At 43.3% G+C, this 288,358-nt stretch overlaps 3 protein-coding genes across 5 annotated transcripts; 1 reads left to right on the forward strand and 2 right to left on the reverse strand.

Annotated features, from left to right (window-relative positions):
* Window positions 1-13,272: 13,272 nt before the first annotated feature.
* On the reverse strand, window positions 13,273-80,588 carry METTL21A (methyltransferase 21A, HSPA lysine). Its single transcript, XM_082260578.1, has 4 exons — window positions 80,503-80,588; window positions 55,165-55,335; window positions 31,826-31,937; window positions 13,273-13,814 (listed from the first exon to the last, which is right to left on the reverse strand). The coding sequence occupies exons 2-4, from the start codon at window positions 55,309-55,311 to the stop codon at window positions 13,423-13,425; spliced, it is 651 nt and encodes a 216-aa protein (XP_082116704.1). The 5' UTR covers window positions 55,312-55,335; window positions 80,503-80,588; the 3' UTR covers window positions 13,273-13,422.
* A 199-nt stretch (window positions 80,589-80,787) lies between these two features.
* On the forward strand, window positions 80,788-202,236 carry CCNYL1 (cyclin Y like 1). 3 transcript variants are annotated; one of them, XM_082262033.1, is made up of 10 exons: window positions 80,788-81,213; window positions 106,096-106,170; window positions 120,335-120,369; window positions 135,293-135,393; window positions 149,314-149,349; window positions 155,920-155,971; window positions 164,572-164,691; window positions 177,757-177,923; window positions 199,616-199,778; window positions 200,994-202,236. In XM_082262033.1, exons 1-10 carry the CDS (start codon window positions 81,048-81,050, stop codon window positions 201,108-201,110), a joined length of 1,032 nt encoding a protein of 343 aa, XP_082118159.1. In that variant the 5' UTR covers window positions 80,788-81,047; the 3' UTR covers window positions 201,111-202,236. The 3 variants fall into 3 exon arrangements, with proteins under 3 accessions (XP_082118159.1, XP_082118160.1, XP_082118161.1); XM_082262034.1 differs by lacking the exon at window positions 149,314-149,349; XM_082262035.1 differs by lacking the exons at window positions 135,293-135,393; window positions 155,920-155,971.
* A 69,226-nt stretch (window positions 202,237-271,462) lies between these two features.
* Window positions 271,463-273,694, reverse strand: FZD5 (frizzled class receptor 5). Its single transcript, XM_082259970.1, has one exon. It carries the CDS (start codon window positions 273,567-273,569, stop codon window positions 271,875-271,877), a length of 1,695 nt encoding a protein of 564 aa, XP_082116096.1. The 5' UTR covers window positions 273,570-273,694; the 3' UTR covers window positions 271,463-271,874.
* Between the last annotated feature and the right edge of the window lie 14,664 nt (window positions 273,695-288,358).

The raw sequence follows: 288,358 nt of genomic DNA on the forward strand, positions 1-288,358 counted from the left end.
TTTTCTTACAATTTTCTGTCCAATTTTCTTGAAATTTACCTTCAAGTATGTAGTACAAAGGCTTGCCTAATTAGATACAAGTGAATGTGTTTTTTAGCTTTGACCTCACATTATGTGGTTTGTGGTAGATCTACCAGAAAATTGTACAACAAAAGTTGAACATGTATGGCCAGCTTAATGGGCCATACACACTATAATGCCTCGTACACACGTACCGATCTTCGGCCGTAAATATTCGGCCGACGACCGATCGGCCGATTGTAGGCTTGTTAGTATGATGCTTCCGACAGCCGACAGCGCATTTTCGGCCGAACAGAATCTGTCGTGCAGGCATTAAAATTTTTGTTGGCCAACACCAGAACGGCCGATTGTTCGCCAGTCAGTACTGAATTCGGCCGACAATCGGCTGATTTGCAAGACTGGGCATGCTCAGAAAAGAAAAAACACAGGGAAAGTTAACCATCACATGACATCACTTCTGCAGTCGTCTGTTGTTGGCTGACAAAATTCGTGTGCAGTCTTTTGCAGTTTTCAACAGACAGGACAGCCCTGGACAAAAGACAGCCGATCGTTCGGCCGACGATCAGTACGTGTGTATGGGGCTTAAGATTTTCTGAAGACTTTTTCCTTTAGATTTACCAAAACCAGATAATATGAGGTCAAACCTAAACACTTTCAATTTGTATGCAATCTGGCAGGCCCTTGCACTACATAGAAAAGGTAAATCTGAAGGAAAAAGTCTTCGGAAAATCTTATAGTGTGTATGGCCATACATGTTCAATTTTTGTTGTACAATTTTCTGATAGATTAACCACACACCACATAATGTGATGTCAAAGCTAAACAACACTTTCACTTGTATCCAATTAGGCAGGCCTTTGTACTACATACTTGAAGGTAAATTTCAAGAAAATTGGACAGAAAATTGTATGGCCATACAAACTATAAGATTTTCTGAAGACTTTTTCCTTCAGATTTACCTTTTCTATGTAGTGCAAGGGCCTGCCAGATTGCATACAAATTGAAAGTGTTTAGGTTTGACCTCATATTATCTGGTTTTGGCAAATCTAAAGGAAAAAATCTTCAGAAAATCTTAGTGTGTATGGCCCATTAGTCTAAATGAAAAAGCCACTTTGTGCTCATTCTGAGATTATTGAAAGCATTTCCTATGTGTGTTGACTTGATGTAGTAATTTTATATATATTTTATATATATATATATATATATATATATATATATATATATATCTTTTTTTTTTTTTTTTTTTGGGTTGTTGAATTCTGAGTTCTGGGGTTGCACTGCATATGTTCAATCAATTTGCAAATTCTCAGATTTGCAAGCTCAAACACTGCTATTTTTCAGAGTGTAATGTGGCTCTATATAGGAAGCAAAACTAATATGGCTTCCCACTCAACAAATATATTAATTTCACACATATACAATGTTTTATTTTTGGGGTGTTGCTTGTCATATATAACAACAGACAGTTGTAGGTAGTTCAGGGATTTGAACACCCAAATACATTGTTGCAAGGCAGCTGTGCTAACCACTTGGATATTTTGGTCAGTTTATTTAATCAAGCTCAAGCTCAATACATATTTGCAACATTTTTGCAAAACACAATTTACACAAACATAATCACTTTGTTACATTTATTTCATAATATATGTCACTGATAGTTTCTTAGCCTATCAATTTATATTTAAAATACTAATTTTTCACAGAAATAAATGTTTTAAACACCTATATATAATTTCCAGCATGCAGGATTATTTTTAAAAATTTGTTGATATTATACAGTTTCACTAAACTAGGTTAATTATTTGGGAATTGTGGTCTCTGAGGTTTTTTTTTTGTTTGTTTCTTGTTATCTTTATACCAAGCATACATGCACTGGCACCTTAAGAGCCCATTCACATTGAGGCGACACGACTTCGGGGGGCGACCTGTGAAGTCGCGTGCACCACTGTGCACTGTGACTTGCAGAGACTTCACATACTGGAAGTCTCTGCAAGTCGCTCCGAGGTCACCCCAAAGTGGTACAGGACCCTTTTTCTAAGTTGGAGTGACTTGTGTCGCTCCTATTAGAACGGGTCCTGTACTACTCAATGGACCGCGACATACCGCGACTTGTCAGGCTGACAAGTCGCCTGACAAGTCGCGCTAATGTTAATGGGCTCTAAAAATTAATATAGTTTGATTCAATTAGTCCATCAAAAAATTTTAATAAATAAAAATTATTTGAGCTTGAATTGGGTCTAAATAGAATATATATATATATATATCATTTTTTTTTTTTTAAAGTACAAATCACACATGCTTTGAAAAAAATGTCATTAGCTTTAGGTAGTTAAGTGGTTAGCACCGCTGCCTTGCAACAGTGTATTTGGGTGTTCGAATCCCTGAACTACCTACAACTGTATGTTGTTATATATGACAAGCAACACTAATACGGCTTCTCCCCAAAAATGAAACATTGTATATGTGTGAAATTAATATATTTTTGGGGTTGGTTAGATATAGGAAGTAACAATAATATATAGTTTTTTGCATATATATATATATATATATATATATATATATATATATATATATACACATATGCAAAAAAACATATATTATTGTTACATTCTATATCTAACCAACCCAAAAATATATTAATTTCACACATATACAATGTTTAATTTTCGGGGAGGAGCCGTGTTAGTGTTCCTTTTCATATATATATATATATATATATATATGTATATATATATATATATATACATAGGCAAATCAATAAATAAAACATATATATATATATATATATATATATATATATACATATAATTATTTTTGGGTATCTATCTATCTATGTATATATATATATATATATATATATATATATATATATATATATACACATATATATGTGTGTGTGTGTATATATATATATATATATATATATATATATATATATATATATACACACACACATATATATATATATATATATATATATATATATATATATATATATATTTATGTATAGATATATATTTTTTTGTGATTCATATATATATATATATATATATATATATATATATATATAGACATACATAGATATGTGCAAAAAAAAAAAAATAAAAAAAAATAAAAAAAAAAAATAAAAATTATTAGCGCCGGAATAGCGCCGTTTTACCGCGAATTTGCGGCGGTATTTGCCGCAAATTCAATAAAACTCCCACTAACGTTTTCAAAAACGTTATTTTCAGCCTTGTTTTTGGTTTGGAGCATGCTCACATGGGCTATCTGCCAGAAATTGACTCTGGAGCTATATTTGCATTTTACACTTTTATTAATATCTTTTTTTCTACTTAACATTTTCACACAGTTTAAAAGCAGTTTAGCTCAAAATCATATAACACATCTTTCCCACACATTTTTTATTTTTTTCCTGCCATATTTTGTGATTTTGAAAAAATTAGTCAACCTTTTAGCTGGACTGTTTTTAAGTCCAGTCCTGACATTAGTTGATCTTAATGAATCTCACAGTTGGCGTTATTTTCCGCCCGCCGTTCTTTGAATACCAATTTCAGACTTAAAAATTCACCGGTTCGCAAAATCCCGCCGAAACGCCAATTCTCCGTACTATGAATCAGGCCCATTATGTCTCGACTTTATTAAAAAGCATAAAAAACATTTTTAAAAAGTTAAAAAACTTTTTTTAAAAAGTTAACATTATATAAAAACGTAAAAATAAAAGTGTTGGTTGAGGTGGATCGCAATGGAACTCTCCATCCGCCAACTGGTATATTTGATAACAATACATGTATAAATACCAAATTTTACAATATGTAAAAAATATATAAAAAAATATATAAAAAAATCTAAACACCAAATTTTGAAAAGGAGAAAAGTGATGAAGGAGGAAAGGCTTGGCTGAAAGGGAACAGTAACTAAGAAAGAAAGTGTATATCAATCATAAGAGGGACTAATCATTATTTATATGGGCATTAATGTCCCACTCTACATTCATGCCCCAGGGCTGATAACACTTTAATTCGTGAATCCAAAACGTTTCGCGCCTGGAGATAGTCCTTTTCATATCACTCCCTCTCCAATGGGGGGAGTAGCCTTCAATCACGACGGCTTTCAGTTGTGAATAGCTTTGATTATGACATCTGTCATGATGGGCTGAAAGGCTGTGTCCAGGGAATCCGATTTGTATGTTGGTAAGATGCTCCCCAATTCTTATACTTGGGGTTCTAATCGTTCTTCCAACATACTGCAACCCACATCCACAAGTAAGGAGATATATAACTCCCTTGCTTTGGCATGTGACAAAGTTTTGGATATCATACTTTTTCTTAGGTACTGTGGAGTTAAAAGTTTTGGTTCTCTGTGTTTTTAACTCTTTACATACCCGGCATTTTTTACAAGGAAAAAAGCCTTTAAGATTGGAAAACATTCTAGGGATAGCAGGCTTCTCAACTGGAGTAGGGGCAATCAGGTCTTTCAAATTCCTGGTTCTCTTGTATATGATGGGGGGTCTTTTGGGAAGTTTTGGTCCTAGGATTCTATCTCCCTTAAGGATATGCCAATACTTCCGGAAAGTCTTGTTAACCCATCTATATCCAGTGGAGAAGGAGGTAACAAAGGCATATTCGAATTTAGAAAAGGCGCCATTTTGTTTAGGTTTAGGGACCACTAGTTCTCTTTGTGGTACATCTTTGACTTGAAGGATGCTTTGTTCCAAAGCGTCTTTCTTGAATCCTTTTTCCAGGAATCTATCCTTCAGTATGTCGCTCTGAACCTTAAAGTCATGAGAGTCCGTACAATTACGGCGGATCCTCCTAAACTGACTGGTGGGGACCGAAGATAGCCAATTCGGATGATGGCAGCTATCAAGGGGGATAAACCCATTCTTATCCGTGGGTTTAAAAAATGTCCTAGTGCCAAACTTGCATCCTATCCTATAGATGGTAAGGTCTAGGAAGTTGATGGAAACCTCGCTGAACTGATAGGTGAGGCGAATGCCCCAATCATTGCAGTTCAGTCGTTCCATAAAGAGTTTGAGGGAAGGGGTGTCACCCTTCCACAGCAGTAGGACATCATCTATATATCTCCTCCATAGGAAGATATTAGACTCACGGTTGTCATAGATGTTACGGTCCCATAGTGCCATAAACAAATTTGCAAGGCTGGGGGCAAATTTTGCTCCCATCGCCACTCCAGTCTGTTGCAAATAAAAATTCCCACCATAATAAAAATAGTTGTGCTCCATTCCGAACTGTAAAAGCTCCAGAATGAACACTTTTTGTTTAAATGGAAGGTCAAAATTGTTGTCAAGGAAGGTGCTGACAGCTTCATATCCCATTTGGTGAGGTATGATGGTATACAGGGATGAAACATCCGCTGTAACCATCAATACCTCACCATCTGTTTCCAGGTTGGTGAGTTCCTGGATACACTGGGAGGTATCTTTTAAGAAAGCGGGGGTTTGCTGCACAAGAGGCTGGAGGAAATGATCCACATATTTTCCTATGCGTGAAGTGGCTGAATCTATCCCACTTATTATTGGTCTACCTGGGGGCTTTATTAAGCTTTTGTGGACCTTGGGTAGATAATAGATAAGTGGGATTCTAGGGGCTAAAGGAACTAAATGTTCTTTTTCTTTTTCATTAAGAATGCCCTCTTCATAACCTCTCAAAATTAAGCGTTCAAGCTTCCTCTTATATAGGTGAGTCGGATCGTTCGGAAGGATCCGGTAAGTCTCACCATCAGACAATAAACGGTCCATCTCCTCCACATAATCATCCTTTTTCAGCAGCACAACCCCACCTCCCTTGTCAGCTGGGCGTATGATTAAATCTTTACGCTCACAAAGTGACTTAACTCCTTCCATCAGATCTTTCTGAATATGGTGAGAAAATTTAGCTTCATCAAGGTCCTTCAAAACCAAATCTTTGAATACCGTGATGTTACTACTTTTGACGCCTTGGGGGTTAAAGAGTGAGGCATTTTTTAAGTTAGTGTGACTGTAAGGGGAAACTTGGTAGCTGGTATAGTTTCTTTCCTTAGCATTTGACAAAAAATGTCTCTTCACATTTAATTTTCTAACATATTTGTGCACATCTATAAATGTGTCAAATTTGTTGATGCCTTTCTTTGGTGCATATTTCAGGCCTTTATCTAGGGTCCGTTGTTCTGAATCTGTCAGGGTCACTCCACTTAGGTTAAAGATGCCCTGCCCTTTCATCTTTTCCTTTTTCCTGGAGTCACCTCCCCTGCACCCCCTTGTTTTTTTCTTTTGCCTTTGTTGTGGCCCTTCCCTAAAAAACCCCTCGGTTTTTGGCTAATAGGGGTGTTGGTAGAATGGTTATATTGAGGTTCATATTCATCATCCTCACTCTCGTCTGTGTCCTCTTGTAAAGATTCATATCTATTATTGGACACTGACTGTCTTGGGTCTTGATAAGAAGGACCAAAATAATTTCCCTCATAATCCAAAGACAATCTCCTAGATTTTTTAGGAGAGGGTGAGGTACGGTGTCTATAAGCAGGTCTATGATCTTCCTCCTCCCATCTCAAATTTTTGGTTTGAGAATGGGTGACCCCTTTTCCACTTTTCCCTTTGGTAGATTGGGAGAGGGATTTCTCCTTTAAGGGTTTAAATTTGGAGTGGTGAGCTCCAGATGTAGAAGGTGCCGAATTTCCCGCAGGGGGGGGGTTTCCGGTTGTCAGGCTGTGAGTTTTCCTGCATTTCTCTGGAATTTGGATTTTCACCTTCAGCATTGGCTAAAGCACTAGTGGTTGCACTAGAACTCTCCCCAGTGTTCAATTGCCACTTGAACACATGGGTGGAGTTGTAGTCTTCCACATCTCGGAAATATTTTTTCCGTTTCTTTATTTTCTGTTCCTCTTCCTCCATAGTGAGGATCTCTCTTAGCTCTTGTGTATACATTTTGTAAGCCTCTTCTTCTTTAAATGGAGCCAGCTTCTCTTTAATTTCTAACATCTCCTTGTTAAGTCTAATGGTCTTCCTCCTCTTTTTATCAACAAGGAAATTTAGCAGGCTAATGCCCCCCCACTTTGGAAGCAGCTGATTGTTCCGGTCCATTCCGAGAGCCATCCCTGTCAGCTTGATCAGTTGGGACTTCTGGACATAACATAGTACATGCTCACATCTCTCCACATTGTGGTAAGAGTCCACTCCTAACACTGGGTGTCCACATGTGTATATCAAGTCACTGAGAACCACTTTGGATCACTACTTTTGGGACAAGGCCCCACCCACCTCCCAACACTCCCTTACCTTCACTCCAATTTGAAAAGAAAGACTTTCTATAGTTTTTTCACTTTGTTTGGATTTGAATGCCTATGTTTTTGGTGTCAACCCAGACACCATCCATGTATTTTTGAACATTGTTTCACAATTTGTTTAGCGCACTTTGGTAATGTTTCCTATATTACTATTTTTACACCGAATAGGTATGTGGGGGAAATCCAATAGATTCACACCATGCAATATAAGACTTCCATGTGCTGGAAGTCGCTTTCCTTGCTTTAACTGGAGGTAGGAATAACTGAAGCTGACACTCCCTTGTCCTTCAGTACCTGGGTCTCAATGGCCAGGCCATTAAGCCAGCGACTGTAAAGCAAGATGGAAGATCGGTCCCTGAGACCGCAAATCCTCCCTGAGAGGAAGTCTCCAAGGAGCGTCCGCGACTAGCCTCACCAAGTCGGCGTACCAGGCTCGACGAGGTCAGTCCGGAATTTCCAGAATAACTGGATTTCCCTCCACCTCTATCCTGCGAAGAAGTTCCCGCAGCAACTTGAGAGGATGGAGGGCATGCCGTAGCTGATACTGCCCCCACGGGGCGATCAGCGTTTCTGCTGCGTCCGCTAGAGGATCGCGGCGCGAGCTACAAACCTCCGCACCTTCCTGTTAAGCCAAGGTGCCAACAGATCCACATCCGGGATGTCCCAATGAAGGGACAGCTAGTGAAAAACCTCTGGATGAAGAGGCCATATGCGATTGGATCCGAATCGGGCTGCTCTAGAGCTGCTCGATCCAGTAAATCAGACAAAATCTGATCGCTCTCAGTTCCGATACCCTTATTGGTAATCTGGATACTATCGGAAGAAATGACTTCCCCTGGTTGAGCATCGTAGACTTCCTGGTCCGCTCGCTCAACCGGATCCGATTGTCCAGGGAATCGGAATTCTGATTCCATTAAAAAAGAATCTCCTTCAGGAGAATTCGGGTATGAGACTGGGTATACGGTACTGCCTCTAAGAAGGCCACCATCAGTCCCAGCCAATTGACGGACAGCAACATCCGAATCGTTGACTGAACCTTCTGGAGTTTCTCCGCAAGGAGAAACTCTCTTGCCCAGGATGTATCCAACCTTAGGCCCAGATAGTTCAGTCTCCTGGTGGGAACCAGGGATGATCTTTGGAAAAGCGAAAAAACGCTGATGTCCTGCGATGATGGGGATATAAAGATAGGCCTCCTAAATGTCTATGGACGCCAGGAAATCCCCCTGATGCAGGGAGGCCACCACTGTACGGATGCACTCTATTTCTTCCCAAGTCCAGATTTGGACGCACCTTGCCCTCTTTCCTGGGCATTGTGAATAGGTTTGAATAGAACCCCTGAAACCGTTCAATGTTAGAAGGGAAGAATCGCACCGGTGGAAGTGATCGAAACTCGATCCTGTGTCCTCCAGAAACCAGTGAAGACATCCCCCCCACCCCAGAGATGGGTAGGGGCGCATCAGGCTGTATCTTCAGGCTTGGCTGAGCCGGACTTTTTGTTTAGCCGACCAGCGCCCTTTGAAACCCCTCTAAAGGGGCTTTGGAGGGTTTCGCCTTATCGCCCGCCCTCGCGGAACGAACAACTCTTTATGAGCAGAAAAGGAAGGTCCTCGTTAGTTACGAGGTCCTTTTATCCTAACAGTCTGTGGCAAGACAGCAGGTGGTACCGTCTATCCTATAAAGAGGAATTCCTCAAACGGATAGCACCTAGCCATGCGTTTGGAAATAACAGGGGTTCGTTTCAAAACGACCCCATTTGGGTAAAGGAAAATCCTTCGCCCTTTTGGTGGGCTAACAAGTACCAAAAAGGAATCTCAGTCTCAGCTACCTCTGCCGGTGTAACCTCAAGACTAAAGGTTTCCCGGATGGACACAACTAGTGCATCCACCACTCTTGTGCTATGGCGGAGGCAGAAACGTGCTCCTCACTGCTGAGGAGATATTACCTGAGACAACAGCCCCTGAAGTATCTGATAAACAATAGGGGTAGGCGGGGGTCGCTTCTTGACCCCCGTCCCTGACAGGCCACCTCCACCCGGGATACCAAAGACTCCAAAACTGCCGATAATGCATTAAAAACAAGTGGGGTACTGGAGGGTCCTGCGGCCACCTTGAGGGGATCAGGTGGGGATACCTATGCGGCAGGGTCAATGATTATACAAGACACTTGCCAGCGACAAAAAATGACAAAGTAAAAAACTTTTTTTTTTTTTTTTTTTTTGTGTCCCCCAGTCGCAACAGCGCCCCTCAGTGTTACCTGCCTTTTTGGACCCCACAGAGAGAGAGAGAGAGAGACCCCAAGGCTCATCCCTGATGCACAGAAGTTTTCATCAGCTTGCTCAGTGCTTGTCTTGTTACAGACAGGAAGTCTTTGGCCCTATTTCCTGGGTAAAGGAGGCAGCTCCGCCCCTTAACACGCCATCCGGCGCCTCCCCCTGGCTCCATGAGGTGTTTGAGTCACCTCAAACATGGCCGCCCCCATGCTGGAGACACGAGGCTACACCAAAATGGCGGCCTCGTGCGATCTACCAGACAATGGCGGCGGCCTGCACAGAATAGCGGCATGTCTGCAGAAGGATCTCGGCCTCACAACCCTTCACCCTCATGGTGGTCAGCGTGGTCGGCGGTACCGGACCCTGGCGGGCCGTATGCGGTCCGTGGCCGTCGGGAGGCATCTGCTTAGCTGGAGGAATGATCTGGAATGCAGTATACATGTATAGACATCGCCCTGTGGCTTCTGACAAGTAGGATACCTTATACTATCACAGTAAAGTTCTAGTACTGCCACTGACTACAATCATTTTCACATTTTTACAATTAGATTGTCAGCTCCCAAACCAAGCCTCCTGGCTTCTTGTACACAAAAATCACACTCAATTAGGGGGATCTGTGACATGTTATAGGATAGAGGGGAACCCATCCTTACCATTACAGAGAGGGGCCTGCGTTCACCACAAGACCCGTCAGGGGGAAAGGGGGAACATACTACTCACCATACCGGAACCAGGCAGGCGCCAACTCCTGACAGTACCCCTCTCCACCGAGGTAGGAGGGCTGTCGACCAATACGGACGCCGTGACTCATGGTCTTTGGCGTTTCAGCGAGACGTTTAACTCGCAGGGTCAGTCCCCGTGCAGTGGGACTATGTCGCGGCCGACCCAGCGCGGAGCTATGGCCTGCACGCGCTCGTAGGCTGAACTGGGGTGACAACTGGATCTCAACATCCAGCCCGTCGCCCAGTTCAGCTTTCTTGCTTGAAGATCTCACAGGAACACTGGAGAAAAAAAGCTGTCTAAAAAATCTTTTCTAAGAAAAAAATCCTGCCAGGACCGAAGATCCCAGCAAGGTATCTAGGTCCTTACTCCTAACTAGACAGAAAAAAACTGATTTGCTAGAGCAGGAAGTAAGAGGATATACCCTCTGGGACTGCCCCTAGGGTGTGGCCAGAACGTTTTCTTTCCTGTCTAGTCCTACTCCTGTAGAGGGCAGCATAACCCGAGGGTGTTGAATCACCGAGGACTACGTCTGTCAATGAGCGATAGAGAAATATATTTATACCCCTTGAAATGTTCCACATTTTGTCATGTTGCAACCACAAACATAAATGTACAAAATGGTTTACAAATAAATATCTGAAAAGTGTGGCATGCTTTTGTATTTAGCCCCCATTACTTTGATACTACTAACTAAAATTTAGTGGAACCAATTGCCTTGCAAAGTCTTCTAATTAGTAAATAGAGTCCACCTGTGGGTAATTTAATCTCTGTATAAATACATCTGTTCTGTGAAGATCTCAGAGGTTTGTTAGGGAACCTCGGTGAACTGTTCTGTGAAGATCTCAGAGGTTTGTTAGGGAACCTCGGTGAACAAACAGCATCATGAAGGCCAAGGAACACATCAGACAGGTCAGGGATGAAGTTGTGGAGGAGTTTAAAGTAGGTTAGGTTATAACAAAAAATCCTAGGCTTTGAACATTTAACGGAGCACTGTTCAAGCCACATCTGAAAATGGAAACAGCACAACTGCAAACCTACCAAGACATAGCCATCCACCTAAACTGACAGGCCAGGCAAGGAGAGCATTATTCAGAGAAGCAGCCAAGAGGCCCATGGTAGTTCTGGATGAGCTGCATGAGATCCACAGCTCAGGTGGGAGAATCTGTCGACAGGACAATTCTTTGTGCACTCCACAAATCTGGCCTTTTCGGAAGAGTGGCAAGAAAGCCATTGTTGAATGAAAGCTATAAGAAGTCCCATTTGCAGTTTGCAAGAAGCCATGTGGGGGACACAGCAAACATGTGGAAGAAGGTGCTCTGGTCAGATGAGACCAAAATTAAACTTTTTGGCCTAAAAGCAAAATGCTATGTGGGGCAGAAAACTAACACTGCACATCACCCTGAAAACACCATCCCCACGTGAAACATGGTGGTGGCAGCATCATGTTGTGGGGATGCTTTTCTTTAGCAGGGACAGGGAAGTTGGTCAGAGTTGATGGGAAGATGAATGGAGCCAAATACAGGGAAATCCTAGAAGAAAACCTGTTTGAATCTGCAAAAGACTTGATACTGGTGTTGAGGTTAACCTTCCAGCAGAACTACCACCCTAGACATACAGCCAGAGCTAAAATTGGAATTATTTAGATCAAAGCATAGTCATATTTTAGAATGGCCCATTCAAAGTCCAGACCTAAATCAAAGACAAGACTTAAAAATTGCTGTTCACAGATGCTCTCCAAAGAATTTGACAGAGCTTGAGCTATTTTACAAAGAAAACTTCACTCTCTAGATGTGCAAAGCTGGTAGAGACATACCCAAAAAGACTTGCAGCTGTAATTGCAGGGAAAGGTGGTTCTACAAAGTTTTGACTCAGTGGGGCTTAATACAAACGCATACCACACTTTTCACATTTTCCTTCAACTTCACAATTATGTGCCACTTTGTGTTGGTCTATCACATAAAATCCCAATAAAATACATTTACGTTTTTGGTTGGAGCAAGACAAAATGTGGAAAATTTCAAGGGGTGTGAATACTTTTTCAAGTCACTGTAATATATGTTTACAAAATAAAGAAAGGCTGACATATATGGAGTGGGGGTGTATCTCAGTCCCAAAATTGTACACAAAAACAAAGATAATGGCCCACGGGACTTTTAAGAGACACACAACCAATATTAGTTGATTGGACGTTGTAGACCATTTATTGGTCATATGAGAAGACCCTGATTATTGCATTAATTTTAAGTTGTTATATTTAGGAAGGGGGTTCCCCTCCCTTTTTTTTTTTTTTTTTTTGCATGGGGTGTTTGTTTTATGTTGTTTGTTTTGTTCTTCGATTCAGATCTGTGCTTCTCCCGATAAAGAGAATTACAGATGTCGCGAAACACCTTGAGATGGAAACAGCAGAGTGCTTGGAATAGATGAAGTCATATCTCTTATGAATTTGTACTTCATTTTTTTGTACGGTTTCTACTGATAGATTTATATTGTAATGGTTGTTCACGATCTGATTTAATATGTATAATGTTTCTATGTAATAAATGTATATTTTTTTTAATATTGGTTGTGTGTCCCTTAAAAGTCCCATGGGCCATTATCTTTGTATAATATAGGAGTTTCACTTTCTAAATTGATTTAATGAAATACATTAACTTTTTGATGATATTATAATTTTTTGAGATGCACCTGTCCATTTATTTATTTTTATTTATTTTTTCATTAAATTTTTTTTACATGGAACATTTTAAGCCAAAAGTAGCAGGTACAATAATATATATTTAGCACAATGCATCATTGAGGACAAACTATAAAATGCGTAGTTTATTTTAAAAAATGGCAGGCACAGCTTGAAGACAAAAAAATAAAAAATAAACATGTAATCCATACTTTAAGGTTATGTAAATGGCCCAAATTAAATTTACAAATGCCATGCAGCCAACGTCCAGTGGAATGCTTGTTTTAGTGCAGGATTCTATTATTCTGCTCTGGAAGTATCACGGTTTCTGAAAGTTACATAATGGCAACCTCCAGCTATGGAATGGGAGCTTAAGCTGTGCCTCTTAATACCTGTACAGATTCTATTTAGTGGAAATGAGAACATTTTCCTCATATGATCTTTTCCCGTTTTAAAGTTCTTCTTTCTCACACATCTTCAGCGCCTTAAAAATATGGACATCAACTTTCTGATCATAAAGAACCTGAACCACTTGAAAATGTTGCCTCATCATGTCCAGGAACTGATGGTCACGTTGATATCTAAGCTTGCATGACAATAAGATAACAGTATTTTCTGTACTTAGATGGAGAATCGTCTTCAGCAGATCTTGGAATGTTTCCTCCAGATAGATGATATCTGCTCCTACTATGACATCAAATGTTGAGAAATTCTCCAACCCTTTGCCCCATGTGAGTGGTTTTACAGACATTTTGTGTAGAAGATCTGCTGGAAGATTATCATGAACATTTGTCTTTAGAAATTCCAAGGCTACTTCTCGATCTGTGACTGTGACGTCAGCACCTAGAACAGAGGAAATTGATTTGTGTAAAAGGCAATAATAAAGTCGTTTTAGATTTATGAACAATCACATAAAAAAAAAATCTACGTACCACAGTGGCTAATAATTCTACTCCTAACTTAAAGTGTTACTAAACCCAGGAGCCTGGATTCACTATATCTGGTCTCCCACAGTACACAGAACATAGAAATGCAATTATTTTAGTAAATATAAACTGATAAATACCTTTTCTCATCAGCTTTATATAGCAATTAGAGCAATCTTGTGACTTGTATCAGTGAGTGCTGATAGTTTGAAGGAGTAGTTTTCATTTCTCAAGATTGTCCTATCAGGCTTCAAGACCCTTAATTCTCTACCCACATTGCTATCTTTTCCTTCATAAATCCAGAAGCTACATGTATAGCCGTTGCCCTGTCACAGAGCTTATACATCTTGACCCCATAGCAACTATAAACTGCTAAACACCTTTCCCATTCAGCAGGATATAACAGTCTTGTGACTTCTATTGGTGTCTGCCTGAGCACTGGTTAAAGCTTGTAGGAGGAGTTTTCATTCCCTTTTGACTGTCCTCTGAGGCTGCATGACCCCTGACTTTCTGTCTGGACAGTGCTGATTGTCCCTATGCTGATCACGCCCCCTCCCCCCCCCCAAGAAAAAGAAAAATAAATTTCTAGCAATACACACCAAACTGAGTATGTGCAGAGTGCCTCCAATGACCTGTTCTATCAGCAGATGGATTGGGGACAGTAAAAGAAGAGGAGGATCAGAAAAGAAAGGATCAAACAGCCTTTTTACACAAAGCAAAGGAGAACTCCTTAGGTTCCACAGTGAGTATAACAAGCATGCTGTACTGCATAAACAGACTGATTTTGCTCCTGGGTTTAGTAACACTTTATTGGTCCTTCAATTCTCTGACTAAATGTTTTTTTCTGAATTGATTTAACACCTAAAGCACAACTAAAGGCACTATACTTACCTCCTCTCTAATGGTATGGGTCCCTTGTCGGCGCTGGCAACTTCTCAACAGGTGCCAGTCTTCAGGCATCTCCATTGGCCAGAGCACAATGACGTAACTCCTGCGCATGCGCAATAGTCAGTCATCCCAGCATACAGGGATAATGCTGGCGAAGTAAGCTAATAATGCGCAGCTCAGTTTACATGCTGAAGGAGACTGAGCAGGCAGGTAGTGTATTTTATTGCAGTACAGACATTGCAGGTTTCTTCTGTGATAATAGCCTTCCTGTACAGTCTGTAGTAAAATTTCTTCTTTAAGGTCTGTGTTAACTGGCTTTGAGTTTGCGCTGATGGCATCAGTTTGACATTAGTTGAACCACATCCCACCTGCAATGTATTGCAGGCAAGCGGCTGGCATAGGCAAAGCGACGTACCAGTCCGTCGCTGCCTACTTACGGATTCTGGCAGCGTGCGCGGCAGGAGCCTGTCAGCATGTCCCATCCAATGACATGTCCAGAACCTGCTAATTGGCTCTGTACACACAGCTCTGTTCAGAGAGAGCGATCTGGCAAGGATGAGAAACCGAGACATCTAGTAGCACACTTTACACACAGTTTGGCACACAATTAACACCTTGATCGCCCTAGATGTTAGCCCCTTTCCAGCCAGTGTCATTAGTACAGTGATAATGTATAGTATTATCACTGATCACTGAACATTCAAAATCAGTCCAACTGGGGGGTGGGCAACAAAGTAAATGCTACTAGGTGCACAGAACAAACAGGTCAAGAAGGCCTGACAGAGAGCAGCCTTATGTTTCAAGCTGGCATCAAAGGAGGTCTAAACATCCACCTGGTAGAACTTAACAAATGTCTGAACAGAAGACAAGATGGCAGCTCTGCAACTCTGAGAAACAGATCCCTAATGCACTAACTCATCTGGTACAGGGTACTTTAGCAAGGAAGGGAGGAACCCTAACTTTAGGGTGTCAGGGTCTGGATCTGAACATGGGACCTCTGATGTGTCTGGTGAGCCACTTCAAATGCTGGGCAGCACCCTGTCTGGTCCATTGGACAATCCTGTCTTCTTTCTGCTGAACTCTAAACTCCTTGCTCCTCCCATGAACTTCTTTATTTAAGCCATGTCTCCTCACTTTCTGTTTGTCAGAATATTGTGCTCTTTCCAGCCAAAATCACTCTGGTCACTCCTGCTGCCGTCAATATCTTTTCTACCACTTGTTACCGACCTTTTCGCTTGTTCCTTGACTGCGCTCCAACTTAATAACAACTTGGGACCACATGTTCACAACTTTTTTGCTTGTTTACGGACTATGTTTCTGCTCAATCCCTACTTACTATATCTGCTACTGGACTGTAGCTTGCTAACCTCCTGGTGGGGTGGTTCTGAAGACTGCGACCTTGTACAAACACCGAGCAAAACCCATAGCAAAAATTAACAACTATAAGTTAGCCATTTCACCCATTTCATTTTTATCTTTCTTTTTTTGCATATATATTGTGGCTGTGAAAAATAAAACACACAATTATTAAATAAGTAAAAATTAAAAAAATAGATTAAACTCTTGATAGAAGGATCCAACAATCGATCCAAGATCTAAAATTAGAATGAACAGTGAAACCAGGATCTAAAAATAGATCAGAGTGTTTAGACCAAGATCTAAAAATAGATTGAGGATCTAAAAATAGATCAACAGTTGAGGCTAGGGTCTAAATATAGATCAACAGTTGAGGCCAGAATCTAAAAATAGATCAACAGTTGAGGCCATGATCTAAAAATAGATCAACTGTAGAGACCAGGATCTAAAAACAGAGCCAGGATCTAAAAAAAAAAAACAAACAAAAAAAAAAACAAAAGGGAACAGTTGAAATCAGAATCTTAAAATAGATCTGGGATCTAAAAATAGATCAACAGTTGAGGCCAGGATCTAAAAATAGATAAACAGTTGAGGCCAGGATCTAAAAATAGATCAACAGTTAAGACCAGAATCTAAAAATAGATTCAGAATCTAAATATAAATCAAACAGTTGAGACTAGGATCTAAAAAAAAAAAAAAAAAAATCAAACAGTTGACATCAGGATTTAAAAATAGATCGAACAGTGAGGCAAGAATCTAAAAATAGATCAAAAGTTGAGGCCAGGACCTAAAAATAGATCAAACAGTTGAGGCCAGGACCTAAAAATAGATTCAGGATCTAAAAAACAAAAAAAAACCCAAAACAAAAAGGAACAGTTGAGATCAGAATCTAAAAATAAATCAATAGTGGAGGCCAGAATCTTAAAATAGATCTGGGATCTAAAAATAGATCAACAGTTAAGACCAGGATCTAAAAATAGATCCAGAATCTAAATATAGATCAAACACTTGAGACTAGGATCTAAAAATAGATTCAGGATCTAAAATAGATCGATAGTTGAGGCTAGAGCTGTAACGAAGGATTAGTTTCACGTTCAATTAGTTGGCCAATTATTGTTGTTTTGCAGTTGGCTTAGCCAAATGACACAGACTGTTTTATATGAAGTGAAATATTAACATAGAACCAAGTTTGCAGTTCCATTTTGAGATGTGTCTGCAGTTCTGAGAAACAGCATTCACAGACCTGGCAGGAATATTGCACTAATAAGGAGACTGGCAATTCTATAAAGAAGTAGTCTGGTAAATTTTCCCTATACAAATACATAATTAAACTGGTAAAGGAAATGTTTTTTCAATAATTGTCAATAGCACAATTGCTTATGTGTACAGTTTGTAATTCTATCTGCACATTAGAACAACCATATTAGTTTATTACATATGCAGGCTACTTCTTGGGGGCAGTGTCACTAGGTGCTTTACTACTCCTCAAAATCATACATCGAAAAAAAAACCCACCAAAAAACAATGCTCTCCCTGTGTGGCTGCCATTATATTTCAGCAGATTTTAACCACTTGCCTGCCGACTGCTAAACGTATATACTGTATATACATTACAGAAAACTATTTAATGATGTGGCGCTTTGCTAATAAGGGTTCAGTGATGAGTATTAGTACTTCCAAACATAAAGTGATCTTGTGTTCCGTAGTGCAATAATCAATTAATTGTGCACAAAATATGAACAAATACTCTAGAATTGATTTATATTAGAAGGTAAATAACATTCCCCGTAGATATTAATCTACAAAATGAATTCACATGTTGCATTTGGTCCAGTTTCTATAAAGTGCTCTAATTACTATGGGATATATTAAATTGACTCAAATCATATATGCATACAAAGATAAAGTGCAGTAGATCAAAAATGAATGTCCAATACTCCCCATGCTTCAGAGTAAAATAATTGATCATTAAAATGTGCAAACAATGTCCAATGTGCAAAGCATGCCAAACAGTCTATGCCCCCCTCCCGCCGCTTCCTGGACATCTCCGGGCTTCCCAGACTCGTCGGTTAGCCTGGAGCAGATCTGATCCTCTCAGTGGCTAGGCAGGAAGCTGAGTAAGGGTAAGATAGCCCCCACTTGGCTCTATGCCCTTGGAGGACCGGAGCGACGTCCGATGTTACGTCTGCCTTCGGGTCTCAAAGTGATTGTAAAGTCTTGTTTTTTTTTTTAAATAACTAACATGTTATACCTACCTGCTTTGTGCAGTTGGTTTTGCACAAGGCAGCTCTGAGCCTCCGCTTCTCAGGTCCCTTTTCGCTGCTCCTAGCCTCTTTCTCCTGTCGAGTGCCCCAACAGCAAGCAGCTTGCTATGGTGGCACCCAAGCCGAGCTGCAGCTCTCTCTCCTGATTGGCTAATGGATGATAATTGACAGCCGCGGGAGCCAATGGTGCCACGGATGTGTCTAAGTCAATAAGGAGGAAGAGTCCCGGACGGCCAAGGGTCTCGTGGACATTGCTGGATAGAGATGGGGCTCAGGTAAGTATTAGGGGCTGCTGGGGAGGTTGCTGCACGCAGAAGGCTTTTTATCTTAATGCATAGAATGCATAAGGATACAAAAAACTTTACAACTCTTTTAAAGGGATGATTTTTCTCATCTCTTAAAGACATAATAACTTTTTTTTGTTTTTGCTTTTAAGTATAACAGTGAGATCTGAGGTCCTTTTAACCCTAGATCTCGCAAAAAAGAGCCTTGTCATGCTTTCTTCCATTACAAGGGATGTTTACATTCCTTGTATTAGGAATAAAAGTGATAAAAAAAACTGGATTTTTGACTTACCGTAAAATCCTTTTCTCTTAAGCTCATTGACAGACGCAGGACTGATATCTTGATATCTGTAGGGTTATACTGCCCCCTACAGGAGTAGGACACTAGGCAGGAAAAAAGTTCTGGCCACACCTATGGGCAGTCCCAGGGGGTATATCCTCTCTCTCCCTGCATAGGATGTCAGTTATCTAACAAAGCAGTGTCAGAGACTCACACCAACCCAACTCAAAATAGAGGGGCGGGTACTGCGTCTGTCAATGAGCTTAAGAGAAAAGGATTTTACGGTAAGTCAAAAATCCAGTTTTCTCTGTCGCTCATTGACAGACGCAGGACTGATATCTTGATATCCGTAGGGACGTCCCAAAGCAGTGCCATAAATGAGGGGTGGGATTATAGAAATAAAATCCAAACCAGAAGGCCAAAACAGAGCCAACCAGAAGAACAGAGGACTCATTAAACCAAGCAGATGAGACCCACCTGAAAAAACAAAACCCCCGAGGTAGACCAAAGGTCCCCTCAAACAGCGGCCTGCAAAACCTTGCGGCCAAAAGAGGCATCCGCCGATGCCAGCACATCAACCTTTTGTAAAGGTATGAACCGACGACCAGGTAGCCGCCTTGCAAACCTGAAGCATAGACGCCTGATGGCGGAAGGCCCAGGAAGCACTAAGAGCCCGAGTAGAGTGCGCCTTAACAGGGAACGGAGGAACCCGACCCTTAATAGAATAAGCCTGCACCACCATCTGTCTGATCCATCTGGAGATGGTCGCGGCAGACGCAGGCAACCCCTTTCTAGGGCCATCCGTGATCACAAAAAGTGAATCAGCCTTACGAAAAGAATCAGTAGTAGCCAAGTACACCCTGATCGCCCGAACCACATCCAAGGAGTGTAAGCATACGGGAACAGAGCGAGCGCCACTCCAGACAAAACCCCTCGCCGCCCAGTGGGGGGGGGGGGGGTGTCGGCCAAAGGAGACGCTGCGACTCGGCCGTCGACCGGTCGTATGCGACTCGGCGGGACGTTTAACCCGCGGGCCAGTCCCCGTCCAGCGGGACTATGTCGCGGCTGACCCAGCACGGAGCTAGGGCCTGCACGCGCTCGTAGGCCGGCTGGGGTGACCACTGGATCTCAACATCCAGCCCGTCGCCCAGATCCGGCATAATTGCTTGAAGATCTCACAGGAACAACTGGAGAAAAAAGCTAACTAAAAAAAATTTATCTAAAAAAGCTTGCCAGGACCAGAGATCCCAGCAAGGAACTTAGGTCCTTACTCCTGACTAGGCAGAAAAAAACTGACATCCTATGCAGGGAGAGAGAGGATATACCCCCTGGGACTGCCCATAGGTGTGGCCAGAACTTTTTTCCTGCCTAGTGTCCTACTCCTGTAGGGGGCAGTATAACCCTACGGATATCAAGATATCAGTCCTGCGTCTGTCAATTAGCGACAGAGAAAAAAAAAAATTAAAAGGGACCGTGTAAAAATAAAACGTAAAATAAATTTAAAAAATAAAATAAAATTTAATGCGCCCCGTTCCTCCGAACTTGCATGCAGAAGCGAACGCATACATAGGTCATGACCACATATGAAAACTGTGTTCAAATGACACATGTGATGACACATTCTTTAGAGTGAAAGCAAGATTTCTAGCACTAGACCTCTTCTGTAACGCTAAACAGGTAACCTGTATACATTTTTAGTCCCGGTTCACACTTATGCGATGCGGGAAGGCTGCGAATTCGCAGCCTGTTCCCGCATCGCAAACGCACATCTGGCAGTTCACACTGCCATATGCGATACGCGGGGGGTGTCAATTGAATGTTAACGACACCCCCAGTTTGATCGCATATCGCAGTGCGATCTGACAGTTCGAACAGGATCGGATCGCACAAGTGTGAACCACTGTGCGTTCCGATCCTGATGCGGCTGGAAAAAAGGGTCATGTGCGTCTTTGCTGCGGGTGCAGTGCGAATTTCAGCCATACAAAAAGTGTATGGCTGAATTCGCATCCGCACATTCGATCGCATGTAATGAAGGAGCAGTGCGCTCCGAATTACATGCAATCGCCGCAGCCGCACAAATGTGAACCGGCCCTGAAAGCGTTGCCTATGGATATTTTTAGGTACCATCGTTTGTTGCCATTCCATGAGCATGTGCAACTTCGAAGCAACTTCTGTTTACTCAGAGTAACATCTCACATTCAACTCTCACATTATACAAAAAAATTGGGCTAACTTTAGTGTTTTTTTTTTTTTTTTAATTCAAAGAAGTGTATTTGTTTCCCCCAAAAAATTAAGTTTGCAGGACCGCTGCACGACCGCCATCTTATTCTCTGGGATCTCTGCAAAAAAAAAAAAAAATTATATTTATATATATATATATATATATATATATATATATATAAAATGTTTGGGGGGTTCTAAGTAATATTCTAGCAAAAAGCTACTGATTTTGACTTGTAAACATCAAAATGGAAGAAAAAGGCCTGGTTTTTAAGTGGTTAAAACGCAAAAACAGGAAGATACAAAAATGACAATGTATTGCAAACTAGGTATTTATAAAGAAGTGTGTTTGTACAGTAAATGATGGTATTGAATAAAGATACAATGTTCCTTGCCCATATAGGGCAAAGTGACAATCCACCCGTGAAGGGCAACCCCCAACCCTTTTATACTCCTCTTGCCTGCGCTTCCTTTCCACACCTTGATTCATTGCAACTGGAAACACTAACCCGGTGCTTCTGGGTATGGAGGAGCATATGACTGCTTACTGTATCTGTAACAGTGTTCAAGTTCCTGTGAAATGACTGAGAATGTGAAGGCACTGCTGATTTCAGTAGGAATAAAAAGGGTCAGATGGGCCATTTTCAGAGACTGTGTGCATAACATCTAGACAATTGCTAGAAGATCTTCTGATGAACTGGAGCTGGACAGAGGGATAGGAAAATTATCTCCTGGTTAAAGTGAAAACTGAAACTACTTCAGGAAGGAAGTTTTGGGCCTGAACACCACCTTTTCCTTGTGTAAGACCAGAAAAGACTCTTCACAAGACAAGGCCACCAGTTCAGTCACTTGCAGACTTGTATAAAGTACTCGAAATTTCTACTTGAGTAAAAGTACAAGTGCTTGATCAAAAAGTGACTTGAGTAGAAGTGGAAGTGCTCGCAGAAAAAGTTACTTAAGTAGAAGTACTAAAGTATTCAACATTTTTTTTACTTAAGTATTGCAAGTAGTTTTTTCAAAAAATTTGCTACTTAAGTACTAAAAGTAAAAAGTACCAGTAGTTTTGAAAAAAAATTTCTACTCAAGTACTGAAAGTAGAAGTACAAGTACTGTGTTATGTAGTTATTAAAGAAAGAAGTCAAAAGTTTGAACATCATATTGTTTTTTATTATTTCAAATGATTTATTCAAATGATTAACCTGTGTTTGTTAGTAGTTTCTTGATGCACTTTAAGCGCTGTAGCACCATTTATTTGTTTGTTTCATATTTTCTTTTTATTGGAAAGATTTGGTATAGCAGCTTTTATTATACACAGCCTTTATTTTCGTATGCGCTGATTTACAAATGACATTATACACATTTTTTTGAGCTTTATGCAACCTGCCATCTACTGTTCTGGCAGTGGTAATTTTTATAATTGTAACGAGTAACTATGCAGCACAAAAAAAAAAAAATACTTGAGTAGAAGTATCGAAATCATCGAAAAAATGTAGTGAAGTAAAAGTAGAAGTAGGAGAAAAAAATTCTACTCTAGGAAAGTACAGATACCGCATTTCGGTACTTAAGTACAGTACTTAAGTAGTTCTACTTCGTTACTATACATCTCTGGTCACTTGCCTCACAACAGCATGGCAACATAAAAAGGAAACCTTGAGAGTGGAATGGGGAAATATTCCTGCTTGGTTCCAATTGCGGTATTTCAAAGTGCCGAGAACCAAACGCATATCCTACTGGGTCATAGGAGGAGTGACCCTGCACAAAAAAGTCTTGGTCAAGGAATGAGAAGTCAGCGGTCTCTGGAACAAACTCGCAAACACAGAGACCTGGCTCTTAAAGTGGTTCTAAGGTTAAACCATTTTTTTTTTTTACCTTAATACATTCCCTGCATTAATGGAAAAAAAAAATGCCCCATTATCAACATTTACGTGACTTCTTTCACTGCTGTCCTGGCTCCAGCCCTGCTCCTCGCTCTTCCTGATCCCACAGGAAACACTAATAGTAGAAGATGGCATAGGCTCCTGCTGCTGTCAGTCAGACTCCTGTGAGGAGGGAGTAGGGGTGTGGCTTACTGGTGTTGGGTTTCTATGGACGCACACAAACCAGGATGCCCCTCAGGATCTGGTGGACGAAGGAGCAGACAGTGCTGGCAGGGGACTGCCAAAGAGGAGATAAAGGACCGCTCTGTTCAAAATCAGTATATCCTTTAAAGGGGTTGTAAAGCTTCGGATTTTTTAAATAAAAATAACAAACATGCTATACTTACCTGCTCTGTGCAAGGGTTTTACATAGAGTAGCCCCGATCCTCCTCTTCTGGGGTGCCCCGGGGGCGCTCCTGGCTCCTCCTCTTCATCGGGTGACCCCACAGAAAGCCGCTTTCCATGGGGCCCCTGATGAATGCCTTCACATTCTGGAAATGCTACAAACTTTGTGCTCTGCGAAAATACACTACAATTTTTCTTTCCTAATAACTAATTATAAACAGTTTTTCATGTCGGTGTCCACCTTGTCCACGTTAAATGACAGTCAGGGGGTATGCACAGCCTCATTCATTCTTCTTGAAAGCAGAGTCTTTGTAAAGGAGGGTAAAGCAGGTACTACATCAAATTCTACATCTCCATCATCCTTCCATTGCTGCATTGTGTAGATTGGCCTAGTCTGGTGCATTTATAAAGCTGCAGCAGAAATGAAGTCATAAGAAATACCAGAAAAGTCCTTTTATCCCACTAAAAATGTGTGTTACTATGGAATCCCTGTATACACGAGATTTTCTGGTCTGTCCTCCCAAGTTCATGTATGTACAAACAAGTCTTTTTTGCTTCTTGCATATCAGTTGAAAAAAAAAAATCAGATAGGAAGCAGAAAGAATGTGCATGAGAAAGCATTAGAAATGTATTAGCCTGGGGCAGCAGTTAGAGATCCACAGATCAAGAGATAATAGAGAGAGTTTAAAGCGGAACTAAACCCCCTTAATCTTTACAGTCAAGGAAACTGCCATCTTCGCTTCAGTTTGATCTGCAATTGCATTTATGACCCCAGCCATTCAGTAGTTTGACAGTTCAGTTGAGAGCACAAGCAACTGTGACAGTTAGTCACGGCATGCCTTAACTGTAACTGTTTTGGTAAACCGCTAAATTGATGGGTTTAGTTCCGCTTCAACTGCTTCCCAAAGCAGGTACAGTTAAAACATGACTTGAATGATAACTCTCACATTTGCTTGTGCGCTCAACTGAACTGTCAAGCCATCAACTGTATGGTGGCATAACTAATCATGTGTTCATAGCAACTGTAGAGGCTAAGATGGAAGACTCCTTGTCTGTAAAAGAGACGAGCATTAGGCTTGGCTTTAATGTTGACAAAGAAGGAGCAGGAGCACTTATAGGGTAACTTTAAAATAATATAGCACATACAATTACGACACAAGTCATATTTTGATTAAATTTTATTAAAAATTACCTTTTCTTTTTGTAATTTTCTGTAAAATGCTATGCAATATGGCTACCTGGAGGTGTTCTGTACACAGAATTTGTACTTACCACACCCCAGAAACATCAATTCCTGCTTGTGTGATTGGCTCCCTGATTTTCCCTGAAGTCTAAACCAACATACAAGTCATTACAGGCATTCCCAGCAACAAATATGTCATTTTTGGTGAGATACCCCTAATAGGATATCACGTCTAAAGGGATGCAGGCCCAGCTGATTTCCTCATTAGGTGGCAGCTGCAGCAGCTGATTGATAATTAAGAAACCGCTCCATTAGATTCACTGTGCAAATGGACACAGACAAACACACAGTGATTTCTTCAGAATAACATAAGGTAGGAATCTGCCACAATCCTTGTACAATATACATAGATCACCCAGAGGGGAATGTTTTTTTGCTTTTAAACAAAAGTGGAGTTACTCTTTAAGCATCTGATTTTTCTGCATTCACAGCACATGTCTTAAAATGTTTTCACTCTTCTAGGTGTATTTAGAATGGTGCAGCAATGGGGACACTATACGTACGGTTTCTAGACATTATCTTTATTAACCACCGTCAGTGCTTCAATTAACTTGCTTCAACTTCCAAATGTAGTTTACTGTACCATCATTCAAAACTGTCACGTGCAGTTCATACTGTGCTGGGCTGCATCTAGGGACTAGATTTACTGGAGGGCTGACTGTAGTAAACAGGATAATGAAGTAGACTTGAATGTTAAACACCAGCTGTCAGCTGCTTATAAGGCTCTACCATTTATGTGGAAATTAGGTCTTCCTTTGTGCTAAAGAGGTTTTTAATATGTTACGTATAGAGTGCAGTACATCTTTCTAAAAGATTTTTACTTTTTAATTTTGTTAATTAAAATAACACTTCGTAGATTTCTCTATCTAGTCAGTCCATCATTATTCACTCGTATCCATTACATAGAGAAACACTTGCAGGTCTTATACATCCCCCCCCCCCCAAGATTAAACACAACTTTCACGCAGAAGTCACACATTTTTCCAACTGAAGCCAACAAAAAGTGTGATAGCTGCATGAATCTTGTTAACTACAGTTATAAGCAGACCCTTTACAGCGGTATTAAACCCGAAAATAAAAAAAAAGGTAATATATTGCAGCTTACCAATCCTTAGATGTGCTGTTTGCATTAGTTTTCTTTTTAGGATTTTTTTGCCTTTATTTCACCTAGTTTTTTTTTTGTGGTGCAAAAACCTTAATGAAAAAACCCAGTAAGTGAACACACACAAGTGCACTTAGGAAACATAGAATGTGTCGGCAGATAAGAACCATTTGGCCCATCTAGTCTGCCCAATATATCTGAATCCTATGAATAGTCCCTGGCCCTATCTTATATGAAGGATAGCCTTATGCCTATCCCATGCATGCTTAAACTCCTTCACTGTATTTGCAGCTACCACTTCTGCAGGAAGGTTATTCCATGCATCCACTACTCTCTCAGTAAAGTAATACTTCCTCATATTACTTTTAAACCTTTGCCCCTCTAATTTAAAACTGTGTCCTCTTGTGGTAGTTTTTCTTCTTTTAAATATGCTCTCCTCCTTTACCGAGTTGATTCCTTTTATGTATTTAAAAGTTTCTATCATATCCCCTCTGTCTCTTCTTTCTTCCAAGCTATACATGTTAAGGTCCTTTAACCTTTCCTGGTAAGTTTTTTCCTGCAATCCATGTACTAGTTTAGTAGCTCTTCTCTGAACTCTCTCAAGAGTATTTATATCCTTCTGGAGATATGGCCTCCAGTATTGCGCACAATACTCCAAGTGAGGTCTCACCAGTGTTCTGTACAGCGGCATAAGCACTTCTCTCTTTCTACTGCTTATACCTCTCCCTATACATCCAAGCATTCTGCTGGCATTTCGTGCTGCTCTATTACATTGTCTTCCCACCTTTAAGTCTTCTGAAATAATTACTCCTAAATCCCTTTCCTCAGATACTGAGGTCAGGACTGTGTCAAATATTCTATATTCTGCCCTTGGGTTTTTACGCCCCAGGTGCATTATCTTGCACTTATCCACATTAAATTTCAGTTGCCAGAGTTCTGACCATTCTTCTAGTTTTCCTAAATCCTTTTCCATTTGGCGTTTCCCTCCAGGAACATCAACCCTGTTACATATCTTTGGGTCATCAGCAAAAAGACAAACCTTACCATCGAGGCCTTTTGCAATATCACTTATGAAGATATTAAACAAAATTGGTCCCAGTACAGATCCCTGAGGTACCCCACTGGTAACATGACCTTGTTCTGAATGTTCTCCATTGACTACAACCCTCTGTTGTCTGTCACTCAGCCACTGCCTAATCCACTCAACAATATGGGAGTCCATGCTCAATGACTGCAGTTTATTGATAAGTCTTCTATGTGGGACAGTGTCAAAAGCCTTACTAAAATCTAGATATGCAATGTCTACTGCACCTCCACCGTCTATTATTTTAGTCACCCAGTCAAAAAAATCCATAAGATTTGTTTGACATGATCTCCCTGAAGTAAACCCATGTTGTTTTTCATCTTGCAATCCATGGGATTTAAGATGTTCCACAATCCTATCCTTTAATAGGGTTTCCATTAATTTGCCTACTATTGATGTCAGACTCACTGGTCTATAGTTGCTCGATTCCTCCCTACTACCTTTCTTGTGAATGGGCATGACATTTGCCAATTTCCAATCTTCCGGGACGACTCCTGTTACTAATGATTGGTTAAATAAATCTGTTAATGGTTTTGCCAGCTCACCACTAAGCTCTTTTAATAATTTTGGGTGTATCTCATCAGGACCCTGTGACTTATTTGTCTTCACTTTAGACAGCAATCTTAGAACGTCTTCCTCTGTAAAGACACATGCATCAAACGATTCATTAGTCATCCTTTCAAGTGGAGGTCCTTCTCCTTCTTTTTCTTCTGTAAAAACTGAACAGAAGTATTCATTAAGTCAGTCGGCTAGCCCTTTATTCTCTTCTACATACCTTCCGTCCTTTGTTTTTAATTTAGTTATTCCTTGTTTTAATTTCCTTTTTTCATTTATATATTTGAAGAATGTCTTATCCCCCTTTTTCATAGACTGAGCTAGTTTTTCTTCTGCCTGCGCTTTAGAAGTTCTTATAACTTGCTTGGCCTCTTTCTGCCTAATCTTGTAGATTTCCTTATCTTCATTGCTCTGGATTTTTTTATAATTACAAAATGCTAGCTTTTTATTTTTAATGATTTGGGCCACTTCTGCTGAGTACCACAGTGGTTTCTTCCTTTTTTTGCTTTTACTAACAAGTCTAATGCAATTTTCTGTTGCCTTCAATAATGCACCTTTTAAGTAGTCCCATTTCTCCCGGACTCCATGTAATCCGTTCCAGTCTGATAAGGACTCATTTATGACTAATTTTATTTTTGAAAAGTCTGTTTTTCTAAAATCTAAAACTTTTGTTTTTGTGTGGTGTGACTCTTTCACAGTTCTTATATTAAACCACACTGACTGGTGATCACTAGATCCCAAGGTTTCCCCTACAATGACATCATATACCGAATCCCCATTTGTGAATACCAAATCCAAAATGGCCACCCTCCGGGTTGGCTCCTTTGTCCACCCCCTGATCCCCCCGGGGCACAAGGCTCCTGACAAGGACAAAGGGTTCAAATGGTCCACCTAGCCAGAAGTCCTGGTGGACCCTGTTCTTCTGGGCCAGTCAAAGCTGTTTCCGAATACTTGAAAAAAAATTGTAACTGAAAATTACAAAAGTGCGCTATTACTAAACACTAAAACAATAAACATTGTCCATATGTGAAAAATCCAAAAAACAATGCAGAAAACAATGTGGAGTCTATTCCATCTGAAGGGGAGTGTTCCCAAGGTGATACATGTAAAACGGACCAACTTGATTGGGGATAGGTGAATTAACCTCTTACCAAAACAATAATCCAGTAAAACGTGACTTGGTGCAAAAACTGAAAACTTAAGGTGACACCCAGTGATGTGAATGGACTCTTACCACAATGGAGAGAGAATGGAGCATATGCTGTGGTACCAGGGAGTCCAGTCAAACGGCCACACTTGATAAAATATCCAGAGGGATGGATGGATGGATGGACGGAGCTTCCCGGTATCTTCTTATGGGTCTGGAGGCTTCCACAGGTAGAATTGCCAGCAGGAGGGCCACAATAAAGAAGAGGAAGGGACTGAACCTCAAAGGATGTTTGTAAGTGTTTTTACAATTTTTTATTCAATAAACTGTGGGTAACGTACTATCAGTCCCTTCCTCTTCTTTATTGTGGCCCTCCTGCTGGCAATTCTACCTGTGGAAGCCTCCAGACCCATAAAAAGATACCGGGAAGCTCCGTCCATCCATCCATCCCTCTGGATATTTTATCAAGTGTGGCCGTTTGACTGGACTCCCTGGTACCACAGCATATGTTCCATTCTCTCTCCATTGTGGTAAGAGTCCATTCACATCACTGGGTGTCACCTTAAGTTTTCAGTTTTTGCACCAAGTCACGTTTTACTGGATTATTGTTTTGGTAAGAGGTTAATTCACCTATCACCAATCAAGTTGGTCCGTTTTACATGTATCACCTTGGGAACACTCCCCTTCAGATGGAATAGACTTCTCATTGTTTTCTGCATTGTTTTTTGGATTTTTTCACATATGGACAATGTTTATTGTTTTATTGTTTAGTAATAGCGCACTTTTGTAATTTTCAGTTCAATTTTTTTTCACACATTCACTTCATCACAGTGCTGCTTTTACACTTTCATATTGGTTCGCGCACCTTTTTTCATTATCATTTCAAGATCCCGAATACTTGGTCTAGAGGCTCTCCCAAAGAGAGACCCCCATGGACAGAGGAGGAAGGACCCTAAGGACCACACATCCTCCCCCTAGACTTGAGGGCAACCCCGAGGACTCACACCCTCCATCCTAGTGAGAAGAAAACACACAAAAAAGTGAAAGGTGACAAAACATGGGAGATCAAATAAATAAATAAGTGGCTGTGCATGGTGCACTGGCCGGGCCCTGAGGCCTTTATTTCACCCAGTGATCCAGCCATTAATACACTTCCTGCCTTAGGGTGTCTGCATTCTGTATGTAGTAGTGAAGCAGACACCTTTGGACAGCAGCACTGTCAGTTCGGGGAGAGGATAGTGTTAGACTAGAAGATTTAGATGGCCTTGATTAACAAATTGAAGCGGAGCGCCAGCTAAACCTAGGTTCACACTGTGCTGGTTTTCTCACGAGCAAAGCAGCTCATTGAGTGAAGCAGTTACAATTTTTTTCCTTTTGGGATAAAGATTTTACATATATGGATAAAAGATGATTATTATAGTCATCCCTGCCATTGTTAGTTGTTTTAACCCTCGAACTGCTACTTTTTGTGGACAGCTAGGTGGGTTAAAGTAATTTGAAAAATAACAGACTTACTTGCAGGGTCACCAGGTGAAAAAAAAAAAAAAGAGTGAATAGTCTAAAAAAAATAGAAATAATGCAGCCACTACATCTAAATATTTGTAAGCTTGCAATACATATATTTTTTTGTTTTTGGGTTTAATATCCCTATAATATCGCTTTATTATTTATGAAGATTTTAACCACCTCAATACTGGGCACTTAAACCCCCTTCCTTCCCAGACCAATTTTCAGCTTTTAGCGCTGTTGCATTTTGAATGACAATTGCGCGGTCATGCAACACTGTACCTAAACCAAATTTATGTCATTTTTCCCCCACAAATAGAGCTTTCTTTTGGTGGTATTTGATCACCGCCAGGTTTTTTCTTTTTTGGTGCACAAATAAAAAAAGACCGAAAAGTTTGAAAAAAAAAAAAAGTTTTTTTGTTTAGGTTATAAAATTTTGTAAATAGATACGTTTTTTCCTGCACTGATGAGCACTGATGACGCCGCACTGACAGGCACTGATGAGGAGACACTGATGGGGTGGCACTGATATGCAGCACTGATGGGCACTGATATGCAGCACTGATGGGCACTGATATGTGGCACTGATAGATAGCACTGATATGCAGCATTGGTGGGCACTGATAGGCAGCGCTGATGGGCACTGATAGGCAGCGCTGATGGGGACTGATCAGCGGCACTGATGGGCACTGATAGGCTGCACTGATGGGCACTGATAGGTAGCACTGATCGGCACTGATGGGGGCACTGATGGGCACTGATAGGCAGCACTGGTGGGCAATAATGGGCACTGGTGGGCGGCACTGATAGATGGCAATAACGGGCACTGGTGGGCAACACTGATAGATGGCATTGGTGGGCAGCACTGATAGGGGGGCACCACTGGCAGGCTCTCTGAGCCCTTTTTGCCATCCCTGGTGGCCATGGTGGGCATCCCTGGTGTCATGGGTGGGCATCCCTGGTGTCATGGGTGGGCATCCCTGGTGGCTCTAGTGGCACCCCCTCCCCCCAGGGCTGCACTGGTAATCAATCATCTGATTACCAGCACAGACCCCCCCTGTGATCAGTGAGTAATTAGAAATACTCACTGATCATCCCGGCTGCAGAATAAATCCTCTCCTCTTCTCCTCACTGACAGGATCTGTCAGGAGGAGAAGAGATCGAAGCCGTTACAACGGCTGTATTGAAATTACATGACGGCTGTGATTGGACACAGCCATCATATGATCAGGAGGGCCAATCACAGGGCCCTCCTGCCGAGTCTTGTTGCTCTGTGTCCTAGGGACACAGGCACATCGAGATCGTGCCGATGCGCGTGCCCGCGGCGGCGCGATCTCTCTCCTTCTGAAGGACGTTCCGGAACGTCCGAACAGAAGGACGAGACTCCCACCCGGCCGTATATGTACAATGGCCCGGGTGGGAGGTGGTTAAATAAACCACATAACATCAGAAAATATACTGATCTGACTAAAAGAAATATACTGTACTATTATTTTGGGGATTCCGAATATCTCTGATGTTCTTTAAAAACATTAACTTGTATCAAATGCAAATGGAAAATAGAGGATCAGAAACTAGGGTTAGGTTTAAAACTACTGTTGAATCTAACCATTATTGAATTACGAACATATTATAACTGTCCAGAAAACACTACTGGGAAGACAGTACAGAAAAACAAATGAATAAAATAAAATTATAATTTTTTTTTTATTTTTACGGTTTTTATGACGACACTTACCAAGTAATGCAGCCACAATTCCAACCAATCCTGTTCCTGCTCCCAGTTCTATCACAGAGCGACCTTGCAGGTTAATGCCGCCAGCTTCTAAGTACATGCAAAGAACAACTGCCTGTGGTAAAAAATTAGTTTAAATATAAATTGTAGGCCTTTGTGTTTTTATATGACATACAGTTATCCTTTAAATTACATATTGTTACATAGATAATCTGTGTGAAAAAGACTCAAGTTCGATCAACACAGACAAAACACACACACATACACTTCTATACGCACATTTGATCCAGAGGAAGGCAACCCCCCTCAAAGCATGATCCAATTTCCTCCAGCAGGGAAAAAAATCCTTCCTGGTCCCCTAACAGGAAAATGGATTTTCTATGGATCCACTTTACCGATAAAATATATTAGTAGTATCCAGTGATATTTTGTACATTTAGGAAATAATTCAGGCCTTTTTTAAAACAATGGCCAGAACCAGCTCTTGAGGGAGTCTATTCCACATTTTCAAAGCTCTTACTGTGAAGAAGCCCTTCTATATTTGGAGATAAAATCTCTTTTCCTCCAGATGTAAAGAGTGCCCCTTTGTCCTCTGTGATGAACTTAAGGTGAATAACTCTACACTGAGTTCACTATATGGACCCCTTATGTATTTATACATGTTGATTATATCCCCCCTTAATCTCCTCTTCTCAAGAGAGAATAAATTCAGTGCCTCTAAAAACTTTCCTCATAGCTGAGCTCCTCCATGCCTCTTATCAGTTTGGTTGCCCTTCTCTGTACTTTCTCCAGTTCCCCGATATCCTTTTTAAGAACTGATGCCCAAAACTGAACTGCATATTCCAGATTAGGTCTTACTAATGATTTGTAGAGGGGTAAAATAATATCCCTCGCTCTGCAGTCCATACCTCTTTTAATACAAGAAAGGATTTTGCTCACTTTGGAAATCGCTGGTTGGCATTGCATGTTGTTATTAAGCTTATGATCCAGAATACCCAGATCTTTCCCCACCATTGATTCCCCAAGTTGTGCTTCCTTAGCATAGGTTGGTGTCATCTGCAAAGACTTTTCCTCCCTTCAGCACCCCAACTAACCCCCCCCAAATTTATAATCTCCTTTCCAAGCACTCCTGTGATCTACATGGTGAGGCCTAGCTGCCACTGAAAACTCTAGCCAGTCCCTTGGCTTTTTATTTTCTACATGCTATAAATTCCTAAGTAGAGGCCATCTTTTATTTACTCCAATAATAGACAGGCTCTCCATAGGGTTAGGGATTTTGTGGCACATACATAGAAGAAGCTCGGTATCTGTCAAAGAATTTGCAGGAGCAGTAGCTGTGCAGGTCCCCAGGGGCCCAAAGTCTTCCTTAAGAATGGTAACACAAAAGGCTATTACCTTATAGCCAGAAAAATAGGATTTTCATACTCACTGTAAAATCCTTTTCTCTGAGTTCATGGACAGACACAGCTCCATATTCTTCACCATAGGGTTATACTGCCCTCTACAAGAGTAGGACTACGCAGACAACACAAAATGGGATGTCAAATTTATACCTTTTAAAGGGTATAGCCCTCACGCCACTGGATGGGATAGGCCTAAACATTTTTGACTGATATTTGTATATACTTAATGGAAATTGCAGCAGCTGAAGAGTGAATAGGTAAATGGATAAATTGGCCTCTAACAGAGTGGCCAGCCTCAGTGCTTGCCTTAATAGTTGTGTTAAAGTGTAATGGTGCTGGTGGCTGAGCCTGACATGTAGAGGTAGCCTTGTGGGATCCGGTAAAACAGGAACACGGACGGGTCACACTGATGGTAGACACAGGCTAGCCCGAGGTGCGGAGTCTAAGTGACAGCAGGTCTTCACCAGAGCCTCTGATGGGGAGGATGGATTTTGCTGCATGCTGAACACCAGGTCGCGGTCCTCAGGGTTGCCCCACCAGGAGGTGAGCAAGTCCAGAACCGGAAGCAGATAAGCCGACAAGGATAAGGCAGGAGAGTGGTCACAGGAACGAGCCAAGGTCAGGGTGAGCAGCAAGCAGATGAACTAGTGGACAAGCCAGGAGGTCAATCAGGAAGTCAACAGGAAACAGCAGGTTCAGGATCAGAAGTACAGGTAAAGCTGCAGACAAGACAGCAAAGACAAAGTGCTGCTGAGGTGTTTAAATAAGGCAGCCTGTAGCCAATTACTGAAATTAGTCTGCACTAGGTTAACCCTTCACATAATGGCAGGTAGTGCGGCTGAGGAGGAGTCTCACTTACCTGTTCCTTAGGCGCGGTAGATTTAAAATTGGTGCTGTCCGGCGCCAACACGTCACAGCGCATGCGCTGCCGCCACTCGGGAAAGCTTGTATACGTTCGGCTATTCCAAGGAATAGCCGAACATGTACGGCCGTTTCCGAGCGGCAGCGGCGCGAATGCGCGGTGACATGTTGACGCCGGGCGGCGCCATTTTTGAATCTAAGGCGCCTCAGGAGCACGTCGGGCCGGCCGGGGACATTTAAGTATAAGCCGAGGGGGGCGTTTTCAGCACAAAAAAATGTGCTGATAAGTTGAATCAGGAACTGGCCTTGAGCACCATGAAAAGTGACGTCACTACGAGCGTTCCAGCTTACGCGTTTCCTCAGCACGGCTGATGTCTTCAGAGATCTCAAACGTCTGAAGAGGTCAGTCGCGCTGACGAAACGCGTACGGTGGAACGCACGTAGTGATGTCACGAGGGGGCCAAGTAGAACGCAGGCCGGAAGGCAACGCTGTACCGCGATCCACTCCAGCATACTTGCAATCTGTGGCGGTCACCATTTACTATTCGAGCGGGACTTTTTAATGGTTTATAGTGCCATTTCTGGCAATTGAGCTTTATGATACATGGATTTTAATTGCCTATTTACCCTGGATGGGAAATAAAATCTAACCATTTTGGAAATATTACACTATCTGGAGTCCGCTTTGTTTCCTTTATATGACCCACATTGGTGATCAGTAGATCTTGGAAGCCTGCAGGTTTATCCTGGGAAACCGAATCGGATCCATTAAAGTGACATCCAGTGGGAGAGACCACACAAGCGCTATATGGTCGTGCTGCTATATGGCAATGAGGACCCACCTTATCTGGTGAGTGACCCAACCATTTTTCACGAGTGGAGCACGTTTCACAGATGGAAGTCAGCTCATTCGCAAGCTGAAGGGGAAGAGCACCTTCTCAGCACTTTGCACTTTAGCAATATAGATATTTTTCAGCATTTACTGGACACTATTTTGTTTACAAAGACTATTTGTATATTTACCTCACATGCACTAAGCACTTTTATTTATTTTATTGTACTATTACACTTGATTATTTGCTTTACAGTACTATTAGTCCTTTTTACTTTTATCAGTAAGCACATATATTTATTTGCAGTACTGCACATGAACTTGAAGGTTTTGCACTTATGCTTATTAACATTGTTCACGAACGCACTGGCAGCACTATATTCTTTGAGTAAAATACTGAGGCACATGCACTGATTGCAAAATTTTACCTTTAACACAACTATTAGGGCAAGCGCTGAGGCTGGCCTCTCTTTTAGAGGCCAATTTATCCAGGCAACACAAAAGCTTTGTTTCACCCTGTGGGCCGTCCTCAGCTGGCATAACCCTCCTCTCTGCTTAGAGATACTCATTTTTGTAACAAGCAGTAACAGAAGCATAAAAACTCCTTAGAGGGGTGGGTTCTGTGTCGATCAATGAACTCAGAGAAAAGGATTTTACGGTGAGTACAAAAATCCTATTTTCTCTTTCGTTCATTGACAGACACAGCTCCATATTCTTCAACATAGGGACGTCCCAAAGCAATGCCGAATGTGAGGGGTGGGAATAACAAACCCAAGACTAAACACAAGCCAATCCAGGTAATAGTAGCTCAACTAGAACAACAGGAGCCCAGCCTGAAATACATCCTTAAGAGGGAAAAACAGACCCTCTAAATCGCAGCCAGCAAAAGGTTTGCAGCCAAAGGGGGGAACCGCAGATGCCAAAACATCAATGTTGTAAACTTTGAAAAAGTACGCACCAACGACCAAGTGGCCGCCATGCACACCTGCACCACTGACGCCTGATGACAAAAGGCCCAAGAAGCACTAAGTGCCCCGAGTGTGCCCGAGAATGTGCCATCACAGGGAAAGGGGGAAACCCGATCCGTAAGCGAATAAGCCTGGTTCAACTGTGTGTCTGATCTATCTGGAAAAGGTAGCAGAGGAAGCAGGAATCCCCTTCCACGCCATACGAAATCACAAAGAGTGAGTCTGACCCCCGAAGGGACTCAGTGGCTGCCAAATAGCTCCAACATCATCCAGAGTATAAAAGGCAAATATCCTGGAATGAGCTGGCCTGAGACACAAGGACAGAAGCACAATGTCCTTATTGAAATGGAAATCAGAGACAACCCTTGGGAGGAAAGACGGCCGTGGTTGCAGGACCACCTTATCCCAGTAAACCACCAGATAGAGAGAACGACAAGACAAAACCGCCAACTCCAACACCCTGTGAGCAGAAGTGATAGCCACCAAAAAAGCCACCTTTTATGACAGCGTAAGGAAAGGGATCTACTGTATGTTTTCAAAGGGAGATTTTGAAGAACCGACAGAACCAGGTTCAAATCCCATAGTGACAGAGGAAAACTTACATGCGGAGTAAAATGATGAACCCCCTAAAGATATGTACATCCCAATGAATGGGAAGCCAAAGGTCTTTGAAAAAAGACTGCCAAGGCAGACACTAGGCCTTTCATGGTGCTCAAGGCCAGTTCCTGATTCAACCCTGTTGAAGAAAGACCAGAATCTGAGCCACCGAAAAGGAACGAGGATGGACTCCACAAACTGCACACCAGAAAACGCACGCCTTCCACATCTGATGATAAAGCTTTCGAGATGTAGATTTTTATCGCCTTCAACATGGTTGGAATCACTGAGCCAGACAAGCCCCAGTCCTGGTTCTCAACAGCCAGGCCATCAAAGCCAGTGACTGTAAAACAGGATGGAAGATCGGCCCTTGAGACAACAGATCGTCTGAGAGGAAGCCTCTAGGGGACATTGGCAACCAGTCGCACTAGGTCGGCCAGTCCAGAGCCACCAGAATGAACAGAATCCTTTCATCCTCCATCCTGAGTAGAAGTCACAGAAGAAGCTGGAGTGAAGGAAAGTGTAAATCAGATGGTACCGGCTCCATGGAACCATCAGATCATCCGTGGCGTCTGCCAGAGGATCTCGTGACTTGGCCACAAACCTCAGCACCTTTCTGTGGAGCCAGGACACCAACTGAGCCACCTCGGGGTTACCCCATCGCAGACATATCCGATGAACCACATCCGGATGAAGGGCCCATTAACCCTGGTCCAACGCCTGACGATTGAGGTAATCCGCCTGACAATTTTCCATGCCGGAAAAGTGCATGGCGGAGAGGTCAAGACTGATCTGCCTTTGAAGAATGCTGGACATCTCCAAGGCTGCTAACGCACTCCTTGTGCCACCCTGGTGATTCACAAAGCTATGGCCATGGCATTGTCCGATTGAATCCGCACTGGGAGCCCCTGGAGCCGCTCTGTCCAATGATCCAGGCAAAGCCTAATCGCTCTAAGTTCCAAGACATTGATGGGCAATCTGGACTCTTCCAGCATCCAACAGCCCTAGGTCAAGTTCAGCCCCAGGGCCCCTCCCCACCTGGACAGGCTGGCATCTGTCATGACCACTGTCCAGTACAAGGGGAGAAAGGACTTTCCCTGTAGCAAGGTTGGGGAGTGCAGCCACCAGACCAGAGAACTCTTTGTTGCCCAACAAATCACATTGTCCAGTGTCCCATTTAGCTAGAATCTCCTTTTGAAGGAGTCTCGTGTAGAACTGTGCAGACAGAACCCCTTTCAGAGGTGGATACCATCAGGCCCAAACACTCGCATACATGCCCGAAGGGATGCCACTTGTGGGCTAACAATAGTTGAATCGCATAATGCAACTTCTGCAACTTTCCCAGAGGAAGGAACACTCTGGCTAGAGCTGAATCCAGAGTCAGCCTGAAATAATACAATCTCCTGATCGGAAACCAGGGCAGACTTCTGAAACTCATAAGCCACTGGATCTCCCACAAAGTCTGGAAAGTATATATTTCCACATCGGCAGTCAGAGCCGACGGAGACTCTGCTCGCAAGAGGGGGTCATCCAGGTATCTTAGCACAGCAATCCCCTGCTGACGCAGCAACGCAAAGACTGGGGCCAACACTTTTGTGAGGACCAAAGTATAACGCCACAAACTGATAGTGCTCCTTCTCAGAGTGAAGCAGAGGGAACACTGATGCAGGGTGCAAATAGGAATGTGCAGGTAGGCATCCTTGAAGCCTGGGAACCCCCTTGATGTAGGGACGCCACCACCGTCCAAAAGGACGTCATGAATTATTGCACCTGCACAAAACAGTTCAGGGCCTTGAGGTCCAGAATAGGACAAAATTGCCCTTCTTCCTGGAAGCCATGAAAGGGTATAAAAAAAAATCCTAGAAAATGTTCCGACACTGGAATCAGGATGTATAGGGTGGAATGTGAGCGCTGCTCCTATGTTAAACCAATTTCAATAAACTGCAAAATTGGTATAAATATACTAAAACAAAGTCATACAATCAATGGTGCCAAAGTGCTACGTGCAATAAAGTATCAAATATGTGCAAATCAAAGTTCATATGACTCCAAAACAGTCCAAAAGATGCTTCTTAAAGTGCTGCTGTTTCAATACAATGGTGAATCAATTCCTGTGCAGTGAGTGATCAACACCGTACTCCCCTATGTGCCCCCACTCACCAGAGCAATGATGGGTAATGCAGGTATAAATGATGGATCCCCGCACGGAGCAATGATAGGTATTACAGGTGTGAGTGATGAATCCCCCGTACTGGTAACTGTATCATCCACGATATTATGGATCACGATGCATGCCTTTCAAGAGCTTTTCTCCATCATGGTGCATAAAATAGATAGACTTGCCATAGGGTAAAATCATTTGAACCTTTATTATCAATAAAACAGTATCCACTTACATATACATATATGCTGTTCCTCAATATGATCTGGTGGTTTAACCCGGGACGGCGTGTGTTCCAACGGGCGGATGTGACGTCAGACGTTCATGTCAAGCTTGAAGCGTTTCGCCCCTCCCACTGGGCCTCATCGGTCTGCCAATTCGCCATAGGCAGGGGGAAACCGGTTGCCCCCCATGGTCAGACGCAAAAGCGTCGCCCACCCCGTCTGTGTCTGAGACACCCGAACGGAGGCTAAAACATGCCCCAATAAGACACCAGCGATAGTAAACGTGTAACGGGCCTTAGAGATTCTGCCCACCTGTCAGCCGGAGTCCTAAAAGCCGGGGATAGTACCACTGGACACATGGTTGTCCCTATGAACACATGGTCAACCTGGAAAATAGGGGCACCCACCTCCGGTGGGAGCGTCCACTGCTTCAGAATAGACTCCTCAAATGATACCGGACAGCAAAGCATCTTGGGACCATCAAGGGTCGCATTAGATGCATCCAGCACATATAGACACAATTGTCTCGGCTGCATCCTCCAACTGACTTCTGCACTGACGCAATCAATGCATATACCAGCACCTCTTGTGTGCCGCAGAAGCCATGGAGGAATCATCCTCACTGTCTGACGGTTCAGGGAAACATGGACTCAGACCCCACAGGGTGGTCCCATCCGCAGCGACCGAACCAGATGCAGAAACTTATGAGACAAGACGGCAGGGGGGGGGGGCGCAATCGCTAAGCAAACCGATATCCTTACACCGCACAGGGGGTCGGCGACTAAAGCCCCCCACAGCGGGCGCCAAAAGAGACCCGCAAAAAGGGGGGCCAACAAGAAAACCCTGCAAGGGGGTCCCCCCAAGGAGGCCAGCATAGGCCACAAACGGGAAAACCCGCAGACAGACTACCCCCACAGAGCCACTGGGAAAGGTGGATGCCCCACAGCACCCTGTCAGCTCAACCTGCCTGGGACCCTGTTCTCACCCCGCATAAGCCACCCTTCCAGAAAGGGGGTGGCCCGGCCACATGGGCGCATTCCGCGACCAGCCAGGGGAGCAGAGGGGAGACGGATGACCCGGGGTACAATGGCGGCATTAGCTGCTACAATTGGGGCTGCACCAGAGAAGGTCCAGCAAGTAGGCCACAAAGCCGCTGCGTAAATTTTGGCCTGCCCAACTGCGTGGTATTTGGACCTGTGGATACCGAGCTACCCACCCCCCAGGTCCACCAGCTGTCCCAAGGGGACCCAAAAAGGCCACCCACCCCATAGAAGGCCCACCGAGGGTGACAGCACGCCCGCAGACACAAAGGCCAGGAGCACCCACAGCCTGGGCACCAGCCACCCCCCCTCCCTCACCATAAGCACAGACAGACAAGCCAACTCAATGCCACCAAAGGAGGGGGGTGGGGAAGGGAACCCCAAAGGGACCAAATACCCCCAGGGAGTACCCACGCCACACACCAAAGCCAGGAAAGGAGAGTAGGGGGCCCTTACTTACTGATCCAGAGAAGTGTGCGGGTAACACTCCAAAGACGGAAACCTCCTCGCCATTGAGGTGGGGGAGCTGTCGGCCAGAAGGAACACTGCGACTTAGGCTGAGATCTGATCGCATGCGACCATGCGAGATGTTTAACTCGCGGGCCAGCTCCTGTCCAGTGGGGCTAGGTCGCAGCCGACCGAGCACGGAACTACGGTCTGCATGCGCTCGCTGGCCTGAGGGGACCACTGGAACTGCAATAGTCCAGCCTGTCACTCAGCCCGGCAGTTGCTAGAAGATCTCCACAGGAAAAAAACAGGATCCAAAAACAAACAGCAAAAATAGACAAAAAAGCATAGCCAAGATTTTGTGTTGTCTGCCTAGTCCTACTCCTGTAGCGGGCAGCATAACCCTATGGTGAAGAATATGGAGTTGTGTCTGTCAATTAACGGAAGAGAAATATACATTTGTTAGTAATTGTAAAATCCTTTTCTTGGCTTCTTTTGAGGGACATAGTGTCTTTAGCCTTCATGGTAGACTTCCGGCTATAGGAAGAATGAACACTAGAAAAAGAAAAACTGTAGGTCAGCCCAGGATATGCCCTTCAATAGTTAGCTTACTTCAGTTTTTTTTTAGCAAAGCAGTTCCAAAAGCATGATCAAAATCCTAGAGGGGGTGGGACCTGTGTCACTCATTGGACTTCAAGAAAAACATACAAAAGTACAGAAATCCTACTTTCTTTCTTGCTCATTGAGGGAAACCCAAAACCTTTAACCTTTGCAACATTCAAAAGCAGTCTGAGGGATGACCAACACCTGACAACATTGCCAGGCACTGGAGACTGTCTGCAGCTCAAAGACCCATCTTAATGACCTTATGCCTGAAACGGACATCAGATGACATTGAAGCATCCACCTGGTAGAAGCTTTGCAACTCTGGAAAACAGCTGCCACAAAACCCAGGAAACGCTCACAAATTTAGTAGAATGCACCTTGGACAGGGGCAAGGTGAAAAACTATCCTTGAGACTGTAGGTTTGGATAATGGTCTGCCTAGGCCACTGAGAGGTTGTGGAATGAGAAGCAGGTTCACCCTCTCAGTGTCCATCCATAATAACAAAAAGGGAATTAGCCTTTCTGAAAGAAGCAGTGGCTGAGAGTTAAAATTAGCACAGTCGGAACCACATACAGGCAATGAAGGCAAACTTCCTTTTGGTGAACTGAAGCCATACAGAAGGAGAGAAGAAAAATGTCCTAAAGGTGAAAGGCAGAGACTACCTTAGACAAGAAGGAAGTCCTGGGTTTCAACATTACCTTGTCCCTGTGAAAAACCGGAAAGAGTTCCTTGCAAGAAAAGTGGTCATGTCAGTTACTCGCCTCACAGAGGTGATGGCTACACAACCTTGTGGGTAAGAGGAGAGAGAAAGGTCTCTAAGGGCTTTAAACTGCACTGAGGCATATAGAGAGACAGATTTAGATCCCATTGAGTCACAGAGGAATGGACGAGGGCAACTTCACAGGAAACCCCCCATGGCAAGGTCCTAGGTAAAGAGCAAGGCTAACAGTCTCTGGGACAGAAAAGAAAGGGCAGAAGCTTGGCCATTAGGAGTGCTAAGAGCCAAATGCTGATTCAGACCTTGCTACAAAACAAGGATTAGTCCCAAGGAGAAACTTCAAAGTAGATGCAGAGCAGATGGAGCATCCGCCAGGAGTCCTACCAGGTTGACATCCCACATTCGCCTGGGCCAATTGGGAGTAACAATGATCACCTGAATGCCCTTCATCTTAGTCCTTCAAAGCAGATGAGGAGAAAGTTTAGAGGAGTAAACCCACACAGAGTACCACTGCTTCCGCTAGAGGATCCCTGTACCTGAAGACAAATATGTTCGGTTGGCTGTTTAACCTGGAGGCCAGGAGACCCGCGTCCAGTGTCCCCTACTTAGACACCGGTCCTGGAACATCTTTGGGTGTAGGATCCACTTTCCCGGAGTCTAGACACTATCGGCTGAGGAAACCTGCATGCCAATTGTCTACATTTGGAATGTACACAGCTGAAAAGTCTGGAAAGTGAAATTCTACCTGGATAGGATATAATCCCTTCCCTTACTGCAGTAAGACTTCAGGTTCCTCCCTAATGATTGATGTATAGCACCATCATGATTTTTTCTGGCTGAATAAAGTTAAGAGGACCCTCCAGCAAAGTGGCCTGGTGTCACATACCTGATCCAAGGCCAAGATGCAGAGAGGGCTCCCCTTGCAGCTGAGTGCAATACACCTCTGAGGTTGGAACAGGAGGTGTAGCGCCCAAAGAAGCACTGGTTGCCAAGAGGGTCAGTGGAGTAGACCGGTGGTCACCTGAAGGATACTGGGCAGAAGTCTTCTGGGAGTCTTCAGATGGACAAGAAAACTAGAGCAACCAGGAAACAGGTGAAGAAACAAGCTGAGGGTCAAACACAGTAAATCAGTCCAAGGGCTCAGGCAGGTAGCGGCAACAGAAACTTAGCCAAGGTCCCAACAGAAGGGCAGGTAGAAGGCAGAAGCAAAGCCCATAAAGCAAGCCAAGGTCATACGCTGGAGGGCAGGCAGATAGATGGCAAGTCCGTGGGTCAAATACTTAAGAGCCAAAACTGGAGCAGGGTAGGTAAGACAAGCCAAGGGTCAAGCCGGGAGAGGAGAGAAGACCGGTCAGGAACAAGCTGGGTCACAACTGGAAATCCAAGGTAGGTAGCAAATGCTCAGGACACAGGAAGGCTGACGACAATCCAGCAACTTGATGGGCTGAGCAGAAGTCTTATATAGGCCAGCAAATGGACGCATCTATGGCGTAATGCGTGCTCCATCGCATATGGACGTTAGCACGCTGTGGCGAACTGGCGTACACCCATTCGCCAATCTTCTGCCAGTGCGCATGCGCTAGGGAATGCGCCCGATGCACCCATCACAAGTACTGGCGGAGCTGCCAGTCACATCACGATCATTTCTCTGACATCTGGTGTTGCATGAACAACCAATCACCCAAATTCCAAAATGTTGATAAGAGGCTTGCTTCCTCTGGTGTCCAAGTCTCCTGCACCTGCTCCTCCCGAGCCCGATGGGCTAGAATCCATTGTGAAGATCTTCCAGAAGATTGGAAACACTTCCTCCACTACAGAGTGGGATTCCAAAACCACCAGGCCAGGTACAACCTAATCTTCGGTGCCACTAAATTTGATCTGTTCCAAGACTGGACTGACTTGTTCCATGATGACAGGATGATGTTATTTGTGGGTCTGAGAGAAACTGAGCAAATGGGACTGCTTTGAAGAGGCTACCATGAGCCCCAGGTCACTCATGCAGAAGTAAAGAGTCGGGCGACTCCTGAACTAAAAAGTCCAAGTCTGTAATGTTCCGGTACCTTTGGTACCCTAAATTACACTTTCCACAAGTGTATGCGCCCTACCATTTACTTTTGGAAAGGTGCGCATACACCTTTAAGACTGGAGCTGTCATCACTCAGCGCCGGACTAGATGGCTATTTAAGGCGTCGGTTCTCACTCACATGTGTTCGTTCAAACACCCTTACTTGGATGCTAACCTTGCTTGAAGCTTCCATGCTTGCAAGCTTACTTCGCTGACGGAACCTCGCTGCGCTGATCCCTTTATCCCGCTACTGGATCATCCGCCTCTCCTGAACCACCCTTCGGCTGAATCGCTAATAGTGCTAAGTACCCCGCAGGGGAATTCTCTATAAACTTATACTAAGCTTACACTATCTAGCTCTGCATAGTAAAGACTGTTTATTACATCTGCATAAACTAGATTGCTAGCTCTTGAGACTACTGCTACTTTTCTGCACTGGGTTGATCTCTTTTGTATGTCCACCTGCTATTCTATCATCTGCTATCATACAACATTGCTAAACCTTCCTGCATCCATCTGCTACTGTCTCACCTTCAAGTGTCTATCACCTATCACCTCCACTCAACCTATCCCTCAACCTTCATCATTGTGTTACCACATACATAAAGTCACACTAGGAACCAGCTTGCTAACTGTGTGTATTTACTGGCTGAAATAAGACCTTCCACACATGATGAGTCATTGAGGTTGGGAATGGTATCTCAGCATATCTCTTACATGACTACTGACGTGGATCTATTTCTGCAGCTGAAAATCCACACCATATAAGAAACGCAGGAGCGTTACAAAGTCTAGCAGCATAGAGTTTGAAGTTTGGCTTCAGCTGTGTCTAGGATTAGACCCAGATAAAGATAGACAAACTATAAATCAGTTTATGTGCTGACTTCTGAAGGTTCAGAACCCAGTCAACTTCTGCAAGGTCTGGATGGCCAGGGCTGCGCTGTCCTCCAGAACCTGCGCCAACTGTTCCCTCAACAGGAGGTTGTCTACATATCTCACAGTGAGGAATCCCCATGAGCCCAGTAAGGTTTTTAATGTTGATTGGGACTTAAAATTGTTTGATAGCAGCTAGTTTAACATTAAAATATGTTTACATTATTGTTGATTTATACCAGCCCTTTGACATCATGGTATGCACAAAATCTATTTACTATTATTTTTAATTTAGTATCACTATATTTAGGACTATATTATTTATTTATTTTTGATCTTTTCTCTAGGTTTTGAAATCCTAGTGTTTTTTTATTTTTTTTAAACTTTGCAGTTAAATACATTTTTTATTAATGTTGTTGAGACATGTAGCCTGTCCGGACTCCTTTATATACTGTATATATATTTTTATACAGATTTTTATTTTTTAAATTAACATATTTTTCAAATTTTTTTACTTATATTTCATATTATGAACTATTACCTATTCATTTTATTTTCTATCATTTAGTGATATTTATTGCCATATTCAGTAAAATATACATAATTTAAGATAGAAAATCATACAACAGTCAGCCTGTTTGTGAGGTCGACTGGAGGCTACAATAAGATGGAGCCTAGAATAAGATGGAGCCTAGCAGGAAGTAAAATGCTATGTATACAAGAAAATGGCTGCCGCTGGTGATGATTTTTTTGACTACAACAAAATGGCACCGAAACTGGAAATTATGGCCCGGAGCTCCGAACATAGGCTACATAGTTATGGCCGCTTTAATCAGTAAACAGAGGCTCCTGAAGACCTGCATTTGCGCGAAACGGCATTGAGATTAGCTGTAAACTGCCTGAGGTCATGCGCGTGGGAGTGATTTTCCGGCAAGCTCCCGGCAAGGAAAACTGAAGGTCCCCCCGAACCTTTAGAGCGCATGCGCCGCTCGCGTGAGCGGTTGCATGCACTGCAAATATCTCCTAAACCGTGCCGGTTTAGGAGATATTAATTGTACCTAAAAGTGAGCCTTATTATAGGCTTACCTGTAGGTAAAAGTGTCAAAAAGCGGGATACTACCGCTTTAGATGTGCAGTTCATGCAAGACAGCTCAAGAATTTACAAGAACTGAAGGCTTTTTCCCAGGAAGAATGGGCAGCTTTACCATCTGAGAACATAAAGAGCATCATCCACAAATACCACAAAAGACTTCAAGCACACATTGATGTAAAAGGGGGCAAGACACTGTTATTAAGAACTGGGGCATGTAAACTTTTGATCAGGGTTATTTGGGTAGTTTCTGTTGTGATTACAATTTAAAAAGAGTAAACACAGTTGATTGATAATAAATGGCTTCAGCCAAACACTAACCATAAGTGAAAGAAAAGTTTTTGTGTTATCATTCATATTCTTGGGGAAATGGCCAAGAAATCATAAAATCTGCCAGGGTATTTAAACTTCTAAGCACAACTGTAAGTGCTGGTTGGTGAGGCTGCTGGTTAGGAAGGTCATTCAATTCCTGTGGAAGGAGACCAATGCAGGCACATGTGCAAGTGCATATCACAGCATGTGACCCTTTACTTTGGGTCACTCCTTGTCCTCACATCTTCATTTGTCACTCCTTGTCCTCACATCTTCATTTACCACTTCCAGGGTTGTTGGATAGAAGGTGTTGGAGAAGCCTGCTTGTCAACTCTGTCTCAGGTATGAGACTGCCCATCGCTGATATGGGTCATGCCGCTGAGGTGGGAAGATGTCAGTCCAGAGCACTAGCCATGTGCAATACAGAACAGCCCAGGTTTTAAGATGCCCATGCCCTCTATAGCCCACAACAGACATTATAAGGCTTTATATTGTGTTTTTTTATTTTATTTACTCAGGGTAAATATATCACCTTATTTTATTTTTCCTTTACAAACCAATTAAACATGAAATCTGATTAATACCTAATGTTAGTACGTTCGTACACTTAAACATAGCAGGAACCAACATAAAAGATAATACAGCCATAATGTTTGGTTTCTAAAATCATTATGTATGAGCTCAGGATGTCCTGTGGACACGAAGCAGAAATTATTTCTGAACATGTATCGTTAAAAAGTTATACAATCTGATATGTATCTGTTAGGTTAAGGAGACATCTTAAAAACTCATTTAGGTCTTGGAAGAACAAGTAACATTAAAATGACCAATGCATTCCAAGACACGCTTACTACAGCCATAACAGAGATCCAAACAGAGCTGGCTTGGAAAACAGCACAGATGCTCAAATGTAATTCAAAGCCAGGCACTCCAGGAAGAGGAAAATAATTATTCACAGGAAGCAATTACTCACCTACATTTCATACTAGAAGATTTAAAACAGAAGAGTTATTCATAAATTAAGTTATTATTTCAGAAAATTCTAAGCAATAAGTCCTAATATTTTGAAAATAGGCAATATTCAGTTCAATTTGAACAGTGGATCATTTCAACTTTTATAATCATATCCAACTGAGGATTTTAATTTCGGAAGCATTATTTAAAGCAACTCTGTGCTTTGCCCATGCAAAGCAAAAAACAGGTTAACTTTAATGCCAGCTTTATACAGGCAGTCCCTGAGTTACAAAAATCTGACTTACATATGACTCCCACTTACAAAACAGAGGGAGACAACAGGAAGCGAGAGGAAATCTCCTAGGAAGGGAAATTCACTACTGTAAGAGTTATGGGAAAAGGGGTCTCCATTGAGTAGTAGAGTTCCACTGGCTTTTGTGTTGATTAAAAGTCAGAAGCTACAAAAAGTATAGCTGCTGCCTTTTAAAGAGGAAGTAAAGTAAAAAAAAAAAAAAACGAGAAAAAAAAAGCCCTGTAAAGAGAAAGGCATAATGAGCTTGTATGCATCGCATACTAGCTCATTATGTAGTACTTACCTTAAAACGAAGCCCCCACCGTGCCGCCACCTCAGCGACAGGACGGCGACATGTCCTGCCGTCCCGCTTCCGGGTTCGCGTCCTCCGGCCATCTGATTGGCCGGAGGCGCGATTAAATCACTCCCGCGCATGCGCGCGGGAGCCGCCGTTCACGGCACTGAGCTCTGAAGGAACGGCTCGGCAGTTTGCGCTGTAAATATCTCCTAAACGGTGCAAGTTTGGGAGATATTTATAGCACCTATAGGTAAGCCTTAATATAGGCTTACCTATAGGTAAAAGTTATACAAGAGGGTTTACAACCTCTTTAATAGACACATACTCACCTGTCTCATAGTCCAGCGATGCGGCCAGGGGGAGCCTCGGCTCTCTCCCTCTTCTCCCCATGGTGCCGGCATCTCTAGTGTGGGACCCAGCTGTGACAGCTTGCAGCTTCACAGCCGGGTGCGCACTTCGCATGCGCGAGTCGGGCTGCGAGTCCTGAATGTAGGGCAATCTTCTGTGACCTGTGACGTGTCCCAGAAGATTGCAGGGAGGGAGGGGGAGAGGAGAACTTCTGCCTGAGCCGCCTAGGCGGCCCGAGCGGGAAAGTGGGAGCGGGTACCTGTCAAAACTAGGTACCTGCTCCCCCCCCCCTAAATAATATGATATGCCAAATATGGCAGGTCAAGGGGTCAGGACCATTTAAACAGAAGTTGAACTTTTGAGTGGAACTCCGCTTTAATCACCAATCCTTGTTTCCACAACAACCCAAACTTTTCAAAATCCAATTGTCACAGGGACTGAAAAGTGAGGTGAAATCTTCTGAACAGGGACATAGACAGCAAAACAAATATTACAAGGGTATTAGCCTAGGGAAAGGTTATTCCAAAGACTTTAAAATTATTTTTTTGGCTTGAGTTACACCTTAAAATAATGTACCTTTTCCAACTTGCATACAAATTCAACCTAAAAACAAACCTAAAGAACCTATCTTGATTGTAACCCGGGGACTGCCAGTACTTCACTCCTTTCCTGCTCCATTTAAAGGAAAGCAATTGACATAGCCAGTACTTCAAGATAGGATTCTTTTGTTGGTGCTTGGCGGCTTTTCACCCCCATCTGACAGCACTGCATGCTAAAGTTGCCATTTACTTAAAGCGGTAGTAAACTGCCAGAAAAATCAACAATGGGCCCCCATGCCGGTTTAAGTGATGTACTAGTATGCACTGCATTATGACAGACTTACCTGTGCAAGGAGACCTCCAGCACAATGCTGTCAGGGCTCCCTGGCACTACCATCTTCACCAAGTCTTCCTTCTGGGTGTATGAATGGACCCAGCCATTCATACAGCTGAAATTCGCAAATTACGTCATTCTGGCACATGCGCGTGGAAGGCCTCGGCTCTAGTACAGAGCTCTGGCAGTCTGGCACAGTGTGCCGTCCCTTCAGAGCACATGCACCCGTGACTTCACCTGCTACATGTTGTGTGAATATCTTCCTAAACAGTGCAAGTTTAGGAGATATTCACTGTACCTACAGATCAGCCTTACTGTAGGCTTAACTGTAGGTACAAGTTCAAAAGTGGAGTCTTTATTTCCACTTTAAGCATCCAGTGTGGTCACATGGGGATGAGGGGAGTATCTTCAACCCTGCAACTTACCAAAATGCGAATTTACTCCCTACCACAATAAAAATGTTAAATCATATACACTATGTTTCTTTGTTTGCTAAGTTTTCAACTATTGGGTCTGATACAAAATGCTGTGGTGTATTCGCATGTGTTGTGGCTAATGCAATGCACCACATACTTTTTTTTTCCTTATGCAAATGGGGTTATATCTGTGCACTGATGTACACTAAAACACAGCTTCAATGTGGTGTGTTGTGCTGCAATTCCTTTTCTTTGGAAAGGCACCCCAATGCACATCCCACACATTTTATTGTGTTTCTGCAATACACACAGGTAAATCTGGTCGTGGAGTAGCTTTCCTACAGGGCCGTGTCTTTAGCCTTACATATGTAATAAAATGTGCTGCTTTTTTTTTTTTATTGGAACCATTATGTAATGTATTCTGCTACAGTATTGGTGTATGTTCTGATTGGCAATGAATGCCGAAATACATGCAGCAACAAAGGGTAATTAGGACTGCGTTTGACCCGCACTGCAAACAGGCTGCTGATGGGAAAGGGAGCGCACCAGGAATACCATACAATGGACAGACGTGGCTCAAATGTTGCTTCTAATAAGAATCGTTCACAATGCTGCCTAGATTCTCAAAACTCTGTACTTTTAACACCCCTTTAGCATCTGATAGTTTAAGACCTGAACCTAGTAGCTCCCTCCCACCTTGTGTCTGTATGCCCCATGTTGGCATTGTGTCCACCCTAGCATTTGCAGGGGCAAAACAGTGTAGGACTGGCCGTAAGAAGGATTACTTTGACGTCGTTGGCCAGTGTTAATGTTTCATTTAGCCACAGCCTCAGCCTGATTCTGATGAGTTCATGTCTGCTGTCCAGCCCAACAGTGCTGAGCGCCTATTCTCTGGAAACTTGCTTGCCTCTTCCATGGCCTTCCATGGTCTGGAAAATCCCAAATCCTGCACTTCTCAAAATTTCCCTCAATTTTGGCAGGTTCCCAGGCTTGTCATCAACCACTGGCTGCTGAAAGGTTTCTTATGCAAGTCAGTAGTGGACTTTTGCAGATCTGTCTGCTTCAGAAAGATCTGCTGGGCTTTAGGGAACTTGGGGAGATCTAAGCAACCCCACAGATGGCTAAAAGTATGGAGAAAAAAAAAGCCTGTCATGTTTGCCATGGTCATGCCTATCCAGCTATGTTTCAGTACCATAAATCACAAAAAGAAATCCTATCCGTGATGTTTTACTTTTTTATTGCAGCCATATCTGTAACAAGTACAATTCCTTTTTTAAAGATCTATCACACTGCATTTCAAATATTTATGCCCTCATATTAATCTTGACGATCTTGAAGTTTGTAAAATTACTTTTATCTCCCCTCTTCACTGAAGCTGGCCACTGAGGAGATCATGTGACATGACCGGAGCCTTCTCCGAATAGGTAGGTATAGAGAGCTTTCCTTTACAGGGTAGTTCGAATAAGCTTAAAATGAGGGAGGGAGCAGATTTAAGTATAATTCGTATTTGACTGGACTTCTGCTTTAAGATCTACTGCCTCCTGTGCTTGCTGTTTTAACAACTTGTGCCTGTGGATTCAACGTCAGACCTTTTTCTACCTATGCCAACAGATACAGCCCCAGACCTACTACCTGTACCAGATGAACCAGCTCCAGCTACTGTAAATACTTACCATACATCCTGACCATCACCCATGATAGATCTCCAACCATATTGTGGATTGTACTACTGCACCATAATTAAAATAAAAGCATTTGGAAGCCATGTCAGAAATTGATGTGCATTGCAGTGTTGCATTAACAAAGAAAATGAAAACAGTCCTTCCTGAATTTAGAAGGAAATCAGATACTCCCTTGATCAACAATCTGCTTTTGTATTCCTTCTGAATATCAATGGTCTTTTATATTTTGGGTATATAAAACACATCCACCCTTTTTAGAGGCCTCCGAGATGCAGTGGAATAACTTCTTTACAGGATCTCTCCAACTTACAAGCTGACCTCAATGCACAGTTTCATTGGGAAACTATGTGGCAAATGAGGTTTAATGTTGATAAATGTAAAGTTATGCACATGGGGGATAAGAATATGCATGCATCATACATACTAGGGGGAATCCATAGCAGGGAAGGATCTGGGTGTTCTGGTAGATCCCAAGCTTAATAATAGCATGCAATGCCAAGCTGAGGTTTCCAAAGCAAGCACAGTCCTTTCTTGTATTAACAGAGGCATGGACTCCAGAGAGAGAGAATTTTGCCCCTGTACATAATCATTAGTAAGACCTCATCTGGAATATGCAGTTCAGTTTTGGGCACCAGTTCTTAAAAAGGATATCGGGGAACTGGAGAAAGTGCAGAGAAGGGCAACCAAACTGATAAGAGGCATGGAGGAGCTCAGCTATGAGAAAAGATTAGAGGAACTGAAATTATTCTCTCTTGAGAAGAGGAGATTAAGGGGGGATATGATCAACATGTATAAATACATAAGGGGTCCATATAGTGAACTTGGTGTTGAGTTATTCACTTTAAGGTCAACACAGAGGACAAGGGGGCACTCTTTACGTCTAGAGGAAAACAGGTTTCGTCTCCAAATACAGAAAGGTTTCTTCACCGTAAGAGCTGTGAAAATGTGGAATAGACTCCCTCCAGAGGGGGTTCTGGCTAGCTCACTAGATTGCTTTAAAAAGGCCTGAATTCTTTCCTAGGTGTACATAATATAAATGGGTACTAAAATTTATAGGTAAAGTTGATCCAGGGAATATCTGTATCCGATTGCCTCTCTGGGGATCAGGAAGGAATTTCTTTCCCTGCTGTAGCAAATTGGATCATGCTTTGCTGGGGTTTTTTTGCCTTCCTGTGGATCAACAGCGGGTATAGGATTGTGTATATGGGATTGTATGGTTGGGTTTTCATTACTGTTTTTTTTTTTATTGGTTGAGCCAGATGGACTTGTGCCTTTTTTCAACCTAACTAACTATGTCTCAAAATTTTCTTTTTCTTTATACGTCATTTATAATATCTCATTATATCACACATGCAAGTCATCTCTTCTCAGAAAAAAAATTGGGGATCAGAGGATTATAGGAAATGAGTCACTAACAATAATTTTCTTTTTTTTTCTGCTTTATATTATTGGGGTTTTTTTTTAGTCTCTTTTACAGAGTGAGGTACACTGCCTGTTGCTAGTCCAATGAGAGCTGCTGGCGCTCCACAGACTTGGGAAAACAAACCGATTGATTTACTTAATAAAATTAATTTTATACACTGTCAATAATGAATCATTGAAGCTTCATCTTGAAAAATGGTTCCTGTGGAGTACTGAAACAACAAGGTTAAATAACACAAAGTTTATGCTTCAGTAAATCAGTCTTCTGGGTTACATCTTTCACTAGTTGTGAGTGTACACACGGCTCTTCAAGTATCCCCCCCATAGGAAGAAATCACACAATGACAAGTCAGGAGACCTTGGGGGCCATGGCACATCGCCGAAACGTGAAATGAGGCGCCCAGGGAACATATTTCGAAGAACTTCCATTAGTACATTGGCAGTATGCGCTGTGGCACCATCCTGCTGAAAATAAAACATTTCTCATGTTTATTCGTCTTCCCAGTTCTGGTCATTGTTCAGCATGTTAATGTAATGTTCCGAGTTACTAGTCACTGTTATGCTGTTTTCCCTCAAAAAAAATATGGGCCAATAACGCCAAAAGGGGAAACCGCACACCACGCTGTAACAAATGCAGAGTGGAGAGGTCTTTGAGTGTTTCTAGGATTTTCGGGAGCCCAGTAACGAAGGAACCCGGAGAGGCGTGTGTACACTCGCAAACCCCCTAACTTGAATGAATTGAAGGATGTCACCCAACAAGAAGTACTCATGATTGATCAACAGCTGTTGGCCCGAGTATTGGACAATTTAAAGCGAAGGATTGAAAGCTGCATTCAAGAGGATGGCTGTCATCTAAATTTTATTATTTTTCATAACAGAATAAGTAACCCAAATTGCATGTCCTGACCTCTGTTTTTGTAAAAATAAATCCATTTCAAGTTGAAAATCTACAGAGTACTGTTTTTACAAAACCGTCTGACTCCCGTCAGTCAGCTTGTATAGACATTTAAAAAAAAAAGTTCCTTTCCCCACCACCAGGCAATGTGTTGAATCTGTGCTCTCCTGTAGAGCTGTGGGTTGGAAAGAACGTCCCTTCCAAGGAGCTGTGGTTTCTCCCACCACCGCCACCTACCTACTTACTGTGTAACATAGAAGACGTAAGCGGAACCACGGAGCCCAACAAGGGAAACACTATACGACACTACTAGAAGCATCTGATTGTGGTGGTGCCCAGAGATCTTTTAGAAAATGCGTCAACCAAAAAGAGGAATGTACAACTTATTCCTTTACAGAGGGCAGTTGGTGGTAATTTGTTTTTCTTGCAAAAGGGTCCCTATAAAATGTTGCTACCAGCATTCTATATACTTTCTTTGAAAAGATGAATTGGATATAAATGAAAACCAAAAGACACACAATAGGAAACCTCTATTTCTTTAAAAGACTACATGTTAAACCAGGGGTCTTCAAACTATGGCCCTCCAGTTGTTCAGGAACTACAATTCCCATCATGCCTCTAAATGTCAGTTTTAAAATGCCCCATGGGATGTGTAGTTCTGCAACAGCTGGAGGGCCATAGTTTGATGATCCCTGTGTTAAACAAAGCAACAACTTACTGAACATAAAAAGTGGATTCAAATGTTTGTAATAATGCATATATTTTCTAGTGCAGAAGTATGAATGCACCCTACCTGGAAAAGCAGAGACTTGCATATACCGTAGCTTTACGATTTTCATGGTAGGTAGCCTCTGCTTATACATTCTTTTCCCTATAATCTTAGTTAGAATTTCCCAGGTTTGTGACGGCTTTTTTTAACCCCTTTCTAACAATGTACTTCTATAAACGGTGGATTGACAGCCCATTATTTATTCAATACCATTTATAAATGGAATTGGATAAACAGTTGTTGAGTGGCTGGTAATCTCTGTGTACCAAGCAATCATTAGACAGCTCATTACACTAAAACACTGTATCAAGGCCATCTGAGGGTCTGAGCACCATGTGATTGCTGTGATTGGTCATCACAGGGATCAAATGCCATTGTTTACAGTGTCGATCCCTTCTCTTCCTCTTAAAACAGAGGAGGGAGAGTGATTGTAATACTTGTCAATGAAGAAAGACTGGATCAGCAGCTGCAAAATCATTCCTTATGTTACAGTGACACAGGGATCCTTTATTTCCTCTTTCATGCCCCCTCCTCTCCTACACATTATCTCCATGCTTTCGCTAGTGATCTTTATATTACCCCCCCCCCCCCCACACACACACACACACACACACACACCTCTTTTATCCTGCACAATAATTTGCTTATCTTCATCCTGCCACTGTATGTTATATACCCCCTGTACATTAATTCCTTTACTTCCTCCTTTCTCCGTGTATGTCCATTCATTTACTGTAATGTATCTAGTGCAACTTTCTCAAGCTCTGTGTTTTACCACCTCAATACTAGAATGCTTCTTTATTTAAAAAAAGAAAATGGCAAAACATGAGATCACCTTGGGCGTCTACTTTACAAAAAATGGGTAATTTGGGGACTTTTCGCACTGTCCTGGCATTTTTATTTTAAACAGGGACCAATGGAAACCATTTTTTTTTTTTAATTTTTGGTTTCCCTTATAGTTAAAATCCAGTGTTTTTTAAATACTGACAAAGGAAAGCTCAGTCTATAAAAATTATATAAAATGTATTTTGGTACAGTGCTGCATGACAGATTGTCAGTCAAACCATCACAACATTGATAAGGGCCTGGTAATGAGGAGTAAGGAAGGCTGCTCCTCAAGCGGTTAAAAACTGGAAATTATTTTAGTATTTTTCAATATAAAACAAACAATTTATACAACATAATGTAATACTTACAGCATCCCAGACAACAGCTGCTACTCCAAGGTCTTTCCAGTTTTGTTTAATTCGTATTGTGTGGTTGACAAAGTTGTAGGCCGCACTGGGATTATGAAACCTCTTCAAGCCACTGAGTACAGTATCATCATACAACATTAATGCCATGTCATCAGATTAGATCTGTTTAATCTAAAATAAGATAAGAAATGAACAGAAAATTATTAAAAAGGAAGGTTTTAGAGCAGATGTTTCACAGCAATGTTCCTCTTGCCTCTAACAACCTGAGATGAATAAAGTTTATATATATATATATATATATTTTTTAGCTACTAGCTCCTGCATCTCAGCCAATGAGCAGCAAGGGACCTGGGAGAGGCTCAGCTCTTGTGCACATCACTGGATCGAGATCGGGGCTTAGGTAGGCATTAGAGGGGCTGAGGGGGAGCTAAGCATTGAATGTTTTTTAACTTTCAAATACAGAATGCACAAAAGGTAAAAATCCTTCAGCCACTTCAATTTTGAACATAGGGCAGTCAGACAAATAGGATTTTTTCAATTACTGTAAAATCCTTTCCAATGGGGGACACTTAAAGAGTTAAAACTTCGGGAAATATTATTGCCTGAGGATTGGACAATGGCAACCAAAACTGTAGGCCAGCCCAAGACAACATAAGGAAAATGGCTATAAAAATTCATAGTATTTCAGGGGAATAACATTACTATTTGTGGTGTAACATCCATTAAAGAAACTCTATATGCAATTATTTGTTTTATTGTACAGTTTATTGTGCACATACACAATAAATTATTTTGCAAGCATAGAAAGTTTTTTTTCTAACATTATGAATTCCATTTTATTATTTTCTATTCTATTATGAGGGGAATCTAGTGCCTCATTTGGCACACATGTTTGTGTAATTTTTTTCCCCAGATATAACATTTAGAGAAATGCTCAGGCATGCTTATGACTTCTTATTACAAAATGCAGATAAAATTACCTATAATGCCATGAGAAAAAAAAAAAAAAAAATCTAGTATCTGGGCTCCCTCGAACAAGCAGTCACGTGATCAATGCTGTGGTACTGGTCAAGTGATGCCTGCAGAAGAGGAAGTTCACTGTCAGGCAGAGATAATGAATTGCTGGCTGAAGAGCAGCGCCCCCAGGCAGAAACCATAACCATCTGCCAGAGGGAGCACATATTCAGGTCATTACATAACCACTTCTACAGTTTCATAGCATTTCATCTTAGGTTATGCAGATTTAAATTAAAGGATCTTTTGAATATGGATCTGCATTAATTCCAAGTTGAATTTTAGATAGCCCCTCGCCCACAATTTATAATAAAATTCATTTTTTTTACCTACAAGAACTAAAGTTTGTCTTTAAAAAAAAATCTTCTATAATCCCCTGCATAATAAGGCTGAGACCAGGAAGGGGCTATTCAACACTCAGAACTCTGTGGCTTTGCCTAGCACTGTCAGGTCAACAACGCAATCATCATAGGCAGGCACACGAGGCGTGCCCTAATCACCCTCATTGCAACCCCTCCCATGCTCCTTGGCGTCTCAGCAGCAAGGGAACCAGATGTGGGAAGGAGAGAAGATGATGGGTGCACCGGATGGACACTTATAAGAACCGATTTAGTTGTGTGTCTCTCTCTGCAGCACGTAAAAGCACCTGCCACAGGCTGGTCGCCTCCATGCCACCCACATTGAAGATGTAATTCATGCAAAAGACATACTACCCTGTAAATTGACATACTTTTCAGTAAGACAACGTTTTAAAATCTTTTTTTTTTATTGGTCTTAAAATCAAATTTTCTGAGATACTGAATTTTGGGTTTTCACTAGCTGTAAGCCATAATCATTAAAATTAAAAGAAAGAAATTCTTGAAATATATTATCACTCCGTGTGTAACACATCTATATAAAATATATGCGTTTCACTTTTTGAATTGAATTACTGAAATAAATAACTTTTTGATGATATTCTAATTTTATGAGATGCACCTGTTTATATACATTTACACACGCGCATGTGTGTTTAAGCTTCAGGTTGAACACCCTAATGCAATAGGCTGGCACACAATTATGGTGAACAGCTGAATGGCTTGCAGAATGGAACAGAGGAAAGATTAACAAAGCAGCATGCCGCTACGCCTGATCAACTGCCCAAACACAGGTTTGGTGTGCGTCCTGTACCAGGCTACATAGTTACATAGTAAATCAGGTTGAAAAAAGACAAGTCCATCTGGCTCAACCAATAAAAAACAAAGAACAGTAAAGAAAACCCAACCATACAATCCCATATACACAATCCTATACCCGCAGTTAATCCACAGGAAGGCGAAAAAAACCCCAGCAAAGCATGATCCAATTTGCTACAGCAGGGGAAAAATTCCTTCCTGATACCCCGAGGGGCAATCGGATACTCCCTGGATCAACGTTACCTATAAATATTAGTACCCATTTTTATTATGTACACCTAGGAAAGAATCCAGGCCTTTTTTAAAGCAATCTAGTGAGCTTGCCAGAACCACCTCTGGAGGGAGTCTATTCCACATTTTCACAACTCTTACGGTGAAGAAACCTTTCCGTATTTGGAGACGAAAGCTCTTTTCCTCTAGACGTAAAGAGTGCCCTCTGTGTTGACCTTAAAGTGAAACACCAAGTTCACTATATGGACCCCTAATGCATTTATACATGTTGATCATAGCCCACCTTAATCTCCTTATCTCAAGAGAAAATAAATTCAGTTCCTCTAATCTTTCCTCATAGCTGAGCTCCTCCATGCCGCTTATCAGTTTGGTTGCCCTTCTCTGCACTTTCTACATTTCCCCAATATCCTTTTTGAGAACTGGTGCCCAAAACTGAACTGCATATTCCAGATGAGGTCTTACTAATGATTTGTACAGGGGCAAAATTATATCAATCTCTCTGGAGTCCATGTCTCTGTTAAGACAAGAAAGGACTTTGCTTGCTTTGGAAACTGCAGCTTGGCATTGCATGTTATTATTAAGCTTAGGATCTACCAGAACACCCAGATCCTTCTCCGCTATGGATTCCCCCAGTCCTACTCCCCCTAGTATGTATGATGCATGTATATTCTTAGCACCCAAGAGCATAACTTTACATTTATCAACATTAAACCTCATATACCACATTACCCAATGGCTGTGTTGCTTAAAGAGGAAGTAATGTCTTTAATTGTACCTACAGGTAATATGACTATAGTGTACCACTCACGCCACTGGGGTTAGCTTCAAAAACCCTTCAGGGCGAATGTAAAGATATGCAAGAATGTAAACTAGATCCTCCTACCTACTGTCCTAGGAGCCGTGCCATTTCCTGGAAGTGGGGCAGTCAGTGTGCGGTTCAGAACAGGGCCCAGAGCAAGGCAGCATGCGTTGCAGGCTTGACACGTTTCGTCACTGGAATGACGTCATCGGAAGCTTCCGGGAAACGGCACGGCTCCTGGGACAGCCTAACGGACTAACCGCAACAAGGTACCGGATAGACACAGGAGCATAGCATGGGCACCAGCATTTGTACTTTTTAACAGTATTTGCAGAACTTTTTAAATAAAGATGGAGTTTTATTACCATACTACACTATGAGGAGCCTTATTCATTTTTTTGCCCTCCGAGAGTACACATAGGAGACGCACAAGGATATCCATCCATCCACTACCTGGGATTCCAGTCTGCCAGTAAAAGGAGACCCCTAAGCCTGTTTAGATTTTTAGCCGGCGTACGCCAGCTTAGATCAACATCATCTGGTAAGTGTGAACTCTTACCACATCCCGGCGGTGAATTGGGGAGTGTCACCACTACTACCCACGTATACGCACAGTCACCTGATTTGGTTGATACAGTTTTGCACTAAGGACTCACTTTCATATGCATTGAAATTTGAGCCTTCACTCTCACTAACTTTTTATATAATTTTTTTGTCTTGGATATAAGCACCTTATTGTGATATCATTTTTGCATTTTGTATATTGCACAAAACCAGGCATGTCTTTTTGATCTATTAGCACTTTTTCAAGCACTTTATATTGCACAGTAACTTTTCTATTATATATTTGAAATATTGCGATTTACAGTTGTTTTTAAATACTGCACAGATGAAATATTGGAATATTTGCACAGTTAGTATTTGCACGGAGTGATATGTTTACAGTAGGTGGGAGGATCTAGCGCTGTTTACATTCTTACATACCTACAGATAAACCTATAAAAAGGCGTACCTGTAGGTACTGTGAATATCTCCTAAACTTGCACAGTTAGGAGATATTCAGAGTGAGTGCTGCCGATGGTGTAATCAGCACATGAGCCCTGAAGGCCCAGCTTACTGCACCGGACCTTCAGCGCCCGTGCCGCAAATGGCAGCTCCCGCAGTGACGTCATCGTGGCTCCGGCCACTCACAGCACGGACCCCGTGAACCCAGAAAAAACCCCGGGGAAGATGTCAGCCATCTCAGCAGTGTGCAGCCACTGCTGGAGGGCTTTGTTTTAGGGTATTTCATAATGAGCTAGAGTGCGATGCATTCAAGCTCATTATGCCTTTGTCTTACAGGTTTTTCTTTTCTCTCTCTCAAGGTTTACAACCTCTTTAACTGCAGTGCCACCTGCAGGCAGGCCAAAAACAAGGCTGTACTGTGTGTCTGGAGTGCCAGGATCACAAGTCTAACTTAATAGAATTTCAAATCCTTTGGTGTATAAAATAATTCACATATATTCAAATAAGCTGTGCAATGAGGCGTTAGACTGCCAAATATAAGTAACCAGTATATAACAAACAATTTTTCATAATTTCACCAAAATCTAGCATAGACAAGTACAACTTTACAGCTGCACAGACATGTTTTATGCCAAAAAACACTGTACTAAAAAATTATATAAAAACAAACAAAAAAAAAAAAAAAAAAAACCTTTTCCTTAGAGTGCTAAACTGCACAAAGAAAGGAAGAATGCATATTTAAAGGATCACCTTTTGTGATCACCCATGATCAAACATGTTCCACCCATATTTAGGGTGGAACTTGTAACATGTTCCAACTCCTGTTGCCAGTTCCTCTTCACCGCCACTTGGAGTGACACCCGCACCCACTGTAACAATTTTAAAAAAGTGCAGTTGTGCAGGACTACGCCCACACAGCTGCGTCATTCATTCACAGTTTCCTGTGAATGACTAAACTACAACTTCCGTCATCTACTGCGGCTGATGGCATGTAGTTCTGAATGAACTGCGAGGGCGCTGTCCAGCACTTTTGTAATTTACAAGCTTTGCAGCTTTCACCAGACAGAACGTATGAAGGTATGGGCAGAAAGCTGCAGGGCTTGTCATTGCACCCCTCATTCACGGATCAGGGGTGCAATGCTTTCCAGGCTCCTGCAGGGAAAAAAAAATGCACTTTTTTTTTTTTTTTGGCAAAAATATGTGCAAACTTATCCTTTAAGGTTTTTAAAACTCAAAAGACATTAAACTAGTCTCCTTGTTTCCCATGTGGACGTGTGCAGGCATGGCATCTTCTCTCACCGAAATTTAGATGGTCCATTTTATGTTTTCAGAATAAAAAAGCACAGATTGCTTGTATTTGCGAACAATAATTTTTGTTATGGTTCTAATTATTGACTCTTGTCTGTTCTGCACTAAGCACATGCAAGCTCGGTTGGCTGGGCACTGACCGCCATCAGGCCAGTGATATTTATATAAATAGCAACTGCGCATTGACTGGAAGACATTTGCTCGCAATCCCTGGCAGCTGCGACAAACTCCATATGTCTTAGCTGCAGATAAAACATGAGTGGGCAGCAGCTGCACAATGAAAGAACATTAACTTACATTTGTTGTCTGAGTTTTAAACAAACCCTTTCCATCAATTAAAGTCATAATACAGTACAGTACACTCAGAAATGTGTGTGTGTGTGTATTCAAACACACACACTCTAGAGACTGTTTGCACCAGAAATCCCGAACAGGGAAAAATTGGCTCCAAGTCGCAAACTCTATTAAAATCTATGGGACCCAAACATGAAAAATCAAAAGTCCCCATTTTGAAGGCTTAAATGCAAGTTATTGGACATAAAAAGGGTACAAGCCCTGGCGGACATGTATCAATGCAAAATTAAAAAAAAATAAATAAATAAAAAGATAGTTTTAAGAGGCCTAAAGTAAAACAATAAAGAATGAAAAATTCCTTTGACCACCTAAGGACCGCCCCACGTACATATACTGCGGCAGGGCAGCCCTTAAGAGAGAAATCACGTACATATACGTGATTTTGTTTTAGGGCTCTAGATGGCACGAGCGTGCCACCGAAACAAGTCCACAGGTCGAGGCCGGCCACGATTGTGAAGGAAAATTACATAACAGCCGTCTGTAAACAAGGCAAACGGCTGTGCTGTCAGACAGGAAGGGAAAGATATTATTTAGCACTGATCACTGTATTGGTGTTACTGGTCCCCAAAAAGTGTCCTCTAGTGAAAGATTTGTCCGCTGCAATGTCGCAGTCCCACAAAAAAAAAAAATTAAAAAAATCGCGGATCGCTCCCATTACGAATGCAAAAAAACAAAAAAAAAAAGTCTATATCAGTTTGTAAGTGTTATAACTTTTGCGAAAACCAAATAAAATACGCTTTTTGGGATGATTTTTTTTTACCAAAAATATGTAGCAGAATACAAATTGGCCTAAACTGATAAAGAAATGTGATTTTTAAAAAAATTTTATTGGATGTGTTTTATAGCAGAAAGTAAAAAAATATTGTTTTTTCTTCAAAATTGTCAGTCCTTTTTTTGTTTATAGCGCAAAAAAAAAAACAAACAAAAAAAAAAAACGCAGAGGTGATCAAATACCATCAAAAGAAGCTCTATTTGTGGGAAAAAAAAGGACATCAATTTTATTTGGTTACAGCATCGCACAGCCATGCAATTGTCCGTTAAAGCAACGTAGTGTCGTATCGCAAAAAATGGCCTGATCTTTAAGGGGGTAAAACCTTCCGGGGCTGAAGTAGGTAAATATAGTGGCCTGGGGGGTCCCCTTAGTCAGCCTGTAAAGTGGCGCATCTGCATCCTGCAAATTTGAGTATTCGCTGTATGGCTGACTCACCTTATCTTGTGCTGCATAGCTTGTTTTTAAATATTCTGAATATTGAAGAATGCTCTGTGCATTTGCACCACATGCAAAGAAAATCAACCTGCCAAGGTGATGGTTATAAACTCTGTGCCCAGGGTGCAGAAAGTCATTGCTGTAACTATGCCATGAATAGACATAGTTACCATATATACTCGAGTATAAGCCAACTTTTTCAGCATGTTTTTTTATGCTGAAAAAGCCCCCCTCTGCTTATACTCAAGTCACGGTCTCACTTACCTTTTCCCCGGTCAGTGCGCATGTGCCGCTCGGGAAAGCCCGTACACGTTTGGCTATTCCCGTGCAGACGGCGCATGCACAGTGACGGGTTGGCGCAATTTTTAAATGTAAAGCGGAATGGTAAGCGAGACTCCTTCGCAGCCCCTGCATCTCCTGTACCATCTGTACCATGCTTGTAGCATCTCCTGTGCCATGCCTGTACCATCTCCTGCACCATACCTGTACCATCTCTGCAGCCCCTGTACCATGCCCGCAGCCCCTGTACCATGCCCGCAGCCCCTGTTTTGGGTCTCGTGGTGGTCCAGTTAGGTCCAATAGCTGCTGCATTTCCCACCCTAGGCTTATACTCAAGTCAATACGTTTTCCCAGTTTTTTTGTGGTAAAATTAGGGGCCTCGGGTTATATTCGGGTCGGCTTATACTCGAGTATATACAGTAATTTACAGGCACTTTATGCTATTAGAAAACAATATTTAACAAGGGTTTTTTGTACTAATTCAGTATTTATTATTTTAGCATGTTTACTGGACACATTACTAGAAGAGATCTGTTAAGACTCAAGTCATTTCCAACTTCTCTATTCAGATCAGCATGAGTGCAGAGAATACTATCCTACTGGGAAATCAAAAGGGCTCATTCACTAGTTGGAAGAATCAGACTGTTGTTATCAGCAGCAGCAGCCCATGTGTGAATAAAGCGCATGATGAGCTGAATAATACAGGCAGATCCTGACATTTTCCATTATTTTGCCTACAAGTAAATATGCTGTTTAAGTAACCTCTAAAATCGTGTATATATTTTTAACATATTTAGCACTAATAAAAAAATAAAAAATCTAAATTAGATAAGGTCTCTTTCAGATGGACACTGGCACCTTTACTGCTTACAAGCTGCATTTGTTTTGGTGTCTGCACCTTCCCTAATATAAGTGCAGGCAGCCTACAGAGGTGGATGCAGACACAGTGACTGCACCAACACATTTCTAAATTTGACAGCCATGTAGAAGCAGCTGCATTACTCAGAACACAGACAGCATTGTGAATGCTATTTGAGCAGAAAACAAGCGACAATACGCTTGTAAAACGCTCAAGTCACGTTTTCAGGCGTTTCTATTGAAGTCTATGGGGCAAATATCTTGTAATCTGCCAAAAAGTATAGTTTTTTGAGCGACGGGAATTTTGCTATAGGCAGCAGAACGCTCAGATGTTAACAGGGGCCAGTGAAATAAGTGGGATTTGGCTTGTTGAGCGTTTTAGAGCAACAAGCTTAAAGCAGAAAATCGCTCAGGTGTGAACGGGGGTCGAAGGAAGGACATATCCCCTTCTCCTCTCATTGCAAAGACAACAATGTGCTAGCAAACACACATTACAATGGATATAAAAAAAAAGTCTTCACACCCCTGTTAAAATAACAGGTTTTCTATGATGTAAAAAAATTAGACAAAGATAAAGAAATTCAGAATTTTTTCCACCCTTAACGTGATCTATAAACTTTACAACTCATTTGAACAACAAACTGAAATCTTTTTTTTTTTTTTGAGGGGGTATAAATAAAAAACTAAAATATTGTGGTTGCATAAGTGTGCACATCCTCTTATAACTGGGGATGTAGCTGTGTTCAGAATTAGGCAATCATATTCACACTCATGTTAAATAGGAGTCAGTATACACCTGCCATAGTTTAAAGTGGCTCTGGTTAACCCCAAATAAAATTGAGCTGTTCTAGTAGGTCTTTCCTGACATTTTCTTAGTCCCATCCTACAGCAAAAGCCATGGACCACCGAGAGTCAATATTGGCACAAAACCTTCAGGCTTCTGCTAGAAAGCTGAACATAAGGAGGAACTTCATCTTTCAGCATGACAAGGACCCAAAGCATACATCCAAGTCAACAAAGGAATGGCTTCAGCAGAAAAAGATTAAAGTTTTGGAATGGCCCAGCCAGAGCCCAGACCTGAATCTGATTAAAAATCTGTGGGGTGAACTGAAGACAGCTGTGCACAGGAGATGCCCTCACAATCTAACAGATTTGGAGTTTTTTTGCAAAGAAGAGTGGGCAAATATTGCCAAGTCAAGATTTGCCATGATAAGACTGAATGCTGTAACAAAATCAAAAGGTGCTTCAACAAAGTTTTAGTTTAAGGGTGTGCACACTTATGCAACCATATTAATTTATTTTTTTTTATTTTTACTTCCCTCTGCCTAAAAAAAAAAAAAAATCAGTTTGTTGTTCAACTGAGTTGTACAGTTTATAGGTCACATTAAAGGTGGAAAAAGTTCTGAAATTATTTATCTTTGTCTCATTTTTTTTACATCACAGAAACCTGACATTTTAACCAGGGGTATGTCGACTTTTTATTCCCATATACCATACCTCATAACCAAATGTCAATTCTTTATATAAAACATTACCCCTAATAGGTGTAGAAAAAGTGAATCATCACTAAAATATCCTTAACCTAAGGAACAGAGCTGAGGCGGTCAATCTACTGGAAATCCCTCCCATGTCACCATTTTTCTCTTGGGGTCAGGAAAACTTGTCAGAAGTGATTCACGCTGATAGCAGAGGAATGAAGCAGTATAGAGGGATATGCTTTCTTCATATTTTATGTCTGAGGTTTACAACCACTTTAATAAGATTAAATCTACTTGCTATAGATCGAGAAAGACGTTTACACCATACTTTACATTCAAAATGTAGAAATACATAGTTCTATATATATACTAAAATATATTCCTTAGAGTGAGAAGAAATTATAACATCCAAATATTTTAAACATTTTATAGTTTATAGTCTAGGAATATCTGATCATAGTTGCCAGTGGTTCAAAAATCAGGGACAACCCTGATCTGTACCACATTGTAATTTAAAGTTGTATTAAACCCAAGTTGAAAATGTAATACTGCATATTGCAGTTTACCAATCCTTATATGTGGTGGCAGCATTAATTTTCTTTTTTTTAAGCCCTTTTTTTCCCCCCTTTATTTCACCTGGTGATCCAGCCAGTAAAACCCTTTGTCTTGGGATGTGCGTTCTGAATGAAGAAGAAATGCAGAAACCTTTGTCTAGCATCACTGTTAGTCTGGGGAGAGGGTAGTGTTTGAATCAGATTTAGAAGAACTTGACTAGCAAATCGAGCTGTACTCTAGCTAAACATCAAAACATGAATGGAGGAATGCTGCGGACCAGGTTACTCTTCCTTCTACTGCCGGCTTCCCTCCTCTCCTACTGGCTGCTGAATCGTTTCAGGATGAAAAGAGGGGTGGCAAGGGCAGTTAAACCCAATCATTTTCTGAATGAACAGCACGCGTGATCGGAACCGATCACTGTGTTCACTCATAACTAAAGCATAGTCAACTGTTTACTAGACTATATTACCTAAAGTATTGGGACGCCTACCTTTAATGGCATCCCAGTCTTAGTTCATAGGGTTCAATATTGAGTTGGCCCATCCTTTGCAGCTAGAACAGCTTTAACTCTTCTGGGAACGCTGTCAACAAGGTTTAAGAGTGTGTCTATGGAAATGTTTGACCATTCTTCCAGAAGTTCCTTTGTGAGGTCAGGTATTGATGTGGACGAGAGACTGGCTCGAAGTCTACACTCTAATTCATTCCAAAGGTGTTCTATCTGGTTAAGGTCAGGACTCTGTGCAGGCCAGTCATGTTCCTCCACCTCAAACTCGCTCATCCTTGTATTTATGGACCAGTGTGTCAGGATGACTGCACTCCTGCACATGCCCGGGAGTGATGCCATTCTGCACCGGCCAACCAATACAAATAAAGACTGGCACCAGGAAGAAGCCAGGGGGAAGATGCTGGCACTGGCAAGGGACTTTGCAGGCATCGGCCAGTTTTCCAAACTCACGTGTTTAACAGGCAAGCTAAGATCCGTTTCACTAATTGCCCTCTAATGACTCGTTTCCACTGAGCGGAATGGTTCGGATCGGGACAGATAGGAACGGTGATAATGGTCCGGTCTATTCAGTTGAGCGTTTCCACTGCAAGTGGGACCTCCAGGGTCCATGCGGGGCGTACACCAAATGCCTAGCGTGGCGTCACACTAGTGCGACAACAGACGTGACGCTACAAACAACAACAACAATGGAGGTCATCCAGCAGCTCGTCTTTGCTCTACTTGGCTTTTGGTTCTTAGTAATCAAAATACATGTCACACAGTGTGAGAGAAGGTTACGAGCGGCAAAGCGAAACACAGCAGAAAAGAGAAGAAAACTTCTGGCTTGGGTCTTGAGTCAGGAGGAGAAGTACACCTTTGTGCAGCAAAGACAAAGACGGCAGCGTTATAGGGTAAGCAACATTATGCCAATTGTCATTTATTTCTACCCGTATTAAAAAGTAAAATAATACAGAATATGACAAAATCTAATATAAGATGGGAAGGATATACAGTACATATTTAACAACATACATGTTGCACACGTATGTAAACATGCACATTTGAAGTATTAAATCTAATGCATAATTAATCATTAGTAGTATAATGAGTATTTATGTATAAGGTGTAATACTTCAAATGTGCATGTTTACATACGTGTGCAACATGTATGTTGTTAAATACATAATGTAATGTATATCCTTCCCATCTTATATTAGATCTTTGCAGATTCTGTATTTTTTTTATTTATGTATAAGGTGTAATACTTGCAATGTGTACTCATTGCTCACTTTTATACATGATGCTATCTGGCCGTGTAAAATATAGTATGTTGTATTAATATGTTTTTATTATTTGTGATATGGTAACATCTGTGTTTTCTTCTTTTAAAGATGCTTCTCCTTTTGTCAAAGCAGCGCCGCCGACCAGTCATTTGGGCTCTCCCCCGCGCCAATGAGTGGTGGGATGTGACCGTCCCAGGATTCACACACACACACAGTGGGTGCACAATTTCCGAATGTCTGAGGAAACCTTTTTATACCTTTGTGCAAGGCTACGTCCAGCGATGGAGAAGCAAAGCACAAACTTCCGAGACAGTTTGCCGGTGAAGAAAAGAGTTGCCATTGCACTGTGGAAGCTGGCTACCAACAGTGAATACAGAAGTATAGGTCATCTTTTTGGTGTCAGTAAATCATCAGTGTGCCGGTGTGTGCAGGACTTCTGTAAGGCTGTCTGCACATTGCTAGCTCCTGAAATTGTTCATTTTCCAGACAGGGAAAAGCTTAAAGACATGGCTGACTACTTCGAAAACAGGTGGGGCCTTCCACAGTGTGTTCTTTTTCTTCTTAGAAAAATAACATTTTCTTCTTAGAAAAATAAAAAAAATCATCAGGATCTGAATGCCTACAATCAGCCGAAAATTATTTAAATTTCCAGAAAGTAACTACTTCTCTAATATTTAGAATTAAGGCTAGTATACACTATAAGAAAAATCGAGCAAACATTTTCGTCCAAAGAATTTTCGTACGATTTTCACACGAAAATTCTTATAGGGACAAACTCCATAATTTTTTTCATACAGAAAAAAAAATAGAACAATTTTTGTTTAATGTGTACCCTTTTTGCATTCCTCCCAGTCCCTCTCCTTTCCTATAAACAAAAAACTGACCACACTAAGCAGGAGAACACCGTGAGGTCAGTTCTTGTGATCATCAGCTTGAAGAGAGTGGAGAGGGATTAGAACATAGTAACATAATTAGTCAGGTTCAAAAAAAAAGACACAAGTCCATCTAAGCTCAACCAATAATAAACAAAAAAGAAAACACAACCATACAATCCCATATACACAATCCTTTACCCACAGTTGATCCAGAGGAAGGCGAAAAAACCCCAGCAAAGCATGATCCAATTTGCTACAGCAAGGGAAAAAAAGAACACCTGTCAGTTTTTATTGCTGTCTGTGCCCCTGTTAAGGGGATTTACCCTCTCCATTTGTCCTGTTTACCATTATCATTGAAAGTGAAATATCCCAAAATTTGGGTTGTCCCCAGAAAAGGAATTGCGGGGAAATCTTCCAATGGGGACAGTAGTTCTGGTTGCTTTAGGGATCCAAGAAATTCCCTTTAATTGCAGGGATTTCTTCTCACTTCCTGTTTGGATATAGGCCAGGAAGTGAAGGGAAATCTCCGCAATGGGACACAGATGGTGAAAAATATCTGACAGGGGTTTTAACTCTGCCTTGCTCTTTACAAAATTAAAAGAAAAAAAAAAAAAAAGTTTTGCCTATAGTTCTACTTTAAGCAGCTGAAAACAGAATGTGATCACTTATTAAAAGGGGGAAAAGTATTTATGTTTTTTTTATACCTATACAAAAATGTTTTGCCTTTAATTTCAATTTTAAACTGAATGGATTTTTTTTACAAGGTGATCATTTACAATCAATCACTTTAACACCACAAGGAGGATATCTATCAGTTTCTGGCATTACATAACATATAAAATCTTCTACTGTAAAACTCTTGCAGATTATTTTGGACAGAAAGCTCATTATTTCACTTGAATATTGAGGAGGGATTAGCATTTATACATTTAGTAACCCCCCCCCCCCCATAACCCCATTCCTACTTTCCATACAAAAATGAACATCTGCCTTTAGAATCCATCTTTTTCTGAACTGTGTCAGCCTTTTTCTTACCTGGCCGAAAATTGTGTTTTTGCCATTTTGCCCATACAGAAAAGGGTGCCGATAGGGGTTCCAAAAACGCAAGTGATTTTGTTGCGATTTTACTGTGCTTATAATGTGTTTTTGGTATGTTTTTTTTAACTGACCAAAAACGCAGCAAGCAAGATTTTTAACACCACAATGGAAGCGCAACAGACCAGTGTAAAGACATACATAAAATTTAAAGGGATGCATTATTCTTGCGCTAAAAGGTGCCAAAAATAGCCGACAAATTCATATTATTAATTAAAAAGTATAATATAATACAAAATTATATATATATATATATATATATATATATATATATATATAATTTTTGTTTTGTTTTTGTTAAACGGTCATTTTCGGTTTTGGCTAAGTGCATGGTGAATATTTCGGTTTCGGCATCCAAAATTTCCCTTTGTTGCACCTCTAATTACAACCCAAAGAATATGAAGAACAAGAAGAATGTACACCCTGTGTGTAATTTGCCTTTTGTAAACATTTCACTGTATCCAACATAGCATTCATCTCCTTTGAGCAAAGTGTAACAAGTTGATACTGTTTTATGAAATTAAAAATAGCACTATGCTTTTTAGTCTTCCCCATCCTTTGCAAATTCCAGATCAAATACACAGGGCTACGCAAATTAATTTCCAAAGAAAATAATTACCGTGCAATAATTTAACCTGGAGAAATTAACTTTCAAAATATAATCCCAAAATAATGAAATATAACCCTATATCAAAATCCTCACTGCACAACTACACAATAATCCCTTATCCACAAAATGTAAATGTGGCAATAATACATGAAACTAAAAAGTAAAAGATAGAGGGGAAAAGAGAATGTTGGTGCAAGACAATGCTTACCCAAGGACCTAAGGGCTCTAACCCTTCCTTATAAGGGTCCATGTACACGGGACGCTGGAAATGGCCGTTTAGGAGCAGTTGAGCGTTTTTTTCAGAAGCCCCTGAACCCATCTACATTTTATCTTATCTGTCCATGTACACCAGGTCGTTTACAGTCATTTGCAGGCAGTTGCGTTCAGGGACTTTTTTTAGAACGCAATTATTTGCGTTCGAACGTGTGTTTCCCGGCGTTTCAAACGCACAAATGCGTCCGAACGCGTCTGAACGCGATGACCCACGTTTAGCGTTCGCGTTTTTCCATTTTAAAGGGGAATAATTTATTTTGACTTTTAGGAACGCTTCTAAACGCAAACGCCCGCAAAAGCCGCTAAACGCGGGTACAAACGCGACCGAACGGACGTTTCAAACGTCCTAAAAATTCCAGCATTCAAAGGGACTTTTAACAACGTCCCGTGTACATGGAGCCTAATACTAAAAACGTATTCTTGCCTTTGTCAGTATCCTCCCATTGGAAATATTTCCAATTAAAAACTGACAAAGGCAAAAATCTAAGGTTTATTTCAAAGTATTTCAATTTAAAAGACTGACAATAACAGGTTAACTTGGTTCAAGATCTACTAGATTATTTAATCTTGTATGTAACATCCATTGTCCACCTGAATTCCTGGTTCTTCCCCGTGCTGCTATGGGATCTTGCTCATTTTCTAAAATGTAAAACAAGAATCCATCAAGGAGAGTAAGAACCCTTGTCATTTTTTTTTTAGAACCCTTGTCATAGCTATGGTAGGAAATAGACCTTGGGGGGATATTTCAAGATCCCACCACGGAAGCCTACAAGATCTGTTTTTGCGAGGTGTACAAGATTTTGTTTGATCCAAAACTAAAATATTTATTTATAAAGCATACTGATCATAAAAATAAAGACACACGTAGCAAAAGTATAACAGATATAAAGTATTTGGACCCTTTCAAACTAGTGGACCGATCAGGTCTGCCTGTCAGTTTTCCAGGCGGACTCTCCCCTCTCCTCTATGGAGCAGCGGGAGTCAACGAACATGTGTTCGTTGACACCCTCGGACATCTAAGTCGATCCTTTCCACCAAAAAGAGATAGATGGGGATCTGATCCCCATCCGTCTGGCAGGTCAAATGGCTGTTGGGTGTAAACGAACAAGCAGTCTTTTTACATTTGCCCACCCATAGAGAAGAGTGGGCTGTGTCTGTGTCCATTCTGCACAAGTGGAAAGGACATGTACCAGCCATCCGCCTACTGAGCGGGGTTCAGTGGAAAGATTACCAGTTGGGCAGGCGAACTCCAACGGAGCCCGCCCCATGTGTAAGGGGTCTTAGTGAGCCTAAACTACAACTTAACTATTATTTTTGGTGTCAGAGATGTAAAGACTTAGGCTGGGTTCACATATTTGGGGCTGTGGTTTGCAGTCCGGTGTCCTGTGTGTTTCTGTTCACCAATTCAGGTGCAAATTATTTCCTGAATTTTCACTTGAATCGGACACAAAATTGTACAGGACCCTATTCAAAACAACACCGCAGCTGCCCTGGACATGTGTGAACTGGCTCCATTAAAAGCTAAATCACACTAATACTGTCAGGGCTGGGCTCGCAGCAGCTCTCTTCCCTGTGCTCAGGCTGCTCAGCTGTCAGTTAATAGTCCGCACTCATTGCTTCCTCAGTGGCAAGTCTTTTGAGTGTGTTCACACACCACGGGCTTTAAAAAAAAAAAAAAAAAAAAAAAAAAAAAAGTGGCTCACCTGGTTATCATTATCTGCTCGTCAGTCCCGCCTACAGCCAGCTTATTCTGGCTATTTAAGTTGCCTTGTTCATATAGCTTTCCTGCCTTCACCTTGGCAACATATCTGGAGTTTCTCTGCTGTGTTCCTGTGAAAGACTTTGCCTGGCTAACGTGCCTTCTGGTTCCTGATTCTGTTCCTCTGCCTCTGACTATGCTGTTTTCCCGATCACTGGCTTGTCTGACTTCCCGTTTTTGGCTTCCGACCCCTGGCTTATGTTTTGCCCACGTTTACTGTTATGTACTATTTTTACCATTACATTAAAGGTGTGGTTTTACAGCATTTTCTGTCTCAGTCTGATTCATGGTTACTGACACTTACATGTTATGTGAATTGGATGTATATATGTGAACCCAGCCTAATTCTCAGTAAGCCAGTGTAACGAGCACTGGTAGGGTACAAAGTGCAGGAAACCACAATACTTAACTACTTCCCATCCGCGCTACAACCTATATACGGCTGCAGCGCGGACTCACATTTTCGGGAGGCCGTCTTTATACGGCCTCCCAGTAACATGCTCCCCGCACGCTCCCGCGAGCGCGCATCGGGGAAATTCTGTGTCGGCCGTGTCCCACAGATCGTGGTGAATGGCCAATCACAGCGGCCATTCACCACGTGATCGGACCGTCCAATGAGAGATGATCTCATATGTAAACATATGAGATCATCTCTCATCGCCAGCGCTCCTTCCTCACACAGAGACTGCAGTGTGAGGAAGGAGGGAGAGCTGCCCAGCGCCGGGGACACAGAACAAATGTAATCAGGGCACCGATCACCAGTGCCCTGATTACTAGGAGGTAAAAAACATACACTCAGTGCCTACAGTGCCCGCCATCAGTGCCCCCCATCAATGCCCACAATCAGTGCCCATAGTGCTGTCAGTCAGTGCCCATCAGTGCCTGCTCATCTAGGCACTGATGAGCACTGACTGGCAGCACTATGGGCACTGAGTGTGGGCACTGATGGTGCTGCCCATCAGTGCTCATCAGTGCCATCCGCCAGTGCCGCCTATCAGTGCCGCCCGTCAGTGCCCAGCAGTGCCACCTCTCAGTGCCACCTCTCAGTGCCCAGCAGAGCCACCTCTCAGTGCCCAGCAGAGCCGCCTATCAGTGCTCATCAGTGCCGCCTATCAGTGCCGCCTATCAGTGCTCATCAGTGCGGCATATTAGTACCTCCTCATCAGTGTCCATAAGTGCCTCCTCATCAGTGCCCATAAGTGCCACCTCATCAGTGCCCATCAGTGCAGCCTATCAGTGCCCATCAGTGCAGCCTCATCAGCGCACATCAGTGAAGGAGAAAAATTTACTCGCAGAAAATAAGAAAAACTGTTTTTTTTTTTTCAAAATTTTCTGTCTTTTTTCTTTTTTTTGTAAAAAATAAAAAACCCAGAGATGATCAAATACCACCAAAAGAAAGCTCTATTTGTGTGAAAAAAATGATAAAAATTTCATATGGGTACAGTGTAGCATGACCGCGCAATTGTCATTCAAAGTGTGAGAGCGCTGAAAGCTGGCCTGGATGGGAAGGGGGTTTAAGTGCACAGTAGGCAAGTGGTTAATCACACAATCTCTTGACTGATTTGACCACAAAAAAGAAAAACCTCATTAATTGCGACAGGTTACAACACTGTATAACCCCTCAGGCACCCCTTACATCATTATTATTCCACCTAGGGAAATTCATTTTGTTGTCTGTCTCTTCCCATGTCTTATTGGCAGACAAATGCAACGTGGTTTGCACTTTTTATTTTCAGCTATACACTGCTTCACTTTAAAAGCGATCTGACAGATTTGAGGTTTACTTGTGAAAACTGAAAAGGCATGAGCACAGAATCATCAAACTTAATACCATTGTATCAACACACCCAAGCTCGAACAGGTTTTTAGACAAATTTGTGCTTGATACTTAAACATTGATAACATTCTTAAGAGTTTAAGGTTTTTATCTACATTTAAAGCGTCAAACTCAAATCATTATGAACGGTCAACGTCCGATCGGCTGATTTTCGGCTTGTTAGTATGATGCTTCCGACAACCGACTGCGACTTTTCGGCCGAACAAGTTCTGGTGTGCATGCTATAAAATTTTTGTTGGCCGTCACCAGAAAGGCCGATTGTTTGTCAGTCAGTACAGATTTCGGCCGACAAAAGTCAGAGGAGTAAGACTGGGCATGCTCAGAGAAGAAAAAACACACGAAAAGTAAACCATCACATGACATCACTTCTGTAGTTGGTTGTTGTTGGCCGACAAAATTTGTGTGCAGTCTAGAGCACATTTCAACCAACACAACAACACTGGACAAAAGACGGCCGATCGTTCGGCCGACAATCGGTGCGTGTGTATGAGGCATAAGTGTTTTTTTTTTGTTTGGTTTTTTTTTTTTTTTTAATAGTCAACAGCTATCCCCTAGTTCGTAGACGAGATAACTTTTGCGCAAACCAATATACAATTATTGTGATTTTTTTTACCAAAAATATGTAGCTGAATACATATTGGCCTAAATTGATGAAAAAATTTGATTTTTTTTTTTATTGGGAATGTTTTATAGCGGAAAGTAAAATATATCTATATTTTCTTTTTCAGAATGGTCTTTTATTTTTTTGATTATAGCGCAAAAAATAAAAACCACAGAGGTGATCACATACCACCAAAAGAGAGCTCTATTTGTGGGAAAAAAAGGACATAAATTTTGTCAGTTAAAGTAACGCAGTGCTGTATCATAAAAATGGCCTGGTTATTAAGGGGGTAAAACCTTCCAGTTATTAAGTGGTTAAGGTAAAAAAAAACTTTAGATTCAGTTCACACTGCTGCGACCTGAAAGTCGTGCGACTTATGTTGTGACTTTGCCAGGCGACTTCTTGGCAATTTGCTAGCGACCCAATTGAGAATGCCTGGGTAATCCTCCTGCAATGTCAGATCCAAATACCATCAATATAGAGGAGGATCCGACTTAGAGGCAACTTTGCTTAAAGTCTATAGGCACAAGTCGGATAGAAGTCGCCTACTAGTAAAGGAACCTTTTCTAACGGTGGAGTGACTTAAAGCGGAGTTCCGGGCACAAAATCGATGGTTTTTTTTTGTGCCCGTCCGCTAGTTCTGGATAACCTGAAAAGGAATTGGATAGTTAGGTTTTTTTTTTTAAAACTCACCTTGTAATTGTAGATCGTAAATACTCACCTCAGGGTACTTCCTCCCTCGGAGCTGCGGCTCACCCCGTCACTTCCTGCCTCGCGATGATTCCTGGGAGCTGAACGTCATAGCTCCCAGGAATCAATGCAACGGCACCGGCCCCGCACGTCATTTCCGGGCGACGCCGCATTCCCCTGCTAAACAGCTTCTGGGCATGCCCAGAAGCTGTTTAGGAATGCGGCGCCGCACCGGAAGTGACGAGAGGGGCCGGTGCGGCGCATTCTGGGAGAAGAAGACGCGGAAGAAGACGCAGAAGAGGACCGCGCCGGCTTCAGCTGCCCACAAGAGAGATGGAAACACTGTGGAAGAAATTTTATAAGTAAGTATTTCTTCTAAAAGGTAAGTGCGAACCGGGACAGATCAGAGGCTAGCCATTGTGGAATGTGCTAGCCCTGACTGTCCCGGGGGTATGCTTATTGAAAAATGACATCTGTGCCCGGAACTCCGCTTTAAGTAGTGCTAATTAAAGTCAGCTCTCATTGACGAGCATGGGATTTCACATGTCACGTGACTTGGGGTCTTACAAGTTGGATCCCCAGTCACGGCAGAGCCTTAGGCCCCTTTCACACATACAGTCCGTTCTGTTCGTTAGTTCAGTCACGTCAAAATGTATGAATTTTTCATCCCTTTTTTATCCATTTATTTTACATCCACTACAAATGCAAAAACGGATGAAAAACGGACCGTTTGTCCGTTTACATCCGTTTTTTCGTCCGATCCATTTTTTTGACAGATGAAAAATAGGGCATTCATCCGTTCGAAAAAACGGACATTGACGGAAGCGGATGAAACGGATGATCATCTGTTGTCATCCGTTTTTACATAGAGACGCATTGATGTCCGTTTTTCATCCGTCAACGGATGGATGAAAAACGGACAAACGGACCGTATGTGTGAAAGAGGCCTAAGGGTTTAGAACCAAATTAATGGAACCTTGCAATTGTATCAACTAAGAAGGGGTAGTCTTTGGAGTTGATTTACTAAAGACAAAAAGACTGCTCACTTTGCAATTACATTTTCCCCAGAGCTTAGTGAATGAGTTAAGCTCTGCCAACTTCCATCACCCAAGCATGTGAATGTTTTCCTTGTACGTATTTGGGTAGTCAACTATCTTTGCAAAGTGAAAGCCCACCTCTGGGAAATCTGAAAATTCTACCTTGCAAATGCATCCGCACTGCAAGGGTTAAAGTGGATGTAAACCCTTACATGTACCCAGTGAAGTGAACGGCCTCAGATGATGAAACAAATCTCCCTACATAGGTTGTATTTGTATATCTGCTGTCTTCAGCTTTCCACACTGTTTTAGAAATGTTTCTTCCTGTTCCAGCACTGGGTGTAGAGTCTTTGCTGATTGGAGGAAAGGTACATAGGCAGAGGAAGAAACATGCAGAGCTGTGCTGTGAATAGACCAGCTTTCTGCTACTCTATCTCTATGCACCCACCTCTACAGAAATTTCCAGCTGCTTTTATCTCCTGTTGGAGAACTTGTCATAAGTTATAATGCTGATAACAGAGGAACGGAGCAGCAGAAAGACACGGGACTTTGGGCTTTGGAGAGAGATAAGTAAACACTACAGTTTAAGGTGCCCAGGTCAAATTTTATGAATGGGGTTTACATCCCCTTTAACTGCTTGTTTATTCTAGGGGAGAGTAAAAGCACCTTTACTTACCTGATCTTCCTCTCCATAGGCAGATAGCGCTCCTCTATGCTCCAGCAGAGCACTGTCCCTCAGTCATCAAGGCTGCGGGAACTGGTCTAAGATTGCAGATGAGGGAGATGATGAAGTTAATAAAAAAAGCTATTGGAGAGAGACAGCTCATAAATAATTGTTTTTTTATTTATATCCAGACATTTTTGTGACAATCATACCTTAGTCTTTGTTAAAAGTGCTTAGGTCTGATGACCTATTATATGGTTTTGGTCAATCTAAAGGAAAATTGTACAATGTTTGGCCAGCCTTAGTCTTATTTTTTGACCAAGCTGTCCAAGAAATGGCAGTTAGAGGGTTAGGACACACCGTTTATCGTGTAACTAAACCTACATTTAAAAAAAAGTGACAGCAGGCAGCTATTTGTTGCAGAAGAGGCAATAAAACAAACTCGCCTGCCCGTTTCCAGTCTTCTTTTACAAAAGGCTTTATTGTCTTTAAAACATACATAACAGAGCCAATGGGATGACAATTGCATAACATACAGTCTGTACACATGTATGGGGATTGCAAACATAACATTAATGTGGATTCGTACAACGACGAAAGTAAATGAATTAGAACTTTACAATGTCATAATAAGCAAAAGTAAACTCCGTCTGAATGGAGTGATTATTTAACCACTTCAATAGAGGGCACTTTCACCCCCTTCCCGCCAAGGCCAATTTTCAGCGCTGTTACATTTTGAATGACAATTGCGGGGTCATGCAACACTGTACCCTTATGAAATTTGTATCATTTTTTTCCCCACAAATAGAGCTTTCTTTTGGTGGCATTTGTTTACCACTGGGTTCTTCTATTTTATGCTAGACAAATAAAAAAACGTAAAATAAAAAAAAAAAAAAGTTTTTTTTTTTCATTTTGGTTAAAAAATGTTGTAAATAAGTAAGTTTTCTCCTTCACTGACAGGCACTAATATGCAGCACTGATGAGGAGGCTCCGACAGGCATTACTGATGGGCACTGATTGGTATCCCTGGTGGGAACTTGTGGGCATCCTTTATGGGTCTGCACTAATAATCAATGCGCTGACCCCCCAGTCAGGAGAGCCGTCTATCCGCTCTCCTCTACTCATACCTTGTCAGCGTGATTAGAGGAAAAGCCGATATCAGGCACTTCCTGGTTATGATGTGATCAGCTGTGATTGGACACAGCTGATCACATTGTAAAGAGCCTACATTATAGGCTCTTTACAGAGATTGGAGATGCGATGTGTCAGAGCGACACACTGCACTACTGATTGCTGCACTGCGTGCCCTCGGGGGCATCCGGCTTATCCTGCTGGACATCATATGATGCCCAGTCAGGATAATGAAACCACTGCCTGGCAGTCATTGTGCTAGACTGGGCAGGATGTGGTTAAGGTTAGTTGAGACAACAAGCCAAAGAAATTGCAAACCCACAATGAGAACACAGAATAAAAAAAAAAAAAACAGAGAAGAGCTGCAAGCTCATATAGGTCACAATCAGGCCAAAATCTAAAGCCCTAATATATTTACATGCAAGTTAAAAAAATACAGAGTTAAAGAAAGAGAAAAGCTAGAAGTCAACCCTAACACTAAAATCCCTGCATATACAGACCTCCACGATCTAACACTCACCTATCTAGCCCTGTAAAGAAGAAATCAGTGTACATACCTTTTTTGAAGCTGATCCGACCCGATTCCACGCTGAGTTGCCATCTGCGGCTTTGCTGTGGAAGAGGGTGCAGAGGACACAAACGACAACGGAAGCCCCATAGTAAGTCTATGGGTGACGTCACTCCCCATTCATTTGCCAGCCATTGTCAGCCGTGTCCTCGGCGGGGGGTTAAAGCGGAGTTTCGGCCTCGGGGGTCAATTTGAGCTAAAAAATACCCCCGGGACAGTCAGGGCTAGTACATTCCATAATAAATTGCCTCTGAACTGTGGGCAGCTGAAGCTGCAGCGTCCCTCTTCGTGTCCTCTTCGTGATGTCGGAGTCCCACAATGCACTGCACCGGTCCACTCGTCACTTCCGGTGCAGCGCGGCATCCCTGCACTGTTTAGCAGAGAATACCGCGCCTGCACCGGAAGTGATGAGCGGGGCCGGTGCAGGCGCATTGATTCCTGGTAGCGATGACGTTCAGCTCCCAGGAATCATCGCAAACGGGAAGTGACGGCGCGGGCCGCGGAGGGAGGAAGTGGAAGGAAGGGGAGTATATTTTCTTCTATAATAAAGGTAATGGGCCATACACACTATAAGATTTTCTGAAGACTTTTTCCTTTAGATTTACCAAAACCATATAATATGAGGTCAAACCTAAACACTTTCAATTTATATGCAATCTGGCAGGCCCTTGCACTACATAGAAAAGGTAAATCTGAAGGAAATCTAACCACAAAAGTTGGATAGTGTGTATCCAGCTTAAGTGACCAAAAAAAAAAAAAAAAAAACACGCCATTATCCATTTCTTTTTCAGGTTCCCCTTAGCAAGCGTATGGCCCAAAATCGATTTTGAGGCCGGAACTCTCTTTAATGTTATATCATGGATGTCTGTAGATGCAGGGATTATAGTGTTAGGGTGGACTTACACTTTAAAATGCAGATGTTATACCATTAACCACTTTACCCCCGCTCACTGTGCCTCTACTGCTGCACAGTGGCTCGTTCCCGTCCAGCGACGTAGACCTATGTCGCTGGACTCCTCCCCTTGTGGGCGGCGCTCGCGCGCCGCCGGAGGCTCGCTCCCACTGTATTCAGTCACAGCGGGAGTCGGGCCAGAGGAGCAGCAGCGGCGATAGCCGCTGCTCTTCCCCGATCGTCGGGGAATCAAATTTGGAGATCCGCCCGCTTGTGTAAACAAAGCGGGCGGATCTCCTAAGTGACAGAAAGTGACAGATTGCAGGGTTCAGCTTGGCTGAACCTGCGATCTGTCCCTGTGTCACTCAGTCACCTCCCCCCACACACGTTAGTAAGCACCAGGCATACATTAACCCCTCCTTCTCCAATAAAGTTAACCCCTTCCCTGCCAGTGTCATTTTTACAGTAACAGAGCATATTTATAGCACTGATTACTGTAGAAATGTCACTGGTAACCCCAAAAGAGTAAAAAATGTCAGTCAAGGGTCCGATCTGTCCGCCGCAATGTCGCAGTCCCGCAAAAAAAAAAAAAAAATATCGCAGATCGCCGCCATTACTCGTTAAAAAAAAAAACACCAAAAATGACAGAAATCTTTCTCTTAGTTAGAAGACGCAATAACTTTTGCGCAAACCAATCAAAATACGCTTATTGTGAAAATTGAAAAAAAATTTTGATTTTTACATTTTTAGGGGGGGGGGGGGGAATTTCATATAAAAAAATGTGGAAAATATTATTTTTTCAAAATTTATGCTCTTTTTTTGTTTATAGCGCAAAAAGTAAAAATCGCACAGGTGATCAAATACCACCAAAAGAAAGCTCTGTTTGTGGGGAAAAAAGGATGTAAATTTCGTTTGGGTACGGCGTTGCATGACCGCGCAATTGTCAGTTAAAGTCGCACAGTGCCGAAAAGCAAAAAGTGGCCCAGACATAAGACAGCAAAATCCTCCGGTGGTAAAGTGGTTAAAGTGTATGCGGAGATCTCCTTTTATCTAGTCAGCAGGGACACAAGCAGCAATGCAAACCAGACAGATGTTCTAATTCTTCCTCGATCTATCCAAAACGAAAAAAACATATCGAGCTCTAGATTTACTTTACATTTCAACCTAACTCTATCCACATGTTTGCAGAAGCCACCCATACACTTCTAAGAATCCAGTAACACATCAACCCTCACCATATCCGAGCAAGTAGCGGTGCCTCGGTGTTGATACTCACCAGTTTTTCAGTTGTGATCTTAAGAAACCATTGAATATACAACAACATGCTGCGCTTCAAGCCTCACTGTGGCTCGGACACGCCCACAAAAGTGCTTGGTATTCTATCTAGCTTATAGTTGATTGATTCCGATGGACTTTCACACCTCGTTCCCTTTCTGCCATTGGATGTGATACCTTTCCCCGCCTATTCGAACGGGCTCCCCCACTCACAGCCGAATCCAAACTCCGTCTCCGCCCAGCACCGTGTTCATTGGTTGAATGTGAACCGAGCGGCATGCCCGGTGTGAGGACGGAAGGGGTGACGTCTGCAGGGGAGTGTGCTTTGCGTCACGGATTCGCTCCCGCCCTCGACTCCCGTGGGACCGGCTGGTGAGGTGAGGAGGATGCAGCGTCCAGCCCGGCCGTCCTAGCGCCTCAGACACCCTTCCTTTCCTGTCCCTGGTGCCGGCCTCCCCATGACTCTGCTGTGACCGGCCCTGCGCTACAAGGGGAGGCCTCCGTGGGGAAGGAGGAGAGTGGCCCGTGTCTCCAGCCTCCGGTACCATGGGGAATACCGTCACCTGCTGTGTGTCTCCGGACGCCAGTCCTAAGCCCGGCCGTGCTCGTGGAGTGATAGAGCGGGCTGACCCGTACCAGGTGGAAGTGGAGCTCGGGGAGACTGAGCCCGGGCCTCATCTGCAGCACATCAGCGACCGCGAGTTCCCGGATGGTGAGAACCTTTCCTCTGCACACCCCACTCTCCCCTCTCTGTGCCCCACCCCACTCTCCCCTCTCTGTGCCCCACCCCACTCTCCCCTCTGCACACCCCACTCTCCCCTCTGCACACCCCACTCTCCCCTCTCTGTGCCCCCCCCCCCCACTGTGCACCCCACTGTTCCCCTCTGCGCACCCCGCGCTCTATCCTCCCCCCCCCCCCTCTGCGCACCCCGCGCTCTATCCTCCCCCCCCCTCTGCGCACCCCGCGCTCTATCCCCCCCCCCCCCTCTGCGCACCCCGCGCTCTATCCCCCCCCCCCTCTGCGGACCCCACGCTCTATCCTCCCCCCCTCTGCGCACCCCGCGCTCTATCCCCCCCCCCCTCTGCGCACCCCGCGCTCTATCCTCCCCCCCCCCTCTGCGCACCCCGCGTTCTATCCTCCCCCCCCCCTCTGCGGACCCCACGCTCTATCCTCCCCCCCTCTGCGCACCCCGCGCTCTATCCCCCCCCCCCTCTGCGCACCCCGCGCTCTATTCCCCCCCCCTCTGCGCACCCCGCGCTCTATTCCCCCCCCCTCTGCGCACCCCGCGCTCTATTCCCCCCCCCTCTGCGCACCCCGCGCTCTATTCCCCCCCCCCCTCTGCGCACCCCGCGCTCTATTCCCCCCCCCCCTCTGCGCACCCCGCGCTCTATCCTCCCCCCCCCCCCCCCCTCTGCGCACCCCGCGCTCTATCCTCCCCCCCCCTCTGCGCACCCCGCGCTCTATCCTCCCCCCCCCCCCTCTGCGCACCCCGCGCTCTATCCTCCCCCCCCCCCCCCCCTCTGCGCACCCCGCGCTCTATTCCCCCCCCCCTCTGCGCACCCCGCGCTCTATTCCCCCCCCCTCTGCGCACCCCGCGCTCTATCCCCCCCCCCTCTGCGCACCCCGCGCTCTATCCCCCCCCCCCCTCTGCGCACCCCGCGCTCTATCCCCCCCCCCCTCTGCGCACCCCGCGCTCTATCCCCCCCCCCTCTGCGCACCCCGCGCTCTATCCTCCCCCCCCCCCCTGCGCACCCCTTCCCTTACCCCCTCTGCGCTCGTCCCTCCCCCACCTCTGCGCACCCCGCGCTCGTCCCTCCCCCCTCTGCGCTCCCCACACTGACCCAGCTCCTCTACCTGGCTCTGCATTGCTGGTTGGGTTGTATTAATAGTAGTAGTAGTGGTGGTGGGTGTGAGCTGTTTACAAGATGTCATTTAGACCTGTAACAGATTGCCAATGAATGTCCCAGCAATGGCTAAATGCATGATCCGCTAATGGCGTGCACACACGCATTATACGAGCCAATCAGATACCCTCCTATCAGTTTGGAGTGCGGTTATCAGTTAAACCCCCCCCCCCCCCCAGCACCCAACTTGCGGCCCTGGGACAGCAGCAGTCTAGTGAACTTTGTAAAGGATCATCTGTAGAAGTCTTAAGTAACCTGCTTCCAGTCTCTGCCTGTCTCCTACTGTGTGTTTTCAAGTGATATTTATTAAAGTGGTTGTAAACCTGGAAAAAAAAAACTTGGTTAAAGAGGAAGTAAACTCTTCCTGTTTTTTTTTTTTTCCTCTTCCCTGCAAAGTAAAAGCCTAAAGTGCTAGTATGCATCGCCTACTAGCACATTATGTGACACTTACCTGCAGGCGGCCGCATCAATCTTCGCCCATCTTCCTTCCGGTTCTGCGGACCATGTCTGTATTACTGGCCGGAGCCGCCGGCCACGGCACAGGGCTCTGAAGAAATGGCACGGGTGGCCGTTTCTTCAGAGTGTATGCACCGATGACGTCAATGGCTGCATGCAATGTAAATATCTCCTAAACAGTGCAAGTTTAGGAGGTATTTTCAGTACCTTATAGGTAAGCCTTATTAAAGGCTTACTTATAGGTAAAAGTTCTCAAGATGGGTTTACAACCACTTTAAAAAGGATTTTCAGCCCCCTCACCAAAAAATGGTCAGCAGTAGAGCTGCACAATTAATCCTTAAAAAATCGCGATCTCGATTCACCCCCCTGACAATCTTAAACTGCATGTCCTCGATTCTTACTGAGCCGTTTTCTGCTCACTCACAGCTGTAAAAAAAAAAAAAAAAGTCTTCAGCAAATGTTTATCAACCTTGTTAAAGCTGCTAGATAAGTATAAACAAAATGCTTTACAATGTATCTTTTCGTTCTTTAGATCAAAGGAATGAACTTCCAGCTGTAAGGGAGAGCAGTTTAACCTCTTAAAGTATTTTTTGCTAGAAAATTACTTAGAACCCCCAAACATTATACATATATATTTTTTTAGCAGAGACTCTAGAGAATAAAATGGCGATCATTGCAATCTTTTATGTCACACGGTATTTGTGCAGAAGTCTTTCAAACACAGTTTTTTGGGGAAAAAATACAAGTTAGCCCAATTGTTTTTTTTTATATAATGTAAAAGATGATGTTGCGCCGAGAATCGTGAGAGAATCGTGATCTTTATTCTAAGCAAAAAAATCGTGATTCTCATTTTAGCCAGAATCGTGCAGCTCTAGTCAGCAGCTACAAATACTGTAGCTGTTGATTTTTAATGTTCGGACACTTGCCTGTCCAGGGATCTCGTGATGTCGGCACCCCAGCCTTGCGGCTTCACAGCTAGTTCCCTACTGTGCACACGCAAAGCTTTAAGTGGTTTACAACCACTTTAAGTATGGCCAAAGCTTTTTTGGCTACACTTCTCTTAAGGATCACAGGAGTGCAGTTTGTTTCTGTCTACAGCAGTCTGAAACCCAGCATCACAGAGCCGGTCCAGACTCTGAAAAGATCCTGAACATGTGGTCAGGATCCATCCAGAACCCTGGACCAGCAGCTGGCTCAGCCTCTCAGTGAGCTGCTGGGAACCCTAGCCAGCCACTCCCACCCCCTCCACAGCTCAGCAGTGAATGCTGGAGGGGCAGGACAGAGGGTCGGAGGCTGACAGTTCCGGTCTCTCTGCTCACAGAATTTTGAAAACTGAGCTAAGAGCTGTGTTTGATCGCTTAGTTCTCAGTGCAGAGCCGGCGGGAGACAGATGCAGCATCTGATGCGGCATCTACCTAGGTGAGGTATTTTTTTATTCTCTCTCTAAATCCTGAACTTTAAAGGAAAAGTTCACCTTTTTGTAACATGTTAAATCCATATTCGGGGTGTAACATGTATCATGAATGAACCGGCCCCCGCTCCCCAAAACCCCATCAATCTTTCTCTGACAGCTAGTAGGTATCTCTCCCCCCCACTAGCTGTCATAATTAAAAAAAGTGCGGCCGGGTAGACAGGACAGTCCTCTGTAAATGGAAAACTACAAGTCCCAGCAGGCTTTGCAGCTGTTGGCTTGTAGTTTTCAATGAACTCCAACGGGGCTATAGAGCTCTCTGGTAGTCCATTGAGTCTTCCTGTCAGATTGTATTTGCTAGCCCAGGCGATATACAGGTACACAGATACTGACAGGTCTGCTGGAGACGTGTATGACACCAGGGATCTGCTGATTGCTGGAGCAATGCTTTAGAGGCTCCAGAAACAAAAATAGCAAATGCACATCTTTTTTTTTTACCTGCGGTTTTTGTCCGGAAAAAATCTGAAGACCAAGCATGCTCAGAAATGACAGAAAATATTACAACACATTACATCCCTGTAAGTTGTATTCTGTTGTACGGTAATTTCTCTTAAAGAGAAGTTCCAGCCAGTTATAAGAAAAAATATGTAGCTGCTACAAAAAGTGTAGCTGCTGACTTTAAAAAAAAAAACAGCCACTCACCTGTCCCACTCACCTGTCCAGCGGTGAGCTCACCCCCAACCATTTTTACCCTCCCTTGGTGGGCTTCACAGCTGGGTGCACACTGCGCATGCACAAGCTGCGTGGCGCTTCATGGATTGGTGGATGCAGTCTTCTGGGACCTGTCAGTGTCCCAGAAGACTGCAGGGGGAGGGAGGAGAACTTCAGTTGCCAAACGGACGTAGGAGCAGGTACCTGTCAAAATCGGGTACCTTCACCCCCCCCCCCCTCCTTTCCTCAAAAGTGCCAACTGTGCAAGAGGAGCGGAGGACGATTCCTTAAAGCGGAACTTCCCCTTTTAGGTGGAGTTCCACTCTAACTTTAGTACCCTCTTCATTTTTGGTAAAAGACTAGCATGCAAAACAAAAAAAAAAAACAGACAATCATTCTTTCGATATTTTGGTTGTGTGTACGAGGCTTTAGTCTGCACCTGCTATTGCATTCTGCAGTGTGTTTATGCTATGGAGTATATTTCTAGACTGACTACAAGTCTATAGTCACCTTGAAGGGTAGTCTTGGGTTGTAAGCTGTGTGTTTGCAATCTGGTGAGCCTGTACTCAGTCATGGGACCTGGGCCCTTCGAGGGCAGCCATTAACATGCACGCACGTTAATAAGCATTTTTCACTTTTGAGGTTTTTTTTTTTTTTTTGTTCAAAAGCTCCTCTTGTGAATGCACAAGTGATGTTTTTTATTCGACCTCCAATCTCCTGAAAACACCTATAGTGTATGGACCCATAGGCTAACATGGAGGGGGAGTTAACAGGCAGAGAAAAATAAAAGCTCAAACTCCTGTAGGAGCAGCTTCTATGAGCTGCTGTATGCATGATGCCTAATGCTGTATTTTGAGTGATGAGGCATTTGCACAATGGGAGTATAGTGTACTGTCAGTGTGTTCATAAGTCCTGAAACTCCCAGGAAAGTACGGTGTACATATGTATGTACACATGGGTAAATAAGCTACGGGTGTAAAGTGCAATGACAGTTGCTATTGTGTTTTTTTTTTTTTTCGCCCCTGTTTTTCTTTTAAAGCGGTAGTATACTCCGCTTTTTAAATTTTACCTACAGGTAAGCTTATAATAAGGCTGCACGGTTTAGTAGGTATTCGCCCTGCATGACACCAGCGACGCATGCGCTCTGAAGGTCCAGCGTATCTTGCCTGACCTTCAGAGCTCCTTGCTGGAAAGTGATCTCCCGTGCGTATGCACAGGAGTGACGTCATCGTGGCTCCGGCCACTCACAGCGCCGGAGTCGCCGTACCCGGAAGAGTGTCAGGGCTTCGTTCTAAGGTAAGTATTTACTAGCACGTTATGCCATTGTCCTGCAGGGTTCGTGTTGGATACAACCGCTTTAACTTCCCTGGCGGTATTCCCGAGTGTGGCTTGGTGTGGAATTTCAGTACCATTAGAGGTAACCCCGAGCCACACTTGGGGTACGGCCAGGGAGAAATCGCTGGATTCTGGTAGATGTTACTTACCTTGTCCCCGGGATTGCGCAATTTATTCTGACCGTGTACGGCGGCCGCATCTTCTGCCTGATGCTGTGTGCCCCGTCTTCCGTTCCCTGCGAGCGTCGCGTCGCAGGGGGGTGGAACCGGTGACAAATTCAAAAAGTAAAATGCACTGATATATTACTAAATAAAATAAATTGACCTTAGTTTGCCCCCCAGTGCTTTCTCCAGTGCCCTTGCCTGCAGTTTTACTGTATGTATGTGTATATATATATATATATATATATATATATATATATATATATATATATATATATATATATATATATATATATATATATATATATATATATATATATATATATATATATATATATATATATATATATATATATATATATATATTTTTTTTTTTTTTTTTTTTTTTTTTTTTTTTTTTTTTTGTTTCAAACTTTATCATACCCAAGATGTTATAAAGAACGCACAGTACCTTATTTCATCAGCTAAAATCTGAAATGATCATACCGCCAGGGAGGTTGAGATAATTTAACTAACTAAAGATGCACCAAATGGAAAATTTTGGTGCCAAAACTGAAAATGCAGGATGCGCTTGGCAGAAATATATATATCAATCAGTGCCTTGCAAAAGTATTCGGCCCCATTGAACTTTGTGACCTTTTGCCACATTTCAGGGTTCAAACATAAAGATATAAAACTGTAATTTTTTGTGAAGAATCAACAAGTGGGACACAATCATGAAGTGGAACCAAATTTATTGGATGTTTCAAACTTTGTTAACAAAAAACTGAAAAATTGGGCATGCAAAATTATTCAGCCCCTTTACTTTCAGTGCAGCAAACTCTCTCCAGAAGTTCAGTGAGGATCTCTGAATGATCCAATGTTGACCTAAATGATTAATGATGATAAATAGAATCCACCTGTGTGTAATCAAGTCTCCGTATAAATGCACCTGCACTGTGATAGTCTCAGAGGTCCGTTTAAAGCGCAGAGAGCATCATGAAGAACAAGGAACACACCAGGCAGGTCCGAGATACTGTTGTGGAGAAGTTTAAAGCCGGATTTGGATACAAAAAGATTTCCCAAGCTTTAAACATCCCAAGGAGCACTGTGCAAGCGATAATATTGAAATGGAAGGAGTATCAGACCACTGCAAATCTATGAAGACCTGGCCGTCCCTCTAAACTTTCAGCTCATACAAGGAGAAGACTGATCAGAGATGCAGCCAAGAGGCCCATGATCACTCTGGATGAACTGCAGAGATCTACAGCTGAGGTGGGAGACTCTGTCCATAGGACAATAATCAGTCGTATACTGCACAAATCTGGCCTTTATGGAAGAGTGGCAAGAAGAAAGCCATTTCCTAAAGATATCCATAAAAAGTGTCGTTTAAAGTTTAAAGCCACCTGGGAGACACACCAAACATGAGGAAGAAGGTGCTCTGGTCAGATGAAACCAAAATCAAACTTTTTGGCAACAATGCAAAACGTTATGTTTGGCGTAAAAGCAACACAGCTCATCACCCTGAACACACCATCCCCACTGTCAAACATGGTGGTGGGCAGCATCATGGTTTGGTCCTGCTTTTCTTCAACAGGGACAGGGAAGATGGTTAAAATTGATGGGAAGATGGATAGGGCCAAATACAGGACCATTCTGGAAGAAAACCTGATGGAGTCTGCAAAAGACCTGAGATTGGGACGGAGATTTGTCTTCCAACAAGACAATGATCCAAAACATAAAGCAAAATCTACAATGGAATGGTTCACAAATAAACCTATCCAGGTGTTAGAATGGCCAAGTCAAAGTCCAGACCTGAATCCAATCGAGAATCTGTGGAAAGAACTGAAAACTGCTGTTCACAAACGCTCTCCATCAAACCTCACTTAACTCGAGCTGTTTTGCAAGGAGGAATGGGCAAAAATTTCAGCCTCTCGGTGTGCAAAACTGATCGAGACATACCAAGCGACTTACAGCTGTAATCGCAGCAAAAGGTGGCGCTACAAAGTATTAACTTAAGGGGGCTGAATAATTTTGCACGCCCAATTTTTCAGTTTTTTATTTGTTAAAGTTTGAAATATCCAATAAATTTTGTTCCACTTCATGATTGTGTCCCACTTGTTGTTGATTCTTCACAAAAAATTAGTTTTATATCTTTGTTTGAAGCCTGAAATGGGGCAAAAGTTTGAAAAGTTCAAGGGGGCCGAATACTTTTGCAAGGCACTGTGTGTGTATGTATGTATGTATGTATGTGTATATATGTGTGTGTGTGTGTGTGTGTGTGTGTGTGTGTGTGTGTGTATATATATATATATATATATATATATATATATATATATATATAATATATTTTTTCACACAATTGTATTATATTTGACTTTTTATTAATATGAATTTATTGGCACCTTTAGTGCAAGAAAAATGTATCCTTTTAATTCTATGTATGTCCTCACACTGGTCCGTTGTGTTAAAAATCCTGCTTGCTACTGTTTTGGTCAGTTAAAAAAAAAAAATGCACCTCCCCATTGAAAACGCAGCAGCAACACATCAACAGACCCCTGTTACGTTTTTGATGTGGTTTTTGATTCTTATGACCAATGAAAAATGCAATATAAGCACAGTGAAACCGCCGCAAAATGACACTGTTTTCAGTTTCTTCCTGGTGTCACTTTTGACATTTTCCACAGAGTTTCTTCTTGGTTCACGGGCTTAGGCACTTTGATTGGCCTGAGCTGCAATGACGTCAATCCTGTGCAGGAGCCGCCGTTCACGGCACGGAGCTTGGAAGGAACGGCACCTGTGGTTGTTCCTTCAGAGCGCATGTGCCAGTTATGTCACTGGCTGCATGTGATGTACATAACTCCTAAACTGTACACATTTATGAGATATTTACATTACCTATAGGTAAGCCTATAAGGCGGCTTACCTATAGGTAAATGTTTGCAGAGGAAGTTTACTTACTTTCTCTTTAAAGTGGAACTTCACTCTCACAATCAATAAATATATATAATTTTTAATCCTCATGTTGCTACTATTAGTAAATAGGCAAGTATTTTATATTTACTTGTGTTAAACTTTTTTTTTTAACGTTTCTTCAGTTACTAATTTCTTGCCTAGGCAAATGTCATACATCCCAGGAGTCTTCAGGAGAGGATTTCTCAGCTAATCACACTCGCATGCATGCTTGAGCTAAGGGCAGAAGGATTCCAGGAATTAAATGCTACATAAATCCTTGCTTTTACTCAACATAGCCACGGCCAGAAATGCTAGAGGGGTGTTTTCCTATGTGATTTTCTCAACAAAATAAAGCATGGAGACCTGGATAGATGGGGGGAGCTTGCTTTGAATATTAAAAAACAATTATGTAGTGTGTTTTATATGTGGTGCTCAGATGCAGTGAAGATCTGCTTTTAGAGTTTAGACTGGGCAAAAAAAAAATCCTTTTTTTTTTTTTTTGTTTAGAAAATGAAATCTTCCATTTTGTTTTTAAACTAAAGTTCAATATATAAAAATAATTTTGTTAGACGAGTTATCTGCAAAAAAAAAGTTCTCCATTGTAACACCTGTTCTTTTTAAAGGCTTTCTCACAGAACTAAAGTGATAGTGCATTCATTTTCAAACTTTATCTAAAGCAAAAACAGTTGTGTCCAAGACTTTTGTTACCTGAACAAGTGTTCCCATTGGAAGAATTTCCCTCGGTTTGTTTCAGTGACTGCTCAAAATGTTGGACCTTCCCTCATTTTGTCTCACCAGGATAAAAAGAGCTTAACAGGGACTTGTGCAGCAATAAAACATTTGACTGAGGTTCCTAGTGCTTCCCTATTGAATCTAAAGTTTTTGCTATAGATACTCTTCAAGCAATCGCTCCATTAAAGGAACTCCTACTAGGGAGATTTTTTATTTTTTGTTTTTTGTCAGTATGTGGTATTGCAGTTTAGTGTTGGATTACATGCTCTTCATACTCAGTCACTATGGGATTCATATTCAGTATTCTGTAAAAACTTGGTTGATCCTGTTATTTGCTGTCTTTCCTTGTCTGTGTCCCTGTTGCAGCCTGAGATTCTGCAGATTTGCCATTGCCACATCTACTGAGCATGCTCCATTTTGTTCCCATCTAAGCTGTTTCTCCTCCCTTTTTTTTTTTTTTTTTTTTTTTTCAGATTTGTGCAGCCCACATGACCTTAGACTCTAACATGTGGGTGTATACACCCCAGATAAATGACACTCTCCTCCTCCTCCTCCCTCCTCCTCTTCCTTTATCATATCTATTAAACACAATGAAGGCAGCATATTACATGTTTGATTGATTGAAGCATCACCTCCTTGTAATTTTTAGCAAATACAAACAATACACAGGCTGGAGGGGCGTGAAACGGTCTGTGATTGGCAGGACCTCCCCTTAGATGGCCCTTACTATGTTTTTGCACAAAATAATAGTTTTGAGTTCAATTCCCTTATTGTCATGATCTAAAACCTTTATTTGATATTTAATATTTTCCTTTTAACATGTGACCAGCTGCAGAGAACTAGAAGCTCCTCTGCCAATGTTTCCCTACAGATGGGCTAGGATAGAGCTTTGTCACATGGTAACTGTATATTGATTATGAAAAAAAGATGACTTGATATTTAAGGTTATGCTCTTCTGCTATGTGGTGTAGTTTTGCACAGAGCAGCTCCGATCATCCTTTCTCTGGCCCTGGCGCTCTTGGCCCCTCCCACCTGCCCCCAGATCAAGCAGCTTGCTATGGGGGGACCCAGGCAGGCTTGCTTCAGAGCTGCAGCTCTGCGTGTCTATTCACACACAGCCCTGGCTCTTCCTCACTACACCCCCCCCCCCCCCTCCCCTTCGTTGTCTCGCTGGCTGTGATTGAGTCTCAGCCAATGGGGTGGGAGAGTCCCCAGAGGAAGGTCACCCGTGCACATCGCTTGATCATGATGGTCTCGGGTAAGTATTGGGGGGTGGGGGGGGGGCTGCACAGAGCAGGTATACATGAAGGTAGAATACATGAAGGTTAAAAGCATTGAGGCTTTAGAACCACTTTTTAAAAAAATTAATAAACACAGTGCCTTCATCCATATACATAAAGAGAAGGGATAAGTTAAACGGTGTGTGTTTAGTATCCTTTTAGGTGTGGGATCATATTAGAAAATTATTGTATCTGGATACAATATGCCCATCCATCACTTTCCATGGAGCTATAACTCCTTATAATAGTCCAGAATTCGGTTGCTGGCTTTGGCCATTCCTGATGCTCCCTCCCTGCTACCCCACCTCTTTCCCACTGTTGACACCCTCTTTTCTTTTTCTTTCTTATTTCCTTGTTGCAGATCATGTTTATTCAGACTTGATGTCTTGATCCGCTTATTTTTTCATGGCCTGCGACTGACTAATTTACCTGGGTCATTGATGCCTACTCTAACTTGCAGCCTGCAAGTTTTGTTTTTTTAACATGCTTTTTATACTGTTGGATGTTTTTACTAGTGTTAATTTAGTCAACGAAAACATTTTCGTCAAAATGTTCGTCAGCTGCCTTTTTACAGTGACGAAAACTAAACAAAAAGTACACCACGTTTTCGTCCACTGTCAAACTAGATAAAATCAATTCCTTGTTCAATAATGAACAAATGAAAATGTGAGGGAGGGACGTTTGCCCTTGTGAACGTCCTGTTTCTACAGAGCTCCATGCTTAGCATTTAGCACTGTGCAGCATCACAGGCACCCTTAAACAAATTTCCAGAGCAGCACTGCATTACGGGCCTCCTGACGAGCGTCCAAACTTGGGGGGCCATCCAGAGCAGAGCACTGTGAGTGTGTGCATTACAGACCTCCCTTCAGACCACCATCCAGAGCACTGTGTATTGGGAGCCCCCAATATCACAGTGCCATTGCTGCCGGTGCCCCCAATATCATAGTGCCGTTGCTGCTGCCGGCGCCCCCAATCGCACATACCAGAATTGCAGTAAAGTCAAGCCGGATGTTTTTCCAACTATCTGCTCTGCCTCCCTGTCTCGCACAGTCAAAAGGGTATACTGGCAACAATAGCCTGGATACCCTTTTTAAAGATGGCGCTGGACGCCGCCAATCATCGGGTAATTTCCGGTTAGGAAATAACGCGATGAGAGGAGCGGCTGGGCCACCCACGTCACTGCCCATTGCCTCCTGGGAGTGATGAGTAAGAGCTCCCAGGACACATTGCAGAGCAGGAAGTGACGGCGCGGGCTGCGGCCGCATGAGGGAGGAAGTGGAAGGAAGGTAAGTATACTTTCTTTAAAAACAAGGTGATGAAATAAAAAAAAATGGGATTATCCAATTCTTTTTCAGGTTATTTAGAGCAAGCGGATGGGCCAAAGTTGATATTGAGGCTGGAACTCCGCTTTAACGACACCCCCAGATCAGTTTGCATATCGCAGTGCGAGCCGACAGTTCATTGATGTGAACCACCATGCGATCCGATTCTGCTGCGGGCCAAAAAAAGGGTCCTGTGCGTGTTCAGTCCGAATTAGATGCAAATTCAGCCATACAATCTGTATGGCTGAATTCACATCACACAGACATCTCAGGTGATTTTCAGAGCCGTGCGCTCCGAATCACATGTGATGTCTGTCATCACTATAGTGTGAACCAGGGCTAAGTGCCTGAGAACTTGTGGATGTTTGAGGAGCAATGCCTCATGGGACATATAGTCCTGGGCAGGAAGTTAGTGGTTCTAAAAGCATGACTTCTTTTTTTTTTTTTAACTTTGCTATAGGGGCACTTTATACCAGGGCTTGACAAACCTTGGGCGCCAGTTCGCATTGGCGACTAGAATTACACTGCCGGAGGGGTCTTGTCGCCAGACATCCGAAGTCTCCTGCGAGGTGCAGGAGTCTCCCGCATGCGGCTCCATGACACTCGCAAGTGCTTTGCACGCGGGAGACTCCCGCACCTCACAGGAGACTTGGGATGTCAGGAGAAAGAACGGTGTCTCTCAGCTGTGAAAGAACAGAGCCGATGATTCCTGTGTTGTTCCAGGTCCGTTCTGTCACAGGTGGAGTGATATCAAATGCATTCTGCCTGTGAGAGGAGAGATACGGGAAGCATCAGCTCTGTATGCTTCCTCCAGCACTGCTCAGTGACCTGTCAGAAGTAAGTCCCATGTTCGGGTGAGAATATTCGTACGAATAATCTTTGTACATTCACTGAATGAAAGAATGTTGATTGAAAATTTCACTTGCTTTTAACGTTCAGTTTTGAAATGAATGTAATTTCTGAACGGAAACGACATATACAATCTGAATTCCTTTGTCCAGAAAGTTTTCTATTGTGCTCTTTCCAATTTTCCTGTCCCTGTGGTCGAAAATGCACATTGATTTAACCCCACTAACGATTAGAAAATCGTATAAAACTTTCTTAAAATTAACATTTTTTTTGTTTTTAAGGAAGACATTGTTTTTGTATCGCCAGCATAAGTGACAGCAGGCGCAGATAGCTTATCAAGCCACCTGCCTATGACAAGGGAGTCTGTCATACAGAATATACTACAGTTCTGTCTGAAAATCGGCAAAACCGCGTTTCATTTTTTTTTTTGCTTTTAATAAAAAATTTGATCTGAGTCTGATATTATTTACTAATCGTTTAGTCTGTTGTTTATATTTACCACTGCATATAGATATATATATATATATATTTTTTTTTATACTTTACATATTAAATTATACACCACACTTTTTTAAGGTTCTTTGATTAATCAGCCAACTAATCGATTATGAAAATAATCGTTAGTTGCAGCCCTACAGCTTTGTACTAGTGTATTGTCTCTCTCCCTTTGTGAAAGTAATAAATCAGTGTCACTTACTGACCACGGGGTTCTTTTGATATCTTATGAGGGTATTTTTGCATGCAGGATAAAAGGGTTTTGTTTGTTCGTGGGCTTTTGATCTTTTTTTTTTTTTTTGGTTCAAAAGTAATTGAGGACCCCATTTTTGACATTCGTGGCATCTGGTAAAGAGGATGGAAACATTTCTGAATTTATCATACTAGCCATGTTAACATGGCTATATATATATAATGTGTGTGTGTGTCCTTTGTTCCCCCCCCCCTCCATTTATTGCAATTGCATAAAGTAAAGCTTCAAGTTGTATTAAAGCGGTAGTATACAGTAAACCCCCCTCAATTGCGGGGGTTACGTTCCGGACCCAGCCACGAAAAGTGAAAATCCGCTAAATAGAAAAACCCTCTTAAAATGCATTGTAGGCATGTTTTTTTGCTTTCACTGTATGTGTAAAAGCATTTTAAGGTCTTTAAACACACTTTTAAAACAATAGAAACTAATTTAAACACATAAAAGATACTGAGAGACATAGCAAGAGCTATGGAAAACACAAAAATATTTCATTTTTAATGATTTATATAGTAAAATAACATTACAAAAAAAAAACGCAATATACTGGGACCGCAAAAACTGAACCGCGATGGAGCGGGGGTTTACTCTACTTCGCTTTTTAACTTTTACCTACAGGTACAGGCAAGCCTATAATGAGGCTTACCTGTAGGTAAATTAATATCTCCTAAACCTGCACGGTTTAGGAGATATTCACCCTGCATGTAGCCGCTGACACCAGCAGCGCATAGGCTCTGAAGGTCTGGCGGACCTTCAGAGCTCCTTCCAGGAAAGTGAACTCCCGCGCACATGCGCAGGAGTGACGTCATCGCGGCTCCGGCCACTCGCAACGCCGGAGCCGCCAAACCCAGAAGAGATGCAGAGGGAACATGACAGCTCCCTCAGCGGTGTCCGAGCAACCACTTGGGGGCTTTGTTCTAAGGTAACTATTTCATAATGTGCTAGTATGCGATGCATACTAGCACATTATGCCATTGTCCTGCATGTTTTTTTTTTTTTTTTCCCTCAGAGGATACTATGGCTTTAAACCCAAAAGCAAAAATTTATGTTCCAGCCTATTATTTCTTATATGTAATTGCTGCATACTTTTTCTTTTTTAGGCTCCGTTCACATGTAGGCATTTTGGGGCGTTTTTCTGCTCTAGGATCAGCTCTCAAAACGCCCAACAAGACAAATCCTATTCATTTCAATGGCCCCTGTTCACATCTGAGCGTTTTGATGCTGTATACAAAACGCCCAACGCTCAAAAAAGTACATGAGCTTCTTTTTGGGCAGATTCCAGCCGTTTTCCATTGGTCTCTATTCAATCTAAAAACGCCTGCACAAAAATCGCAGTAAAAAACGCGCGAAAACGCTACGCTCAGGTGTGAATGTAGCCTTAGACCCGGTTCACACTGATGCGAGTGCCGGGTTCGCATGTAATGTCGGAGCGCACTGCTCCGACATTACATGCGATCAGCTGTGCGGTGCGAGTTTAGCCATACAGTTTGTATGGCTAAATTTGCATCGCACCCGGTGCAAACACGCACAGGAGGCATTTTTGCAGCCGCATCAGGATCGGATCGCACAGCGGTTCACACTTGTGCGATCCCATCCTGTGCGAACTGCACGATCGCACTGCGATATGCGATCAAACTGGGGGTGTCGTTAAGATTACATTGACACCCCCAGCGGATCGCATATGGCAGTGTGAACTGCCGGGGGTGCGTGTGCGATGCGGGGAAAAGGCTGCGAATTCGCAGCCTTCCCGCATCGCAATAGTGTGACCCGAGCCTTAAGCTTTTCTCTATTTTCATTTGGTGATACGTACAGTAAGTCTGTTGTGTGTTTGTTTGTTTTTTTTTTAAAAAAAAAGAACAAGCTCTCCAGCAAAATGCATCAGTTAGGCTGGCCATACATCGTACACTTTTCTGTACACTTTTCTTGAAGTTTACCTTCAACTATGTAGTACAAAGGCCTGCCTATTTGGAATTCAAGTGAAAGTTTTGCTTCTAAATAGGCTACATTAATTTAATGCAGGAACCTACCTGTATCGGTTTTATACCTTTTTAGAGACCTATCTAACACTCTAGGCGCCATGAATAATAAATATGGTCCCTGAAGAAGCTACTACATGAGCTTTTTATCACTCAGCGAAACGTGTAGGACCCACTAGTACTGTATCTCTACTTATGGACATGGGAGTTATATTTCAACTATGGATGTAAAACCATTTTTTTATATATGTCTTGTTTTTATCTTTTACTTGATGAATTCAATAAAGATGTTTAAGAATATGTTGTATGATGATCAATGACAACTTCACAGCCTTTAAAATCCCATCCTTTAAGAAGAGGAATACGAGTCCACTCCCCCCATTTCTTAGAGGTTGAATTTTTTGGCACTCTCCCTCCTTGTTTTCATTATGTCTTTATTTAGGGATGTGGCTGTAAATAACTGTCTTTAGAACCAATATCTTTCTATTCATATCCCTTTAAGACAGCTCTCATTGGTTAACGTGGGATTTCAAATGTCACGCGACTTGGAGTCTCACAAGTTGGATCCCAAGTTGCGACCATGTGAGCGGAGTCTTATACTCAGTTGTGACGTGTTGCTACTCGTATTACAAGACCTCGCTTGTTTATCAAGTTAAAATTTATAAAATAATTTTGCCCATCTTGTAAATGCCGGTTCACACTGAAGCGGCACGACTTTCAGGGCGACCTGTGAAGTCGCGTGCACGACTTGCACGGACTTCATAAAAAGAATGTCTATGCAAGTCGCTCCAGGTCGCCCCAAAGTAGTACAGGACCCTTTTCTAAGTTGGAGCGACTTGTGTCGCTACTATTAGAACCGTTCCTGTACTACACTATGGGACGCGACGGTGCGTGACTTGTCAGGCTGACCAAGTCGCCTGACAAGTCGTACTAGTGTGAATGGAGAAAAAGACACTCGCAGTCCAAGTTAACCACAATCTAAGGTTTTACTGTAACTTCTTTATTTTTCTGTGACCTGTTTTTAGTATATTACAACAGTGTAATATACAAGGTAAAAATGGTTGTCGCTACACCTTATAAGCAAACGCCAACAAAATATGCTTTATTAGTTATACGTAGGTTGAAAACATGGTGTGTGTGGGTTTTTCTATTTTTTTTTTTCTATGTTTACTCTTCTAAAACATTTCAGGCTTGAAAGCTGGCTGTGACTCGTGATCATTCTCAATGTTCTTTCATGATCATATGACCAGCACTGGCTTTTTAAAGCTATAGTGCAAGTTATCTCTTGATAAGAACAGCAAACATAGAATTGACCACGTAATTAGTGCAACCTTCATTCTTCCTGTAACAAGAAAACATATGCAAGTTTAGGATACACTAAATGCTTGGAAAATCTTTTCCTGATGAAAAGTTACAATATTAAGTTGTTGTTGCATCAAGGTTTTGTGCTGTAATCTTTTTAGAGGCCGCACCCAGGGTCGTACACAAGCTGCTGCAGGAATTCTACCTCTTGTCGCATTGGGTGGGCACTACTGCACGTCATAGAGCTGTGCTGCCACTGTGTGCATTGCAGCATAATTGTGCGGCATTTAGGGGGATTAAAATGGGTACCACCACCACCTATCATATGCCATTGAAAAGTAGTCAGAGCATGGATCGCAGTAGTTTTTGTCGCTATTGAGTACGAGCCCTAAAAGGGAAAAAAAAAAAAGAAAAACATATCTGTTCTACAGGATTAAAAATTATGTACCGACTTGCATACAAACACTCCCATACACACATGCAGGCACGCACACTTAGTTATTTTGCCAAATGCAGACTACCTCCACTCACATTGCCGGGTGAATCTCTTGTTTGCACTGCTGCCCTGTAGGAGGAGGCGGAACAATCAGGACTCAGAAAGATGCCTTCCCATTCCCAGGCTCTGCTTGTTACTCTGATCGACCTCCCACTGTGCAGATTGTACAATTTTGTCTATACAGGGCTTAGCTCGGAACTGTACATCAATACAGTGAGAACTTGATCTACACCCTTTTTCAGTCAGGATGCCATAGCACCCTGAAGAACTCGGGCGGCACCTCGATTGAGAAAAGCTGGTGTAGATCACAAGAACGATTCATATGTTTATTGTTACTTGTGTTCTTTTTCTTGGTTTTGTAACAGGGTAAGAAAACAAATGCACCTTTCTACCCAATTAGAGCCCATTCAGACTAGCGCGACTTGTCAGCCTGACAAGTCCCGGTCCATTGAGTAGTACAGGACCCGTTCTAATAGGAGCGACACAAGTCGCTCCGACTTAAAAAAAGGGCCCTGTACTACTTTGGGGCGGCCTGGGAGCGACTTGCATAGACATTCATTATGTGAAGTCCCTGCAAGTCGCGCCGAAGTCGAGGTGCACGCAACTTCACAGGTCTCCCCCCGAAGTCGGATCGCCCCAGTGTGAACCGGCTCTTATTGTCTGCAGCATCTTTAAAATGTATATCTGTTCATAATCTGATTTAAATCCAGGAGTTTACACTGCTCAGGGTCAAGACATGAATTTAATGTTCTCAGCCGATTTCTAAGAATTATGCAAAAAACAGAAATTTATGGCTCAGGGCTAACCCGCAGGAGCACTGTGCTGTACCTGTGGATCAGTGTGAGCAGCTTAACCATTTCAAAACTATTGCTCGTATATGCCCAAACTCTGCAAAACTCTGATGTTATGCCAATTGCTGTGAAGCTCAAACTGATTTTCATAAAATGACCTTCCCTTACTTTCTGCATCAGCAGGAATTACCACGATGCAGGCTGTAGAAAAATGTTGCTGTCCCAGACGTGTGCATTTGCCATCACTGCCTGGGACAGGAGCCAGCGCTATAAGGGAAGCATTGGCTTATGTGGCTCTCCTTCCTCCGCAGCCGCTTACCTCCTCTATCACCAGCTCCATCCACAACACTAATGCTCCGAGACTGTAGGGCAGCAACCTGCAATTTGGGCTAGCTGACCCGCTATCCCAGAGCAGGAGGTAACTTGCCACATCAGAGTGCCATCGGTTGGGCACCCCTGATATAGGCTTTTAAAGTGTCCCCTATGGAGATTTTTAGGTACTGTAGTTTGACACCATTCCACAGGCATACACAATTTTAAAGTGGGACATGTTCGATATCTTTTTACCTGGCGTAACATTAGCTTTAGTATTTTCCCAAAAAATGGGCATTCTATCGGGTCTGTGTGTACTTGCATTGATTAGTCTTTTTTCCTGAAAATTTACTTTTGATAAACCACTGCGCGATTATCATGCGACATAAATAATTGCAACAACCATTTTATTCTCCAGGGCCTCTGCCTAAAGTAATACATGATGTTTGGGGGTTCTCAGTAATTTTCACATGTATGAGAGAAATGTCAGAATTGGCCCAGGCTGGAGGTGGTTAAAATGCTTATACCCTGCGGGTTTGGTGCTCTTTCTGAAAGCGCACCAAAAATGCAGGCGTTTTGTTGCATTTGCATAAAGTGCAACACACCTGCAAGATATAATAGAAGTCTATGGCAAAGTACCACTAACCTGCAAGAAAGCAGCAGGTGCACTTCACCCGTGGTGTGGGTAAACCACAGCACATCAGTGTGTAAGCAGCTTTAGGTGCCTTTCACATGATTGGTCCAGTCGGGTCCGCCTGTCTTAATTTAGAAAAAAATACTGTATTTTAAACAGTAGGTTAAACATCCAGTGGGAATTGGTTCATCGGAAAATGATCCTGATTGTTTGTTTAAAATCTTCATTATGCTGTTCAAAATAAAAACAATTTCGAATTCTGAACCATTTCATTGGGACCCACGACTGGTTACCAAATCAGTTAAGTGGCGCTTACCAGAGGTGGGGGACTCGAGTCACATGACTTGACTTAAGTCACCAGTTTGACGACTTGAGACTTAAGCCCCGTACACATGCACCGATTGTTGGCCGTGAATTTTCGGCCAACGTCCGATCGGCCGATTGTCGGCTTGTTAGTATGATGCTTCTCGCAACCGACTGCGACTTTTCGGCCAAGCAAAATCTGGTGTGCATGCTATAAATTTTTGTTGGCCGTCACCACACTACATGTGCCATGAGGCATTGCTCCTCAAACATCCACAAGTTCAGGCACTAATGCCTCATACACACGCATCGATTATTGGCCGGGAATTTTCAGCCAACGTCCGATCTTCGGCTTGTTAGTATGATGCGTCCGACAACCGACTCCGACTTTTTGGCCGAAAAAAATCTGGTGTGCAGGCTATAAAATTTTTGTTGGCCGTCAACACAACGGCCGATTTTCCATCAGTCAGTACAGATTTCGGCTGACAAGTCTGATGAGCAAGACTGGGCATGCTCAGAGAAGAAAAAACACACAAAGTAGACCAGCACATGACATCACTTCTGCAGTTGGTTGTTGTTGGCCGACAAAATTTGTGTGCAGTCTAGAGCACATTTCAACCAACACAACACTGGACAAAAGACGGCCGATCGGACGGCCAACAATTGGTGCGTGTGTACGAGGCATAACTTGACTAAAATTCATAAAAGACTTGACTTTTGACTTGAGGCATATGACTCGAAATGACTCTACTTTTTTAAGTTATTAAATATTTGTATTTTCTCAAGATGTGTTAAGCAAAATTAATGTGCCTGTTATGTTTCTGACACCACAGTCACTTAAAACGCCTCAGTGTATTTGGATTTTTAGGACACTGGCTGTTTAACAATGGAAATACTTAACATGTTTTTAGTGACTGTGGTGTTGAAACATGACCCGACAAAGGATTTTGAGCTGTTCAAAGTGTTTCTTTAATATGCCAAGAAAAAAAGCACTAAGCAGTTTTGTTATGTTGAAAATAAAACAAAACCTTTCCTGACCACTGACTTTTGACTGATTTAAAGGTGAAAATTGGGGAAGATCCGTATTTTGACTTGATTTATGACTTGACCAAAATAAATGACTTGACTTGCTTGACTTCCAGCAGGGACTTGACTTGCTTGCTTTTCGCCACAGTAACTTGGGACTTGCTTGAGACTTGAAGGTTAAGACTTGGGACTTGCTTGTGACTTGCACATGTGACTTACTCACATGTCTGGCGCTTGCTCTTCAGAAGGCTGAACACTCCTGCTTTTACTGATTACCAATTTAGACTTACACAGGAGGTCTGGCACTAGAATTATTGCTCTCACTGACCTAAAAAGTAAATATTAGTGGAGCTCCACCCAAAAGGGGAAGCTCCGCTTGTTTGCTTCCTCAACCCCCCCACCCCCCTCCCACTGCCACATTTGGCACCTTTTTTTACTTTTTTTTTTTTTTTTTTTGGGGGGGGGGGGGGGTTGACAGAAACCTGCTCCCACTTCTGGGTGAGTTTAATCCGACAAAGTCAATCAGAAGTTCGGCCCCCCTCCACCTTCCCCCACCCCGGGGCCATTCACAAAGCGCAGTGCACTTCACACATGCGCAGTAGGGACTCGGCTGTGAAGTCACAAGGCTTCACTGGCAGTTTCCCTTACAAGAAATGGTGAAGCAGCACTCAAGAGCAGATCGAAAAATTGACTGGGGTGAAAACACAGCTGGATTCCAGGACAGGTCAATGTTCCAATATTAAAAATCAGCAACTACAGTATTTGTAGCTGCTAACGTTTACATTTCTCTGAAGGAGCCTGGACCTCCTGTTTAAGCAGAATTTTCTGCAGTATTCTGGTATGGAGTTTAAGGAATAGATGCTGGAACAGATTGTAGATTATTTTAACTTTTTTTTTTTTTTTTTTGTACACTTCAGAGGTTTTCCAAACCTGGTCCAGCACATTGTGCTTGTGTAGGTGAGACCAGGAATAAAGCTTTGGGATCACATTCTGACTCATTAGAGAACAAGATTATAAAAGAGGTAATCTGATCAGACCCTTGTGATTTGTGCTGCTCTGTACACTGCTGCATTGTCAACTGCCGCATTCGTTTGTCCTTCAAGATTACACCTCACTAGAGTGGTATTCAGATGTTTAAGAATATAGCCAAGCTTATTTAATGCTGCATTGAAGTAAACTTTTGGCCATTCAGAATTTTGAAGTCACACACCCTTTGTTCCATTTTCCCAGGAACAGGGCTAAACAGGAAGATAGTCCTGAGAAAGAAGAATGTGTTCCAAACAGGGCTTACTTCCTCTATTCATTTTATGAGATGGCTTGAGGGTGAGGTCAGCAAAATTACAGTTCATGTTCTCTAGTATTCCAGATAGCAGCACTTCTATATGTTCCGGTTTATTAGGTCTTATCATTAATACCTAGTACAATATTGTGCTCTTCATTTTAACATTACAGTGCTAGCTATATCATGCGTGATTTAAAGCATGGACATCCTGTCCTCCGCTACAGTCAGCAGTCACGTATATTTTACCCTTCATGTACAGTATGTAGCTTGTGTTCCTTCTGTTGGCTAAGCATGAATGAAAATCAACTTTTTAGTTGCTAGAAACACCTTTTTGACATTGGCGCATTGTCAGCAATGTTTATTTACGGAGTCTGTTCTTGTAGATGCGATATACAGTATATAATATGCACAAATACTATTTACATTACAGAAATATCAAAACTTACACATACAAATTGGTAGGGCTGGCCAATTCTTTTTGCTACAAGACATGTTTGTTTGATAAATGCTATATTTTTAAAAGTAGCTATCACCATGTTTTTGTATTGATATTTAGTTAAAAAATGTAGATCAAGCAGAAGCATTTCTATACCACCAGCCTCCACCTAAAAACTATGTAAAGTATCGCCAGAAGGCATTTTTTTTTCTTTCAAAGGGGTACTGTGCACACAGTACTTGTCTCCTCATTTCTTAAAGTACTTCTTAGTTCTTACTCGGCCCCCAATCTCACAGCTATACCAGGCGGAAAAAGTGGAAACTCTCAGCTTGTGGTGTTGAGTGATTCTGGCTGGAGAAGAGTGCGTTCATTTGCAAAAACAGAAGCTGACAACTGCACAAGCCAGGTACTACACTTGTCTGAGAGAAACCAGAGCAGTAGCTTGCATGTGCTGTTGTCGGCTTGTGTTTTTGTCAATGTCTTCAGCTTCAACCATTCACAGCAACACAGGCTGAGAGTTTCCATTCTTTGCCATGAATAGCGGGTGGCAGGTCTGGGCGAAGTCTGCACTGAAAGTTGAGGCGGCAGAGGGCTTCACAGCAGAGCTGCATGTTCCATCTTGCAACTTAATAGGAGGAGGGAGCCCAGGAGTTGTGCGGGCTCTGTGTTCATTGCTTATATTGTCCCCTCTTTCTGCACAGTTAATCAAAACTTGATCTTCATTGTTCAGTTTTTTTTTTGTATACAGTAAACCCCCGCTCCTTCGAGGTTCAGTTTTTGCGGTCCCGGTATATTGCGTTTTTTTTGTAATGTTATTTTACTATATAAATCATTAAAAATGAAATATTTTTGTGTTTTCCATAGCTCTTGCTATGTCTCTCAGTATCTTTTATGTGTTTAAATGAGTTTCTATTGTTTTAAAAGTGTGTTTAACTACTTTACCGCTAGAGGATTTTGCTGTCTTACGTCTGAGCCACTTTTTGCGATTCGGCACTGTGCGACTTTACTGACAATTGCGCGGTCGTGCGACGGCATACCCAAACGAAATTTACGTCCTTTTTTTTTCCCCCACAAACAGAGCTTTCTTTTGGTGGTATTCGATCACCTGTGCGATTTTTTTTTTTTTTTTTTTTTTTTTTTTTTTTTTTTTTTTTTACTTTTTGGGCTATGAACAAAAAAAAGCGTACATTTCGAAAAAAATAACAATATTTTTCACATTTTTTTTTATATGAAATTCCCCCCCAAAAAAATGTAAAAATCAAATTTTTTTTACATTTTTGGCCAATTTGTTTTCTGCTACCTATGTTTGGTAAAAATAATCACAATAAGCGTATTTTGATTGGTTTGCGCAAAAGTTATTGCGTTTACTAACTAAGGGAAAGATATTTCTCTTTTTTTTTTTTTTTTTTTTTTGTGGGACTGCGACATTGTGGCGGACAGATCGGACCCCTGACTGACATTTTTGACACTTTTGGGGGTACCAGTGACATTACTACAGTAATCAGTGCTATAAATATGCACTGTAAAAATGACACTGGCAGGGAAGGGGTTCATTTTATTGTATGAGGGAGAGGTTAATGTGTGCCTGGTGCTTGCTAAAGTGTGTGGAGGGAGGTGACTGTGTGACACAAGGACGGATCCGAACCCTGCAATCTGACCCTGCCTGTCACTTAGGAGATCCGCCCGCTTTGTTTACGCAAGCAGGCGGATCTCCACACTCGATTCCCCGACGATCGGGGAAGAGCAGCGGCGATCGCCGCTGCTCCTCCTCTGGCCCGACTCCCACTGTGACTGAACACAGCAGGAGCGAGCCGCCGAGATAGGGGAGTGTCTGGCGACGTAGGTCTACGTCGCCAAACTATAACCAACCACTTTGCCGCAGTAGTGCTCGAGTGAGCAGACGGCAAGTGGTTAAAGACCTTAAAATGCTTTTACACGTACAGTGACAGTAAAAAAAACATGCCTACAATGCATTTTAATAGGGTTTTTCTATTTTGCGGATTTTCACTTTTCGTGGCTGGGTCCGGAACATAACCCCCGCAATGGAGGGGGGTTTACTGTAGTGGTGGAAGGCAGCAAAGCTACTCAGCAACTCATGCACACTTTTTTTATATGCAGTCCCATGTCGTGGACATGTAAGACAAGGTCACCCTGTATCCCTGACCAGTAGTGTAAAAAACCAAAGCTATGTTTGGAATGTGTTCACTTTGCAGTGTAAACTTTTAAAACTTGTTGATAAAATTCTACTAATTGGAGCTTAGTCTTGGGTGGATGACCAGGTATTAATCGCACTGCAGGTTACTTGCTTTACTGCCTGTGCCGGGTAGAGACTTTATAAGATACTCAGGTGCTTCTTCCTGCCCTTTTTGACATAAGGATTCGCTACAGGATGGTCTACAAACAGGTTGCTGCATACACCTTCTGGACATGTTTGCCCTATATTCTGCACATGCTCCATGAGTCAACCCACAGGTGAAAATAAACACCCCCTGTGGCAGAAACCAAGCCCAAAAAAAGCCACAGCTTAACTTCAGCTTTCAGTGGTATGTTTAGAAAATAACTCCAGCAATTAAAGTGATTGTAAGCCCCCGTTCACACTGGGGCGACCAGGTCGCCGTAGGTCGCCTTCCATAGAGAAGCTGCGGACCCGTTCTAATAGGAGCGACGCAAGAAAAAGGGTCCGGAGCTTCTTTGGGGCGACCTGCGGAGGACCTGAGACGGCGACTGGAGCTGCTGGGCTCGTGCTTGTCGCTGGAACAATCGGGTAAGAATAATGGGGATCTGGGTTACAGTTGCAATTAAGGTTTTTCACCTTAGATCGTGGAATGCATTAAGGTGAAAAACTTTAAGCTATTACGCCTTTAAGTCACTATTTAAAATGTGCTGGCTTGCAGTGGGTTAGGTCCAATTAGGCTTATGCCACCTCTTGGACCTATCTCTTTTATTCGCTATTCATAGTTTTACAGAGTGCCAGTAGCACTTCTATTGCTGTACTCCCAGCGTTTTGACAGGAGGGATGCTGCTGTGTGACTAACTGCCTCATTCATTAAAGGCTTTCTATTTTGTGAATGGGTTCACATGTGTGAAGGGGTTTATTCATTTCGACAGGCATCCTGACAATTTACACTGAGCTGCACAGAATTGTTGGGTACAATAAATATTTTTGACTGATATGCGTATATTTGTGCTTCATTTTAGACCTTGCACCGGAGTCTAACCCATCTGACCATCCAAGAGCTAGCACAATATTTCTCAGCAAGTCCCAGACTGATGGTAAGGACTTTTTTTTTTTTCTTCTTTGCTTTAAGTGTATCCAAACCCAGGAATGAAAATGTAATATATTGCAGTTTACCAATTCTTAGGTAAGATGGCAACTTGGTTTTCGTGTTGTGTTGTTTTTTTTTTTTTTTTTCTTCCTTTTTCACCTAACCCTACCAACGGGCAATTGTCCGACAGGCTGCTTGTACAGAAATTGATCAGTAGATTTATGCATGGATCAAAATTCAGACAGTCCCTGCTGAGCTGGCTGAATTTCAATCCATGTATGGCTGTCTTAAAAGGAACACTGTTTACGGTTTTACGGAGAGTAGCACTGTCATCCTAGGACAGGTAGTGTTTCAGAAGTCCTCTTTCCCCATGGGGAAGGTGTTCTGCATTCCACGTAAGGAGCTGGGAGCAATGCTATCTAATAACTGTGCAGAAAACATAAAAGCACTCATTTGCCCACTGGATTTCTGTCCGTATCAACAGGTATTAGGTTTTTCTTTTTTTTTTATATTTTATTTAATTAGAAAGGCAGTAACAGCAGAAGGCAAGTGAAGCATCTATTGTACAAATACAAAGCAAGCAACAAAAGTCAAAAGATACTAATATCGTCCATCAATGAGATAGTAGGTGTAGGTGTGTGAGAGGTTTTCCAGTATATTGGGATGCAAGATTTATCTGCACACAAAACGTGAGGGACAATTGATTTTTTATATTTCCGCAGCGATATGTTCGACAGTTGTAGAAGAAAGAAGGCCGGGTGTCCGGGATGGTATAGTCAGTGCGGTTGCCTAAAAGAGCCTTAACTGCAGTCCAAAACCCACGAAGCCTAGGACATGACCAAAAGATGTGTAGTAGGGTACCCTCCTCCTCCTGACACCTCCAGCAAGCTTCCGAGGTCCCCGGGTATATCTTGCTCAAAAGAGAGGGCGCCCTATACCAGTGGTCCTCAACTCCGGTCCTCAGGGCCCACTAACAGGCCAGATTTTAAGTATTACCTTGGGGAGATGCAGACTAGAGTATTGCAATCACTGAGCAGCAAATGATATCACCTGGGATGTATTTTTCAGTTATCTTGCAAACCTGGCCTCTTAGTGGGCCCTGAGGACCAGGGTTGAGGACCACTGCCCTATACCATCTGGTGAGGACTTTGTAGTTGGATTCCTGAAGTTTTGTGCAGGTCGGCGTTTTCAATGTGATTGTACATAAGTTCAACTTTTGTATCGGGGAAAGCATCGGCTGCATGTCCCCTTTCCCATTTGCGAATGCAGTAAGGGGGTAAAGTCTTCCCTGGGAGTCACTAATAAGCCGTAAAACTTAGAAAGCGTGTGAGGTAGGGCCCCCTCCCCAGAGCAGTAATCCTCATAGGGAGTGAGCGCTGTGTTTAAAGAGGTCCGGTGCTGGTAGGGAGTGAAGAAAGTGGTGGAGCTGAGCTGCTCGCCAAAAACCCAACGCAAAGGGGCAGTCAGGTGCCATCAACGTCGCTATGGAAGGCCACCAGCCATTACAGAGAGAGTGTGAGGCCCACCCCTTACCACGTTGTTGCAAGAGCTGGAAAGCCTGGTCTGTAACGCCCGGCAAGAAGGCTGGATTACCCAGCACGGGGAATAGGGGGGAAGTAGTTGTAGAGATGGCTGGATGAGAGAAGAGCGCAGCCACCAGCGAGAGAGTCACACCAATCGTGGGGTGAGATTTGAGAGGGAGCGCAATAATCCTGACACCCCGGGGGTGGTACCCAAGGGGGTCACCGATTGGGTTTGTTCAATCTGTATCCATAGCTTGCCCACCCCGTGTCTACGCCAATTAAGAAGATGGACTGCCTGGTGGTATCCGGTACTATTTTTAAGCTGATTTAACAAAAACGTTTTAATTGTTTTGTTTTACAGCCCAGTAGAACTTCTGCCAAGAATAGGGCAGATGCTGTTAACATTGTTCCAAAGGTTTTAAATATTAAGTGTTAACCCAATGCCTTTGTTGCTCCCCGGAAACTGACACAAATCTCCAGCCTGTATTGTCTTCATACCATTCATTTCAACAAGGTTCTTCCCATTAGATTACGTGTGCATTTAGATGTGATGTATTCAATATGCAAAAGCCTCCCTTGTGTAGACCTCCAGCCCTGAGACTGCTTCTTGACTGTTGAATGTGATGTTGGCAGCAGATTTCGAACTGTTACTCAAGTAACAAATCCCTTCAGTCATGCCTAGGGAGTTAAATGAAAGGTTATGTAAGAAGGTGAAGGGAGTAGTGGAAGAGCTTGGATAGCAGAGAGCATAATTGGACCCTCCCAAAAAGTAAAATGGCTATGACATATAACAAGGGAGAGTGGGTAGTGTTAGGGAGAGAGCGCTTCCTGCAGTAGATACATTTTTGAAGTTCAAGTGCACACTGCAAGTGAACGCATTGGAATAAAAACGCCACAGGTAAGCTTTCTAAATGCTTGATTTTGCTCTTCTTTCAACGACATTTTTTTTTTTTTTCTTTGGGGTCTCTAATAATTTCTGCATTTAGCGGCATTATATGCTACCTTGCCTTACTGAAACTACAGCGCCCAAACGGGCAATGCTTGCTAAGAGAGTGCCCAAAGCAGCAGTTCTTCCATACAGGCAATTTAGATTTGTGGGCAGTGCTGGAAAGCAACAAAGGGTACTGTAAGCTATAACACTTGGCAGTTGAAGCTTTGAGAACATTGTCCGCCCTCCTTCTCTTTTTTTTTTTTTTTTTTTTTTTTTTTGGCTTGAGTTCAATTGATTTTTATTAGAACAAAAGGGAGCAAATAAAAGCAAGTCAATGTAGCAGTTTACATATGCCTAATAGGTAAGTAAACTTGTCCTCAGAACCCAAGCTTTCTTCCCAGCTACTGTAGATAAGCTGTGTAAACTTGCTGATTTCTATCCTGCTTGCTAAAGTTCTTAAGCATTTTAGCATTTGTGACCAAAAGTCCGTGGTGCCTAGATGTCCAGGCCGCTATAGCATGAGTTACCATGACAATATCTCTAATTTGCATTTGGTAAAAAAAATTAATATTCACACACACACACACACACACACCGGCCACTTTGAGGTACCCCTGTTCAATTGCTTGGGTAACACTAATTGCTAATCAACCAAACACATGGAAGAAACTCAATGCATTTAGGAATCTAGACGTGGTGAAGACGGCTTGCTGAAGTTCAAACCAAACTAAGGAATGGGGAAGAAAGGGTATTTAAGTGACTTTGAACATTGTATAATTGTTGGTGCCAGACAGGCTGTTTTGAGTATTTTAAAAACTGCTGATCTACTGGGATTTTCATGCACAACTATCTCTAGGGTTTATAGAGAATGGTCAGAAAAAGAGAAAAAAAATTCAATGAGCAGCAGTTGTTTGGAGGAAAATGCCTTGTTGTCAGAGGCGAATGTGCAGACTGGTTCGAGATGATAAAAAAGCAACAGTAACTTAACCACTCGTTGCAACCAAGGTATGCAGAAAACCATCTCTGAACACACAACACGTTGAAGCAGATGAGCTACAGCAGTAGAAGACCACACTGGGTCATCTAAGAACAGGAAACTGAGGCTACAATTCACACAGGCTCACCAAAATTGGACAATAGAAGATTGAAAAAAGTTGCCTGGTCTGAGTCCCAATTTCAGCTGCGACATTCAGATGGTAAGGTCAGAATTTGGCATAAACATCATGAAAGCATGGATCTATCATTTCCCTTAGTACCAATTGAGCATAATTTAAACGCCATGGTCTATCTGAGTATTGTTGCTAACCATGTCCATCACTTTGACTACAGTGTACCCATCTTCTGATGTCTGCTTCCATCATAATGATAATGCACATGTCATGAAGCTCAAATCCCCTCAAACTGTTTTTTTTTTTTTTTTTAACATGACAATGACTTCACTGTACTCAAATGTCCTCCAGTCACCAGATCTTAATCCATCAGAGCACCTTTGGGATGTGGAGGAACGGGAGATTGGCATCATGGATTGACAGCCGACATATCTGCAGCAACTTAGTGGTGCTATCATGTCAATATGGATCAAAATCTTGAGGAATGTTTCAAACCCCTTGAATCTATGCCAAGAAAAATGAAGGCAGTTTTGAAGGCAAAAGGGAGTCCGACCAGGTACTAGCAAGTTTTGGTCCATTGTGTTTTATCAAGTCCAAAGTCAGCGCAGCCCTCTACCAGGAAATTCTAGATCACTTAATGCTTCTCTCTGCTGACCAGCTTTATGGAGATGCTGATTTTATTTTCCAGGTGTTCACACTGCCAAAAGTACCAATACCTGGTTTAATGATCATGGTATCCCTGTGCTTGTTTGCCCAGCAAACTCGCCTGACCTAAACCCCATAGAGAATCTGTGGGGTATTGTCAAGTGGAAGATGCAACCTACCAGACCCAACAATGCAGAGGAGTTGAAGGGCTCTATTAAAGCAACTTGGGCTTCCATAACACCTCAGCAGTGCCACAGGCTGATCGCTGCCATGCCCTGCCGCATTGATGCAGTATTTTATGCAAAAGGAGCCCTGATCATGTTTGAATTGAATTACTGAAATTAACTTTTTGATATTATAATTTTGAGATTCTCGTGTGTGTGTGTGTATATGTGTGTGTGTGTGTGTATATATGTGTGTGTGTGTGTGTATGTATATGTGCGTACAATAAATAGTAATTCCCCCTCATAGCTGTCAGTTGATAAGAAATATTTTTTTATACACAACATGGGCATATTTAGAATTACACTTTAAAACACAAGACACCAGGATCATAGAAACACCCAAAAAATGACCATGTTGTAAAGCGAAAGCCCAAATATATTTACGAGGCTTAGTGAGTCTTTTGAATATTTCCTTTCTTGTTACATTTTTTTGGAAAATTAGGAAATTACTTTTGTCTCTTTCGGTCATTGACGGACACCGCTCCATATCTTCTTTGACTCTGGGGTTATGCTGCTCTCCATAGGAGTAGGACTAGGTGGAAACAAGGTTCCAAGAGACCCTGGGCTGGTAAGTCAAAAGTGGGTTCCACTGGTCCCGCAGACAAGCCCTTCTCTGCCTGAAGGGGCGCCCTCACCCGTATCTGGGTTGGGCGACGTCTTTGCTTTTTTCCAAACCCGTGGACCTTGCTCATTCTCGACAAATGGGTCCACGAGTTGATTCGGTCCTTTACCGCTGGAAAGGTTCTTTCCTTCCAACTTGCCTGTCCCCGGATCGGCTGCAGGGCCTTTAGGGGGCAGTGCAGGATCTGCTTTCACAGGGAGTAATTATCCCGGTTCCAGAGTTGGAACGTCTTTCAGGGATTTTATTCAAATCTGTTTACTGTTCCCGGAAAGGAAGGCAAGGTCCGTCCAATTTTGGATCTCAAAGTCCTGAATCGCTTTGTGCGGGTTTAGAAATTTTGAATGGAGTCCATTCACACGGTGGTGGCATCCCTTTTATCAAGGGGATTTTCTGGACCTTTATCGATATCAAGGACGCTTACCTTCATATCCCAATATATGAAGGGCACCAGTGTTTTCTTTGTTTTTTCCGTGGTAGATGAACACTATAAATTTGTGGCATTACCATTTTGTCTTGCCTCTGCTCCTCGGGGGTTCACAAAAGTGTTGGCCCTGGTGTTAAGCCCCGTACACACGATAAGCAATTCGGCCGGGAAATTTCGTCCGACCTATCTGCCGATTTTTGGCTTGTTAGTATGGTGCTTTCGACAGCCGACCCCCAAAAAATCCTGGTGTGCAGGCATTCAAATTCTTGTCCTCCGTCAAAACACGTCCGATTTTCATCTCATTAGTACAGATTTCGATGGGGAAAAAATCTTAGGCGCAAGACTAGGCATGCTCAGAGATGAAAGAACACTTGGAAAACAATCCAACACATGACATCACTTCTGAAGTAGAATTCTGTCGTACGGGAAAATTCGTGTGCAGTCTAGAGCAGCCTTTCTCAACCAGTGTGCCCAGGCACCCTGGGGTGCCTTGAGGTTTCTTCAGGGGTGCCTTGGCAAAATGCCTAAAAATTGCCCAAAAATTGTATACAAACCAGCATGTGTCTGAAGCCTGCCTTTTTAGTTACACAAAGCCACAGGTTTTCATTGTGGACCATTGCAACCTTCTATCTGCTTGCATCCTAACGACCAATGACATCATAAGCTGATAAGTAGGATGTCAGTAGCCTGCATAGCAAGCTTCCTTGTTTGACCCTCCCCTGCCCCTCTCCATCAGCTTTGTGGTCACGTTAGCTGAGCTATCGATAAAAACTGAGGCAGAAGAGAAACATTGGAATACTAGTCTGTACCAGTGAGCAAAAGTGTATTTGCATTGGAAGATTACATCACCTATAACGTTGGGTGTCCTCCTTGGACTTGTGGATGTTGCTTCATTGTGTAAAACTATTAGAATAGTTTTTACATTTTAGAGTGGGGTGCCTCGAGACTGTCCATAATTTTAAAAGGGTGCCTCGAGATTGTCCATAATTTTAAAAGGGTGCCTTGACTGAAAAAAGGTTGAGAAACACTGGTCTAGAGCACATTCCAACCAACAGACACGCACTCTGGACAAAAGACGGATGACCGGTGGGCGGAAATTCGTTGCGTGTGTACGAGGCTTTAGCCTTGCTCAGGCAGAGGGGGATCGCGGTACTGGAGTAACTGGACGATCTCCTTCTGCAAGCAGAGTCTCCGTCTGTCTTAAGACGATCTGAACATCACTGTGCGAACTCCTGAAAGAGTTTGGCTAGATGCTGAATTTTCAGAAATCAGTTCTGACTCCGTCCAACAAGCTGGACTACCTGGTCCTGACTTTGGATTCAGCCTCAGCCAGGGTGTTTCTCCTGGAGGCGAAACTGCTGAAGTTGCAGCATGCGATTCGGCTCCTATTATCTTACCATTGGGTCGTTTCTCAGGTTGTGCATGCAAGTGCTGGGCTTGATGGTCTCTACCTTCGAGGCGGTTCCATTTTCTCAGGTTCGTACCAGGCCTCTGCCAAATGAGATTCTTTCCAAATGGGGACAAGAATCCTCTAGCTCGCGACAATCTGAGCCTCTTGAGCCAGGGTGCGAGGGGATCCTTGCTTTGGTGGCTCCGTTCCCCGTCGCTTCGACAACGGAAGTCCTTTCTCCCCCTTTACTGGACAGTGGTTACCACGGAGGCCAGCCTGTCCGGGTGGGGAGGTGTCTTGAGCAAGGATTCGGCTCAAGGGGTTTGGACTCGGGAGGCGTCTGGAGATTCGGGCGATCGGGCTTTGCCTTTCCCAGTGGACGGATCATCTGCAGGGGTGTCCTGTAAGGATTCAGTCGGACAATGCCACGGCTGTGGCGTATGTCAATCATCAAGGGGGTGCCAAAAGTGCCCTGGCGGCCAAAGAAGTTGCCAGCATTTTAGGGTGGGCAAAATGTTATATTCTAGCCCCCTCTGCTGTGCACATTCCAGGAGTAGAAGGTTTCTTTTCGGTGTCCGTCTGCTCGAGTTTCTACAGCAAGGTGTAGATAGCGGTTTGGCTCTGGGCAACATCAAGGGGCAGGTTTCTGCTTTGGCAATATTTTTTGTAATGGCCATTGGATACAAATTCTTTAGTTCACACTTTCGTTTCACTAGGTTCGCCACTTGGCTCCTGTGGTAAGGTCTCTGGTACCTCCGTGGGATCTCAATTTGGTCTTGTCGGTTCTTCAAAGACTGCCTTTTGAACATATTCATGAACTTCCTCTTGCTTACTGTCACAGAAGGTAGCTTTTTTGGTGGCTGTTACTTCTGCATGCAGGGTGTTGGAAATGGCTGCGTTGTCCTGTCGGTCATCTTACCTGGTGGTCCACAGGGACTAAGTTAAGCTACGTCAGTCAGTCCTTCCTTCCTAAGGTCGTCTCTGGTTTCCACTTGAATGATGACATTGTGTTGCCTTCCTTGTGCCCTAAGCCGAAACATCCTAAAGCAGTTGCTTTACATTCCCTGAAAGTGGTTCGGGCAATCAGCGTGTACCTGGCAGCGACTGAGGCGATTTTGGAAATCTGATTCCTTGTTTGTCCTTATGAATGGATCTCGTAAGGGGCAGGCCGCATCTGCTGCAAACATTTCCAGATGGATCAGGCAGACAGTGATGCAGGCCTATTCCATTAAGGGTGCGTTCTACATGGGCGCTCGGTGCCTCCTGTCATCAGGCATCAGTGGTTAAGGTGTGCAAGGTGGCCACATGGTCGCCTGCATACATTCACCAAGTTTTACAAGGTGGATGTCCTGGGTTTGGCCACAAGGTTTTGCAGGCCGCTTTTGCAGAGGCTCCTGCCTCTTAAAGGGGTATTCTTTTTGGGTGGGGAGCTCCAGTTGTTCCTGAATGAGCTCTCAATTTACCTGGTTGACTATGTTTAGCCCTTTTTGCAATTTATGTGCATTGTTTTTCCCACTCATGTTGACACTGCTTTGGAATGTCACCAGAGTCAAAGAAGATATGGAGCTCTGTCCGTCAATGACCGAAAGGGAAAACTGGATTTTTGTCTTACTGTAAAATCCTTTTCTCTGATGTTAATGGACACAGCACCCACCCCTAGTCAAGTTTTGTTTCCACCTAGTCCTACTCCTATGGAGAGCAGCACCATAACCCCAGAGTCAAAGAAGATATGGAGCTGTGTCCGTCAAACATCAGAGAAAAGGATTTTATAGTAAGACAAAAATCCATTTTTTTTTTTTTTTTTTTTTTTTTTTTTTGGCAGTAATTCGATCTTTCTAGCGGACATTATGGGCATACTTTAAAATTGCATCCGAAAAACATTCTGCATCCGAAAAACATTCTGCTTACCCCTCCTATGTATGGGAATACCACATGTGAAACTTTTTGCATCATAGCCAGAGAGGGCCCAAAATTCAAGGCACACCTTCAGGCTTTAAAGGGGCATAATTTTATAGCACAGCCAAGATATGGACATATATTACTTTCCTCAGTTAATTTGTAACATTTCAAGTCCAGACACCCATATGTCAGACCATATGGGGAACCACTGGTGCCCCTTATCCCTCCAAAGTAATGTAGACCTCTGAAACCTATCATATTTTTATTTAATTTGAAGCAAACTTAATGCACAATCTGCTGGTTAACAAAAACTGTACATTGTAGATATTCAGAAATATGAATGATTATAGATAATTGTATCTGAGAACAGATGATTGGTCAGATGGTCTCTGTCAACACCCCTTTGATCCCAAAAAAAAGGGAGATGCCAGGACAGTTTGACAGTTCTCGTGTACCATCAAACCAGGGACCTCGGTCAAGTTCGAGAACCCACAATACCTGGCTCATCGACTGAACTTTGCTAAAGCTAGGGATGCTGCACGTATTCTTCCTTCTCAACTCTGTTATTTCTATGGTGCTGTAATATTTCTTTTTCTTAGTAACTCCCTTATTTCTGTAAATATTTTATTCGTACGAATTTGATCTTTTCATTCTTAAACCTTATTTTGAAAAGTATTAACCTTGTCCCTAAGCTTTTAATGCAAGCTAAATTAAGCCCTCTCTGAGTGCTACTGTGTACAATAAATCGCTGAACATACCTGTCTGCGGTGACTGTGTCTGTTACAGACACTTATTCTGAAATCATAATTGGTATTGCTGAGATTGAGTTTCTGCCTCTCGGCTAAAAGGTGGTGGTAGCTAAAAGGGTTACTTGTTTAATGTAGCCCAGTGACAATCACTTTCAGGCTGCTGGCACCTAAATTGTGGTCCCACAAGCTGGAAAATCATTGCGCAGGGTGCAGCTGAGAGTGGCATTGTTACGCAAATAACAGCATGGTGTGAGATTGGCCAGTCCTTTGTCACGATTTGTTGAGGAGGCATGGATCTGATATCCGTTTTTGTCATAATTCACTGTGGTCATTTTGATTAGCTCAGTATGAAAAGAGCTTTCCTGGTGCATTTCAGTCCCTGGTAGTGCAATTGAAGCAAACAATCAACTATGGGTGGCAAGGCATGGTCAAATGATCTCCGGGATAAAGTTGAGGACAGGCATAAGTCAGGAGATGGATACAAAAAAATGCCAGGCTTTATGAATGCCTAGAAGCAGTTAAGTCTACAGTCTATTACTTGGAAGTGGAAGGTATTTGGTACAACACAGACCCTCCTCCCTGGATCAGGACGTCACTCCAGACTGACTGTAAGAGCCACGGGGAAACTGATCAGAGGCTACCAAGAAGCCTACTGCAACTCTGAAGCAGTTGCAGGAATTTATGATAGAGTGGGCATTGTGAGCATATAACAATATCACAAATTCTCCACAAATGTGGCTTGTATGGGAGGGTTGGAACAAAAAAATCTACCCAAGGGCCACATGCCGCGTCAAGACTGATCTTTGCCAAAATGCACCTTGAAGATTGAGGCCAAGTGGAAAAAGGTTTTCTGGTCAGATGACTTAAACTGAATACATGTTATGCCCTCAACACCAAATAATACTATTGGCAAAAATCCAATGCAGTTTACCATCCAAATAACACCATACCTACAGTAAAGCATGGAGGTGGTAATATCCTGTTATGTGGATGTTTCTCTGCAGCCAGGGACTGGAGTACTTGTCAGGATAGAAGGTAAAATAGATAGGGCAAAATATCAAATTTTTGAGAAAAATCTGCTGCCCTCTGCCAGAAAGTGGTCGATGGGAAGGTTTACCTTCCAACATGACAATGACCAAAAGCACACAGCAAAAATTACCACACAATGCTTGAAGGAGAAAAAGGTTAATGTCCTTGCATGGCCTTCTGTGTGCTGCTCCCCCTTATACTCTGCTGAGCCCCTTATTGATCCAGCAATGTGCACAGGGGCCTCGGCTGGCCCTGGTCTCTCCTTCTGCTTAGATTGTACACTTGTTTTGTGTTCTGTAACTGGATTCACATGTATTAGCTACAGTTTTTATAGTGTCATGGCTGGTTGGTTCCCCCTATGCCAGTGATGGCAAACCTTGGCACCAGATATGTTTTGGAACTACATTTTCCATGATGCTCATGCACTCTACAGTGTAGTAAAGCATCATGGGAAATATAGTTTCAAAACATCTTGGATGCCGAGGTTTGCCATCACTGCCCTATGTTCATCCATGAATCCACCTACTTTTTGTCCCTGTTTCAACAGCAGGACGCAACCTCTTCTTTCAGGTCATGCATGCCTTGCCATTTCTCTGTGTGCATCACAAATGTTTTATGAAACAACCACATCTTTTCCAGCATGGTAAGCTGGTAATTGCTTTCACCTGCACCTAATTTTATATTCTCTAATTACCATTTAGCTTTCACCAACACTAGCCTGTAAGCCCCAGGGATTGTGGGATATATAGTTTCTTCACAGGAGGTGTCCGTTTTTTAACCTACAAAGGCCATGTATGAACCTATGCAGTTCCATGTAGCAGGCCTTCTGTTTCAAAGAAACGAACATCTGACACTGTAATGTGAAAAATTATTCTACTATAGGCTGTCTGCACAGAACAAATAATGACACCATGAATCTACATGGTCAGTGTACATTTTAGGCAGGTGAAAGGCATGCAAGTAGAGTTAAAATGCCTTTAAGTAAAGGGGTTTAGGTTGGGGTATGTTTTGCCCCAAATATCTTTGCTACCCCAGGTAATCGGGATCACCCATGAAGAAGAAGTCCAAAAAGAAACTGAGTCTTGGCTCTGAAGTCTCTAGCATTCATTTCTGCCTGAATGTCTGTCTGGATTTTGTTTCATCACAGGGACCGGTGTTCAATCTCAATTCTCAGCTCTTCTGCCTGATGACCTGGAGGCTGGGAGGAGGGTTCTCAAGAAAAGAGGATATTCAGAAAGGGGAATAAACACCCTTCTCCTTTGATGTAAAGTGAATACCAGGAAACTGGACACTAAAATTCGTCAGACATTTTTATTCCTGGCAAAAAATAATTTTCATACATTCATATTCAGTTTCCTCAGTTCTGGATTTACTCCAGAAAGAAGTGCCATGGCCCGATGGATTAGAGATATTTCAGCATTCATCAGTTCTGGCCAATTACTATCTGCTAGAATTAGAGCCTACTCCTCAAGGTCCATGGCTGCATGTGCTTTGTATAAGAAATCTCAAAGGCTGGTATGTTCCTCAAGCCATGCTTTCAGGAAGCGCTCGCTGCTGTTTGAAAATGCTGTCCAACCAGGACTTGTTTTTCAGCGGGAATTTTTTTTCCACAAAGTTGTCAATTTTAATAATAATTTATATTTCGGGCACGCAGCTTCAACATACTTAGATTTTCAACCCAGAACACATTCTGCTGCTACTCCCGAGTATGGAGATACCACGTGTGTGAGACTTTAAGGCCTCATGCACACTGGACGTTTTTACAGCTGCTGTTTTTGGCATCCAGACTTTTTCTGCAGCCAGCATGTTATCCTATTTGTCCATGCACACGTAGGCTGTTATCAGCAGTTTTTGGCAGGGGCGTTTTGAGAGGAGTTTTTCAGCTGTAATAATGCTCCAATTCTAATAAAAGCTGTAAAACACAGAAAAATGCTGCTATTCTGCGTTTATAAAAGTTTGAGCCAGAAGCTTTTGTGGGAGTATAGTTTTGATTAGAAAAAAAAAAGGCTATAAAACACAAACTCTGAAAAACGCTACTGCAAAAAAGCTGAAAAACTCCTACAGCTTTCTACTAGTGTTTTGATAACGTCCAGTATGCATGAGGCTTAATGATTGGACCGATCATCTTCTAGACCTAGTGTCTTATGTATCACAAAAATCAATTGGATTAAAAAATGTCCTGTAATGCTTCTTCTGAGTGGTCAGGTAATACTTTGTGTAGCATTCTCAATACCTATAAGCCCAGAAAGCCTAGCCTGCTGATATGTGGCTTCCCCCAGGAATGTATTGTTTGCTGGCCAGGAAGTACTGGATGCTGAACAAATTGTCTGCAGAGGATGGCTGAGAATGGTGTCTCCCAAAGAACACAGTTGGACGAGCGGGTATGGGTAGTTGAGGCAGTAGGCAGAGACATGGTCAAAAAACGGGCAAAGGATTGGCCTAGGCAGCAGGCAGAAACATGGTCAATAAATGTACAGACCCTGGTATAAGTAGCAGACAGAAGCAACACTGCACTGGTGTCGTGGTGATCAGGAACACTGTTACTGACTGTGTTGACAGTGTTCTGATGTAGCAGCTATCGGGGACATTATTGATGGCTGTACTGTCTATGGTGAACACTGGATCCGATGTGGGGGCAATCAGGAACACTGTTGATGGCTATTCTGGTCTAGAAGCACTGACTCTTTTGAGGCCACAAACGGGTACACTGTTGCTGGTTTGCTGGGGGATACTGGGACTGGTGTGGCACTGTTAAACACACTTGCTGGGTGCACTGCTATTGTAATGCTGTACTGCTGTGGTAGCAACCAGGGACACTGTGGCTGGCTGCACTGGTATTGTGACAATGTACCTGTGTGGCTAGGGATAAGGGACATTGACATACAATAGGCAATGGCATACAGTGTCAGCCAAGAAGCCATTGTCCCAGATCACTAGCCTCCCCAGTACAGTGTGGCTGCAACTTTTTTTTCTTTTTACAAATTTGGTCACAGCAATCACATGGTACACACCAGTTCATTGTCCCTGTACTCTGCTCTGTGATCTGTTGGGTCCAATTATAGGGGGCACTGCTGTGCACCCTACAGGGCATGTAGCAGTGGCAAGGGAGGGAAGAGGTTTTAAGATGCCCCCAGTAGTGAGCAGTCAGGTTTTTTAAGTACAGTTGCTGGATGAAAAGTGAAGGCAATATGGGAGCTGCCATTGCTGACCTCCATTCTTAAAATGTTACTTGCCTTGCTGTCCCTGACTTTAATCCTTTGAGTCACTAAACTGGAACACCTATTAGGAATGAACTCTGAATTCCTGATCTGAATGCTTGTTCCAGGTCAGAACCTCAAAGTGCTGAAGTCTTGGTAATGCGTGAGCTCATTACAAAAGACTAGGTCAACAACGGCAGCCTCAATATATTCTGACTACAGGTTTGATTTTTAAGAGCTTGGGATCTAGCCTCTAACACTCTAGTTTTGTTGGGATACCTGTGATATTACCTGAACTTAAACATTCTTGAATGATTTAGAACACAAACTCACAACAGGGCAAAGGGTTCCCAGCTGGTGCATATGCTGGATGTGTTGAACATTTACTGATCTTGTATTTGCTTATTTTTTTTTTTAATTTTTTTACAGTGAGAGAAAAGAGGAAGAGCAACCACATAAATCATGTAAGTTATAGCTATCTTTTGATTTATTGTGTTTACTTTGTGACTGAGTTATTTACAATTCTACTTTAATTGTTCGTAGCAGTATACTATAAACTAAAAAGGTCAACTCCAATTTTGATATAACCCATAATCTGTTTTAAACTCAAAATTTTATCCTGGGCCGCATCAGCATTATGGTTGCTCTCAAAGGGCCTGTTATCTGTAGGATCAGATGTCCACAGCACCCCACTCCTCCTTACACCCTTACATGAGATATCAAGAGCTCCCCCCACCATCAGAAGTCGCGTCACCCACCCTTCCTTACATCACAATGCATCCCCTGGACCTTGTGCTGCTGCCAGGAAGATGATGGGGGTCAATCTGGGAAGTAGTGCAGGGTCTGGAGGGGAACCAGAGGAGGGCTGGAGTCCACTTCCAGAATCTGCTGAATGCTGAGACCAGGGGAGGCAAAGACAAGGTGGCGTTGTGGCTGCACAAAGAGGTTCAGGATCTGTAGGAGGACTTCTGCCCCCCTTACTGCTGCGGACTGCTGAAAAAGGGGGGGCAAAGAAGACCCTTTCTGCAACTGCACAGAAGAGTGCAGGATCTGGCAAAGAGTTTTGTCCTCTTCTTCCGACTAGAGAGACAAGATGGGGACAGACAAGGGGGGTGCCGCAGCTGCAGGAGAGGTGCGAGGGCCACTTGAAATGGCCTGGGGGGGGGCTCATTCGGCCCGCGGGCTTTGTGTTTGACACCTGTGGTCTAAAACAACCCATTCAGTTTACCACTTAACCTCCAGAAGATTTACCCCTCTACATGATCAGGCCAATTTTTGTGATACGGCACTGCGTTACTTAAACTGACAATTGCACGCTCGTGCAATACTGTATCTAAATTTGTCTTTTTTTTTTTCCCCCGCACAAATGGAGCTTTGTTTTGGTGGTATTTTTAATTTCTATCTATCTATCTATCTATCTATCTATCTATCTATCTATAAAACAAAACCTAACCATTTTGGAAAAAAGCTATTTTATTTACTTTCTGCTATAAAACACATCCAGTAGAGAAAAAAAGTCTTCATAAATTTAGACCAATCTGTATTCTTCTACACGTTTACTAGTAATTGTGTGCGACACTTGACACTTTGTGGGAACCAGTGACACTAATACAGTGATCAATGCTAAAAATATGCACTATCACTGTACTAATGGCACTGGCTGGGAGGGGGATAACATCTAGGGTGATCAAAGGGTAACTGTGTGCTTAGCCAGTGTTTTTTGTTTACAGTGTGCTGCTTTCACAAGAAGAGCTTAATTCTAGTCCCTGCTTTGCAGGAACACAGGATCGATCCTTTCACCCCTGTCAGAACTGAGACGTGCCCTGTTAACATATTTCAGTTCTTTATGCATTGCAGACGATCAGCAGGTGGCGGGGGACATTGAGTGCCCAGCACACGCAGATCAGCTTCTACCAGGGCCAGATTAACGTAGGGGCTATTGGAGCTGCAGCTCCAGGCCCCTACCTTTTATATAGGCCCCGGGTTGGCCATATTCACTGTTACCGCTCTTCTGTCACTTGTAAACACAGAAGTCTGGCTTCTATGCTCGCTTCCCCAGGCAGCACCCTCAGAACCTCCCCACACAGCGCGAAGGCCGGACAAGGAGGGACAGTTGCCGATGCATGGATGTGTTTATGGGCTTCAGAGACAGCATCCCATGTTGAATTAGGCATGCATGGCTGCACCCTTCCTCCTCTGGGTGCATGGCAAGGCACGGCCCTTAAGGCCCTTCAAAATCCTCAGCACCAAGCCCATGATGCTCTTAATCCGGCCCTGGCTTCTACTGTGAATTCACTGGTCTTCCCAGTCAGTGACTTTGGTGCAGTGTGTCAGCACAAATCTGATTATTGGAGGAGAGCAGTCCTTTCTCTGGCTCTCTAGTTTTTTTCAGGTTTTAATAGGAAAGCAGACATGGATTTTTTTTTTTTCTCAGAAAATAGGTGCAGGAACTCAACCACGACCCCCCCCCCCCCCCACACACACACACACACCCCTTCCAAATTGCATCAAATAGTGGGTGTGGTCAAATTTCACTAACAGCTCTGACCTCTGCATGCAGTCCCCCCCCCAAAAAAAAAACTCCATCTTCCACATGTCTTATTTTTGTTTTTATTAAGCACCCAGTCAGCTCTAGTACATCCCAGTAAACTGTAGTGGGAGCTGTTAAGGAGATCAAATATGTGGGTGTTTTTGTGAGAGGAGCTGTCACTGATAGTGGTGAGCAGAAGGCCTGAGCCAGAGATGGTGGAACTGAGTTCCTCCAAGTTCCAGCTGAAAAAAAGCGCTGGGTTACTATATGATTTGCAATCCAATGCCAGCAGTGTACAACCTATATCTAAAACAAATAAATTCCTTTACCCTCTTAAATTTACCAACTTTCAATAAAAAAACAATTGCAGATCTTACCTCATTCCTTCACTACTGAAGAAATTGGCCAAGGAAATTTTCCAAATTCCCACATCCAAAACTCCTGGCCTAGACAGCTTTCCTATTGACTACTGCCAAAACTATAAAACTTTACTTTGTATTCTGTATAGTAAAATGGAACCAGGTGGGGCTGCTTCCTCTCCCTGATTTTTAATTAAAGATATTAACAATATTTTTGCTTTAATGATTACCTGGCTTACCTGAGACGCATGCCAAATGTAATCAAAGATATCTATATAGGCAATACAAAAATAAGCCTATTTTGCGCATGACGTAGCCCTAATCATCAGAGACCCACCCACTTGCATCCCTAACGTTAATTCATCAAGTTATTACATCTTACAATGTGGTGTTCTATTGTAAGGTAAACAAACTGAAATCACAGATACTAGGATTCAACATCCCTTACTCAAGGGCTACCACCTTCATAAAATACTTGGGAATACAATTACCACATAACCCCAACCATCTATATTCACTTAAAGTATAATTAAAGGCAAAACTTTTATTCAGTTTTGGCTAGAGCGAAGAGGAGTTAAAATGCCGATTTAGGTTTTTTGATGTTGTCTGGGTCCTTTTTGGGGAGATGTAACATCTTTGTCCTGTTTACCGTTCTCATTGAAAAAAAATCCTAAATTTTGGGTTGTCCCCAGTAAAGTAGGGAAATCTTTCATAAAGGACCCTAGTTTCTAGGGACCTGGGAGACCTAAAGGGATTTCCTCCCACTTCCTCCTTTCCTTCCCACTAGTTGTGGCTATGGGTGAGGAAGTGAAGGTAAATCTCCCTAATAGGACACAGATGGCAAATCTGATCTCACATGAGAACTTGAAAATCTTTTCAAATTTGAACTATCTACCATGAAGTTGTCATAAGTATACTATTTCCCTGTTTCAAAAGTACACCCAACCTGCTGGTATATGGGGGTTCGTAAAAGTAATATTGATTCCGTGCTAGGATATCTAATGGATATAAGGGCTGCGGCCTACCTCAAATACCCCCAAAGGGGTATAACAACATGGAAAGAGGAGGAAGGTATGGTGGTGTCGCCTAGAAATAAAGTGTCATATGTGCAAAAAGTGTATATAGTGACGTAACCTGTAAATATATCTGAATAAAAGTGTTACCATACAAAAATAAAGTGCAGTGGTGCAAATTGATACAGTAAGTATAATCAAATTATAAATTAATACAATTCGTGCAATACTAAAATATTACAGATCATAAAAATGAAAAATATCTGTATATCTAAAAATTGGTATACATAAAAATGGATAAAAATTATATATATATATATATATATATATATATATATATATATATATATATATATATATATATATATATATATATATATATATCTCCCAATAGTCCCAGTATTTGTGAAAAGTGCAAAAATCGTGCAGATTAGAATTCGTAATTGATTGTGTAGAGATCACTTCAAAAGGAACACACTCACCAAATGGAGGTACCCCTATAGGGGTCACAAGTATATAGCCAGCAAATGGAATTGGACTCCCCCAGCCACTCTGTCTGTGCTGTTCAAGACTAGACTCTCAGCCCACGTTTGTAAAATAGTTATTGTCCAGCGTTCCTTCCTGTTCAAATGGTCTCAAGATGGTTTTAGACGTTGTAGTGGGCATCACAATTTTGATTTTCCTCAAACTGATTTAGATGGAATTTAATCTGATTTGTTGATCTTCAGTCTTTTGCACAAATAGGTCCATATCCAGGCAACTCCCAAGGTTATTACAGTCCCAGTCTGGCTATCTAGCAGCTTCCAACTGGTGTCTCTCCAATCTCTTTCCTTGGAGAGACACCAGTTGGAAGCTGCTAGATAGCCAGACTGGGACTGCGGTCACATTGGGAGTTGCCTGGATTGTGGACCTATTTGTGCAAAAGAAACTAGATAAAGAAGACCAATTGGATTAAATTCCATCTAAATCAGTTTGAGGAAAATCAAATTTGTGATACCCACTACTACGTCTAAAACCTTCTTGAAACCATTTGAACAGGAACTAACACTAGACAGGAACTCTTACAAACGTGGGCTGAGAGTCTGTCTGTGCTGGTCAGGACTAGAGTGGCTGGCTGGGGGAGTCCATTTCCATTTGCTGGCTATATACTTGTGACCCCCTATAGGGGTACCTCTATTTGGCGAGTGCGTTCCTTTTGAAGTGATCTCTACACAATCAAATTTACAAATTATAATCTGCATGATTTTTGCACTTTTCACGAATAATGGGACTATTGGACTATATATATTTTTATATTTTATTTTTTATATATACATTTTTTGATGTCGGATATTTTTTATTTTTTTTTATGATCTGTAATATTCCTTTAGCATTGCACAAATTGTATTGATTAGGTAATTTATTTATAATTTAGATTATACTTACGGTATCAATTTGCACCACTGCACTTTATTTTTGTATGGTAACACACATGACCCTTTAGAGCCGGTTCACACTGAGGCGACACGACTCCTTACTACTTCGGGGGCGACTTGTGCATTACCGTGCACCACGACTTCAGAGCAACTTGCAGGGACTTCACATAATGGAAATCTATGCAAGTCGCTCAGAGGTCGCCCCAAAGTAGTACAGGACCCTTTTTCCAAGTCGGAGCGACTTGTGTCGCTCCTATTAGAACTGGTCCTGTAGCGGTCTATGGGCCGCGAGGGAGCGCGACTTGTCAGGCTGACAAGTCGCCTGACAAGTCGCGCTAGTGTGAGCCGACTCTTATTCAGATATATTTACAGGTTAGGTCACTATAGCAACTTTTTGTGCACATATGACACTTTTTTTTTTTTTTTATTTTTAGGCAGCACCACCATAACTTCCTCCTCCTTCCATATGAGGGTTCTTGCCTACAAATGCAAGATAAGGAGAATGGATGTGACCAAGAATTCCTCAAAAGAGCTCAACTTGCATACTGATGTCCACTTCTTTCTTTGTTTTTTAGATTTGTTGTAGAAAAGTTGTGGCGCATATAGGGCTGTTTGGGCTTCCCCTTGTGGGACCAATCAAGGTAGCTGAAGTTTTTTCCATTTTGGAAGATATTATCTAGCTGGTTATTCATTAGAACAAGACTTGATGATTCCATGTCCCTAATTTAGGATTTACTGGGGTTAAGATTTGATCCCCCATTGGTTCGTTCAACATCTTATTTAATATTTTTAATTTCCACTGTGAGGATATGGTCCTCCTATGACACACTGATATTTCATAGGTGGCAGTTTTGTGGCTTACGTACTTAACCTGGTGGCAGCTCTGGGGGTAGAAAGAGTTTTTCAGATGACTCATTGTAATTCTGATGTATATGATTCAATTGTGTAAAAACATAGTTAAATAGGGGTGTGTGTGTGTGTGTGTGTGTACGGTTTACAGTGAATATTTTTTGTACAGTAGTTAAAAGGCTTCGGAAGAAGCCACCTTTTGTCAAAACACTGAGCAGAAATTGCTGTAGTAATACACTTGGATCGCTTTTGATCTGCTGTTTTTTTTTTTTTTTTTTTTTTTTTTTTTGCGGGATTGCGACGGACAGATCGGACCCTTGACTGACATTTTTGACACTTTTGGGGTTACCAGTGGCATTACTACAGTAATCAGTGCTAAACATATGCACTGTTACTGTAAAATGACACTGGCAGTGAAGGTCCTACATAGCAGAACCGTATGATCACTATTCTTACACAGGGGAGAATGACAGGCAGCTTGTTTACATTAGCTGCCTGCCTTTCTCCCAGTGTAACGGACGATCGCGAGTGCCCGGCGGACATCGGGTCCGCCGGGCACACGCACGGGGGGGGGGGGGTCCATGACCGAGCGGGAGCGCGCATCCCGCGGTGCGCGCTCGCTCCCCAGAGCCTCACAGGCTAGTGACGTACCGATACGTCACTTTGCCTGTGAGGGGTTGACCGCCGCAGTATATGTACTTGCGGCGGTCGGCAAGTGGTTTAAATTCTCTTCAATTCTTTGTCCCCCCTATGTATCATAATCTCCAGATTTATAACTTTATATTCACCCCACTCTAAAACAAACATCCTGACCTAATTTCACCCTTCTCTCTGAATAAAACTACAGTTACTTCAATGTTTTATTTGTATGCTTTCCTATGTAACTTGGCCGCTAAGAAAGCTTTTCTCGTTTTTATATTGTCTTTACAACCTCTAACCTTGGAATGAATACTTTACTTTTTGATTACTGTCTCCTGTGTCTAATCTATTTTACGACTAGATTTGCAGTGAATTAAGATGTAAGGGCTCGTTCACACCATACTGTCAGGTCCATAAATATTGGAACATCGACACAATTCTAATTTTTTTGACTCTATACACCACCACAATGGATTTTAAATGAAAAAAAAAATGTGCTTTAAGATTTTTTTAATTTGAGGGTATTTACATCCAAATCAGGTGAAAGGTGTAGAAATTACAACAGTTTGTATATGTGCCTCCCACTTTTTAAGGGATCAAAAGTAATGCGACAATTGGCTGCTCAGCTGTTCCATGGCCAGGTGTGTGTTTATTCCCTCAGTATCCCATTTACAAGAAGCAGATAAAAGGTCCAGAGTTCATTTCAAGTGTGCTATTTGCATTTGGAATCTGTTGCTGTCAACTCTCAATATGAGACCCAAAGAGCTGTCACTATCAGTGAAGCAAGCCATCATTAGGCTGAAAAAACAAACCCATCAGAGAGATGGCAATAACATTAGGTGTGGCCAAATCAACTGTTTGAAACATCCTTTAAAAATAAGGCACTGGTGAGCTCAGCAACCTCAAAAGACCCGGAGGACCACAGAAAACAACTGTGGTGAATGACTGAAGAATTATTTCCCTGGTGAAGAAAACACCCTTCACAACAGTTGGCCAGATCAAGAACACTCTCCAGGAGGTAGTTGTGTGTCAAAGTCAACAATCAAGAGAAGACTTCACCAGAGTGAATAAAGAGCGTTCACCACAAGATGTAAACCATTGGTGAGCCTCAAAAACAGGAAGGCCAGATTAGCATTTGCCAAACCACATCTAATAAAGCCTTCACAGTTCTGGTACAACACATGGGCAGATGAGACCAATATCAATTTGTGATGGGAAGAGAAGAGTAGGGAGAAGGAAAGGAACTGCTCATGATCCAAAGCATACCACCTCATCAGTGAAGCATGGTGGTGGTAGTGTCATGACGTGGGCACGTGTGGCTTCCAATGGAACTGGTTCTCTTGTATTTATTGATGATGTGACTGCTGACAAAATCACCTGACCTGAATCCGATTGAGCATGCATTTTACTTGCTGAAGACAAAACTGAAGGAAAAATGCCCCAAGAACAAGCAGGAACTGAAGACAGTTGCAGTAGAGGCCTGGCAGAGCATCACCAGGGATGAAACCCAGCGTCTGGTGATGTCTATGCATTCCAGACTTCAGGCTGTAATTGACTGCAAAGGATTTGCAACCAAGTATTAAAAAGTGAAAGTTTGATTTATGATTGTTACTCTGTCACATTACTTTTGGTCCCTTAAAAAGAAAAAGTGGGAGGCACATATACAAACTGTTGTAATTCCTACACCGTTCACCTGATTTGGATGTAAATACCCTCAAATTAAAGCTGAAAGTCTGCAGTTAAAGCACATCTTGTTTCATTTCAAATTCATTGTGGTGGTGTATAGAGCCAAAAAGATTAGTATTGTGTCAGTGTCCCAATATTTATGGATCTGACTGTGCACGAAAACTGATGCGAAAACCACACAGATTTCACTTGCAGAGGTACGAGTTTGCATCATTTTAATATCAGTTTTTATGCATGTCAGTTATGTGCCCCGTTAACACCACAGTGTTGATGTCACGTCTGTTTTTTTTTCCTGTGCAGAAAACTGCATACACGTTTCAAATTCCCGCGCAGAAAAAAAATCCGCATGTAATACCAGTGTTGTGGTGTGAACAGGGTACAGTGAGGAAAATGATTTGATCCCCTGTAGATTTTGTACATTTGCCCACTTAACAACTTCCATACAGAGCAGTTACACCCATTTCCTGCCCAGACCAATTTTCAGCTTTCGGCGCTCTCACACTTTGAATGATAATTACAACGCTGAACCCAATCAAATTTTTTATCATTTTTTTCACACAAATAGAGCTTTTGGTAGTATTTAATCACCACTGGGTTTTTTTTTTTTTTTGCAATTGAAGTGAAAAGAGTGAAAATGTCGAAGAAAAAAAATTTTGTTTTAGTTTCTATTATAAAATTTTGCAAATTAATTTTGGGCCAAAATGTATACTTCTACATATCTTTGGTAAAAATAACCCACATTAGTGGTTATTTAGTCTGTGTGAAAGTTAGAGTCTACAAACAATGGTGCGAATCATTGAAAATTGATCACACTTGATGTACCGCTGGCCTATCATTTCTTGAGGCCCTGAAATGTCAGGACAGTACAAATACCCCCCAAATGACCCCTTTTTGGAAAGTAGACATTCCAGGGTATTTAAAATAGTAAGAGGCATGGTGAGTTTTTTTTTTTTTTTTTTGAAGTTGTAATTTTTTCCCACAATTCTTGGGAAAATGAAGAAATTTTTTTTTTTTTTTGTCCTAAGTTATTTCTAACACACAGTATATGCATACTTGCAGTTACACCCCAAAATACATTCTGCTACTCCTCCTAAGTATGGCAATACCACATGTGTGAGACTTTTACACAGCCTGGCCACATACAGAGGCCCAACATTCAAGGAGCACCGTCGGGTGTTCTAGGAGCATAAATTACACATATTATGTCTAACGACCTATCACACTTTTTTGAAGGCCCTGGAGCACCAGGACAAGGGAATTACCCTCAAAATGAAACAATTTTGGAAAGCAAACACTCCCAACGTATATTCTATGAGGCATAATGAGTCTTTTGAACGTGTCATTTTTTCCCCACAAGTTTTTGGAAAATGTGGAAAAATGAAAACGCATTTTTTTTTCTTTTTTACATAGTTGTTAATTTTTAAGATTTCTAACGCATAGCATGTACATAGCAAAAATGACACCCCAAAATACATTCTGCTACTCCTGAGTATGGCGATACCACATATGTGGGACTTTGTCACAGCATAGCCACATACAGAGGCCCAACATGCAAGGAGCACCGTCAGGTGTTCTAAGAGCATAAATTACACATATCATTTCCTTACAACCAATCACTTTTTTGAAGGCCCTGGAACCCCAAGACACTGGAAACCCCCACAAAATGACCCCATTTAGGAAAGCAAACACCCCAACACATAATCTAGGAGGCATGGGCTGCAGATAGGCACTCAGGTACACTGGTCTGCTTCAGAAAGGTACTCAGGTACTCTGATGAGCTTCAGAGAGGTACTTGGGTATTCTGATGGGCTAGAGACAGGTACTCGGGTAATCTGATTGGGTGCAGATAGGTACTTGGGTACTCTGATGACAGGTACTCGGGTACCCTGATGGGCTGTTGACAGGTACTTTGATGGGCTAGTGGCAGGTCCTCTTTATTGGGGGGGCGGGGGCGGCAATCAGTGTGTTTTGGGGTGCACTGTATTCGGTAACTAGCTGTTACCACAATCTCCTCCTCACACAGGATCAGTGTGCGAGGAGGAGAACACGGTGACAGCTAGTTACAGTGTTCTCTGTTGACATTCTGTGAGCGGCTGTGATTGACAGCCGGTCACGTGGTAAAAAGCCATTTTCATTGGCTCCTTACCTAGATTGGGGGATGGGCTCTGTCAGAGGGACTAGCCTTGTCCCCGATCACCGCGCTACGCACCCCCAGGGGCGCGCATTGTGGAGAGAACGAGCGGCTCGTGCTGGAACCTCTCATGTGATTGGCTGTGATTGGACACAGCCGCTCACGTGGTAAACAGCCAACTTCATTGTCTGTGTACCTTGATCGGGAATGGGCTCAGTCCGAGGGACGAGCCTCATCCCTGATCGCCGCGCTGCGCGTCCTCGGGGGCAGTAGCGGCGAGAGCAGGCGGACGACGTCATATGATGTCTGCCCAGATCGAGGGGCCCTTCCTGCCGGCGTCATTTTACTATGGCCCCGTATGGAAGTGGTAAAAGACTTTTTATTTTATTTTTTTTTTTTTTTAATTTTTATCATAGGTGTATTTTAAATGATAGACAGAATATCAACCAAAAATCCAGAATAAACATTTATTGAGTTACAGTTCAGTGAGTAAAATATTTGATCCCCAAGCAAAACATGGCTTGGTGGAGAAACCCTTGTTGGTAAGCAGTTTCTTATAGTTGGTGGCCAGGTTTGCACACATGTGAGGAGGGATTTTGGTCCACCCATTTTTTACATATCCCCCCAAATTCCTGAAGGTTTCTTGGCTGTCGCTTGGCAACTCGAAGTTTCAGCTCCCTCCATAAATTTTCTATAGGATTAAGGTCTGGAGACTGGCTAGGCCACTCCTGACTAGACACATGCTAGTTTTCGGCTATGTGATATATTGATATTGCCATCATTTTTAAAATACCGTATATTTTTGTCTGCCGGGCTACCCCCGCTTTTCACCGCTGTCTCGAACTCTCAGCTCAGCTCTCCTACTAGAACGGAGCTGCCACTTCCTGTATAGGTCCGGCTCGCAGGCGGAGTGATATCAGATGCACTCCACCTGTGACAGGAGGAGCCATACACAGGAAGCGGTGGCTTTGCTCTATACTGCAGCCTCATGCTTCCCAGGGTCAACCCCAGACACAGTGCCGCTGCCTACTACAAGCAAATCTCTGCAAGTACCTACCTACCCACTATATACTGTCACTGTGTGTTCATGTGTGTTCTCTGTCTGTCATCTCGCACAGGCATAGCAGCCCACATTACATTATTATATAGTCATCAAGCCGTGTCTGGCCTTCCTGATGACTGGTCCTGTCCCTCGGCTCCGATTCAATGGACTGGTCATTAAGGGGGCAAATCCTTGCAGTCCAGAAGTGGTTAAACCTGCAGGAGCAGCAGTGTTTTATTTATAAATTACTTTACTATTGCTTTAGGCCTGGTTCACATGTATGTAGGTTGGCGGCACACATTTGCACAGGCTTAAAGCCTGAAAGGTGCCAAATGTGGCACCGGAGATGGGGAGAAAGCAAATGAGTGGAAGTTCCACTTTTGGGTGGAACTCCGCTTTAAGGATTTAGAGAAGATATGTAAAAAAAAAATGGTGGACCAAAATCCTTCTGAGATTCTGTGCAAACCTGGTCACGAACTAGAAGAAACGTCCTTACCTCCTGTGCTTGCTAACAAGGCTTTCTCAGTCAAGTACAAAGTCGGTTTTGCATAGGGATCAAATAGTTTTTTTGCTCACTGAACTGAAACTTAATTTATGGCATTGGTTTTTTGTTTTTTGTATTTTTTTTTCTAACCTTTTTGGTTAATTTTCTGTGTCTATCATTTAAAATACACCATTATAAATTTTATAGACCCTTAAAATCATTGTCAGTGGGCAAACTTTCAAAATCTGCAGGGGATCAAATTATTTCCCCCCATGTAAATAGTGTGTGTGTGTGTGTGTGTGTGTGTGTGTGTGTGTGGGGTGGGGGGGGGGGTCTTGTGCCCATGCAGGAAAACTGACGTCTCTGCACATGGTGTGAAGGAGGCCATAAGGTAAAGAGTAAAATTCCACTCTGGGTGATCTTGTGTACAATTGCAGAGATTTGAACAAACTTGGTTGCAGATAACTACCTTTTGTTATTCTGCAGAAATAGCCATCTGTGTTCATGTGCATCTGTATGAGAGGTTTTTTCATTACCAATCAGATTCTGCACTTGCATGGCTTTAATGAGAAAAGTGGCAGGGTCTACATCCCTATAGAAATTACTTCCCTTTGGAAGTATCTCACCAAAAACGAAAATGAAATGTAAAATGAATGTCTAAAATATGACGTATTTTATTGCAGACTGGGAAAATCAGTAAGCCAATCACACAAGCAGGAAATAACGTTTCTGGGAGATGTTCTATACACCATCTGTGTACAGAACATCTCCAGGTTTCCAAACTGCATTGAATTTTGCAGAAAATGACAGCGCTGCACATTAAAGATACATAACTTTTAATAGCCTTAAAAAATTGGACTTGTCACAATTGTATACCCATTTTTTTTTTCCCCTAGAGGAGTGGAGTTTACACCAGTGTCTTATTACAGTTATGGGTATTGTTGATTTTTGCTGCCTCACTTGACATTTTGGTTTCTATTTGTGACAATCTCCTCTTATGTTTTACCAAAAATTGGTTACATTGGATTTGGGTGCAATAAAATGAAGTGAAATGATAGATATTAAACCATAGGATGAATGTCATGCAACATTAAAAATTGCAATTCCATAATTGTATATTTGGGCCTCTCCTTTACAGAAATATGGGGGAATTCAGTAAAGCACTGACAGTTAACTTTCTGGCACCATGGCCCTTTTTAAAATGGCCTGTGGCAGATTAAAAAAAAAATCTCTACTGCCTGTTTTGGCACTCTTTACTGACGCATGCTGAAGATTCAGGTAGGTTTTTGTAGTGCCACTTATACAAAGTGGTGCTGTCAATGCACCAATTTATACAATGATTACCTCCAGTTCTTAGCTAAAGAAAATGGAGGTAATTAAGACCTTAAGAGTGCCTGCCCCTGCATGCAGTGTAATAGTGGCATATTTTCTGCAGCTACCTTCTCCCTGTCACTGGTTAAGCTTGCTTTTCACTTCACCGCACACAGCGTCCTAGCAGCCAGTGTTGCTGCAGGGGGTGGAAGCTAAGGAACTTTTTCCCAATCAGGTCTGCGTTTGCCTTGTAATTTGTAGTAGATTCTGTAGCTAATAGCAGGCTGTCTTTTGGGTAAGTATCCATCCACAATCTGCTGTCAATCGCAAGGTGAGTTGAGCTGATGGGGAACTAGGGTCTGTGAATGCCCATCAGGCTCTGTCCCACAGTACAAAACTCCTAGGCGCTGCGCTGTCTAATAGGAGCAGCGACGGGGAGAAAACACTGTTGCACTTGGGCCAGAGTATTTGTATGGGCATTATGGCCTCGGTATGCCTTCACACTGGCTACAAACAGGTTAATGAATCTGTTGCTTGCACCAAAATGTGTCATATGGAGGTATGTCAGAATTTCAGAGTATCTTCGACACACTCTGAAATGCCCCTGATAAAGTTTTAAGGGAACTGCTAGAAATGGCATCTCTTAAGGCGGATTGTGGCTATACTGCTGGCCATGGATGCTTAGTTTCTGGGTTCGGCTGTGCCCTGTTAACAACCAGCAATGCAATCTGACTGCAACACTGCTAATTCTCATACCTAATTTCCAATTACTAGTCTTGTTAGAAGAACAAAGCAAGTCCCATCAGACCATTCTCGTCTGATGTATTTTTTTACCTTACTAGTCCCAGAGATCAAAAACATTTTAGGCTTTTTGGTGTATTTGTGTCATAAAAATACATTTAGCATAAAAATACATTTAGCATACATGTGAAAAAAATGGTTTGGCAGCAAATGGCTTAAGCATGCTTTTAAAGTAAATGCATACTTCACTGCACACCAGTGCACTGTTAGTGTAAATGTTTTGTTCATTTTTAACTTTATCTATGCACTAACATTCCATGAACTGTAGATCAAAAATGATTTCAGGTTTTCCGTTTTTTTTTTTTTTTTCCTCGGATTCATCAAGGTGAAAAGGCTGGTCATTCTATCATTTTATGCTAATCTAAGCAATGGGATCTGTTACCGCTTTGTTTTTGTTTTTTTTGTTTTTTCTTTGCAAGATTTTAGCCAGGCATTTTTTATTTCTAGTAATTTATGCAGCCTCTAGGACTGGAAAATGGCTTCATTGCTGCTATGTAATTATCCCTTTATTCTTTTCTCTCTATTGTGCATCTTCTGCTTTCAGTACTGTAGTGCCATCTGCTGATCAAATGAAGCAGTGCAATGGAAGATCACCTTAAAGGTTCAAGTCCACTTTTTAGGGTGTAACATAAAGCATGGTCACTGAAAACGTCCCTAAAACCTGACACCTCCCCCACCCCTTACCTAAATCATGGGATGCTTTTTACCTTAAGCATGTTATAATTATTAGCCCACACCATAAGTACCCTGGAGGTGGCTGCTTTATAGTCTAGGGGCAAGTTTAACCTCCTACAAGATTTCATACATTTCACAGATTTTTTTTTTTTTACTTTTTTTTTTCCCACTTTGATTAGGGAAAATTGTCATCCTGAAGTCTCCCCAGAAACCCATGCTTCTGGTATTGTCTTTATGTCCTGTATTCCACCAATCCCTATATCACTACACTACAATTCCAAAGTTGGTCTAATTTTAATATCTTTACATTATCAGGAGATGGATTAAACTAAAGACTGCATGCATATTTTAAAAAAAATTAAATAAATAAAAAGATCTGAAAGTTAAGAATTATTTGGTGTAGACACAATCCTTTAAATGTATTTCATTTATGTTTTAACAAATCTTACTAGGTCTCTCCCGGGCAGCTTACAAAGAAGTATAGCTCATGTTCCACAATATTCCTAGATGACAGCACAGTCAGTCAGCCTAACCTCAGAAGCACAATTAAATGGTATGTATGGTACCATTTATACTAAATTATTGTGGTTGCCAGGAATGCATGTAATCTTGTTTTTAACTTTTTTTTTTTTGTCAGTGTTTACCATTTAGCACACATTTGTGTAGACTGCATAGACGTAGGACTTTGGCCATGCGCCATTGCCATTTTGCCTTCATCTCCATTCAGAAAAAAGTAAAAGTTGATCCAAGGCTGCAATCTGCCGTGTAGTTATAGAATTTAGGTGCCGCTTTGCTCCTTTCAGAATACAACTCAATTCAGAATAGCACTGCAGGGGGAGATCACTGCACTAACATCAGTTGTGTTGGTATGGTGATCTGTCAGTTTTTTTCCCATTCAACCCGCTGTACTGGGCTTAAAGGATGAGCTCACTTTTGCAGTAAAAGTGCATTTATTTATGAATTTTTTTTTTTTAACACTGCAGCCTAGAAGACATTGAACCTGCAGTTAGCAAATGCAGATCCAGTGCCAGGCTCCTGCAGACTTCAGCTGTCTGCCCTGTACCTCCTGCAGAGGTACAATAAGTATCAATAAACTAGGAGAGTGCTGATCAGCACCCTCAAAGTTGAGAGCTACAAGCCAACTGCCGCATTGGCTTACAGTACTTGTACTTCATTCTGCACAGAGACTTTATTAAAGAATCCCTCCAAGTGGCGGTGCAGTTTATAATTTTTTTTTTTTTTTTTAATACACGGTTGAAATATAGATGTTGACTTGTATCTGCCAATGCATTTTGTTCTTTTGTACAGCCATTTTTTTGGGATTAATACACCTCTGTCAGACACAGCACAGATGGGATGGTGACCACAAACTGTTTGAAAATGTACATTGGTGTCAGCTCCCATCTGCAGCCTGTTAAACAATGAAAAAGCAGTAACGAACTTATAAATCACAAACTATGCTTTCCTATTGTCAGCACATAAACATATAGTAGATACTGATTGGCATTAAATGCTGCTTTCCACCTACCAGTATTGGTGCTGCAGTAAAGGAAATGGAGTGTGAATGCAATCTTTTTATATGCATCTAGTTGTTAAAATTGAAGTGGATCTAATGTGATCAATCCTAAATTTAGATTTTTTGTATCATATGAAACCGTACAAACATTTTTTTTTTTTTTTTTTTCATGCACAGTACAGGATACCAGCTCATTTAATTTTGGACCCGAGTTATTTTCAGCCACCTTCAGGTATTGAACATCTGCCAAACAGATCTTTGGAAAAACGACTCTCATAATCTTTTCCTGCCCCCAGCAATCCCCAGTTTTCTTATTAGTGTACTTTGGTGAAGAAAGGCTTCTTTTACAGAGATCTGGTTTCGATTCCATATTCCCCTTCCTAGGTGCATCTAAGCCACTGAGGCTAATGTCTTCAGCCTCTGGATCAGTGCCGCTCAGTAGTATTCCCGGGGATCGTGATCAGACCCAGCCGCATGGAACACGCTGAGCCAGCCTGTAATGTTGCTGCAAGCACTGGACTTTGCATTTGGTGCTCACCCTTTGCACAGTGAGGTTGTTAACTACAGGGTGCTATACATGTCTAGAGATTTGGTCAACCTGTTTGGTGGAGCCTTGTCCCTGAAGAACTGCTGCATGGAGGAGGGGTTGCGCCCTTCAGAAGTGGCTGCAGCAGTGATTAAATATCTTCTGTTGGGAAGGATCTCCCCATAAAGGCGGAGAGGCAAGTCTGGTGCTGAGCCCCTCTCCTTGAATTGACTACCCTACCATATTTGGATCCATGAGTCCATGGATCCTGGGCCCCTGCATTGATGTACAAGAAGGGCAGGGTGATGAGAATTCCATGGCTAGGAGCAGTATCGCTTTTTTCTCTTTCGTTCATTGGCTGACAGCTCCTGAACTTTTTGACCATTAGGTTATACTGCCCCATACAGGAGTAGGACACTAGGCAGAAAAAACTTTACTATGCCTATGGGCAGTCCTAGGAGGTATACCCCCCCCCCCCTCTCCGCTATTGGTACTTTTTTTTATTTTTTGTTGCCTAGTCAGGAGTAAGGACCTAGTTCCTTGCTGGGATCTCTGGTCCTGGCAATTTTTTCTTTTTGGATTTTTTTTTTTTCTCGTGTGAGATCTACAATCAACTACCGGACTGGACGACAGGCTGGATTATCTAGATCCAGTGGTCACCCCAGTCCAGCCAGAGAACGCGCGCAGACCTCAGCACTGCGCTAGGTCAGCCGTGACCTAGCCTCGCGAGATTGCATATGACTGTGTCTCGGCCGACAGCCCCCTATTTCGATGACGAGAAGGTTCTGTTTGGAACGGTGCCTGCCTGGTCCCTAGTATGGTGAGTAGTATGGGGTGAACGCAGGCCTCTCCCTGGGACAGTCGGACCCCCGGGTTCCCCTTCTTCCTGTTTTGGTCCCCCCCCCCCTTTAGTCTGATGGTCCTGTCATCTATCCCCTCCCCTCTGCCCTCCCATCCCCCCCTTCACCTATACTGGGGTTGCATGGTGGTCTGGCTACCTCTTGGTACTGTGTGCTGTACTAGTGATTGGGGGGGTGTACCGCCGGCGACCGGGCAATCAGCTATGGGGGGGGGGTCTGTACCTGGTGGGGGGCTCCTGCCATGGTCCCCCCACTTCTTTCTGTCTTGCCTGGGCCCAGGGATCACTCCTGGGTCCCTGGGAGCCTCGTGGACCCGCCATTTCATTGTAGCCTATTTTCTGTATAGACTGGTGGCCATGTTTGTGTAGCTGCGGTGGCCATTTTGCGTTAGGCATTGAACTGTATGGCGGCCATTACTGTGGAGCCTTCTGGGCATCCATTTTAGCTGTGGGAGCCCCTCCTTATTCCCCGGTGTTGACTCCTGGGCCTCTTTCTTTCCTGGATGCCGCGTGTGGAGTGCTTTGATGCTGGTGCTGCTGGTGGCTGCCTGGTGGGGTGGTGAGTCTGGTGTGGTCCTCTCCCTCTCTCTGCTGCAGGATCAGGGGGTGCTCTGCGGCTGGCGACCAGGAGGGGGTGTCCTTTAGCAGTGTGTTTGCACTTTTGTGGGGTACTCTTACTCCTCATGGAGTCCATGGAGCACATTTCCCCACCTGACCCCCTCTGAGAGCCTGTGGGGCCCTCTGGGTCCCAACCATCCATTGATTCACTGACTCGTCCTGTAGTCCTTTGTGTCCTGGTTGGAGGTAGCTTTTGGGCGGTGGGGTAGTAAAAAGTGTGCTCTGCCTTCCCCTGCTTCATCTGTCTCCTCAGATTCTGAATCTCATCTGGCCGACATGGATGGAGCCTACCCTGGGGGGGGTCTGTGGCCACGCTTCTTGAGTTTTTAGATGGTGAGGATGATTCCTACACTCCTGTAGCCACGCATGAAAAGGCGCTGGTGGAGGCACTTATGTCTGTGCGTTGGACTTTGAAAATGGAGGACACAGCTGAATCATCAGCGGAGGCACGATTCCCTTTGGCTCTCAGAAGCCATCTAGAGCAGGCAGAGGTGTTTCCGTTTCCTTCCTATTTTGACAGATTTTTCACAAGAGAGTGGGAACGTCCAAAACGTCCTTTTTTGTGGTCCCTAAGCAATTTGCAATGAGGTACCCATTTGAAGAGTCCCTCCTTTAGAAGTGGACTGTTCCCCGGTGGTGGATCCCCTGATTTCCAGGTTAAATAGAGCAACCATGATTCCGGGAGAAGAATCGGCTTTTAAAGCGGAGTTTCTCAAACTCCCCTCAAAATGTACTTTAAACCCTCCGCTTGCTTTTTTCTACCTGAAAAACAATTGGATAATTACAATTCTTTTTTTTCACTTACCTTGTTTTTAAAGAAAATATACTTACCTTCCTTCCTCTTCCTCCCTCTGTGGATACGGCCGCCAACGTCACTTCCTGCTTGCATTGACTCCTGGGAGATGAACGTCATCGATCAAAGGAATCAATGCGCCTCCTCCGGCCCTGCACGTCACTTCCGGTGCAGGCGCGTTATTCCCTGCTGAACATCTTCTGGGCATGCCTAATAGCTGTGCAGGGATGACGCGCCTGCATCGGAAGTGACGAGTAGGGCCGGTGCAGGGCATTCTGGGACTCCCCCAACGCCACCGAAGAGGATGCTCCGGCTTCAGCTGCCCACACCTGAGATGGGCAGCTGAAGCGGGCTAAGCTTTTACGTCGTGACCTGGAGGGTGAGCAGCTCCCCCCTGCCTTTGCGGAGCTGGTAGACCAGTTTGTCCAGGGGCTGCAGTTTATCTGTGATGCCTCTTTGGATGCTGTTCCCCTGATTTCTAGGGGCGTGTTTTGTGTCTCAAATGTTGGTCTGCACACCAGACCTAAAAAAAAAAAAGCCTGCACTCATCTTCCTTTTCAAGGAGATCACCTGTTTGGAGCTGCCCTGGATGACATTAAGAGTCTCTCAGGGGGGGAAAGAGCACCTTTCTCCCGCAGGCTAGTAAGGGTAAGGAACCTCATTGCAGGAGTGGCCCATCCTTCTCGGCTCACAGGACATTTTTTCGTCCCTCAGGTTCGGCTGACAAGGGTTTAAAGCCTTTCAAGGCCTCTTCAGGAGGATCCAAGCAATCTTGATCTGGCAAGTCCAAAGCGAGTTTCTCCAGTCTCGTAGACAATGCTCCTTCTGTATGAACTGTATGTACCATGCCTGGGGTGGGGGGGGATGTCTTCGCAGGTTTCCGATCCCGTGGACCTCCTTGGTGCAAGACAATTGGTTCCACGAAGTGATATGGTTTGGCTATAAAATAGTTTAATTCTTGTCCTCCAGAGAGAGCTTCTTTCCTTCCAATGTGCATCTGTTCCTGGACCAATTGCAAGCCTTCTTTGTTACTTCAAAGGGATATTGTTCCGGTTCCAACTCTGGAACGTTTTCAGCGGTTTTATTCAAACCTGTTCATGGTCCTGAAGAAAGAAGGCAAGGTGTGTCCCAATTCTGGGTCTCAAGGCCTTGAACTGCTTTGTGCATGTTCAGTAGTTCAGAATAAAGTCTGTTTGCACGGTGGTGGCGTCCTTGCATCAGGGGGATTTACTTGCCTTTATCAACCTCAAGGATGCTTACTTACACATTCCAATGTGTGTCTGTCACCAATGTTTCCTCTGGCTTCCGTGGGAGAAGAACTTTATCAGTTTGTGGCGTTTACCTTTTGGTGCTCCTCGGGCCTTCACAAAGGTGTTGGCTCCAGTGCTGGGCTACCTGGACGACCTTCTCTTGCGAGCAGAGTCTCCTACTGCTCTGATGGACAACATGGGCATCACTATACAGACTCTGAAGGAGTTCAGCTGGCTTCTGGATTTTCAGAAGTCTGAAACTGGACTATCTGGGTCTGAATCTGTACTCGGCTTGAGCCAGCGTTCCTTCCTCTGTACTCGGCTCGAGTCAGCGTTCCTTCCTCTGTACTCGGCTCGAGCCAGCGTTCCTTCCTCTGTACTCGGCTCGAGCCAGCGTTCCTTCCTCTGTACTCGGCTCGAGCCAGCGTTCCTTCCTCTGTACTCGGCTCGAGCCAGCGTTCCTTCCTCTGTACTCGGCTCGAGCCAGCGTTCCTTCCTCTGTACTCGGCTCGAGCCAGCGTTCCTTCCTCTGTACTCGGCTCGAGCCAGCGTTCCTTCCTCTGTACTCGGCTCGAGCCAGCGTTCCTTCCTCTGTACTCGGCTCGAGCCAGCGTTCCTTCCTCTGTACTCGGCTCGAGCCAGCGTTCCTCCCTCTGGTCTCTGCTCGAGCCAGCGCTCCTCCCTCTGGTCTCTGCTCGAGCCAGCGCTCCTCCCTCTGGTCTCTGCTCGAGCCAGCGCTCCTCCCTCTGGTCTCTGCTCGAGCCAGCGCTCCTCCCTCTGGTCTCTGCTCGAGCCAGCGCTCTTCCCTCTGGTCTCTGCTCGAGCCAGCGCTCCTCCCTCTGGTCTCTGCTCGAGCCAGCGCTCCTCCCTCTGGTCTCGGCTCGAGCCAGCGCTCCTCCCTCTGGTCTCGGCTCGAGCCAGCGCTCCTCCCTCTGGTCTCGGCTCGAGCCAGCGCTCCTCCCTCTGGTCTCGGCTCGAGCCAGCGCTCCTCCCTCTGGTCTCGGCTCGAGCCAGCGCTCCTCCCTCTGGTCTCGGCTCGAGCCAGCGCTCCTCCCTCTGGTCTCGGCTCGAGCCAGCGCTCCTCCCTCTGGTGCGATTCATCTCTTGCTGTCCAGCAGGTAGTCGTCCCTCTGGACTTGCATGGTCCCGTTTGCACATTTCCATACGAATTTTCCCTGCAAAGGGAGATCTTGGCCAAATGGGACAATCTATTCTGGCTGAACCGAAAAACACAAAAGGGTCTCTGATCTGGTGACTTCACTCTCCAGCTCTTGGCCTGAGAAAAAAATTCTCCCCCTGTATTGAACACTGGTCACAACGGATGCCAGTCTGTCTGGGTGGAGAGGGTCGGACCTCGGCTCAGGGAGTTTGGACACTGGAAGAGTCCAGACTCCTGATCAGTGTACTGGAACTCTGATTGCTCTGATTGATTGAACTAGACAGATCGCCTTCAGGGGTGTCTGATGTGAATCCAATCTGACAAGGCCATGGCCGTGGCTTATGTCAATCTCCAGGGTGGAACAAGAAATGTATTGGCAGCTCTAGAGGTAGCCGGCATTCTTCAGTGGGCAGAGCGTTTCTTTCCGGCCCTCCCCACCGTATACACATTTCAGGGGTGGAAAATTGTCAGGTGGATTATCCCAGTCGGCAAGCGTTGGACTAAGGGGAGTGGTCCCTTCATCCAGAGGTGTTTCATCAGCTGTGTTTCCGGTGGGGCACCCCTGAGGTGGATCTGTTGGTGTCTCGGCTCAACAGGAAGGTGCACAGGTTTGTGGCACAATCACAGGATCCGCTAGCGAACGCCAGAGATGCACAGGTGGCCCCCTGGGGCCAGTATCTTCTGATTACGCCTTCCCTCTCAAGCTTCTGACTCTTGTCCAGGATCGAGGCAGAAGGAATTCCGGTCATTCTAGCTCTCAGGGAGGATCTGCTGTCCCAAGGGCCGATCTTCCATCCTGTTTTAGTCACTGGGTTTAGTGGCCTGGCTGTTCAAAACCAGGTGCAGAAGGATTGAGGTCTGTCTGGATCGGTGATTCCCACACTGAGGGCTAGGAAGTCTACTTCTAAGATCTACCATCGTACATGAAAAGCGTACATTTCCTGTGGTGTTCACCCTCGCTCTTTCTGTGGCTCGAGTCTTGACCTTCCTTCAATGGAGGGTTGAGCAGAAATTGGCCTAGAGTACCATTTAAGGGTCGGGTGTCGGCCTTGGCGGTCTTCTTTCAACGACCCTTGGTCACGCACCCCCTGGTGCGTGCTTTTATTTAGGGGGTTCGACATTTGACTCCACCAGTGCGCTCCCCACTACTGCCTTGGGATCTCAACTTAGTGCTTTCAGCTCTACAGAAGCCTTCCTTTGAAAATATTTGTGAGTTTCCCCTGCTTACGCTATCCCTGAAGGTGGCCTTTTTGGTGGCTATCACCTCTGCGCGCAGGGTGTCAGAATTGGCGGCGTTGTCTTGTCGCTCCCCTTATTTGGTGGTCCATAAAGAATGTCGTTCTTCTCCCCTGTCTGTCATTCCTTCCAAAGGTGGTCTCCGATTTCCATCTGAATGAGGACATTGTGTTGCCTTCAATGTGTCCCAGGCCAAAACATTGTTGCATTCCCTGGATGTGATTCGGACTATTCGGGTGTACCTAGCTCGAGCCTTTTAGAAAGTCAGACTCACTGTGGTTACGGATGGGCCTCGAAAATGACTATCCGCTTCTTCTGCGACCATTTCTAGATGCGTCCGACGTGACTCGGGCCTACTCGTATAAGGGTCAGGTTCCTTTTTTCCCTGTGAAGGTGTGCTCTACGCAGGCGCTCAGTGCTTCTTGGGCCTTTCGTCATCAGGCGTCAGTGACACAGGTGTGCAAGGTGGCTACTTGGTCATTGTGCACACTTTCACAAAATCTTAAGAGTGGATGTGTTTGGCATCTACGGATGCCTCTTTTTGGCCTCAAGGTTTTGCAGGGGGCTTGTTCTCTTTGGGGGGTGTAATGTTTTCTGGTGGGCTCCAGTTTTGGTTGAGCTCCTGTTACCTGGTTGGCTATGGTTTAGCCCTGGGAATTTTTTCTTGCTTTTCCAACCCCTCATGTTTGACACTGCTTTGGGATGTCACAATGGTCAAGAAGATAAGCTATGTCCGTCAATGAACGAAAGCGAAAATGGGATTTTTGTCTTACCGGAAAATCAATTTCTCTGATGTTCATTGACGGACACAGCACCCACCTCTCTATGGAGTTGTATTAATTCTGACACTGCTTGCAACAAAACAGAATACCTATAGCAGAGAGGGGGAGTATGCCACCTGGGACTGCCCATAGGTTTAAGTTTTTTTCTGCCTAGTGTCCTACTCCTGTAGGTGGCAGTTTAACCCAATGGTCAAGAAGAGAAGAAGCTGTGTCCTTCAGTGAACATCAAAGAAATAGATTTTACAGTAAGTAAAAAATCCAATTTTTCTATTTACTGGGACATTGTGTTGCAGCAGCCCTGGAGTGCTGCGACACATGGGGAAACTCAGTTGAGCTGTAAAATGTGCAGTGTACTAGGTCCCATCTACAGAGGTAGCTCCTTGTTCTCACTCTGCTGTGGGCACCATTTTGGACACATGCTTTCAGCAGGCTGTTCATGGTTGGCTGCAACCCTTCTCCACACAGCATAGGTTGCATGTTCCCCTTAAGGGATCATGTCGCACACATGACCTACATCAGCCACGTGGGCATTGGAACTGGAGGGCAGGCCAGCACACAATGTCTTGAAATTGTGATTTAGGATTCCCCAGATACCGGAGTTTCAGGCACTTTTTACCTATCTCTCCTATCCTTGGTGTCCGCTCTTAACCAGTTGGTTACTCCTTATCCCTCTTTACCTAGAGAGGAATTTTCAGTGTCCTTTGTAAAGCTTATGGGGAAGGTATAAACTTTAAAGAAACTGCTAGAAGCAAAGGGCATGGGTGCCCACAGCTGGTGCTCCTACTAAAACTCTTTTGAACTCTATTTGCTCTTGGATACTGAGAGGGAACTGGAATCATAGGTGTAGGACACAGACTCCTGGCAGGGATGGGGAATTCGGCCTTTATTTCTCCCAAACTTACAAACGTTGTGGTTATGATGGTCCTGGTTCATACAGTTGGAACCTGTAGAAGAGGAAAGCTCTGCATTTCGGACCCAAACCACTAATCTGCCAAACACAATACCCTGATAACTGTTATGAATATATAAGAAATTTTGCGCTAAATAGTTATTAAAGATAGTGTAGCATGTTCAAGTGAACAACCAAACAAGTCCCAAGTGTCCGTGTGATAATGAAACATATCCTATGGCTGCGCTGCACACCCATTTGATTACCAGGGATTATGTCCCCCCTGTAAAGATTGGTCACAAAAGGCTGTTATATCAAAAGTTCCATCGTTCGCATGAATGACCTATAGATTCCTCCCTGTAGTCCCGGTAAACGAGACCAGCCACTCCAGGGAGACCAGCTCCCCACCTCCCAAAGCGATTGCACCAACTCCTCTTAAACCATTAATCGGCTCTCATTAACCAATATATAATAAAATAAAAAAAAAGCACTCCCAATTAATGACTCTTGCACTTGCATATAATTAAACCAATAACACTACAAGCAAATGAACTTCTAGTTTCCAAGACATAGATTCCTCCCTGTGTTCCTGGTAAATGAGACCAGCCACTCTCCAAGGGGACCAGCTCCACCATGCTACCAGTGGGGCTTTTGATAATGCAGCCTTTTATGACAACTATTTGCAGGGGGTCATAATCCATGTGTGTTAAAAAAAAAAATTATATATACAATATACTGTGTATGTATGCACTGGTGTGAATTACAGTAATTCCACTTTTGGCATAATATACGTTTCATTATCTCAGACCCTCTTAGACATGTTTGGCTATTTACTTGCACATGATCCAATGTGTTACCATTTGCTGTATATGGATATTGACACCAGATGTTACATGTATATACATTAGGTCTTCACTTGACCTAATTTGTTTCACAATATTAATATATATTGTTTGTATTCGATATGCGAGATACTACTAGCTCATTGTTCCATGTTTTTATCAGCACATACTCTTTCATCTTTAATTGTTTAGCGCCCCACTGTTGAGATTCTTACATTGGGAACTGCCCACAGATCCTAAGGTTACCTGTGTCTCTCCAAAGTATTTTGTTCAGCAGTGCCCTGTTTGAGGAATCTTATCACAAAGTATTCTTTTTTTTTTTTTTTTTTTTTTTTTTCTCTTGTGGTGGCTCCAGCTATTTCTTGCCTCAGCAAATCCCTGACAGTTCTGTTAGAGAACATTTTGAACTTTTAAGTACCTCGTGTGCAAAAGGTTGAATGGGCCTCTTCAATGCCTCCGTTGCTTTTTTTTTTGCCTTGGCTATGAGCCGGAGAGTGGTCTCTGTGGCCATTTATCACTCTCTTGAAGACTAGTCCAAGTGTATGGCACATGACCCTCGAATGATCCTTACAGATCCCTTAGGCCTCCAAAAGTTTGGACTCATCCCAGCAGGCTTTTACAATTATGTATGTTTGGCATTCTCTGTCACAATTGTCAAATGGTTCCTATGACAGTCCAAATGTGAAAGATTTTTTGGCGGCAGTCCTGGCCTACAAAGGTGATCTGCAAAAAGTGCCTAGAAAGGAATCTTTATGACAAGGAACGACTCTTCGAAATGTATTTAAATACCTTTTTTGAGTAAGTCATTGGTGGCAAGACATGTTACCTAGCAAGAAGGTGAAAATCCCCATAGTCTGTCACTACCAAGTTTTAGAAGGGCTCATTTTGTCCCTGACAGTGCTCCCCTTGAACAAATTATCAACAGTTCTGTCACAAGTCCTGAACTTTGAAGCCAGGTAAGTCTGGTTCCAAGCCCACAGTTTAATCAAGGGCTGCTCTTCTCTAAGGTTGTGGATGTCTTTGCCTTCTCAGTCACCTGGACTCCGGGCATTTTAGATATTCAGATTCAAATACAATGGTGTTTCATGGGTACAGACTGTAATTTCAGTCTTTGCCATCTTCCCACCCTAAAATCTTCCCTCTTCATTAAGATTTTAGATTTTCACACTGCCTTGCAGCAACTTCATACTTTGGGAGGGATTGTTCTAGTTCCCTTATAGCAGTGGTGTCCAAACTTTTTTCAAAGAGGGCCCGACTTGATGAAGTGAACACGTGTGAGGGCCGACCATTTTGCCTGACATTTAAAATTAAATACAATCATCAGCGCAGTGCCCATACATGCAGCCTCGCCAGCGCAGTGCCCATACATGCAGCCTCGCCAGCGCAGTGCCCATACATGCAGCCTCGCCAGCGCAGTGCCCATACATGCAGCCTCGCAAGCGCCATTGACACTATCCGACTCGCTTTTAAAGTTCAGGAAGCAGCGCCGAGAGGTAGAAGGCGGGCGGGGCAGAGGAGAAGGGACGCGCTGTCATCGGAAGTCCCGGCGCCTATGATAGATGTCGGCATAGGAGGCGGGACTTCCGATGACAGCGCGTCCTTCCTTCTTTCTCCTCGGCGCCGCCTGCCCCTTCTACTTCTCAGCGCTGCTTCCTGGACTTTTTTTTTTTTTTTTTTTTTTACATCGGCGTATAACACGCACTGTTACTTTTCCCCACACTTAGACAGGCAGTAGAAACGATGACACCTCCTCGGTCAGCTCCACACAGCTTCTACAGGTGGCTGTGCGGTGAAGGAGAGAAGGAATGCAGATTTCAAATTCCTTCTGCACTCCCACGCAGTTGTGGGCGGCGCCAGGCACATAGAGCAGAGCTGCTGAGGGAGGCCAGAGGCCCCGCCCCGGAGCCATCACATCAGGGGCGGGGATGTGCCATGTCTCAGAGAGAGACATTGATCAGCGGTGTCTCTGGGGGCTGTATGAAATTAAAGGACGGGCCGCAACTGGCCCACGGGCTGGACTTTGGACATGACTGCCTTATAGGAATCAGTCCCGTCTGTAATTGCATCAATTCTCTGCATCAGGGGTCCCTGCACTTTGCAGAAACCGTGAGCAGCATTTCCGGTTTGTGGATCTTCCCTTTTTTGCCTTTCCATTATCCCCCTGGCCCTTCACCAATGTAGTGGCCCCTGTTCTAGCACTGCTGCAGTTTCACGAAATTCACATTGTGTGGTATGTGGACAATCTCTTGGAAGGAACACTCTACCCAGGCCTCTCTGTCAACGTATGGCAGAAGTTGCAGACACTTGAAGTACTTCTGGCCATTAATTTGTGGGTAATTTGCAGTCAAGTTAGAATTCCTCCTTTTTATCTACATTCCAGAAATAGACAATTGGCAGGTAGACGTTTGTGGTCTGTGTCTGGATCCTGGGGAATGGCTTTACCTCCCCAAAGCTCTGCCTGACCTGTTGTCAGGGGCTGGTCTACTATTCGGCTTCACAATTGCTGGCTTTGGTGGCTTGTCTACCTTTTGGTAGTGGGGTCTTTCTAACATGTCTATTCCTACACTTTTAAAGAATAACATACAATATCCAACCCCCCCCCCCCCCCCAATTCGTTCCCCAGTGTTGATATGGGATCTTAATCGTCTTTTTAGCCATACAGATTCTCCCTTCTGGAGGTTTGGGATATTCCATTGGCTGACCTTTTTTATAGATAAGGTGGGCTTTCTCATGGCTATCTTGTCCGCATGACGTTTCTCAGAGTTGTAGGTTCTGTCTTGTAGAAAACCTTTCCTTGTTCATATGGAAAAGGTGGTTTTTAGGCATCGGACCCTTTCCTCCCCAAGGTGGTTTCTTCCTTCCACTGTATTTCAGGGCATTGTCCTGTTCCTAAACATCATAAGAGGCTTCCTGTCTGATGTTCCAACAAGCTGTGTGCAGTGCGGGTTTACCTCTTGGCTATTCCCTCTATCTGTTATATACTCCCTTTTGTCCTGCTTGAGGGCTTTCACAGGGGTTCCCTGCAGCTCATTCACAATTTTTAGGCGGATTAGGCAGGCCAACACTAAAGATTATACTTTGAACACAGGGTTCCTCTTTTTTAGGTCTCTTAGTGCCTCTGGTATTTGCCTACACCTAGCCTTGCCTTCGGCTCATGCCTTTTGTGAAGTTTTACTAGGTGGATGTTCAGACCCTACTGAACCCCAGCCTTGGTCATAAGATGCTTCAGGCTTCTCTTTGAGTTGAGGTCCAAGTTCCCTTTTTATTTATAGTTGGCCTGTTTCCTGTGTTTTTCACTTCTCAGTTTTATTGCTTAGGACTTCTGTTTCTGATTTTTAGGAACTTGTGTTGTGTACTGTTCAGAGTAGGAAAATGGGATTTTGACTAGCTTGTAAAATCCTTGTCTGTGTATACAGTAAAATCCTTTTCTCTGTATAGAGTACAGGAAAAACCGCCCCCCGTCCTGGCGTTTTTTTCCTTTTTTTTTTTTTTTTTTTTATTGCTTGTTACAAATTTTGGATCAGTGCGGGTAGGAAGACTTAAATGGGTAGTTCCAAAGTTCTGTTTGATGGTGTACAAGCACCTGAAGGTGGCCGAATATAACCCAATGTCTAAGAGTCTGACCTGTACAAGAAAATAGTTTTATAAGGTATCAAAAATCCCCTTTTCAGCTTTTGATGGTGTTGATGGATATGAACCTTTTTTGAATTATACATTTTGTCTGCATGTCCACTGACCAAATGTTCTTAACTGCCTGCCCATGTGACCACACAAACTGAAAAATCTCCTGGGTGGAGAGAGAAACGGCAATACAAATTCAATAGTCGATCAACCCTTTTCTATTAAAATTACATTTAAACTTAATAGGTACTAAACTTAGCAGGACTTTTTTTTTTCTCTTTGTTCTTAGCCCTGTCTTAATGTATTTAATATATTTTTTTTTTGGGTAATTCTATACTTTTGTATGCCACTTATGTATATATATTTTTTACTTGTTTTGCAGTGTTACATTAGCAATATATTACCATATAAAGAACAGGTATGACATTTCAATTACTTTCTGTGGATTTGTTCTGCAACTTTCCTGTACCAGTTTGTGCCACGCTGGTTAACTCGCTTCAGAGAATAATATAGGCACTCAACACTTCTGTTTCTTTACAGAGTTGATCACCTATTGCTAACATTTTTAACAAGAAAAATAAAAAGCAAAATAAGTGTATGAAAAATGTGTGGCCCTCTATCCAGCTAGCAGGTAGAGTTTGACTTCTTTCACACTTTCCACAATATCCTTGGTTTGAGGTAGTCAATAGCTCAGATTAGTTGTGTTTTTTTTTTTTTTTAAAGTAAATACCTGTACTAGGACAAAGCTTGCTCCAAGGAAGGCAGCTTATGCTGTGCTGTCCCTTTTTAGATAACCCATAGTGCTTTAGGCATCTTTTTTGTGATTTTTTGTAAAATAAACAATGAATCCACAGTGAATTAAGCCAATCCACAACTAAAGTTGTTTTTCAAAACAAAATTATTTGTGTGAAAAATATCCACAGAACCACTAGTTTTCCCCTTTTTTTAAAAGGACAGGTGTATTTTAGGACATTGCCTCAAACGCTTTTCTCTGTGCCTAAGCTGCAGTATGCCCAATTACAGCCCATACTTTTCACTGATTGTAAATGCCACTGGGCTGAACAGCCTGTACTCGTATCCATGGACACTGCGCAGAACCCATAACAGATAATGTACCACTGTGAAAAGTGGCAGCCCCTTTCTGCCTTGAGAAATATTTGGACTCATTTTTTTTTTTTTTCTGGATATGCTACCTGGTTGTGTCAACCTTCAATATTTTAGGAACCTAAAGCAGGACAGGCATGTGAAATCAAGCCCCCCCCCCCCCCCTCCAAATCTGCCTACTTGTTCTAGGGCTGTAAATCCAAGCCACTGGATCAGCAAAACAGGCGGCTGAAATGCATGTAAGGAGAGGTTGGCACTGGCAGCCATTATATTTCTTTCTGTGCAGTATAGCAGACAGCTTGGGCATGCACGAAAGTATACATATGGATCCTGCTTTCTCTCTATATGGTAGGTTCCTATGGTTATTCACATTTGCCAGCCTGTGTACTCAATTTTGGCCGACCCGTCCTTTAAGATATGAGCATTTTATCAAAGATGTCATTACTGAGCAAAAATAGAACAGTATTTCTAAGTTGAAAAAAATAAGGTTCACCAATAATGATACATAAATAGTTAAGATTCTCTAGTAACCTTTATAGAAAAATGGCTATGTACTTGGAATAGAGCTACCTCTTACAGCAGCTGGATTGTCAGTCTGTGCACCTAGTATTTGTGTACACATGTTCCTCCCACTGAGAGAGCACAAAAGTGCCTGCCTGAGCTTCTCTCATAATGCATCTTAAAGGCTAAGTTCACATGTAGTAAAATGTTACACCTGTATTCAGGATGTAAAATGTTGCTAATGCAGCAGCCTTGCACCCCTCTCATCCCCATTGTGACAGCGGATGGGCGATCCTCTCCCAGCACCCACTACCACAACTTCTAAACCACATGACTGTGCGCACACAGCCACATAATTTGTTCAGTGATCTGTGAATTAAATACTAGTCACGTCTGCCATCACGGCAGATGGCTTGTAGTTCTCAGTAAACTACCTGCAGGCTCATCTGTGCCCCCATAGATCACTGATGCTTCCTGCTGCTATCAGCCCGTATCAAGATACAGGCAGACAGCTGTCAGTATCTACAGGAGCCTGACCTTGCACCTATAATAATGCTTTGCAGGCTCCAAAAAAAAAATAATTCCCCCCCCCCCCCCCCCCGTTTTCTTTTCTTTTCTTTTTTTTTTTTGACATGCAAAGTTATGTGCATTGACTTGTTTTTTTACAAATGATGATCTTGGCCTTTAATTTTTTACCAGAGTATACGATGTTCCCGGGTGTGCTCATGTAAACTATATTTCTTTTGTTCATCGACAAACACAGCATGCATTAATCATAACTACTGGATTATATTGCCTTCAGGAGTAGGCAGAAGAAAAACCTGGCTACGCCCATGGCCCATCCTCAGCTTTTTTGTTTAAGCCCCACTCTCTGCTCTAGGTAATCGGTTTTAATCCGGTTTTAATCTGTCCAGTCAGGAGTAAGGACCTAGGCTTCCAGCAGGAATCTTTGGTCTTAGCAATTTTTTTCTCCTTCCTTACATCCTTTTTTTGTTTTGTTTTTTTCTCTCAGGAGATCTACAATCAACTGCAAGGCTGGGCGACGGGCTGGATAATCTAGATCCAGTGGTCCGCCCAGCGAGCGTGTGTAGACCGTAGCTACGCGCTAGATCGGCCACGACATAGCTTCATGGACAGAGGCTGGCCCACTAGTTAAATGTCTCGCAGGGTCGCATACGACCGGACTTGTGGCTTAGTTGCAGCGGTTCCTTGGCCAACTGTTCCCCTGCTTTGGTGGCGAGGATTCTGTTTGGAGCGTTGCCTGCACCATAGAAGGGCAAGTACAGTCGTCGTCGTCGTCCCTCCCCTTTTTTGGATGCTTTTTGGGGTGGACGCAGGTAACCTCCAGGGCCAGTCAACTCCCCCCCCCCCCCCATCCCTAAAAATCCCTCAGTGAGCTGGGCTTCTTCCACTCCCTTTCCCCCTGCCTGCACCTGGATTCTGGTGTGGGTCCCAAGCAGAGGATGCAGCGGAGACCCCTGGGCCCCCCCCCCCCGCTATCCCCACTCTGTAAGGGTCCTTGGATAGTGTCCTGCCCTGGTAGTCTGGAGGGTTCCCAGTGTAGGAGACCGCTAGGTGCATGCCCTACTGTTTGCAGTGTGGGTATAGTGCAGGGGGGTCCCAGTGCAGAGTGCTCAGGGAAGATCCTGGCAGCATGCTGTAGCTGATGGTGAACATTTTCCATTAGTCACCCCTAACGTGTGTCCTACCTTCAGGTGGGGGTCCCTTTGCAGAGGGCTCTGGGAAGATCCTGGCAGCATGCTGTAGCTGATGGTGAACATTTTCCATTAGTCTGGATGGTCTCCGGTTGGCGGCTGTGTCTCTGTGGTCCGATTATTTCACAGGGCCATTTTCCCTTAGTCCGGGAGATGATGAACCCTCGTGGGGATGCCGAAGCTCCTTTTCCTCCTCAGTTTCCTATTCCTGTGCCCGGGACATATGAACAGATGAGGCGTCCTTGGTGATGCTAGGTCTGAATTCTCTCTCTGCTGATAGATACCCTGAGCCTTGGGGGGGATCCTTAAGTGGTGCCAAAAAGATCATTTTCATGGAGGTGGCAGGTCTCTCGGAACCCCAGCTTCCCATGGTTGCACTGACAGTGGTCCTGCAGTCCTTAGTGTCCTGAGTGGAAGTGGCGTGTGGGAAAAGTCCCAGGGGGAAGCATCCCCTGCCTTTCCCTGCTCAGTCTGTCTAATCTGATTCTGAGCCTGATGCCGCCGGGGATATCACACCCCCAGATCCATCTGATAGGGAAGATGATTCCTCCAGGTTCGCAGCAGTGAATTAAAAAGCGCTGGTAGACGTACTTATCACTGCAGTGCGTGAGACTTTAAAAATGGAGGATGAGGCTGATGTAGCCACGGACGTGGCTGTGCCGTTTGGTATGCATAAGTCACCTAGCACTCCAAAGGGGTTTCCTTATGTGCCTTATTTTGACAGGTTTTCCTGTAAGGAATGGGAACAACCAAAACTACCCTTTTGTGGTCCCTAAACGTTTTGCTGTACATTACCCTTTTGAGGAGTCCTTTTTAAAAAGTGGACTATTCCATCAGTGGTTGACCCTCCTGTTTTCTAGGTTGAACAAAGCTACCATGATCCCAGTAGAGGAATCCCTGTCCTTTTAAAGACCCGGCTGACGGGAAAGCAGGTGTTGTGGCATACAGTATGTTTACTATGGCTGGTTCGACATTGCGGCCGGTCTTTGCCTCAGCCCTTGTGTCTCAGACCCTAACTAAATGGGCCAAGCTTTTGCGCCAGGGCCTGGGGGTGAGCAGGTCCCTACTACTTATGTTGATTTAGCAGACTAGTTGGTTCGTGGGTGGAGTTTTTGTGATGCAGCTTTGGATAAAGCTCCTGTGCTGTCCAAACTTTCTGTTTCAGCGGTGGTGATTAGGTGCGTGCTGTGGCTTAAGAATTGGTCCACAGACCAAGCCTCTAAGAAAGCTCTCATTGATCTGCCCTTTCAAAGCAATCACCCGTTGTAGGCTACCCTGGATGACATTAAGGGTATCGGGGGGGGGGGGGGGGGGGGAGAGAAGAGTACCTTCCTGCCATAGTCTAGGAAAGGGAAGGCCCTCCTTCTCAGCACGTAGAAAATTAAATTATTTTGTGCTTCTGGGACAGAATCAGGGAAATAGCTCTTTTAAATCTTCTTAGGGAGGTTCAAAGCATCCTTGGTCTGGTAAGCCTAGAGCTAGCTTTTCCAGACCCGCAGATAAGCCCCTTCAGCATGAAGGTCTACCCTCACCCATTATTGGGGTGGGGAACATCTTCACTGGTTTCCGGCCTCGTGGACCTCCTTCATGAGCGTCAAGGGGATCCACAAAATGATTCTTTTGGTGGTACCTAGAAAGGAGGACAAAGCTTGTCCTTTTTTAGGTCCTGGGTGCTGTTTTAATACCTGCAAAGCTTCAGGTGATGTCCAACCTAACTAAGGTTCCCCCTATCCCTGTCCAGGGAATTGATTTACCTAGGTCTGATTTATAATTCTGAGCAGGGTGGTACTTCCTGACAAACTTCAGGAACCGCAGGCTGTGATTCACCGGCTGCTGTGTCAGATAGTACTCGCTCCCATTTTGCATACAGGTTCTGAGTCTGGTGGTATCCACCTTCAAGACACAGTCTGTTCCACAGAAGGCTACTGAGGTTCCGTGGAGAGATCCCGGGTTCCTCTGGCAGACACCGCAGGCGTCTAAGGGCCACAGTAAGGCCAGTATCATCCTCGGCTCAGGCTTCTTCTGTAATTCCTGTGGTGATCTTCCAATCAGTCTGGTGGCCATAAACATCCCTTGGGGGCTTCCTCTCAGAGAAGACCAGTTGTCCCAAGGGCTGATCTATCATCCTGCTTTACAGTTGCTGGTTTTTAATGGCTTGGCTATGGAAAGCCAGGTTCTGAGAGAGAGAAGTCTGTCTGGATCAGTGATCCCTACTATTCTGAAGGCGAGGAAGTCGTCTTCCAGCAAGATATACCATCGTACGTGGAAAGCGTACATTTCTTGGTATGGCTCGAATCCTAACCTTTCTTCAACAGGGGGTTGATCAGAAGTTTGGCCTGGAGTACCATCAGGGGCCAGGTGTCTGCCCTGACAATCTTTTCAGCAACCCCTAGCCACGCACTCTTAAGTTTGTACCTTCATTCAGGGTGTTCAACAAGTGGCTCCACCTGTACGATCTCTTTTGCCGCCATAGGATTTAAATTTAGTAATTTCGGTTCTCCAGAAACCTCCATTTGAGATTATTTGGGAGATTTCCTTGCCTACGTTATCCCAGAAGGTGACATTCTTGGTGGCTATTACCTCGGCTTGCAGGGTATTGGAATTGGCAGCATTATCCTGTCGCTGTCCCTTTTTTTTTAATGGTCCATAGTGTTAAAGTGGTTCTTCGTCCCTGTCCATCATTCCTGCCCAAAGTTGTCTGACTTCCATTTGAATGAGGACATTGTGTTGCCTTCCTTGTGTCCCAAGCCAGCTCATTCCAAGGAATTTGCTTTGCATACCTTGGATGTGGTTCGTGCGATTCGGGTGTATCTGGCAGTCCTTTCAGAGGTCAGACTCGCTTTTTGTGGTTAGGAATGGACCAAGGAAAGGGCTGGCCGTTTCTTCGGCTACCATCTCCAGGTGGGTCAGACAGACGGTGACTCAGTCCTATTCCATTAAAGGTCAAGTTCCACCTTTCACAGCACATTTTTACTCGGGCGCTGAGTGCTTCTTGGGCCTTCTGTCATCAAGCATTAATATTGTAAGTTTGCATGGCAGCCACTTGCATACCTTCACAAAATTCTATAAGGTAGATACTTTGGCATTAGCCTTGGGTTATTTTCCCCACCCCTCATTTTCCTTTTGGCACTGCTTTTGGATGTCCCAGTAGTATTGATTTATGGAGCGCTGTGTCTGTCGAATGAAAGCGAAAATGGGATTTTTGTACTTGCCATAAAATCAATTTCTCTGAGTTCATCGACAGACACAGCCCCCACCCCTCTGGAGTTCTGATACTTCTAATACTGCTCGCTACTAAACTGATTACCTAGAGCAGAGAGGGGTGATGTATACCAAGTTAAGGACGGCCCATGGGCGTAGCAGGTTTTTTTTTTGTTTTGCCTAGTCCTACTCCTGGAGGAGGCAATCTAACCCAGTAGTTATGATTTATGGAGAGCTGTCTGTCGAACTCCAAGAAATGGATTTTACATGAAGTACAAAAATCCCATTATTTTTACTTGTTGGAGACGTTTTATTTTTACACATTATCTAATTTGTTGTAATGTGCATTTATTCAGATGTATATGTATTTAATTATCTTATCCGGCATTGTTAATTGACACATGCTTTTTTATTTTTTACACTCCTATTTTTTTATGTATGTTTAAGCTTAGCATATTATTTTTCAGGGATTCTGATCGATCATTGGATATATTTGATGAAAAACTACATCCTTTAACAGTAAGTTCTTGCTGCTTTGGCTGTTGTTTTTTTTTTTTTTTTTTTTTTTAATTGAGTGAAGCAGAATTCTGAAAGTCTTAATAAAATGTGTTTAGTTTAAGAGGAATTCTAGGCTCCTTCAGAAAATACACTTGCCTGTCCAGGGATCCCACAATGTCCTCACCCGAACTGATTCTTCAGTTGGCTTTGGGTGCATGTGCCGGCATCTCTAGGAAGGGAAACGGGAAGCGAAGCCAGCCTGTTTTCTTCTGCGCATGCGTGAGTCGCACTGCGCCTTGTGAATGGTCCCGTAGTATTCTGGGACCTGTGATGTCTGACTGGGGGGGGGTCAAAAAAGGGGAGCGTCCACTTTTGGATGGCTCTCCACTTTAGTTTTGTTAATAGGTAGTCCTCACAGTCACTAATTAATAACCTTTTGTTGTTTGATGCCTGAGTCCAGTAGCTTATATTTTAAAGTATAACTTAACCCTCTCCTTATTTGAGTGAGGAAGGATTAGAACACCTGCCAAGTTTTTCTTATTGCTGTCTTTGCCCCTGTTAGGGAAATGAATCTGCTCTAATTTTCCCAGTGGTCGTTAATCTTAGTGGCCGTAAAGGGAATCCCAAATTTGGGTTGTCACCAGAAGAGTAAAGGGGAAATCTTGCAGTGGAGACACTAGTTCTGGTGACCTTAGTGACAACAACCAGGAATGCCCTCACTTCTCATTTCCGATTTTGGCTATGGGACAAAGTGAAGGAAAATCTCCCAAATGGGGAAACCCCCCCCCCCCCCCCCAAAAAAAAAAATTTTGGGTGGACATCCGCACATCAAGAGGAAATATATTCCATTGGGGACAGTAGTTCTGGTGAGCTTGGTGGCACACTGGAATTTCCTAATTTTAGAGGGATATTCTGTCACTTTTGTTCTGGCTATGTAACAGGAAGTGAAGGGAATTCTCCCGAATGGGACACAGAAAAATGACACAAAAAAATGAAACGGGTTATAACCCTCCCTTTACTCTATCCGAAATGGAAAGAAAACATTTGCCTTCAGTTACACTTTAATAGAACCATGTAACACATAATAAATATGTATATACAGTATATATGTGTGTGTGTGTGTGTGTGTGTGTGTGTGTATATAATATAATATGTAATATTTTTTTTTACAGAAAACAATGCCAAAACTAAATCCCACACTTTGATCAGTGTTGGGGGGGGAAAAAAATCTGTCACCGTAGATTAAATATATTTTTTATTTTATAATTTGACCTGTTTAAATGGCACTACATAATTCTAGTACAAAGCATTGAAAAGCTGTTTCCAATTTGGCCCCCCCCCCTCCCCCTTTTTTTTTCTTTCCTTTTTTATTAGGAAGCCATGAAAAATTTTAGTGAGCAAAGCCAATAAAAAAATAAGAAAAATGAAAATATTGGTGTATAAAATTATGTAAACAAAATAAAAAAAGCAATAAAGACCAGGAAAATAACGAGAAGGGGGAAGGATGAGTTGGGGCTCTAAGGTAAAATAAGGGCTAAATGGGAACACATTTTCTTTTTAAAAACCTCGCTAGGTTTTTTTCATATGCAAACTCCTCCCCTTGATCTGCAGATTAATAAAATGTTTGTTTGTACCTCACATCTGAACATGTATAGAAACTGTGGCAGAAGGTCTGCTCTTTGACTAAAGCATTGGTTTCTTCAGTGTTGGATCGGGGTTGCCATCATCCCTTTTAATAGAAATGTTATAGTAAACCTCATTTTGGGACTTATACATGGCAACCAATGCTTCAAACCATGCATTAATATAAAATCAAAATTTTTATTAGAAAAAGGAAAACTCTTAAAGACCTCACATGAGGCTTAAGCCCCTTTCACACAGGGAGTCCGTCAGACGGACTCAGTTTTTCTCAGCGGGGGATCGATCCGCCGAGCAGGCGGATGGCAGCTCTGTCTCCGCACTGTGTGTGGAGACACAGCTGTCAGGTCCTGCTGTTCTCTATGGGGTAATTGGATGGGAACGGACCGTCTGTCCGTTCTCATCCGATCTCTCCTATTCCTATTTTCTGGCTGTCCACCAGTGAGGGATTGAATGAAGTTTTGTAAACCCCCCCCCCCCTCTAAAGTTTTTCGTTGGTCACTGTGGGTCTTCCAAACTTCTTGGTCTTGGGCATCTACCTGGCTGGGATCCGTGCACTAGCGCTGCAGGACCATCAGGGTATCCTGCCTGCGTGTCCGCGACACGGCGGGCGGCCCTCTTTTTAAGGGGACTATTTCCTATTATGCTGGCTTCCTACAGGGGGGCTTGCAAGGCGACCACCACCCCCCCCCCCATGTTTTTTTGCAGGGTCCAGTAGATGGTCCATTCATGGGCCCTTGGTTGGCATCCCCTTTGGGGGATGGCAGTCAGCGGCCCTCCCCTGATTGTTTCTGGGTGAGCTTAGTATATAGTGCCCCCCGCCCTCCCCTGCCTTTTCTGTCTCGTCAGATCCTGATTCGGTTTCGGCCACCGCGGACAAGAGTCACTCTACTAGGTCTGAATCCACACACGGAGTGCTCAGATAGTGGGGATGATTCCTCTGCTCCTCTAGCGCGCATAAAAGATGCTGGTGGATGCCTTGATTGTGTCAGTGCGTGAAACTTTTAAAATGAAGGATGCAGCTGATGCTGCGTCGGAGGCGCCAGTCATTTTTTGGCACCCACGGGCCCTTCAAAGCAGCGAGGGTGTTCCTCTTTCCCGCTTACTTTGACAACATTGTCACAAAACAGTGGGTTGTCCAAAATGCACTCTTGTGGTACCTAAACGTTTTGCTATGCGGTATCCTTATGAGTATTCCCTGCTTAAAGTGGTCGGTCCCACCGGTAGTGGACTTGCCGGTTTCCAGGTTAGATAAAGCTACCTTAATTCCCGTTGATGAGTCCCCGGCCTTTAAAGATCCAGCTGATAGGAGGGTAGAGGCTCTAGCCCGTCATATGTTCACTGTGACTGTTTCGGCTCTTAGGCAGGTATTTGCTATTGCCCTGGTGTCGCAAATTCTGACCGAGTAGGCTAAAATTTTACCCCGGGACCTGGAGGGGAAACCAACCGCCCCTGACCCCATCCCCCCCCCCCCCCGCCATTGCGGAGCTAGGGAACCAACTGGTACAGGGGCTACAGTTTATCTGTGATGCCCCTTTGGATGCGGCTCCCTTTTATTCTAGGCTGTCTGGATCAGCAGTGGTCCTTCAGCGTATTATCTGGCTTAAATGCTGGTCTGTGCACCAGACTTCTAAGAAGGCCTTATCTGATCTCCCCCTTGTAGGGGATCACCTGTTTGGAGTTTCCTTGGATGACATCAGTAAGAGTCTCACAGAAAGAAAGGGTACTCTTCTTCTGCAGGCTACCAAGGGCAAGGAGCCCCGTCGTAGACATGGACCATTCTCCTCGGCTCGTAAGAGGGCTTTTCGTCCCTTAAGGTCTCAAGATAAGGGATCAAAGCCCTTCAGTGCCTCCACCAGAGGTTCCAAGAGGACCTGGTCTGGCAAGCCACGAGTGGGATCTTCCATACCTGCAGACAAGGCTTCCTCTGCACTAAGGGGTGCCCTCACTTTTATCTGGGGTGGGGGGACATCTTTGCTGGTTTCCGGATCCGTGGACCTCCCTAGTACAGGACAAGTGGGTCCACGAAGTCAAACGGTCCGACTACCAGATGGAGTTTCGGTCTTATCCTCCGAAAAAAGGTTCTAACCTTTCTACCTGCACTTGTCTCCAGATAGCTTACGGTGTCTCTTTGAGGCAGTGCAAGACTTGTTCAAAGGGTGATGGTTCTGACTTAGGAACGTTTTCAGGGGCTTTACTCAGACCTTTACAGTTCCCAGGAAGGAAGGCAGGCAGGGTATGCCTGCCTTCGGACCTCAAGGTGCTACACTTCTTTGTACGGGTACAGACGTTCCGAATGAAGTCCATTCGCATGGTCGTGGCGTCCCTACATCAAGGGGATTCCTCGCTTCTATCAACATCAAGGACGCCTACCTTCACATTGCAATATGTGCCAGTCATCAGTGCTTCCTCTGCTTTGCTGTGGTTGAGGAGCATTATCAGTTTGTGGCATTACCTCTTCAATGCTCCTCGGGTCATCACCAGTGTTGGCCCCGGTGCTAGCATTGTGTCAGCAGGGGATCACGGTACTGGGGTACTTGGACAATCTTCTGTGAGCGGAGCCTCCAACTGCCCCGATGGGACAACTTGGAGATTACTCTGCGTACTCTGAGGGAGTTCTGTGGGATTCTGAACCTTCAGAAGTCTGCTCTGATTCCGTCCACAAATTTGGACTATCTGGGTCTGACTCTGGACTCAGCCATAGTGTTTCTTCCTCTGGAAAAATCTAGATATTGCAGGAAGCAGTTCAGCTTCTGTTAAGCAGACGGTCATCCCTCCTGGTTTGCATGCCGGTGCTGGGCCTGATGGTGTCTACCTTCGAGTCCTTTCCATTTGCACAGTTCCACATGAGATCTCTGCAAAAAGAGAGATTCTGGTGAAATGGGACAATAATCCACAGACTCTAGAGATGGCTTAGTTGTCCATCTGTACTGGACGGTTATCACAACAGATGCCAGGGAGGCGTCTTTGGCACAGATTGTGCTCAGGGGCTCTGGACTCTGATTATTGTACTGGAACTCCGGCCATTTAGACTTTGTCTGGATCATTGGATAATTCATCTTCAGGGGTGTCTGGTACAAATTCAATCGGACAATGCTGCGGCCGTGGGCTGTCAATTACCAAGGGGTGCAAAAAGTGTCCTTGCGGCTTGGGAAATAGCCAGCATTCTAAGGTGGGCAGACCGATTTCGTTCCAGCCCTCTCTGCTGTACACATTTCAAGGAAGGTGTACAGAGGTTTGTGGCATGGTCTTGGGATCCTCTGGCTGCCGCCACAGACTAATTCTAGTGGCTCCAGACTGGCCTCGCCGGTCTTGGTATGCTGATCTGGTACGGCTGGTCGCCGATGCTCCTTGGAGACTTCCTCTCAGGGTAGGTCTGCTGTCCCAAGGGCAAATATTCCATCCTGCTTTACAATTGCTGGCTTTAACGGCTTGGCTGTTGAAAGCCAGGTGCTGAAGGATAGAGGTTTGTCTGAATTGGTGATTCCTACGCTGTTAAAGACTAGAAAATCTAACCCTAGGAAGATCTACCAACGTACATTGCGTCGTGCGAGTCTCTTGGGTTTCCCCCTTTTCCTCCCAATGAGGGGTTGAGCAGCGCTTAGCCTTTGGTACCATTAAGGGCCAGGTTTCGGCTTTGGCTGTTTTCTCTAAACCTCCATTGGCCACACTTTCCTTGGTGTGTGCGTTTATCCAGGGAGTTCGACACTTGGCCCTTCCAGTGCGTTCTCCATAGCTGCTGTGGGACCTCAATTTGGTTGTCAGTTCTCCAGAAACCTCCCTTCAAAAATAGGGAGCAAAAGGTTTCCCTGCTTACGTTGTTCTAGAAGGTGGCCTTTTTTGGTGGCTATTACTGCTGCGCGTAGGGTGTCGGAGCTTGCGGCATTGTCTTGTCGTCCTTACTTGGTGGTTCAGAGATAAGGTGGTTCTTTGTCCCTGTCTGTCGTCCCTTCCAAAGATCGTCTCTGATTTTCAATTTGAATGAAGACATTGTGTTGCCTTTCCTATGTCCCAGGCCTAAACATCCTAAGAAAATTGCCTTGCATTGACTGAATGTGATTCGGGCAGTCGGAGTGTACCTGGAGCTACGGGCAATTGCGGTTTACTTGGTAGCTACGGAGTCCTTAAGGAAGTCAGACTCACTATTTGTACTCACGGATGGACCTCGGAAAGTGTTGGCTGCTGAGATTCCTCCTTTCCCTGTTTAGGCGTTGGCTGCTCAGATTCCTCCTTTCCTTGTTTAAGCGCACTCTACTCGGGCGCTTAGTGCCTCCTGGGCCTTCGGTCATCAGGCATAAGTGCTGCAGGTTTTCAAGGCTGCCACCTGGTCGTTTGTGCACACTTTCACAAAGTTTTATAAGCTGGCTGTGTTGGCATCTGCGGATGCTTCTTTTGGCCGCAAGGTTTTGCAGGCTGCTGTTTAGAGGACCTGGTCCTCCTTTGAGGGTGGATTTTTATTTATTTATTTTTTTCAGGTGAGCTCCATGTTACCTGGTTTGCTATGGTTTAGCCTTTGGGATTTTTTTTGCTTTTCCCACCCTTCATGTTTGACACTGCTTTGGAACGTCCCAATAGTCAAGAGAGGAAGCTGTCCGTCAATGAACAAAAGTGAAAATGGGATTTTTGACTTACCGTAAATTCCATTTATCTGATATTCATTGACGGACACAGCACCCACCCCTCCGTGGAGTTTTGTTACAAGCAGTGTCAGAAGAAAGCCGAGTGCCTATAGCAGAGAGTGGGAGTATACCCCCTGGGACTGCCCCATAGGCGTAGTCAAGCTTTTTCCTGCCTTGTGTCTTACTCCTGTAGGGGGCAGTATAACCCAATGATCAAGAAGATAAGGAGCTGTGTCCATCAATGAACATTAGAGAAATGGATTTTACGGTAAGTCAAAAATCCCAATATTTCCCACTTGCACGTGTTTGGACATTCTTTTCCACAAGTGTTGCTTGGTTTTCCCCATGTAAAAGGAGCCACACTTGCATTGCAACAAGTAAACCAGTCCCCTTTTGTTGCAGTTTATAAAATTTTCAGGTTTTGAAAATTTCTCCATTTGGCAATGAATACCTTTTTGTTTTATACATAGGGAAAAGTGCCCAGGTCCCGACATGGCTCTTTCCTTTTTATCCCCTTTTTATATCCACTTTGTGTTATCCACTTTGTGTTTTAAACGATCTTTAATTGAGGTTGCCCTTTTTATACCTTTTCGATAGAGTTGCGGTAACAAGTTTTCTAATTATTGGATCATCGGTTAAAATTTACCAACTTTTTGTGATTTTCCAATTATCTTGATCATCTGAGAAAAGAGTCTAGTTACATTTTCTACATTCGTCTGCTTTTTTTTTTTTGACCGCAATGGCTGTAAGGCCCCGTTCACATACAAGCGACGCTACTTCCCGGGGCGACCTCGGTGCGAGCAGCGCGCTGCGACCTCGGAGCGTCCGGCACGGACTTCATAACATTGAAGTCTATGACGGTCGCTCCGGGTCGCCCCAAAGAAGCTCTGGACCCTTTTTCTAAGTCGGAGCGACTTGTGTCGCCTTAGTGTGAACGGGCACTAATAGCTGATCTATTTACACAACAACCACCGTCAGTGCACAGGGTATACTACACAGTTCCTGTGCACTTCGAAGTCCACAAAAAGTTATGGATCATATTTTACTTGAGCTGCTTGTTTCTAAAGCTCAGACCTCTTCTGTATAAACAGATGAATAAGAACATTAAATTATCGTAATCTTATAGGTTTTATTGGCTATGAGCACAAACCACAGGTATCATTTGTAAGGCCTCTTTCACACTGATGAACCAATTGGGTCCGCTTGTCAGTTTTTCAGGCTAATTGGACCTGTCAGCGGACGTGGCCGCTAACATCCGGTCTGCAAAAAACTGACGTATGGGGGATCTGTTCCCCCATCCTTCCCATTGAATTGGATGACAGTCAGATGAAAATGCACAGATGGTCCATTTGCATCTGACAGCCCCATAGAGAACAGTACGCTGTGTCCACTTTGCATCAGTGGAGCAGACACGGACCTGGCATCCCCCTGTTCAGCGGGGATCAGAAAAAAGTGAAAGGGGCCTTAGACATGCCTTTTTAAAACTACAATATAACATATTTTTCCTAATATCAGTTGATTTGCTATTCTGGCATGATGTGGCCTTGTAATAACCAACTATTTGAGAAATTTCTTGCAAGAGGGTTTTTTTTTTTTTTTTTTTTTTTAATCTCTTGCAGTGTCAGACTGTGTAGTTGTGTTATATTAACTAACCATATTCTGTCTAGCAGTACTTCAGTATAGAGGCTTCTGTAAGCTCTTTGTTTGCTGTGTCATGTCCCACATCTCTAGCAACCCCTAGAAAATAGCTTGAAAAAACCTGTGAATCAACTTTACCCTTCAGAGGTTGCCTTTGCAGTGCTGTGTGTACATCTGCCCAGATACAGAGGAATTCCTGATTCTTGGAGGTCAGCCAATTAAAAAAACATGACCCCATTTAAGTAAGGAAATCAGCAATGATGCCTGGAAACAATGATCTAATGTCTGGATACAATGATGTCACTGTAAGTATACTTGTCGTACACAGGCTTAAAAGACCGGACTTCTGAAAGCCAATATTTACGCAGTTTTCCCACCTGCTAACCAGACATTGCTGGAAAGCTGTAATATGAAACAGGAATTGATAAAATATATGATGGTCCCTATGCACAGGTTATTCTTAAATAGGATATTGAGAAGCATGGCATTGGTCACTTAAATGTGTAGCTGTGTAGGTTGTCCTGAGATGGATCTGAAATCTTCTGATATAGCCACTTTTTCTGTAATGTTTTAGGATCAGCCCCTTGCTTTTTTGAATTGCTGTCATATTCTGATTTGAAGCACAAGTATTAATTCCATTGAGTTTACCAGTAGTCCAGTTTTGTTTTTCTACATTCTGCATTACATAATGGCAGTTTTGACTTTTGTGTTTTTTTTTTTCTTCAGCGTGAAGACGTATCAGATGACTACTGTAAACACGACCCGGATCATAAGCACATTTACCGATTTGTACGAACTCTGTTCAGTGCAGCCCAGCTCACAGCTGAGTGTGCAATAGTCACTTTAGTAAGTGTTTAACTACTTTATGTTTATGTACCAGCTAAAAATGAAAGAACTTATACACAGTATAAAAATGTGACTTGCCTCAGACCAGTTCACAGCTGAATACCTGATGTAAATTTCAACATAATCTGGTGACTGGCCTCAGGTGATGCACAGAACTGAAAGTATTCCTCCTAAATAAGTTGTACCTGTTTATCTGCAATTGTATCTTCTCTACATCCATTCAAAGCCCAGCGTTTTTAAAGTTTGAGCATTCAAAAATAAGAGGGCAGAGAGCTGAAATTACACTGCAGCAAGGAGAGCTGATTGGAGGGAGGGGACAAACCCCCTTTACACAGGAACAGAGAAGAGGCTGTCAATCGCAGGTTGTGTGCTGGAAGTCCCTCTCCTGTCACTTTTCTCGATCGTTCTTCGACGGACTCGGCTCCTTGTCTTCATGACTCATAGCGTTATCCTCCTCCTCCTAGGAATAGGCACTAGGCAGGAAAAAAAACTTAACCACGCCTATGAAGGCTGTCCAGGCATAACCCCTCAGGCACTATCATCAAACAGTTTGTTATGCCTAGTGTTAGGAAAAGGACCTTTGGTCTTAGCTGTAACAGGGAGGTTTTTTTTTTTTTTTTTTTTTACTAGTTCGTGAGGACCAAGATCCAAAATAACTACAAGCACAGGGATATGGTGGTACTTCAACCTAATCAATCATTCCTTCCTAAGAGGGTTTCTGATCTTCATCTGTATGAAGACATTGTGTTGCCTTCCCTTTGCCCTAAGCCTCAGCATCCTGAGGAGTATGCTTTTCATTCTTTGGATGTGGTTCGGGCGATCAGGGTGTCTTTAGAGACCACTGTGTCCTTTTAGAAAATCAGACACTTTTCTCTTACGTCCTCTGACACTCGCAGCCTGTCCAGTTAGCCTTCACGAGTGGATTATGCACCTCTCTGCAGGAATAGGCTAGGCAATGAAAAGGTTAACAAACAAAAGCTTTTACACATAACACACCTCTAGGTGGCAGTTCCTCAGCCATTACCCATCAGCCACTAGGAGCTGCTCTTCAGTTTTATGCTGCCTAGTGTAGGAGTAGGTCATAGGTTTACCTGCTGGGACCTATGTCTCAGTTTTTTTTCTCTTTTTTTCTTTGCAAAAAGTTTTTCCTTTTTATTTCTTTCCTCACTCACTATCGCTAGTTATTCAGAAGGATCTCTGGAGGACTACAAGCAACAGCAGAGCTGGGCCTTGAACTGGATAATGAACCTTATAGAGTCCCAGCCTGCCAACGAGTGTTGCATTGGTACGCCCAGGCCTCGCAACGACAGTGCCCCTGAGGACGGGGATGAGCCTGCGGAGAACCCATCTTCGCTGGGATGTCTCAACTCCGGGAACGCCCTGTGTTGCTAACAACCCTTTGTGGCTGCCGGCACCCCCACTCAGGGTGGGAGGTGTTCCGTGTCGGAGCGGAGCCCGCACTCCGTGGAATGGTGAGTGATACTGTCCCCGGGACAGTTAAAAGGGGGGGGCTGTTGTGGGCCCACTCCTAGGGGAAGGCAGAAAAAACGTGGTCTCTGTAGTATCCCCCCCTCCCTGGCCGTTTTTGGCAGCCCCTACTGCCTTGCTTCCGCTGGGGGTGCTGTGCACACTGCCTAGATGGGGGGTGTGGGGGCTTGTTGTATGCCTGGGGGTGCCTCTGAGGTGTCCCCTGCGGTGGCCAGGTCCCTGGGTTTGTGCTAATTTGGCGGCGTTCGATCAGCATCCATTTTGGGTGAGGGCAGGCTATCTGGCCTCATTGTATGGGCAGCAGCCATTTTCTCACTGTGGGCGCCATCTTTGTTGAGGACTGCTGCCTAGTAAGGACGGCGGGCATTTTTGTGAGTGCTTCCTCCCATTTTACTTTCAATCAGCATTCATTGTATTGTGGCTCAGGGCATAAATTGGCCTCTAGTGCGGGCGGTCGCTTCTCCCTTCACTGCAGCAGCGTGTGTGAGGTGTTAGTGTTTACTGTGGGGCTGTCTTGGCTGGTTTTTTTTTTTCAGGTTTTTTTCCTGCAAAACGGTTCTTTCTCTGTTGCCTTAGCAGTTTTAAAGGGGTGTGCAATGCTGGAACCGCCCATTTTTAAAGGGCCAGTGTCCCAATTTTTTTTAATGCAAATTGGGAGTCCCAGGGTGGCAAATTTCCCACAGACCTGGTTGGTGCTTCAGGAACTCCTGAATCCTCTTCCATGGCCTCCTTATCTGCTGCACTGGCGCCCTTGGCGTGCAGGATGGTCTGCTGCTGTCTGAACGCACTACTTCAAAAACGGCCGATGCCCTCTCAGTTTTTCTGACTCGGAGCCTGATTTGATTGCCACGGACAATGTTCCCCCTGAGGGGTTCCAGTCCTCACATTCTGACGGGATGGAGGAGGGGCGCCTTGGTGGTGCAGGCGGTCTCTCTTGACTGCCCTTGACTTGGTGAATCACATGGCCCAGGCCGGGATGTACCTTTATGATGCGGCCTTGGAGCGAGACTCCTCTGATCGCACGGTTCCTGCGGGTGAGGTCGCAATCCGCCGCTTTTTTGTGGCTAAATGTTGGTCGGCTGACTGCGCTTCCTGAGAGTTTGTGTCTGATGTCCCTTTTCTGGGTATTCAGCTTCTTTGAGAATGCCTTAGATGCGTTGCTCAAAGGTCTTACGGTTGGTGTGGGTACCCTTTTGCCCCACATCTCTAAAGGTGAAATCTCCCCGTGCCAGGCGGGGTCCTTCCTTCACTTCGTGGGTCCCTTCGTGCCTCAGCAGCACAGAAAGGAAGTACATTCTTCAAGGCCCCTTTTCGGGGGTGGGGGGGGCTATCTGCGTTACTTTTCGGGAACCCTGGTTGTCCCGAATTCAGGACGGGTGGGTTCATGAACTTCTTCATTCAGGGTGTAAGATCGAGTTTCATTCTTGCCCCGCAGACAGGTTTACTTCCTTCAAATCTCCATCTGTTTCCCGATCGGTTACATGATATCAAGGAAGGCGGTGCGAGAGCTTCTTGCCCTAGGAGTCTTTGTGCCAGTCCCTCAGTGGGACATGTTTCGCGGGTTATTTTCCAACCTGTTCACGGTTCCCAGGTAAGAGGGAAGCGTGCGTCCGTTTCTGGACCTCAAGTCTCTGGACCGCTTAGTGCGGGTGCAGAAGTTCCGGATGGCATCCATCCGGTCGGTGGGGGCATCGTTGAGTCCAGGGGGCTTCTGGTCTCCATCCGCCAAAGGGATGCGTGTCTGCACATCCCTATCTACGGAGGTTATCAGCGGTGTCTCCGCTTTGCAGTGGTAGAGGAGCATTTTCTATTGTGGCATTACCCTTTGGTCTCGCTTCGGCTCCCAGGGTGAACGCCAAGGTTTTGGCTCCGGTGCTGACTTTGCTGTACGTGAAGGATTACGGTCCTCGGTTTTCTGGACGACCTTCTGTTGTGGGCAGGCTCGTGTGCTGCTCTGTCAAGCAATCTACAGGTCGCGTTTTCAGACGCTCCAGGAGTTCGGGCGGACCATCAACTTTCGGGGGTCGGCACTGACCCCGTCGGTTTGTCTCGGTTGTCTGGGGATGGTCCTGGACTCCACTCGCACAAGGTTTTTTCTCCCAGGGAAGAAAAAAATTCCAACACTGCGGAGCGAGCTTAGGTCCTTCAGGGACAACTATTTCTCTCTTCTCTACGGGCCTCTAGGCGGTCCCTGGGTCTGCTGGTTTCGGCTTTCAAAGCCATTCTGTTTGCTCAGTTCCCAACGAGATCTCTGTCAGCAGAGGTTCTTGCCTGGTGGGACAAAATCCTCAGCCTTTGGACAAGAGGATATCTTCGGGCCCCCTCACAAGGGTGTACTTTTTGGGGTGGTTCCTGTCACCCGCTCTGGCGCAAGGCAAATCTTTTCTGCCTGTGCTGTGGACAGTGATTACCACAGATGCCAGCCTCTCGGGCTGGGGTGCAGTTCTGGGCATGCTTTGTGCCCAGGGGACGTGTTTGACGGAGGGATCCTCCTTGCCGATACCGTCTTGGCGCTTCACCAATCAAGTTCTGCTTGTTCCCTTGGACGACTCGGATTCAGGGTCGCCCGGTTCGTTTTTTTACTCGGACAACGCCACGGCGGTGGCTTACATCATTCACCAAAGTGGGCACCGAGGGGGCCCGGGCAGTGGCCTGGGTCCTGTTTTTGGGCCGGGTTGCACTTTCCAGCTTTTCGGCTGTTCAGGTTTCAGGAGTGGAGCACTGGCAGGCAGACTGTCTTCGTCGCCAGTCCGTGGACTAGGGGGAATGGTCCCTGCATCCGGGGGTGTTTCGCCTCCTGTGTTCCTGGTGGTTGGAGGTGGGAAGGTTCTTTGCCAGAACCCGCAGTCCTCTGGCAGTCGCCATGGACGCGTTGGTGGTGCCCTGTCGCCAGTATCGGCCTTCCCTCCGATTTCTACTGCTGTCCAGGTTACAAGTATCTCGGGTGGTCCCAACCTGGCCTTGTCAGTCTTGATACGCAGACCTTGGGCGGATGGTTGTCGAGCCGCCCTGGCAGCTTCTGCTGTGAGACGTTCTACTGTCTCCAGGGCCATTATTCCATCCTGTTGTACAGTCTCTGGCTTTGACGGCATGGCTGTTGGAAGCCAAGTTTCGAGAGGATAGGGTCTCTCCGATGCTACTGTTCAGGCCTTCCCAAAGGCTCAGACAGCTCACTCCAGGAGTATTTACCTTTGTACCTGGAGGGCGTTTATTGCCTGGTGTGTGTTGCAAGAGTTTCATCTACGCTCCTTTTCGGTAGCGAGGGTTTTGGCCTTGCAGGAAGGCATGGATCAGCTCTGGGCACGGTCGTAGGTCAGTTGCCGGCCTTTACCATATTTCTTCTAGCGTCCCTTGATGACTAATTCCTGAATTCGCACCTTTACTCAAGGGGTGCGTCATCTGGCTCCCCCCGCGGAAGGCTCCAGCCCTGCCTGTGTTGTCCCAGAAAGTTGCCTTTCTGGTGGCTTTCACCTCTGTTCGCAGAGTGTAGGTGTGGCGGCTTGGTCTTGCCGGTCGCCTTCTTTGGTAATTTCTAGGGATAATGTGGTCCTGCGACCCACTGTCTCTTCTTCCTGCGGTGGTGTCTGCTTTCCACCTCATTGTTTCTTCCGTCGCTTCCGCCTTGGGCGAAGCCCAAGCGTCCCAAGGACTTTGTCCTGTGTCTTGAATGTGGTCCGGGCACTCAGGTTTTTTTGCCTGTCTGCCACGGAGTCTTTTGGTAAGTTTTATTCCCTGTTTGTCCTTTTGAGGGCCCTCGGAAGAGTTCGGCTGCGTCCGCTGCAGCTTCTTTCCAGTTTGGTTCGGGCGGACTTTGGTTTTGGGCCTATTCACTATAGGCTCCGGTGCCTCCTTTTCCTTTGAGGGCACATTCTATTAGAGCCATCATTGCCTCTTGGACTTTCTGCCATCAGGCTTCATGTGGCTAAGGTGTGCATAGCGGCGACGTGGTCGTCTGTGTGCACTTTCACAAAATTCTACCGACTTGATGTACTGGCATCCTGGGATGCTTTCTTTGGCTGCAAAGATTTGTGCGTGGCGGTTTTTACAGAGAGACGTGTTCTGTCTCTTCTTGGGGTGTATTTGTCCAGGGTTGGCTCCTGTTGAGCTTTTGTTGCCCTGTTGGTTGTTTTTTTTTATTTATTTTTTTTTTACTCTGGCTTGGTTGCACGTTGCCTATTCTTTGGTTGCGTCTTCCCACCCCTCACACCTGCACTGCTTTGGGACATCCCACTCGTGAAGGCTAACTGAACAGGCTGCGACTGTCAAGAGGCCTCATGATCTTTGAACATCTGGATATTCTGCAACATCCGGACCCAGGGACAAAGATCACATGGCCTGTTTACAAACACCTTATTGCTGTCCTATAATATAGACAGCACCTGGCTCTGGTGAGTTTTGAATTTTTCTTGTTGGTGGACACAGCAACACTTGTGAACCCTGTTTTTCATCATTTGCACCGGGATATATTTATAAACTTTGCAATATCCTTGGAATGAGTGGGGTATTGTCAAGAGGAAGATGACACTAGACCCAACAATGCAGACAAGTTGAAGGCCACTATGAAAGCAACTTGGGCTTCCATAACACCATAGCAGTGCCACAGGCTGATCGCCTCCATGCCACGCTGCATTGATGCAGTAATTCATGCAAAAGGAGCCCTGACCAACAATGGAGTGCCTACTATGCTGTATGTTGCCATACTTTTCAGTAAGCCAACATTTCTGTATTAAAAATTATTTTTCTCTTTCGTTCATTGACGGACACAGCTCCTGATATTCATAACCATTAGATTATACTGCCCCCTACAGGAGTAGGACATTAGGAAGAAAATAATTCTGGCTACACCCATGGCAGTCCCAGGGGGGATACTCCCTCTCTGCTATAGCCACTTAGGTCCTTACTCCTGACTAGGCAGAAAAAATCAATTTCCTTGCTGGGATCATTGGTCCTGGCAAAATTGTTTAGATCGTAATTTGTTTCCTCCTGGATTTTTTCCTGTGAGATCTACAATCAACTGCTGGATTGGTTGACGGGCTGGATAATCTAGATCCAGTGGTCACCCCAGTCTGGCCAGCAAGTGTGTGCAGACCTCAACATTAGGCCAGCCGCGACATAGCCCCACTGGGCAGGGGCTGGCCTGTGAGTTATACGCCTCGCGAGGTCACATACAACCAGGTCTCGGCCAGAGTCGCATCGTTCCTCCTGGCTGACAGCCCCCCCCTGATTTTGATGGAGTGGGGTTTTGTCTGGAGTGGTGCCCGCCTGGTTTTTGATACAGTGAGTAGCTGTCCCCTCCTTTTCTCCCTGGAGGGTTTTTGGGTCAGACCTCCAGGTTCCCCTCCTTCCTGCAGGACCCCCCCCCCAAGCCAAGTCCCTCATCCTGATCCCAACCTCCCGCCCCCCCCTCAACCTGGGGCTGTTTCGTGGTCTGGCCACTTGCCTGGGATGTAGGCAGGGCGCTAATGGTGATGGGGGGGCCCGGGGTGCGCTGCCGCCGACTGGACAATCGACAGCGGGGGGGGGGGTGGTTTGTACCTGGTGGGGGCTCATGCCAGGGCCCCCATCCTGCCTGGATCTGTCCTTGAGGCCTGTTCTCCCTCTTGGGTCCTTGTAAGGCTCGTGGTGCTTGTTGTAGGCTGGCGGTTTTTATACTCAGCAGCCATTTTGTTGTGGTTTGCCATTGGAAATAGCAGCGGCCATGACAGTGGAGCCCAGTGTTCAATGATTTCCACGGTGGGAGCCCCTCCTCATCCCCTGATACTCACTCCTGGATCATTTTACTTCCTGATCACCGCATGTGTAGTGAAGATTCTCCTGGTGGCTGCAGGTGCCGGTTTCTGCTGGGTGGTGAGTCTGGTGGGGTCCTCTCCCTCTCTGCTGAGGATCAGTTGGTACTTTGTGCCTTTTGACCGGGTGGTGCTGCCAGTGCAGTGGGGTTGGCCCTTGGTGTTTTACACTTTTTGTGGGGTCCCTCTCGGGACTCATGGTGTCTTTAAAGCACATTTCCCCACCTGATCCCCTCTATGAGGCTGCGGGGCCCTCAAGGTCGCAACCATCCATCCATTCACTGATGGCGGTCCTGGAGTGTCCCAGATGGAGGTGGCTTGCAAGCTAGCAAACAGCGCCCCCCCTGCCTCATCTGTCTCATCACACCCTGAATCTGATTTGGCCGCTGCGGACATGGGTCACTCTTCTGGATCTGCAACCACATGCCTGAAATCCTCTAATAGTGAGGTTGATTCCTCTACGTCTGTGACGGCGCACAAAAAGACGCTAGTGGAAGCACTGATTGTATCTGTGCATGAGACAATGAAGATGGAGGACGCAGCTGAAGCTGCGACAGAGGCACATGTGCGCTTTGGCACTCAAAAGCCATTCAAAGCAGCAAAGGTGTTTCCTTTCCCTGCCTATTTTGACAGAATTGTCGCTACAGAGTGGGGACGACCAAAGCGTCCCTGTGGGGTCCCTAAGCGCTTTACTAGGCAACCCTATGAAGAGTCCCTTCTTAAGAAGTGGACTGTGCCACTGGTGGTGGACCCTCTGGTTTCCAGATTAAAGCGGTAGTATCCCGCTTTTTGACACTTTTACCTACAGGTAAGCCTATAATAAGGCTTACCTGTAGGTACAAATAATATGCCGGTTTAGGAGATATTTGCAGTGCATGCAGCCGCTCGCGCGAGCGGCGCATGCGCTCTGAAGGTCCGGGGGGACCTTCAATTATGTTTGCCGGGAGCTTGCCAGAAAATCACTCCCGCGCGCATGCGCGGGAGTGACGTCATCGCGGCTCCGGCCAATCACCGCGCCGGAGCCGCCGAACCCGGAAGAGACAGCAAGGGATCATGGCAGCGCCCGCAGCGATGTCCGGGGGTCCGTGTCGGGGCTTCGTTCTAAGGTAAGTTACACATAATGGGCTAGTATGCGATGCATACTAGCTCATTATGCCTTTGTCTTGCAGGTTTTTTTTTTTTTTTTTTTAGGGTTTACAACCGCTTTAAACTAGGCAACCATGATTCGGGTTGAAGCGCCCCGGCCTTTAAGTATCTGGCCGACCGGAGGCTATGGCCCGCACTATGTACACTCTGGCTGGTTCAGCAATGAGACTGGTATTCACCATTGCCCTAGTGTTGCAAACTCTGAGCGAGTAGCCTAGGTTCCTACACTGGGACCTGAAGGGAGAACAGCTCCCACCTGCCTTTGCCGAGCTGGTCCAGGGGCTGCAGTTTATCTGTGATGCCTATTTGGATGCGGCTCCCCTGATGGCTCGCCTCGGTTTTTGGCAGTGGTCCTTCGGCATGTCTTTCTGGCTCAAGTGCTGGTCGCCTGTTTGGAGCCACCCTGGATAACATTAACGGTCTCGGGGGGGGGGGGGGGCTACTAAGGGCAGGGAACCTTGTTGTAGATGTGGGCCTTCCTTCTCAGCTCATACGTTTTTTTTTTTTTTTGGGGGAGGTTGGGTAGTTTCATCTCTCAGGGTCGACTGACAAGGGCTCGAAGCCTATCGGGGCCTTTTCTTGGGGATCCAAACGAACCTGGTCTGGCAAGGCAAGCCTAGATTGGGCTTCTCCAGAGTGGTGGACAAGGCTCCTTCTGCATGAAGGTACGCCTTCACCTGTATCGGTGGTTGGGGGAAGTCTTTTGCTGGTTTCTGGACCCGTGGACTTCCGGGTGCAATACAAGTGGGTCCACTTAAGTCATTCAGTCCGGCTACGGTTTTTTACCTTCCAAGTTGCGCCTGTCCCTAGACCACTTACAGGGCCTGTTTGGGGACGTACAACACCTGTTCCTTCAAGGTGTGTCCCCAGTTCTGACCGGAACGTTTTCAGGGTTTTTACTTAAACCTGTTCAGTTCCCAGGAAGGAAGGCAGAGTGCGTCCAACCCTGGGCTTCAAGGCTCTAAACTGCTTTGTGCGGGTACAGAAGTTCAGAATGGAGTCCATTCGAACAGTGGTGGCATCCCTGCGTCGGGGGGGATTTCCACAGCTCTATATCAAGGGTGCCTTCACATTCCAATATGTGCCCATCACCAGCGTTTTCTACGCATTGCTGTGGGAGAGGAGCATTATCAGTTTGTGGCGTTTACCCTTTGGTCTTGCATCTACTCCCTGGGTCTTCCCAAAAATGTTAGCCCTGGTGCTAATTTTGCTACACTGATGAGGGATAGCAGTATTAGGCTATTTAGACGATCTCCTTCTGTGAGCAGAGTCTCCCTCAGCTCTGGTGGAGAACCTGGCGATCACAATACGAACTCTGTGGGAGTTTGGCTGGATTCTGAATTTTCACAAGTCTGCTCTGGTTCCATCCACAAAGCTGGACTATCTGGGCCTGACTCTGGACTGGGCCTTATCCAGAGTGCTCCTTCCTCTGGACAAACTCCAGAAATTGCAGGATGCAATTCCCCTTCTGCTGTCCAACAAATGGTCATCCCTCTGGACTTGCATGCGGGTGCTGGGCCTGATGGTGTCTACCTTCAAGGAGGACCCATTTGCACAGTTCCATACAAGGTGCCTGCAAAGGAAATATCTGACCAAATAGGACAAGACTCCGCAGTCTCTGGACAATCAGATCTGGCTGAGGCGGGGCACGAAGGTGTCCCTGATATGGTGGCTTCGTTCTCCGGCTTTTCGGCTGGGAAAATCCTTCCTCCCCTTGTATTGGACAGTGGTCACCACGGATGCCTAGCCGAGGCACCCTCAGCAAGCATTCTGCTCAGGGGATCGGGACGCTGGAAGAGTCCAGACTCCCTATCCTGTATGTATGTCTTGGAACTCTGAGTGATCAGACTGTCTGGATCATCTTCAGTGTTATCCAGTGCGCATTCAAACTGACAATGCCAAGGCAGTGGCTTATGTCAATCACCAAAGGGACACAAGAAGCGTCCTAGCGGCTCTGGAGATAGTCGGCATTCTAAGGTGGGCAAAACTGTTGGTTCCAGCCCTCTCCGCTGTACACATTCCCAGGGTGGAAAAAATGGCAGACGGGATTACCTCAGTCGGCAGGCGTTGGACCCCGGGGAATGGTCCCTTCATCCGTAGGTGTTCCATCAGCTATGTCTCCGGTGGGGCGCCCCTGAGATGGATCTGTTGGCATCTCTGTTCAACGGAAAGGTGCATATTTTTGTGGCTCGATAAAGGGATCCTTTGGCGGATGCCACAGACGCACTGGTGGCCACGTTGTGTCAGTATCTGCTTTTCGCCTTCCCACCTCTCAAGCTTCTGCCAAGACTTCTACACAGGATCAAGGCAGAAGGAATTAGTCATCTTGGTGACTCCTGACTGGCCTTGCTGGGCTTGGCTAGCCGCTCTGGTGCGGCAGCTTCCTCTCAGGGAGGATATGCTGTCCCAAGGACCGATCTTCCATCCTGCTTTAGTCGCTTGCTTTGACGGTCTGGCTGTTGAACGCCAGGTGCTGAAGGATAGGGGTTTATCTGAGTCTGTGATTCCTACACTGTTGAAAGCTAGGAAATCTACTGCTAGGAAGATCTTCTATCGTACATTGAAGACGTACATTGCATGGTGTGAGTCTCTTGGGGTTCGTTCTCGCCCCTTCTTGGTGGCTCGGATCTTGACCTTCCTTCTACGGGGGGAGGGTGGGTGTTGGAACAGACATTGGCCTTGAGTACCATCAAGGGCCAGGTGTCGGCTTTGGTGGTCTTCTTCCAACGACCTTTGGCCACACACTCCCTGATCCGTACCTTCTTTTTCATGGTGTCCGACATTTGGTTCCTCCAGTGTGGGCTTCATTGCCGCCTTAGGATCTTAATTTGGTGCTTTCAGCCTCCTTTTGAAATGATTCCCCTGCTCACGCTGTCCCAGAAGGTGGCCTTTTTAGTGGCTATATCACCTCTGCACGCAGGGTGTTGGAACTGGCGGCATTATCCTGTTTTTCACCTTACCTGGTGATTCACAGGGATAAGGTGGTTCTTCGCCCCTGTCCGCTGTTCCGTCCAAAGGTTGTCTCTAATTTTTCATTTGAATGGAGAAATTGTGTTGCCTTCCCGGTGTCCCAGGCCTAAACATCTGAAGGAAATTGCCTTGCATGCCTTGGATGTGGTCCAGGCAATTGGGGTGTACATGGCAGCTAGAGAGTCTTTCAGGAAGTTGGACTCTTTGTGCTCACGGATGGACTTCGAAAAGGGTTGTTAACTTCCTCTGCTACCATTTCTGCTACCATTTCCAGATGGATCAAACAGATGGTGGTTCAGGGCCTATTCCATCAGGGGTTGGTTTCCTCCTTTCCCTGTCGAGGCACATTCTACTAGGGTGCTTAGTGCCTCCTGGGCTTTCCGTCATCAGGCGTCAGTGACGCAGGTTTGCAAGGTGGCCTCCTGGTCGTCTGTGCACACTTTCACAAGGTTTTATAAAGTGGATGCGTTGGCATCTGCGGATGCTTCTTTTTGCCGCAAGGTTTTGCAGGCTGCTGTTTGAGAGGACCTGATCCTCTTTGAGGTGAGGGTGTGTTTTTTTTTGTTTTTTTTTTTTTTGTTTTTTTAGGGTGGGCTCCAGTTTGGTTGAGCTCCTGTGGCCTGGTTGGCTAATATTTGGCCTTGGAAATTTTTTTGTTTTACCCACCCTTCATGTGTAACACTGTTTTGGGATGTCCTAATGGTTATGAATATCAGGAGCTGTGTCCGTCAATGAACGAAAGAGAATGTGTTTGTTTTTTTTTTACTTGCCGTAAAATCCATTTCTCTGATGTTCCTTGACAGACACAACACCCACTCCTCTGGAGTTATTATTCTCCTGACACTGCTTGTTACAAAATTGAGTGGCTATAACAGAGAGAGGAAGTATACCCTCAGGGACTGCCCATGGGTGTAGCCAGAATTATTTTTTGCCTAGTGTCCTACTCCTGTAGGGGGCAGTATAACTTAATGGTTATGAATATCATGAGCTGTCTAACAGTCAATGAACACCAGAGAAATAGATTTTTTTTTTTGGGTCTTATCTAATTTTCTGAGATACTGATTTTTGGGTTTTCACAAGCTGGAAGCCATAATCCTCAAAATTTAAAAGAAAGGAATGCTTGAAATGCATCACTCTGTATGTAACGCTTCTATATAAAATCTTGAGTTTGACTTTTTGAATTGCTTTACTGAAATTAACTTTTTTTGATGCTCTAATTTCATCCGATGCAAGTGTAACACATACATATATACACACACACACTTTTTTTTTTTTTTTTTGCGTGTCTCGATTTACTGTCATCGTCATTTTCATTTAATTAAAAATCTATAGTTTGAAACCGAGACAGCAGAAATCCCCAAAAAAAATTCTAGACTTCCCAGCCCTGGAATGGATTCACTTGAAAAAATTAAAATTGGTTCACCAGCGTTTTTAAAATGTGAAGCAGCATGTTTGCATGCTACTATACTTCCTGAGGTGTTCTCTCTATTTGGCCACTAGAGGTCTCTATTGCATTAGAGTTAGATTCGTTTTTCAAGTTTTCACTACATGTAATTTACATTTAGTCTAATGCAAAACCCTGTACTTGGTTTTAGCTGTTAAAATTTGTTTCCTGAAACCACTTTCTATGTAGATGTTAGATAAAAAAAAATCACGTTCAGTTTTTTCTCTTTAGGTTTACCTGGAAAGACTTTTGACGTATGCTGAAATTGATATATGCCCCAGTAACTGGAAGAGAATTGTACTGGGAGCGATCTTGCTTTCTTCTAAAGTTTGGGATGATCAGGCCGTGTGGAATGTGGACTACTGCCAGATACTAAAGGATATTACTGTAGAAGACATGTGAGTTGGCTATACATTTAATGTTGGTCTGCTGACTGCTAAAATAAGTTTTTGATTTAACTTGCTGTGTAAATTTCAGTAACTGATTGTAGAGTGTTTTTTTTATAATATGTTCATATGTTTGCATTTAATGCAGACAGTTTGGACTTTCTAGTCCAGTATGCTTTACAAACTAAATGTCAGGCATGCTCCCAGTGATGTTAAGCTAAAAGATTTTTCCTGACGCTTTATTTATTAACCCTCAAAGCAGAACTCCAGGCATTTTTTTTCTTGCTGCATGAGTTAACTGCTCGTATTGGTCTAGGGGTTTGGAGAGCTAAGATATACTCCCCTAATCCTCCCAGCACAAGACCTGTCGCTTGAACTACTGTACAGTCAGCTAATGGGTCTTAAAGGAGTGATTTGCATGGCTCAACCCACTATCCTAAATTGATTTGTGATGTAACAAAGCGTATAGATACCCTTAATCTGAAATACAAACAGGGACAATTGATCTGCCATCAAGGATTGTACAGGTCACGTAACCAATACAATATAATAGCACTGTCATGATACAGTGTACTGTTGTATTGCTAGAATATTATGTTGTGTGGCAAAACATTTTTAGACCATATCCAAATGTTTTGTGTATTTTATGCTAATATCCTCTTTGTGGGTTTTTTAAAAATATGTTGTGATTATTTTTTAATGTGGCAATAAAATATAATACTTTGTCGGTTACACTTTGATGCCCCATATGAAGTCCCGGTCCATTTTTTCCATAATGGTTTATCAATGTAGGGATGGTGGTATTGTATTCAAGGTGAACAGAGGCATACAATATAATCCCCTTATTTTTTGGCCTTCTTTTTTTTTTTTAAGAACAAAACCTATACATACTTTCTGTTTTAGGGCTTGTACATTGGTGTTCCTTTCTAGCACTTTTTATATGCAAGTCACAGAATTTTAATGAACTTCAATCGAGCCCAATACATGACATTTCAGAGCAAGAGTTTGATCTGATTTGAGCTACAAATCTTCTTTGAATGTAGCATGTCTTATTAAGGTGCGTTTGAACTATAGGTGAAGCAGGTCATAGGAAGCTTCCCCCCCCCCCCACGCAGCTGTGTTTTGATTAGAAACCACTCCATGTGACCAGAAGTGCCTCAAACCAGTTCATTGGAAGGATTTTTGGTTCCCTTTTGGACCACCTCACTATAACCTGTTTGGTTATGCTTTTTTGTTGTTTCCCAAGCCATCATCTGTTGAAGCCATAGGAGTTGATTTTCTTAAACCGGAGAGTGAAAAATCAGATCTGCAAAGAAACCATTTACCTTCCAGATTTTTTGTCAAAGCTTAAAGGGTTTGTAAAGGCAGAATGTTTCTTTTTCTTAATGCATTCTATGCATTAAGATAAAAAAAACACCTGTGTACAGCATCCCCTCTAATGCTTACCTCAGCCCATCTTTGATCCAGCGATGTTGCAGGAGTGTTCCAGCTGCCCAGGATTCCCCTCCTCATTGGCTTAGACAGCAGCATGGTACGATTGACTCCCGCTCTGTCATTTAAAGTCAGTCAGCCAATCAGGGGAAAAGGTGGGGGGGGGGCTGGGTCGCTCCGTGTCTGAATGGACACAGGGAGCTGTGACTTCACTTGGGTACCCCCATAGCAATTGGCTTGCTGTGGGGGCACTCAACAGGAGGGAGGGGCCAGGAGCACAGAAGAGGGACCAAAGAAGACGAGCATCTGGGCCACTCTGTGCAAAACCAACGGCACAGAGCAGGCAAGTATGTGTTTTTTTTTTTTTTTTTTTAAACAAGACTTTACAATCACTTTAAACCAGTGGTTCTCAACTCCTGTCCTCAGGACCCACTAACAGGCCAGGTTTGCAAGATAACAGAAATGATATTATTTGCTGCTCAGTGATTGCAGTATTCTATTCTACACAAAGTTGTCACTTTAATGAGATATTCCTCAGGCTTGCAATCAGTATAAGTGGAATTGCATCCCAAAACACAGTCTGCTACTTCTCCCAAGTGTGAGGATACCACGTGTAAGACTTTATGGGAGCCTATCAGCAGCGTATGTGGGCTAAAATCAATGACCACCTTCAGACTTTCAAAGGGCCTAATTTCCTCCTTTTCACTTCCTAAATACCTATCACAGTTTTGGAGGCTCTAAAATGCCAGGACAGTTCAGACAACCCTCCAAAAGACCACTTTTTGGAAAGTAAACATCCCAAGGTAATTGATAAAAGGCATCAAGGTTAAAAAAATATAGATATATAAATAGTGTGTGGAGAGATGGAGAGATAGAGAGATAGATATATATTGTGTGTGTATTCTCTATCTCCAAAAAAGGTACACTTTTTATTCAGAGTATAGCATCAAGAAAATTAAACTTCTGGGCTATTGATCTGGTCAGGTAAGTAGCAGAGGGGGTTGTTACTCAGTTTCAGCTGCTTTGGTTTTAAGGAAATTAACAGGTACACTAGATGGGCAACAACCTCCAAAACAGGAATGGTTTTACAGATGGAGGCCACTGACCTTTTTTCCCCTACTCATGTTTCTGGCTGTTTTTCACTAGTTTTGCATTTGGCTAGGATCAGTGTCACTACTGGAGCATGAGGCAATACCTGGACCCTATAGAGGTTGCACAGGCAGTCCCAACTTCTCCATCAATACGTGCCATCGCTAGAAGGTTTGCTGTGTCTCCCAGCAAAGTCTCAAGAGCATGGAGGAGATTCGAGGAGACAGGCAGTTACTCTAGGAGAGCTAGACAGAGCTGTAGAAGGTCCTTAACGCATCAGAAGGACCAGTATCTGATCCTTTGTGCAAGGAGACACAGGATGAGCACTGCCAGAGCCCTACAAAAGATCCTCCAGTAGGCCACTGGTGTGAATGACCAAACAATGAGACGGACTTCATGAGGGTGTTCCTAGGGCCAAACATCTAGTGGGCCCTGTGCTCCCTGCCCCGAACAATGGAGCTTGATTAGCATTTGCCACTGAACACTGGAATTGGCAGGTCCGCCATTGGCGTCCTGTGCTTTTCACTGATGAGTGCAGGTTCACCCTGAGCACATGTGACAGACTTGAAATGGTCTGGAGAAGTCATGGAGAACGTTATGCTGGCTGTAACATCGTTCAGTTTTGGTGGTGGGTAAGTAATCTATAATATATATTCACCGGCCACTTTGTTAGGTACACCTGTTTAATTGCTTGGTAACACAAATTGCTAATTAGCCAATCACATGGCAGAAACTCAATGCATTTAGGCATCTAGACGCGGTGAAGACGACTTGCTGAAGTTCAAATCAAGCATCGGAATGGTGAAGAAAGGGGATTTAGGGGACTTTGAACATGGTATAGTTGGTGCCAGACAGGCTGGTCTGAGTATTTCAAAAACTGAACTACTGGGATTTTCACACACAACCATCTTTAGGGTTTGCAGAGAATGGTTGATGTCGGAGAATGGGCAGCCTGGCCCGAGATGATGGAAAGGAAACAGTGACTCCAATAACCACTCGTTACAATCAAGGTATGCAGAATGCCATCTCTGAATGCACAACACCTTGAAGCAGATGAGTTTCAGCAGCAGAAGACCACACCGGGTGTCACACCTGTCAGCTAAGAACAAGAAACTGAGGCTACAATTCACACAGGCTCACCAAAATTGGACAGTAGAAGATTAGAAAAATGTTGCCTGGTCTGAGTTTTGATTTCAGCTGCGAAATTCAGATGGGGTCAGCATTTTGGCGTAAACATGAAAGCATGGATCCATCCTGCCTTGTATCAACGGTTCAGGGTGGTGGTGTTATGGTGTGGGGGATATTTTCTTGGCACACTTTTGGGCCCCTTAGTACCAATTGAGCATCGTTTAAACGCCACGGCCTACCTGATTGTTGCTAATCGTGTCAATCCCTTTTGATGGTTACTTTCAGCAGGATAATGCACCATGTCAAGCTCAAATAATCTTAAACTGGCTTTGTGAACATGACAATGAGTTCACTGTACTCCAATGGCCTCCACAGTCACCAGATCTCAATCCATTAGAGCACCTTTGGGATGTGGTGGAGGAGATTTGCCTCATGGATCTGTAGCCAACAAATCTGCAGCAACTGCGTGAGGCTATCCTTTTAATATGGACCAAACCCTGAGGAATGTTTCCAACACCTTGTAGAATCTATGCCATGAAGAATTTAGGCAGTTCTGAAGGCAAAAGAGGGGTCCAACCTGGTACTAGTAAGATGTACCTAATAATAAAGTGGTCGGTGAGTGTATGTTACAAACACAGTATTACATTATCACTACTTCTAACACTAAAAGTACTGTAAATAAAAGGTTTTGAATTTTTTTTTGATGTATTACACATAATTAACTATTTTGGGCATTGTCTAATGTCTGAAATTTGTAGAACATTCTGCTATTGGCATGCAAGGTAAAGGCATAATGTACTATGCAACATTCTGCTATTGCCTCTTAATCACCATATTCGGTAATGTGCAAAAGTTTAAGGCAGGTGTAAAATGTTGTAATGTAAGAATGCTTTTATAAATCTATATTCTAAAGCGATTGTAAACCGCTGGTTACTTTTTTTTTTGGCCTGCAAGGTAAAGGCATATTGTACTAGTATGCACCGCATACTAGCACATTGTGAAACTTACCTGAAAATAAAGCCCTCCAGGGATGCAATGTAGTCGCTGGAGGCAGCGTCCATATTCTCCTGCTCTTCCTTCCGGGTCCGCAGACTCCGACTGTGTGACAGGCCGGAGCTGCATTGATGTCACTCCCGCGCATGCGCGGGGGAGCTGTCATTTATGGCACAGGTATCTGAAGGAACGGCATGGGTGGCCATTCCTTCAGAGCACATGTGCTGATGACATGATCAGCTGCATGCAATATAAATATCTTCTTAACGGTACATCTTTAGGAGATATTTACAGTACCCATACGTAAGCCTTGATATAGGCTTACCTATAGGTACAAATTATTCTTTAGACTTCCTCTTTAGTTGTTTTTATCAATTTACAAACTGAAAAGTGAGCAAACCGAACAAAGATCTAAATCAAGTCAATATTTGGTGCAACTACTCTGACTTCAACCAGAATGAATTCTTAAAGACATATTGTAGGCTTATGCCCCGTACACACGTACTGATCGTCGGCGAACGATCGGCCGTCTTTTGTCCCCGGGCTGTCGGTGTCTGTTGAAAAGTGCAAAGACAGCACAAGAATTTTGTCTGCTGACTGCAGAAGTGATGTCATGTAATGGTTAACTTTCCCTGTGTTTTTTTTCTTTTCTGAGCATGCCCAGTCTTGCAAATCTGCGGTCTGTCGGCCGAATTCTGTACTGACTGGCGAACAATCGGCCGCTCTGGTGTCGGCATACAAAAATTTTAATGCTTGCATGACAGATTCTTGTCGGCAGAATGTGCGCTGACGGCTGTCGGAGGCATCATACTAACAAGCGTACAATCGGCAGATCGTTCGTCTGCCGACGATCGGTACGTGTACGGGCCTTTAGAATCAGGTGTATAATAACCATTTATACCAAGGAGGTGCTAATGATCATCCGTTTCATGTTTAGGTTGAAACACCGTAATTTCCTAAACAGAACCTGCTGTATAGGAATCTTAAAAACTGTTGATAAACTATTAATACTTCTGTTCCCTGGAAGCTTTCTAAAGCCTAGTATACCCAGCAGGGCTGAAAAAAAACTGACAGCTCAGGAGGGACCGCCGTACTAACTATCCAACGTTAGTACAGCAATCTCTACTGCTGTTATATTGTATTCCGACAGGGGGACATCCCCACACCAGCAGAATTTTTGCTGTCATGCCTGTTCAAAAAAGCTGGTAGAATAGCTGGCTTCTCTCAGACCGACTCCATTAGATATGGGTGGAATGCCGCCCGACATTTTGCCCGTCTGTACTAGGCTTTAATATACACACACCTGCCTAAAACGTTTGCACAGTAGTTATATAATGGCTTGTAACCACCACCGTACATTATGTGCTCCCCTATTAAAGTAGAACTAAAGGCAATTTTTTTTTTGATTTAGGATAGAGTAACAAAGGGGCATAACACCTGTCAGTCTTTGCCATCCGTTTCCCATTGGGGAGATTTTCTATCACTTCCTGTCCCGGTAATTGAGAGGAAATTCCTACAAATTGGGGGGAATCTCTTGGGCACACCCAGATCACCAGAACTAGTGTCCCCAACCCCTATTACTTTTCTGGGGGCAATCCAAAATTTGTAATGGTCTTTTTCTTTCACGTTCAAAGATGTTGGTAAACAAGACAAAGGAGGTGAATCTCCTCCCGAACAGTGGCAAAGACAGCAGTAAAAACTGATAGATTCTAATTCATCTCCATTCTGTCTAAAACAAAGTTTTGCCTTTAGTTGTACTTTATTAACCACTTCATGTCTGCACTATAGCCGAAAGACGGCTATGGCGCGGACCTTAACCACTTTACCACTAAGTACTGTAATAGTACTGCGGCAAAGTGGCTCGTTCCCGTCTGACGACGTAGACCTACGTCGCCAGACTCCTCCCCTGTAGGCGGCGCTCATGCGCCACCGGAGGCGTGCTCCCGCTGTTTTCATTCACAACGGGAGTCGGGCCAGGGGAGGAGCAGCGGCGATCGCCGCTGCTCTGCCCCGATCGTCGGGGATCTAGTGTGGAGATCCGCCCGCCTGTGTAAACACAAGCGGGCGGATCTCCTCAGTGACAGGGAGTGACAGATCGGAGTGTTCAGCATAGCTGGACATCCGATCTGTCCCTGTCTCACACAGTCACCTCCCCCCCCCCCCCCACACGTCAGTAAGCACCAGGCATACATTAACCCCTCCCTCTCCAATAAAGTTAACCCCTTCCCTGCCAGTGTCATTTTTACAGTAACAGTGCATATTTATAGCACTGATTACTGCAGTAATGTCACTGGTACCCCCAAAAGTGTCAAAAATGTCAGTCAAGGGTCCGATCTGTCCGCCGCAATGTCGCAGTCCCGCAAAAAAAATCGCTGATCGCCGCCATTACTCGTTAAAAAAAAAAAACACCAAAAATGACATAAATCTTTCCCTTAGTTAGTAAACGCAATAACTTTTGCGCAAACCAATCAAAATACGCTTATTGCGATTTTTTTTTTTTTTTTTACCCAACATGGGTAGCAGAAAACAAATTGGCCAAAAATTTTTAAAAAAATTGGTTTTTACATCTTTTTTGGGGGGAATTTCAAATAAAAAAATGTGAAAAATAGTTATTTTCTCAAAATAAACGCTCTTTTTTTTTTTTTTTGTTTATAGCGCAAAAAGTAAAAATCGCACAGGTGATCAAATACCACCAAAAGAAAGCTCTGTTTGTGGGAAAAAAAAGGACGTCAATTTCGTTTGGGTACGGCGTCGTACGACCGCGCAATTGTCAGTTGGTCGCACAGCGCCGAATCGCAAAAAGTGGCCCAGACGTAAGACAGCAAAATGCTCTAGTGGTAAAGTGGTTAATTGCCGGGAGGGCGTCCATGTACGTCCTCCCGTGCATGAGCTGCCTGCGCGCTCCCTGCAGAGTGCACGACTCGCTCTGTGATCAGCAAGTCCATGAGACTCGGCTGATCACAGATCTGAGTGAGGGGCGATCCGGCCCCTAACCATGCGATCATCTGTCAGCCAATGAAAGCTGATCATGTGATGTAAACAGCAGCCGAAGATCAGTTTATTTTTTTATTTTTTCGACAGCGTGAGGACGACTAAAAAGCTGATTGCCAGCTGCTGTTAGAGGGATATTGGTCCCAAAGAGAAGATAAGCTGTGCCCCAGTGCCACCTACCAGTGCCCACCAGCGCTACCTACCAGTGCAGGTCAGTGCCACCTGCCAGTGCCCAACAGTGCCACCTATCAATGCCCCATCTGTGCTTAATCAGTGTCACTTACCTGTGCCTAGCATTGCCTATGGGTGCCACTCATGAGTGCCACCTATTAGTGCCCTTCAGTGCCACCCACCAGTGTTGCTTGTCAGTGCCCACCAGTGCCGCCTTGTCAGTGCCCATCAATGTAGAAAAATTACCTGTTTGCGACAGCGTGGAAAGCTGAGAATTGGCCTGGGCAGTAGTGGATTTAAGTGCCCAGTAGGCAAGTGGTTAAAGGATCAGCTTTCCAGTATATTCTTTTCTAGTTTTAGTATCTAGGCAAGGTGAAGAATTGGGGAAATGCCTTGAAGGGCACAGGTTTGATCAGAATATTTGAAAGGAGTGACTTGGGGATCATTTATACTTGCAGATAGGGGGCAGAAAATACATAAGGTGGAGCTGCATATTTTTCATACCCCTAAGCCCAACACAGTGGGCAGAGAAAGTTGCAAACATGTTGCAATGCTTTGCTTTAAAGCCACAGCAAAAAAATATACCTTGTGATGTGCTCAGTGGGCAGTGCCACCAGTTAATGTAACCCATTAAAAATAGGGTATTTACAGTGTTAAAATAGTGAGGTGGCTACACATTGCCTGTTAAAACCTATCTGAAAGTCCATCCACATATTGCTTTTCAGAGGGACGGCTAGGTGTGCCATGCATCTAAACTTGGCCTTAAAGTGGATCTTCAGCCAAGAATGATACTTTCCCACAGATTTCTATAATTACGGGCATCCACTTCTGTATTATTCACCTTTTTACTTTTGACTAGAAACAACCATATAATCAATCTATTCAGGAACCCTCCTCTCTTGGACCGACAATGATTGCTTTAGTAGGGAAATTTGACTGCTTACTAAACTTCCCTGATCTCCCAGCCACCTCTGCTCTGCTGCACTCAGTCCTGCCTCTCATTTCCCTTTTCATGTGAGGCATGCATATCACATGCTTGTGTGCAGCGATCAGTCTCAGTACTCCCAGCCAACCAGCTCCGCTCTGCCTCACTCAGTCCCACCTCTTATCTGCTCTTCCACTCACATGCCTTCTCATTAATAACTGAGCTAGAAGATAATGTGCATGCTTACCAGCAGCTGTTTGCCAGTGCAGGGGGAATGCTGTCCCGTGAAAGGGAGCAATACTGCATTAAAAAGGTACAACACCAGCGATTTTTCAAATTGAGGCATATCAGGAAGTGTATTGATTGCTTAGGGTTGCACTGGCTTTCAAGGAATTGAGGATATACAGCTACATTCATTCTTATAAAAGAGGTCTAACGAGGAAACCATAGTCATTACATTGACTAGTCTATATTCAGGAAAATCACCGCACGAGTCCTGCAGCTTGACAGCTTTTGGTTTCAAGCAGTCTGATTCCCCACCAGTGGCTCTGTCTATCTATCGAATGGATCACACAACCATGCAACGCTGTGATCTTTCAGTTCTATGAATTAGCAATTTATGGATTATGCTTACTCATTCATTAAACACCATTTATAGATATTTGCAGCTGCTTTTTTAGTTTGTACTGGGCAGTGATCTTTTACTATTCTGAATGAACAAGCGGAGCTGATCAGTCATAATTGTGACAGATCACTTTGCTTCAGAGAGGGTCATTGGGCTTTAAAAGGTAGTGGGAATACAGTCAGCATATAGAGAGGTGTGTTTTGGGGAACTAAGCGAACTAGTGCTTATATGTACTTGATTCTTTGGGGAGTTAAAATGTATAGTAGTTCTTTAAGTTTATAAGATAGATGCAGTTTTCCTCAATACATTTTCAATATGATGGTCTCTATTTTTATAATTGTTGTAAAAAAAGTTAACATTGCACTCTGCCTCAGTCTGGCCTGCTTCCTCACCTACTGAAGTCAAGTCGTTTTTTTGTTATTGTATTACTAGCTTGTATAGTTTTTTCATTTCTATATATGTCCATGATATTGTAATGACATGTTATGGAACCAGTCCCACAGGTTGAACACCCCAATTATTTGCCAATAATAAGCACAGAGCGTTCAAGCGTTCTTTTTCTTCAGGCTCGATATGTTTCTACCAATGTTGCATTGATTTCTAAAGCCAGCACCTGCAGTGGTAGCGTGCCATTGTTTGTGTGCTACATCTTCGCTATTTTAACTGGCTGCATCTCGGTGCATACTGTATGGCATGGTCAGTTTACCCATTGGACTGTCTGTTAGGCAGCAGAGAAGTCCTGATTAATGCTGGCCACACATTCTAATCTTATTGTGCAACGTCTATAGGCTTACTAACATCTATGGGTTGTGAAGGCTTAAAGCTGAACTCCAGGTAGCAGGAAAAGATTATCGTTCTAAAATTGCATCCCTCCCTTGTGCCAAAACGCTCTCTCCCTTATGTTTTAAACTGAGTTCTTTGGGGGGTTTTTTTTCCCCTTCTCTCTTAAAACATGCCCCTTGATCCACTCCTTTCTAGGTTGCTTCCCCCCACTCAATTTAAAGTGGTTTAATATAATATATTGCATCTTCTCTTTAGATGTTATGTCTGAATCTGTTTTTCTATTTTTTTTGGCTTTTTTACTTGTTCTGTACTTGTTTAAAAGTGTTCAGTTCACACTTTTTAGATGAGGGTTTTAAATAAATAATAGCTGACCGTTGTAAGTAACACTGTCAGTGGTAAGTGGTTTGTCTCATCCCTGTAACTGCTACATCTGCAAGAGAACTTGTTCTTTTGAAAAACAGACTTGGTTCCTTTAACACGAAGGGTTTAATCATGTCTGCCTGTCAGTATTTCAGGCTGACCTGATCGGATGGTCCATTCACCCCTATGGACCGATGGGAACAGGCGGATGTAAAGTTATTAAGTTGGTGTTTACAATCCTCACGATTAGGAATAGGCATGCAAAGAATCAAATATTCATCCGCTCCAGGAGAAGGTAAACGAGAAAAGCAGTCACTGGCGTTTTTGGCATTTTGCCGATAGAGAAAAAATTAAAGTGGTTTTTTTTTTTTGTGTTTTTTTTTTTTTTTTTCTGACCTAGTGCATCCTGAATTTTCGGTTTCTGCACCAAAATTTCTATTCAGTGCACCTCTAATAACCTATTGATGGAAAAATGTAGCTGCTGTACCTGGATACTATATGAATGTAGAAATCCTCATATTGAGACCTGCCAATCAGAGCGTATAAATAGCATGTAGTTCTAAAATAACACACAAAGCAGTAACCTGTGTCTTATAGACAATCGCTATGGAGACCAACAATAAGATGAATTTGGGAAAAACAGAAGACCAAGGACTGTTGAGCAGTTAGAATCCTATATTAACTACTTGCCAACCGCCCACCGCATATATACTGTGACAGGCTGACTCGGCTGCGCGAATCGCCGTACCTGTACGGCGGTTTGTGGGAGTGCTCCTGGGGGCGAGCGCGCACCTGCCCCCACTAGCCAGCGGGGATGCCGATCCACGGGGCCAGAGGCACAGCAGAACGTTGTTCTCTCTGAAATGTTTAGAGTGCCTGTGATCCTTCTGTATAGAATCACAGGTCTCTGTGTTCATTTCACAAGCTCATCCCCCATACAGTTAGAAAACACTCCCCTAGGCTCAAATTTAACCCTGATCACCCCTGGGTTAACCCCTTCCCTGCCAGTGTCATTGGAGTGCCAGTGCATATTTTTAGCACTAATTACTGTAGTAATGTCACTGGTCTCCCACCCCCCCCCCCCCCAAAAAGTGTGAAATGTAAGGGGTCTGATCTGTCCGCTGCAATGTTGGAGTCCTGCTAAAAATCCCAAATCACTGCCAATACTAGTAAAAAATAAATAAAAATTACATAAATCTTTAATTTGTAGACGCCATAACTTTTGTGCAAACCAATCAAACTTCGCTTTCGGGATTTTTTTTTTTTTTTTTTTTTACCAAAAATATGTAGCAGAATACAAATTGGCCTAAAAGGATGAAAAAAATAGATTTTTATTTATTTTATTTTTTTTGAAGGGGGGGGGATGCTATAAAGCAGAAAGTGAAAATATTATTTATTTTTTGCAGAAAAGTTGCTTTTTTTTTTGTTTTTATAGCGCAAAAAATAATCGCATAGGTGATCAAATACCATCAAAAGAGAGCTCTATTTTGAGGGAAATAGGACATCAATTTATTTTATTTAGGCACAGCTTTGCACGACCATGCAATTGTTAATTTAAAGTAACGCACTGCCAAATCACAAAAAATGGCCTGTCATTAAGGGGACAAATCTTCCTGTCCAGAAGTGGCTAAGTAAAAATGGGACCACATTTCTCTCCCAAAACTCCAGCAACTGGTCTCAGTACCCAGACATTTACAGATTGCTGTTAAAAGAATAGGAGATGCTACAGCATGGTCAACATGGACCTGTCCTAACTTGTTTTTAAATGTCTTGCCTTTAATACAACAGTTTTTTTTGTTTTAAATCAAGACAACATGCTACCATTAGGAAAACTGACATACTGAATTTGATGCCAACCAAAAAGTGAAACAATGGACCTGATCACAAAATATCTACTTCAGATGCAAGACCATTTACTTTTAGAAATGTATAATACTATTAAAATAGAGCTTAACTGTGATAACGAAGTAAGCTTAAGATATTCCCTCAGTCATTTCTAAATATACCATTGACGCATAGACTCCAGGATTGCAGTTGTACTATCCTCCTTTAACTCACTTGCAGACACACTACACTAGAGTAGATGAAAGGAATGGTACTTGCTGTTTATTAGCTCTGATGAACTCTGCAACATTATCACGGGATTGATAACAGGAAAGGGCTCTTTTTTATTATTACTAAAGTACAGACGTATCAACAAAAGAAGTGGGCACATCACCAAGGCAACAAATGGATCGGCACAGAGCTGCAGCTATTATCTTGGTGAAAAAGGGCTCTTCAGGCTATATGAACTCATCGCATAATAAATAAATAAATGGCACTATGGAACAAGGAATTCCCCTGCCCCCTCAGGCATAAAAGAATCAAAACTTGTTAGATATTAGGATCAGTAAACTGCCACGACCACTGACAATCTTGGCTGCATCAATTACACACCTGTTGTCATTTTTTATTTTTTTTTGGTAGTTGCCTTTTATTGGTCTACAGTAGAATGACCGCATGTTTTAATTTGTGTTACTGGACAATAGCCCCACAATTGTGTACATTATGAATAACAAATGATGCTACTGCAACTGCATATTAATGAATTACTAAGCAAATTGCTTAAATTGATAATGCTATCAGTAATGCTGTCAGTAGTAAAACAAGAATGTGAATGATGGCCATGATGCTAGCTAACACTAGGGTCTACAAGATTAACAAATTTATCTTTCTCTGTCGCTCATTGACAGACGCAGTCCTCTTTGATTAATATCAGTAGGGTTATACTGCCCCCTACAGGAGTAGGACACTAAGCAGGAAAAACGTTCTGGCCACGCCTTAGGGGCAGTCCCAGGGGGGTATATCCTCTCACTTCCTGCTACAGGATGTCAGTTTTTTTTCTGCCTAGTCAGAAGTAAGGACCTAAGTTCCTTGCTGGGATCTCTGGTCCTGGCAAGCTTTTTTAGATCTTTTTTAGTTAGCTTTTTTTCTCCAGTTTTTGTTCCTGTGAGAAATTATGCTGGATCTGGGCGACGGGCTGGATGTTGAGATCCAGTGGTCACCCCAGCCGGCCTACGAGCGCGTGCAGGCCCTAGCTCCACGCTGGGTCGGCCGCGACACAGTCCCATTGGACGGGGACTGGCCCCGCAAGTTAAACGTCTCGCCAGGTCGCCCACGACCAGTCTGAATCGGAGTCGCGGCGTTTGTGTTGGCCGCCAGCCCCCCCACCTCGGTGGAGAGGGGTTCTGTCAGGAGTTGGTGCCCGCCTGTTCCGGTATGGTGAGTAGAATGTCCCCCTTTCCCTCTGTCGGGTGGATGCGGGCCCCTCCGTGGGATGGTCGGACCCTCATGATCTGGGTTCCCCTCTATCCTGTAACATACTCCTCCTATCTCCCCCATCTCCCGCCGGCAGGCCGGGCCGAGTACCGCTCGGGCACAGGCCGCCCCTTCCGGGATACCACTCCAGCAGGCTTGGTTTGGGAGCTGACAATCCTCTGGGGCTGTTGTCTCGGGTCCCGTCTCCTCGGATAGTGAGGATGACGCTTCCGCCTCCGCCATAGCGGTCCCGGAGGCAGCAGATACTGAAATTGCTTTTGGTAACCGCAAGCCTTCCAAGATGACAAAGGTGTTTCCTTGCCCAAATGTTTTGATGATATAATTAAAGAGGAGTGGGTCAGTTCAAAACGAACCCCTGGCATGTCCAAACGGATTGCTAAGCGCTATCCATTTGAAGAATCCCTCCTTAACAAATGGACGGTACCACCGTTGGTGGATTCGCCGATTTCCAGACTAAATAAAGCTACTGTTATCCCGTTGGAGGACGCTCCGTCCTTTCGGGATCCGGTCGACCGTGAGGCGGAATCTATATCCCGCTCTATATTCTCCCTGGTAGGGTCGGCCTTTAGGCCAGTGTTTACCAGTGCTCTGGTTTCACAAACATTGACAGAATGGACCAAGTTGTTACGCCATGACCTGGAGGGGAGAAGTCTCCCCCCTGCAGTAGCGGACTTGCTGGAGCAGATGGTACAAGGGCTACAGTTTGTCTGTGATGCCGCCCTGGACACCACTCCATTGTTGGGGCGTGTATCGATCTTGGTGGTGGTCCTCCGGCGCATGTTATGGTTAAAGTGCTGGTCGGCGGATCAAGCTTCCAAAAGAGCTTTGGCTGATCTCCCCTTTCAAGGGGATCGCCTGTTTGGTGCTACCTTGGATGAGATTATCAAGGGTCTCACTGGAGGCAAGAGCACCTTTCTACCACAGGCTACGAAGGGTAAGAGACCTTGTCGCAGACGGGGACCTTCCTTTTCCGCTCAAAAATTTTTTCTCATTCCTCTGATAAATGTATTGGAACTGAGAGCGATCAGACTTGGTCTGGTTCACTGGACCGAGCAGCTCCGGGGCAGCCCGGTTCGGATCCAGTCGGACAATGTCACGGTCGTGGCTTACGTCAATCACTAGGGGGGCACCAAGAGTGTTCTGGCGGCCGTAAAAGTGGCCGGCATCCTTCGTTGGGCGGAACGATTGTTCCAGCCCTCTCCGCGGTTTTCATTCCGGGGGTGGAAAATTGGCAGGCAGATTTTCTCAGCTGTCAGATTCTGGATCAAGGGGAATGGTCCCTTCATCCAGAGGTATTTCACCAATTGTGCCTTCGTTGGGGCACCCCGGATGTAGATCTGTTGGCATCTCGGCTCAACAGGAAGGTGCGGAGGTTTGTAGCCCGCTCCCGCAATACTCAGGCGGATGCCGCAGATGCGCTGGTCGCTCCATGGGGGCAGTACCAGCTACTGTATACCTTCCCTCCTCAAGTTGCTGGCGAAACTTCTTCCCAGGATAGAGGTGGAGGGAATTCCAGTCATCCTTGTGGCTCCGGACTGGCCTCATCGGGCCTGGTACGCCGACTTGGTCAGGCTGGTCGCGGACGCTCCTTGGCGACTTCCTCTCAGGGAGGATCTGCTGTCTCAGGGACCGATCTTCCATCCTGCTTTACGATCGCTGGCTTTAACGGCTTGGCTGTTGAGACCCAGGTGCTGAAGGACAGGGGTTTGTCGGCTTCAGTTATTCCTACTCTGATTAAAGCGAGGAAAGCGACTTCTAGAAAGGTCCATCATCGCACATGGAAGTCTTACATTGCGTGGTGTGAATCCCTTGGGTTTCCTCCACGTTCTTACTCAGTCCTTGGTGCGGAATTTCATCCAGGGGGTGCGGCACCTGGCTCCGTCGGTGTGTGCGCCCTTGCCGCCCTGGGATCTTAAATTTGGTGTTGTCGGTTCTTCAGAAACCTCCCTTTGAAAATATTAGGGAGATTCCCTTGCTTACCTTATCTCAGAAGGTGGCCTTTTTGGTGGCTATCACTTCTGCACGCAGGGTGTGAGAACTGGCCGCATTGTCCTGTCGTTCCCCATATCTGGTGGTTCATAGGGATAAGGTGGTTCTTCGTCCAAAATCCAATTTTCCCTAACTCGCCAGCTAAATTATGTGGAATATCTATTGCCATCCTTATCCATAGGTTTCTGAAATGTTTTCATGTACCTTTTTGTAAATTTTAAGCTGGTGCTTTCTGTGGCACGCCATGAGTTTTTCCTTGAGGACATAATGTGTACGCAGATCCTGCTTGAATGAATGTTGTCGGGCTGGCCTGGAATGGGACCTTTTGAGCACTGGGCTCTACATTTTTGTGCTTTCCAGATCCGGGTGTGCTGGGTTAGCTGTGGATTACTTTCCAAGTCCAGAGCTGTGATATAATCCCAGGTGTTAGCTTGTGCTTGACTTTTGCGAGTAAGGTTGGTCAAGCTAAAGCCCCGGGAACTGCTTTGCTATTTTCATCACTTGGTACCTTTCAGATTCCCTGCTACTGCCAGTTTTACCAAGAAAAGGGTTACCGCTGAGGGACTGAGCATTAATATCACCCCCCCCCCCCCCCCGGGTGTAGTGTCGCGTACATACTCTGCTTGGATAGTGACCATTCGACCATCATCAGTACTAACGGCCTGGAAATTGCCTTGCCTCCAACTTTGAGCCTAGTTTCAGTTTTGCCATGCAGATGTCGGTACAGATGCACAGTGGGCAACATCCTGCTGCAGCGGGGATTCCAGCTCCCAAGGGTACAGGGAGTATCAACTGTTCTTCTGACTCTTCTATATCTTCTGAAGGAATGGACAACTGCTTTGTGGAACCCTCTAATTTATCAGGGTCCTCTACTGAATCTGACTACAAAGGCTCTTAGCACACTGTGACAACATCCCTGCAGTGTGTGTTCCTTACCTTTCCAAGGCCTTAGATCAAGCTAAGTCATTAAGTTTCTTGCTCACCATTTCAGAATTACAATGGGTTGTTCTGAATTATGCATTTAGAGGATCAGCTTGTATGAAAAAAAATTAACCCTAATTTCCTACTTATTTTCTAATCGGCTTACGCTAATGTGTTTCAGTCACTTAAAAAGTCTATATAAAACAGTGTAGTGCAGAACGGTTATATATGTATTTGGAGAGTCTGCCTGCTGTCTCCAGCCTTGGGTCTTTTCAGAGTTCTTGCAGCTGCAAAGACCTTTTTACTACACCACCTGTTCAAGATATCTATCTGGAGTGGAAGCATCCTAAAGGGTCTTGGACCCCACCTGAGAGTAGGCTGAAACTGTTCCCCATGAGAGGGAGTTTGTTAAACAATAGTCTATACCTACTGTGGATTCACCAGTGATATACCCAAACAGGAAGTGTGCTAGACATGTATACCTTTAAAGATTCTACAGGCAGGCATTTGGAATCCCTTCTTAAAGCGGAACTTTACCCATAACTTAATAAAGAATAGTGTTCTTTAGCAGGGAACACACATTCCACATTATGCTACAACAATTGTGTGCTGTAAATTGCCTCCACCATTGCTCCTGTTTGTTCTTGCTGGAGGCTGTCATGTTGCTGAAGCCCAGTGCCCCAGCAGTAAATCAGAGTGGAACTAAACCCATTGATTTAACTATTCAAAACTGTGTCCTTAAAGTGTTCCTAAACATAGAACCGGCATTCACTATATCTTGGTTTTCCCTAGTACACAGAACATGGAAATGCAATTATAAATGTAGCACTACTCCCATGGGAGCTGCTGGTTACAGGTTCCCCTGTGTTACCATTAGCAACAACAGAACAGTCTGACATTATTCCAAGTGTTTTACCTCAGACAAACAGTCCAGTATCCTTGGTTTTTAGGTTTTATTTGGAACTTGGATAGAAGGGAATGAGTGGGATACTCCAACGTAAAGAACTATGCACAGTAGGCTGGTACAACTTGAAAAGAGCTGAATAATGCTGAGTAACGCTGAATAGAGCTAGTGACTGCTAGGCCGCTGCTTCCGTCTGTCACAAGCTGTGACACAGGACTGAATGAACTTTCTGAGGTAAACTGTACTGTACTGCAGAACAACTTCATGGCCCTTCCTGGCACCCCCTTTGTTCCTAATCTTCAGGGTCAACTACACAGCACCCCCTTTTACTAATACACTCCGTGTGAGCTAGCTCCTTGATCCCCTGACTTCTCTGGAGTGGTCCCCTCTCCTAGGCAGACCCTTAGGCAGATGATCTGGTACTCACAATACTGTTTTTCCAAGATGGTCCTGCCTGCAGCTCCACTTGTCAGCACTCTGGATCCTCTGCAGCTCAGCTCCACACTCCTTGTTCAATAGGCCGACTGCCTGAACCACCTTCCTCACATCAACAGGAGAGTCCATTCGTCTGCCTCCTCCTGGGACTCTGTTTCCCGCAAAAGACGCCCTGTCAAATGCTCCCTCCAGATTTATAGCCAATCCCAGGATGCATTGCAGCAATGCCCACCCACTGAGACAGCCACAAACCCTAGTGTGCTACTTGTTAGGTTTCCTCCACTGTCCAACCAGCTCCCTTATTGGATACAGTGGGGAGACGAGACTCCCTTAGACCCAATAAATCACACCTGGAAACATGACAGGCTAAACTAACGGATCTGGCTCTCCTGATAAGCAGAACAGAGCTACCAAATGTGTTTTCCTAGCACCTACCTAGGAGGGTGCTACATAAATATAAAGTAAAATTTGTAAACATGGACTGCTAAATACCTTTTCTCAACTGCAGTATATAGCAGTAATGTGACTTGTATCCCTGTCTGCTTAAGCTTGTAGGGGAGTTCTCCCCTGATCCTCTGTACAGACAGTGCTGATTGGCCATGTGCTAATCACTTGCACTCTCCCAAGGAAAAAAAAAAACTCTCTAGCAATACACACTAAACTGAGCATGTTCACCCTGACTCCTAATGCTCTGGAGGACAGAACGAAAAAAAAGAGAACCTAACCGAAATCACCACAGGAATATTGTGTAATATTACACACCATTAACCGCCCAAACAGCCACCCACTGAATTTAATGGTGGGTATACATGACAATATTCCACGTATACCTAAAAGGTATTTTAACTAGTGCTGAAATCAGCCTACCACCTACCAGCTGCTGCCAGCAAAGGTATCCATATATGCTGTGCGCAAACACTGTTTGTGTCAGAATATATAAAATCAATGTGGCAGCAGAGGGGTACCTGCAAGAGAAGCAGGTTAACAAAAGAATGAAAAACAAAAGTACAGTAAAATTACAGTAGGTAGAGTAGAAGAAGATAAAAAAAAATGACTGACACGACAACTGTTTTTTGGATTTTTTTTTTTTTTTTGGAACACTTTTTTTCTGTGAACTGCGATTTTCCAGCTTGGGTCTCTCAAAATGTCGATAGCCAGCGAACATCTTTCGAGACCCTGTGTTTGTGTGCCCTACACTGTCGTGCTGTACCCTACACTAATACTTTACTAGTGTATGGTAGCGCTCAAAACATTCCCCGATGCAGAGACCAGGTTGGTCAGGACATCTGGGACAATAATAGCGGGTGTCACGCCTAAATCCGCGCCTGCTACAGACACGAGATCTTCTTTAGAGGTGTTTTTGGGTAGGGGTATTGCGGGAGGACATGTGGAAAATGTCTCTCATGCAGCCGGCTCACTGCATCTGGAATGGGAAGTTTGGCAGGCATACCTCCTGGGTACAGGTAGGCACTGATGATTTCTTCCTGGAATTCTCGGAAGGATCCAGTTCGTCCTGACGCCCTGTATAGGACAAAGGCATTCAGCATAACCAATTGGAATAAATAAACAGACACTTTTTTGTACCAGCGTCTGGCTTTACGGCAAATAAATACGGCTACAAAAGCTGGTCGTTAAGGTCCACCCCTCCCATATTAAGGTTGTAGTCGTGGACACAGAGGGGTTTCTCCATAACGCCAGTTGCTGTAGGAATTTGGATCGCCGTGTCTGCGTGAAGGGAGGACAGAACAAAAACATCCCTTGTATCCCTCCATTTCACTGCAAGCAATTTGTCCGCTTTCAAGCAGGCTCTCTCCCCCGACTAAGATGGGAATTTACAAGCCGTTGGGGGAAGCCCCGGTGATTAGGTCGCACGGGGCCACATGCGCCAATTTGTAATTCAAGAAGATGACTAAATAGTGGCACGCTTGTGTAGAAGTTGTCCACGTACAAATGGTACCCCTTTCCGGATAAGGGTGACACCAAGTCCCAAACTATCTTGCCGCTGCTCCCTATGTAGTCTGGGCAGTTGGGGGGCTCCACAGTGCTATCTTTTCCCTCATAGACCTGTAAACTAACTGTATAGCCTGTGGCCCTGTCAGAGCTTGTACAGCTTGACCCCGTGCTGGGGAGGTACTGTTTCATAGCAAGGCGGCCAGTAAACTTAATCAGGGACTCGTCAACGCAGACAACTTGTTCGGGCGTAAACAGGGCTGCAAACCGCTGATTGAAGTGGTCTATGAAGGGCCGAATTTTGTGGAGCCGATCATATTCAGGGTCTCCCCGAGGACGACAGATTTCATTGTTGCTGAAATGCATAAATCGCAGAATTTGCTTGTATCTCGCCCTGGACATGGAGGCAGAGTACATGCGCATATGGTGAAGTGGGCTAGTGGACCAATATAGCTGCAATTCACTCTGGTTATGCCTATGTTGAGGGAAAGGCCCAGAAAGATTTTAAAATCGGGAACCGTTATAGGTTTCCAGCCGAATGGTCTGGCAAGGGGCGAATTCGAAGTCGCTAGCGCTAACTCAAGTGACAATCTCACTAATACAAAATACAAAAAAACAGTATATTACGTTTGTATTAGTGTGCAATGTGACGGGGGAAGGGGTTAACTGGGGGGGGATCAGGGGGTTAAATCTTTATGGGGGGGGGGGTGGCAGGTGTTTTAAGTGAAAATGGGAGGGCCACAAGCGCTACACCTGATCACAAATCACACTTATACGGGTATTTAGGAAAAGGCTATATACTGTATACAGTGTGTGTTGTGACGGGGGGTGTGGGGGGATCAGGGGGTTTAATCTTTAAGGGGGGGTGGCGGGTATTTTTAGTGAAAAAGGAAGGGCCGCAAGGGCTACACCTGATCACAAATCACACTTATACGGGTATATAGGAAAATGCTATATACTGTATACAGTGTGTGTTGTGACAGGGGGTGTAGGGGTGATCAGGGGGGGGTGTAGGGGGGATCAGGGGGTTAAATCTTTATTGGGGGGTTGGCGGGGACCCTAAACCTACTTGGGACAGAAACTAAGTCGCTAGCGCTAACTCAAGTCACAATCGCACTAATAACTGGGGTGGGGGGGGCGATCGGGGGTTAAGTGTTCCTATCTAAGTGTACGTGGGTGTGCTTGGTGCAGTACTCAGTTAGATGTGCTCTCTCCTCTCAATGGATCCAAAAAGGATCATGGGAGGGGAGAGCGGGTCTTTTCTGAGCCTGTCTTTACATTACACAGGCTCAGAATAGAATCTGATTGGGCAGGACCGATCAACAGGTCCAGGCCAAAAATCATTGGCCTGGACCTGATGACTGATCGGTTCTGAACCAAATCAGGTCTTCAGTGGCGGCGGGGGCGTGCAGAAGCGTACCCCAGAGCGGCGGGAGCTAGCGACGTAGTACTACGTCACTTTGCCTGCACGGGGCTGACCGCCGCAGTAAATAGTCGTGCGACGGTCGGCAAGTGGTTAAGCTTTGCAAGTGTCCACTTACAGACGGTACATTATAACCTATGGTATATGAATACTCTTCCTGTGTCTTGTACTGTACTCCAAGATAAAGAATTTACAAGTTAACGTTCCTTTTTTGTTCCAACTTGCATTTTTTTGGTAATTAACATTGTGTCTTTATTTCTAATATCAGGAATGAAATGGAGAGGCACTTCCTTGAGCTGCTGCAGTTCAACATTAATGTCCCTGCCAGCGTATATGCCAAATACTACTTTGACTTGCGATCTCTAGCAGATGATAACAACCTTAGTTTTCTTCTGGAACCGCTAAGCAAGGAAAGGGCACAGAAACTAGAGGTAAAAATCTGTTGTGTTTTTTTGGGTGTAAATTGATATTCAGTGCCTAAAATGTCTAACTATAGGCAAAAACTTTCTTCCTTTTTTTTAATTTTTTTTTTTTTTTTTTGGATAGAGTAGGGGAGGGTTATAACCTCGGTCAGGTATTTTTGCCATATGTGTCCCTTTGGGGAGATTTACTTTCAATTCTCTCCTGAAGCCAAAACAGGAAGTGAGAGTAAATCTCTGCAAATTAGGGAAATTCATTGGGCCTGCCCGGTGTAACGTTAGAAAAACCATACCTGCGTCACTTCCTGTCATAAACGTAATGGAACAGCTGAGCAGCGTAGCAGTGCGCATGCTCACAGCTCCGGATACGTCATTGAACAGCTGAGGAGCTTAGCATTGCGCATGCTCGGAGGGTAGGGAATTTTCCCAGTAGTGTGTTGTAACGTTACACCACCTCAGCTGTTGCGGCGGTTACATTAAAACAGCTCGGCTGCAACATGAGTCATCTCCGCTCCTACTCCTGTCACTTCCCTGATCTCGGCTACTAAATGTAAAAGCGGCGGCGGGTGTATGAAATCGAAATCACTGAGATCTCCGCTCCGTGATTTATATTTTCATAGACCCGCCGCCGCTTTTACATTTAGTAGCCAAGATCAAGGAAGTGACAGGGGTAGGAGCGGAGATGATTCATGTTGCAGCCGAGCTGTTTTAGTGTAACCTTTAATGTAACCGGATGCGGTGTAACATTACAACACACTACCGTGAAAATTCCCTACCCTCCGAGCATGCGCACTAGTAAGCTCCTCAGCTGTTCAATGATGTAGAATCACCGGAAGTGACAAGGGTAGGGAATTTTTACGGGTATGGTTTTTTTTCACGGAACACTGGGTCACTAAGACTAGTGTCCCCATTGTAAGATTTATTACCTTTCTGGGGACAATTTAAAACTTGGGATTTTTTTACTTTGTGATGATATTAAACGGGCCAAATAGAGGGGGTGAATCTCCCTAATGGGGAACACAGACAGCAGTAAAAACATGACAGGGTTCTAATCCATCTCCACTGTATCCAGAACTAAAAAAAAGGTTTTGCCTTTGGTTGTACTTTATTGGGAATGTGTGTTTTTATTTTAATTCCATTGCTTTTTGATCACTGCCCATACTGTTTTCCTAGAAACATATTTAATAAACTGTGTAACCTAAGGTTTTGTGTTTTTGTTTTACATAGGCTATCTCCAGGCTATGTGAAGATAAGTATAAAGACTTATCTAAAGCTGCGATGAGGAGGTCTATCAGTGCTGACAACCTGGTGGGAATTCGGCGTTCTAATGCCATCATTTCCTGATGCAAGTTCAACAGGAATAATGCACAGCTACAACACTATTGGTGTGCAACATGAACTTCAGGCACTACCAAGCTTCCCACACTCTCTTCTGTACACTATATTGAGCCAGCAGTGTCTTCCAGCACAAGGGTTGTGGGGGGCAAGAGAAATTGAATCCAGGGACGCTGCAAGTCTTTTTTAAAAACTAAGGAGCGCATACACCATTGGAACAGAGAAGAGGGTCTTGTAAAGAGCAGCACAGCAGCTTTACACGGAATAACAAGTGGTGTATCAAAAGTGTAAACCTTTTCTCAGACATCCCTCAACCACCTACATTTGTATGCTTACTGTGTAGGCCTATAGCTGTGACCGATATTTTTAACACTATATAGATTGACGTTTAGGCACTAAAACACTAATTGTGTATCTTTTTTTTTTTTTTGTCCTATTGCCCTTTTTATTTTCTATTCATTTGGCTTCAGTTTTACATGATGTTTTAATATATATCTTTCTTAACCACGCAAAGCCATAGTTGAGCAAATAAAATGAGGCTCAGTCGTAGAAGGAAAAAAAATCGCCTTTTTTTTTTTTTTTTTTTTTTTTTTTTTTAATGCTGGGAAATTTCAGGATGTATCTGTAATAAACCTGGTTATTTCTCTGTACAATGTTTCAACTTTCAGCAATCTACCAGCGCAATCAACAGAATGGTTTGGTTAGTATGGTGGCTGTCCAAAGAAGGTGTTTTTTTTTTTTTTTTTGTAAACTGGCTTTTACTACTGTAACTAATGGTGCTCCCCCATAAATTATGCATTATAAGACACTGCAAAACAAAATAAACTTTGGACTTTTTAAAATTTTACACCACTTGCTCATCTCTCAGTGGTGTAAAGATGTATTCTGTGCACTCCCTGCTGCTAATTGATGGTCCTTTTTAGTGCCGTCTTCTCTTGAACTGAATTTGACTTACCGTGAACATTTAATCATATCTGTGGAAGATACAAAGAGCTCTGTTCTACCCTAACTAATCAATACAGCATGTCTCTGTTCTATATAAACATTGGATATCTTACTGTGATCATTTCAGACACTGAGACATGACACTGTACTTTAGTTTCAAGATCCGTAGTATGTATCGTGGTTGGTCCATGCCAAATTCAGGCAGAGCTACAGATATGTCCGTTTTATAATACGGTCCTTCCATACTACCATAAGGACAAAATCTGATAAATTGCCTAATTCCTGATGAAAAAGACAAGAAATAAATTAGTCTGAGCTGATCATATTCGACTGTTAAACTACTTGTACAGGGGAGGGTATTTTGTGTAATACAACAAAACTCTTTTGCTTGGCTTTTCTCCAAGCAATCACAATTATAAAGTCTTTTTTTTATGTACTGATGAATTGCAGTGAAAGGATCAATTCAGCAACACCTGTAGTTGCTATTAAAAGTTGTTATAGGTTTTTTTTTTTTTTTTTTTTTTTTTTGCGAACTATATATTTGCTTGATTTACTCTGATTTATAGTGTTAAAAATGTGACTAACAGTCTCCTGAGCAACACTCCATTAAAGCTGAACTCCAGGCAGAACTTTTTCGTGTGTGCATGTTGGTCCTTTCGTACCTTTTGCAAAAAGGGTCTCTGTACCATGCACAGATATGGTGGGTGTGAGAAACCCATATTTTCTTTTCTGAAATATAGGCCTTCGTCTCCCTTATAATTTAGTGAAGTGCTAGGGACGGACATTTCTTCTCCCTCCCCTCCCCCCCGACCCCACCGGTCTTGTTACTTCCACTCTGTAGTCCTGTAGCAAGCGATCTGGGCGCCTCAGACTCCCATACTGAACCACCCATTGTAACTGTATTGAATAATTGACAGGCCAAGAGGCTCTAGGTCAGTGATGGCAAACCTTGGCACCCCAGATGTTTTGGAACTACATTTCCCATGATGCTCAACTACACTGCAGAGTGCATGAGCATCATGGGAAATGTAGTTCCAAAACATCTGGGGTGCCAATTTTCGCCATCACTGCTCTAGGTCATCTGTCCACCTTCAATGGCATCATATTACTGACAGGCCAGGAGTCTCCTGGTGTCTCATACCCCCCACATCTGTAATTGGTGCCATTCACTACAATTCCAATGGCATCATGGGAACTGTAGTTCCTACAAGTGGTGTTAGAAGAAAAGAGGATGTTTGTCTTTGCTTGCATTATACCTCCCATGGGTGCCCAGCTGAAGCTGCTTTTTATGAATTGCAGAGATGATTAATGGCAGAACTGAGGAATTTTACCAACTTTATAGCAGTTTTAATATTTAGCAATCTGAGGCTACTAATGTATGATTTTATTTGCATCCCGAAGTTCATTTTGAACTGTTTTTGACTCAACATCCCGATATTGCACATAGCGTAAAACTTTCAGAAAGATCAAAGCCTTATTTACCTTGAAACCATTTTCTTTGATTTATTTGCGTTCTGCCTGATATGGATGTTTTTATTTTCTTTTTTTTTTTTTTTTTTTTCTAACACGCAAACAGTATTTTAAAAATTAAAAGATAATAGAAGTGCTTGCAAAGTCCCAGGAAAAAAAACATACATTTTAAATATGTATTTTCTCAAGGTAATATTTATATTTCCCTCCCAGCATTTTAGCCTACATCTCCCACAGCACCAAATATCCAAAACCTCCCATATGGCATGTTGTATAGGGCAAGCTTAAACTGCTTTGGATGGTGCTACAAGAAGTTGGAATCCATACCCCAAAAGCAAGAATTTGTAGATGTTTTAATGAATGTATGGAAATGCAAAACATGAAAATTTGCATTCTTTTTTGATCTGTGAAGAAATGTTTTTGTATTAAGGAAATTAGTAATAGAAGTCTACTTGATCATTAAATTGGAGGTCTGTGGTTATGAATTCTTAACTTTACAAGCAACCCTGTCACCCAAGTAATTTTAAATCTGAGGAACTGTTCATCAATTTTTGAGTCTTGATATGCAAACCACATAGCTGTGTTTACTAAGAGTGAGGCTAGATTCATACCTATGTTTTTCTTATAGTAATGCGGTGTGTGTTTTTAGCCACATTTTGTTCATTACTATTTATTCATATGAAAGGTTTATTGTCCTGGAAACCATACCAAAGATGCAGCACGCAAGGATTTGTATACACTGCAGTAAAACAGAGGTGTGAATGCTGCCTAATGGTCTAATAATAACGGTGATCTATTTGACAATTGGAAAAATTTGCAAAAATACAAGATGACATTCTGTTCTTATTCAACCTTGTTTTTGCCTTCCAGCTGCTGAGATAAGATCAAGAATGCCTCAAAACTTGCATGTTCTGAGCGCTTAACACCTTAGAACGCCTTATGTTGGTTTCTTTCTCAGCCTCTGTGTTCTTCTCACAGATGCACCCATGTTGGTTTGACCTTGTACATACTGGTAAAATACTGATAGGACCAGCAATGGAAATCTAAAGCATGATACCAGTTGAATATATATTTGTTTCTGCCACTGAATATCCAACACAACAAGGCCCCAAGTGTCAATGAAAAATGTATTTCTCTAGGACATAACCCTTAATTGAAACCTAATAAAATATTTTGGATTCCTGCACACGTGGTGCAGCAGTGCCCTAGGAAATGGTGCGGATTACTTTGCATGATTGCACACAGCATGTACATTGATCGCCCTGTTTTTTAAGTTGATCAAGACCTAAAACTGTAAAACTACAGCCTGTGACATAATGTGAAATCTGTTCAAGTACTTTTTGATAAGTTTACTCAACCCTTGTATGATATGCCAGTTTAGGCTTCATAATGTAGACATGAAACTTTCAAACTGATACGTATTTTACATGTGCAGTTAGAACTACTGTACACATGTAATATATTCTGCAGTGCAAAGCATGCACGGCTTTACTGTGTGCATAATGACACATGCCAGTTTTTTTATATGGTTGACTTTTTTTTTTTTTAATAATGAACTGCTTCTGTTCTTCACCAGTCTTAACAGACATAAAATTGTTGGTTGACATGGTTCCTTGAAAAGATGGTCTGCTAAGAGATCAGTAGAGGAAATTTTAAGCTTTTAAGTGTGCAACTTCTTGGTATTTTTTTTTTTTTTTTTTTTATAAGTTCTGTATTGATTTGAAAATACCACAAATGCAATAAAATTTGATTTAAACCTGTGGCAGTTTGAAAAAGATATACTGTATATCCTGAACTTAGCTGTTATGGCTTCTTTGTTTAATTCTAGTCTCCTGGACACTAGAGGCACACTGCACTGCTTTTTTTTTTTTTTTCACAGGGACTCCCAAGAGAAAATTGGTTGACTGCAGGTATATCGTAAACTAATGTAACATTTCAGTTGGGTTTGCATTATGTTTATAATAAAATGAAATGCTAATATTAATAAACTCTATTTTAAGTAAATAGATTTCTTCTTTTGTCTCCTATGAATTACAGGTTTTAAAATATATATTAAAGCTGAACTGAGGGGAAACTGAAAAACAAACACCCCTGGCAGTGGGGTTACCCGGGTTTTGTAGGATTTTAATGCTAGTTGGTTTCCAAGGTACTAGAAAACTGGTACCCTAGGAAAAATGAGCATTTAACCCTTGAAGTGTAGGAGGAACCACACTACAAGGGTAGTTTATTCAGTGTCTGTAAGCTCTAATTTAAAGCCATACTGACTTAGGTCTATCTTTTCTGCATGACCGCTCTTTTAATGTTAGAATTCCTCTGAAAATTTTTCTTTATGGCCTTATTTTAAACTTCCTGAGCCAGAATTCCACAGCGGATTGAATTGCCTGTCCCGTCATGTTGGCGCAGTCTATAAAGTTCTCCAGCCTACAATGGTGATATATTGATGTACCAGATGCCCATCTGCTAGTGGGCATTTCTAGTGGCACACAGTATTTACCTAGGCTTATGATGAGTTTGAGCATGGTAGGGGGGGAGTTCATTCTACAAATAATCAGCCACTGATTATGTACAAACATATCCTGGTCCTATGACCCTTGCTGCAATGCCTTTTGGGACTTGTAGTCCCTGTCCGAGTACATAGGGATATTGGCTGCCGCTACTCCCTGCACTTTGCTACAGATGAGAAGTGGGACGATCTGAGAGGGCACATGACCTTAACTTTTGATTCGTTTATAGGGTACTTAGAGAATTTTTTTTAATATTAAAAATAGTTTAGGTTCATTGACGGAAGCAGTCCTCTGATCCATATCAGTAGGGTTATACTGCCCCCTGCAGGAGTAGGACACTAGGCAGAAAAAAAGCTCTGGCTACGCCTATGGGCAGTCCCGGAGGATGCATAGGATGTCAGTTTTAATCTGCCTAGTCAGGAGTAAGGACCTTTTTCCTTGCTGGGATCTTTGGTCCTGGCATGAAAATTATTTTTTTTTATGTAATTGTTTTTATTAGCTAGCTTTTCTCCGTATTTTTTTCCTGTGAGATCTTCAAGCAACTATGCTGGATCTGGGCAATGGGCTGGATAATCTAGATCCAGTGGTCACCCCAGCTTGCCAGCGAGCACGTGCAGACCTTACCTCCGCGCTGGGTTAAATGTCTCGCAAAGGTGCACGCGACAAGGTCTAGGCCTATGTCGCAGCATTCCTATTTAACCGACAGCCTCCCCACTTCAGCGGAGAGGGGTCCTGACATACTGGTGGCTCCTTGGGGCCAGTATCATCTGATATACCCCTTTCCCCCACTAAAACTTCTGTGGAGTCTTCTGCGAAGGATTGAGGCAGAAGGGAGCTGGTCATCCTAGATGCTCCAGACTGGCCTCGCCGGTCTTGGTACGCCGATCTGGTATGGCTGCTCGCCAATGCCCCTTGGAGACTTCCTGTCAGGGTTCAGCAGCAGCAGGGGAGACCAGACACATGTAGCTACACACCAAAACAATATAGATAGCCTTAAAGTAAAATTTATTATAGTGAACCACAAAACAAACCTACACAGCAACAGTGAACAAAGCAAATGCCAGTAAACAAAACCCAACCCCAAAGACACAATAACTAAAGAACCAACTATCTACAAATATATACACTATACAGGACAAGGGGATGACTCGATACAAGGCAGAGAGCAGGAGCAAGGGGTACAGGATAGATCAGGGTATGGATCAGGATCACAGACAACTGGTTCAGGCAGCAAGGAGGCATTCAAAATAGTGGCGCGCCTGGGAAAGGGAGGAGCAGCCTTAAATAGCCACCTGGCAGCTGAACACAGTTTGGGTGATCATAGAAGCCTGCTGGCTTCTGGGAGACACCTGCTGGTGGACAATGGAAGTGCAGCATTCAGCCCAGGGCAACACAGTGTCACCAGCAGGGGAACTCAATCCTAACACTTCCTTTCAGAGAGGATCTGTTGGCCCAAGGGCCAATCTTCCATCCTGCTTTACAGTCGATGGCTGTAATGGCTTGGCTGTTGAAAGCAAGGTGGGGTTGTCTGAATCGGTGATTCCCACTGAAAATCTACCTCTAGGCAGATTTACTATTGCGCCTGGAAGACCTACATTGCGTGGTGTGAGTCTCTTGGGGGGGGGGGGGGGCGCGCCTGCGTCTGGCCTGGCCTTGGGTACCATCAAGGGCCAGGTTTTTTGCCCTGGTGGTCTTCTTTTACTGTCCTTTGGCTCGCACCTTTTTATCCAGGGGGTTCACCACATGGCTCCCCTAGTACAGTCGCCGTTGCCTCCGTGGGATCTCAATTTGGTTATGTCGTTTTTTCAGTAACCGCCTTTCAAAATTATTTGCGAGTGTCCTCTGTTTACATTGTCCCAGAAGGTAGCCTTCTTGGTGGCTATTACTTCTGCATGCAGGGTGTCGGAGCTGGCAGCATTGTCTTGTAGTTCACTTTACCTGGTGGCTCACAGAGATAAAGTGGTGTTTCGCCCTTGTCCGTCTTTCCTTCCTAAGGCTGGCCATACATGATCCAATTTTCTTACAATTTTCTGTCGAATTTTCTTGAAATTTACCTTCAAGTATGTAGTACAAAGGCCTGCCTAATTGGATACAAGTGAAAGTGTTGTTTAGCTTTGACCTCACATTATGTGGTTTGTGGTAGATCTAACAGAAAATTGTACAACAAAAATTGAACATGTATGGCCAGCCTAAGGTTGTTTCTGGTTTCCATCTGAATGAAAACATTGTGTTGCCTTCCCTGTGTCCGAAGTCTAAACATCCTAGGGGGATTGCCTTGCACTTGGGTACCATCAAGGGCCAGGTTTTTTGCCCTGGTGGTCGTCTTTTACTGTCCTTTGGCTCGCACCTTTTTATCCAGGGGGTTCACCACATGGCTCCCCTAGTACAGTCGCCGTTGCCTCCGTGGGATCTCAATTTGGTTATGTCGTTTCTTCAGTAACCGCCTTTCAAAATTATTTGCGAGTGTCCTCTGCTTACATTGTCCCAGAAGGTAGCCTTCTTGGTGGCTATTACTTCTGCATGCAGGGTGTCGGAGCTGGCAGCATTGTCTTGTAGTTCACTTTACCTGGTGGCTCACAGAGATAAAGTGGTGTTTCGCCCTTGTCCGTCTTTCCTTCCTAAGGCTGGCCATACATGATCCAATTTTCTTACAATTTTCTGTCGAATTTTCTTGAAATTTACCTTCAAGTATGTAGTACAAAGGCCTGCCTAATTGGATACAAGTGAAAGTGTTGTTTATCTTTGACCTCACATTATTTGGTTTGTGGTAGATCTAACAGAAAATTGTACAACAAAAATTGAGCATGTATGGCCAGCCTAAGGTTGTTTCTGGTTTCCATCTGAATGAAAACATTGTGTTGCTCTCTCTGTCCGAAGTCTAAACATCCTAGGGGGATTGCCTTGCACTCCCTGGATGTGGGTCGGGTGCTCAGGGTGTACCTTGTGGCAACCGAGTAATTTAGGAAATCAGCCTTACTCTTTGTCCTTACAGATGGACCTCGCAAAGGGTTGGTCACGTCTGTCACGACCATTTCCAGATCGATAAGACAGACGGTGGTGTAGGCCTATTCCATCAAGGTCAGGTTCCTCCGTTCCCTGTTAAGGCGCTTTCTACCTACGCGGGCGCTTAGTGCCTCTTGGGCTTTCTGCCATCAGGCGTAGGTGATACAGGTTTGCAAGGCGGCCACCTGGTCATCTGTGCACACGTTCACAAAATTTTATAAGGTGGATGTACTGGCATTTGCGGATGCTGCTTTTGGTCGCAAGGTTTTTCAGGCCCTGTTTGAGAGGACCTGGTCCTCTGAGGGTGTATTGTTTTCAGGTGAGCTTCAGTTGTTCCTGGTTGAACTCCATGTTACCTGGTTGACTAGGTTTAGCCTTTTGGGAATTTTTTGTTCTTTCACTCCTCATGTTTAGCACTGCTTTGGGACATCCTAATGGTCCCAAGAAGATTCTGGAGCTGTGTCTGTCAATGAACGAAAGAGAAAACAGTTTTTTTGTCTTACTGTAAAATCCTTTTCTCTGATGTTTGACGGACACAGCACCCACCCCTCTATTGACTTGGGGTATTTTTCTTCTGACACTGTTTGCAACAAAACGGAAAGCCTATAGTAACTTTACCACGACTATGGGGCAGTCCCAGGGGCTATATTCCCAAACCTGACTAGGCAGAAAAAAAACGGAATTCCTATAGCAGAGTGTGGGAGTATATCCTGGTCCTGGTCCCCTCTGGTGGTCCTGGGATGAGGATGTATCAGGAATGCCCTGTTGGGCTCCGGAGTAGGCAGAGGTTCCTATAGGAAAATCTGGGCCCCGAGGGGGTCCACTCTCATATGGGGGTATGTGCTCCTATATCATGATGCCAAACATAGCGGGACAAGGTATGGGCAGGTAGATCATGTAGGGCAAGAAAAGGCTATTAGTGTAATACTGTATAAACCTTTATTCATAACAAAGTGTACAGATGAGTACTCACAATCATTCAGTGTTTAACAAGCGTTGTTCAGATCCTTGGAATGCAATGCGCTCCACGCGAGTACTGGAACCGGAAGTTATGCAATGGCGGTGTACGCGTTTCATCATCAGCAGAGGGGACCGGGGATCCATCGTAGGGATCATTTCCTCTATAAATATACCCACTCTTTACCCCTGTGTGGGGTGGGTATTTCCGGTGAGTTGGCTACCTACCCTAGGGGTCACCGAGCACCTCACCTTACTACCCACCACGGGGTCACTTCCAGTGTTTTTGTATGAAGAATTGTGTCACCTTTACCCATTTATGGACTAATTACGCCACTTAGCCACCTTATTGGATTTTTTTTTTTTGTCACTTAGCCACTTTATTTTGGATTCACCAGCTATATGAACTATATTAGATTATTTTTTTTGTCACTTAGCCACTTTATTTTGGATTCACTGGCTATATGAACTATAGTTGTTTGCTGACACCCAGTCACTTGATTTAATTATTTATTTGCACGGGTCACTTTATTGTATCCATTGGTTCAATTAATTTGTACACTCTGTCACTTTATTGAGTACTCTGCACCTTTACTGCTTTTTACCAATTTTGGATATTTAGATATACTTTTTGTATGCACTTGGTCACTTTTATCAATTGTATTTTGCCACTACTTATTCATTTTAGCACCTTATTGGTATCTATTGCACTTATATTTCACCACACATCATATTTTAGCCTATTGTATTTTATTTATTGTGTTCTTTATTGTTCATATTTGTGTATTTATATCTTTTATACCCATTGTACACATTTTTCCTGTTTATATATCACCACCTACACTACTTTACATTTTTCAGTAGACAGCGCCATTCCCTTACCTTTACCTTTACATTTTGATATAGCCTTTGGCTATAATTCAGGGAGGCTGCAGCCTACTCACACATCCATATAATATATTCCTTAGCGCGGAGTTCAACACCTATAAAATTAGAGGAAATGTATTCAAAAAAATCCAAAGCCTCCTATGAATGGCTGGGCAGCGTTCCACTCAACACTATTTTGTTATGAAAATAGGATAAAAGGCCAAATAGAATCTTGTATCCTGCATGTAGCTGACGCTACATACAGTTTATATGATGCTCTTAGTGCTGGTTCACATTAGTGCGATCACAGAGATCGCATGTAATCCGGAGCGCACTGCTCCTAAAATTACATGCGATCTCTGTGCGGTGCAAATTCAGCCATACAGTTTGTATGGCTGAATTTGCACCGCAATTGCACTAAAAGACGCACAGGACCCTTTTTTTTTTGTCCGCAGCAGAATCGGATCGCATGGTGGTTAACACTAGTGCGATCCGATTCTGTGCGAACTTACAGATCGCACTGCAATATGCGATCTTATCTGGGGGTGTCGTTAACTTTTAATTGACACCCCAGCGTATTGCATACGGCAGTGTGAACTGCCAGGGGTGCGGATGCGATGCGGAAACATGCTGTATATTCGCAACGTTCCCGCATCGCACAAATGTTAACTGGCACTTAGTGGATGCATGTGCAAGTAAAGTAAATCTATTGTTTGGACCAATTTGGCCCAAACAAACAAATCCACAGTTAAAAATGGAGCTTTTAACCTATTCTTCCTGCTTAATAATAAGAAAATACCATAAAACTAGCACAATACATTATATTCGTCTGTTGTGCTCAGGTACACAATAGGGCAAAGTGGGTGAGACAATGACCAATGGTGAGCAATTGAGCGAAAAATCCTCCGCTCAGGTCTTGTCATGGTTGACCAAGGGGGTTGAGCGCTCATGCTCAGCATCATATCCAGAGGTTGTCTTTGGGAAATAGACGTATGAGTGCTGCCAGCATTTGAAGGGATGGGGAGGTCAGCCTGTCAGTGCTCAGACCATACGCCGCACACTGCATCAAATTGGTCTGCATGGCTGTTGTCCCAGAAGGAAGCCTCTTTTAAAGATGATGTACAAGAAAGCCTGCAAACAGTTTGCTGAAAACAGACCACAGGACATGGTTCCAGTAATCCATGTCCTTAGTTTGCTTAATGAGACCAAAATAAACTTATGTGGTTCAGATGGTGTCAAGCGTGTGCAGCGGCATCCAGGTGAGGAGTACAAAGACGAGTTTGTCTCGCCTACAGTCAAACATGGTGGTAGGAGTGTCATGGTCTGGAGCTCCATGAGTGCTGCCGGCAGTGGGGCGCTACAGTTCATTGAGGGAACCATGAATGCCAACATGTACTATTACATACTGAAGCAGAGCATGATCCCCCTCCCTTCAGAGACTGGACCGCAGGGTAGTATTTCAACCTAACGACCCCAAAAACACCTCCAAGACAACCACTGCCTTGCTAAAGAAGCTGAGGGTAAAGGTGATGGACTGGCCAAGCATGTCTCCAGACCTGAACCCTATTGAGCATCTGTGGGGCATTCTCAAATGGAAGGTGGAGGAGCGCCAGGTTTAACATCCACCAGCTCCATGATGTCATCATGGAGGAGTAGAAGAGGACTCTAGTGGCAACCTGTGAAGCTCTGGTGAACCCCATGCCCAAGAGGGTTAAGGCAGTGCTGGAAAATAATGGTGGCCACACAAAATTTTGACACTTTAATGGCTGTGTGTTGTTATTTTGAGGGGACAGCAAATTCACACTGTTATACCAGCGGTACACTCACTACTTTACATTATAGCAAAGTGTCATTTCTTCAGTGTTGTCACATGAAAAGATATAATAAAATATTTACAAAAATGTGAGGGGTGTACTCGCTTTTGTGGGATGCTGTATTTATCTTTAAGATGTGGCTCCTAATGTCTCCATTTTCATCATGGGGCTTTTCCTCTTTAAACTGGCTCACTGGTGTTTCTGCTCTGTGTTCCGCCCGGGAATCCTCCTCATCACTCTCCCTGATATGTGCGGGTATAAGAAAGGGGCTCCATAGTGCAATATAGTTGGTAAAACGTTTATTTGGTAAAACAAATAAGGTACTCGCTTCATATAAAAGTTAACATTCATATGCTCCACGAGCACCAAGCTCATCAGATGTCACTTCCGGTATGCCTTTTCCCTACCCATTACATCACAGACAAGTTACGCTTCTGTGATGTAGGGTGGAGGCATACCGGAAGTGACGTCTGATGAGCTCGGTGCTTGTGGAACATATGAAGGGGGGGCATAGTTTGTCCTTTTCGGGGGGTTTTAGATCCTGAGTCTCCTTGTGCGGATTTAATTCCTGCAAAAGTTTAGGTGATGGCCGAACTACCTAATCCCTGTCCAGGTTATTGAATTACCTAGGTCTGATTTTAATTCTGACCAGGGTGGTCCTTCCTCTGGACAATCTTCAGGAACCATAGGCCATGATTAACCGGCTGCTGTCACACAGACAGTTCTCTCTCCCGATTCGCATACAGGTTCTGAGTCTGGTGGTATCCATCTTCAAGACAGTTCTCTTTGCACAGTCCTACATGCAGCTCCTTTAGCAGGTTCGGGTCCACAAGAGGATACCGAGGTTTGTGGCAAGATCACGGGTTCCTCTGGCACGACGCATGCCTCCAAGGGCCATGGTAAGGCCAGTATTATTCTCGGTTCAGGCTTCTTCCGCGGTTCCTGCGAGAAATCAAGAGCGAGGATCTTCCAATCATTCTGGTGGCCCTAAACGTCCCTTGGGGGCTTCCTCTTAGAGAAGACCAGTTGTCCCAAGGGCTGATCTACCATCCTGCTTTACAGTCGCTGGTTTTAAAGGCTTAGCTGTTGAAAGCCAGGTACTGAGGGATGGAGGTTTGTCTGGATCAGTTTTACCTACTATGGTCTTGAGTACCCTCAAGGGTGAGGTGTCTTCCTTTACAATCTTCTTTCAGCGACCAATAGCCACACACTCTTTAGTTCGTACCTTCATTCAGGGGGTTCTACATGTAGCTCCACCTGTACGGTTTCTTTTGCCGTCATGGGATTTTAAATTTCGTGCTTTTGGTTCTCGAGAAACGTCCATTTGAGAATATTTGGGAGATTCCCTTGCCTACGTTCTCCCAGAAGGTGGCATTCTTGGTGTCCCACAGGGTAGCGGAATGGCTGCATTATTTTGTTGCAGTCCCTATTTGGTAGTCCATAGGGATAAAGTGGTTCTTCGTCCCTGTCCATCATTTCTGCCCAAAGTTGTCTCTGACTTCCATTTGAATAAGGACATTGTGTTGCCTTCCTTGTGTCAAACTGGCTCATCCCAAGGAATTTGCTTTGCATACCTTGGATGTTGTTTGTGCAATTCGGGTGTATCGGGCACCTTTCGGAGGTCAGACTTGCTTTTTGTGGTTACGAACAGACCAAGGAAAGAGCTGGCCGCTTCAGCTACCATCTTCATATGGATCAGACAGACGGTGACTCAGGTTTATTCCAATAAAGGTCAGGTTCCACCTTTCCCTATCACGGCACATTCTACTCGGGTACTGAGTACTTCTTGGGCCTTCTGTCATCAAGCATCAATATTGCAAGGCAGCCACTTGGTTCTCGGTGCATACCTTCACAAAATTCTATAAGGTAGATACTTTGAACTACAGTAATATGTTTGATTGTTGAATCACTGTGCTATGATCCTCGCACAAAGAAAAAATTACAACATAGTTCCAACAATAAAATCATATCTTTAACCACTTCAGCCCCGGAAGATTTTACCCCCTTCCTGACCAGGCCCTATTTTGCGATTCGGCACTGCGTGACTTTAACAGGACAATTGCGCTGTCATGCGACGCTGTACCCAAATGAAATTGACGTCCTTTTTTTCCCACAAACAGAGCTTTATTTTGGTGGTATTTAATCACCTGTGCGATTTTTACTTTTTGCGCTATAAACAAAAAAAGAGCGACAATTTTGAAAAAATAATATTTTTCAAATTTTTTTATATGAAATTCCCCAAAAAAATGTAAAAATCAAAATTTTTTTACATTTTAGGCCAATTTGTTATCTGCTACATATGTTTGGTAAAAAAAAAAATCGCAAAAAGCGTATTTTGATTGGTTTGCGCAAAAGTTATTGCGTTTACTAACTAAGGGAAAGATTTTTGTCATTTTTATTTATTTATTTTTTTAACGATTAATGGCGGCGATCTGCAATTTTTTTTTGCAGGACTGCGACATTGCGGCGGACAGATTGGACCCTTGTCTGACTTTTTTGACACTTTTGGGGGTACCAGTGACATTACTACAGTAATCAGTGCTATACATATGCACTGTTACTGTAAAAATTACACTGGCAGGGAAGGGGTTAACTTTATTAGTGATCAAGGGGTTAAGTGTGTCCCTAGGGGTGTGCTTCTTACTGTAAAAGGGTGTGGCTAGTTATGTAACCACAAAGACATACGATCCTACATAGCAGGATCGTATGATCTCTGCAGTTAAATCAGGAAGAATGAAAGGCGGCTTTGTTTACATCAGCCGCCTGCCTTTCTCCCTCTCCACCGGGAGATCGTAAGTGGCCGGCGGACATCGGGTCCGCCGGTCACACGTGCGAACATGTCAGGGAACGAGCGGGGGCCGGAGCGCGCACCGCCAGAAGCCCCCTAGAGGCTCACAGGCGAGCGACGTAGCACTTTGCCTGTATGGGGCTGACTGCCGCAGTAAATGTACTTGTGGCGGTCGGCAAGTGGTTAATATGCATAATTCCCAGATACACAAAAATACAGTTTAAAACGCTAAAGTACAATAAAAGTTTAAAATTAAGAAAATAAAAAATCGAGGCAACCTCTGTCTTAAACAAGAAGTGACCTCCTAAATAGTATAAATATTAAATTTCTTTATTTCACCCCAAAACTTCACAATCATTTAAATATTCAGAGTCAATCATTTAGAGTATTTGATTTACCATAAGTGACATCTAGGGGCAAGAACCATGTTCCGAAAACCTATTATTCAAAAGTAATCAAATAGTATCCACAGAAAACAACAGCCCACCCAAATTTTCTAGAGGGAGTCATATCACTATAATCTCAAGTGTGATACCTAATGGGTGACTGAAATTCAAACCCCAATGGGGAGGGTTATGGTTCTATTATGATAGAAGTCCCCTGACTGGCCAACCAAAACTCAAACCAGAGGTTTACAATATAAGAGTCACAACACAAGAGGATATACAGTATCGCACAAAGTGTGTACATCCCCTCACATTTTTGTAAATATTTTATTATACCTTTTCATGTGACAACACTGAAGAAATCACACTCTGCTACAATGTAAAGTAGTGAGTGTACAGCTTGTATATAGGTGTAAATTTCAATGTAAAGTAGTGAGTGTACAGCTTGTATATAGGTGTAAATTTCCTGTCTCCTCAAAATAACTCAACACACAGCTATTAACCACTTTAAGACCGGAAAATTTTGCTGCTTAATGACCAGGTCCTATTTTGCGATTCGGCACTGCGTTACTTTAACGGACAATTGCGCGGTCGTGAGACACTGTACCCAAACAAAATTGACATCCTTTTTTTCCCCACAAATAGAGCATTTTTTTTGGTGGTATTTGATCACCTGTGTGATTTTTAATTTTTTTGTGCTATAAACAAAAAAAGAGCGACAGTTTTGAAAAAAAAAAAAAAACAATATTTTTCACATTCTGCTACATAACACTCCCAACAATAAAGTTTAAAAGTCTAAATTTTTTAACATTTTAGGCCAATTTTGTTTTCTGCTACATATTTTTGGTAAAAAAAAACATTGCAATAAGCGTATTTTGATTGGTTTGCGCAAAAGTTATTGCTTTTACTAACTACAGAAAAGATTTGTCATTTTTATTGTTTTTTTTTTTTTTTTTTTACTAGTAATGGTGGCAATCTGCGATTTTTAGTGGGACTGCGACATTGCGGTGGACAGATCGGACCCCTAACTGACATTTTTTACACTTTTGGGGTACCAGTGACATTACTACAGTAATCAGTGCTAAAAATATGCACTGTTACTGTAATAATGCTATTGGCAGGGAAGGGGTTAATACTATTTGTGATCAAGGGGTTAAATGTAAGCCTAGGGGAGTTTTTCTTACTGTGGGGGGGGGGGGGGGTTGGGCTTTTGAAATGATCATAGAGACATGCAATCCTATATAGCAGGATTGCATGATCTCTGTGATCATTGCAGGGAGAACGACGGACGGCTGTGTTTACATCAGCCGTCTGTCCTTCTCTGTCAGCGGGGGAAGATCGGGGGTGTCAGGCGGCAATTTGAGCCGCCTGACACACGCACTGGCTTCCTCGGGGATGAGCGGGGTGGGAGCGTGCAGCCGTGCACTTGCCTCCTAGTTTGCCTGATAGAGCCACACTGCTGACGTAAATAGGCAGTGCAGCGACGGCAAGACGTTAATGTCTAAACCGCTGGCAACAAAATTGAGTACACCCCTAAGTGAAATGTCCAAATTGGGCCCAATTAGCCATTTTCCATCCCAGGGGTCAGGTGACTTGTTAGTGTTACAAGGTCTCAAGACCATAAAGCGGTTCAGGTTCCACTCAGAACAGGCATCGCCATGGTCGAAAAAAGAAGTTGAGTGGACATGCTCAGCGTCATATCCAGAGGTTGTCTTTGGGAAATAGAGATATGAGTGCTGCAGAGGTTGAAGGGGTGGGGGGGTCAGTCTGTCAGTGCTCAGACTATACGCTGCACACTGCATCAAATTGGTCTGCATGACTGTCGTCCCAGAAGGAAGCCTCTTCTAAAGATGATGCAGAAGAAAGCCCGCAAACAGTTTGCTGAAGACAAGCAGACAGATTACTGGAACCATGTTCTGTGGTCTGATGAGACCAAGATAAACGTATTTGGTTCAGATGGTGTCAAGCGTGTGTGGCGGCAACTAGGTGAGGAGTACAAAGACAAGTGTGTCTTGCCTACAGTAAAGCATGGTGGTGGGAGTATCATGGTCTGGGGCTGCATGAATGCTGCCGGCACTGGGGAGCTACAGTTCATTGAGGGAACCATGAATGCCAACATGTACTGTGACATACTGAAGCAGAGCATGATCCCCTCCCTTCGGAGACTGGGCCACAGGGCAGTATTCCAACATGATAAGGAAGCCAAACACACCTCCAAGACGACCACTGCCTTGCTAAGGAAGCTGAGGGTGAAGGTGATGGACTGGCCAAGCTTGTCTCCAGACCTAAACCCTATAGAGCAGTGATGGCAAACCTTGGCACCCCAGATGTTTTGGAACTACATTTCCCATGATGCTCAACTACACTGCAGAGTGCATGAGCATCATGGGAAATGTAGTTCCAAAGCATCTGGGGTGCCAAGGTTCGCCATCACTGCTATAGAGCATCTGTGGGGCATCCAACGAAAGGTGGAGGAGAGCAAGGTCTCTAACATCCACCAGCTCCATGATGTCGTCATGGAGGAGTGGAAGAGGACTCCAGTGGCAACCTGTGAAGCTCTGGTCAACTCCATGCCCAAGAGGGTTAAGGCAGTGCTGCAAAATAATGGTGGCCACACAAAATATTGGCACTTTGGTCCCAATTTGGACATTTTGACTTAGGGGTGTTCTCACTTTTGTTGCCAGTGATTTACACATTAATGGCTGTGTGTTGAGTAATTTAAGGGGACAGCAAATTTGCACTGTTATACAAGCTGTACACTCACTACTTTACATTGTAACAAAGTGTCATTTCTTCAGTGGTGTCACCTGAAAAGATATAATAAAATATTTACAAAAATGTGAGGGTTGTACTCACTTTCGTGAGATACTGTACATAAATGCAATCAGAAAATTACTGAATAAAAAATTAAGAATTGTCAATAAATGGGTTCTCATCCACATCTACATTTAAACCATGTGGGACATATGATTTAACTCTATATATTCAAGACATTTCTAACTTGGAGATCTCCCTCACAAGAGAGCTGCCTTTCCAGTGGGGACTATACTTATCTATGCCCAAAGAAATGGTATTTGAGGTGTCTCTGTTATGCACTTCTGCATAATGTTTGGATACAGAATGGTGTTTGAAACCTTTTTTAATATGTTCATTAATGTAGGGCTTGCTTAGTGCTGCCCACGTATGGCAGCCCACAAGGGCACTGTAACAAGTAAACTACCCTCCGTGGTAGAACACGTGATAAACAGCTATATCTCAAAAGCTCAAGAAGTGCTAGCAGAGACAAAGCCACCCATTCTCCTATTTTTGCACCCAATAATGGTACACACCTGACATTTTCTACATTGATAGTATCCTGTGAGATTCTGAAAGATACCTACTTTCTGAGATGGAGGGTTTTGGACATTAGGGGTGCTTCCTCCCTTAGGGATAAGATTGCGCCCAAAGATTACTTGAGATCTAGTGGGTAAAATGGTGCTCAGCACTCTGTCATTGCCCAAAATATGCCAATGTCTCTGTATTAAGCACTTTATATTCTGATGCTGAATGGAGAAAGTGGTGATAAATGGAAGAGAAGAAAAGGTTTATTTTTTCTCATTCATAGGTTTCACCCCAAGCAAAGCAGCGCTATCCATTTCCTAGACCTGGTCAACAGTGGTTTGGAGAGATTCCTGTTTGTATTCCTTCTCAACAAATCTATTGGTCAGAATAGTAGCCTGTCGTCTAAACTCACTGACCTCCGTGCAATTACGCCTTAGCCGCATATATTAGCTCTTGGAAGCGACCTAAGCCAAGATGCATGGTGGCAGCTGTCTAAGGGGAATATAGGAATTCCTATCGGTAGGTTTGAAAAATGTGGAAGTGACAAATTTATCTTCCTTTGTGGAAATCTTCCAAATTAGCTTCATAGCTCAGATGAATCCTCCTGTTGTCATTCAGAGAGTTTATAACTTCTTCCATGTCTAGGTCACTACTGTCCCAAAGGAGGCCGACGTCATCTGTATACTTGGCTCACAAGACCACCTGGGGTCTCCGTTGGGCATAGATCTTTTCATGCGAACACTGAAGAAATTACCCTTTGCTACAATGTAAAATAGTGAGTGTACAGCTTGAATAATGGTGTAAATGTGAGTACACCCCTAAGTTAAAATGTCCACATTGGGCCCTAAGTTAAAATGTCCATATTGGGCCCAATTGTCAATATTTTGTGTGGCCATTATTATTTTCCAGCACTGCCTTAATCCTCTTGGGCATGGAGTTCACCAGAGCTTCACATGGGCATGGAGTTCACCAGAGCTTCACAGTTTGTCACTGGAGTCCTCTTCCACTCCTCCATGACGACATCATGGAGCTGGTGGATGTTACAGACCTTGCACTCCTCCAGTATGAGAGAGTGAGAGCGATAACACCAAATTTAACACACCTGCTCCCCATTCACACCTGAGACCTTGTAACACTAACAAGTCACATGACATCGGGGATGGAAAATTACTGATTGGGCCCAATTTGGACATTGTCACTTAGGGGTGTACTCACTTTTGTTGCCAGCGGTGTTGAGTTATTTTGAGAGGACAGCAAATTTACACTGTTATACAAGCTGTACACTCACTACTTTACATTGTAGCAAAGTGTAATTTCTTCAGTGTTGTCACATGAAAAGATATAAGAAAATATTTAAAAAATGTGAGTGGTGTACTCACTTTTGTGAGACTGTAAAATGTTTGGGGGGGTTCTAAGTAATTTTCTAGCAAAAAATACTGATTTTAACTTGTAAACAAACAAAGCAGAGTACCACCCGTTTTTGTGTTTATTAAAAGTCAGCAGCTACAAAAAGTGTAGCTGCTGACTTTTAAGAAACACACACTCACCTGTCCAGCGATGCAGCCGGCGAGAGCCTCAGTTCTCTCCCTCTTCTCCCCGTGGCACCAGCGTCTCTAGTGTGGGCACCCGGCTGTGACAGCTTGCAGCTTCACAGCTGGGTGCGCACTGCACATCCTGAGTTGATGGGCAATCTCCTGGGACCTCTGATTAAAAACGGCCTCCCGAAAATTCGAGTCCGCGCTGCAGCCGTATATAGGCTGTAGCGCGGATGGGATGTAGTTAAAGAGGAAATGCAGTCTGCTCACATAATTTGTAATAAATACATCTTTGCCATTCTGAAGCTTCCCTCCAACCACTTTGCATATTATTTTATATACAGTATACTGTGATTCTGTACTTGCCAAATATGCTGCAGACATCTCCCTCCACTAAGTCTGGCTGCAGCCATTTTCAATGTGGGCAGCTGAAGCTGCTGACTGTTCACTTCCTGGATTTACACAGACACACACACAGACAGACACACCACAAACACACACACATATATATATATATATATATATATATATATATATATATATATATATACACACACATGCAAATTCAGGCACACACACATGCAGGGCCGCTGATAGGGGGGGACCACCGGTGCTCCTGTAGGGGGCCCGGGCACACAGGGGGGCCCCAACAGCACAGGGAATTGGTGGAGGGGCAATTACAAAAGGAAGCCCTGTGTGGGTCTCTGCAGCAGCTGAAAGTCAGTTCTCCCCCTCCTGCCAGCTTTCAGCTGCTGCAGGGAGAGACAAAGACACAGGGCATCGTTCCTGTAATTACTTCTTCGACACCGATCCCCCTCCCTTTGCTGCCTGCTTATGATCCCCCCCCCCCCCGTGTGCCCTCTTTTCACTGTGCCTCCCCCCCATGTGCCCTCTTTTCACTGTGCCACCCCTCCCCCTCCTGCAGCGCTGCAGGCTTCCCTGACCTGTAAAAATTTTTTTTTTTTTAAATAATAGTAATATTTAAACATTGTAATGATTTTTTTTTACATGTAAAATAAAATAATTGTAAAAATTTTTAACATTTAAAAAATAAATAATTAAAAAAACAATATATATATATATATATATATATATATATATATATATATATATATATATATATATATATTTTTTTTTTTTTTAATTTTTTTAAAATGTAAAAAACAATTAAAAAGGGATAATTCACACAGGTTCTCTGTTATGTTTGTGTCCGCATAATGATTTTAGTGTATTTTTTATGAAAATATTGTCTTGATATATTCAGGGGCCCTGCCAGGTAGGACTGTACGGGGCACTGTGATTTCTAGCAGCAGCCCTGCACACATACACATATATACAGACAGACAGGCACACAGACACCACTGCTTGCCTGCACATTTCTCCTCTCCTCATGAATACCCATAGATTTCTGCAGTCTCCTGTTATTGCTGCCCTCATCCAGCCCCTTCCAGCTCTCCTTGGCTCTCCTATGCCTCATCCCTTCCTCCCTTGCTGCGAGAGCTGTGCTTGATGTAATTAGCCTAGACTTTTTACCAGACAAGACAGAGGAAGTGTAAGGTATTTACTGGCAGAAAAAAAAAATGTTTTATTATCCAAAGTTAAAACAACAAGGACAGAGGATTTAATAGATGGAAAGATGAAAAAATGACTGAAGAGCCACTTTAAATATTACACTTCTTTTAGTACTCAATAATGTAGCTTTTATTAATGCGAAATCCAAAACTCTGTCTACCTTTTATTGCTGTCTGTCTCACCATTAGGGAGATTTCTTCTTACTTCCTTTCTATTTGGTAGATATCAGTCAGTACAAGACGTGAGAGTGAATTTTGCCTAATCTGGACAAAAACAGTAACAAAAATGCATTTCTACTAGGGTAAAGCAAGCTTCGAACACAGTGGGATTTTATTGCCATCTGTATCCTAGTGAGGGAGATTTCATCTTACATCCTGTTCCGATGCAAAAACCAGAAGAGGAGAGAATTAGGAGGGCCAGCATACTGCGAGATCCATATTAGTATTTATTAAAAATTAATATCATGCAACTGACATTTCAGGGCCATGGTCTTCTCCTTTATTATGGTAATTTTCACCTCCATAAAGAACGGCTTCCGTATTCCTAAAACATTGGTTGTCTGATATGATATTGGCTAAATACTCAGATGAATCTTGTGGGGTGCTGTCTACATCACTCACATAGCTCATTAGGTATGGGTGCAGGATTATAACATTTAACATTTTATATATCTTGCTCTATATAGCATGTACGTAATAGTAATTTCCCTCTGGCACTAACATTCCATGTACATGTTGGCCTCCACATCTCGAATTAATAGATTTACTTGTCGTTCTTTACTAATGTAACATTAGGTTTAGAAGGAAAATGGATGGGCCAAGGGGACTTTTAAAGGGATACTGTCATCAAGACAAATAGCAAAAGATCCACATATATGTAAAAATACACAAATTTTATTGATACAAAAACAAAAATAAAGGAGAAAAACATTAAAAGTAATTATTATCGTGTTAACAAAACACCAATAATATTACAGCATACAGAGCAATTGGGCAGTACATACAATATACAGGCTTAGGAGAGCCAAATATCCACGGAGGGTGGGTGTAGATCTACACCCACCCTCCGTGGATATTTGGCTCTCCTAAGCCTGTATATTGTATGTACTGCCCAATTGCTCTGTATGCTGTAATATTATTGGTGTTTTGTTAACACGATAATAGTTACTTTTAATGTTTTTCTCCTTTATTTTTGTTTTTGTATCAATAAAATTTGTGTATTTTTACATATATGTGGATGTTTTGCTATTTGTCTTGATGACAGTATCCCTTTAAAAGTCCCCTTGGCCCATCCATTTTCCTTCTTTACATTTAATTGGGACGTGGATACTTGTACTTTTTTACAAATCCTCTTGTTGGTTAGCTGTCCCCTTTGTCTATATAACATTAGGTTTAAGATGAAAAATGTGCCGCACCCTAATTTTAAGAACAGGGCAGGTTGTTGATTTTAGTACAATATCTACATCTTTAGATAAACATGGCATGTTTCAACATGCAGACCAACATGTAATCCGAATCATACATGTTTGTCCTGCCTGAGAAGACAACTAGAATTACAGTCACACCTATATGCTAATTTTCAACACCTATCCTGTAAGTAAAGGCAATTTGTTCTTAAAGTAAGCTTGGCAGGTGATAGCTTGTCAAAATAGATGTTGGATAACAAAAAGATACAGTGCCTTGAAAAAGTATTCATACTCCTTGAAATTTTCCACATTTTGTCATGTTACAACCAAAAACTTAAATGTATTTTATTGGGATTTTATGTGATAGACCAACACACAATGACACATAATTGTGATGTTGAAGGAAAATGATAAATGGTTTTCAATTTTATTTACAAATAAATATGTGAAAAGCGTGGCATTCATTTGTATTCACACCCCTGAGTCAATACTTTGTAGAACCACCTTTCGCTGCAAGTCTTTTTGGGGATGTCTCTACTAGGGATGATCGAATGGTTCGGGTCAACCATCGGTTCGGCCCGACCATTGGGTGTTCGAGGTTCGGCCGAATTTAGAACTTTTTGCCCAAAAAGTTCGGAATTTGGCAACCAGAACCGACCAAAATGCAATGCTTCAGGAAATGGGCTTTAAAAGCCCGTGATTGGACCAGAACCATTAGCACAAGCCAATTGAGGGGGCAGGAGAATGCTAGGAATGTGATTGGAGTGACTAGGGGGTCCCTAGACCAATCATTAGTGAATACGCCCCCCAGTATATAAGATCACCCCCGCCATATTCCTAGCATTTTTATACTGGACATGGAAGAGAGTGGAAGCAATTCTGTTAATTGTACTTTAAAAGTGTCATTTAGCATTTATTAGAGGAAAGGGATATCTAGTGTAGTTAGAGTGCTCCTTTACACTTAAGTTAGCTTCAAAAATTTAGTTTCTGTAGGGAAAGTGTTAAGTGTAAGGGGACCGTAGTGTAGTGTAGGGTTAACTGACAGTGACTGCTATGGAAGGGTGACAAAACCCTTCCATAGCAGGGTGACCGCTATAGAGAAATGATCATTTCTCTGAGTTGCTTCGGGACAGGAATATGGCTTCTCACCAGCCAAGCATTTTTCATGCTGCAGGGGTTGCCACTGCCAGTGCTTTTTTGAGGACATGTTTGATGTCAGACATGACATCTGAACATGTGTATAGGGGGTATATATACACATATATGTCTGTATATATACCCCTAGACATATATAGGTGTGATAGTAGCAGAAATATATGCTTGCGCTAATGAAATCATTTACAGTAATATATTTCTGCTACTATCACACCTATATATGGCTAGGTGTCTATATACATATAATTATGTGTGTATATATACCACTATACACAAGTTCAGATGTTTTGCCTGCCTCAAAAGAACCCCAAAAAATTCCAAAAAAACGCTAGCGTCAAAAAAAAAATGCCCAGGTGTGTTTTTGCTGGCATTTTTTGGGGTTTTTTGGAGGCAGGCAAAACATCTGAACTTGTGCACAGTACCACTATACACAAGTTCAGATGTTTTTCCTGACTGCAAAGAACCCAAAAAAATGCCTGCTATTAAACCGGCAAGGTGTGAAAACCGAGAAGAGAAGCCAACCCCCTGAGCTGAAAGTGTTCTAATACAAACAATCCTTTTTTTTATGGTTCTGGACATGCTACAGAGCTGAAACTTCACAGGTACACCTTTTAGACCCCCCAGATACGAAATCACACAAAAAAGTTCTTAAAAATTGTCATTTTTGATAAAAAAGCCAATTATTGAAAAAATTAAAAAAATAAAAAGAGATTTTTTGATTTTTACTTTGGATTTCAGATCTGGGGGGGGGGGTCTAAAAAGTGTACATGTGAAGTTTCAGCTCTGTAGCATGTCCAGAACCATAAAAAAAAGAACGTTTGTATTAGAACACTTTCAGCTCAGGGGGTTGGCTTCTCTTCTCGGTTTTCACACCTTGCCGGTTTAATAGCAGGCATTTTTTTGGGTTCTTTGCAGTCAGGAAAAACATCTGAACTTGTGTATAGTGGTACTGTGCACAAGTTCTGATGTTTTGCCTGCCTCCAAAAACTCCCAAAAAATGCCAGCAAAAACACACCTGGGCATTTTTTTTTTTGACGCTAGCGGTTTTTTTGGCATTTTTTGGGGTTCTTTTGAGGCAGGCAAAACATCTGAACTTATGTATAGTGGTATATTTACACACATAATTATATGTATATAGACACCTTGCCATATATAGGTGTGATAGTAGCAGAAATATATTACTGTAAATGATTTCATTAGCGCAAGCATATATTTCTGCTACTATCACACCTATATATGTCTAGGTGTGTATATAAATATATGTATGTGTGTATATACACCACTATGCACAAGTTCAGATGTTTTGCCTGCCTCAAAAGAACCCCAAAAAATGCCAAAAAAAACGCTAGCATCAAAAAAAATGCCCAGGTGTGTTTTTGCTGGCATTTTTTGGGGGTTTTTGGAGGCAGGCAAAACATCAGAACTTGTGCACAGTACCACTATACACAAGTTCAGATGTTTTTCCTGACTGCAAAGAACCCAAAAAAATGCCTGCTATTAAACCGGCAAGGTGTGAAAATCGAGAAAAGAAGCCAACCCCCTGAGCTGAGTGTGTTTTAATACAAACAATTTTTTTTTTATGGTTCTGGACATGCTACAGAGCTGAAACTTCACATGTACACTTTTTAGACCCCCCAGATACGAAATCCAAAGTAAAAATAAAAAATCTCTTTTTTTTTAAATTTTTCAATAATTGGCTTTTTTATCAAAAATGACAATTTTTAAGAACTTTTTTTTGTGTGATTTTGTGTCTGGGGGGTCTAAAATGTGTACCTGTGAAGTTTCAGCTCTGTAGCATGTCCAGAACCAGAAAAAAAAGATCATATAGGTGTAAAAGGAGGGTCCCACATCCCTGTTCTACTGAAAAATTATCTTTTTTTTTTCATGGTTCTGGACATGCTACAGAGCTGAAGCTTCACATGCACACTTTTTAGACCCCCCAGATACCAAATCCAAAGTCAAAATCAAAAAATCTCTCTTTTTTTTTTTTTTTTTTCAATAATTGGCTTTTTTATCAAAAATTACAATTTTTAAGAACTTTTTTTGTGTGATTAATAGTTAATGGGGCATGACCCAGAACCCTAGGGACTTTTTAGGGGCATTTATTGGGTTTTAGGGCTTAAAAATTGTGTTTTTTGATTACCGAAGTTCGGGTCCCATTGATTTCAATGGGGTTCTGAAATCCGGGCCGAACTTTCGGGAAGTTCGGATGTTCTGGCCGAACCGAACTTTTCAAAAGTTCGATCATCCCTAGTCTCTACCAGCTTTGCACATATAAAGAGTGACATTTTTCATTTTTCTTTGCAAAATAGCTCAAGCTCTGTCAGATTGGATGGAGTGCATCTGTGAACAGCAATTTTAAAGTCTTGCCACAGATTCTCAGATAGATTTAGGTCTGACTGGGCCATTCTAACACATGAATATGCTTTTATCTTAACCATTCAATTTAAGCTCTGGCTGTATGTTTAGGGTCATTTTCCTGCTGGAAGGTGAACCTCCACCCCAGTCTCAAGTCTTTTGCAGACTAACAGGTTTTCCCTGTATTTGGCTCCATCCATTTTCCCATCAACTCTGACCAGCTTCCCTATCCCTGCTGAGGAAAAGCACAACATGATGCTGCCATCACCATGTTTCACAGTGGGGATGGGGTTTTCAGGGTGATGTGCAGTGTTAGTTTTCCACCACACATAGATTTTTGCTTTTATGCCAAAAAGGTAGATTTTGGTCTCATCTGACCAGAGCACCTTCTTCCAAATGTTTGCCCTCACGTGGCTTCTCGCAAACTGCAAACTGGACTTCTTATGGCTTTCTTTCAACAATGGCTTTCTTCTTGCCACTCTTCCATAAAGGCCAGATTTGTGGAGTGCATGACTAATAGTTGTCCTATAGACAGATTCTCCCACCTGAGTTGTGGATCTCTGCAGCTCCTCCACAGTTACCATGGGCCTCTTGGCTCCTTCTTTGATTAATGCTCTCTTTGGCTGGCCTGTCAGGTTAAGGTGGACGGCCATGCCTTGGTAGGTTTGCAGTTGTGCTATGCTTTTTCCATTTTTAGGTGATGGATTAAACAGTGCTCCATAAGATGTTCAAAGCTTGGGATATTTTTTTTAAAACCTAACCCTGCTTTAAACTTCTCCACAACTTTATACCTGACCTGTCTGGTGTGTTCCTTGGTCTTCATGATGCTGTTTGTTCACTAAGGTTTTCTAACAAACCTCTGATGGCTTCACAGAACAGCTGTATTTATACTGAGATTAAATACACAGGTGGACTCTATTTACTAATTAGGTGACTTCTGAAGGCAATTGATTCCACTAGACTTTAGTTAGGGGTAGCAGAGTAAAGAGGGCTGAATACAAATGTACGCTGCTTTTTTCACATATTTAATTGTAAAAAAATTGAAAACCATTTATCATTTTCCTTCCTCTTCACAATTATGTGGCACTTTGTGTTGATCTATCATATATAATCCTCATAAAATACATTTACGATTTTGGTTGTAACATAACAAAATGTGGAACATTTCAAGGGGTATAAATACTTTTTCAAAGCGCTGTATTTTAAAATTTTTGTTGTCAGTATAAGGAAGTAGAGTCTGTCTTCCTTAAGCATTGGCATATATTATGCATGGATACAATTTTGGGTCCAGCGTTACCTATATATCTAGAGATAAAGTGGTTAGGAAAGTTTTAGATCCCCCTAGGAGACCATCTTTGCTTATCAATAGCAATATAAAGTTTCAGAATTTATAATATGTAATTAAGTGTCCATGCAGTTTACTTTATGTGGACTGCACAAAACAGACTCTAACAAACCATGTGTCAGAACATATTCAAAATACAGTATCTCACAAAAGTGAGTACACCCCTCACATTTTTGTAATTATTTTATGATATCTTTTCATGTGACAACACTGAAGAAATGACACTTTGCTACAATGCAAAGTAGTGAGTGTACAGCTTGTTTAACCGTGTAGATTTACTTTCCCCCCCCCCCATAGCAACTCAACACACAGCCATTAAGGTCTAAACCGCTGGCAACCAAAGTGAGTACACCCCTACGTGGAAATGTCTAAATTGGGCCCAATTAGCCATTTTCCCTCCCCAGTGCCATGTGACTCTTAGTGTTACAAGTTCTCAGGTGTGAATGGGAAGCAGGTGTGGTAAATTTGGTGTTATCGCTCTCACTCTCTCATACTGGTTACTGGAAGTTAAACATGGCACCTCATGGCAAACAACTCTCTGAGGATCTGAAAAAAAAGAATTGTTGCTCTACATAAAGATGTTCTAGGCTATGAGAAGATTGCCAAGACCCTGAAACTGAGCTGCAGCACAGTTGCCAAGACCGTACAGCAGTTTAACAGGACAGGTTCCACTCAGAACAGGCCTCTCCATGATCGACCAAAGAAGTTGAATGCATGTGCTCAGCGTCATATCCAGAGGTTGTCTTTGGGAAATAGACGTATGAGTGCTGCCAGCATTGCTGCAGAGGTTGAAGGGGGGGGGGGGGCAGCCTGTCAGTGCTCAGACCATACGCCGCACGCTGCATCAGAAATTGGTCTGCATGGCTGTCGTCCCAGAAGGAAGCCTCTTCTAAAGAGGATGCACAAGAAAGCCCACAAACAGTATGCTGAAAACAAGCAGACTAAGGACATGGATTACTGGAACCATGTCCTGTGGCATGATGAGACCAAGATGTTTTTTTTTGGTTCAGATGGTGTCAAGCGTGTGTGGCGGCAACCAGGTGTTTCTTGCCTACAGTTAAGTATGGTGATGGGAGTGTCATGGTCTGGGGCTGCATGAGTGCTGCCGGCACTGGGGAGCTACAGTTCATTGAGGGAACCATGAATGCCAACATGTACTTTGACATACTGAAGCAGAGCATGATCCCCTCCCTTTGGAGACCGCAGGGCAGTATTCCAACATGATAACAACCCCAAACACACCTCCAAGATGACCACTGCCTTGCTAAAGAAGCTGAGGGTAAAGGTAATGGACTGGCCAAGCATGTCTCCAGACCTAAACCCTATTGAGCATCTGTGGGGCATCCTCAAATGGAAGGTGGAGGAGCACAAGGTCCCTAAAATCCACCAGTCCAATCCAATCCGTGATGTCATCATGGATGAGTGGAAGAAGACTCCAGTGGCAAACTGTGAATCTCTGGTGAACTCCATGCCCAAGAGGGTTAAGGCAGTGCTGGAAAATAATGATGGCCTCACAAAATATTGACACTTTGGGCCCAATTTGGACATTTTCACTTAGGGTTGTACTCACTTTTGTTGCCAGCAGTTTAGACATTAATGGCTGTGTGTTGAGTTATTTTGAGGGGACAGCAAATTTGCACTGTTATACAAGTTGTACACTCACTACTTTACATTGTAGCAAAGTGTAATTTCTTCAATGTAGTCACATGAAAAGATATAATAAAATATTTACAAAAATGTGAGGGGTGTACTCACTTTTGTGAAATACTGTATATGGTTTCTGGCAGCACAGTTTATCACTGCACTTTAGAGAAATCCATAGTACAGAGACCCTTCAAGTTAACAGTTTTGAGGAGTGGACAGGGTGTTTCTTTCTTGGAGAGGGACCTCTCCAGAAGAGAAACTAAATGGATATATACTTAGAAATCTTTGCACCCAGGAGGTTTAAATTATGAAATTGACTTAATTTGCTTTAGTGATATACATAATCTCCCTGTGGTGAAGGGGTAAGTAAAGTTTCCTGTCATGAAATCTAAGTGGGTATGATTCCCGGTTAATGCACATAACAACTAACAATAAGTAGTTTAAAAATTGGTAGGGTTGGGTAATAATTGAATTTATATCCAATTATCAGAGTAGCCAATAGCTTTTTTTCTGATATTGTGCATTATGATGTCAAATATAGATAGTGATTGGCATTTATTTAAAATTTTAATTCACTTTTAATGTTAGGGTTTTTGGACGGAGTTTAATTTCTATTTTATTAATTTGAATTCCGATATATGGGTCCTGTTACGATAGATGTTATATAATATATATTTAATATATATTATATATATATTAAATACAAAAAATCAGAGGTGTACTTAGTGCTCAATGTGGATAGTGGGCGGAATTATTGATGCCATGCACAGCCCGCCTTGTGCATAATTTCTATATTTAATTGCACTTTTATTTTTAATTTTGGTTATATGTGTCCCTCATATATGTACAATGAAAGCTTATAATGTGCATCTATAGCATTGAACCAACCTATTTTCAGTGGGCACACTTGGGGTTAATATTTTTGCTAAGGCAGCTCTATGTAACCCCTAAGGACCGGAAGGACCCTTAATAACCAGGCCATTTTTGCAATGCGGCACTGCGTTACTTTAACTGACAATTGTGCGGTTGTGCGACGCTGTACCCAAATAAAATTGATGTCCTTTTTTTTCCCACAAATAGATTTTCTTTTGGTGGTATTTGATCACCCTGCAATTTTTATTTTTTATAATTAAAAAAAGAGGGACAATTCTGAAAAAAAAAAATATATATATATATATATATTACTTTCTGCTATAAAACATCCCCAATAAAAAAAAATGTAAAAATCTATTTTTTCATCATTTTAGGCCAATATGTATTCTGCTACAAATTTTTAGTAAAAAAATCCCAATAAGTGTATATTGATTGGTTATCGCGTCTACAAACTAGGGGAAAGATTTATGTCATTTTAATTTTTTAATTTTATTTTTTTACTAGTAATGGCAGCGATCAGTGATTTTTAGCGGGATTGCGGCGGACAGATCAGACCCCTAACTGACACTTTTGACAGTTATGGGGGGGGACTAAATTAGTAATTAGTGCTAAAAATATGCACTGTTACTGTACTTATGACACAGGGAAGGGGTTAACACCAGGGGAGATCAAAGGGCTAAGTAAGTCCCTAGGGGATGCTTTCTAACTGTGTGGGGGATGGACTTGCTTGATGAACACAGAGACCTGTGTTCCTAAACAGGAGGAACACAGGATCTCTGTGTTCATCACTAACAGAACAGCGGTCTGCCATGTTTACATCGGCAGACCGCCATTCTGTCTCCATGGGGAGCGATCGGGGTTGTCCGCTGGACCTGCTGATTGGCTCCCCCTGTACAGGTATGTAATTTCATGGGACAGAGCCTACCTGCTGCAGTAAAAGTACGATGGCTGGTCGGCAAGTGCTTAAATTGGTTAGTAGAGGTGTACGGTTAGGTCCTATGAGGAAGTCCAGTGGATGAAACACGGCAAATTGTTACCGCACGCAAAGACCGGAAGTGACGTAGCAGATGTTACACAAGCTGCGAGTTGGTGAGACACTGGTGATCTGGCTCACTGATGGGAAGCAGGTTGATTAGTTTAAGAGGAATATTTTATTTCCTGCTTGTGAGTGTTTTTAATGGCTTTTAAATAAATTCAATAGTTTTACATTACTGCACTATTTTGATTTCTTCTTTTTCATGGTTAATTGTGATATGGAGAGTTGTTAAAATGGTATTACAACATGGAGTCAGGAGCTAGCCACACTAACAAGGCGATTTTTGATGATAATCTTTGATGTGAGGCAATTGTTTCTGGTGAATGAGATCTAATAGAGTTTAGGAGTGGTGATCCCAAGCACTGGACAGTGGAAGATATCTTGTGGATGAATTGTGGACATTAGTGGTGGAATTTTAAGTACAATAAATTGCACATACTAAATGTGAAATCCTTTTCATTGAGAAGGATTGGACACGGACAAGCAAAAAACTGTAGGCAAGCCCAGGGTATAACCCCTCCTATTACCAGCATACCACAGTTTCATAGTAAAGCAGTACTAAGAGCATGATTATAAACACAAAAGGCTGGACCCGTGTCCCCTCAAAAGGCTCCAAGAAAAGATGTTCCCTTCAAGAATGCACTGAGATTTGAGTTCCCAGAATATATTTAGCTACAGAATTTTGGTGTGGATTGTGAGGTTTTGAAGGGAGACAAAAGTAGTTCTCTCTATATATGAGCATGCAAGATATGATCAATTTAACACAGGTTTTTATTTTTGCTTAGGAGGATTAGCAAAAAGGAGCGGAGAAAACAATATCAATATTGGATATGCCTAATCATGTCAGAGAGGTTTTCAGAGATAATAAATAAAAAACAAAAGGTAATAAACTAAAAAATAAATGTAATAAACTAAAAAATAAATAAAAGTAATAAAACTAAACGCTGTTTTTTTTTTTTTTTTATGTTTTATTGATACAAAATGAAGTAAAGTGGTTGGAAAAAAAAGTTATACATTTTCATAATGAGGGTAACAATAGGAAGTAGATGGCATATATAGGGCAATAGGGAATAGACTGTTATCTGTGGGTTGACTGTCATAAGGAGAGGCTGGAGCAGGGAAAACAGTGGCAGATGGTAGGTTGTTTGGGAGCTTGTGTACCTAGAGCAGTGTTTTTTAACCTTTTTTCAGTCAAGGCACCCTTTAAAACTTAAAGACAGTCTCGAGGCACCCTTTAAAAGTTTTGGACAGTATCGAGGCACCCCATTCTAAAATATAAAGACTATTCTAATAGTTTTATATAATGCAGCAACATCCACACATGAAGGACACCCAACATTAGAGGGGATTTATTCTTCTAAAGCAAATACACTTTTGCAAACTAGTAATGACTAGTAGTCCAATGTTTCTCTTCTTCCTCGGTTTTTCTTCATCACTCAGGTTATGTGACCCCAATGCTGATGGATAGGGGGATACAAATATGCTGTGCAGGCGACTGACATCTTCTATATCAACTGATGACGCCATTGGTTGTTAAGACGCTGACAGCTAGAAGGTTGTAATGTTGCACAATTCAAACTTGTGGCTTTGTGTAACTAAAAGGCAGGCTTCATCCACACACTGGCTTGTATACAATTTTTGGGCAATTTTTAAGCATTTTGCCAAGGCACCCAGGGTCCCTGGGCACCCTGGTGGAAAAAGGCTGGCCTAGACAGTGATCTATTTTTTTTATATCCAAACAAAAACTTTATTAAAGCATTTTCAACAACAATAACAACAGTCCATTGCCAGTGTTACAAATCAGCACATGAATGCATACAGACAATTTACAGCATGGTAGCTCACCATATACTTATACATATCACAAGTTCCACCTTGCCGTAGCTCCCCCCGACACCCCACTTGACTGTGATCTCTGGCTGTGTCCATATTCTCTGTGCTATGGACTGAAAGGCAGCAGACATGCCTTAAGCAGCAGAGATGGCATTGGAAGGGGGTTTTTCATAAATCAACACAGTAGGAAATAGATTCCCCTTATTCAGTGCTGAAATGCATTTAGTAAGAAAGCGTACATGTAACTCCTATCTTCTGCACGCCATTCCGTTTCTCTAAGCATAGACAGAGGTGTTAGCAGAAAAGAGACATATGCATCTCTCCTAATAATCATGTCTTCAAGGTCCATTTGTAGTTGCAAAGCCACCTGACTTCTCTTTATCTGCTGAAGAACATTCACTACTTAGCTTTCCAGTTCAGTCGTAGTCTTGTTTGGGAGAGCTCTACACTGCTTAATGGAATGGGTGTTGCTAGGGATGGAGTCTGTAAACTGTGATTTAAAAAATACATCACTACATTACTTTAATTGGCACCAAAGTTGTATAAAGTACTCGAAACCCATACTTGAGTAAAAGTACAAGTGCTCGATCAAAAAGTGACTTGAGTAGAAGTGGAAGTGCTCAATCAAAAAGTGACTTGAGTAGAAGGACTAAAGTATTCAACATTTTTTGTACTTAAGTATTGCAAGTTTTTTTTTAAAAATTTTGCTACTCAAGTACTGAAAGTAAAAGTACCAGTAGTTTTGAAAAAAAATTGCTACTCAAGTACTGAAAGTAAAAGTACAAGTACTGTGTTATGTAGTTATTAAAGAAAGAAGTCAAAAGTTTGAACATCATATTTTTTTTTATTATTTCAAATGCAGCTTTTATTTATACATACAGTAGCATTTATTTCCGTATGCGCTGATAATACACATGTTTTGAACTTCATGAAACCTGCCATCTACTGTTCTGGCAGTGGTAATTTTTATAATAGTAACGAGTAACTATGCAGCACAAAAAAAAATATTGGAGTAGAAGTATTGAAATCATCGAAAAAATGTAGTGAAGTAAAAGTGGAAGTAGGAGAAAAAAATTCTAATCTAGGAAAGTACAGATACCCCCTATCGGTACTTAAGTAGTGAAGTAGTTCTACTTAGTTACTATACATCTCTGATTGGCACACTGCCATAATTACTTTACAGCTATTTGTGCTGGTACAACCTACCACTGACACACATGGCAGCAGTAACAACAGAGCTATAAAAAATGTCAACCACGCCTAAAGTGCATTGACACTTTTCATACTCTAGGTATCTCAAATATTCAGTTCAATATATACCAGAGCAGATGATCCTGGTTCTTGATGTGGGTATCCAAGGACTCCTTCAGTCATACAGTATATACTTAAATCACACTTTACACACTCTAACCGCTGCACAAATACCAATGGCCTGTAAAATTATAGAGCCCAAAAGATTTTCCTTGACCACAAGTGGTCAAACACAGGACTATCAAGAGAGATGCAGATGTTTTATTTTTTTCAGCCACTTCTGCCACTGCATAGAGAAATAAAAGTAAATGTGAACCTTTTCCTTGTAAAACAGCCCGTTCAGTTTAAAATATAAATGCATGGCAAAATATTTTTGTATATGCAGTACTGTGTAAATGTTTTAGGTAGGTGTGAAAAAATTCTGTAAACTAAGAATGCCTTCATAAATAGTGTTAATAGTTTATTTATTTATTTTTTTATCAATTACGAAAATGAAAAGTAAATGAACAGAAGAGAAATCCAAATCAAATCAATATTTGGTGTGCCCACCCATTACCTTCAAACAGCATCAGTTTTTGAAGAAACTCGACAGGTAGGTTGTTCCAAACAGCTTAAAGATCAAACCACAGATCTTCTGTGGATGTAGGCTGCCTCAAATCCTTCTGTCTGTTCATGTAATCCCAGACAAACTCGATGTTGAGATTAGGGCTCTTTGAGGGCCAAATCATTACTTCCAGGACACCTTCTTCTTCTTTACACTGAAGTTAGTTCTTAACCACTTGCTGACCGCTCACTCGAGCTCTACTGCGGCAAAGTGGTTAGTTATCGTCCAGCGACGTAGACCTACGTCGCTGGACTCCTCACCTTGTGGGCGGCGCATGCGCGCCGCCGAAGGCTCGCTCCCGCTGTATTCATTCACAGCGGGAGTCGGGCCAGGGGAGGAGTGGGGGCGATCGCCGCTGCTCTTCCCCGATCGTCGGGGAATCGAGTTTGGAGATCCGCCCGCTTGTGTAAACAAAGACAACAGACAGTGACAGATTGCAGGGTTCAGCATAGCTGAACATGCGATCTGTCCCTGTGTCACTCAGTCACCTCCCCCCACACACGTTAGTAAGTACCAGGCATACATTAACCCCTCCCTCTCCAATAAAATTAACCCCTTCCCTGCCAGTGTCATTTTTACAGTAACAGTGCATATTTATAGCACTGATTACTGTAGTAATGTCACTGGTACCCCCAAAAGTGTCAAAAATGTCAGTCAAGGGTCCGATCTGTCGCAAAAAAATCGCAGATCGCCGCCATTACTCATTAAAATAAAAAAACACCAAAAATGACAGAAATCTTTCCCTTAGTTAGTAAACGCAATAACTTTTGCGCAAACCAATCAAAATACGCTTATTGTGATTTTTTTTACTAAACATAGGTAGCAGAAAACAATTGATTTTTACATTTTTTTGGGGGGGAATTTCATATAAAAAAATGTGAAAAATATTGTTATTTTTTCAAGATTTACGCTCTTTTTTTGTTTATAGCACAAAAAGTAAAAATCGCACAGGTGATCAAATACCACCAAAAGAAAGCTCTGTTTGTGGGAAAAAAAGGACGTAAATTTCGTTTGGGTACAGCGTCGCACGACAGCGCAATTGTCAGTTAAAGTCGCACAGTGCCGAATCGCAAAAAGTGGCCTGGACGTAAGACAGCAAAATCCTCCGGTGGTTAAGTGGCTAATGACATTGGCTGTAAGTTTGGAGTCGTTCTCCTGCTGCAGAATAAATTTGGGGGCAATCGCATGCTTTCCTGATGGTATGGAATTATGGATACTGTATGTATCTGCCTGTATTTCTCATCATTGAGCACACCTTTGATCCTGACCTAATGTCCAACTCTGTTCGCAGTTATGCAGCCCCAAACTTGCAAGAAACCTCCACCATGCTTCACTTTTGCCTGCAGACACTCATTGTTACACTCTTCAGCCCTTTCGGTGAACAAACTGCCTGCCGCTGTAGCCAAATATTTCAAAATGTGATTTAATCAATCCAGAGCTCCTGCTGACATTTTTTTTGCACCCCAGTTCCTATGTTCGTACATAGTTAGTCTTGTTTCTACATTGGAGATATGGCTTTTCGGTCGCAATTCTTCCATGGAGACCACTTCTGGCCAGTAGATTGGTGTACAAAGGTTTCACTGGTTTCTTCCAGTTATGTGCTGATATTACTGCTGGAAGGGAAGTAAGCATGATGTATCTTTCATCTTCTGCATTACGTTTCCTTGGCCGACCACTGTGTTGCTTCTTCAAAAGAGCTTGAATGGCACGTCTTGTCCTGGTTGGGATGGGTATAATGATGATATTTATTTTTTCTTTTCCTCTCTTTTTTGGATTTTTATTTTCTCATTGCATCTTCCTCAACTGTGAAACTATCGATAAAAAACATTTTCTGTTCAGATAAGTTACGCTCTATATGTGGACATTTCTGTTTTCAAGTACCATGCAGCGTAATGTGATTCCCCTAGGATACCTCAGTTAGTTTCTTTGGGACTTCTGCTGATATAGGATGTCACGCATGGAACTTGCATAATTTTCTTGCACATTTACTTTTAATATTTACTTTTTACTTTATTTTTGTTCATTATACCATGTAACCATCTACATGTTGATCTTATTTGTTGGATTGAATATTAATTAACTCCTTTTTAAAATAAATCTTTGCCTGGGAGAGACCTTGTTAATGCAGTTTGTGTTTTGTTGCTGTGCTCAGTCTTCCCATGGTGTATGGGCTGTGACATGAAACTGTCTTCCACAACCTCACCTTGGTAGCAGAGTTTGGCTGTTCCTCACCCAGTTTTAAGCTATGAGCACCTGCTTGGTATAGTTGGTTAATCATACACCTGACTCTAATCCCACAAAATCCCTGGCTTTGTGCAAGTGTAACAGTTGATGCTGGTAATCACACCAAATATTGATTTGATTTTGTATGCTCACTTTGCATTTTGTAAATTGATAAAAAAACAAAATAAAAAAAACAAAGCATTCTTTCTTTACAGCATTTCTTCACACCTAGGCACAGTATTATACTATTTATATTATATTATATTATATATATATATATATATATATATATATATATATATATATATATATATATATATATACCTCACAAAAGTGAGTACACCCCTAAAATTTTTCAAAATATTTTATTATATCTTTTCATGTGACAACACTGAAGCAATGACACTTTGCCACAATGTAAAGTGGTGAGTGTACAGCTTGTATAACAGTGTAAATTTGCTTTGCCCTCAAAATAACTCAACACCCAGCCATTACTGTCTAAACCGCTGGTAACAAAAGTGAGTACACCCCTAAGTGACAATGTCCAAATTGTGTTGCCACCATTATTTTCCAGCACTGCCTTAACCCTCTTGGGAATGGAGTTCACCAGAGATTCACAGGTTGCCACTGGAGTCCTCTTCCACTCCTCCATGACGACATCACGGAGCTGGTGGATGTTAGAGATCTTGCGCTCCTTCACCTTCCATTTGAAGATGCCCCACAGATGCTAAATAGGGTATAGGTCTGGAGACATGCTTGGCCAGTCCATCGCCTTTGCCCTCAGCTCCTTTAGCAAGGCAGTGGTCATCTTGGAGGTGTTTTTGGGGTCGTTATCATGTTGCAATACTGCCCTGCGGGCCAGTCTCTGAAGGGAGGGGACCATGCTCTGCTTCAGTATGTCACAGTACATGTTGGCATTCATGGTTCCCTCAATAAACTGTAGCTCCCCAGTGCCAGCAGCTCTCATGCAGCCCCAGACCATGACACTCCCACCACCATGCTTGACTGTAGGCAAGAAACACTTGTCTTTGTACTTCTCTCCTGGTTGCCACCACATTCGCTTGACACCATCTGAACCAAATAAGTTTATCTTGGTCTCATCAGACCACAGGACATGGTTCCAGTAATCCATGTCCTTAGTTTGCTTGTCAGTGGCTCCGATGTCCACCGGTCACTTGCGACCTCCCGCTGGAGAGGGAGAAAGGCAGGCGGCTAATGTAAACAAAGCCGCCTGTCATTCTCCCTGGTGTAACTGCAGAGACTACACGATCCTGCTATGTAGGATCGTATGTCTCTGTTGTTACATCAAAAGCCACGCCCCTTGACAGTTAGAATCATGCCCCTAGGGACACACTTAACCCCTGGATCTCTAATAAAGTTAACCCCTTCCCTGCCAGTGTCATTTTTACAGTAACAGTGCATATGTATAGCACTGATTACTGTAGTAATGTCACCGGTACCCCTAAAAGTGTCAAAAATGTTATTCAGGGGTCCGATCTGTCCGCTGCAATGTCAAAAAAAAAAATTGCAGATCGCCGCCATTACTAGTTAAAAAATAATTAATAAAAATGACATAAATCTTTCCCTTAGTTAGTAAACGCAAAAACTTTTGTGCAAACCAATCAAAATACGCTTATTGCGATTTTTTTACCAAAAATATGTAGCAGAAAACAAATTGGCCTAAAATGTTAAAAAAATTTCGATTTTTACATTTTTTGGGGGGGGAATTTCATATAAAAATATGTGAAAAATATTGTTATTTTTTCAAAATTGACGCTCTTTTTTTTTTATAGCGTAAAAAATAAAAATTGCACAGGTGATCAAATACCACCAAAAGAAAGCCCTGTTTGTGGGAAAAAAAGGACGTCAATTTCATTTGGGTACAGTGTTTGCAGGACCGCGATATTGTCCGTTAAAATCACGCAGTGCCGAATCGCAAAATAGGCCCTGGTCTTTGAGCAGCCAAATCCTCTGGGGCTTAAGTGGTTAAGGACCTTCTACGGCCCTGTTCAGGTCTTCTAGAGTAACTGCCTGTCTCCTGAAGTCTCCTCCATGCTCTTGAGACTGTGTCGGGAGACACAGCAAACCTTCTGGCAATGACACATATTGATGTGCCATCCCGGAGGAGTTGGACTGCCTGTGCAACCTTTATAGGGTCAAGGTATCGCCACATGCTACCAGTAGGGACACTGACCCTAGCCAAATGCAAAACTAGTGGAAAACAGAAAAGATGAGTAGGGAAAAAATGTCAGTGGCCGTAACCAGTAAAACCATTCCTGTTTTGGAAGTCCTCTCATTGTTGCCCATCTAGTGCACCTGTTGTTAATTTAATTAACACCTAAGTAGCTGAAACTGATTAACAACCCCCTCTGCTCCTTAACCGACGAGATCAATATCCCAGAAGTTTAATTGACTTGATGCTATACTCTCATTAAAAAGTGTTCCTTTAATTTTTTTGAGCAGTATATATATATATATATATATATATATATATATATATATATATATATATATATATATATGTATATTTTATCATATTATATTTTTACCTTAACATTCAGGTAATGCTTGTGTACTTAGAGTTGCTATGATATTTTTGTTGTGTTCTGATCTGTTAGGTACGATTAATAGATTTGTTGATGCAAGTTGTTCTAATTACTCTTAATAGGTTAGATAATTATTCAGGAATCCCATGATTATATAACACAATGACAATCATTATAATGATTATCATGATGTAACCCATAATACTCATACAGTACAGACTAATACAGTGAGTCAGTGGGTTTTACAAAATATACTATGTAAAAGTATGTTGAAGGAAAAATTTAAATACCTGGATTTGCAATTACAATATAGACTGATATTACTCTTTTAATTCCCTAAGGCCCTTTTCAGATGGGGCGGATTCCACTCTGATCAGCAGGGGATATGTTAGCTGATTCCAGGCAGACTGGAGCAGAGTAGGATCTGTGCCCCACTCAGTTTCTGCAGAGTGGACATGGGCAGTCATCTGTCAGCTCTATGGATAGAGCTCTGGTGTCCGTTTACATCAGGCTACCTCCGATCTGGACTGCCAAAATGGAAAAGGACACAGTCCTTTGTTGTTTTTTTTTTTTTAGCAGACTGATTGGATCCAGAAGTAGGTGGGTGTAAACAGTCTGCTTAGACCTGCCTGTGCATAGTGCTTTATGGACCTTCCGAACAAGTCCACCTGAAAAACTGACAGCCCAGTAAAACCCTTTCTGACAGGGTACGAGATCTGATTTTTCTTTGCTGTATTTCAATAACACTTAGCGCCGGTTCACACTGGCGCGACGCTACTTTCAGGGGCGACCTCCGAGATCGCGGTGCGAGCAGCGCGCCGCGACCTCGGAGCGGCCGCCACAGACTTCATAACATTGAAGTCTATGGCGGTCGCCTCCTGGTCGCCCCAAAGAAGCTCCGGACCCTTTTTCTAGGTCGAAGCGACTTGTGTCGCTCCTATTAGAACGGGTCCGTAGCTTCCCTATGGGAGGCGACCTGCGGCGACCTGTGAGGCGACCAGGTCGCCTCACAGGTCGCCCTAGTGTGAACCGGGGCTTACAGATCTCCTAACTCACTTGACCCTTGTGACTGAGCAGCGAAACAAAAAGCTGCACACCGATCAGCTAACATCGGATAACTATTGCAGCTTTAGAGTGGAAATAGCCTCAAGTATATATTCAATGTATGCATGCATGATAATTTATATGTAACAATAGTAGGTATTTTTTGCCTTCATGTTATTAAATACCTGCAACAGGGATCACTGGTTATCACAAATACATTGTCTGACATTGGCAACAGGGGAGAATACATATCGTATTTATAAATGTAGCCACCTTTCCTTAAACAGGAGTGTCTCTTTAATTTTAGACAGTAGTCAGTGAAAGATAATTTGTAGTCTCTTTTTTCTTAGTCTTCCCCCAGTTCAGCCTGGCTGTCAGTTCTCTCTTCTGACAGCACAGTCACCTTTGGAATTAGCGTGAGATCACACAGTGGGCCTGGGTTATAAATATTCATATGTTTTCCCAGTCAACCACTAAGTGTTTCTTTGCCAGTGTTGCATTATAAAAAGGGTATATATTTATATTTGGGGTGAGCTGATGCAAGCTCTCTTTCCAACAGGCTGCAGCCTGGGTAGGGTACATGTGTTTGAAACTGCTTGTTCAGGCTTGTCTGCCTAAAGAGGCCTAAAGCCCCGTACACACGTACCGATTGTCGGCCGTAAATATTCGGCCAACGACCGATCGGCCGATTGTAGGCTTGTTAGTATGATGCTTCCGACAGCCGACAGCGCATTTTCGGCCGAACAGAATCTGTCGTGCAGGCATTCAAATTTTTGTTGGCCAACACCAGAACAGCCGATTGTTCGCCAGTCAGTACAGATTTCGGCCGACAGACAGCAGATTTGCAAGACTGGGCATGCTCAGAAAAGAAAAAAGACAAGGAAAGTTAACCATCACATGACATCACTTCTGCAGTCGGCTGTTGTTGGCCGACAAAATTAGTGTGCAGTCTTTTGCAGTTTTCAACAGACACGACAGCCCTGGACAAAAGACGGCCGATCGTTCGGCCGACGATCAGTACGTGTGTACAGGGCTTAAGTGTCTGAATATGGAAGTAGGATGGAGTCCCATGGAGGATAGTTGATTCCCCTGCAAAAGATTGGGGTTAGGAGTCTGTGTTGGTGCTGGTTGACTCTCCTATTGAAAGATAGGTGCTAAGCACATTGACTACAGAGGAATTCTAAACACAGGAGTATCGGATTTGACCTAAAGGCCCTTTTCCTGTGAAATGCTGGAGCATCTAAAATCCTAATCTCTCTCCCATGGTATTGTGAGTAAAAAGTATTGTAAATAAAAATGGTGCGCTTGTTCCTAAAGGAAACATTTGGTATGTATAACAGTCATAACTTTATATATTGTGCATAGCACATAAATAAAAAATATATAAAAGTTTATAAGTCCAATTTAGGTGTATAGATCACCAAAAAATGTGCTCATAAACCAAGACGTGAGTCCACTTTACAGATGCAAGCTCTCAATCAACCACTATTGCTGAAGAATATATCGAAAGAATTCAGATAGTGAAAGGATCCGTTGACTGCAACCGCTACCTTCAGATATGTCTGCTCACCTTAGGAATTGATCAAAAGGTCAAGATGCACTTGAGAGACAATATGGTGTTCAGTTCCTGATCACTTCCATCGACAAAGCTCTGGCTCTCTAAATCCACACTTCACTCCACTGATCTCTCTGCAGGGTTTACACTGGATCCTTGTCTCCCATCTCAGGTATCACTCAGAATATAAAACAGAAATTCATAGCGCAATATTTCCAAGTATAAACACATTTTTTTAAATATTCCAAATGTGCTCGCATTAACCACTTAAGCCCCGGAGGATTTGGCTGCTCAAAGACCAGGCCCTATTTTGCGATTCGGCACTGCGTGACTTTAACGGACAATTGCGCGGTCGTGCGATGCTGTACCCAAATGAAATTGACGTACTTTTTTTCCCCACAAACAGAGCTTTCTTTTGGTGGTATTTGATCACCTGTGCGATTTTAATTTTTTGTGCTATAAACAAAAAAAGCGACAATTTTGAAATAATAACAATATTTTTCACATTTTGTTTAATGAAATTATCCAAAAAATTTAAAAATTTAATTTTTTTAACATTTTAGGCCAATTTGTTTTTTGCTACATATTTTTGGTAAAAAAAATCGCAATAAGCGTTTTTGGATTGGTTTGCGCAAAAGTTATTGCGTTTACTAACTACGGGAAAGATTTATGTCATTTTTTCTTTTAACTAGTAATGGCGGCGATGTGCGATTTTTTTTTTGCGGGACTGCTACATGGGGGCGGACAGATCGGACCCCTGACTGACATTTTTTACACTTTTGGGTGTACCAGTGACATTACTGCAGTAATCAGTGCTATAAATATGCATTGTTGCTGTAAAAATGACACTGGCAGGGAAGGGGTTAACTTTATTGGTGATCAGTGGGTTAAATGTATCCCTAGGGGCGTGATTCTAACTGTGGAGGGGGCATGGCTTGTGATGTAACCACAGAGACATACGATCCTACATAGCAGGATCGTATAGTCTCTGCACTTACATCAGGGAGAATGACAGACGACTGTGTTTACATCAGCCATCCGTCCTTCTCCCTCTCCTGCGTTAGATCGCGAGTGACCGGCGGACATCAGAGCTGCCGGTTACTCGTGCAGGGATCCCTGTGAACGAGCGGGGGCGGGAACCCCTACGTCGGTTTGCCCAGGAGCGGCTGACCGCCACAGTAAATAGTCATGCAGCGGTCGGCAAGTGGTTAAGACCGAATAAAATCTCACATAATGGCAGTGTAAAAACTGTGTAAGAACAGTAGCAGTATCGCCTCCTCCCTGCACTTCTGTTTACTGGAGTCACTGGAAATTACATCACCGACTCTACCCGATGCATTGCGTCACTGGTCACATGACTTATTCAGGGAGTGAGTAATAAACTCCCTTTTTGTTTCATCTAAAAATCACTGGTGCCCATCTGTTCACATTTCCCATTATTGCCTAAGAACTACACCCTGACGTGAAATGTCAGCCCACCCTGTCACTTGGGGTATCATGCTTCCAGGGGTCAGGGGATACTACATAAAATTTCAGCAGCTTGTGCTGCTCCTCTTTAATTTTTTTACCATATTAACTGTGAAAGGGCATATGTTATCAGAATTTATGGTACAGCATTGCTTCCCAGTGCTAACTTGGTGAATTAGGATAAGGGGAAAAGTGACCTTTCTGTACAAGATTGTTGTACAAAGCAGGTAAGGATTACCTCTTTTTTTTATTTAAGAAAAAAATTGTAACCTTTAGTATCACTTTAAAGGTATAACCGGAGGCGCATGCGTGGCGGGTACCGAGATGGCGCTCTGATTCCGGAGCTCTGACCCGCTCCAGCCTTACTGCTAGCTATCATGAGTCGCCCCTTCCCACATTGCTCATCTGATACCCGGACATTAAGGAGCATGTTATAAAGCGCTATAGGTAAGGTAATATTGGGCGTATGCTATAGGCCCCCCAACCAGAGGGAGGAGGGGGAGGTGGACCTCCTTTTACAGATAGGATTGGCAGCAAGGATGGGAAATGTCATTATAATGGGGGACTTTAATTATCCAGACATAGACTGGGCAGAAGGAACCGCGCATTCAGCCAAGGCTCGGCAGTTCCTAAATGTTCTGCAGGACAATTTCATGGGTCAGATGGTGAACACACAGACAAGAAACAATGCAGTACTTGACCTACTGATTACCAACAATACAGACCTGCTCACGGATAGAGAAACACGGGGCAACTTAGGAAACAGTGACCATAGGTCAATATGTTTCAGTATTAATTACAGTAATAGGAAACACAAGGTTAATATAAGGACACTGAATTTCAAAAGAGCCAATTTCCCAAAACTGCGCTCTCTACTAGAAAATATCAAATGGGATAGAACCCTGGGAACAAAGAACACAGAGGAAAAATGGGAGTGCTTCAAGAGCATACTTAATAAAGGGATTGGCCAGTGCATTCCAAAGGGAAATAAATTTAAAAGAGCAAAACTAAACCCTGGGTGGCTAAACTCCAACATAAAAATGCATATTAATACTAAAGAAAAGGCCTTCAAAAAATACAAGGCTGAGGGGTCATTGGCAGCATTCAAGCATTACAAAGAGTGTAATAAGAAATGTAAAGACGAAATCAAGGCGGCTAAAATAGAACATGAGAGACATATAGCAGAAGAGAGTAAAAAGAACCCCAATAAATCCTTTAAGTATATAAACAGTAAGAAAGCGAGGCCAGAACACATTGGCCCCATTAAAGACGATAAAGGAAATTTGGCCACAGAGGACAGAGAAAAGGCGGAAGTGTTAAATTATTTCTTCTCCTCAGTTTTCACAAAAGAATCCGGGGGCTACACTAACCCAGCTTGTAATGCTAAACTAAATAATACACCTCAGGAAGCACCCCCATGGCTAACAGAGGATAGACTTAGAGCTAAACTAGAGAAACTTAACATAAATAAATCACCGGGACCGGATGTCTTGCACCCGAGGGTTCTTAAAGAGCTCAGCCATGTGATTGCCAGACCATTATTCTTGATCTTTAAGGATAGTCTACAGACGGGAATGGTGCCAGCTGTTTGGAAAAAAGCCAACGTGGTACCAATATTTAAAAAAGGGCCGAGATATATATAACTATAGGCCGGTCAGCCTAACATCAGTAGTCTGCAAGATTTTGGAGGGGATGTTAAGGGACCACATACATGACTTTAGTAATGAAAACGGTATTATTAGTAGTAATCAGCATGGATTCATGAAAAATCGTTCTTGCCAAATTAATCAATTAATATTAACCTTCTATGATGAAATGAGCTGCCACCTAGATAAAAGTAAGCCTGTGGATGTGGTGTATCTGGACTTTGCAAAGGCATTTGACACCGTTCCTCACAAACGCTTACTGTACAAACTAAGGAATGTAGGTATGGACCATAGGGTGAGTACCTGGATAGAGTACTGGCTCCAGGGGAGAGTCCAGAGGGTGGTGATAAATGGGGAGTACTCGGATTGGGCGGGTGTGGAAAGTCCTGGGACCAATCCTGTTTAATTTATTCATAAATGATCTAGAGGAGGGGATATCTAGTACAATCTCAGTATTTGCTGATGATCTTCTGTGCAGGATGTGGAAACCTTACAAGCGGACCTGAACAAAATAATGGGGTGGGCAACTACATGGCAGACGAGGTTTAAGGTTGAAAAATGTAAAGTAATGCACTTGGGCATCAGAAACACGAAAGCAAGCTACTCACCGGGGGGGAAACCTCTGGGTGAGTCTAGGATGGAAAAGGACCTGGGGGTACTGGTGGACAACAGGCTTGGCAGTGGCATGCAATGCCAAGCCGCTGCAAGCAAAGCCAACAGAATATTGGCATGTATAAAAAAGGGGATTCACTCTAGAAATAAAGAGATTATTATCCCACTCTACAAGACTCTGGTCAGGCCACATCTGGAGTATGCTGTCCAGTTCTGGGCACTGGTCCTCAGGAAGGATGTGCTGGAACTGGAAAGAGTCCAGAGAAGGGCAACAAAAATAATTAGGGGAATGGAGGGCATCGGCTATGAGGAAAGACTACAAGCACTGAACTTATTCTCTCTGGAGAAGAGACGATTGAGGGGGGATATGATATCAATGTACAAATACTGTATTGGTGATGACCCTACCATAAGGAACAAACTTTTTAGAGAAAGGGAATATAATAAGACACATGGCCACTCACTAAACCTAGAGGAGAAACGGTTTAACCTTAAAATACGTAAGGGGTTCTTCATTGTCAGAGCAGTAAGGCTGTGGAATTCTCTTCCACAAGCAGTCATATCAGCAGGGAGCATCAATAGTTTAAAAAAAACTATTAGATGGGCACCTTAAAGACCACAAAATACAGGGGTATTCAATGTACGGTTAACCGCAAACACACACACACATCATAGGTTGAACTGGATGGACTGATGTCTTTTTTTAACCTCACAAACTATGTAACTATGTTGGGTGGCCTGACTTCAAGATACCTTTCTCGTCATCTAAGCTTTGGCAAGCTGTCCCCAGAGACAACCTAGATGGCTGCCACGGCATCACCATGCAGGGATGCAGAGGGCATTGACTCCATTGCGCATCCTCTCCCAGCTCTTCAGGAACCCTGCAGATCTCCATGCACGCCTGTGAGTACTCATCACCATCCTCCACTGAGTCCCTCCTGGACAGGATACTGAAAGAGCTGCTGGGGACAGCCCTGCAGGCCTTGCTGCATTACACCAGGCTTCTCCCTCACACCTAGGCTATCTCCCTGACATAGCCTTCATTCTGGCTACATTTTCTGAAATGCTATCCAATTGCTTAGCTCAAACTGCAGCTCAAATCACAACTACCATCAAAGCTGATTTACAGAGCCTGGGTACACTTATCGAAGCCATAGAGCAAACCTGTGGATCACACTGTCGCACCGGCTATTAAGAATACAGCACATATACAGGATTTGCAAAACCAACTACATACTGCATTATCAAAAATCTTTAATCTTGAAAACAGGAGCAGACTATAATTTTTGCATCAGGGGTCTCCCTAAATCTATTACAGATGTTCAAGTGACCGTTATATCTTTTATCAAAACTCATATACTTTTCTTATGTCTTCTATTTTCTTTCAGATACCAGTGCGGAGGCTATGGCAGTTTTTAGGTGCCTTGGGGCTAAGGCCTTTCCAGATCATTTTCTCCATGGATTCCTCTTAGGACCCTTGTGTATGCTGTCATCAATTGATGGTATTTTTCTCCTCTCTTCCACGTTACTAACACTGACTTGACAGGCGCTTCTTTCCAAATGGCATCCTAGAACACCCAGGGCCTAAATTCACCAGTAAAGAAATGCAAAGCTTTCCAACATTATCACTGCCAAGGATTTGATGTTCTCCTATTACAGGAGACTCATTTCTCTAAGCAATTTAGTCCTTCGTTTATCCACCATAAAATCTAGATCTTTTAACTAGCGAATGCAGATGACAAAAAGCGAGGGGTAGCTATATTTTTCTCTAAAAGAGTTTACTTTTCTCCCACTCAGATACAGTACTGTATCTCACAAAAGTGAGTACACCCCTCACATTTTTGTAAATAATTTATTATACCTTTTCATGTGACAACACTGAAGAAATGACATTTTGCTACAATGTAAAGTAGTGAGTGTACACCTTGTATAACAGTGTAAATTTTCTATCCCCTCAAAATAACTTAACACACAGCCATTAATGTCTAAACCGCTTGCAACAAAAGTGAGTATACCCCTAAGTGGCAATGTCCAAATTGGGCCAAATTAGCCATTTTCCCTCCCCGATGTTATGTGACTTGTTAGTGTTACAAGGTCTCAGGTGTGAATGCGGAGCAGGTGTGGTAAATTTGGGGTTATCGCTCTCACTCTCTCATAACTAAGAACAGGCCTCGCCATGGTCGACCAAAAAAGTTGAGTGCACATGCTCAGTGTCATATCCAGCAGTTTTCTTTGGGAAATAGATGTAGGAGTGCTGCCAGCATTGCTGCAAAGGTTGAAGGGGTGGGGGGGGGGTCAGCCTGTCAGTGCTCAGACCATATGCCGCACACTGCATCAAATTGGTCTGCATGGCTGTCGTCCCAGAAGGAAGCCTCTTCTAAAGATGATGCACAAGAAAGCCTGCAAACAGTTTGCTGAAGACAAGCAGACTAAGGAAATGGATTACTATTACCATGTCCTGTGGTCTGACAAGACCAAGATAAACTTATTTGTCTTAGATGGTGTCAAGCGTATGTGTTGGCAACCAGATGAGGTGTACAAAGACAAGTGTGTCTTGCCTATAGTCAAGCATTGTGGTGGGAGGGTCATGGTCTGGGCCTGCATGAGTGCTGCCGGCACTGGGGAGTTACAATTCATTGAGGGAACAATGAATGCCAACATGTACTGTGACATACTGAAGCAGAGCATGATCCCCTCCATTTGGAGACTGGGCCCCAGGGCAGTATTCCAACATGATAATGATCCCAAACACTCCTCCAAGACAACCACTGCCTTGCTAAAGAAGCTGAGGGTAAAGGTGATGGACTGGCCAACCACGTATTCAGACCTAAACACTATTGAGCATCTGTGGAGCATTCTCAAACAGAAGGTGGAGGAGCGCAAGGTCTCTAACATCCACCAGCTCCATGATGTCATCATGGAGGAGTGGAAGAGGACTCCAGTGGCAACCTGTAAAGCTCTTGCTTACATTGTAGCATAGTGTCATTTCCTCAGTGTTATCACATGAAAAGATATAATAAAATATTTACAAAAATGTGAGGGGTGTACTCACTTTTGTGAGATACTGTATTTAAAGATCAGGAAAGCATTACATTCTTGTTAAGGGGAATATTGATGGTACTTTCATCTCCAATTGTGCCCCAAACCGAGGTCAACCCGCCATTTTTCCTCCATGCTACACCCTTTGGCTCCCCATTTTGAGGGCTGAGTTATAATGAGAGGTCATTCCAATATAACCTTCGATCAGCTCCATGGCAGATCAGGCAATTTGAAACCCATAAAAGACCTCCTAAACATAACCTTCGCGTTGCTAGGTTTCTAAATTCGCTTGGGCTCATTGATATCTGGAGAGAACTAAACCTGACAACTAGAGATTTTACACATTTTTCTTCTCCTCATGAGACTCATGCTAGAATTGAGTATATTTTCCTCCCAGCCTCAGATATCCCCTTAGCCTCCCATGGTTCTATTTGGGACATTCTATTTGGGACATGGCGCAAATGAGCGTGCCTGCGCAGGATACTGTCGGAAGTGCCTGGCCTGTGTTTTGGGGCATGCACTCCTCTGCTTTGGGTGGCATCCTGACACCTGAAAAAATTTGAAAACTGTGATCCCTGAGAAAAGAGGTTGGGTGGAGTGGAGGATGAGATTAATCACGGCTCGCTACGTGTACTGCGCTGAATGTTGGGCATGGCTAAATTGCTCTTAAAAGTGGGAAGGGCTTAAAGGATAGGTCCAGAGGCAAAAGTGACAATATGCAAGCAACTAATAGGCAGTCCGTGATTAATAGACGGTTGATTGTGGATTTATGAGAATAATAAACGGGCAATTGTGAAAATATGTAGTATTAACAATAACAGTGACATTATTGACAATATTATTATTATTATACAGGATTTATATAGCGCCAACAGTTTGCGCAGAGCTTAACAAAATGAAGGCAGACATTACAGTTACACTACAATTTGGAACAAAAGGAATCAGAGGGCCTTGCTCGTTAGAGCTTACAATCTAAAAGGGAGGGTCAAATGATACAAAAGGCAATAGCTGTGGGGGATGAGCTGATGGAGCAAGTGAAACAGTGTTATCAGTTAGTAGCCAATAAGAATCACATGCTCCAGTCTAGCCTCTTTTCCTTTGTGAACACTATATTACCAGGCACTCTACACACACTCGCAAGACAGGAGTATACTCAGCTTGGCTAGCATTCTCCTTCTTTACATATCTCAGTTCTGTGTGCTTTCTACAGCTGCCAACAAATCTCACAATTCGGAGGCATAGCTGCTGTGGTGATAAGGAGTGCACAACTTGCTCCATTTCCCCATCCACTTTCTGTTCCTGCAGAGCATTTCTCTCCTCCCAACTCCTCTCTAGGCAGCCAGTGAGTGCAGGGTGCACCATGCATGATTCACGCATCCTGCTGTTTACAAACTCTGCAGGATGTCCCAGGGATTTGCCTAATTCTAATAATGACCTGGCAACTGGTCCAAAATTGCATTGCCAGGTCAATTCTAGCAAATTCCACAGTTTGATAATTTAGCACTTACACTGGCATTCTTCTGATCTTTGCCTATGCCTATCTTTCTTTTATTTTTCCAAACTGTATGGCTAAGAAGGTGGTGCTCATCAAAGCCCGGGAAAGGCGGAGACTGCGACCATGTGAAAAATCTAACATGAAGGCAGTTCCCCGACTGAGGTGTACAGTAGTAAAAAATACAGAGTTCCTCTGTGAAGTGTCTTGTCTCATGTCACTACACACTGTAACTGATGTATATTGCATTAGGAGGGATGTGCTGAGCCTGGACCCACTCAACCAGCTCAGCATACCCCTGTTACCTCACTCCCAGTAACAGAATGGGGTCCCACCGTGCACATAGCATGGACCTCATGTGTGCACTCATTAACTGCTTCATTTTCATAACCATGTGACCAGGTTGCTAATGGAAACCCACTGCTAGGGAGGAAGCCAGAACACCGGAGAAACTGTCGCCTTTACCAGGTACCACGCCTAATGACTTGGTGCTTATGTCTTGAACTAGTGCTTAGAAACTTAGAAATCTTACAAACATATGTTTACTCCTTTGCTAAGTAGACCTTCGTTGTAGCAGAGCTTCATACCCTTTTGTGCATAACAGTCCCTGGTTCTTTAGATACACCAGAACCAACATGCAATAACTTCAGACCAGGCTTAGCACAGTTGATGCAACTTTACTGAAGAGATACCAACATTACAGTCTAATATGAACAGAGTCCAATTCCTAACCCTAAATATAGCTGTGTGGATGCCCAGGCATACCTCTGCAAGGTAGTAGTCCATGCTGGCATTCTCTATGTCCTGGATGTTCTCCTAAACCCCCGCGACACAGCGCAGGCCAGGACCACGAGTTGAGCTGAGAGCCCTGGACATCAGCCTTCCCCCTTTTTTTATATCACAGGTGGGCTGGCTGCGACCAAAAAGCCCAGTAACGAAGCACATACAAACTTAATTCTTTACCCCCAGCCCAGGTCAGCCTCTAACTAAGGCAGAAATAACACAGCCTGCCTACATCTCAACTGGATCTGTTCATTTTTCTAAAAAAAAAAGAAAAATTTAAAAATCAGACCTAGCAGAGGGGGGGGGGGGGGGTTGATCCTAAGCCTACCACAGTAGTGGCTGATGTTTTTTTTTTCCATCTCCCATTTTAACAGAAGAGAATTCCAACAATTATTATATCTAAGAAGCTCATCAGTGCATTCGTAGTAACTCCAAGACATACCCATATATCCACTGATACCTTATTCTCTCCCCTTGAAGTGTTGCCTGCTCTCCCCACATTTGGGTGGCTATTCCAGGCTATCAAACAATCCCTGCATAGCCTAGACCCCTGCATGTACTTTCATTCATAATGATGTCAAGAGAGTCATGTGAAAGCTGAAAGCTACATTATTGGCTATCACTCTAAGCACACTTTTCTCTGCAGAGATGCAGATTGCAAAAGGCAATACTTTAGCATGACATAATCTGCCAGGGGAGGGCCAGAAGGAGAAAGAAATACTCTACAAGGGATTTACTTGAAAGTTGACGTGCAGATTGTCAGCAGAAAAAAAGGTGTTTTAAAAATAGCTTAAATAGTCCTTTTTTATTATTTATATAATGTTACCTTCCAAGAGAACTATTTTAAACATATTTATGCACACTGTATTTTCAACCTTGTATTGTCTTTCAGCACTTGACATCAAATATATATTTATGTAATATACCTGACACAAGTTTTGGCACTGTATAGCAATGCAAATAACACTCTGGTTTTTGCATTCGTTTTTAATCCTTGACTGTAGGAACCCGAAGTAACTCTTAGACCAAAACTTACAAAAAGGCTTGTCCTTTTCAAGGATTGTACTTATCAATCAGTTTCATGCCAGTTTAATAAAACGTTTTTTTCATATACTTAATTTGCCAATGAAGGCTATTTGCAAACCTGCTCTTTGTACTTGATTTGGCTTTGGCTTTGATTTTAGTATGAGGCATTCATTTTAGCACATCTTGTTTTGCATACTTCTAGTTCCTTGCTCCCTCTAGTCAAGCTACCTCCTAACTGCTAAAAACTTTATGCCAAAGATCAGTCCCTGGGTCTATGGCCCCTTTCACATGGGCGCCTCTGTGAAGCGAGATCCACTTTCTCAGTGAGGAATCTCCCTGCTGATCCCGCTGAGCAGGCAGATGACAGGTCTGTGTCCGCTCCACTATCGAGTGGACACAGACACAACCCGTTCTCATCTATGGGCATTCAGATGGAAACGGACTGCCTGTCCATTTCCATCCAATGCCATTCGATCCGCCAGACAGATGGGGAATAGATTTTCTATCAGTTTTTTTTTTTGGCCTGAGATGCGCAGTGTTTTCATATATTGTGGGATCTCCCATCCTTCGTAGTTTGTCCTTTAACCACTTTACCACCGGAGGAATTTGCTGTCTTCCGTCCAGGCCACTTTTTGCGATTCGGCACTGTGCGACTTTAACTGACAATTGCGCGGTCGTGCGACGCCGTACCCAATCGAAATTTACGTCCTTTTTTTCCCACAAACAGAGCTTTCTTTTGGTGGTATTTGATCACCTGTGCGATTTTTACTTTTTGCGCTATAAACAAAAAAATAGCGTTTATTTTGAAAAAATAACAATATTTTTCACATTTTTTTATATGAAATTCCCCCCAAAAAAAATGTAAAAATCAAATTTTTTTTAAATTTTTGCCCAATTTGTTTTCTGCTACCTATGTTTAGTAAAAAAAAATCGCAATAAGTGTATTTTGATTGGTTTGCGCAAAAGTTATTGCGTTTACTAACTAAGGGAAAGATTTCTGTCATTTTTGGTGTTTTTTTTTTAACGCGTAATGGCGGTGATCTGCGATTTTTTTTGCGGGACTGCGACATTGCGGCGGACAGATCGGACCCTTGACTGACATTTTTGACACTTTTGGGGGTACCAGTGACATTTCTACAGTAATCAGTGCTATATATATGCACTGTTACTGTAAAAATGACACTGGCAGGGAAGGGGTTAATTTTATTGGAGAGGGAGGGGTTAATGTATGCCTGGTGCTTACTGACGTGTGGGGGGGGAGGTGACTGAGTGACAGAAGGACAGATCGGATGTCCAGCTATGCTGAACACTCCGATCTGTCACTCCCTGTCACTATGGAGATCCGCCTGCTGTGTTTACATACAGCGGGCGGATCTCCAGACTCGATCCCCGACGATCGGGGCAGAGCAGCGGCAATCGCCGCTGCTCCTCCGCTGGCCCGACTCCCGCTGTGAATGAACACAGCGGGAGCGAGCCTCCGGCGGCGCGCGAGCGCCGCCCACAAGGGGCGGAGTCCAGCGACGTAGGTCTACGTCGCTGGACGGGATCGCGGCACTTTGCCGCAGTAGCCTCCATGTAAGCGGAGGTAAAGTGGTTAAAGTGGTTGTAACCCTAAAAGTAAAAAAAAAAAAAATAAGACGTATGTTCCTTTAAGGCATGATCTATAGCATAATGTTTCTGTAGTGTAATTTGTCCCCTTCTATGTTGTAAAATACCTGGTTGATTCTGCCTGTTCATGTGTCCCTCTGTGTGTGTGCTAACCACAGAAAGCATGGCTGCTGATCCATGATACAATGGACAGTTTACGTGAATCTGATATCCCGCTCTCTGCTCTAAATCTCTCCCTCTCCCCCTAGCTCCCTGACTGTCATTTCCGAGCCTGTGTGAGAGGGCAATCTCTCCCCTCCTGCTATTCCCCGTGGCTTTGAAGTAACATTTACAAATAACTTGCATCCCCTCTGCTTTATTAAGATATAAAGTACATTTAGCATTTAGGTTGGTTACATGTGTCAGAGACTTCTCACAGACAAATGCAGGTGTAAAATTACATTGTACTGGAAGGTTTTCTATCACACCTCCTCATCATCATGACTAGCACCATGCATTCACTTTACAGTTTACATGAGTATACTATAGCTCCCTGTTCTCTGTTGATTGGTCTTGCCCTTATCACCCATGTAGATCCTTTTTCTGGAGGAGCGACCATCTTATTTTTGGTGTTGATGCCCAATGCTAGTGCTTAGTGTTTCTCAGGACATTTAAATAGGTTTGATACCAAACAGAAGTTGAGAGATAAATGCCTTATAAAACTGAGCAGAATTTGGACACTTCAGCCTATTTTGCTCACCTTTCTGCTCCCATAGTGTATACTAGTTCCTTATGTGTGTCTGAGTCTGTACAGAGCTATAAAAATATTGAAGGGCCCAGATGGAAAGTTGTTGTCCAAACAGTGACTACACCCAATTAGATGCAGTCATGATTTGAGTATTCAGACAGCCACAGGTACAGTGATAAGAGAGATTTCTCCACTCACATTGTTTAGCTTGGATGGGAAAATTGAGTATGGCTAGCCTTAGACAGTCTACTATCTACTTATTCCTTTTGGACATGTATTTCTGAAGGTGTATGTGTGTATATATATATATATATATATAATCACATATTTATGTATCAAACTATATGATCAAATCAGTAGTGGAGCATATTTTTACATTTCTCATATTAAGAAAAAAAGAAACCTGCAGCTTAAATTTGGGGCCATTAACACACCTTGCTGATGGTAAGGCATGATAAATATCTATTTGTCTGTATTTCTCAACATTGAGAACACCATTGATCCTGACCAAATCTCCAACTCCATTTGCAGAAACGTGACCCAAAACTTGCAAGGAACCTCCACCATGCTTCACTGTTGCCTGCAGACACTCGTTATTGTGCCGCTCTCCAGCCCTTCTCAAACAAACTGCCTTTTGTTACAGCCAAATATTTCAAATTTCGATTCATCAGTCCAGAAAACCTGCTGCAGATTTCTGCACCCCAGTTCCTATGTTTTCGTGCTTAGATGAGTCGCTTAGCCATATTTCTATGTTCTATGCACAAAAAAGTAAAAGTGACATCAAATATTGTTAGAGTTTGTTAAATAACACTTACTCTAAAGAAGATGAAGATCAGACCACAATTTCAAATACATCTTAGATGAAATCCAGGCATTTCCAAAGGCTTTAAAGAATTTGTTGCAACTGCAAGTACATACAAAGCTGTCACATGCAGGGGGAAATAATGTATATAATACCTGCTAAATATACAGTAGGTAAAATAAGTATTGAATGTATCACCATTTTTCTAGATACATGTATTTCTAAGCCTCCGTTCACATTAGGTCGCTCCGACTTAAGGGGCGACATGTGAAGTTGTGTGCAGCGCGACTTCGGCGCGACTTGCACGGACATCACATAATGGAAGTCAATGCAAGTCGCCTCCAGGTCGCCCCGAAGTAGTACAGGACCCTTTTTCTAAGTCGGAACGACTTGTGTCGCTCCTATTAGAACGGCTCCTGTACTACACAATGGGAGCGTGAGGACCGCGACTTGTCAGGCTGACAAGTCGTGGTCCAAGTCGCACCAGTGTGAATGCGGTCTAAAGGTGCTATTGGCATTACATTTTCACCACTTGTCGGTAACAACCCATGCAATCCATGCATACAAAGAAATCAAAACAAATGCATTTAGAAATTAAGTTATGTGTAATAAAATAGAAGGACACAAGAAAAAGTATTGAACACACTAACTGAAATTTATTTATTACTTCATACAAAATCCTTTCTTGGTAATGACAGCTTCAAGACACCTCCTGTATAGAGAAACTAGTCACATGCATTGCTCAGGTGGGATTTTGGCCTATTCTTCCACACAAACAGCTTTGAAATCTTGAAGGTTCCGTGGGCCTCTTCTATGAACTCTGATCTTTAGTTCTTTTCATAGATTTTCTATTGGATTTAGTCAGGTGATTGGCTGGGCCATTCTAGCAGCTTTATTTTCTTTCTTTGAAACCAATTGAGGGGCAATTTCTTTGGCTTTGTGTTTGGGATCATTGTCTTACTAAAGCCCGGTTCACACCGAATGTGGCTTTGAATCCGTGCTACTTCAGCCATGTTTCAAAGTTGGCCAGACAGCGCGATTTCATGTGTGAGTTGCTGACATCAGTGCGACTTTATGCACAAATGTCAATGCAAGTTGCACAATAAATCAGCAAAAATAGTGCAGCAACCTTTTCAAAGTCAGTGCAAGTCAGAGTCGCACCAGTTTGAACAGTTCCATAGCCAGAAATAGGGTGAGACTTGTCATATGACTTTGATCTGTCAAATCGCATGGCAAGTTGCACCCGTGAACGGGGCAAAATGTCCACCCTCATTTCATCATCATCATCCTGGTAGATTAAAGAAGATTTTTATCAAGAATGTCTTGGTACATTTTTCCATTCATCCTTTCTTCAATGATATGAAGTTTTCCAGTACCATATACTACTGAAAAACAGGCCCACACCATGATGTTCCCACCTGCAAACTTCTCTATTGGTATGGTGCTTTTGGGGTGATGTGCAGTGATATTTGACCTCCAAACATAGTGTGTATCATGGCATCCGAAGAGTTCAACTTTGGTCTCATCTGACCAGACTTTATTCTCCCAATATTTCACAGGCTTGTCTAAATGTTGTGCAGCAAACTTTAAACGAGCTTCAACATGCTTTTTCTTCAGCAGTTGACTCTTACATGGTGAGCGTGCATACAGGCCATGGCTGTCAAGTGCATTACCTATTGTTTTCTTACAAGTGTACCTGGTAATTCCAGGTCTTTCTGAAGCCCTCCACAAGTCTTTGACTGTTGAACAATTCTTCTGATAATTCTTTTTACTCCTCTGTCAGAAATCTTGCGAGGTGCACTTGGTCCTGGCTGTTTTTTGGTGAAATTATGTTCTTTCCACTTCCTGATTATGGCCCCAACAGTGCTCACTGGAACATTCAGAAGTTTAGAAATCCTTCTGTAACCAATGCGATCAGTATGTATTGCAACAGAAAGGTTACGAAGGTCTTGAGAGCTCTTTGCTTTTACCCATCATGAGATGTTTCTTGTGTGACACCTTGGTAAGGAGACACCTTTTTATAGGCCATCAGTTGAGACTGAACCAGCTTTTATTAATTTGCGCTGACAAGGGGCAGGATTGCTTTCTAATTACTTATAGATTTCATTTTTTTTTTTCACCTTTCCGTCTCTTCATGTGTTTAATATTTTTACAGATATCTTAATTTCTGAACATATTTGGTTTGTATGTATAGATTGCATGGGTTGCTACCGATATGTGGTGAACATTTAATGTCAAGATCACCTTTTGAAATATATTTACCTAGAAAAAATGTTGACATGTTCAATACTTATTTTACCCACTGTATATAAATAAATTACTAATGCACATTTAAATTTACGACCGTTTCGTGATCTTAAGATCTTGCAAAGAAATGAAATGTCATTTTTTTTGACAAGCATGTTGCAGGGTCCCACTTCTGGTCAGGACCTAGAAGATAATCCAGAAAAAGTTTAACCCAGCACTGGTAAAGGTGCTTACTATATGTGCAATAGCACTGATTTAGCCTGTTCTCATGGTTTACCTAGCATATTTGACAACTTGGGTGATTTTTTAAACAACGTCCTCATATACCACAGTGTTATTTCCAGCATTAAAGTGGGTCTAAAGCCTAAACATTTTTACCTTAATGCATTCCCCACAATAAGTTAAGACATATTCAGGTACCTGTACCACCCCCTCATCCGCATTTGTATCTCCCTGAGTCCTTACTTGATTCAGAGCTGTGCCTGTCTGTTTTGGCTTGCCCCACTCTTACAGTCTTTGCTGAGGCAACGAAAGCCATCGGCTCCCCCTGCTGTCAGTCAAATCCTCTGATACGGGGGTAGAGGGTTGGCCAAGCTGTGTTGTCTGTATCTAAGGATGCAGGCAGTGCATTTTGGGATTAAGCTCGCAGGTGTGCCACTATAGGAAGCTGTTTTCTATGGTGGCACACAGAGAAGAGAAGCTAGGAACACTATCGGGGGACCCCAGAAGAGGAGGATTCTTTTGCACAGAGCAGGTAAGTATAACATGTTTGTTATAAAAAAAATACCATAAAGTAGTGCAATACAAAATAATAAATAAAAACTGCATTAAAATAAATGATCACAAAACATGCTATAATATGTACAGTGAATCCTATGAAATGTCCATATTTTACAACCTACTGAAAAAAAGTCCTCCACCAATGTGTTGTGAAATTCTCAATATCTTCCACTTGTTTGTTAGTGCAATCCTTGTAGAGCATGCAACAGCCAGTGATCATCTTAAAGTAGAACTATTTTGGATAGGGGAAGGAGGGATATATCCCCTGTCAGATTTTTATTTTTATTTTTTTTCCACCAGATGAGTCCCATTTTATATATTTCTCTTTGCTTCCTGTCCCATAGCCAAACAGAAAGTGAAAAGAGATCGCTGTAAATTAAGAGAATGCCCTAGGGCTCCTCAGGTCACCAGAACTAGAGTACCCATTGGAAGATTCACCTCTATTAATTTTCTGGGGACAACCCAAAATTTGGGATTTTCTTAACTTTCACGAATAATAGTAAACAGGAAAAAAGAGAAGGTAAATCTCATTAACAAGGGCACAGACAGCAATAAAAACTGATGGGGGTTCTAATCTCGCACTCTACTATATCCAAACTAAAAAAAAAGTTTTGCATTTTATTTTACTTTAAACGCTCACCCTATTCCATTGACCTTCACAATAAATCAAGGTCTGTAGTTGCTTGTTGCCCCTGTGTAGACATTTATTTCTCCACTGACTCTAGTCTCCTTGGGCAGTGCCAAGCGCTCCAGGGAGTTGCATGTAAAAATAGAATGGGACCAATAGTGCTCTCTGTATAACATCCTTTTATTTAAAAACTCATAGAATGAACACTTACAATAAAAAGTGCCCACAGTGCTATGAATCAGGCAGATCATGTAATTATGGGCACACTGACACAAAGGAAGATGTACAATGTGCCCATGTTTACATGTAATGCCTGATTTATATCACTGTTGTTGGCGGTGGTCACGTCTAAGGGTATGTAGACTTGTTACCCTGACCAGGTTGACCCTCTGACTCAGCAGGCGCCTGGAGACCACTCTGACAAACACGTCACACAGCGTTCTCAGAATGATCTGTTTTTATTCATCTCCGTAGCAGCTTATATGTAAAACTTGAAAGTATATTAAGGACCAATCAGCTTTTAGCACACATATGCATAAAACTCTTGTCGTGATGGAAATTTACAAAACCTTCTATTTCTTTCATAAAATATATTTTGACCACAAGTAGCTGAATATGTGTGATTAACATGTACAGACACCGGATGCTCTAACCACATTTTAGGCACCTAAAAATATTGCAAAAGACAGAATCTTTCCTTACAGTATCTAAGTACATAAAATGGATGCTTCTCATAAAATGGCAAAACTTGAGCTTAATTGATACAAAATGGCGTTATATAAGCTAAATACTAATTTCCTTCAAATGTGGGCACTTTTTTAATGCAAGTGTTCATTTTATGAGTTTTTAAATAAAAGAGGGTTATACAGGGAGTGCTATTGGTCCCATTCTATCTTTAACCTGCAACCCATTGGTGAGCTTGGCTCTGCCGGGGGAGACTACAGTCAGTGGAGGAATAAAGGTCCATACAGTCCAGAGAGGGGCAACAAGTGCGTACAGACCTTGATTTATTGTGAAGGTCAATATAATAAGGTGAGTGTTTTATAAGACGAGCACTGGGTGTTGCATGCTCTGCACAGTAGAATATATTGAGAATTTCACAACACATTGGAGGACTTTTTTCAGTAGATTGTAAAATATGGACATTTTAGTAGATTCAACGTACATATTATAGCATGTTTTGTGATAATGTATTTTTTATTTAAGGGAGTGTTTATTTTTTTTTTTGTATTATGCTGCATCAAGGTATTTTTATGATTTATGGACGATTGTAAGGAAAAACACTGTGATGTTTAGCAGCATTTATGGTTAAGTGCACATATATGCGTGAACCCTGGGAATCCACTGCGGGTTCCCGCACCGCATTTAAATCGCAGGCAGTTCACACTGCCATTTGCGAATCGCTGGGGTTGTCAATACAAAGTTAACGACACCCCCAGATCAGTTCGCATATCGCAGTGCGAATTGACAGCTCGGACACAAATCGGATCGCATTGATGTGAACCATTGTGCGATCTGATTCTGCTGCGGACCAAAAAAAAAAAAAAAAAAAAGGGTCCTGTGCATGTTCTGTCTGTGAACCCGATGCAAATTCAGCCATACAATATGTATGGCTGAATTTGCATCGCACAGAGATCGCATATGATTTTCAGAGCAGTGCGCTGCAAATCACATGCAGTGTCTGTCATCGCTATAGTGTGAATCAGGACAAAAGTCCCATTAAGGCTCGAATCACACCTACAGTATGTGTTTTTTAATGCTTATTGCAGAAACACACTGCAGTCTATTGAACATGGTTTCCTATAGGACATATTTGCATCTATGCTTTTTTTTAGCTACTGCATTTTTTGGAAAGGGTCAAGGACTTTTTTTTAAAAGCAAAACAGTGCATTTTTGGTTCAATAGACTTCAATGGAGAAGCTACAGAAAAGCATGTAGTGCATTTTTTGCCACAATTTGCATCAAAAAGCATCGAAACTGTGTGGAAAAAAAAGTGTCAAAAATGCGTGAGAAAAAAATTTAAAAAGCACCCCAGAAACGGTTTAAAAGCAGACTGCATTGGTGTGAACCAAGCCTTATACTATTACTGAACTGGATTGTGGGCAGTGACTTCGCTGCTTGTTTTTGCACTATGTTATAACATATTTGTTTTTAAATGTAGACTTTACATTCACTTAAAGCATGAAATTAAACAAATACAGTTGAGCTCATAAGTTTACATACCCTGGCAGAATTTATGATTTCTTGCCCATTTTTCCGAGAATATGAATGATAACACAAAAACTTTTCTCTCACTCATGGTTAGTGTTTGGCTGAAGCCATTTATTATCTTTCAATCATAATGACAACAGAAACTACCCTGATCAAAAGTTTACATACCCTGGTGATTTTGGCCAGATAACATGCACACAAGGTGGTTTGAATTGCTATTAAAGATAACCATCCTCACCTGTGATCTGTTTGCTTGTAATTAATGTGTGTGTAAAAAGGTAAATGAGTTTCTGGACTCCTGACAGACCCTTGCATCTTTCATCCAGTGCTGCACTGACGTTTCTGGATTCTGAGTCGTGAATAAAGCAAAAGAATTGTCAAAGGATCATCGGGAAAAGGTAGTTGAACTGTATAAAACAGGAAAGGGATATAAAAAGATATCCAAGGAATTGAGAATGCCAATCAGCAGTGTTCAAACTCTAATCAAGAAGTGGAAAATGAGGGGTTCTGTTGAAACCAAACTACGGTCAGGTACACCAAATAAAATTTCAGCCACAACTGCCAGGAAAATTGTTTGGGATTAGGGCTGCCACGACGCGTCGACGTAGTCGACTACAAAAAATCGTCGACGTGCGTGAAAGGCGTCAACGCGTGACGTCACACGCCCCCTGGCCGGCTGCAGCGCTGCTTGAAGTATTGCCGGCCGGGTGAAATCCCCCACGGCTCCATCCACACCGAGGTGAGCACTGACCGTCTTCTGTTCCCCCGTACTCCGTCACAGCTTCTGCCGCAACACATCAAGGTATTGTGGGAAGGTTTGATCTCTGGCGCCTGGAGAACTGCTGGCGATGATTGGCTGGCTTTTAGATGGAATGGGGCGTTCTGAGCCAATAGGAGAGCTGCTATGGGTGGAACGCAAATCGGCGGTGAGACGCACACGTGGTAAGGGAAGAGGCGCCTCACTTTCTGTGAGCTTGGGACAGGCAAGTATTACAGCGCGCTGCTTATACCGGGAATACCAGGATAACCCTGCATGTCAGCAGATATTCATTCCAAGGAGCGCAGTTATGATTTCATTGCAATTAGTGTTATAGCTGAAGTGTCATCTGCTCGTCATTTGCTTTTCCCTGGTGCCCCTCCCCCCATTATGAACATTCTAATGACCTTTTTATATAAAACCTTTCCTTATTGAAGTTTGAGTGACTATATCCCTGAGTGACACCACCATCCCTGAGTGACACCACCATCCCCGAGTGACCCCCATCATCCCCGAGTGACCCCCATCATCCCCGAGTGACCCCCATCACCCCCGAGTGACCCTCATCATCCCTGAGTGGCACCACCATCCCTGAGTGACCACCATCCCTGAATGACACCACCATCCCAGAGTGACCCCATCCCAGTCTGGGGTCTGTACTGGGAAGGGGCTTACTAAGGGGTCTGTATTAATTACAGGATTAATTAGCTAATCAAAAAAAACACTAAATTAAGCAAAAAAAATAAAATAAAAATAATCGTTAGATTAGTCGACTAATCGACATACAAATTAATCGTTAGCTGCAGCCCTATTTGGGATGCAAAGAAAAACCCACAAATAACTTCAGGTGAAATACAGGACTCTCTGAAAACATGTGGTGTGGCTGTTTCAAGATGCACAGTAAGGAGGCACTTGAAAAAAGATGGGTTGCATGGTTGAGTCGCCAGAAGAAAGCCATTACTACACGAATGCCACAAAGTATCCCGCTTACAATACCCCAAACAGCAGAGAGACAAGCCTCAAACCTTCTGGCACAAAGTCATTTGGAGTGATGAGACCAAAATTTAGCTTTTTTACCACAACCTTAAATGCTACATTTGGAGAAGAATCAACAAGGCCTATGATGAAAGGTACACCATTCCTACTTTGAAACACAGAGGTGGATCGTTGAGGTTTTGGCGAGCTACAAAAAGGCACAGGAAATTTGGTCAGAACGGACGACAAGATGAATGCAGTAGGTTATCAAAAAATACTGCAGGAAAATTTTCATTCATAAGCCAGGAAGCTGTGCACGGGACGTACTTGGACATTCCAACAGGACAATGATCCTAAAAAAACAAGGCCAAGTCGACCTGTCATTGGCTACAGCAGAATAAAGTGAAGGTTCTGGAGTGGCCATCTCCGGCTCCTGACCTCAATATCATTGAGCCACTCTGGGGAGATCTCAAATGTGCAGTTTGTGCAAGACAGCCCAAAAATTTACAGGAACTGGAGGCTTTTTGCCAGGAAGAATGGGCAGCTTTACCATCTGAGAAGATAAAGAGCCTCATCCATAAATACCACAAAACACTTCAAGCTGTCACTGATGTTAAAGGGGGCAATACACAGTATTAAGAAATAGGGTATGTAAACTTTTGATCAGTGTCATTTGGGTAGTTTCGGTTGTCATTATGATAAAAAAGAGTGAACAGTTGATTGATAATAAATGGCTTCAGCCAAACACTAATCATGAGTAAAAGAAAAGTTTGTGTTATCATTCATAGTCTCAGAAAAATGGCCAAGAAATCAAAGTCTGCGTGGGTATGTAAGCTTATGAGCACAACTGTAATACTAATGTCCTGAAAGAAAATCTGGACAGGGATATGTAATGCACGGTGGTCTGGTGTGTGTTTGGAGTATGCACTGTTTAGAATGATCTGTAAAATGCCCCCTTACATTGGTAATCAGAGATGAAGTGCCACCCTTATATTGGTGGTATATGGTGTAGTTCCCCCTGTCATTGGTAGTATGTGGTGTGATGCCCCCCAGATTGGTGGTCAAGTAAGAAGTGGAGGTCAGGGGGAAATGACTGCTTATATTGCTGGTCAGAGGAGATTAACCTAGTTAGATTAGTAAGTTGATCATTGGAGTTTGTAATTTTTTGAGAGCTAAGAGGTTCCCCTGCTCCTGTACCACTGGTGCTGGCCCTACTGAGTGAGGTCAGTCCCAGAATTACACAGACACCATTAGTAGATCAGTCTTCTTAGGATTCCCGGGACACTGGCTGCATTAACCAACTTTACAATGTGACCCTTTATTGCCTGCACCTGGGATTAGTGAGGCTGTCCCTTCTGTTATGGACTATACTGGTTCCCTGGTTTCACTGGCTATGAACAAGTAGAGTGGAAATTCTGATATCTGGAGCATGTGCGCATGTTTGTTCCAAGCCAAAGAATTACAAATTACTGCAGAAAGACAGCCAAAATAAGGGCAACTTAAGGAGCCCAGCAAAGGCAGCTCATGATATGTACCGTTTTATTCTAACCACCCTGCCTGGACTAGGATAAAAATAAATCATGAATATATATTCTTTTAAATGGAATTACCCCAGCATCCTTTTTAAAGGCATTGCCAAATAACTAACTATGGTTTAATAAATTTGATTTTTAGAGAAAGGAACACGCAAGCAAAGAAAGAAAATGAAAAATAATTCAATTTGAAATCATTTTAAGGTTTATTTTTTCTACAATTATTAGGAACAGTTGAACAAACAAAAATAGACAATTTTTGCCTCCCATGATAAATAACTAGTCTTTAATACATTTTCTTTGAATAAAATGTCAAACTTTACCTTTACACAAAATATAATACAAAATAAATGTACTAGAATTAAAAGAGGAGGGACACATATACAAAAATGTCCATTTCCTGTTTGAAGAGAACAGTACCCCTGAAATGGGTCCCAGTACTGCCCCTGAAATGGGTCCCAATGGTAAGTGCTTGGGAATGGCTAAATATGCTTTGGTGGGAGGCTTGAACATAATAAACCTGATTTCACTGGTAATATACCAGCGCCAGAGATTATTGTGATACATAGTGGCAGGAGTGTAGTTTTATTTCAATGTGAAAATACACTACAATATTTAAAACTGACACCATATTAAAAACAGGTTTCAGATAAAACTATACATCTCAGTCTGATATTGATATAGAGTGGCATGATTAATGTAGAAACATTTTCAGTAACATTTTTACATTAGTATCTGTGTATATTTTACTTTGCTACCTAATCCAGCAGTTTAGTAACTTTGCTTCCTTTTTACAATTAAACCAATACAGTGATTTAAAGTGTATGTCCACTTTTACAGCCAAATTTGAGAAACTCCAATTATATACAGTATTTATCATTTCTGATTCACAATTCATACCTAAAATTAAAAAAATATATACATTTTACCTTTTTAGTTATTTCTTTGGAGAATGATTATTATACAAAGGAATGGAAGGCATTCTGAACATTTTTTTTTAGAAGGACAAAGTGGGGACACCCCTACCTCTCATCAACATACAATCCAGATTTCAAGCCCCAAGAGTTTTAACCCTTTGTCAGGACAGACAGTTTTGAAATCTAAGTGCAATTTTCGTTCAAAAGGGGACATTCTGCTTTTCCGACTTCTTCCTACCACTTTTGGACACGTTTATTTTATTTTTTTTGTTGGGGGGGGTGGGGGGGAGCAGGTACCAGCTCCCACTTGGATTGCCTTGGCAAACAGAGGAATTCCCCCCCTGCCTTTTGCCTACAGCTCTCTGGGTCACCGGTCCCAGAAGGCAGCTAGACCATTCACAAAGCATAGAGTGGCTTGCACATGCGCAGTGGGAAGCCAGCTGTGAAGTCCACAAGCACAGCTGGCTTCCCTTAGTAAACCTGCTGGCACCAGAGACCGGCAAAGAACCAGCTTGTTTGAGGACAGTGCTGGATCCCTGGACAGGCAAGTCCCCCTTTATGAGGTCAGCAGCTACGGTATTTGTAGCTGCTGACAATTTTTTTTTTTGGGGGGGGGGGGTGTCCTCTGCCTTCTGTTGACACGCCCAATGTGCTACTTTTGCTGCTGAGAACAGAGGTCATGTAATCTCTTAAAGAAAAAAAAAAAAACAGCAAAATAAATGTATAATGATACATGCAAATGCTTTGTATTGCATTCTTCTTTAAACTGGGTTGTTTTAGAACATAAATGTTAAAGTATATGTGAACCCTTAACAAAAATAAAATAGGCAGTATCCCAATTTGACTGAAGAAGTGGAAATAGACTTTAAACTACACTTTAAAATAGTAGTACAACCATATACAAATAACAAAGACACAAGGTAGCTAACAGGAACCATAGAGAACCACAGCATATTTGGATTAGGACAGATAAGTTCCCCATATTGTCCTTAGTCTATTTGCAAATATATTTTTAAAAAGTCAATTTGCAGGGTTGTCACTCTGCTGTGGAGGAAGATGGGGTACGCTCACACTCTTTATGCTGGGAAATACCAGAGGCAATTTTGGAGATCGTTGTTTTACAATCGAGGCATGCTGTGGCACCTTAAAAAAGTACCTCCTAGCTAATAGCATCCTAATTTATTGCGTATGACAATGCCACAGGTTTACTTCAATTAGCAATACAGTCCAAAGAGCAACAATACCTAAAAGTCTATGTCAGAGTTCTAGCATGTTTTGTGGGTCACATCACTTCATTGCAGTTTCACTATTATACAAAACATACTCAATATTCTTTAGTGCTTTACCAAAACCAATGATGAGTTGCAAGTACAGCAACACCCAACAACCAGATTTAAATTGTGGTTTTTAGAGTTCTGATTGGCTGCTATGAGCTACTACACTTTTTGTCCCATTGCACTGCTTTTTTTTTTTTTTTTTTTTTTTTATGCACACAGCTAAAAGGTTTCACTTAAAAATTGTTAACATGCTGTTACTAAAAAATTAAAGCAAAATTGTTTGCATGTACAATTACACAATCGTAGATTCGATTTAACACACTACAGAACATTTACCTTCAAATCATTTTGTCAGTACTAAATTGCCAGCTATGGTTATTGGCCACCTTTTTGTAAAATCGCCAACCTGTTAGAGATGAATTCCCTTTTAAATGGTTTAGGTGTGTGTATATTATATATATATATATATATATATATATATATATAAAATATACACATACACACAATATAAGGTTACAATCTGTAGCAGCCTGAATGGATTGTCAGAAAAAGGGATTGTCAGAAAAAGGCAGTGATCAAAATTTCATATTTTTTCAATAAAAATAAAAAAATTCCTAATTTTTGTCCCTGGTTAACATTTATATAGTTTTTGCTAACAAAGATATTAAATTCTGATCTACATAAAAGATATACAGCGACTTTGATGTACCAAGTAATCTTTACTTTTGTGTGGTTTTTATTTTGAGAAGGTGTACTATTGCCTTCATCTTTGGTTACGTAGTAACTAGAGACAGACACAGCTGCTTACAGTAGGTCGGTGCTGTATTTATCAATGCATCAGTGGCACTGAAGTGCTGATTGTTTGAAGTCACCTCATTGTACATGTCTGAAGCAGGCACCAGTGTACAGCGCCTGTCTTTGTTGACCATCTAAAGAACTGCATTGTGTCGGAGGATCTTAGAGCAAATTAGTAAATGCAAAACATGGCAAGAGCCACATTTGCAAAGTCATAGCTGATATTGATCCTATTTGTCTACATATCCTCCTGCCAATACAATGAACTGTCATTTAATTCATTTACATAATATATTATTGTAAGCCAGTAGCTCTTACATTTTTCTATCTGCCGGCAATGTAAGAAAAGTGAGCATTCTCATAGGCTTTCCTTTCACCCTACTAATGCCATATTGGAAACCGACTCTAGATTGAGAAGTATGTAGTCATTCAAAATTAAAGTCGGTCAATGGAGAAATTTCCTATACAGTGAGCATGTCAGAAAACAGATAAACTGACTTTTCTTGATTTGGTCGTTAAAGTTTTTGTCTCACTTTTTTTAAATACATCAGGTGCGGTCCAATCACAATTTAGTTTATAAACTAAAAAAATAAAATAAAAAAGGGACATTGCAGTCACAATTGGGTGAATGCGGAATCTGAATATTCAGTCTAGATTTATTAAAAAATTGTGCATGCTTCTTGTTTATTTAGCTTTAGCATGTTCTCTTATCCTGATAATATAACTGGATGGTTACAGTGGTCTCCTCAGGTCTGACAGTTGCTCCCTGTCAACTGCCTGACCTCACACACTACACAAGTGGAAGATGATAGATGGTGTGCAATGTCAAGCAGTCCACAAGCCAACAGCCTTCAAACTTTAGGTGACATCTGGCCCTCTTATCACCGCAATAATGGCAGCTTCCATATTACTATCCAGACAGGTTCTCTTATAGGTCACAGCACATGCAGACTCGGACAGAACGCCTAATATTTTACAACCCTTGCTACAGATGCAGAAAGTCAAACCTGACACACATCACAAAGTCACACATCAAGTTCTAAATTATTTTAACTATGGTCCTGAACTTTTTAGCTCCGTTTTTTTTAACGCGTTTTAAATCACTGCACTCTGTTAATGACCTTTTTGGCAAATCAAACAAAGATGCCATATTTCTTGCACAATGGGCTCTTGCTTGTTTGCCATTTCAAACAGGAGAGGATTGAAGAGCCTGTGGAGCTTATCAAGTTCCTTGAGTAGCATGTGAAAGCAAGACTGCAACAGCTAATTCATTTGGTATTTCACATTTTTTAATGCTGGAATCTATTTGTTTTACCCGATGTCTTAGCTCAGACATGTGAACTCTTAAGTTAATTGGTATATTCTTGAATAGCACGCAGTCTTAGGTTGGAGCACATTAAAAACAAAAGTACTGTTAACGGAAAATATGCATGAAAAGACAACCTTATTACAGTGGCACATAGGCTACAAAAATTAAATACCTTATGCTGTTAAATACATATTGTACATACACTAAAAAAAAAAGGAAACATAGCTGTTTTGTCATGTGCTCTTCCGTAATTTTGTCACATTTAATCCTATAGGGGGTTCAAATCTTTACATAACATTTAACAGCTAAACAAACTGCTTGTTAAGGATTTAAATATTTACTTTAATTACAATGAAATTTATTAAGTATATTAAGGGCACTTGTCAGATTTTATCATTTTTTAGCAATGACATTGCTAAATCTAGTAGATTGCCTCGATTTACTGCGCTCTGCTCATTTAAGCTATACTCCACAAAAAAGTGCTATGTAGACTCGTCAAACAATGCATGTTAACCAGCAAATTTGATTTGCTTAACCTTTAAAGATTATTTCATTATATAGACCAAATTTTGTCTTAAAAAAAAAAAAAAAAGGAAGGACACCCACAGTATAATCTCCCACATATCCACAGGACGCTGTATACTAGCTTCATCAATTCATCAGCATGGCGTTTGTTATACAGCCATCCTGCAAAGTAAAAAAAAAAAAAAAAAACACCACGTGGAATTCACAAGAGCCTTTTATCACTGTATACATAAAGAAGGTGGGACTGACACTTCTTGCACAAAGAATCACAAAATAAATACTAGAACAGGACACAGTGACCAGTTTTTCAGCATGCAAAATGCTACAGCCTTGAAATATTGTCACGAGTTAACCTGCAATCCTTTGTATGCTTAGACACACAAACCTAAGTCAACCATCCTGCAAGTCCCTGTTGGTGGTAAACAAAGTTACGAATTTAGATTTTATTTAGCCTTGATATGAGAATTCATTAGCACATTTTTAAACTACCACCTCTGCTTTGTGCCAAGTAAAGGGGGGATGTAAGTAATGACTGAGAAAATGATAATGCAATATTAAGGGGGATATCAGCCAAAATATCCAATTATATTAAAATAAAAAGGTAAGAAAACATTATGCAAACATTAGCAGATAATCTGCCTGTAAAAAAAAAAAATAAAAAAGCCCTAGCTTACGTATGCCCTGTGCAGGACCCCGATCTCTCAGGAGTTATGCACAATTCTGTTTTTTCGTAGGGTAGTGCCCACTCACATCTTTAGGTGTCGCTGTTGCTATTTGAGCTCATGAAACTTTAGAACTCTCATCCAACTCAATTTACATAAATGGAGACAGTAACATCCATATGATTTAGGAAGGTATCATTTAGCATGCCAAGGATGTACAAAAATACGGGGGGGAGAAATAAGCACATGTGTCACATTGGCTAATATAATTTTGATTATCCATCTCCCTTAGAATAATTACAGGTATTTGCTTTATGGTCCAGAACAAAAATGTTAAAGGGAAAACATTGACAACTGATTTACATATAAATCTTTTTTTTAATTAGTTGCGGGCTAGAGGATATTTAAATGTACAAAATGCTCCTTTAATATTTGGCCTGTTAAAAAATATATTTTACATGTTCAACCTGGAACCTGCCAAGTACCCATGTATGCTACATGTTCAACCTGGAACCTGCCAATTACCCATGTATGCGGACTCCATGTAGAGTGACTTCCCTGGCCTTCTTTACCCATGACTTTTTTTTTTTTTACATATTAATTTGTGTTTGAACTGTATTTTCAAACTTGGTACATTATAGTATTTTGTGGTCTCCTGATACTGCCCACATAGTTCTATTCAGCACCATCACTAGAGATCATGCTAAAGTCCCAGGTGGCACCTTTGAGAAAAGGCTCCAGAACAAGAAACTTGTGAATTCTGGGGGTAAGTGGTCTACCACTAATGTTAGGATTCTTCACGAGAAATGTACAAATTGTCAAAGCACAACAAACAGTAGCAGGACAGAGACATCAAAGGAGGCGCCTGTAGGACCCATTCGTTATTTTTTCGAGTACGTTATACAGGGCAAGAAACACCCAATCACACATGAGACAATGGCACTTGCTTGTGATATAAAGCTGAACTTGGCAAGCCAGTCCTTGCTGTTAGTGCTGTACTGGCTTCACTGAATGCTAAGGCATTGATGGATTTACTGCTTCTGCAACATCTGCCTGTGACCCTCCTCCACGACTCCAAAGTTTTTCCAGACCAGATCCATACCCCTGAGGTTATTCCCACCAATAGGCACATAAAGTACTTTAACATGAAAACTGCATACTCGGGCCTGGCTTTATTTTTGTCCCCAGGACAAGAGCAGTTGTGGGATTTTTCCCAGAATTCTCTGTAGTGCTGTTCATAGATATAGCAGGCAACAACAATGGTTGCAGGTACAGTGTACAGTACAGTAAATATACCTATTCGGATCATCAGTTTTTCCAGTTTATCAGTTTTGGTGCCACCTTGTTTTATTACACTCCTAATTCTGAAGAGTGACACAAATCCTGCAAGAAGAAACATTGTTCCTGTGAAAAGATAAACTACTAGTGGAGCCAACACAAACCCACGAAGATTGTCTAGGTTTTGGTTACCTACATAGCAGATTCCGGCCACTGGGTCGCCATCCACTGAACTTAAAGCGAGGACAGCTATGGATTTGACGCTAGGTATCAACCACGCAGCCATATGGAAATACTGAGAGTAGCTGGCAATAGCCTCATTGCCCCACTTCATGCCAGCAGCCAAGAACCAGGTGAAGGACAAGATGACCCACCAAATAGAACTGGCCATTCCAAAGAAGTAAATAAGTAGAAATACTATTGTGCAGAGAGCTGGTCCAGTCGTCTCATAATGAATGTGGTCTCTGTTGCAGGCAACATTTTCATGACCCACTAGCAGTCTGACAATGTAGCCAATGGATACAAAGAGATAGCAGGCAGATAAAAAGATGATAGGGCGTTCTGGATATCGAAATCTCTCCATGTCAATCAGGAATGTGGCCACAGTGATAAAGGTTGAGATGAAACACAGGATGGACCACAAGCCTATCCAGAAGGCAGCAAATGTCTTCTCATCCTGAGTGAAATAGGGCTGGAAACATGGCACAGCACAGTTCGGCACCTGCCCAGTTTTGACCCTGTTATACAGCGGATGGGATTCTTTTGTTATGGAGTAGAAAGGCTCCCTGCATTTACATTCCCCGTTACATTGAGGGTTGGGCTGCCTGTTTGGTGTCAAATGTTTTGATCCCTTTGATGGGAATGTAGGTGGATGTGTTGTGGTTTCTGTCGTATTTTTTTCCATACAAAGATTTTCTGGGTCTCCAAGCTGAGGAAGTTTATCACAATTCATTCTCTCCGGCCAAGCAAAACCATACTGCCTCATTAGCGGAGAACAACCTGCCTTTGCTCTCTCACAGACTGACCTGCAGGGTGGCAAAGGTTTCTTATAGTCAGCCAGGCAAATGGGTGTATACATGCTACATAAGAAAAATTTCAAGTCAGGCGAACACTGAATTTCCACCAAAGGCCAAAACTGATGAACTTCCAAGCCAGCTTCATCTTGAGTGTCGTGGTTAAATTGATTGGGCATATAGGTGTGATTATATCCAATGCCTTTGCACATGGGAACTGTGATCTCTTGACAGACGATTGCTTTGGAGGCCATAAACACAGGTGCAGGGAGCTGCAGGAGAAGTAGAGGGCCTAGTACAAACATCACAGGGTTCCGTATTGCCATTGTTTCAGCTTACAGATGGCAATCTTCTCGCCTTTACTTTTGAAATAATTCAAACATATTCATTTGTTTTTTTGTTCATTAAAATCAAAAAGGATCCTCTGATGTGCAGTTTCCATGAAATTGATATTTTTCAGATTGGTTTTTCTGTAAAAGAAAAAATTGAAATTCTTATTTACTTTTGAATTTTAAAAATGCCAAGGCCTCTTAATTTATTATTAAAAACAAACAACACACACTTTAATATCACATGTCTAGTGTTATTTAAAAACACATACACAGAAACACGCATCTACACATTTAAAATTGTGGGGATACACTTTATGATTAATATATATATATATATATATATATATATATATATATATTTATTAATTAAAGTGTATCCCCACAATATATATACATACACACACATACATGCATATACATACACACTTTAGAATAATAATAAATATATATTTATACACACATACATCTAAAGTTTTCACAAAAATATATATATAATAATTATAAATATATACATACACACACATATACATAAATATATATATATATATATACACACACACACACATATACATACATACATACATACATACATACACACACACACATATATATATATATACACACACACACACATATACATACATACATACATACATACATACACACACACACACACATATATATATATATATATATATATATATATATACACACACACACACACATATATATACACATACATATATATATATATATATATATATATATATATATATATATATATATATATATATATATATATATACACACATACACACACACACATATACATAAATACATACATACACACACACACACACACATTTTAGTTACAGTTTTAATAATGGAATGAATTAGTATATCCCAGTGGATTTTATTCTATAAATTGGCCATGAAAAATCCACATCCATCACACAATCAATGTAGATTTGATTGGCTAATGTGTGAATCCTGGCAGTAAAGTAGTGGATTTATTGGTGAATGTACCTACTAGGTGGCTGTCAGTTCCAGGCTCAGTGCAGATGATTCCCTTTCTGAATATTTCTTTGCAGAATAAATAGAAGTGTCAGGAAGAAGGAGGCAGGTCAGACATGGGGACAGACATGGGGACAGGGCGATCACAGGACGGGCTCCGGGCTGGCACAGCACTCTCCCTCTCGGACAATCTTTATCAGGAAAGTTTTGCTTAGCTCCATGTGTTGCGGAGGAAGTTTTCTCAGAGCCGGATCACTCTGTGCTGGAAGTGTCCCTGTGCTGTAATCAGTGTCTTCTCCCATAGTCATTGCCTGCAGAGTCAGAGAAATGTGAATGAGGTCCGGGCTCAGCTGTCACCGGTGTCACCACCTCCCTGTGCTGTCAGGGCGATGACTGCTCCGATCCGGTGCCCGGGCTCTCTCTTATCACTTCCATTGGACGGATCCCGGGGAGATCTCACTCCTCGGACAGCTGCAGGAAAAGTCTCCTCTATTCCAAGCAGGACTTTGCTTATCGCCCTACCTGTGCTCACAAGGGTCCCCCCTGTCAGGAACGCCCATTTGTCAAAGTAACCCAGCCCCCCCGCCTATGATTGGAGACGCACTCTGCTTTGTCACACCCACCACTGCTACACACCCCCATCGCTCCATTGGTTAGAGCGCTGACAGTGAACTGGATGATCGCTGTGGACCTGAGTCAGGAGCAGACATAGATTCTGCTGGGTGGGATGATGTAACTACTGCTAACTACTTTGCCACCTATAGTATAAATCCCAGGGCTGGGGCAATCACTGCACCTATAGGTCCTGTAATGTATATAATACCAAGACTGGGGCAATCACTGACCCTATATGTCCTGTAATGTATATAATACCAGGGCTGGGGCAATCACTGCACCTATAGGTCCTGTAATGTATATAATACCAGGGCTGGGGCAATCACTGACCCTATAGGTCCTGTAATGTATATAATACCAGGGCTGGGGCAATCACTGCACCTATAGGTCCTGTAATGTATATAATACCAGGATTGAGTAATCACTGACCCTACAGGTCCTGTAATGTATATAATACCAGGGCTGAGGCAATCACTGACCCTATAGGTCCTGTAATGTTTATAATACCAGGGCTGAGGCAATCACTGACCCTATAGGTCCTGATAGGTCCTGTAATGTATATAATCCCAGGGCTGGGGCAATCACTGACCCTATAGGTCCTGTAATGTATATAATACCAAGACTGGGGCAATCACTGCACCTATAGGTCCTGTAATGTATATAATACCAGGGCTGGGGCAATCACTGCACCTATAGGTCCTGTAATGTATATAATACCAGGGCTGAGGCAATCACTGACCCTACAGGTCCTGTAAAGTATATAATCCCAGGGCTGGGGCAAGCACTGCACCTATAGGTCCTGTAATGTATATAATCCCAGGGCTGAGGCAATCACTGACACTATAGGTCCTGTAATGTATAGAATACCAGGGATTGGGTATTCACTGATCCTATAGGTCCTGTAATGTATATAATCCCAGGGTTGGGGCAATCACTGCACCTATAGGTCTTATATTGTATATAATTCCAGGGCTGGGGCAATCACTGCACCTATAGGTCCTGTAATGTATATAATACCAGGGCTGAGGCAATCACTGACCCTATAGGTCCTGTAATGTATATAATTCCAAGGCTGGGGTAATCACTGCACCAATAGGTCTTGTATTGTATATAATTCCACGGCTGGGGCAATCTCTGCACCTATAGGTCATGTAATGTATTTAATACCAGGGCTGAGGCAATCACTGACCTTATAGGTCCTGTAATGTATATAATTCCTGGGCTGGGGAAATCACTGCACCTATAGGTCTTTTAATGTATATAATACCAGGGCTGAGGCAATCACAGACCCTATAGGTCCTGTAATGTATATAATCCCAGGGCTGGGGTAATCACTGCATCTATAGGTCTTGTATTGTATATAATTCCAGGGCTGGGGCAATCACTGCACCTATAGGTCCTGTAATGTATATAATACCAGGGCTGGGGCAATCACTGCACCTATAGGTCATGTAATGTATATAATCCCAGGGCTGGGGTAATCACTGCACCTATAGGTCCTGTTATGTATATAATACCAGAGCTGGGACAATAACTGCACCTATAGTACCTGTAATGTATATAATCCCAGGGTTTGGGCAATCACTGCACATATAGGTCTTGTAATGTATATAATACCAGGGCTGGGGCAATCAGTGCACCTATAGGTCTTGTATTGTATATAATTCCAGGGCTGGGGCAATCACTGCACCTATAGGTCCTGTAATGTATATAATTCCAAGACTGGGGCAATCACTGACCCTACAGGTCCTGTAATGTATATAATCCCAGGGCTGGGGCAAGCACTGCACCTATAGGTCCTGTAATGTATATAATCCCAGGGCTGAGGCAATCACTGACACTATAGGTCCTGTAATGTATAGAATACCAGGGATGGGGTATTCACTGATCCTATAGGTCCTGTAATGTATATAATCCCAGGGTTGGGGCAATCACTGCACCTATAGGTCTTGTAATGTATATAATACCAGGGCTGAGGCAATCACTGACCCTATAGGTCCTGTAATATATATAATTGCAAGGCTGAGGTAATCACTGCACCAATAGGTCTTGTATTGTATATAATTCCACGGCTGGGGCAATCTCTGCACCTATAGGTCATGTAATGTATTTAATACCAGGGCTGAGGCAATCACTGACCTTATAGGTCCTGTAATGTATATAATTCCTGGGCTGGGGAAATCACTGCACCTATAGGTCTTTTGATGTATATAATACCAGGGCTGAGGCAATCACAGACCCTATAGGTCCTGTAATGTATATAATCCCAGGGCTGGGGTAATCACTGCATCTATAGGTCTTGTATTGTATATAATTCCAGGGCTGGGGCAATCACTGCACCTATAGGTCCTGTAATGTATATAATACCAGGGCTGGGGCAATCACTGCACCTATAGGTCATGTAATGTATATAATCCCAGGGTTTGGGCAATCACTGCACATATAGGTCTTGTAATGTATATAATACCAGGGCTGGGGCAATCAGTGTGCCTATAGGTCTTGCATTGTATATAATTCCAGGGCTGGGGCAATCACTGCACCTATAGGTCCTGTAATGTATATAATACCAAGACTGGGGCAATCACTGCACCTATAGGTCCTGTAATGTATATAATACCAGGGCTGAGGCAATCACTGACCCTACAGGTCCTGTAATGTATATAATCCCAGGGCTGGGGCAAGCACTGCACCTATAGGTCCTGTAATGTATATAATCCCAGGGCTGAGGCAATCACTGACACTATAGGTCCTGTAATGTATAGAATACCAGGGATGGGGTATTCACTGATCCTATAGGTCCTGTAATGTATATAATCCCAGGGTTGGGGCAATCACTGCACCTATAGGTCTTGTAATGTATATAATACCAGGGCTGAGGCAATCACTGACCCTATAGGTCCTGTAATGTATATAATTCCAAGGCTGGGGTAATCACTGCACCAATAGGTCTTGTATTGTATATAATTCCACGGCTGGGGCAATCTCTGCACCTATAGGTCATGTAATGTATTTAATACCAGGGCTGAGGCAATCACTGACCTTATAGGTCCTGTAATGTATATAATTCCTGGGCTGGGGAAATCACTGCACCTATAGGTCTTTTAATCTATATATCACTAGGGCTGAGGCAATCACAGACCCTATAGGTCCTGTAATGTATATAATCCCAGGGCTGGGGTAATCACTGCATCTATAGGTCTTGTATTGTATATAATTCCAGGGCTGGGGCAATCACTGCACCTATAGGTCCTGTAATGTATATAATACCAGGGCTGGGGCAATCACTGCACCTATAGGTCATGTAATGTATATAATCCCAGGGCTGGGGTAATCACTGCACCTATAGATCCTGTAATGTATATAATACCAGGGCTGGGACAATCACTGCACCTATAGGTCCTGTAATGTATATAATCCCAGGGTTTGGGCAATCACTGCACATATAGGTCTTGTAATGTATATAATACCAGGGCTGGGGCAATCAGGGCACCTATAGGTCTTGTATTGTATATAATTCCAGGGCTGGGGCAATCACTGCACCTATAGGTCTTGTCATATATATAATACCAGAGCTGGGGCAATCACTGCACCTATAGGTCCTGTAATGTATATAATACCAGGGCTGGGGCAATCACTGCACCTATAGGTTTTGTAAAGAAGATATTTTATAAAAAAATACATGGGGATTTGTTTAGTATACACAAAGATTTAGCAAACTAAACCTCATTAACATAACACTATAACCCGTAGCCCAAACCCTAATATTTATCGCAGCTTGAACAGAAGCGAAAAGAATGTCGTAACAAGAACTATCCTAATGTGATCCATCTGCCAATTTGCGAGCTGCATGCTATTCAGGTGTGTTTCATATGGTCAGGTCTCTCTCTTTGATCTCTTGATGTTCTACACATTTACAAATGTACAATTGTCTATGTATAATGTCAAAATTTGTTATATTTTGTTTTTTGATATATATGTTCTCTTTCTTTTATCTAGTAGCTGTATTGATGTTAATATAACCCCTCAACTGCCCCTGAGGAAGCGACTTTTGTCGCGAAACATGTCAGGCTATAGTTTTGGGCATCATCGTTCTTCACGTCTATACTAAGCAGTATATTTCATTTCTGGTTGGTTTAGGGTCTGTAGAATCCTTCTATCAGCTCCTGTGTAAGATACGATAGTGATTGATCTATACATGTCTTGCTACGATTTGACTTGCATCTCTATGTTTTTTATTAAACCGTAATACTGTCCTCTATTGTTTGGAAATACAGTATACATTTTAACTTATGTTATTTCAATAAAATATCCTTTTTATATTCTTTGACTATTATATTGGTCCAATGAGGGTACCCCTCTAGAAAGTCCCCCTTTCTTTGCGCCCCCCCTTTCCCCTTCTATCTCCATTTATGCATATTGAGACGTGGGTGCCTTTCCTTCATAGTATACCTTCATATACCTCCATTTTGAGTCGGTCTTTTCTTTCATCATATCCAAATGTGCTGATAATAAAGCCAACATTACACTTACAAGTCTTTGTGTAAAACACAATGCACCAAGTCCTTTTTGCCTAAACAATTAGATGGCTAAGGCATATTATGTGGTTATACTAGTGGAGTATCATTCAGTGTGCAAGTTTGTGCGGGGCACACTGGCCCTGAGGAAAGGGGGGCCCACTTTGCCCTGTCACACACTGCACACTGAGAGAAATCCAATCCCCCACAGTATCAATCCACTGTGGCTCCCCAGCAGCTGCCTGCTTATCTTCCTCTCCCCTCCCTTTGGCTTTGAGTGCTGCAGAAGAGCTACAAGGGTGATGTTTCACTAAAGTAAAAAGTATTAAAAATAACATTGTAAAAAAAAAAATGAAATAAACATAGTAAGGCCTTGTTGACACAGGGCATACTACAGCGTATGTCCATGCAAGGCCGTATTTACCCACATGGAGAGGCACAGGTGTTCCATGCATCCCTGGACCGGCAGTCACCTTTATGTCAATTTAGAAGCAGCTGCTGCCCGGACACAACCACTGCTCTCGATTTGACATCCGTGTGGGTGCGGATGTGTGTCGCTAAACTCCTACTGTCTGCGTTCGGGGCTGTGCATCCACAGCCACTAGGGTGTCAGATTGCACAACAATTGACATGAATGGGACTGCCTGCATAGGAATGCATGCAACACCTGTGTATCCCTGTGCAGGCAAACACAGCCCTCACATACATGGGCGTCCGCAGGTAGGGGCAAGGGAGGGCAAATGCCCCCCCCCCCTCTGGAATCTCAACTTCCATCCTGTCTGGTCTGTTTAATAATCCTGTGTGTCTGTGTATGTGTTTTAAAAAAAATAAGGCGTTCTGTACCAGTTTTCAGAGGACCGAGCACCGCTCACGTGACCCGTCAGCTCTCTCCCCGTCTGACAGCCGCCTGCAGCGGGCGGGGCCGAGGATTCCTCACTGATGTCAGTCCGGAGGGGAGGAGGAGGGGAGGGGGAGAGGAGGTGGGGGGTCACGTGAGCGGCGAGTGGCGCTCTGAAAACTTGTGAAGAATGGCTTATTTTTATAAAACACAGACAAAGGGGCACACAGGATTATTAAACAGGCTGTAGACAGGATATGAAACTTTAAATGAAATGAAACTACAGCAGCAGGAGGGGAGGGGGCGGGCACTGACACAGGAGCAGACAGGTAGGGAGAGACGACAGAGGAGAACAGGAGGGCTGCAGATGACGGAGGCATGTAAACTGACCACAGTGTCAGGGCTCAGCAGCCATGGTATACCGTGGTCATTTTACAGAGGGGAGGATATAGCCAGGCAGGATCAGCCAGGTATTTTAGAAAATTACACAGCACAAGCACTGCGCTGTATAACATGCTTTAAGGCAGGGGTCCTCAAACTGCGGCCCGCCAGGGTCCTGAACCCGGCCCGCCGGCCGGAATGTATCTTTCATGTTCTTTTTTTATTCCCTGAATCTCCTAATTAGAGCCAAAGGCTCTAATAGGCTTCAGAAAAGGGTGTACCCGGGGCACAGAGCACTGCGCCCTAGCCCACCCATTTGTGTGACAATAGCGAATGAAAATTCGTTATTGTTACATGGATCCTCCTCCTGGCCAATTAGGAAGCGGGTCCGAGACCCGCTTCCTGATTGGCCGAAAGGCGAACCCATGCCATTGGCCGAGGAGGAGGCGGGAGGACTCGAGGAGACGCGGGGGACTGAGGAGAAGCCGCTGCAGGTAAGTGCACTGACTGGTCTCTCTGCATTGAAGGGGGCACGGCACGCTGGTCTCTCTGCATTGAATGGGGGCACGCTGGTTTCTCTGCATTGAATGGGGGCATGCTGATCTCTCTGCATTGAATGGGGGCATGGCATGCTGGTCTCTCTGCATTGAAAGGGGGAACCCTGGTCTCTCTTCATTGAAAGGGGGCATGCTGGTCTCTCTGCATTGAAAGGGGGCACGCTGGTCTCTCTGCATTGAAAGGGGGCACGCTGGTCTCTCTGCATTGAAAGGGGGCACGCTGGTCACTCTGCATTGAAAAGGGGGCATGCTGGTCACTCTGCATTGAAAAGGGGGCATGCTGGTCACTCTGCATTGAAAAGGGGGCATGCTGGTCACTCTGCATTGATGGGGGCATGCTGTGGTCACTCTGCATTGAAGGGGGCACGCTGGTTTCTCTGCATTGAAGGGGGCACGCTGGTCTCTCTGCATTGGAAGGGGATACGCTGGTCTCTCAGCATTGAAAGGGGGCACAGCACGCTGGTCTCTCAGCATTGAAAGGGGGAACCCTGGTCTCTCTGCATTGAAAGGGGGCACGCTGGTCTCTCTGCATTGAAAGGGGGCACGCTGGTCACTCTGCATTGAAAAGGGGGCATGCTGGTCACTCTGCATTGATGGGGGCATGCTGTGGTCACTCTGCATTGAAGGGGGCACGCTGTGGTCACTCTGCATTGAAGGGGGCACGCTGTGGTCACTCTGCATTGAAAGGGGGCACGCTGTGGTCACTCTGCATTAAAAGAGGGCACGCTGTGGTTACTCTGCATTGATGGGGGCATGCTGTGGTCTCTCTGCATTGATTGGGGCATGCTGGTCACTCTGCATTGATGGGGGCACGCTGTGGTCACTCTGCATTAAAAGAGGGCATGCTGTGGTCACTCTGCATTGATGGGGGCATGCTGTGGTCACTCTGCATTGATTAGGGCACGCTGTGATCACTCTGCATTGAAAAGGGGCACGCTGTGGTCACTCTGCATTGATGGGGGCACGCTGTGGTCACTCTGCATTGAAAGGGGGCATGCTGTGGTCACTCTGCATTGAAAGGGGGCACGCTGTGGTCACTCTGCATTGAAAGAGGGCACGCTGTGGTCACTCTGCATTGAAAGGGGGCACGCTGTGGTCACTCTGCATTGAAGGGGGCAAACTTTTGTGACCTCAAAGTCACGCAATTTTTTACAGCGTTTTTTGCCACAAAGCAATGCCTATTACATTTTTCCGTTTGCGCCCCCCACAAATTTTGAGCACCAGCCGCCACTATATAAATAAAACAATAAAAAATATGCGCATTGGAATTCGTTCATATTTTTTTTCAAACTATAGCCTGGACCCCAACAGTGTCTGAGGGACCGTGAACTGGCCCCCTGTTTAAAAAGTTTGAGGACCCCAGGTATTTTAGAAAATTACACAGCACAAGCACTGCGCTGTATAACATGCTTTAAGGCAGGGGTCCTCAAACTGCGGCCCGCCAGGGTCCTGAACCCGGCCCGCCGGCCGGAATGTATCTTTCATGTTCTTTTTTTATTCCCTGAATCTCCTAATTAGAGCCAAAGGCTCTAATAGGCTTCAGAAAAGGGTGGACCCGGGGCACAGAGCACTGCGCCCTAGCCCACCCATTTGTGTGACAATAGCGAATGAAAATTCGTTATTGTTACATGGATCTTCCTCCTGGCCAATCAGGAAGCGGGTCCGAGACCCGCTTCCTGATTGGCCGAAAGGCGACCCCATGCCATTGGCCGAGGAGGAGGCGGGAGGACTCGAGGAGACGCAGGGGACTGAGGAGAAGCTGCTGCAGGTAAGTGCACTGACTGGTCTCTCTGCATTGAAGGGGGCACGGCACGCTGGTCTCTCTGCATTGAATGGGGGCACGCTGGTTTCTCTGCATTGAATGGGGGCATGCTGATCTCTCTGCATTGAATGGGGGCATGGCATGCTGGTCTCTCTGCATTGAAAGGGGGAACCCTGGTCTCTCTTCATTGAAAGGGGGCATGCTGGTCTCTCTGCATTGAAAGGGGGCACGCTGGTCTCTCTGCATTGAAAGGGGGCACGCTGGTCTCTCTGCATTGAAAGGGGGCACGCTGGTCACTCTGCATTGAAAAGGGGGCATGCTGGTCACTCTGCATTGAAAAGGGGGCATGCTGGTCACTCTGCATTGAAAAGGGGGCATGCTGGTCACTCTGCATTGATGGGGGCATGCTGTGGTCACTCTGCATTGAAGGGGGCACGCTGGTTTCTCTGCATTGAAGGGGGCACGCTGGTCTCTCTGCATTGGAAGGGGATACGCTGGTCTCTCAGCATTGAAAGGGGGCACAGCACGCTGGTCTCTCAGCATTGAAAGGGGGAACCCTGGTCTCTCTGCATTGAAAGGGGGCACGCTGGTCTCTCTGCATTGAAAGGGGGCACGCTGGTCACTCTGCATTGAAAAGGGGGCATGCTGGTCACTCTGCATTGATGGGGGCATGCTGTGGTCACTCTGCATTGAAGGGGGCACGCTGTGGTCACTCTGCATTGAAGGGGGCACGCTGTGGTCACTCTGCATTGAAAGGGGGCACGCTGTGGTCACTCTGCATTAAAAGAGGGCACGCTGTGGTTACTCTGCATTGATGGGGGCATGCTGTGGTCTCTCTGCATTGATTGGGGCATGCTGGTCACTCTGCATTGATGGGGGCACGCTGTGGTCACTCTGCATTAAAAGAGGGCATGCTGTGGTCACTCTGCATTGATGGGGGCATGCTGTGGTCACTCTGCATTGATTAGGGCACGCTGTGATCACTCTGCATTGAAAAGGGGCACGCTGTGGTCACTCTGCATTGATGGGGGCACGCTGTGGTCACTCTGCATTGAAAGGGGGCATGCTGTGGTCACTCTGCATTGAAAGGGGGCACGCTGTGGTCACTCTGCATTGAAAGAGGGCACGCTGTGGTCACTCTGCATTGAAAGGGGGCACGCTGTGGTCACTCTGCATTGAAGGGGGCAAACTTTTGTGACCTCAAAGTCACGCAATTTTTTACAGCGTTTTTTGCCACAAAGCAATGCCTATTACATTTTTCCGTTTGCGCCCCCCACAAATTTTGAGCACCAGCCGCCACTATATAAATAAAACAATAAAAAATATGCGCATTGGAATTCGTTCATATTTTTTTTCAAACTATAGCCTGGACCCCAACAGTGTCTGAGGGACCGTGAACTGGCCCCCTGTTTAAAAAGTTTGAGGACCCCAGGTATTTTAGAAAATTACACAGCACAAGCACTGCGCTGTATAACATGCTTTAAGGCAGGGGTCCTCAAACTGCGGCCCGCCAGGGTCCTGAACCCGGCCCGCCGGCCGGAATGTATCTTTCATGTTCTTTTTTTATTCCCTGAATCTCCTAATTAGAGCCAAAGGCTCTAATAGGCTTCAGAAAAGGGTGGACCCGGGGCACAGAGCACTGCGCCCTAGCCCACCCATTTGTGTGACAATAGCGAATGAAAATTCGTTATTGTTACATGGATCTTCCTCCTGGCCAATCAGGAAGCGGGTCCGAGACCCGCTTCCTGATTGGCCGAAAGGCGACCCCATGCCATTGGCCGAGGAGGAGGCGGGAGGACTCGAGGAGACGCAGGGGACTGAGGAGAAGCTGCTGCAGGTAAGTGCACTGACTGGTCTCTCTGCATTGAAGGGGGCACGGCACGCTGGTCTCTCTGCATTGAATGGGGGCACGCTGGTTTCTCTGCATTGAATGGGGGCATGCTGATCTCTCTGCATTGAATGGGGGCATGGCATGCTGGTCTCTCTGCATTGAAAGGGGGAACCCTGGTCTCTCTTCATTGAAAGGGGGCACGCTGGTCTCTCTGCATTGAAAGGGGGCATGCTGGTCTCTCTGCATTGAAAGGGGGCACGCTGGTCTCTCTGCATTGAAAGGGGGCACGCTGGTCACTCTGCATTGTAAAGGGGGCATGCTGGTCACTCTGCATTGAAAAGGGGGCATGCTGGTCACTCTGCATTGATGGGGGCATGCTGTGGTCACTCTGCATTGAAGGGGGCACGCTGGTTTCTCTGCATTGAAGGGGGCACGCTGGTCTCTCTGCATTGAAAGGGGATACGCTGGTCTCTCAGCATTGAAAGGGGGCACAGCATGCTGGTCTCTCAGCATTGAAAGGGGGAACCCTGGTCTCTCTGCATTGAAAGGGGGCACGCTGGTCTCTCTGCATTGAAAGGGGGCACGCTGGTCACTCTGCATTGAAAAGGGGGCATGCTGGTCACTCTGCATTGATGGGGGCATGCTGTGGTCACTCTGCATTGAAGGGGGCACGCTGTGGTCACTCTGCATTGAAGGGGGCACGCTGTGGTCACTCTGCATTGAAAGGGGGCACGCTGTGGTCACTCTGCATTAAAAGAGGGCACGCTGTGGTTACTCTGCATTGATGGGGGCATGCTGTGGTCTCTCTGCATTGATTGGGGCATGCTGGTCACTCTGCATTGATGGGGGCACGCTGTGGTCACTCTGCATTAAAAGAGGGCATGCTGTGGTCACTCTGCATTGATGGGGGCATGCTGTGGTCACTCTGCATTGATTAGGGCACGCTGTGATCACTCTGCATTGAAAAGGGGCACGCTGTGGTCACTCTGCATTGATGGGGGCACGCTGTGGTCACTCTGCATTGAAAGGGGGCATGCTGTGGTCACTCTGCATTGAAAGGGGGCACGCTGTGGTCACTCTGCATTGAAAGAGGGCACGCTGTGGTCACTCTGCATTGAAAGGGGGCACGCTGTGGTCACTCTGCATTGAAGGGGGCAAACTTTTGTGACCTCAAAGTCACGCAATTTTTTACAGCGTTTTTTGCCACAAAGCAATGCCTATTACATTTTTCCGTTTGCGCCCCCCACAAATTTTGAGCACCAGCCGCCACTATATAAATAAAACAATAAAAAATATGCGCATTGGAATTCGTTCATATTTTTTTTCAAACTATAGCCTGGACCCCAACAGTGTCTGAGGGACCGTGAACTGGCCCCCTGTTTAAAAAGTTTGAGGACCCCCGCTTTAAGGGGACAGGATCATTTTTATTTTTTCGTAGGTTAAAACATGCTTTAAAAATAAATGCTGCTGTTTGCTCTTTAAAAATAAATGATGCCCCCCCCCCCCCCCCCCTGAAAAATGTTCTGCGGACACCCATGCTCACATAGGCATACACTTTAGTATGCCCAATGTGAATGAGGCCTTAGTAGCTATTTACCAGAAATGTACATTATGTTGTGTTTATATGTGCTAATAATGATTTTAGTTTATATTTAATGAAAACAGTGATTTGATAAACATTTGAGCAACTATTACAGGACCTAAAGAAATCATCTATTGCAGGGATTGTATTGGGGGGCAGTCTGTCCCCCAGTACAATCCTCCTAGGTCAGACTGACTGACCTGGGGCAGGGATTACACTGGGGGACAGATTGACCTGAGAGGGGGGTTATACTGGGGGATAGACTGACCTGGGGAGATTATGCTGGGGGACAGACTGATCTAGGGGGGAGGGGAAGGATTATACTGGAGAACAGACTGGCCTGGGAGGAGGGAGATTGTACTGACCTTGTTTTATTTAGCAACTCCCCTTAAGCCCCTCCCACCATTGGCAACGCCCACTGTTTCCTGCAGCACACTATGTGCGCCACATTACTCTTCTGCTTGATGCACCCAAAGGTGCAGCAGGTTTTTTATAATCCTAGCAATATCCCTTACACATTGAAAACCATGCCCAGCTCTTCGCTGTGGTGCTCTAAGCACACCACATTCTTATTTTTTCTACCAAGCAATGAGGCCCAACCAGGCCCACCGATTTCCTAAAACGCCCCTGGTTAATACTGAGAGGCTTATCAATTGATACAAACAATTCTAACTTTTTGTGATCAGTATAAGTATATACTGTATAAAACAAATAGGATGTTAATATACATCATAAGTTATACAATTGTTAACAGTTTAATTGAGCTGAAAAAAAGACAGCTATTTTTCAGCACAGAGTGCTTTAGCAAATTTAGGCTGCATTCATACAGGTGGTTCAGAGTAAAAATCCTGACCGTTTCAGGCACCCAGGAGGTACAGGTACAGCATCCAGCCCTACAGCCAGCAGCCTGTTAAAATCTGTGAGAGGCTTAAATACACAGCGACTAGATGCTGTACTGAGCAGTACTTACATTTAGGGCAATATATGATCAGGGATGGATGCCCTGAAAGCGTGTGGGAGGGTGCACAGTGTGGTGTGACGGAAGTAACTCACACACAGTCCAGTTGCAGTAGAAAGAGCTTTTATTGTAGTCAGAATATAACAGTTCACAACAAGCCTAGCAGAAGGCAGCCTGACTGGGAACACTCACGGGTGAACAGCAGATTGTAGCAGAGCAGATCTCAGCCTGAACTGACGGCGTCTGTCTTGAGGGGCAGAATGCACCTTGGCCGGTCCAAGCCCAAGCGGGGAGGATTTCCAGGAGAAGTGGCGGATCCCTTAGTCTTTCCCTACTCGTCTGGGACCTTTCCCTGATGCTATTACTGTCCCTACACTACCAACACCCTAAATGTGCCTCAAACCCAGAGGCCAGGGTCTTCAATAGACTCTGCCTGACCCAGGATGGCCGCCAGAGTCACATGGGATGTCAGCATCCAACTGGATCACTGCCCCAGTGACCCAGGAAACCATAGAGGAACCATAATCCTCTTGACTTCTTCTTCATCTGTGCTGCCGCTGCGGATGAGCATCACCTGCAGTGGAGAAAATAGACTGCACCTGCCTACAAGCAGAAATCCTTCCTAGATCACATACAGCCCTAAACTCAAATATCTATTGCAACAGCGTCCAACTGTCAGCCTGTCATAGATTTTGAGAGGCTGTTGGCAGTGGGGCTAGATGCTGTGCCTT

This window comes from Pelophylax lessonae (assembly GCF_965119305.1).
Source record: "Pelophylax lessonae genome assembly, chromosome: 6".
Taxonomy (NCBI): Eukaryota; Metazoa; Chordata; class Amphibia; order Anura; family Ranidae; genus Pelophylax; species Pelophylax lessonae.

Bases quoted from the DNA above. Each gene is read 5' to 3' on its own strand.
- METTL21A (XM_082260578.1), bottom strand. From the start codon at position 55,311: ATGGCATTAATGTTGTATGATGATACTGTACTCAGTGGCTTGAAGAGG. The intron at 31,938-55,164 runs GTAAGTATTACA...TTTTTACCACAG, and splicing joins CAGCTGTTGTCTGGGATGCT to GCAGTTGTTCTTTGCATGTA. The intron at 13,815-31,825 runs GTAAGTGTCGTC...CCTCTGTTCTAG, and splicing joins AATTGTGGCTGCATTACTTG to GTGCTGACGTCACAGTCACA.
- CCNYL1 (XM_082262033.1), top strand. From the start codon at position 81,048: ATGGGGAATACCGTCACCTGCTGTGTGTCTCCGGACGCCAGTCCTAAG. The intron at 106,171-120,334 runs GTAAGGACTTTT...ATTTTTTTACAG, and splicing joins CAGCAAGTCCCAGACTGATG to TGAGAGAAAAGAGGAAGAGC. The intron at 164,692-177,756 runs GTAAGTGTTTAA...TTTTCTCTTTAG, and splicing joins AGTGTGCAATAGTCACTTTA to GTTTACCTGGAAAGACTTTT.
- FZD5 (XM_082259970.1), bottom strand. From the start codon at position 273,569: ATGGCAATACGGAACCCTGTGATGTTTGTACTAGGCCCTCTACTTCTC.